The sequence below is a fragment of the Perognathus longimembris genome, chromosome 20, assembly GCF_023159225.1.
Source record: "Perognathus longimembris pacificus isolate PPM17 chromosome 20, ASM2315922v1, whole genome shotgun sequence".
Taxonomy (NCBI): domain Eukaryota; kingdom Metazoa; phylum Chordata; class Mammalia; order Rodentia; family Heteromyidae; genus Perognathus; species Perognathus longimembris.
In genome coordinates, this window is record NC_063180.1 from 21,919,691 (window position 1) to 22,156,321 (window position 236,631).

General features: G+C 44.5%; 4 protein-coding genes and 2 pseudogenes across 7 annotated transcripts; 3 read left to right on the forward strand and 3 right to left on the reverse strand.

Annotated features, from left to right (window-relative positions):
• Positions 1-9,206: 9,206 nt before the first annotated feature.
• LOC125368437 (sulfotransferase 2A1-like) lies at positions 9,207-117,764 on the reverse strand. Its single transcript, XM_048369407.1, has 5 exons — positions 117,407-117,764; positions 99,033-99,159; positions 97,561-97,655; positions 11,165-11,342; positions 9,207-9,662 (listed from the first exon to the last, which is right to left on the reverse strand). Exons 1-5 carry the CDS (start codon positions 117,605-117,607, stop codon positions 9,550-9,552), a joined length of 714 nt encoding a protein of 237 aa, XP_048225364.1. The 5' UTR covers positions 117,608-117,764; the 3' UTR covers positions 9,207-9,549.
• LOC125368428 (sulfotransferase 2A1-like) lies at positions 17,821-33,432 on the forward strand. Of its 2 annotated transcripts, XM_048369387.1 has the most exons (6): positions 17,821-17,994; positions 27,363-27,574; positions 29,291-29,417; positions 31,358-31,452; positions 31,906-32,083; positions 33,166-33,383. In XM_048369387.1, exons 1-6 carry the CDS (start codon positions 17,844-17,846, stop codon positions 33,276-33,278), a joined length of 876 nt encoding a protein of 291 aa, XP_048225344.1. In that variant the 5' UTR covers positions 17,821-17,843; the 3' UTR covers positions 33,279-33,383. The 2 variants fall into 2 exon arrangements, with proteins under 2 accessions (XP_048225344.1, XP_048225345.1); XM_048369388.1 differs by lacking the exon at positions 31,906-32,083 and having other exon boundaries at positions 33,166-33,432.
• LOC125338886 lies at positions 57,954-71,735 on the forward strand (annotated as a pseudogene).
• LOC125368439 lies at positions 71,782-148,421 on the forward strand (annotated as a pseudogene).
• Positions 148,422-169,195: 20,774 nt separating this feature from the next.
• Positions 169,196-192,840, reverse strand: LOC125368444 (sulfotransferase 2A1-like). The gene is made up of 8 exons (XM_048369411.1): positions 192,691-192,840; positions 191,545-191,756; positions 190,773-190,899; positions 189,626-189,720; positions 188,750-188,927; positions 186,982-187,144; positions 181,461-181,464; positions 169,196-169,214 (listed from the first exon to the last, which is right to left on the reverse strand). The coding sequence occupies exons 1-6, from the start codon at positions 192,824-192,826 to the stop codon at positions 187,032-187,034; spliced, it is 861 nt and encodes a 286-aa protein (XP_048225368.1). The 5' UTR covers positions 192,827-192,840; the 3' UTR covers positions 169,196-169,214; positions 181,461-181,464; positions 186,982-187,031.
• A 3,611-nt stretch (positions 192,841-196,451) lies between these two features.
• Positions 196,452-225,254, reverse strand: LOC125368429 (sulfotransferase 2A1-like). 3 transcript variants are annotated; one of them, XM_048369390.1, is made up of 7 exons: positions 225,111-225,254; positions 223,926-224,137; positions 223,183-223,309; positions 215,076-215,170; positions 214,208-214,385; positions 213,016-213,129; positions 196,452-196,462 (listed from the first exon to the last, which is right to left on the reverse strand). In XM_048369390.1, the coding sequence occupies exons 1-6, from the start codon at positions 225,244-225,246 to the stop codon at positions 213,017-213,019; spliced, it is 861 nt and encodes a 286-aa protein (XP_048225347.1). In that variant the 5' UTR covers positions 225,247-225,254; the 3' UTR covers positions 196,452-196,462; position 213,016. The 3 variants fall into 3 exon arrangements, with proteins under 3 accessions (XP_048225347.1, XP_048225348.1, XP_048225346.1); XM_048369391.1 differs by lacking the exon at positions 196,452-196,462 and adding an exon at positions 212,460-212,478; XM_048369389.1 differs by lacking the exon at positions 196,452-196,462 and having other exon boundaries at positions 212,908-213,129.
• Positions 225,255-236,631: the final 11,377 nt, after the last annotated feature.

Consider the following 236,631-nt stretch of genomic DNA (forward strand, 5'->3'; position numbering starts at 1 on the left):
GAAATAAAGGCTAAAATTCCTGCTATTAATAGCCCTACAAATCGTCTAGGGCGCATAAGCTCTTTTAAATGTTTTAACACTTGAATACCTGTTTCTTCATACCAAGCTTCAGATGAGTTTACAGGAAGCATAGCAAATGGTGGTTGCTTAATAACAATGACAGAATCAGTAAGACCACTATACAAGCAATTTGTAAAAGATCAGTTAGTGCAAGTAACATTGAAATACATGGCTTCTTTAGAAATATTAAAAGGTCCATACATAATTGCATAAGGGGGTGTCACACAAGTCATAATATTTTTTAAAGAAGTAGAAGTGGGCCAGGAGATATTATTCAGGGCAGCCACTAACACCCAGACATGACGTTGAGGGTGTCCATTCATCCACCACAGACCTGGGTTGTACTTGTTGGTGACATTCGCTCCGGACCAGTCCATCAGCTGAGAATTAGTTCCTGAAATATTGGTTATAAAAGGGTGATCATGTCTACACTTTCTGGGGTGCAGTTCTCCCATGGATTCTACATTTTGAGAAGAGTTGATGCAGCGAGGTATCATGAAGGACGAGGTAGAATTGGTATGTACAGGAAACACAGTAGGCAATGAAGTCATTCTTATATTATATACTTGACTATTATCAGGAATCCAAATTCTATGATTTATGGATTGCATTACAGTACAGCCTGGGATATAACTGTTGGAGTCAGTTGTAAAGCATAAAGGGGTTCCAATGCCAGAAGCTGCAAAATCTCCCATCTTAACATGTTGGACAAAAAGTTCTGGAGCTGTACCGTACGCTGATCTGTTGACATGGACGAACACCTCAGCTCCCTCCCAGGTCGCAGGGTGCACAATCGGTGTATCTGGCACGTCAGCCCAGTGGGTCAGTGCTTGTACCGTTCTGATGAGTTTCCACAATCCAAACACATAGCTCAGGTAGCCAGCGGGCATCATTTTCATCCTGTGAAGAAAAACACAGACATGTCCTCGACCCCATGTCAGTACCGGATCGGGCCCGTGCCAAGCACTTGTTAAAGGATCTTTCCACTTAACTTGGGCAAAAGCTCTTTGCTCTCTCTTTTCCCAGAACCACTGTGCTGCGGAGTGGCCATTGCATTCCAAATTTAAAACAATTTAGTACGAATAAAGCATGAGAAAGTATATTAACAGGAGAGAAGGGGTATAATTTCCCCCCCCTTTTAATTTAGAAATTTGGTGTTTTAACAAACCGTTCCCTCGTTCATCAATTTCTTGACCATGAGGATTATAGGGGATTCCGGTAGAGTGAACAATTTGGTAAGATTTGCAAAAAGTTTGAAAAGCTCGCCCAACATATCCCGGACCATTATCAGTTTTAATTTGTTTCGGAAGTCCCATAGTAGCAAAGCAGCATAAGGCATGGGAGATACAATGTTTGCCAGTTTCCCCGCTAAGAGGAGTAGCCATAATAAAATTAGAGTAAGTGTCTATGGTAACATGGACAAAACGGAGCCGTCCAAAAGAGGGGATGTGGGTAACATTCATTTGCCAAACATGGTTGGCCACTAAGCCTCGGGGGTTAATGCCATTGGAGGGCACAGGTAGGAAGGTAGCACAGTTGGGACAAGTTTTTACAATTTGACGAGCTGCCTCACGAGTAATATGAAATGGCTGATGTAAGGCACGACTGTTTTGATGGTGGGCAGCATGTGATTGCTTTGCCAAGTCAATTTGAATGAGAAAAATTTGAGTAGCCTCATCCGTAATAGCATTGCCCTCACTTAATGGTCCAGGAAGTTTAGTATGGGCACGTATAAATCCAAAAAATCTCAGACAGGTGCGAGAGCGAAGAAGAAGTTGTATCTGGTGAAAAAGAGTTTGGATAGTGGAATTAACTGTACCAAGAAAAGGGACAGTTTCAATGACCTGAAGGGCTAGAATAACATAATGACTATCCGAATATAAATTAAAGGCTTTAGTAGGTAAAAGTGTAAGGGCTTCTAAAACTGCTTGAAGTTCAACTTCCTGGGCAGAAGAAACACCAGTGTCCCAAGATCTAGTTTCACCATCAATAGTAAGAGCTGCCGTTCTGTTAGAGGGTCCGTCTGTAAACACCAAGGCAGCCATAGAAAGAGGAGATAGAGATACAATCTGAGGAAATATAAAATTGTAAGAAGAGGCAAAGTGAAGTAATTTGTTGGAGCGATTTTGATATGAAATTGTGCCCACAAAATTTGCCCAAGCAATGGCCCAGGAAATCACAATGAATATAAAGCCATTCTTGCTGCTGTAAAGTATAGGGGATATAAATAACCTGTGGATCTTGTCCAAGATACTTACAAGATTTCACACGGCACATATGGACTAAGGTGGCTACCAATTCATAATAAGGAGTTAACACTTTTGAAGGAGTAGCAGGCAGGGAAAGCCATAAAAGGGGTCCCTTCTGCCAGAGGACCCCTGTTGGAGAATGAGGTGTAGTTAAAATATAAGCTTCCCAAGGGGCTGAGTAATCAATATAATTTATATGTTGTAAAGAAATGGCAGAATTTACTATGCTTAAGGCTTCGGCTGCTTCAGTTGTCATCTCTCTGGGAGATGTAGGGTCCGGGTCCCCCTTTAATAGATCAAATAAGGGTTTTAATTCAGCTGTGGATAATTTAAGGTAAGGGCGAAGCCAATTAATATCTCCCAGAAATTTTAGAAAATCATGCAAAGTACACAAATGAGAAGTCTTAACCTGTAATTTCTGACTAGTAAAATAATAAGGACCCAAAGTATGACCAAGATAAGTATACGGAGGATGCTCTTGCACCTCTTCACTAGCTATTATTAAACCCAAAGAGGTGAGATCTTGTTTCAATTGTCCAAAGGCTTGGTGTACTACTGCAGGGTTTAGGTGAGCTAATAAAATATCACCCATATAATGAATAACATAAACAGAAGGAAAATTTTTGTGAGAAGAGAGAGCCGGCGCTACAAAGCTTTGACACAAGGTGGGGCTATTCGCCATGCCTTGGGGCAACACTAGCCAATGGTATCGTTTCATAGGTTCTTTAAAATTAGTAGAGGGGACACTAAATGCAAAGCGTGTGCAATCCTGAGGAGCAAGGGGTATGGTATAAAAACAATCTTTTAAGTCAATTATAATTTTGTATGTATTTTGAGGAATTGCCATAGGAGAGGGCAAACCTGGTTGTAATGCCCCATAAGTTCCATAGTGGCATTTACTCGTCGGATATCCTGTAGGAGTCTCCATTTACCAGATTTCTTTTTAACAACAAAAATAGGCGAATTCCATGGGGAGGTAGTAGGAGCAATGTGGCCCAAGTCCAGCTGTTCCTGCACCAGCTGTTGGGCAACAATAATCTTTTCAATTGATAGGGGCCACTGATCCACCCACACCAGAGTGTCTGATAACCATGTTATAGGATCAGCTTGAGGGACAGGATGAGCAGCAGCCCCCTGGAGGGAAATAAGAGCTAAAGGACTTGGACACTTTAATGTTTTTATGATAAATGTTTACAATAAGCAAGGTATTGGCACCTTGCTGCAATGTTTACTATGAAGTGTTTACTAACCTCAGTTGTTAAGTTACCAGCACCCTGGCTGCCACATCGCCAGGACCTGAACCTGCCCCTCTACCTCACCATCGAGGGAAGGAAGAGCCATCTGCGCTACCTTGAGCGACACTAGACTGGACCAGGATTCCTCTGTTTTCTATGGACCAAGCCAGATAAGAGACCCTCCATTTCTTTGTGTCTATGTTGTAATTGCTCATGTGTTACAGTTGCTCATGTTTGCATTTGCCTTGTATTATGATTGCTTATGCTCATGTCTGCTTGATGCTCCCATTTACATTATGTTTACATTGCCCTGTGCTAGACACATGGGTCTCTTATTGTAATCGATGGGCCAGAGATGTCTAGGTATCAAGCAGCCTTTGGCCTTTTAGACATATAGGAACCCCATGAGGCTCGTCACTCAGCCCCTAGGACCTGCTGCTCACTGAGGTCCGCTGGCAAGAGAGAAAATTATAAGGGCTTTCTTTTGAGTGCCAATCCCACTCTCCCCAAGGCCTCTCATTGGGCCCGCCAGCCTGGCAGGAAGGTCAGCCTGAAGAGCTAGGGCATTAGCCCAAGACGGGTATGACTCCCCTTGAGGGGGGCAACCTAAGACATGGCACGCTCTCAAGTAGGGTGCCTCCTGCTGTTTGAAGAAAAAAAATTAATTAAATATAAAAGAGGCAGATGTTGGGATCCATCTTTGGCCTTGATGGAAGGGGCTTGATGCCCCTCCCCCAGCCCTGGGGAATGCGGCCTAGCTACCCTCTCTGGATGGGAATCCAGAGAAACCGGTTGGGCAAACAGCCCCCAACCATCCTAGCCAGCTCAGTGCCTACAAGCTCCACCCTGGCTTGGCGCGCTTGAGTGACGATAGCTCTTGGGGGTCAGGTGATACCTTTCAGCCTATCGACATCCTGGCCAAACCCCTCCCTCCGAATCATCTCCCCTTGTCCTTGTCTCAATAAAGTTAGTTCGCTCTAAGAAGCTGACCCCGTGGCATGTGTACGTCAGAATTCTAGGGGTAAGGAGGCGGGCACACATCCGCGGCCAGGCCACGTGCACGACAGGTCGGAGCTGACTCCCCCACTTCACTCTAGCTTATCTGTGGGTCGGATGACTAGGGGAGAGGGTGTGAAAGGGAGGGTGGAAAGAAAGAAATAAGTACCCAAGCCGGGAGAGGATAACGAGCCCAACAGCCCCCGTTAAAAATATCCCAGCTCTTGTCTAGGAGGTCGGGGCTGAGGTTGAATGGGTTCTCTAATTCCTTGTTGATGACTTCCCAATCCTCCTGAAGGCAGTAGCCCTTGACTTAGGAGTTGACGAGTGACTGCGTCACTAGGGCTAAACAAATAAACTCCCTTCTTTTCCATAATATCCGTGCCCCACAAATTTATGGGCAAGTGATCTAATACATAAGGCTGGAAAGTCCCAGAATGCTCCTCACCATCTCTCCAGTTAAGGATGGCACTGCTTTGTTGGGTGTCTGTGGCATGGCCAATCCCTTGTAAGGATGTAAGAGACGCAGTAAGAGGCCAGTTGGAAGGCCAATGTCTCTTGGCTATCACAGACACATCTGCTCCTGTATCTAATAGACCTCGGAAGGGCTTTTCTTGTGTATAAATTGTAAGCTCGGGCCTTTCCCGTTTTATGTTTTGAACCCCAAATATGTCTGAGGACCCAAACCTCCTTTCTCCTCTAGGGTTAGTAGTGGCTGAGGCACCGACTGAAATTAAAGGAACAAGGATGAGCTGAGCAATTCTTTGTCCTGCAGGGATAGAGATAACACTAGCAGGTGCTGAAGCCATGATTTTTATTTCTCCAGTATAGTCCTGATCTATCACTCCTGGAATAATATGCAGGCCTCTCTGTGCAGAGCTACTGTGGCCTAACAGTAAGCCAATGGATCCCCTCGGTATGGGGCCAATGAGTCCTGTAGGGAGGGCCTGGACTCCCATCTCCGGAGTCAGTACTGTGCCGGTAGAGGAACAGAGGTCAAGTCCTGCACTCCCTGGCGTTGCTCGGAGGAGACAGGAAACTGATTGTAGCTGCGAGTTGTCGGGGGATGGGCCTGAGGTTGGGAGAAGGAAGGAGCTGCCCCAAAATTTCTCTGCGGGGCCAGGGGCTGGCCCCTCTGCCAGTTTCCCGAAATCGGGCGGCCAGAGTCATTGAAAGTAGATCTGCAATTCTTAGCCCAATGCTTCCCTTTTCTACAACGGGGACAAGTTCCAAGCTTAGCTCTCCTTTCCTGATTAGGGCAGTGAGCCATTAAGTGGCCCATTTGTCCGCAGGAAAAACAGCTGCTGGAAGGCCCAGCAGTGCGCAGATGTCCCTTTCCTTTTCCCCCTGTACGGGGGGTGCGTAAGAACTCAGTTACAGTCTGCCCTGGAGCGCTGCAGCCAGCCTGAGGCCCTGCATATAGGATGGACCAATGTCTGCACAAAGCCGTATATAGTCAGTTATTTCTCCCTTTCTCTTAATAGGCCTGATGGCTGCTTGGCAAGCTGCATTAGCATTCTCGTATGCCAATTGTTGTACAAGAATCTTGCTGGCACCCTCATCTCGGATCAGACGGTTTGTCACCTCCAATAACTGAGAGACAAAGTCTTGATAAGGTTCATCTGACCCCTGTCTAATTTTGGAAAGGTCTTCAGTCTTACTAGAGTTAGGAAGTCTACTCCAGGCACGTTTAGTGGCAGCACTTACCTGACCATAAACGTCCAGGGCATAATCTAACTGGGTCTCAGTGTCAGAGTAAGCACCTTCCCCAGCGAGCTCCGCAAGTGAAGCAGGCACATTATTTGTCCTGTTGGTCTCTGCTGTTGCCTGACACTGATCTACAAATTCAGACTTCCACAATAAGTAATCTCCTCCACTAAGACAAGCCTTAGCTAACTGTTTCCAATCAATTGGGCATAAAGTTTTAGCATCCAAGGCATCAAGAATGACTTGAGTAAATGTCGCTGTAGGGCCGTATTGAGCACAAGCATTCTTTGGATCAATTATTTTAAATGGCAAAGGATGGTGGACTGCTTCATTATCTCCAGTCCTCCTTACCAGGAATAAGTGAAAACCAGAAATGTCCTCCCCTTTATGAGCAGCCTGTGCCTGGGAGAGTTGCAGGGCGCTATGCTTAGGGGAAGGATTAGGACTTGACCCAAAGGAGTTCACCACTAGTAGGGCCAGGCGCCTTTAACAGCGCAGGCTGAGATGGTACTGGTGGTGAGACAATAGCAGGTGGTGGGGGTGGTGGGAAAGGATCAAAGTCCGCTGAGATTGTGGGCGGGGCCCTCAAGTTTCTAACTTTGCAGGAGTTTGTTGTCCTGGCTGAAGCTGCGACAACAGGGTTATGGCTGATTCCAGCATTTTCTCAACATGAGTTAATCTATCTATAGTAGGTTCATTGCATAATTTCTCCTCAGAGTCTGAGCCATCTGAGTCTTCCTTAATATCTAGCCCAGTGGGTTCAGATCTTACTAATTTTCTCAGCTCTTCCCGGGCAGCTGCATAAGCTCCAGGGGCTGGGTGATGTTCATCAGGCCCCTGTTCAGTTTCTCTGATTGACTGATCAAATCTAACCCGTTCATGTCTAGGATCCAAACAATCTCGGACCAGATTCCAGAGAATAAAGGCATCCACTGGGGTTTTCTCAGGGCCATTTGCATCATAATACTCCTGAATCTTTTTTCCTATTTTCTGCCAAGTTTCTAAGTTAATGGTTCCTTCCTCTGGGAATCAGGGGCACGCTTCCTCAACAAAATGAAAGAAACGTTCTAACTGACTTTGCCATTTTTCACTCCCTGGGTATGTAGCATGCCTTTGAGGGCCTGCATGTAGAGCGTGTGGCTATTACCTTGTCCCATAATTTCTTACTCCCGACAATACTCTCTCTCTCCCGCTCTCCTTCCCAAGTGATCGGACGTTCTTACCTGAGCGGGGGTCCTGTGCCATTGTTCCAGGAGTTCAGGTTCCTGTTCTGGGCTCCACACCTGCCGAGCAAGTCGGCAGTGATCGGGAATCCTGACTGAGGGTGGCGAGGATTAAGGAAAAGGAAAAATAAGGCAAGAGAAAAAAGACAAGAGACAAAGATGGGGTATGGGAGGTCTGCAGCCGTAAGGTTGAAACTCAAGCCTGCAGCCATGTTTATTCTTAACTTCCAGCTTATATGTAGTTTGAAAACCAGGAAACAGCATAGGCTTAAAATTCCAGAACACAAAAAGGCTTGGAGTTAGCAATACCAGACAATACCTAAGACAGGATGAGGTTGGTTAACATAAGTATGGACTCCAGAGCAATATCTGATGGTAGCTAAGACAGGATGAGGTTGGTTAACATAAGAATGAACTCATGGCAGACATAGTAAAGCATTTCTGATTTTCCATTAAGCCATGTCCTTGCACGTCCTTGAAAACACAGCCAGAGGTTAGGAAGAATTTAGCTGCTAGCTCGGCTCCCAACAGTAATGGGAAAACATGGTGGCAATTATTAAAATCAAGTTGGTACTAGGTCAGCCTGACTGCAAAATTCTGCTTCTGTAAACGGCTTGCTTAACCCATTTGTGACTTGCTCTACCACATGCATTATCCCCCTGCATCAGTGCTACTTGACCACCTGTTGTCAATTCCTGATATTGAGGACAGTTCCCATTATCAAAGCCAAATACATAACTGAGAGGGTAGATAGCCAATAGAAATAGGACAAGACTTTCTTGCTTAATGCCATCCAGTCAAGTATCTGGGAAGTTGGAAATACCCTGCCCCTGTTGTAATCAAAATAAAAACCCTGCCTATCTGAGGATCAGGGCTCTCAATCCAGATCTGCTTGGTCGGTGACGGTTGAGAGTCCAGGCTCGAGCTTGCAATAAAGACTCTAGTGCCTTTGCATCAGAATCAGCTCCTTGGTGGTCTTTGGGGACTGGAAAACTAGGCATAACAGGGGGAAGTGAATAATTGAAGCAGTGGAGGTAAGTGGACATAGATGGAGTTTACTATGCAACTTGTGTGTGGAGATGAGAGGGAATGATGGAGAGAGCTAGGGGAGGCATGATATGGTATAGCAATGTAGTCATAACCTGAATCATGTCATTGAAAATCCTCTGTACAGGATGTCTCTAATGAGAATAAAGTTAATAATGCCCTGAATGGAGAAGGGTTAATGCCCACCCTGATGATTGAACTGAAGATGCAAGAGGAAAATTTAGATCTCCAAATTTGAGTGATGGATTTGTGCTATGATTCCCTCTGGCAGACAGTACAATCACTTCTATTGGATGGTGGCACAAGTCTTCGTCTCCTCAGACACAGAGATAAGTCTGGACTTTGTCCCATGGGAAGAGCTCTGCAGGAAGTCCTGCCATCTTCTCCTGGAAGGTTTTCTTGAAGGCTTGGGTCTCAGCTGAGCCAATTATGAACTTGTGATGAGGTCCAATTAGCATTGAGCACTTCGAGCCCTATTACCCAGCACTGCTGCCTGGATCACTGTGCACACTCAGGTGCCTGGCACAGTGTGCCGCATGGGGTCGCCAGAGGGTGCAGAAAGGGCAAGGCTGGGATGGATTTGGGGGGAGCTGAGGACCTACTCAGAGGGAAAAACAGATTCTCAGAGACCTGGATATGTGTGTGTTAAACTCAGGATCTGGGCACTGTGTCTGAATTTTTTAGCTCAATGCTACTGCTGTACCACTTAGCCCTGCCCAGAGCTTTTTTGCTGATTCATTGGAGATAACAGTCTCAAATACTTTCCTGACTGGTTGGCTTCTAGTCTGGATCCTCATTTCTCAACCTCATAAGTAGCTTGAATAAAAGGCGTGACTCATCGGTGCCTGGCTTTGTAAGATTTGTTAATACCTGGGATGTTAGAAATGGAAAAATGGTGCCATAGTGATTTTTATCAGACAAGGTATCAAATGCACATGAAAATTCTAACCACCAGAATCAATGAAAGACCTATGCCCTGACCCCAAGGGGTTACAAATCTTCATCTCCACAGATACAGGGATAAGTGTGGACTTAGTCCCATGGGAGGAGCTTTGCAGGAAGTCCCGCCATCTTCTCCTGGAATGTTTTCTGAAAGGCTTCTGCCTTGGCTATGGTGAAGTGGTTCTTCCAGTCCCCTGTGATGCCTGGAGGCCGTGGAGAAACAGAGATCAGAGGAGGCCCAGAGCACAAAGGGCCCAGCCCACTGACTCCTTGCCATACAACTGTGATGGAGACTGGAGCTCAGAGGGATGAACTGCCAAGAAGTGTGTGTGTGTGTGTGTGTTTGTGTGTGTGTGCATGAGTCCATGTGTGTGTACATATGTGAGTGTGTAAGGGTGTGTGCCTATGTCTGTGTGCACATGTGTACAGCTTAGTGTGTGTGCACATGTATCTCTGTACCCCTTAAGTTTGTGTGTGTGTGCAGATCGGTGTGCCAGTATTGGGTGTGGGTGCTATCTTTGAGTTTTTCTCCCCAAGGCTGGTGCTTTGACATGCATGTCCCAGCTTTACTTCTGTTTTTTTGTTGATGAATTGCAGATAAGAATCTCACAGTTTTCCTGCCTGTAGGACTTTGAACCATGATCCTCAGATCTCATAGCTGGGATTTCAGGCCTGAGCCATCAGCACCAGGCCAGGCAAGAATTTTACCACAATATCAGTGAGTTTCAATAATGGATTTGGTGTTGTCCTAAAAACCCTGAGGAAAATGATTTTGTAGAAAGCATCAAACAAGACAGAAACTAGGACTCTGGGATCAGGGAGCCGTAGTTGCCTTAGAAATAGCAATGAAGAAACAGGAAAATAGAAAAAATGCAAATGAAACATAAAAAGCAAAACCATTGGGCCATGATGAAGACATCAAACCTTTGAAACACAGGCCTAGCAGAATGACTAGATTTCTGTGCAGTCCCCAAACCTTCAATTTCATAAAAGAATAACAGGAAATGTCTGGTTACTTTAATAATTTGATGATAATTTTCTGCCTAGGACTCCAAAGCCTCAGCCAAGAAGAAATAGAACAAATGAACAAATATGACTGCATAAAATTAAAAAGTTTCTGCTCCCCAACACAAAAGCAACAAGAAAACAACAAAGCCAGTTTTCAGAATGGGAGAAACTCCTCTTCAGGAGAGGCGGGGCAATTGTTCAGAATGTGCAAAGAGCTTAGAGCTGTACAGGCAAAGAACAAATCATTCAATGATTAGATTGCAACGGGAGCAAAACATCATTTTGAGATGAAGAAATAAAAATGCCAACTAAATCCATAAAGTCTGCCAGGCACAAGTGGCTCACACTTGTCACCCTAGCTACTCAAAAGGCTGAGATTGGAGGATACAGATTTGAAGCCAGCTCTGGGCAGAAAAGTCCAAGAGACTCTGATCTCTAATGGACCAACAAAAAGCTCGAAGTGGAGTTGTGGCCCAAGTGGTTGACCATCAGCCTTCAGCAAAAATTAAAAAAAAAAAAAAAAAAAAGCCCAGGGACACCACCCAAACCCTGAGTTCTAGCCCCAGGACTAATATACAAATTAAAACAACAACAACAACAACAAAAAACAATTATAAAGCTATATCCATGAAGCAAGGGTCTGTCAAGAATTCCTTCCTGGTCTCTGACAGATCTTTAAACCACAGCGATTCCACACCTCTCCTGGTCAATAAGACGCCAGCAGGAATGGAATCCTCCCCCAGCAGGCTGTAATTGGACATCGTGTTTTCCTTCATGGCCTGGAAGGAGATGTTCTCCAGGACCAAGTCCAGGTCTTCAGGCTCCAGCTTCTTCCCGAGGAACTGGCAGATCTTCTCCACAGTGCTCCCTGTGTCCTGCAAGAAGGAAAAGCAGTAGAAGGAGAACACAGAGTGGCTCTCAGAAGGAGGGAGTGTTGGAGGCAGCACAAGAAGGGACAGGCAGCCAAGAGCAATGACAGACTCGTGTGACAGAGACTGAGCTGGGTGCAGGGAGGGAGAAAGGGATGGAGGGGGAAAGGAACAAGGACCAGAGGATTTAGTCCAAGCACTGAATACCTGGATGTCATTTTATGGTTACTTCTGAGGATTATAGCTCTTCTAGGACTTCAGCAATGCTGGGCATTGTATGTGAGATAAATCACACATGACTTCTTTTAGGATATTTTTGTTGTTGTTGTTGTTTTTGTTTTGTAAGGTCAGGCTGGCCTCATGTGCTTCACATGGGTCTTTTTTGTCTGCCTTTTCAACATCGAGCGATATTCCATTTTGATCACTTAACCTGGTTTGGATTGTGCAGCCGTTTCTCTGTGAATATTTGGGTTTCATCCTCTGGGCTGGTGTTCTACCACATTAGCCACAGGTCTTCAATAATGAGCTACTATATGATCCCCACAAGGAGAGCAGGAGAGAGTCGGGCCACAGGCCTGGGACGTCCAGGACCAGCCAGGTAGAACACGGGACGTGGTGCTGTGGCTGTGGTTGTAGAGCATGAGCAGATTCGAGTGACAGAGGCTGAGTTGGGTGCAGGGAGGGAGAAAGGGATGGAGGAGGAAAGGAAAGAGGACCGGAAGGATTTAATCCCACAGATGAGCACATGGATTTCATTTTATGGGTAGTGGAACCATAACCAGAGCACAGAGCCTGGAGGATTACCAGACCTAGAGAAAGGCATTTGGACAATTCTCAAGTGAGAATTTGACAATTATCAAGAAGAAGATCAATACACCAGGTACTGAAGTGTCCTACCATTCATTTCTGGACGACACAGATTTCTTTCTTTGTGTGATTTTCTGTATGTATGTGTGTGAAGGTGTGTGTAAGTAGTGTGGATGAACTCAGGATCTGGGTGCTGTCCCTGGGCCTTTGCGCTCAAGACTGGAGGTAAGGAGAAAAAAAAAATTAAGTCAATGCCATCTTCCCCCTAAGCATGGTTTTCATCTCTCCTCAGCCAAGTTCTAAACGACGGTTCCAATATTGAAAAAACAACATTCTGCTCGATGCCTAAATGCCATGTTTGTGTGTGTATGCCAGTCCTGGGGCATTTAGTCACAGCCTGGCTGCCAGCCCTGAGTTTTCTTGCTCAAAGATAGCACTTTCTCACTTGATCCAGAGCCGCACTTCTGTTGTGGTATTTGTTCATTGGAGAATCTCAGACTTTCCTACCCAGACTGCCTCTAAATGATGATGCTTAGACCTCAGCCTCCTGAGTAACTAGGATGAAAGGTGTGTGAGACACTGCCCGGCCTATTTGTAAGTCCTGGTTGACCCTATAAGGTAGTTTTTGAAGACTCTGGCACCCAGTTCATCTGTGAGGGCTCAGATCTTGGGTCTGAGGACTCTTAACTGATGGATAAAAACCTCAGGGCCACGGTGAACTTCTGTAGGCAAATGCTGCTGGGCCTGATCTCCAGGACTATACTACTGGGATTCAGGATTAAAAAGTATTGATTGAGCCTGGCAACATGGCTCACGCCACCATACCTACTCAGGAGGCTGAGATCTGAGGATTGTGGTTCAAAGCCAGCCTGAGCAAACTGAGGAAAGCTCTGTGAGACACTTATCTCCAATTAATCACCAAAAAGCTAGAAGCAGGGTTTGGCTCAAGTAGTAGAGCTCCAGCCATGAGCATTAAAGCTCAGGGACATTGCCGATGACCTGAATTCAAGCCTTAGAACCTGCACACACACAAAAAAGCAAATATTGATTGAACAGTTATCAATCACTGAGCACAGACCTTGGCCTTGGAAGTGAAGAAAGACTTGGGGAAGAGTTGGATGGGCAGGTGGGAGGAGAGCAGGCGGGGGTCCTCCTTCATGTTTCTTATTATTTCGGGTCCATGTTCAGTCTCGATCCACGGGGATCTTTCCCAGATGGGCACAGAGCGGATCCACTCCGGATCCCCCTTGCTGAGAATGAGACACAGAATCCCAATCATCCAGTTGGTGCCTGGAGACAGAAGGAAAAGTGAAGGTCACTCATTTCTATCTGAATTGTGTAGAAAGGCATGACAGTAAAATCTACATAACACAAATGTTGTCTAGCATACAATCTTTGTTCATGCAAGCTCAGTATTTCTGACTCTGTGTAAATCTGTGTGTGTGTGTGTGTTTGTGTGTGTGTGTGTGTGTGTGTGATTCCTAGGGCTTCAAATCCAGGCCTGGGAGCTGTCCCTGAGAGTTTCTGATCAAGACTGATGCTCTACCACTTGAGCTATGGTACCACTTCCTGCTTTTGATTGTTGACTGGAGATGAGACTCACAGACTTTTCTGCCCAGGCTGGTTTTGAATCTCAGTACTCAGATCTCATCCTCCTGAGTAGCTAGGAGGACAAGCATGAGCCACCAGGGCCCATCCCACAAAAATATTTTAATCTTATAACCATGGACTGTCCACAGGTGTGTAGTGCCCCCTCTCCTGTCCAGGCCACCGCAGTTCTCTTATCTCTTCTAGGACTGTCGCGGCTGTCGGCTTTGTACGTGGTGCAAATCCCAACACCATTTGTCTGTTCAGGACATTCTGTGCCCCGGCCCACGGGGTTTTGTCAACTGGAGCCCGAGGGGGAACTGACCTGAATGAGAGACAAACCTGACACAAGGAGGGAGACCAAGACAGGGTTCTGATCAAGGTCCCAAATTTTATTTTCTCAGGGCAGCTTATATAGTAGTCAGCAGAGGGTAACTCACGTAGACAGGGTCATTAGGTTCCTAGGTTACAGAACCGTGGGATGCTCTTTCTCAGCATAGCGACTGGGTGAAGTTCATAAGTTTGTTAATTAAAGCTAGACAAGGTATTAGGCTTAACAGGAAAGGTTGTAAAAGCATCAAACATTCTTATCAGTTAAGTCTTATAGTGTCTTATTGTTAGAGCATGACAACTGGTGCCAGGTTTCCTTATCAGTTAAGTTTTATCGTTTCTTTAAGTTACATCCTGACAGCTATTTTGGTTCTCGGCATCTCCTCCCTTTTTATTATAATTAAAAAGCCAATTATTACTTTGGTGGGGGTGGAAGGCCCAGAACATAGCCAGCTCTTCAGAAGACAGTTGTTGTACAGTTATGTCGGGAATGGGGGGGAGAGGATTTTAAATGGATCCAACCTCTATGCAGATGGGTATGCTTCCACGAGCCCTAACGGCAATTGTTTATAGCCCTTGCCGGCAGATACCGCTAGGTTCTACCCTCCCATAGATGCCCATGGCATATGTGTCTAGCCGGTCCGGGTTCCGGCCGCCTTGGAGGCACAAGGCTCTCTGTCCTGGCCAAACAGGTAGCAGGACACAGTGACCGCACCGCTGTTGTCCTGTCTTTGGATGGCCAAATCCAGCCTATGATAGTGAATTTGAAGGGGTTTAGATGCAAGGGAGTCAATTTGCTGTTTTACAAAGCTCATAATTCTATTAAAAATACAGGGGCCAATGGCCACAACAAATAAAATTCCAAACAGAGGGCCTAGTGAAAAGATAGGAAAGGAGTCCGTTCAGTCCGGTCCACAATGGGCTGTCAAATAGTTCTTGCCTCCGTTTGATCAGGTCCTCCTGGAGCCTTTTGACCTTGTCTCTAATGATCCCAGATTTGTTGGCATAGAAGCAGCAGCGTTCCTGTAAAGCTAAGCAAATCCCTCCCTGTTCTGCAGTAAGTAAATCCAGTCCCCTCCTATTTTGTAGGACTACTTTAGCCAGGGAGTCAATTTGATCTTGAAGATCATTTATGGTGCTGGATAGTGCCTGAACATCCTCTATTAGTTGATTAGACAGTTTTGCATAAGAATGGACAGCTACTCCTAGGCCTGCAGTTCCCGAGCCCAGGGCAGCAGTTACGCCTAGTCCTGCCCAAAGGGGTCTAAGTTGAACTGCTCTTTTCTTTCTTCCTCCTATCATATAAAAACTACGAATGGGTAACAGTTCACTACCTGGAACAAGGTCTGGAAGTAACAAAGCAACCACACACAATCCGGTCCAGTTAGCAGGAAGCATGGAAAAAGCCAAGTTTCCTCCGCATACAAAGATCCTTCCTTTTGGGGGTCAAAGGGGGCTTGTAGGAGAGGAATAATTAGTTACTTGTAAGCATTTGCCAAATGAGATCAAGCCCACATCTATACCTATTTCTATTGGCTATCTACCCTTTAAGTTATGTATTTGGCTTTGATGATGGGAACTGTCCTCGATATCAGGAATTGACATCAGGTGGTCAAGTAGCACTGATGCAGGGGGATAATGCATGTGGTAGAGCAAGTCACAAATGGGTTAAGCAAGCTGTTTACAGAAGCAGAATTTTGCAGTCAGGCTGACCTAGTACCAACTTGATTTTAATAATTGCCACCATGTTTTCCCATTACTGTTGGGAGCCGAGCTAGCAGCTAAATTCTTCCTGACCTCTGGCTGTGTTTTCAAGGACGTGCAAGGACATGGCTTAATGGAAAATCGGAAATGCTTAACTCTGTCTGCCATGAGTCCATTCTTATGTTAACCAACCTCATCCTGTCTTAGGTATCATCGGGTATTGGTAACTCCAAGCCTTTTTGTGTTCTGGAATTTTAAGCCTATGCTGTTTCCTGGTTTTCAAACTGCATATAAGTTGGAAGTTAAGAATAAACATGGCTGAAGTCTTGAGTTTCAACCTTACGGCTGCAGACCTCCCGTACCCCATCTTTATCTCTTGTCTTTTTTCTCTTGCCTCATTTTTCCTTTTCCTTAATGCTCGCCACCCTCAGTCAGGTTTCCCATTCACTGCCGGCTGGCTCGGCAGGCATTACCACTAAACAAGCCTGAGCAGGCTAAAATAATCCAGTACACAAAAATAAGTAAACAAGCCAAATAGTGACCATCGCATTTTTACTACTATTATGTTCATTTCTATAGCCTATGACCATGATCATGTTTCTTTTTTACTGTTCATTATCATGGTTGCTACCTAGGGACAGAGGGGAACAAGGGATTTCTACATTTTAATATGTCAAACTACAAGAAACTAGTTTCATGGGTGGGGGTACAGCCCTCTTGCATGGAGTCATCACCATGGCTTAGAAGCTGTTATAATTTTAACAATAAACTTATATTTAGTTACTCCAGTTTTCAGGTCAGCCCTAACACTTCCTCCAGACCTGTGTCCCTGGGACCAAGTCTAGATGTATCCCTGTGTCTATAGCGACAAAGACTTGTGCCCTGGAGGTCAGCATATAAACCTGTCACTTCAGTCCCATGGGTCAAATTTTCATGATTCTCATTTGATCACTTTCCTGATACAAATCACCACGGAGGAAATTTTCCAACTGCACCATCCAGCTATTAACAATTCTTAAAGCCAGGAGCCAGTGGCTCATGCATGTCATCCTAGCTATTCAGAAGTCTGAGATCTGAGGGTCAAGGTTTGAAGCTAACCCAGGGAAAAAAGTCCAGAACACTTAGGAACAATTCACCACCACCAGCAAACCAGAAGTAGTATTGTGGCCCAAAGTGGTAGAGTCCTCACCTTCAGCAAAATAGTTCAGAGACAGCAGACAGGGCCTGAGTTCAAGCCCCAGGACTGGCACACACACACACACACACACACACACACACACACACACACAATCCCACTGATGTTAGAGTAGTATTTGTTCTTTCTCAAATCTGCAAGAAACTCTCCTTGCTCCCAGGATGCTGAGGAGACTTGCAGATCCATGACACAGAGGATCATGGCCCAGATCCTGCAGTGAAGACAGACCCTGGGGCAAACAGGAAGTCAGAAGAAAAATGCATTGAGGACAAGCGTCAATGATTTTTCGGTGCTACTAGTGGTTGGAACTTAGTCCTTTGCCCCAGAAGTCCAGCCCGCGCTTAAATTAAGTATTTTGTGAATTTCAAATAAAAATCAATCCTACTCTCAAGTCTCCTCCCTTGTATTTCCTCTTGTAATTCTTTTTTTTTTTTTTTTGCCAGTCCTGGGGCTTGGATTCAGGGCCTAAGCACTGTCCCTGGCTTCTTTTTGCTCAAGGCTAGCACTCTGCCACTTGAGCCACAGCACCCCTTCTGGCCATTTTCTGTATATGTGGTGCTGGGGAATTGAACCCAGGGCCTCATGTATACGAGGCAAGCACTCTTGCCACTAGGCCATATCCCCAGCCCATCTTGTAATTCTTAATTGCTGTCATGAACTGAAAACCAGATGAGCAGAGAACACCTTAGAATGTTTTCACAGTTGCCCAATTCCCAAGGACCATCACATTAGGTTTTGGGGGGAGGAAGGGTTTAGTCAAGCAATTTGTTTTACACTGAAATGTAGAAAGTTAATGATTGCCTTCACCGCCCACAATGAAAAACTCAGTCTCTGCCCACACCTTCCCCATGACAATGACAGTGATCTGGGACCAAGAGGCAGACATGCAGGGCTCTGAGATGGCAGAGGGATATATGTGGTATGCGGGCATTCCTTTCCCTGCCCAGCTTTACAAACCTGAAGACATTAGAGCAGCCCATGAGCAGTTTGTGGTGAAGGATGAGGACATCATCATGGTGACCTACCCCAAGTCAGGTCAGCAGACAGGGGCACGGCTGTGGCGGAAAGGCCAGGCCTGTGGCCCCACTCCCTCCAGCCTCCCCCATAGAGATTGTTCCTTTCTTTCCCTTCAGAGAAGAGAATCTCTCCTACTCTCTCTCTCTCTCTCTCTCTCTCTCTCTCTCTCTCTCTGTGTGTGTCAGTACTGCATGTTTGTGATTGCCTAAGGGGCATGGGATGAGTGACAGATGGTGAATGCTAAGTAGCTCATAGAAGAATCACATCCAGATTCATTGTTTTGTAATTTGATGCTTTACAGATGATATATATCAGGGTTTCATTTACATACCATAGGTAATAAGTACATTTTCTTTCTTGTTGTATCTTATGTTCCCTGATCCCTTCCCCTTCCCTCCATCTCATGTCCACTCACAAGTTGCCTACTCCCTTTAATCAATGCCCACTGCCCTCCACTGCTGCACATTTCCATCCTCTTTCCTCTGATTCTGGGCCCTTCCCACCCTACATCTCATGTGCAAATGAATATACCTTATATAAAGAAAAGAAGACAGTCATCAGAAAAAAAAAACCAAATCAAGAAAAACGTACTTTGTTTACATATCAGCATATGCATTATTTTACATAAATATGAAGAGGTGCTTGGGTATTGCATCTTTGTGATTCTCTCCTGAGGCTATGCTCTTTTGGTCTCACTGATTGTGAGTATCTAGAATCCTATGTAATTTGTCATATCCTAGTGCCTTTTAGATCTATCCTCCACATGTCATAAGAACATCTGTTTTTTCTCTCTACTCATGGCTTGCCTGTCTTCACATGATTTGTCCTAGTTCTATCCACTTCCCTGTGAATGGTATATTGGTGAGCTTCAAATGATTCTATATTTTACCATCACCTTTTTCACATAATTCAAATAAAATGAGTGACCTTCTCCTTTCCTTCTGTCTCCAGGAACCAACTGGATGATTGAGATTCTGAGTCTCATTCTCAGCAAGGGGGATCCAGAGAGGATCCGCTCTGTGCCCATCTGGGAAAGATCCCCATGGATTGAGACTGAACTGAGATTCACGAAAATAAGTGACATGAAGGAGGACCCCCGCCTGCTCTCTTCCCACCTCCCCATCCAACTCTTCCCCAAGTCTTTCTTCACTTCCAAGGCCAAAGTAAGTGAAATCTTGTGGTTGTAGTTCAAAACCAGCCCAAGCATTAAAGGCCTTGAGATTCTTGTCCCCTCGCAACCACCAAAGGCTGGAAGTGGAGTGTGGCTCAAAGTGGCAGAGTCCTAGCCTTCAACAAAACAAAATCAGGGACAGTGTCCACACTTGTAGTTCAACACCAATGACTGACAAAAAGAAATTAAAATAAAATAAAAGGTGAAAAAATAATCCAGGCAACAGTGGCTTATACCTGTCACCCTAGTTAAATAAGAGGGTAAGGTCTAAAGAACATAGTTCAAAGGCAACCTTGGCAGAAAAGTCTGAAAGACTCCACTGAACCAATACCACACTGCAAGTGAAGCTGGGAATCAAGGGGTACCGTACTGATTTGAGTGAAAAAAGCTCATGGATGTTCCCAGGACATGAGTTCAAGTCCTGGGACTGGTATGCACACACACACACACACACACACACACACACACACACACACACACACACACCACAATTAGTCTTCTAAGTTAGACACTGAGCAGATTGTTGATCTTTCCATGTACTTCCCATGGTGTAGGACTTGGCTGAAGAGAGGTCAAGGCCTCACATGTAGGAAAGATGGTAATGATTTTTGTTTTTGCTGCTTTGTCCCTTTAAGGTGATCTATGTCCTCAGAAATCCAAAGGATGCCCTTGTGTCTGGATATTATTTCTATAGTCAATCAAAGATCATGAAGAATGCAGAGTCCCTGCAGCAGTTTTATGAATGGTTCATCCAAGGCAATGGTGAGTGGGTTGTGAAGTGAGGCTCATATAAACATCTTGGGGGAGGGGTGCTAGTCCTGTGGCTTGAACACTGGGTCCAGACACTTTCTCTTTTCTTCCACTCGAGGGTTTGGCTCTACCATATTAGCCATACCACCATTTCCATCCTTTTAGGGAGCTAAGAGTGTCCTGGTACTTTTCTTTCTGAGATGACTTGGAATCATGAACCACATTGCAGCCTTCTGAGTAGCCTTATTCCCTGGAATGAGTCACTTTTTCCATATATATATATATCTTACATGTGTATATGAAATATATGTAACTTACATAATATATCATATATATTATACTACATATATATGCCAAATAGAAATAGTATATATATGCTCTATGTTATGTACTATATAATGTATTTATATGGCTATAATATATAAGTATATACAAACATAAAATTCATACAGAATTTATATAAATATATCATGCATATAATAAGTACTATATAATATAACCTATAGGATATAATTTATAGGATGTATTGTAAATAATTTAGTTTTCATATGTATAATATTTAATACTTATTCATAAGTATATATCCATATATATGAAATAAATTATATATAAACACTAAAAGATATATATATATATAATTCATATATATGTATGTGTGTATGTATATGACCGGTACAGGGGCTTGATCACTGGATGCAGACACTACCTCTGAGCTTTTGTTGCTCAAGGTGAGCCCTCTAACACTTCAGCCACCCAACACTTCTAGCATTTTTTAGTACTTTTTTGGAGATGAGAGTCTCATGGAATTTCCTGCCCCGGCTGGCTTGGAACCAAGATCCTCAGATCTCAGCCTCCTAAGGAGCTAAGATTACAGGCGTGAACCACCAGCACCTGGCCTGTGATACTTTAACCTATGAATATGCACACGATTTTTGTCACATATGCCTGGAGGAAGCTGATGTGGAAAAGGGGATAAGGGTAGAAAATATAGACCCCACTTAGTCATAAAGCAGTGCATTTTTTTTATGCCTATTGTCCCAACTTGCAGTGTCATGTGGATCTTGGTTTGCACACATCCTGGGCTGGATGTCTATGCGAGAGAGGGAGAATGTGCTGGTGCTCAGTTACGAGGCCCTCAAGAAGGTAACCATCCATTTTCCACGTACCCCACTGCACCACTGCCCCCTAACCCTGACTAACATTCATTCTCATAGACCTCACTCCACCTGTCATATTTCACAATCCTAGCCATTCAGGTGGCTGAGATTTGAAGACCCAGGTTCAAAGCCAGCTGGGGCAGGAAAGTCCATAGGACTCCTCTCTCCAACTAACTGCCAAAGTGCCAGGGTGGAACTCAAGTGGAAGAGTGCAAGCCTTGAGCACAAAGGCTCAGGGACAGCACCCTGAGTTCAATCATGTAACTGACACACTCACCCCCTCACAGACATACAGAGACATTAAAGAAATCTGTCTTGTTCAGAAATTAGCTGTGAGTCATCATAGTACCTGTTGTATTGATCTTCTTCTTGATAATTGTCAAATTCTCTCTTGAGAATTGTCCAAATGCCATTCTCTGCTTCTGGTACACCTCCAAGCTCTGTGCTCTGGTTGTGCTGCAACTAATCACAAAATGATATCCAGGTGCTCAGTGCTTGGATTGAATCCTTCTGGTCCTTGGTCTTTCCCCCCTCCATCCCTTCCTACCTCCCTGCACCCAGCTCAGCCTCTGCCACATGAGTGAGTCTGTCATTGCTCTTGGCTGCCTGTCCCTTTTGTGCTGCCTCCACTACTCCCTCCTTCTGAGGGCCGCTGTGTGTTCTCCTTACCCTGCGTTTTCTGCATTTTCTTACAGGACACGAGGAGCACTGTGAAGAGGACCTGCCAGTTCCTGGGGTGTTGGGCTCTGGCTATACCTTTAAGGGGCAGTCCCGAGAGGCTTGCCTCTTCTCCCGCCCTGGGGCTGTGTGGCTGTTAGCCACTTCTACGCCCTTCCAGGTCCAGAACCTGAACAGGTAGCAAACCAGCCCTGCCTTCCGTCTTGGCCATGTGTGTGTCAAAATGGCGTCAGGCCAGGCCCAAGGGTCGGTCCTATGGGAAGTGATGACTGCCCATAGAGGAAGTTCTGTGACATCACTGTGATGGGCAGCTTATCAGCCTGTCGCCAGTATGCAGTTAGTCCCTCCCCTTCCTGCCGCCATTACTGTTATATAAATCCCTCCCCTTAGTAAAACGGGTGGAAGTTCCAGAAGCTCACCCGGAGATGCCTGTGTGAATCCCATGTTGTTCTTTAAGTGTGCGAGGGGCGTCTCGTGACTACACACCACCAAGGTTTGCACATTGGGCCGCACTCCAGCTTTCTGCCTGGCAGGATGGGGCGGGATATTCGCGAGGGTGAAAGGGGTCCCGACACTGGGGAAGAAGTTGGAACCTCAAGAGCTGGACTTGGTCCTGGAGAACAGCTCCTTCCAGGCCATGAAGGAAAACAAGAAGTCTAATTACAGCATGGCAAACAGGAATTACTTCTGTGCTGGCATTGAGATGATAAGGAGAGGTGTATAACTGCTGTGGCCTAAACATCTATTAGAGACCAGGAAGGAAATTCTTGACAGATCCATGCCTCACGAATATGGTTTTATAATTTTTCTTCCTGTCAGTTGTTGAGTTTGAAATCGAGGTCTGGGCACTTGCCCAGAGCTTTTACTCTCAAAGTTAGCACTCCACCACTTGAGCCACAGCCCCACATTGGTTTCTGGTGGATCATTGGTGATAAGAGTCTCATGGACCTTCCTTTCTGGGGTGGCTTTGAATCTCCATCTTCAGATGACAGCAGCTTGAGTAGCTATTACTACAGGTGAGAGGTGTCAGCAGTAGGCGGACATTTTCATGTGTTCTTAGTTCTGGAGCTTGAACATGAGCCTAGACTCTGTTTCTGAGATTTTTATTTTTAAATTTTTACTCATGGCTGGTGCTCTAGCCCTTCCAACACAACTCCTCCTTTGGCTTTTTGTTGCCTCATTATAGATCAGAGTTTCATGAACTTTCCTGCCATGAGGTAACTTCAAACTTTCATCCTCCAACCTCAGCCATTAGAGTAGCCAGGCTCCCTGCTGTGGGCCACCAGCTCCTGGCAGGCTTTATGTATGCATTAGACACTTTGATTTCTTCAACTCAGACTGGCTTTTTCATTCCATTGCCTATCTTGTCATAGAAAGGTTTCTCCTTTGGCTGCACAGCTCTCAGCTCTTTGCACATTCAGAATAATTGCCCTGCATTTCCTGAAGGGCAGGTGAAGATTCTCTCCTGATCCACAATTGTTTTTATTTTGTTGTTGCTTTGGGTTTTAGTTTGGCCTCAAAAGACTTTTTAGGATTTTACAGTTATATTCATCATTTGTTCTAATTTTTTTTTGGCTGAGGCTTAGAGTCCAGGCAGAAAATTATCACCTATGTCTCTATTATCTGCAGATTTCCATGTGGTTCCTGTGTGAATTGAAGGTTTCAGGATTGCATTGAAATCTCATCTTTATGCTAAGCCTATTTTCCCTAGTTTGGGTATCTTCATCATTGTTCAGTCTTTCTTGCTTTTATTTTTTTCTTATTCCACATTAATTATTTCTACTTTCCTGTTTCTTCATTGCCTGTTCTTGTTGGGGTTTTTTCTCTGCCCTGCCTCGGGTGCTTATTTCTTTCTTTCTTTTCACCCTCCGTATCGTCCTCTCCCCTAACCCTCGGCCTGCAGGTAAGTTAGAGTGGGACGTAGGGGTCACTCCGACCTAACGAGCACGCGATCTGCCGTAGTTATGGTCCGCCCCCTTTCCCTGGACGCTGGCGAACATATGCTACGGGGTCAGCTTCTTAGAGTGAACTCACTTTATTGAGAGAAGGACAAGGGGAGATGATTTCAAAGGAAGGGGGTTAGCCAGGATTCCGATAGGCTGAGAGCTGTCCTCCTGACCTCCAAGGGCTACCATCACTCTGAGCGCGCCGAACCAGGGCGGGGCTGGTAGGCGCCAGGCTGGCTACCGGGATGAATTGGGGGCTATTTGCCCAACCGGTTTCTCAGGATTCCAATGCAGAGAGGGTAGAAGGGCCGCATTCCCCAGCTGGGGGAGGTGCATCAAGCCCCTTCCATCAAGGGGGAAGATGGATCCCAACATGTTCTAATGAACCTCCAGAGTCCACCAACCCTGGTATTCTGCCTTCAGTTTGATACTCTCTGTCAATGGATTACCTCAGAGTTTTAAGGCTGAACAACCACCAACTTCATAATTGAATTCACTGAAATTCTGATAAAGATCTTTGCTGGCTTGGCCTTTGTTGTTCCTACCTCAAACCCTGTCACTCAGGAACTTGCCATCTGAAGACCATGTTTCAAAACCAGCCCAGGCAGGAAAAGTCTGTGAGACTCTTATATCTCTACTATTAACCAGTGAAACACCACAAGTGGAGCTGTGACTCAAGTGGCAGAGCACCAGTCCAGGTCAACTTGTTGCACACACACACATATACATACATGCACAAGCACACATGTGCATACACACTGCTAGATCATTCCTCCCTCTGAGCACCAGTGTCCATGGCTTGGCCATTCCAGGGAGAAGCTCCCTGACCCTTCCTGCCCTGGCTGATCTCTCTGTTTATCCATGACCTCCATGCATGGTGGGGGACTGGAAGAACCACCTCACCATAGCCCAGGCTGAAGCCTTCGACAAAATATTCTGGGAGAAGTTGGCAGGATTTCCTCTGGAGCTGCTTCCATGTGACTAAGGTACAGACTTAACCTCTATGTCTGTGGGGACAAAGGCTGGTGCCCCCTGAGGTCAGGGCATATCTGTTACTTGATTCTGCTGGTTAGAATGTTCATGGTGTACATTTGATCCCTTGCCTGATAAGAATCTCTATGGGCCCACTCTTCCATTTATAGCATCCCAGATGTTATCAAATCTTGCAAAGCCAGGAGCCAGTGACTCATGCTTAACATCCTATCAGATCTGATGGTCCATGTTCACAGCCAATAAAGACAGGAGAGTCAGTGAGACTTTTATCTCCAATAATTGGGAAAACAAGTGGAAGTTGACCTGTGGCTCAAGTAGTAGACTGCCAGCTTTTGCTAAATAAGCTAAGTCCAGCACCTATTTCCAGAGATTAAGCTCCAGAACTCTCCCTCTCTGTCACACACACACACACACACACACACACACACACACACACACACACACACACACCATTCTAGTAAATCAGTGATGTCTCAGCCTTTGGTGTTTCTCCACCATGCTCAGGTTAGGGCAAATAAAGGAAGTCTCACAAAGTCTTCCTGCTCCCAGGAACTTGAGGGGACATGGAGATCAATAACATGGAAGATCATAGCTGAGCTCCCTGAGCTGAGAGAAATCATGAATGAAACAGGAAATCAGAAGAAAAATGCATTAAGGGCTCTTGCCAATGATTTTTGGGTGATATGAGTGGATTGAACATAGGGCCTTGACCCAGAAGTCCAACCCCTCTTTCTGGTATTCTTTTTTTTTTTTTTAATTTTTTATTATAAAACTGATGTACAGAGAGGTTACAGTTTCATACATTAGGCATTGGATACATTTCTTGTACTGTTTGTTACCTTGTCCCTCATACCCCCCTCCCCCCTCCCCTTTTCCCCCCCTGAGGTGTTCAGTTCGCTTACACCATACAGTTTTGCAAGTATTGCTTTTGTTGTTGTTTCTCTTAATTTACCCTTTGTCTCTCAATTTTGGTATTCCTTCTCAATTTCCTAATTCTAATACCAGTATACTCGGTTTCCAATATACTCAGATAAGATTACAGAGATAGTGTAGGTACAATCCAAGAAGGTGATACATGAACATCATCAACAGTATAAACTACAGATACACATGGGATGTTGAAAGTATTTACAACTGTGATATAACATTCATTTCCATAAAATGGAGTTGATTTCACTTAGCATCATCTTATGTGATCATAAGGGTATAGCTATTGGGCTCTTGTGATCCTCTGCTGTGGCTTGCCTAATCCTGTGCTAATTATTCCCAATAAGGGAGACCATGGAGTCCATGTTTCTTTGGGTCTGGCTCACTTCACTTAGTATAATTTTTTCCAAGTCCTTCCATTTCCTTACAAATGGGGCATTGTCATTCTTTCTGACAGAGGCATAAAATTCCATTGTGTATATGTACCACATTTTCCTGATCCATTCGTCTATGGAGGGGCATCTGGGTTGGTTCCAGATTCTCGCTATGACAAATTGCGCTGCAATGAACATTGTTGTGCTGGTGGCTTTACTGTGATTTTGTTTGTGGTTTTTTGGATAAATACCCAAAAGTGGGATTGCTGGGTCATAGGGGAGTTCTATATTTAGCCTTCTGAGGAATCTCCATACTGCTTGCCAGAGTGGTTGAACCAGTTTACATTCCCACCAACAATGAAGTCGGGCTCCCTTTTGGCCACATCCCCTCCAACAACTGTTATTGTTAGTTTTCTTGATATATGACATTCTTACTGGGGTGAGATGGAATCTCAATGTTGTTTTGATTTGCATTTCTTTTATGGCCAGTGATGTAGAGCACTTTTTCATATATCTCTTGGCCATTCTTATTTCCTCATCAGAGAAGTCTCTTTGTAGGTCTTTAGCCCACTTGATGAGCGGGCTGTTAGTTCTTTGCGGTTTTGTTTTGGAGGAAGGTAATTTTTTTAGTTCTGCATATATTTTAGATATGAGGCCTTTGTCCGTTGAATGGCCGGTAAAGATCTTCTCCCAGTCTGTGGGATTTCTGTTTTTCTTGCAAGCTATGTCCTTTGCCGTGCAGAAGCTCTGCAGTTTGATGCAGTCCCATTTGTCCAACCTTTCTTTGATTTGTAGCCTTTCAGGGTCTTTGTTCCTCCTGTGCCAAGGAGCCCAAGTGTTTCTCCTACTTCTTCCTTTAGTGTTTTCAGGGTGTCTGTTTTGATTTCAAGGTCTTTAATCCATTTGGAATTGATTTTGGTGCAGGGTGATATATATGGATCTAGTTTTAGTTTGTTGCATGTGTTGAGCCAGTTTTTCCAGCACAATTTGTTAAAGAGGCTATCTTTCTTCCAAACTATTGTTTTAGCCCCTTTATCAAATATTAAATAGGTGTAGTTCTGTGGGTTCATTCCCGGGTCTTCAATTCTTTTTTTTTTTCTTCTTTTTTTAATTTTAAAACTGATGTACAGAGAGGTTACAGTTTCATACATTAGGCATTGGATACATTTCTTGTACTGTTTGTTACCTTGTCCCTCATACTCCCCTCCCCTCTCCCCCTTTCCCCCCTGAGGTGTTCAGTTTGCAGAGTTTCTCTCAGTAAGGCGGAAGGCATGTATATTTAACCATAATGGGGTGTTTGTATGTGTGTGGAGAGATTAGACACATATATAATATTGTATTATATACTCAGATAGAAATCAGTGACCTTTGCTTTTCTCTCTGTCCCCAGGAACCCATTGGTTGATTGAGATTCTCTGTCTGATTCTCACCAAGGGGGATCCCAAGTGGGTGCGATCTGTGAACACATATGATCGCTCCCCGTGGATAGAGACTGAGAGTGGAAACACAACAATAGTGAACAGGAAGGAGGGCCCCCCCCTCATCTCCTCCCACCTCCCTATCCAACTCTTCCCCAAGTCTTTCTTCACCTCCAAGGCCAAGGTCAGTACACAGTGCTCAATAACTATTCCATCAATGCCTTATGAAAATGTATGTAGGCAGGAGAGCTGGCATTCTCCTTCTGTAGTCACGGTGGGGCCTGAGGCTCTCCTTCATGAGGAGAGGGTCCTCAACCAAACCAGTGTCAAGGATGGGGCTCATGGCCACATAATCCCTGACAGATGCACTGGATGCACTAAACCAGGAAGAAAACTGTACTTAGGGCTGGGAATGTGGCCTAGTGGTAGAGTGCTTGCCTAGCATGCATGAAGGCCTGGGTTCCATTCCTCAGGGCCACATATACTGAAAAAGCAAGAAGTGGTGCTGTGGCTCAAGGAGTACAATGTTAGCCTTCAGCTAAAAGAAGCCAAGGACAGCTCAGGACCTGAGCTCAAGCCCCAGGACTCCCCCAAATTCCCGATTGTATCTTAAGGAAATAACCATGGCTCGTGGGTGTCATCCCACTAAATAAGAGACTAAGATCTGAGGATCAAGGCCACCACAGGCTGCAAAGGCCAAAAGACTCTTTTTTTTTTTTTTTTGGCCAGTCCTGGGCCTTGGACTCAGGGCCTGAGCACTGTCCCTGGCTTCTTCCCGCTCAAGGCTAGCACTCTGCCACTTGAGCCACAGCGCCGCTTCTGGCCGTTTTCTGTATATGTGGTGCTGGGGAATCGAACCTAGGGCCTCGTGTATCCGAGGCAGGCACTCTTGCCACTAGGCTATATCCCCAGCCCCCCAAAAGACTCTTAACTCCAATAAACCATGGAAAAAGAACAACCCACAGGTGATCTGTGTCTCCAGTGGTAGAGGAATAGCCTGAGCACAGAAACAGGGGACAGCCTGAGCCCTGAGTTCAAGCTCCCAGACTGGCAAACAAAGAAAATAAAGTGAAAAGAATAAAATGAGATTGCATTGTTTCAGTGTCATGGGACCTGGCACCTGGGGCAGTGATTAAACCCCCAGTTCTCAGGGCAGATCAGCCCTGGGGCCTTTCTCCTCCAGAGAGCCATCCTGGTTCCAGGCCCAACACAGCAGGCCCATGGGAAACCCTTCCCCAGTGCCATCCTACCTAGAGTGCACCTGGACATCACAGAAACGGGGTCGTTTGCTGTGAACTCTGTTGCTGTGTTATTTCATCTCCCACCCTCAGTGGTCTTTTTTTTTTCTTTTCTTGCTTTATTTTTTTTTGCCATTCCTGGGGTTTGAACTAGGGGCCTAGGTGCTGTCCCTGTGCTTCTGTACTCAAAGCTGTCACTCCTGCACTTTGAGCCAGACCTCCACTTCTGCTTTTCAGGTAGTTAATTGGAGATAGGCATTTCATGGTCTATTTTGCCTGGGCTAACTTCAAACTTTGGTCCTCAGATCTCAACCTCCAGAGGAGCTGGGATTACAGGCATGAGCCCCCAACGCCCAGCAGCGTCAGTTAATTTTACACTGAGTCTGTGGCCAGCAAATGCTAACCACCCTCTGTTCTCCTGTGCTCTGTTGATTAATTTCCCAAATGCTTCTAGGCCTTGCAGTGACATTCTGTTGTTTTACTCCTGGCAAAGCGATTTGATCCTAGAAACTCTGAAAAGGATTTGACAAACTAATGCACAACCAAAAGACCCACAGTTACCTTGATGTCTGGGAGAAATTTTCTAGAACTTCTCTGACCACCAGGAATGTGAGCAATTAGGGGAATGATGTTTGTTTAATTCTCTCCTTTCTCTCTTTCAGTTGATCTATGTCATCAGAAATCCTAAGGATGTCCTTATATCTGGTTATTATTTCTGGAGGTCTACAAATCTGGCTAAGAAGCCAGAGTCGCTGGAACAATATTTTGAATGGTTCTTGCGAGGACACGGTGAGTGTGTAGCATCTTTCAGTGCCTTCTGTGACCCCTCACTCCAGGATTTATCTTTAAATCTCACCATCTGTGAGTCCAGTTTTGCTCCCCCTAGAATTCACCTTTGCTATAGGCAACACCACACTTTGCCCATGATGGAAGTTCCCCTGGGGTTTTGAGCCCCTGGAGCTCCATACCTGAGGAAGACCCGGCCCCCTCTGTGGGTTCTCCTCTCAGCTGTTGACTGACAGCTTCTCACGGGCTTCCCACATGACCAGATTCTACCTTTCCTATGTATTTATATTCTTTCCGTTTTCTTGTGCTGTCTGTTTTTCTCACTGGAAGTTGGGATCGCTATGTTTGCAATCAAGCAAAATTTATGGGTCATTCATTGTCCTTGTAATTTTGTCATTTCCCTGTGTTTCTGTTAGGTTTCCATGGCTTGAGTTGTGTATGGAGGATGGGGGCCCACATCTGTGCTTTATTTACCTTATCATCTGGAGGCTCAGGCTCTTAGCTTTAGCTTCACAACCAGCAGAGCTGCTTGACCAACTCTTTCTCCCCAGTCCAATATCTCCTCGTACTCAGGACTATAGCGTGGTGCTGCTGCTCATGGCTGTCAGCTCAGCTACTCAGGAGGCTGACAGCTGAAATCACTGGTAGAAGCCAACTCAGGCAGGAAGGTCCAGGAGACTCTGGTCTCCACGTAATCATCATAATGCAGGAAGTTGAAGGTGTGGCTCAAGTGGGAGAGTGCCTGCCTGGAGAGTAAAAACTCAGGCACAGTGACCAGGTCCTGAGTTTGAGTCCACAAGTAGCGCACCTCAGTTTGACTGTGATCTACAGAGTTGATTGTTCAAAATTAGACATTGTGTAGTATTATTTTTTTCTTTTGGTCAGTTATGGGCCTGAACTCTGGGACTGGTCACTGCCCTAAACCTCTATAGCTCAATCATAGGTCTCTTCTACTTGAGCCACAGCAACACTTACGGTTTTCTGGTGGTTAGTTGGGGATTAGGTCACAGTAACTTTCCTGCCTGGGCTGGCTTTGAACCGCCATCTTCAGATCTCAGCTTCCTGATTAGCTAGAATGACAGATGTGAGCCAGCTGTGCCCATCTTGAACAGTATGTTTGAACAGTAGGTCTGCCAGTGTTTTCATGTAGAAGGAACCACAGCAGAGCCCCTGCAGACTGACTTGCATGGTGTGGTGGGCAAGGATGGGGAGGCGCCTCGTGTGCCAAGTGTGAAAGCTTAGATCTTGCACTTGGACTTCTGCTCAGTTGTGGAAATTATGGACTTGGGCCAACTTCGCATGGAGTGCCCCCAGCGTGAGGTATGTGAAGGCCTGAGGCACTTGCTGCTCAGGGGAGAGGAGTTGCTGCTGCCTTTGGTGACCTGCTTACACGGGTTGCTCCAAAAGAGAAAAGAAAACCAGATTGTTCAGAAAGCCATGTCCTGTACCTCAGTGCCCAGAGAGGGGAGGAGAGAAGGAGGACACAGTGACTCCATGGGGACTGAGCCGGTGTCATGGGGTCACCACCCAGGTCTGATGGCTTTATAGCCCAGGCCCTGGAGGGATTTGAAGTCACTGTCCCCATGATGCCCTGGCAGTTATTCATGTATGTGGAGTTCTGCTCAGTTGTGGAAATTATGGATATGGACCAACTTGGCATGGAGGGCACTCAGCCTGAGTACTCACTGCCCAGGTCAGAGGAGTTGCTGCTCCCTTTGGGTGACCTGCCCCACATGGGGCAAAGCTTGCTCAAGAGGAAAAAATAGAGTTTGGAAAGCCATGTCCTGCCTCCAGAGGGCTCTCCCTTTCAGGCTATAGAGAGACAGGATTCATTACTCAGTTCACCCTGGTGAAGTTAAAAGGGACCAAAGTGATCAGTGCTAAGGACACAGGGCAGATGGGGAAAGCAAAGACTTTATTTGCTGCCCTGGTGTCCCCTGCAGTGCCGTACTGGTCGTGGTTTGATCACGTCCGAGGCTGGCTGTCATGGAGGGAAAAGGAGAATGTGCTGGTGCTCTGTTATGAGGAGATGAGAAAGGTAATGAATGATTTTCCATGCCCCCACCACACCACTGACCCCCTGACCCCTTCCTCCTTCTCCCCTTCTACTCCCTCTCCCCTAGTACACACACACACACACACACACACACACACACACACACACACACACACACACACACTCTGAATGTCCGTCCCACCTTCTTGGTCAAATGTCTCCATCATGTGGTCTGTCTTTCCTTCCTGTATTCTACTCATCCTCTTTTCTTCATTTTTAATCGTTTTTGGAGATGGAATCTTGAACTCAGTTTGTGATGCTTTGCTCTATGGCTGGCGTTCTACCCACTGAGTCACAACTCTAACCCTACACTCCACTCATCCTTTCCCCTGCCATTTCCTCTGCTGTCTTCCCTTCCCCTCCTGCCCCCTCCTCCTGAAACCCACTCCCTGATGTCTCCCTCTCATACCTGAGAACCTGTTTTTGTCCTGTTAGGACCCAAGAAAGTCAGTAGAGAAGATCTGCCGGTTTCTGGGAAAGGCCCTAGAACCGGGAGAGCTCAACTTGGTCCTGGAAAACAGTTCCTTCCAGGCATTGAAGGAGAACAAGATGTCCAATTTTAGTAGTGTGGCCAAGGAGCTTGTTCTCAACGACTTCAAAATCACCAGGAAAGGTATGGATACACCATGTGGAGGTGTCAGAGGCCTGGATAGGGAAGTCTAGTGCTCTCACCGCAGGCTCCAGGCCAAGGATCAGCCAAAGGCAGCATGACTGGTCACTCCCAGCTTGTCAACAAAAGTAGGTTGGCAGTGGAGCTGTGGCTCAAGTGGTATAGAGCCAATTTTCAGCAAAGAAAACTCAAAATCAGAGTCCAGGCCCTGAGTCCAAGGCCCACAACTAACAGACCAGCAGACAAACAAACAAGGAAATGGGTAATGTGATAATAATTAGAGCTGAAAACAAAACAAAATACAAGTTCCAGCTGTATGTTCATGGCTCAGGCCTGTAAACTAGCCACCCAAGAAACTGAGATCTGAGAATCCCCTGTCAAAGCCAGTCCAGACAGGAAAATCCATGAGACTCCTGTTCAGTTAACCACCAAAACAAATAGAAAATGGAGCTATGGCTCAAGGAAGAACACTAGGCTTAAGGAGAAATAACTCCCTGTCTACAATCAGCCCCTGAGTTCAAGATTCCCTATGGACACACACTTGCACACACATGCACGCGTGTTCCCAGAGGCACACACATTTAACTCTTATAGAAGAACTCTACCGGATGCACCTGTACACACACAAACACACACATGTGCACACATGGAAAAACACATTCAAGTTTATTAACTAAAAACTGTATAAAATACACATGGACACAATGTAAATCCACACACTTGTGTACACATGCACATCTAACCCTATTATATAATAACTCTATCACATAAACACTCACCTTTAACCCTGTATTATAAAGAAAGGGTATTGTGTGCTCACAGACATTGAGGGGACCCGGTACTTCTGAGACCCCAGGTCTGAGCTTCCAGTGTCTTGCTCACCTGGGGCAAGAAGTCACCCATGGTGGCAGAGGGCAGAGTTTCCGAGGAGAGCACTGGGCATGGAGCCGGTTGCTGTGGAGTTCATCTCCTGAGGAGATCAGTGGCTTCACTCTCTGGGTGGGCAGAGGGCAGAGGGGACAAAAGGGGTTGGCGCCATCCTGCCCTGGCCCTGTCTGATGTCAGCATTTCTCCACGACCTCCAGGCATTACCGGGGACTGGAAGAACCACTTCACCCCAGCCCAGACCCAAGCCTTTGAGGAAACCTTCCGGGAGAAGATGGCAGGACTTCCTCCAGAGCTGTTTCCATGGGACTAAGTCCAGAATTACCTCTGTGTCTGGGGGGAGGAAGACTTGTGCCCCATCTTGCAGAGGTAACAGGCCTGGGGAGGGGGCTCATAGATGCACCTGTCCCTCAGTTCTGCAGGTCTGGGTTTTTCTGTGGCATCTTTGATCCAATCACCAGGGCGAGTGACCAGGTGCAAGTCAATGAGGATCATGGATGTTCTTGATCAAATAAATGGGGGCAACGGAACTCAGGGATGACAATCTTGCCTTAATGCTTCTCTTTGTGGGGGTGACCCTCGAGGAAGTCCCTGAGGAGGTCCCCCGGGAGGGGACAGAGATGTCCCATGGCAGGAGGCTGCTGAGGGTCTGCTGGATGTTCTCTGGAAGGGTTCTCTTTCCTCCCATTGACTCCTACGGGAAGCACTCTGCTCTTTCCACACCAGACAGCTCCAACCCCTCATTCCAATGAAGGCAAACATCCACCACCTCGGGAATCACCACATGGACCTGGGTGTTTGCACTGATGATCTGTCTCAAAGAAGTACAACACTCCTCCAAAGGGAAGCATGGCCAATGGGATTGGCAAACTGGCAAATTCCTTTGGGTGACCCCTGAGGTCCTGGTGCAGTAAAGACAGGGGAGACTGGGAAGTGTAGATGGCGGTAGGGCCTAGGCCACGCCCCTGTGGCAATTTCCATGAAGTGATGGTGGCCAGGAAGAGTGGCCAGTGACAGTGGGCCTATCTCCTGTGATCTGCAGGAGGACTGTGCTCTGTACAGGGAACCCTTCCTCACCGTTCTTTCTGGTTCAGGGGTGGGAGGAGGTGCACTACAGTGTGAGCTTAGGACTTTGTCCCTGCTATCCAGGTGCTCTACTGCTTGAGCCACACTGCCAGTCCCCCTCATCCTACATTTTCTTTTGTTTAGTTTTGCCCTGGCTGTTTTTGAGGTTGGGGTCTCACTTTTTTCCAGGACTGTCCTGGACCTGGAGCTTCCTATTTATACTTGTCACTTTAGCTGGGATAACATGCATGCACCACCAGCCTGTGTTTGTTGAGATTGGGAGAAGCTCTCTCGATGCTGTTAGCCTAGTCCATCTGGGAACTTGGATTCCTCCTGATCCCAGCCTCCTTATCCTTCAGAGCCGGGAGGGCAGGTGCACACCCCGATCCCAGGTATTGGCTGAGATGTGGTCTCATGAACCTTTTTCCCTGGGCTGGCCTTCAATCCCAGTTCTTCTTATCTCTGCCTCCTGAAAAGCTAGGATTAGACATGTGAGCCACCGGCATCTGGCTTCTTTCTTCTATAAGATTTTGCTCTTCATGCGCTGGGACGGGCTCCAGGGAATAAGTTCAACAGATTTGGGGAGAGAGGGATAGGTTGGGGGCAGAGAAATGACACTGGACTGAAAATGAATACTGCAGATTACACTGTTACCTTAGCTTTAGAAAAGTTAAAGTGCAATTATTTTGTACTGCAAGGGTGCTGACCAGGTCCCCTTGTACACAAGGTAACTGGCTGCAGGTGAGACTGCTGTTGCAGCTGGGAGGGTTTTGTCTTTCCCACGTCTCCTTGCCACAGGTGCTAAATTATCCCAAAAAAAGACTAGGTCTTCCCTGCTTCTGGAAACAATCCATGAAGCATTATGCCTAGATTTCATGTCCCCAAATACCACCAAGGAGCCGTTTCTGATGCAAACTCATGAGAGTCTTTATTGCAATCTGGAGCCTGGACTCTCAACCAGCACCGACACATTGGATCTGGATTGAGAACCCTGATCCCCAGATAGGCAGGGTTTTTATTGTGATTACAACAGGGGCAGGGTATTTCCAACTTGGCAGATACTTGATTGGATGGCACTTAGCAAGCAAATCTTGTCCTATTTCTATTGGCTATCTACCCTCTCAGTTACCTATGTAGGCTTTGATAGCAGGAACTGGGCTTGATATCAGGAACTGACAACAAGTGGTCACGCAGCACTGATGCAGGGGGTGAATGCATGTGGTAGAGCAAGTCACAAATGGGTTTATCAAGCTGTTTACAGAAGCAGAATTTTGCGGTCAGGCTGACCTAGTACCAACTTTATTTTAACAATTGCCACCATGCTTTCCCATTACCATTAAGCAAGCTTGAGCGGGCTAAAACAATCCAGTACTCAATCATAAGTAAACCAACCCAACAGTTATCATGGCATTTCTACTACTATTATGGTTATTTCTATAGTCTAAGACTATGATCATTTTTTTTACTGTCTGTTATCATGGTTGCTACCTAGGTACAGAGGGAAACAAGGGCCTCCTATATTTTAAAATGTCAAACTACAAGAAACTAGTCTTACGGGTGGGGGTGCAGCCCTCTATCATGGACTCATCACCGGGGTTTAGAAGCTGTTATAATTTTTTTTTGTTTGTTTTGCTAGTCCTGGGGCTTGAACTCAGGGCCTGAGCACTGTCCCTGGCTTCTTTTTGCTCAAGGCTAGCACTCTATCACTTGAGCCACAGCGCCACTTCTCGCCTTTTCTATATATGTGGTGCTGAGACTTGAACCCAGGGCTTCATGTATACAAGGTGAGCACTTTACCACTAGGCCATATTCCTAGCCCTTAGAAGCTGTTATAATTTTAGAAATAAAACCTCCATTTAGTCACTCAGGTTCTCAGGTCAGCCTTTATAGAAGAAACCCTCACTGGATTCCAGTTTTCCCACTTTGGACTCCTTTGAACTGGAAGCGGTGGAGGCTGGGGGAGGCGGATAGGAACTCAACAGCGGCAAAGAAAAGTTTGCTTGATTACACGAGTCTCTTTATTCTTCCTGTCAAAGCACCTTGTGAGGCCTGGGAATGTGGCTTAGTGGTAGAGTGCTTGTCTACCATGCATGAAGCCCTGGGTTCGATTCCTCAGCAGCACATACACAGTAAAAGCCTGAGGTGGCGCTGTGGCTCTAGGAGGTAGAGTGCTAGTGTTAAACAAAAGCAAACCAGGGACAGGGCTGAGGCCCTGAGTCCCAATCTCCAGGACTGACAACAAACAAACCAACAAACAAATAAAAACACACAAAACACACAAAAATCCACTGTGTGAGCTGTGGAGGGCTGCATGGCCCACACAGGCATTGGGGGTGGTGTAATGGCGCCTCAAGGGAGACCAGGTGACCCAGAGGCCTCAGTAACTCAGCTTGCCCCTGGGACTGGAACGGATCCAGGGAGAAAATGAGGGTGTGTGAGAGATGACAAGTTCTCTGGAGGCTGAGGATTGGAGTTGGGAGAAGGGAATGGGAATGTGACTGGAGGTGGGGAAACTGAGTCAGGTGGCCTTAGCACCTGCTTATGACTGGGCAGTGGTGACAGGCCCAAAGAGGCAGTGACAGCGCAAACAGGAGACCAAGAAAGACAAGGCAAATCTCCTCCTGTTGTCTGTGAAGTATCCTCAGGGTCAGTGGTACCATGGGAGCACCTATGGTTGCCCCCATGCAGCGCACCAGGATAGTGCAAGTTCCTCCCAAAGGTGGAGGCGACTGGATACCCATTGTTGACGTTGTACTTTTGAACTTCTCCCTAGGCAACGTGCACACAGGAGTCCCTGTGCTGTGAGTGGCCAGGTCCTTGTTCCACAGAGGTGGCTGGTTTCCTTGTGTCACAACATTAGGACCTCCTCCCAAGGGTGGACGTACACCACAATTTCCTCCTCCATCTCCCTCTCATCCTCTTCCTCCCATTCCTCCTCCTCCACTCCTCTCCTTGTCCTCCCCCTCCTCTTTCTCCTCCTCTCCCCCCTCCTCCTCCTCTGAAGCTCACCTGCAGGTAGGGTGACAATGTCTTGTGGGGTACGGTCCAGGGTGTAAATCCTGCAATGCTCACAGGATGTGGAAAGGAGATTGTCCCAGTATCTTGTTCCCGCTGCTTTTTGTTGTTGTGGTTGTTAATGGCGGAGCTTGATCTCAGGGCCTGGGTGCTGCCTCTGAGGTCTTTTTCACTCAAGGCGAGCAGTCTACCATTTGGAGCCACAGCACCACTTCCGGTTTCCTGGTGGTTCACTGGAGAAAAGATTTTCAGTTCCTTTGCTGCCTGGGCTGTCTTTGTACCGCAATCCTCAGATCTCAGCCTCCTGAGTAGTTGGGATGGTAGTTGTGAGACACTGGTGCCTGTAGGTTGTTTTCTCTCTCGAGGAGTTAGAAGAACTGTCTTACTGTAGAAGTTGTGAAAATGTCATCATCCCCAGGCTCGGATGTGTTCGTAATGAATGGTGGAACATGATGGTGTTGAACCTTCTCGAAGCTCTTCGACGGCTTTCCTCCCTCTGCTGTCAACGGCTCTCCATCTGCAGAGCTTTGGAAAGCCAAGTGCAGTGGCCGTGTCCTGCAGCGGCCCTGCAGTGAGGAAGCAATAACATCAAAACCCTTTTAAAAAAATGTGTGTGATTGCCCTCACTGACAATGCCCAGAATGGCCAAAGTCCTGTAGGAGATAAGAGGACTGTGATGGCCAGGCACGTGGCAAGCAAATCAATACAGCGCCACTTCCAGCCTTTTCTGGTTATGTGGTAGTGAGGAATGGAACCTCAGGATTCAGGTATGCGAGGGAATCACTCTACCTCTAAGCCACATAACACTCCCACATCAGCAGGTTTCAGACCCATGTGGTGGAGCCAAGCAAGGATCTCACCTGCTCTTACCAAGGCGGGAATGATCAGGATGGTGACCTAGGGTCCCTTCCAGGTGACAGGGAGGCCATTTTGACAAACTTCTGAGCCCAAATGGGCTCTCCAGGTTGGACGGATGGGGTGGACCCGAGCTGGGCAGGGGCTGTGTCTCTCAGCTGGTTTCTGCACCTCCTGCTGACTTGCCTGTGAGTTCTGCAGACTGACACACGGAAGCATTATTAAGTTCACCTAAGGTGGGGGCCGGCCCTCACTGCCATGTATTTCCCAAGCTCTCCTGGTTGCTTCCTCTGAGTGGAGCTGGCTTGGATGGCAGGCTGGACCTGCAACAGTCAAATACTTTGAGGCCGCGCTGGTGTTGAGGCAGCTTCTCAGGCAGTGGCAGTGGCTACACAATTTCCTTTCACAGAATCCCTGTTGTGAGGCCCAATATACCAGGGCGGCAGCTTTGGTAACCAGATCTCCTCCTAGGAGGTTAGGGTGTCCTGGACAGACATAGTAGGCTTTGGCTTGAGACCATGTCTCATGAGTGCAGTGTCCACAATGAAGAGTGTCTGTACTGCTCATCACTGTTTGCCCGTGCCTATTTTAATCCATCCTGCCTGACTTTTCCAACAAATGACTTTGGTTCCTCCAAGGGGAGTTGATGGGAAGATCTATCTTCTGTGTCTGCTTCAAGTTAGGTATTTCTCTGTCCGGCCAGAGACCTGAAGTCTTGTCCTATCTGACCAATGGGTGACTTGGAAAATGCAGTCGTTGGATTGCCAGCACCAAATGTCTTTAAGACCATTTTTTTTTTGACCCCAAACTGGAAAGAAAGCCACACGAGAAATTAGGGAGAATAATAAGCCACAGAACTTATATAGGGAACAAAAAATGAATATCATCCACTGATTAGTACCACAAAGAAAAACCGTTAGGGAAAGAGCTGAGCGAAGGAAGCTAAGAGCAGAGTGAGGTTCAGCAGTTAACTTTTTAAATGCACAGATTTGTCCTTGGCTACGGTAGGGCAGTCAGTTTAGCACTCCTGTGTAAAAAAGCATTTTCCTGTCTGAGTGGGGAACCTGATCTTCAGTAACTCCACAACGCCTCACAGTGCACTGTGAAGGCTCATGCCCTATTGGAGTCAAACCTTTAAAAAAATACCTGCATGTAACACCAAGAAAGCATGCTCAGAACCTGCAGATATTCATTAAGACCTCTTTATGTGAGTAGTAGGCCCAAAGGGCTAGGTGTCCACAAGAGTGCTCTGATTTACTAACACTCCAGCCTTACCCTCCTTCCCTGACCAGATGAATTCATGTGTCTGGAGGCAGACCTCAAAACTCCTGTCAATTGGGCCTGGAGCAGACACAGGGGGCCGGGATTTTTGTTATTTTTTAATTACCCCCCCCCCCATTTCACAACCCTAGTATTTTACTATCCATTTTAACAAGTGGTTAGTAGGCAAGTGTATACATTTCTGCCCAGTTACTAAGTAGACAATTATGGCCATTACATAGGCATGCTTACAAACTGTTTTCCCATGACCTCTGTGTGCTAACTACTTTTGAAGGGCGGAGTGCCAGCCAGCGGATTCATACAGGACCCTATCCCATGCTCTCTTGCTCTTTTTTTTTCTTTTTTTGCCAGTCCTGGGCCTTGGACTCATGGCCTGAGCACTGTCCCTGGCTTCTTCCAGCTCAAGCCTAGCACTCTGCCACCTGAGCCACAGCGCCCCTTCTGGCCGTTTTCCATATATGTGGTGCTTGGGAATCGAATTGAGAGCTTCATGTGTAGGAGGCAAGTGCTCTTGCCAGTAGGCCACATTCGCAGCCCATCCCATGCTCTCTTATCAGCAGTTTCTTCCAACTGCCTCTGAAGGATCCCCTGCAGTCAGGACCAGCTTTGTACTAGGAGTGTCTTCTACTTACTCAAATAATGCTCCAGCTGGCTTTTTGTTGGGGGGAGGGCAGGCCTTGGCCTTGAACTTTGGCCCCTGGGTGCTGCCTGAGCTCTGCTCCTCAAGGGGAGTACTCTTATCACTTCAGCCACAGTACCACTTCCTATTTTTTAGTGGGTACTGGGAGATAGGGTCTCACGGGGATTTTCTGCTTGGCTGGCTTTGAACTGCAATCCTCAAATCTCAGCCTTCTGTAGGTAGGAGTAGAGGGATGAGCCACGAGCGCCTGCCTGGTTGTCATTTTGCTTGTTGCTAGGATGATGTTTCCCAGTTGGCCACATCCCCCATTAGAGGGGGGAGAACAATTCAAATGAGTATTTGCCCAAAAATCCCCTTTAGTTTCCATTGAAGGAACAAGGAGTGTTGAAACAGCAATGGATTAAAGGATGGAGATCATTTTTGGCTTCCTGTAGCACTTCAGGATACTAATTAAGATAGAAACTATTGCAACTAAGTTGAACCTTTGTGATTACAAGGAATAATGCAGGAAACTGGTGCTGTGTTGAAGCCATCTCACATCCTTGGGAAACAGACACTTTAGAGAGCAAGACTATAGTGTTTGCGTTAAAAGGTGTTCATTGGAAAGACCTCAACATGAACAAATACCTAAGTGAATATTGGTAGTCTTAATTTCCCCCTTTCTCCACTTTGAAGAAACCATTTAGGAAAATTAGTATTCCCCATTTTTTTCCCCCCAGAGGAAGCCATTTTTATCTCCTTGCAATGTCTTTCTTTACTAACTTCCTTTGCTTTACATTCCTGTTGCTTTATTTATTTACTCTTTTGATTGTCCCGGGTGTTGAAATCAGGGTTTGGACACTGTCCTTGATTTTCTTTTTGCTCAAGGCTAGCAGTCTACCACATGAGCCCCAGCACCACTTCCAACCTTTTCTGTTTATTAGGTACTGAGGACTCAAAACCAGGGTTTCATGCAAGCTAGACAAGCAATCTGCCATTAAGCCATATTCTCAGCCTCCTTTTGCTTTAATTTGCATTTAAGCTGACTGCAGGGGCCCCTGTGCCCCGGGTGCTCTTCTGACCAGCGGGAGAGGCAAGGAAGTGCGCCCCGCTAAGGGTAAGCCCAGAATAGGTAATGAGCCACTAGTCGCCCGCACGCAGCCCAACCCAACCTTTTGCCGGAGGTTAGGTAGTCAGACAACTTGAGAGAAGTTCAAGACCACGCTCTGTTTATTGGTGGGAACCCGATTTTAAATATGGGCAATGGCGACAGGAAGAGGAGGGGTGTAACGTACCTAGCCAGGGGCTAAGATTGGTGGTCGGAGCTGTCAGCCAAGGGCGGAAGGCCATGGGACCTCCCTAAGGGGAGGCTTAAGTCTAGGTCACTACCAGCAGGACTGATCCCAGGTTATGGCTGGCAGCAATCTTGCTGCATGTGGACATAAGGCTGGAAGGCGGGGCCAGAAAGAGCTACCTTTTGGGTTCTGGACTAGAAGGCAGGCAGGGCTAGCTGGGATCCCTCTTCTGTGAGGCGGTGCAACAGTTACACACCTCCAGGGTGCGAACAGGCAGGGCCAGTTGATGCTCCCCACAGCTGACCATTGGTAAACCTTTAGAAAAGTTAATATTAAAGAAGTGTAATTATCCTTTGAAAAGTTGGTTAAGGGATCCCGAGGAAGACGGCGGAGGAGCAGCAGAGCCCTAGCTGAGCTCCCTCTGACATCGCAGTTTTCTCACCCCATAGAAACTTTTACCCCTAGAAAGACAGCCAAAGTAAGTTCTAACAGTACAGGGATTCTGACCAGGGAGGAAAAATTGACTTTGCTGGTCTGAAAACACAGATTTGAGCTCCGGGCGGCGTCCCGCCGCTGCGCCAGTGCCGGCACCGGTGCAGCGCCCGGCACAGCAACCCACACTCCAAGCAGCTAAAGAGAGAAATACTCCAGACGGTGGCTGAGCACGGACGACCTGACATCGCAGAGACAGCGTGAGTACCCCACAAAATATATTCTCACTCGTGCCCACAGACCAGCTTCTGGAAGGCATCCCTGTCCCCACCGCCATAGCAAAGCGCCATCTTTGCCACTGGCATAGGGTCAGACCAGATTGGAACTGAATCGGGCCTGGGGAAAGTGAGGTCAAAAAAGCCATCTTTGAAAAGGGCAGGAGGGCCAGAGTCAGTGTGAGCCAGCTCCGCCTAGGGGATCGCCCCCTGCCCTGGCGGGAGGTGAGTCCTGGGCCGGGGCTTAGCCAGAGGTGCCCGTCCTGCCCGCCGGAATTTCTAAATTTAAAGCAAAAGCTGCGAGCAGCTACCGGCGGCACGGAAACCCCAGAGGGAAGAACAAACAGTTCCTGGGACAGCTAAACGGTCCCGTCACAGAGGAAGTCCAATTCCCAGCCCAAAACGGAGCTGCATTCCATAGCCATCTAAGCCAAGGAGGCCGCCTCCCTCAGGCAAGCAACTCTCAGCCGAACTAAACCAGCCAGAGGTGCCCCGCCCTGCTGAGTCCACAGCCTATTCAAATCCAGATATCAAAGGCAGCGGCCCCACAGCAGATAGAGGAGCCACAGTTCCTGAGACTGCTCATGTCCCCATCTGCAGAGGACGCCAAGGCCCACCTGCAAGCTGTGCGAACCTCAGAGACCCAGGATTGCACCAACAGGGGAGAAGGGTCAGAACAGATCCATCCCTTGCAAACTGAAATCAAGTCAAACCAGCCAATCAGGAAAATAGACTGCAACCCATTGCAGGGAAACCAGAGACTGGGGAGAAACCACCCAAACAACGAGAACTCCAATTTTTTTTTTCTTTTTCTTATTCTTTTCAAACATTTTTTTTAAAGCTTTTTTTTTAAAATTTTCTTTTTAGTTTTTTCACATCTGAAACATCATTGGTTGTTTTTTTTTTTATTTGTTTGTTTGTTTTCCATTTTTACCGGTTTGTTTTATCAAGTTTTTTTTGTTTGTTTATTTGTTTGGGTTGTTACTTTTCTGTTTTTTTTTTCCTTTTTGTTTACTTTTTCTTCTTTTTAAAATTTTTCTCTGTTTTGTGTATCTGTCTTCCAGTATTTTTACTTTATTTCTCTCTTTGCGTTCTCTTTCTTTAAAAATTACTTTCCTATGAATAACACCTCCACTCTTTTCTGCTAACTCTCCAGTGTCTGTAATTTTAACCTTGTTCTTTCTACTGATTCTACTCTTCTCCAAATTTCGACGTCACTGAAACTAAGTCAAAATCACCACCACCCCCCCAATACATTTTAATCTATTCTCTTTACTACCTCCAACTTACCCTCCTGACTTACTGCCTGGACCTCCAGGTTCCATTGAGTCCTGGTTATTGGATAGAGGGTATCCCAGCTTAATACGAGTGAATCAAAGGGGTTAATAGAGAAAGCCAGTCCTAAAAGAACTTAATATAAAAACAAGAATTGCATATAGGGTTGTAATAGTAAATAAGTAACTACTGAATACAGGGCCCAGGATCGGTTGTTATATTGAAATTGTATTCTTTAGGAACACCAAATCTAACTTTATAGACAGGTATACAAGTTATCTGTATATAATTGTGAACTGGTAAGATTTACACAACAGTGCTTGGTAAGGGCTGCCTTGGGTCTTAAAAGGTGCTCACAGGTGCTGGTAGACTGGCATTCCAATTCAAATGGGCAGAAGAAACACAAGAAAGATGGCAAACAATGAAGCCTTATCCCCCACTCAAAACAAGCAGGAAGCAGAGCAATCAATCAAAAACATAGAAGAGAACCCCCAAAATGCTCTAAAAAGTCTACTGATAAACATGGTAAAGGAAAAGTTTGAATCTCTTCAGTCAATTATGTTAGAGCGTGAGGAGGCAAAGCAAAAATTAATGGAGAATTTCATGGCATCCACAAATAGAAAGATAAATGAGCTTCAAGAGTCAAATGAAAAGATAGCTACCCAGCTTAAAGATTTGAGAGACAACACTCAAAACCAAATTAATGAAGTTAATGAAGTAAAGAAGTCCATACAGGACCTAAGAAATGACATGGAAATCATCAGGAAAGACCAGTCAGAAGGAAATGAGATTCGAAATCAAGTAGCTAGCCTACAGTCCCGACTAACTGAAGCAGAGGATCAAATCTCAGGAGCTGAAGATTCCTTAGATTTTATGGAGAAAGATCAAAAATCAAAACAAATCCAGTCCAATCAACAAAACAGATCGCTACAGGAGATTCAAGACACGATCAGGAAGCCCAATTTAAGGATAATAGGTATTGAGGAAAACTTGGAGAAAGAGGTTAATGGCATAGGCAACCTATTTAACAGAATATTAGCTGAGAACTTCCCAAATATCCAGAAGGAAAGGCCTATACAGATACAAGAAGCATTTAGAACCCAAATCGACCAGACCAGAATAGGACATCCCACCGACACATTGTGATCAAAACAGCTTCAGCAGAGTGCAAGGAAAAAATACTCAAAGCTGTTAGGGCAAAGAAAACAATCACATATAAAGGAAAAGCAATCAGAATTACCCCAGACTTCTCAGCAGAGACCATGAAAGCAAGGAGAGCCTGGAATGAAGTATACCAAACTCTAAATAAAAATAACTACCAACCAAGAATTCTGTACCCAGCCAAACTCTCCTTCATAGCCGAAGGTCAAATAAAAGTCTTCCACAATAAGGAAAAACTGAAACAATATATCTCCACCAAACCAGCTTTACACAAAATCCTTAAAGATGTACTATACAGGGAAAATAATCAAGATCCCAACACAGACAGAGAAATGAACCCTAGTTAGTAAACATCAGATCAAGAAATGGGAAGACACAGCTTTAAACAAGATAGTGATAATGAAAGGAACAAACGATCATCTCTCAATCCTAACTGTCAACATTAATGGACTTAATTCTCCAATCAAACGACATAGGCTCATGAGTTGGATCAAAAATCAGGATCCTTCTTTCTGCTGCCTCCAAGAGACACATCTATCCAGCAAAAGTAAACATCTTCTAAAAGTGAAAGGCTGGAAACAAATCTATCAAGCAAATGGCCCCCATAAGCAGGCTGGAGTTGCAATCCTAGTATCAGACAAAATTGACTTCAAATTAAAAAAGGTAAGAAGAGACAAAGAAGGCTACTACATACTAGTAAAAGGATCTCTCCTACAGGAAGAAATAACCACCCTAAATATCTACACACCAAATGCAGGAGCACCCAACTTCATCAAACAAACACTACTGGCTCTAAAAACACTCATAGACCCAAACACATTGATAGTTGGGGACTTTAACACTCCACTATCACCTCTGGACAGATCAACACGCCAAAAACTGAACAAAGAAACCACAGAACTAAACAATTGCATAGACCAACTAGACTTAATCGACATCTACAGAATATTCTACCCAGCAAGGACAGAATACACATTCTTCTCTTCAGCACATGGAACATTCTCCAAAATAGATCACATCTTAGGGCACAAAGAAAATCTGTACAAATTCAGAAGTATCAAAACCATTCCCTGCAATCTCTCAGACCACAATGGAATAAAGTTAGAGCTCAACTCAACGAGCCACCACAGAAATTGCTACAATTCATGGATACTAAACAACACACTGCTGAACCATTAGAGGGTCATTGAAGAAATTAAAACGAAAATTCAAATGATTATGGAATTCAACCACGTTGAGGACACAAAGTACCAGCTCCTTTGGGACACAGCAAAGGCAGTACTTAGAGGAAAATTTATATCTCTGAGTGCATACATCAACAAACTGGAGAAACAGCAACTCAATAATTTAAGGAAGAACCTTAATTTCCTTGAGAGAGAACAACAAGCCAAACCCCAAATCAATAGACGGAAGCAAATAATTAAAATCAAATCAGAATTAAATCAATTAGAGATGAAAAAAACCATCAAAAGAATCAACAAAACAAAGAATTGGTTCTTTGAAAAAATCAACAAGATAGACAGACCCCTGGCAAACCTGACCAAAAAACAAAGGCAGCACACTCAAATAAACAAGATAAGAGATAAAACAGGTAACATCACCACAGAAATAACCGAAATTCAGAAAATAATAAGGGACTGTTTTGCAAACCTTTATGCCAACGAATTTGAGAAGTTGGAAGAAATGGATGATTTCCTAGAAAAAATTCATATCCCCAAACTGAACCATGAAGATTTAAACCTCCTAAACAGACCCATATCCAGTATTGAAATAGAAATGGCAATAAATGATCTGCCATCCAATAAAAGCCCAGGTCCAGACGGACTCACTGCAGAATTCTACAAGACCTTCAAAACAGAACTCACACCAATATTTCTCAAACTCTTCAATGAAATTGAAAGAGAATGTTCACTACCAGACTCATTCTATGAAGCCAGTATAACCTTCATCCCAAAACCAGGCAGAGACTCATCACGGAAAGAGGACTACAGACCGATCTCCCTGATGAACATAGATGCAAAAATTCTTAACAAAATTCTGGCCAATCGACTTCAACAAGTCATCAAAAAAATCATACACCACGATCAAACTGGATTCATCCCAGGGATGCAAAGTTGGTTTAATATATGCAAGTCAATTAATGTAATCCACCACATCAACCGGAGCAAGATAAAGAACCACATGGTTTTATCTCTGGATGCGGAAAAAGCGTTTGATAAAATCCAGCACCCATTTATGCTAAAAGCCCTGGAAAAACTGGGATTCCAGGGAACTTTCCTGAATATAATCAAGACAGTTTATGACAAACCAACAGCAAGCATAACTCTAAATGGTGAAAAACTAAAGCCATTCCCTTTAAAATCAGGAACAAGGCAGGGATGTCCACTCTCTCCCCTGCTCTTCAACATAGTACTAGAATTCCTAGCCAGAGCAATCAGGCAAGAAGAAAATATAAAGGGGATCCAAGTAGGTAAAGATGAAGTTAAACTCTCTCTCTTCGCAGATGACATGATCCTATACCTAAAGAATCCCATGCACTCTACCCCCAAGCTACTAGAGCTGATCCAAAACTTTGGCAAAGTTGCAGGATATAAAATAAACCTTCAAAAATCAACGGCCTTTCTCTATGCTAACGACCCAAAGACCGAGGCTGAAATCATGAAAGCAACGCCCTTTGCAATAGCCCCCCAAAACATAAAATACCTAGGAATAACCTTAACCAAAAAAGTGAAAGACCTCTTTGAGGAGAACTTTAAAACCTTGAAAAACGAAATTAAGTCAGAACTAAGGAAATGGAAAAACCTCCCATGCTCCTGGATTGGGAGGATTAATATAATCAAAATGGCAATATTGCCAAAGGCTATCTACAAATTCAATGCAATACCCATTAATATCCCAACACCATTTTTTGATGAAATAGAGGAAGCAATCCAGAAATTCATATGGAATAATAAAAGACCTAGAATAGCAAAAAACCATCCTAAGCAGAAAGAACAGTGCTGGGGGAATTACAATACCCAACTTCAAGTTGTATTATAAAGCTATAGTAATAAAAACACCTTGGTATTGGCACCGGAACAGGCCTGAAGACCAATCGAACAGAATTGAAGACCTGGGAATGAACCCACAGAACTATGCCTATTTAATATTTGATAAAGGGGCTAAAACAATAGTTTGGAAGAAAGATAGCCTCTTTAACAAATTGTGCTGGAAAAACTGGCTCAACACATGCAACAAACTAAAACTAGATCCATATATATCACCCTGCACCAAAATCAATTCCAAATGGATTAAAGACCTCGAAATCAAAACAGACACCCTGAAAACACTAAAGGAAGAAGTAGGAGAAACACTTGGGCTCCTTGGACAGAACTTCCTTAACAAAGACCCTGAAAGGCTACAAATCAAAGAAAGGTTGGACAAATGGGACTGCATCAAACTGCAGAGCTTCTGCACGGCAAAGGACATAGCTCACAAGATAAACAGAAATCCCACGGACTGGGAGAAGATCTTTACCGGCCATTCAACGGACAAAGGCCTCATATCTAAAATATATGCAGAACTAAAAAAATTACCTTCCTCCAAAACAAAACCGCAAAGAACTAATAGCCCGCTCATCAAGTGGGCTAAAGTCCTACAAAGAGACTTCTCTGATGAGGAAATGAGAATGGCCAAGAGACATACGAAAAAGTGCTCTACATCACTGGCCATAAAAGAAATGCAAATCAAAACAACATTGAGATTCCATCTCACCCCAGTAAGAATGTCATACATCAAGAAAACTAACAATAACAATTGTTGGAGGGTTGTGGCCAAAAGGGAACCCTACTTCATTGTTGGTGGGAATGTAAACTGGTTCAGCCACTCTGGCAAGCAGTATGGAGATTCCTCAGAAGGCTAAATATAGAACTCCCCTATGACCCAGCAACCCCACTTTTGGGTATTTATCCAAAAAAACCACAAACAAAATCACAGTAAAGCCACCCGCACAACAATGTTCATTGCAGCGCAATTTGTCATAGCGAGAATCTGGAACCAACCCAGATGCCCCTCCGTAGACGAATGGATCAGAAAAATGTGGTACATATACACAATGGAATTTTATGCCTCTATCAGAAAGAATGACATTGCCCCATTTATAAGAAAATGGAAGGACTTGGAAAAAATTATACTAAGTGAAGTGAGCCAGACCCAAAGAAACATGGACTCTATGGTCTCCCTTATTGGGAATAATTAGCACAGGATTAGGCAAGCCACAGCAGAGGATCACAAGAGCCCAATAGCTATACCGTAATGATCACATAAGATGTAGCTAAGTGAAATGAACTCCATTTTATGGAAATGATGGTTATATCACAGTTGTAACTACTTTCAACATCCCATGTGTATCTGTAGTTTATACTGTTGATGATGTTCATGTATCACCTTCTTGGATTGTACCTACACTATCTCTGCAACCTTACCTGAGTATATTGAAAACCATGTATACTGGTATTAGAATTAGGAAATTGAGAAGGAATACAAAAATTGAGAGACAAAGGGTAAATTAAGAGAAACAACAACAAAAGCAATACTTGCAAAACTGTATGGTGTAAGCGAACTGAACACCTCAGGGGGGGAAAGGGGGAGGGGGGAGGGGGGTATGAGGGACAAGGTAACAAACAGTACAAGAAATGTATCCAATGCCTAATGTATGAAACTATAACCTCTCTGTACATCAGTTTTATAATTAAAAAAAAAGAAAAGTTGGTTAATACTCAAATAGTTTCAGTCCACATATTTACCTTTTTTCTTGCACTGTGCTTATTGTTTCTTTTTTTTTGGTATGAAATACTAGATTATTTTGAACACATTTACACACACATATACATACACGCATGCACACACACACACTTGTGCACAAAAGTCTTAAACTTGTCTTAGGCTTTAAAAATGAATATTGGCAATGAGTATTCTGGAACTTCAGTAACAAGAGATACTTTTTGCCCATAGAAATATAGAACCATATGGTCAGTGTTAATAAAAAATCTCCTTAAAAACAAATCCTTTTGCCATTCAACAAACAGATAACGAATACCTCAATGTTTTGGCAAATTTTGGTAGCAAAGCACATGAGCATTTTAATGGATTGTCAATTATTTCTTAGATGGGCCTCAGTCTCCAGTGCCTGGGAAGAGACAACATTTGCTAGTAAGGCCCATTAGTATATGAATTCATCTCTGAATACTTTCTGGATGGAGGAGGAGTAGACTTGGTGGAAGAGTGAGGGGTCACGTGAAACTAAACCCTTAAGGTATCACATGGCCCACCTGTGTCACCCAATTTAAGGGCAGAACTCATTACATACCAAATTCCATACTACCCAGGTTAACTTGGGGGTCAAAGGAGCCTTGGCTTGACCAGCCAACCACAAGTTGGGTCAGTATCCTTTCGGAAACTTTTACCCCATGGTAATCTGAAAATCCCAATTTAAATTGATCCTATATACACTGGAGGGGGATACACGTAGAACTTTGGCTCCTCCCCTCATAGGGATGTCTAAAGAATAAAGAACAATGACACAGACAACAAGGATCCATATTTCATCCTGGTACCAATTCTTATGAAAACAGAATGAGTAAGTGCAGAATACAAGGTAGCAGCCTGTTAGAAGTTATCAACGCCAGAGTGGGCGGGGGGCGGGAGGGGAACAATGATAGGATTAATGACTTCCTTACCAACAAAAGGCAAAGTTGAGCAGCCAATAACCAGGATTTGAATAGGCCCTGGCCTGGCTCCTTGGCCTGGGGGAAATTGATGCAAATGACCTCACACATAGGGTGGAAGCCATGGTGTCTCTAAAGCTAGGAGACATTGATCTTTCTTGGGCCACTCTCAGCTTCCTGAGAGTAAGGGAATGGCATTCCAATTCTCTTTGGCAGACCTCATGGCTGTGCATTTACAGGTTCCCACAGTTGGGTCCTGAATATTGCCATGATCTTGTGGCAGAATCACAGGGAGCTTGAGAGTTCAAGAAGTATTGCAAGTTCCTGGCATAGGCCCGGCAAGTACAGTAACCTATTGTGTGTGATTCAGACATGCCCACTGCCTGGGAGTGGGACTTCACCTCCATCATCAGGAGGCCAAGATGTCTCTAGTTACACCTGATTGCCTATCATCCACCGTATTGCCAAGCTGGTGGCAGTTAGAGCCAGTATTCTTCTTTCAGGTTAATTCTAGAAGGTGGATAATAGCAAGTTTGGACTTGACTTTCTAAAACCCTGCTGATGGTGAGTCGTTGACAGAGGAGAGAGGAAAGTGATTGCAGACCTTCTAGAAGGCTCAGCAATGACATCTTCACCATTCATTCCTAACAAAATTGAACTTGGTTTTTACAGCCTATACAGACAGTTCTAATTAATATATATGTATATGTATATGTATGTATGTATGTATGTATGTATATATATATGTATATATGTATATATATATTTACTTATTTATTGTCAAAGTGATGTATAGAGGGGTTACAGGTTCATAGGTAAGGCCACTTCTAATTCTTATGAGAAGGCAAAACCAGCTGGGGCCTGGGGGCTCACGTCTGTACCTCCAGCTACTCAGTGACTGAAACATAATGCACGCTTTACCTATATACTGAAAACAAGCAAAACCCAGTTGTATTGATTTTTATAAGGTTTTAACACATAAAATACATATATATTTATATACATATATGTATGTTTATGCAATTATAAGTATATGATGTATGTTTTAGTTCTTAGGTTTTTTAAAATTGTTTCTGTTACGTTTGACCAATGTAGCCATTACATTAAAATGTATCATGTAAATATAAAAACATCCCATTAAATCCCTCACAAACTAAACATACATCTTACCTAAGACCAAGCCATACATTCCTGAGCATCTGCCCAAAACAATGCTGTGATGGATATTATAAAGGCATCTGCACATCTATGTTCACTGCTGCACTATTCACAATAGCCAAGATATCAAAATCGCCCATGTGTCCCAAAGTAGATGAGTGGAAGCCAAAAAAGTGGTACCTATACACAGTGGAATTTTACATAGCTTCTAGAAAGAATAAAGTTATGTCATTTGCAGAGAAAAGGATGGAAGTAGAACAAAGCTTGTTAACTGAAGAAAACCACATTAAGAGACACTAAGGGCTCATGTTTTGTCCCATATGTGGATATTGATCTAAAACCCAGGCTGGGAATGTGGCTTAGTGGTAGAGTGCTTGCCTAGCATGCACAAAGCCCTGGGTTCAATTCCTCAGCACCACATACACAGAAAAAGCCCAGAAGGGGCACTGTGGCTCAACTATAAAGCCCTAAGCTTGAGCAAAAAAAAAGTCAGGGGCAGTGCTCAGGGCCTGAGTCCCAAGTCCCAGGACTGGCAAAAAAAGATAAAAAAACAGTAGGACATGATAAAATATACAGGATTCTAGATTCACCCAGTGAGACCAAAAGAGTATACTTTTAGGAGAGAAACACAAAGGCACAATGACTATGTGCTCTTTATATTTAGATAGAATAAAAGAGCCATGGAAATAAACTTTAGGATATGGAAACGAGAGATCTCTTTCAATTTTTTTAATTAAAATTTTATTTGCTGGTTTTTCAATCATCTTTACATTATGGTTGGGGTATTTGTGGGTATCTATGAGAGGTTGAGGGTGTTAAGGGCTAACCTGAGAACCTGAGTGACTAAATATAAGTTTCAGTGTTAAAATTAAAACAGCTTCTAAACCCTGGTGATGACTCCATGATAGAGGGATGCACCCCAACCCGTGAGACTAGTTTCTTGTAGTTTGACATTTAAAAATATAGGAAGCCCTTGTTCCCCTCTGTACCTAGGTAGCAACCAGGGTAACAGACAGTAAAGGAAATGATCATAGGCATAGACTATAGAAATAACCATAATAGTATTAAAAATGCCATGGTAACTGTTGTTTTGGTTTACTTATGATTGAGTACTGGATTGTTTTAGCCCGCTCAAGCTTGCTTAGTGGTAATGGGAAAGCATGGTGGCAATTGTTAAAATAAAGTTGGTCCTAGGTCAGCCTGACCGCAATATTCTGCTTCTGTAAAGGCTTCCTTAACCCATTTGTGACTTGCTCTACCACATGCATTAACCTGCTGCATCAGTGCTACTTGACCACTTGTCAGTTCCTGATATCAAGACTAATTCCTGTTATCAAAGCCGAAATAGATAACTGAAAAGGTAGATAGATAATAGAAATAGAAGACTTTTTTACTAAATGCCATCCAATCAAGTATCTACCAAGTTGGAAATACCCTGCCCCTGTTGTAATCACAATAAGGACCCTGCCTATCTGAAGATCGGGGCTCTCAATCCAGATCCACTGCATCAGTGATGGTTGAGAGTACAGGCTCGAGCTTGCAATAAAGACTCTCATGCGTTTGCATTGGAATAGGCTCCATGGTGGTCTCTGGAGACCAGAAACCTAGACATAACAGGGGGAAGTGAATAAGTGAAGCAGTGGAGATCACTGGATATGCATGAAATGAACTATGCAACTTGTGGGTGGAGATGAGAGGGAGTGATGGAGAGAGCTAGGGAAGGCAAGATACGGGATAGCAAATTGTTGGGAGCCGAGCTAGCAGCTAACCTCATCCTGACCTCTGGCTGTGCTGTTATCACAAGGAATGCGGTAAGATTTGGCTTTATTGACAGCCAGCACTTACCAAGATGTTTTACTGTGTCCATAGGTGCCTGGTTTATGTTTACCATTCAGCCTTGTCTTGTTTTATTGCCTCCTATTATTTACCGACCTAAAAGCTTTCTTATTTTCTTAAACTTTGGTAACCCTATGCCTGGTTCTCAAACTGCATAAAAGCTGGATGTTAAGAATAAACGGGGCTGCAGTCTTGAGTTACATTCTCGAGGTGCAGACCTCCCGAACCCCATCTTTTGTCTCTTGTCTTCTTTTTTCTCTCATCTATCCTTCTTTTTCTTTAGTCCTCGTCCCCTCAATCAGCATTCCTTTCCGCTGCCGGCTGGCTCCGGCATGTGGCGCCCGAACAGGGACCTGAAAACCTGGGACGAAGGCAGAGGACCCCCGCTAGGTAAGAGGACATCTGATAACTTGGGAAGGAGAGCAGGAGAGAGTACGGAAAAATATCGTCAGATGGGAGTAAAATATAATGGGACAAAGTAACAAAGCCCTTAAAGTAGCAAGCCCTTAAAGGGACGCTTCATGGGGGGGGGGGGCGTGAAAGTGGGGCAAAGTCAATTGGAACGTTTCTTTCACTTCATTGAGGAAATATGCCCCTGGTTCCCAGAGGAAGGAACCACTAGTTTAGAAGCTTGGCAAAAAGTAGGAAAAATGATTCAGGGACATTATGACACCAAAGGCCCTTAAAAAAACCCCAGTGGACGTTTTTACTCTTTGGAACCTGGTCAGAGATTGCTTAGATCCTAGACATGAACAGATTAAATTCAATCAGTCAATTGGAGAAACTGAACCGGGACCTGATGAGAGTTGCCCAGCCCTGGGAGCATATGCTGCTGCCCGGGAAGAGCTGAGGAAATTAATAAGATCTGAACCTGATGGGCTAGTTAATAAGGAAGACTCAGATGGCTCAGATGCTGAGGAAAAAATATATAATGAGCCTACTAAAGATAGATTGACCCATGTTGAGAATATGTTGAAATCAGTTATAGCTCTATTGTCACAGCTTTATCCAGAACAAGAAACTCCTTTCAAGGTAGATACTGGTGAGCCCCCACCGACAGTCCTGGCAGAGTTACAGCTCTCCTAGGTGCAGGCTGCTCGCAGTGGGGAGGGACCTGAGGCTAGGGAAATGCTAACACCACCAAGTTAACTTCTATGAGCGCTCAGGCAGATGAAGTTCTCTCTGTTTCTTCTTCTGCCTCCCTCTAAACTCTGCCTGCCTGCCTTTGACATAGGATGGGTATTGATATTTGCTTAACATCTGCTTTGAAAGACTCACAGAAAGGTTTTCTATTCTTGTTATTGATGTTAAGTTTGGAGACTCAGTTAAATTCTGCTTGTTTGGCTAAATCATGAGTTTTCTCTAGCATTGAACACATAGTCGACAATAGGATTGGTTGGAGTGGAAGCCTGCCCATCCCCCAGGTGACAGGCATGCCAAATTCCTGGAGGCAGGGCAGAGACTTGGAGTCTCCAGCTCCAGGTAAGATGCCCCCACTCTAAACTCTGTGACTATGGCCTTGCATTTCAAAGGTGCCTTGCAATTCAAATGCTGGAAGATGAAGGTGTCTGACTGTGAGCTCACTGTCTGTGTTCATGTCCTGTCTCCCATAAGCTCCCCTTGGGAGCTAAACTGGTTTCTCAAAATGTGGTTTCTCGGGTAATCTGTGAAAATTTTGGTTTGCTGAAAAGGTTTTTTGTCTTCTAACTAACTACGTGGTTTTAGAATATAGGCAAAATAATATCATTTGCCACTGGAATTCCAGAAAACTTACATGGCCAATTAATGAGCAATTCTAAGTGCGCCCCAAAGCTTGTGCATTGTCTGTATGTGTATGTCTGTCTGTCTATGTCTATGTGTTGGTAAAACTTAAAAACAAAACAAAAAACAGGTTTTAAACCCAAACTGATCATGTTTGGAAGCAAACAAATGTGTCTAAGAAAAACTCCAAAAGGTTCTAATATACAGCACATGATATAAGTACAATGATGTAAAACCAGTGTGTTATTCTTTATGTCTATCTATGCTAAGAGTCAAGTGTACGTCTAATCCTGACAATTCTTTGGTACAGACTAAGATTTTGCTTCTCCATTTTTTTTTCTTCTTTGTTCGCTGTGCTCTCATAAACTCTTTAAGATCAAGGGACCAGAGTCATTTTGGAACAACTGTACAAAAGTGACTGTTAACCTACATTTTCCTGACCCCAAATTAACATTTTTCTTTATAGGATGCAGGTTGACATGTGTGCTAGCTGAGTGGACTGCGGCAGTATGTGGCTACAGAGAGCCGCCTCCACATTCAGCTCCAAACTGCCTGGTTTGCTCAGGCATCTAGGAGTCCTGTGAGGATTTTGACAGGCCCAGGCTGTCAAAGGCTACTACCCTGGCTCTGCCTGCCCCAAGTTGGGTCTATAGCAGGCCTATCATGACAGAGTTGCAACCGAGACTTATTCCAATGTTAAAAGCATTAGAGTTGTGCTTGGCGACTACAGGGTTGCATTGGGGTAGCATTGGTGTCTTCTCCCTCCATGACTCACAAACTGTCCTGGCTGCTACGGAGAGCAGACTTGGTTGACCTTCAATCTGTGTGGATTTTGTGACTAGAAAGATGGTTAAAGGCCCAAGCCTTCTAAAATCTGTTTTAAAATGCCCTTAACCAGTCTGTGTAGAAATTTACAGGCAACAAGCAGGAAATGTGACAGCCTATCCAGGGAACTCTGAGATGCTACTACAGCCTTATCCAGATGCAAGCCATCTCTCCTGCTGGCCTGCTAATTTTGGATGGAAGATACAGCCACTCGAGATCCACTGAAGCTGAGACTTTTATTGTTATTCATTTGTTTTCTCTTTCACGTGCCAGTAAGGTAAGGTTAAATAATATGATTTGATTTAATGGCACATGGATCCCATTCAGTCTGCTGTTCTTTAAGTGTTACAGCAAAACTCTGGCAACTATTTGTTAGTCAATTCTTAACAACGTACAGGTAAACTCTACTCCTTTTGTTCTCCTGTTGCTTTAATTGGAAATAAAAAGGGCTTTTATGGCTAAGACTCCTTGGAGAGTTCAAAGCCAGTCCAGGCAGAGAAAAATAAAAATCCCTCTTGGTCATATTTGAGGTCTTTATTATTTTACTAGTCAGAAATTGCAGATTAAAACTCCTCATTTACGTACTTTGCATGATTTTCAAAAATTTCTGGAAGATATTAATTGGCTTTGCCCTTATCTTAAATTATCCACAGCTGAATTAAAACCCTTATTTGATCAGTTAAAGGGGAACCCTGACCCTACATCTCCCAGAGACGACAACTGAAGCAGCTGAAGCTTTAAACATAGTAAATTCTGCTATCTCTTCCCAACATGTAAACTATATTGATTACTCAGCCCCTTGGGAAGCTTATATTTTAACTACACCTCATTCTCCTCTGGCAGAAGGGACCTCTTTTATGGCTTTCCTTGGCTGCTACTCTCTCAAAAGTGTTAACTCCCTATTATGAATTGGTGGCCACTTTAGTCCATATGTGCCGTGTGGAATCTTGTAAGTATATCGGACGAGATCCACATGTAATTTATATCCCTTATAATTTACAACAGCAAGAATGGCTTTGTATTCATTGTGATTCCTGGGCCATTGCTTGGGCCAATTTTATAGGTACAATTTCACATCATTATCTCTCCAACAAATTACTTCATTTTGCCTCTTCTTATACTTTTATATTTCCTCGGGTTGTATCTCTGTCACCTCGCTCTATGGCTGCCTTGGTGTTTACAGATGGATCTTCTAATGGAACGGCAGCTCTTACTATTGATGGTGAAATTAAATCTTGGGATACTGGTCTTTCTTCTGCCCAGGAAGTTGAACTTCAAACAGTTTTACAGTCCCTTACACTTTTGCCTACTAAAGCTTTCAATTTATATTCTGATAGTCATTATGTTGTTCAAGCCCTTCAGGTTATTGAAACTGTTCCCTTTCTTGGAACAGTTAATTCCACTATCCGAACTTTCTTTCTCCAGATACAACTTCTTCTTCGCTCTCACACCTGTCCATGGCTGGGACAGATTTGGGGGGATCTGAGGACTCACTCAGAGGGAAAAACAGATTCTCAGAGGCATGGTTAGCAGGTCCTATGGCATCCCCTCAACTGTACCTGGCACAGATTCGAGGTTGCTAATTTCAAGGCCTTTTCTCTCTTTTCTGTGTTTTTGGCCACTGCACAGAGAATATTCTCTGCCACCCTCTGATAGAAAAGAAGACACTCGAGGGTGGACTCTGTCTGTTATTGGGGACCTAGTTAACACTTCTGTAGAGAAATCTACTATTTTATTCATGGCTCCAGTTGTGGGGCTTGAACTCAGGGCCTAGGCACTGCCCCTGACTTTCTTCTGTTCAAGGCTGGTGCTCTACCACTTGAGCCACAGCTCCACTTCCAGAATCTACTTAAAAAACACACAACACAGACAGAAGTGAGCATCCAGCCTTCTCTTGGCTGAGCCAAGGCCAGGACCCCAGGTGTAGCACCCATTTCCCTTCCTTGGCCTCAGGCACCTCCTTCCCCAGGGTGCTCCCATACCTTTCCTGATGAGTTTGATGTCAGCTGGAATAATCTCCTCCGGCACATGGCTGAGATTGGACATCTTGTTCTCCTTCATTTACTGGAAGGAACTGTTTTCTAGGACCAAATTCAGCTCTGCCGGCTCCAATACCTTCCCCAGAAACCCTCAGATCTTCTCTATCGTGTTCCTTAGTTCCTAAGGCGAGAAAAACAGGGGGCCATGGGTATGAAGAGGAGATAACATGGAGCAGGGCTCAAGGGAAGCAAAGGAAAGACAGCAGAAGGAAAATGGCAGGAGAAAGGATGAATGGAGTGCAGGGTTGGAGTCTTGGCTCAGAGGGTAGAGAGCCAGCCAAAGAGCAAAGTGTCAAGTATTGAGTTCAAGACTCCACCTCACCTTTCTTTCCACCCGTTCATCTTGTCAGTTGCTTTGGGTTGGGAGCCCTCCCCCACCTAAGGCAGGAAAATGGTGGCCACCAAGAAGATGAGAAAAAGTCTTTGGAGTTGATCGACTCTAGACTCCAGCTTGTTATGCAAAGTGGGAAGTACAGGCTGGGGTATAAGCAGACGCTGAAGATGATCAGTCAGGGCAAAGGGAAATTGGTCATCCTTGACAACTGCCCAGCCTAAGGAAATCTGAAATAGAGTACTATGCTATGTTGGCCCCAACTGCTGTCCTTCACTACAGTGGCACTGATACTGAACTGGACACAGCATGTGGGAAGGACTACAGCATATGCACACTGCCTACCACGGATTCAAGTGATCCTGATATCATTAGAAGCATGCCAGAGCCAACTGGAGAAAAGGAAACAGTGTGTAATTTTCCATTAATAAAGCCTGCCAGAGCTGGGTTAAAAACAAACAAACAAACAAAATACCCTACACAAACAAACAGAAAAAAAGAGTCTATCTTGGAAAAAAAAAAACGAAAAACAAAAGGAAGATAAGTGGAATGCAGGAAGGAATGACACACACCATGACTTAGGAAGTTGAAAGAGGAGGTGGGCTAGAGACTGGGGAGGGTAGTGGGGGATGGGTGGTGAGAAGGGGAGATGGCAGGAGGGGTGAGGGGGCCACAATGAGGGGTCTTGTGTGTAACGTCATTTATTACCTTTTTCATCTCCTCATAACTGAGGATCAGCATGTTCTCCTTCCTTTTCCTGCAGGGACACCCAGCTTCGGACGTGATCAAATCACGAAGAGCAGGGCAGAATAAATAGACCCCACCATTCCCCATCTGCCCTGGCACTGATTACGTTCATCTCTGTCAACTTTACTAGAGTGTAACTGAGAAATAAATCCTGGTCCTATTTATAACCTCAAATTTATGACTTGGTTTTTTTTTTTGTTTTTTTTTTTTATTTTTTTTGGCCAGTCCTGGGCCTTGGACTCAGGGCCTGAGCTCTGTCCCTGGGTTCTTTTTGCTCAAGGCTAGCACTCTACCACCTGAGCCACAGCGCCCCTTCTGGCCGTTTTCCATATATGTGGTGCTGAGGAATCGAACTGAGAGCTTCATGTGTAGGAGGCAAGCGCTCTTGCCACTAGGCCATATTCCCAGCCCTTCTATCACACTATTTCCTCCTGGCCAGCTGGTAAGGTGGATTTCTGCAGTGAGGAGAGGTGAGGTGGAAGGCATCATCATGATGAGAATGAGAGAGCACTGTGGTACCCGGGCGTGGCTTCCTAAAGAACCCTTTTGTTTTGTTTTTGGAGTAACCTTCTCTCATCTGAGGTGGGTGAGTCCCCGTCCTAAAGCAACACCAACTCCCCTGTCTGGGAAAAAGAGCCCAGCAGGCCTCACATAACTCATGCCGAGTGCCTTCCATGCCAAGTTGCCCCAAATCCACAATTTCCACAACTGAGCGTAAGTCCAAGTGCAAGGTCAAAGCATTGACACTTGGCACACGAGGCGCCTCCCCAGCCATGCCCAAGACACCAAGCAGCTCAGTCTGCAGGGGCACTGGCTTGGTTTATTCTACTTGAAAACACTGTAAGACTTTGTTAAATTCTATTCAATACCTGATTTTGGCAGATCACTCTTTGTAGATAAGAGTCAAACTGATGAGTGTGTGTGTGTGTGTGTGTGTGTGACTTTTGGGCTTGAAGCCAAGCCCTGGGCATTCTCATTGAATTCTTATGCTCAAGGCTGAAGATCTGCCACTTGGACCACACCTCTACTTCTGGCATCTTGATTACTTGGAGATGAGAATCTCACAGGTTTCCCTGCCTGGGTTGGCTTCCAAATGTGATCCTTAGATCTCAGCCTCCTGAGTAGCTGAGATCACAGGCATGAGCCAGTCACCTGTACCAGGCTATAGTCTTGATTAGTAACAGAGGTTAGGTGAGGGGAGAAACCATTCAAGCACCTCTAGTGAAGCTAATGTCACAGGGCCTGGACTACCCAAGAATGAGGTAAATAAAGCACAGATGTGCGCCCCCCGCCCCTCCCCCTTCATACCCGTCAGGCCGTGGAACCCTGACAGAACCATAGAGAAATGAGAGAATTACAAAAGTTCTGCCTCACTAGAAACATGGAGGTCTCAACTTCAAGTGTGCAAGTCTGTAATGGACAGCAAAACAGAATTTTTAAAAGCAGTGTTCAAGTAGAATTTGGTTGTCCGGGAAGCCAGTGAGCAGCTCACCCTTTCCCAGCCTGCAAGCTTCAGGGGCTCAATCACCCCAGGAAACTTCTGTCATGGGGCAGGAGTGAGTGAAGAGTGTGTTTTTGGTGCTGTGTTTAGCAAATGTTAATTCTAAGATGAAGCACATTGAACTCACAGATGGTGAAATTTAAAGATAAAACCTGGGGTGGGCTGGGCAGAGGGTTGCACAAGGTGTTAGAAGATATTGACATTCTTGTCTGCTCACTTCACAGCCCCCTCACCATGTCCTTGCATAAACCACTCAAAATATTGCTCCAGTGACTCTGTTTCCTTAGCCAGCTTTGTTAAACCCCAGAAATAATAACCAGATATGAGAACATCATCAGGATTTCTGATGACATAGATCACCTGACAGGGAGAAAGGAAAGAATCAAACAAACAAAAATCAAAACACATTTCCATAATTTCTCACATTCCTGATGTTGATCTCTGCTCAGATCAATTCTATAACATTTCCCTCAAACATCAAAGTGTCGATGGTCTCCTGGTTGTGCATCTGTTCCTCAAATACATTTCTGAGTTCCTCTAAATGAATTACCTGGCCAGGAATAAAATGATGGAAAGACAATGCCTTGCCTATATACATCTGGGATATTAATCTACACAGCACAGGAGAGCAGATGCTGGTTATCATTTGCTGGCCACAGATTTATAAGTTGTTGTGGAATAATCATTGAAGGGGCTGAGCAGTGGTGGTTCATGCCTCTAATTCCAGCTCCTCAGGAGGCTGGGATCAGAGGATCGACCAGGTCAGCATAGGCAGAAGAGATCAAGAGACTCTTCAATTACCTGAAAACCACAGGGGACCTGTGGCTGAAAGTGGTCATGACAGTTTTGAGAAGAAAAGCCCAGGGACAGCACCCAGGCCCTTAATTCAAGCCCCAGGAGTGGCATAAGAACAAAACCCAAAAGGCCATTGAAGGGGGGGATGGGAGGATGAAATAATACAGCAACAAAGAATTCATACCACAGGAGCCCATTCCTATGACGCTTGGGAGCAAGCAAATGTAGGTAGGGATTGCACAGGGCTAGTGCAGGCTGTGCAGGGGAAGCAGGACCTCTCTCTGGAGGACAAATGCTCCGGGTCTAATCTGGCTGGGAAGACCCAGGTATTTATTCACGGAACCTGCATTCAGAGTCAGGGTACAAGCACTAGGTCACATGACACTGAAAAAAACACAATCTCATTTCTCTCTCTCTCTCTCTCTCTGTCTCTCTCTTCCAGTCTTAGTGCTTGAACTCAGGGCCTGTGTTTTGACATGAGTTTTTGTGTCCAAGTCTGTCACTCTACCAGTGGAGCCATAGCTCCACTTCCAGCTATTCTGGTGGTTCACTGGAGATCAGAGCTTGCCGGCCTTTCCTGCGTGGGCTGGCTTCCCACCTGCATCCTCAGATCTCAGCCTCCTGTTTAGCTGGGATGACAGGCATGAGCCATGGGTATTGGCTTAAAATACAGTTTTGTTCATGTTTTAGTGCATCCTGCTCATCTGTGAGGGATTATCTGGCATGATCCACACCACGCACTCTGGTTTGGTCTGAGGACCCTCTCACCTCATGAAGGAAAGTTTCAAGCCCCACTGTGACTACAGAAGGAGAATGTCAGATCTCCTGGCTATATAAAGTTTTAAGATTAAAAGGCATTGATGGAATATATATATATTTATTTACTTATTTTTGCCAGTCCTGGGGACTGGAAATCCTGGCCTAGGCCCTGTCCCTGAGCTTTCCTTTTGCTCAAGGCTAGCACTCTGCCACTTAAGCCCCAGTGCCACTTTTGGCTTTTTCTGTTTTTTGTGGTACTGAGGAATGGAACCCAGGGCTTCATGCATGCTAGGCCACATTCCCAGCCCTGGAATAGTTATTGAGCACTGTATACTGACCTTGGCCTTGGAGGTAAAGAAAGATTTGTGGAAGAGGTGGATGGGGAGGTGAGAGGTGAGTAGGCGGGGGCCCTCCTTCCAGTTTATGGTTAATTGGTATCCACATTCAGTCTCGATCCAAGAGGCGTGGTCAAATAAGACCTCAGATCGGATCTAGTTGGGATCCCCTTTAGTGTGAATCAGACAGAGAACCTCAATCATCCAGTGGGTTCCTGGGGACAGAGAGAAAAGCAAAGGCCACCCATTTCTATCTGAATATACAACACATACACACACACACCCTATAATAAAATATATAAACCATACATCGTAATGATAGTAACGTCAGTACTGTTCAATCCGGTGGGGATAAGTAGTGTTAAGTTCATATCAATCATAGTTCACTCAAAGCTAGTATCTTGCCATCTTATAAGTCTATACTGTTCACAACAAATGAATGTTGATTTGCTTGCCACCTGGATTGACCTCCACAGTCTTTTTATCTCCTCTAGAACTTGGGGGCAGTTCTGGGCTTCGTGTGTTAGTGCACACAATTGTTATTATTATTTTTTACTATGGCCTTGTCTCATGTGCTTCAAATGGCAAAATGTCCTGAAATTGATGGTGCATGGGTCAGAGTTGTCTGCATTTTCAACACTGAGTAATCTTCCATTTTGATCTCTTAACGTATTTTGAATTATGTGTCCATTTCTCTGTGGACATTTGGGTTTAATCCACCTCTCAGCTGGCCTTGAAATCACTTCTGTGTATTCCTGCCTCTGAATTTCCAGAACATTTCAGTTGTAGTGTATCCTCTGTGCTTGCCTCCACTCTCAGTGGTCACTCACACAGGACTCCCTGCATTCTGGGATGGGCTGGCAAGTTCCTTCCATTTACTGGAAAGTTTCCAGTTGCCAGTCTCTGCCCATGAATTTGAAATCATGTCTCTACTGCAAGTAACCTCCACGCCACCCTTTACGTTGTAATATACGATGGAGGCTCCTTAAATCTTTATTTATTTAATTTTTTGGTTCGAGTCCAGGGGCTTGGGCACAGTCACTGAGCTTTAGGTCTCATGGTTAGCAATCTACCATGTGGGCGCCAGTCCTTCAGCAATGAGTGACTGCACTATCCTTCCTGGAAAGTGGGAGGAAGAGGGGGGCACAGGCCTGTCCTGTCCCATGCAGTAGGTGCCCTGTGTGCTCACCTGATTTGGGGTAGGTCACCATGAGGATGTCCTCATCCTTCAGCACCAACGTCTCATGAGCTGCTTTTATGACTTCAGGGTTGAAACCCACGGTGGGGAAAGGAAGGACCGCATACCACACATAGTCCTGTGCCTTGGCCCAGTCCCTGCGTGCCTGGCTGCTGTTCCCAGATCACTGGCACCGCCACTGGGGAGGTGCTGGCAGAGTCTGGGTTGCCATCCTGTGTGGTGAAGCCAATCGTTAACTTCGTTCATTTTGTTGTGACACGAATTTGATGATAAAGAAAAACAGTGTGATTTCTATTGGGCAACTGTGGGGGCTGATCTGTGCTCATCTGGTATTGGGTTCATGGTGAAGGGTTAAATGAAAAAAACGGCTCTGCTCTGAGGTGTTAGCCCTTTTGTTGTCAACATCAAAATATAAATGACCCTGAGCATGCTTAAGTTTCAGGAACTGGTTTGTTTGTGCTATAGCTGTTGAGCTGCAAATTCTTTAACAACACAAAAGCCAGACTCCCTACAGCGCTTGTAAATTCCTAGAACAAAGCTATCTTCAAGTCAAGAAGCTACTCTGTGCTGTGCCTGGCCTTGGGAAGGCCTGCACTGAGTATGAGATAAAAGGACATTAAAAACAGACCCAGACTGTCAATCACCCCACTTGGCAGGACAACTTGTGGGAATCCAGACAATCAGGAAACTTCCTTGATAACTTTCAACTCCCCTAGGATGCCCCTAGCCCCGAGCTAATCAGCCCTCGGTCCGTACTCTAATTATGCCCAAACACCTGGTTGCTATAAATTTCATAGTTTTTGCCTTTACAAGCCCTGTACAAATTCAGCTCAGGGCTTCTTCCTTATCTCCACTGCGTCAGTGTAAGGGACAAGGCCCGAGTTGCAACTCGCCTGATTAAAGCCTTGCTTTTGCATTTCGGAATGTCTGGCTCTCCGTGGTCTTCTTGATGGGTCTCTCTCGACTTGGGCATTACAAGGGTAGGGAATTTGAACTACAAGAGGAAATCGAAGGTGAAAGGTCTGAGGGCTGGTTTTTCTTAAAAATTTAAGACTAAAAACTGTCTTTGTATCCAGGCTCGAGTGTCTCACACCGTATTCCCAGCTACTCTGGAGGGTGAGATCTAAGGATGGAGGTCTGATCCCAGCCCAGAGAGGAAAGGACAGAAGACCTTTGTCTCCAACTAACCAGCACAACAGCCAGAAGTGAAACTGCTGCTCAAGTGATGGGTTGCCTGCCTTGACCAGAGAAACACAGGAGCAGCTCCCAGGACCCCCTCCCCCCAGTTGGATCAGGAAGTGTGAGGAGTTGGCTTCCTTCCTGTCTACTAATAATTTGTATCCATTTACAGTCTCAATCCATGGGGAGCCAGACAAATGAGGTCCCAGATTGGATCCACTTGGGATCCCCCCTTGGTGTGAATCAGACAGAGAACCTCAATCAACCAGTGGGTTCCTGGGGACAGAGAGAAAAGCAAAGACCACCCATTTCTATCTGAATATATCCATCCATACAAACAAACATATATGTATGTATACATATATATCATAATGGTACAATCTACATACCATAAACCTTAATGATACAAATTTTGTCAAGTATACCATCTGGTGGGGATAAGTAGTGTTAAGTTTATTTCAATCACATCTCACCCAATGCTAGTATTTTGACATCTTATAAAGGTACTGTCCACAACAGCTGAATATTGATTTGCTTACCACTGACTTGGGCCCAAAATCCTCTTATCTCCACTAGGACTTTGACAGTTCTGGGTCTTGTATGTGAGAGCAATCAGAATATTTTTTTTTCTCACTACAGCCTTGTCTCATGTCCTGAAAGCGGTGGAGCATGGGTCTGAGCTGTCCGCATTTTCAACACTGAGTTAAATTCTAGTTTGTTGTCTTAAACTGTTTTGGATTGCACACTCATCTCTCTGTGGATATTTGGTTTTAATCTACCTCTCAGTTCTTCTTGAAATCCCTTCAATGTATTTCTTGTATTCCAGGACTGGCCAGCTAGTTCCTTCTATTCATTAGAAGCTTTCCAGTTGCCAACTGCAATGATTCTTCAATTTCAAATCATCCTTTTTCTCCAAGCAACCTCAAAGTCATTCTTTTCATTTTAATATAGGATGGACGCTCCTCAAAAACATCTATCTATCTATCTATCTATCTGTCTCTTTTTGTGCCAGTCCTGGGGCTTGAAGTCAATCTGTCTATCTGTCTATTTTTGTGCCAGTCCTGGGGCTTGAAGTCTATCTATCTATCTATCTATCTATCTATCTATCTATCTATCTATCTATCTATCTATCTATCTATCTATCTGTTTGTTTGTGTGCCAGTCCTGGGGCTTGAAGTCAGGGCTTTGGTGCTCTAGGCTGGCATTCTACCATTTGGGCTTCAGTTTTCCAATACTGAGCTTCTACACCATCCCCAAGTGGAAAGCAGGAAGGAGTTGGGACACAGGCCTGGCCTGGCCCAATGCAGTAAGTGCCCTGACTGTTCACCTGATTTGGGGCAGGTCACCATGATGAAATCCTCATCCTTCAGCACCAGCTTCCCATGTGCTGCTTTTGTGACTTCAGGGTTGTAACCCACGGCAGGGAAAGGAAGGCCGTCATGCCACACATAGTCCTGTGTCATGGCGGAGCCCTGAGTGCCTGCATGTTGGTTGCAGGCCACTGGCACTGCCACTGGGGAGGTGGTGGCCAAGTGCGGGTTGTCATCCTGGGTGGCGAAGCCAATCATTAACTTTTCCCATTTCATTATGAAACTAATTTGATGATAAAGAAAAACACAGGGTCATTTATATTGGGCAACTGTGAAATTACTCAAGGGTGATCTGTCCTCATCTGATATTAGGTTCATGGCAGGGAATCTGAACAAGAGGAAATAGAAGAATATAGGCTTTCGGCTGGGAATGCGGCTTCATGGTAGAGTGCTTGCCTTGCATGCACGAAGCCCTGGGTTCAATTCCTCAGCACCACATAAACAGAAAAAGCTGAAAGTGAAGTGGCAGAGTGTTAGCCTTGACCAAAAAGAAGCCAGGGACAGGGCTCAGGCCCTGAGTCCAAGCCTCAGGACTGGCACAAAAAACAGAAGAAGGAAATAGGCTTGAGGGCTGGTTTTTCTTAATTAAAAAGAAATAAATTACAAATCCTTTATATTGAGAATAAATGTAAATATCACAAAAATTGCAAAGAATAAGGGTTGGACTTCTGGCTCAATGCCTTAAGTCCGATACACTAACATCACCCAAATCATTGCCAAGAGCATTGCACACATTTATTTTCTGATTTTCCCTGTTTTCCCAGGATCTTACTCCTGTCCTGGATCTTAGCCTTGAGCTACCATGTTATGGATCTCTGTGTTTCTGCAGGCTCCTGGGGGACAGGGAGAGTTTCTCAGATTTCCTTGCTACTTAGGAGGCAGGAAGTCTGTGAGACTCTTATCTCCAATTAAGTAGCAGAAAACCAGAAGTGGCACTATGGCTGAAAGAGGGAGACCGCTAGTCTTGAGGAAAGGGAACTCAAGAACAGTGTCTAGGCCCTGAGTTCAAGCTTCACAACTGACAAAAACAACACAAAACACACCAAAATATGTCTAGTAGAGAAAGTTTTTCCTGCAACTTAACCGATGTCATTCAAGATGTAAAACACCAGCCAAATTTCACCCTGAACGAAGGTGGCACTCTACAAATGGCTGATGGCATATTAGGTCATGGAGAACCATGGGACATTTTGGGTGATGTTTTCTCAGACACCTGAGGGCTGTTAGGGCTGACCTGAAAACTGGGGTAACTAATTATAAGTTTTAGTGTTAAAATTATAACAATTTCTTAGCCCTGGTGATGACTCCATGCTAGAGGCCTGGACCTCCACTCATGAGACTAGTTCCTTGTAGTTTGACATTTAAAAATAGAGGGAACACTTGTTCCCCTCTGTACCTGGGTAGCACCATGGCAACGGACAGTAAAAATGATCATAGTAATAGATTATAGAAATAACCATAATAGTAGTAGAAATGCCATGGTAACTGTTGGGTTGTTTACTTATGATTGAGTACTGGACTGTTTTAGCCCGCTCAAGCTTGTTTAGTGGTAATGGGAAAACATGGTCGCAATTGTTAAAATAAAGTTGGTATTAGGCAAGCCTGACCGCAATATTCTGCTTCTGTTAACGGCTTGCTTAACCCACTTGTGACTTGCTCTACCCTCTGCACTAACCCCCTGCATTAGTGCTTCGTGACCACCTGTTGTCAATTCCTTATATCGAGGCCAGTTCCCCATATCGGAGCGAAAATAGATAACTGAAAGGGTAGATAGCCAATAGAAACAGGACAAGATTTGCTTGCTCAATGCCATCCAATCAAGTATCTGGGAAATCAGAAATACCCTGCCCCTGTTGTAATCACAATAAAAAAAAAACCTGCCTATCTGAGGGTCAGGACTCTCAATCCAGATCCGTGGTGTCGGTGTTGGTTGGGAGTCCAGGCTCGAGCTTGAAATAAAGACTCTCATGCGTTTGCATTGGTATCGTCTCCTTGGTGGTCTTTGGGGACCAGAAATCTGGCATAACAGGGCTTTGAATGCTTTGACCTTAAGAAACAGCTATAAACAGGGTGCCAGGGGCTGGGGATATGGCCTAGTGGCAAGAGTGCTTGCCTCGTATACATGAGGCCCTGGGTTCAATTCCCCAGCACCACATATGCAGAAAATGGCCAGAAGTGGCGCTGTGGCTCAAGTGACAGAGTGCTAGCCTTGAGCAAGAAGAAGCCAGGAACAGTGCTCAGGCCCTGAGACCAAGCCCCAGGACTGCCAAAAAAAACCCCAAAAACCAAAAAACAAAAAACAAAAAGTCAGGGTGCTGGTTCTTCTGCCTGTAACCCTAGCTGCTCAGTGAGCTGAGGTCCGAGGATAGCTGTTTGAGGCCAGTACAAGCAAGAAAGTGTGTGAGACTTTTTTCTCCAATTAAGCATCTGAAAGCCACTGTGGCTTAAGAGGGAGAGCAGCAAGTAGCCTTGATCTCAAACATTCAGGGACAGTGCCCAGGCCCTGAGTTCAAGCCCTAGGACTGGCACAAAAAAAATAAAATAATGGAATTGGGGATGATTGAAAGAGATATAACATGGGGTGTGGTGAGGGGACTAGGTTATCCCTCACTCACAGAGATACATTCCAGGGTATCACCCTCCGTCTGGCACCCTGTGATTCTAGGCATTTATCAGGGATAACCTTATGGTTTGAGGCTGCTGCAAGGTGCAAAGCAGCAGCCATGATGGCCCTCAGCCTTGGGGGTGAAGGTGGCAGGAAATATTGCAGGCTGTGCACATGCTTTGGGGATTTTGGCAGAAACCTATCCTGCATGGCCAGAGGTGGAACAGGCTATCCTGGGTTTCCCAGGAAGGAGAGAAGGGGAGAGCGAGAACCTGCGGTGACCCCTTTGTGACTGAGAGGGTGTCATGGTGTCTCAGTCCAGGCCTGATGGCCTCACATTCCAGGCCCGAGGTGTATGGGGGCTCACTGACCCCATGACACCCTGTGAATTACTCATTACTGAGGGATTCAGATTTCACCGCGTCCGGCCTAAAAATGCCAAGGAGAAATGTAAGTTGGTGAATGCATCAAGCCGTATGTGTGTGCATTCCTGAGGCTTAAACTCAGGGCCTGGACACTGCCCCTGAGATTCTTTTGCTCAAGGCTCATGCTCTACAACCGGAGCCACAGCACCACGTCCCGTGTTCTACCTGGCCGGTCCTGGACGTCCCAGGCCTGTGGCCCGACTCTCTCCTGCTCTCCTTGTGGGGATCATATAGTAGCTCATTATTGAAGACCTGTGGCTAATGTGGTAGAGCACCAGCCCAGAGGATGAAACCCAAATATTCACAGAGAAACGGCTGCACAATCCAAACCAGGTTAAGTGATCAAAATGGAATATCGCTCGATGTTGAAAAGGCAGACAAAAAAGACCCATGTGAAGCACATGAGACCAGCCTGACCTTACAAAACAAAAACAACAAAAATATCCTAAAAGAAGTCATGTGTGATTTATCTCACATACAATGCCCAGCATTGCTGAAGTCCTAGAGGAGCTATAATCCTCAGAAGTAACCATAAAATGACATCCAGGTATTCAGTGCTTGGACTAAATCCTCTGGTCCTTGTTCCTTTCCCCCTCCATCCCTTTCTCCCTCCCTGCACCCAGCTCAGTCTCTGTCACACGAGTCTGTCATTGCTCTTGGCTGCCTGTCCCGTCCCTTCTTGTGCTGCCTCCACTGCTCCCTCCTTCTGAGAGCTGCTCTGTGTTCTCCTTCTCCTGCATTTTGTTCTTGCAGGACATGAGGAGCACTGTGGAGAGGATCTGTCAGTTCCTGGGGAAGAATCTGGAGCCTGAAGACCTGGACTTGGTCCTGGAGAACATCTTCTTTTGGGGCAAGAAGGAAAACACGATGTCCAATTACAGCCTGCTTGGGGAGTATTACATTCCTGCTGGCGTCTTATTGACCAGGAGAGGTGTGGAATCGCTGTGGTTTAAAGATCTGTCAGAGACCAGGAAGGGAATTCTTGACAGATCATTGCTTTGTGACAATGGCTGTTTGTGTGTGTGTGTGTGTGTGTGTGTGTGTGTGTGTGTGTGTTTCAATGTGTGTTTTCATCCTCCAACTTAATTTCTGGGCCTGGGTACTGTCCCTGAGCTTTTAAAAAAGTCTTTGCTGGGCTGGATATATGGCCTAGTGGCAAGAGCGCTTGCCTCGTATACATGAGGCCATGGGTTCAATTCCCCAGCACCACATATACAGAAAACGGCCAGAAGTGGCGCTGTGGCTCAAGCGGCAGAGTGCTAGCCTTTAGCAAAAAGAAGCCAGGGACAGTGCTCAGACCCCGAGTCCAAGCCCCAGGACTGGCCAAAAATAATAAAATAAAATAAAAGAGTCTTTGCTCAAGACTGGTACTCTACCACTTGAGCCCAAACTCCCACCTCCAGCTTTCTGTTGGTTTAGTAGAGATCAGAATCTCTCAGAATTTCCTGCCCAGAGCTGGCTTCAAACTTCTAACCTCCAACCTCAGCCATCTGAATAACTAGGATGTCAGGTGGGAGCCATCAGATCCTGGCAGGCTTGATGTATTCATTAGACATTCTATTTCTTCATCTCAGAATGGCTTTTTAAATCCAGTGCCCAACAATGATTGAATGATTTGCTCTTTGCCTGTAAAACATTAAGTTCTTTGGAAATGCTGAGTAATTGTCCTGTGCCCAAAGAACAACTGGTGAAGCTTTTCCTCCATTTTGAAAACTGGTTTTGTTTTCTTGTTGTTGTTTTGGGCAACCGGAAACTTTTCAATTTCATGCAGTCATATTCATTCATTTGATCTATTTCTTCTTGGCTGAGGCTTTAGAGTCCTAGGCAGGAAATTATCATCAAATTATTAAATTATCCAGAGATTCCTCTGTGATTCTTGTATGAAATTGAAGATTTGGGGACTACATTGAAATCCTGTCTTTCTGCTAGGCCTGTGTTTCTTAGGTTTATGGTCTTTATCATGGCTCAGTGGTTTCGTTTTTTGATGTTCCAGTTATACTTTTTTTTTCTTTCTATTTTTCTGTTTCTTCATTTCCTGTTCTAATGCACCTCCCCATTCTGGGAGTCAGAGTCTTGAGCCTCCAGTTTGGTCCCCTCTATCAAAGGATTTTCCTCAGAGTTTTTAGGGCGGGACAACACTAAATCCATCAATGAATTCACTGAGATTCTGTTAAAATTCTTGGCTGGCCAGACTCCAGTGGCTCAGGAAGCTGAGATCTGAGGATGAAGTTCAAAGCCAGAACAGCTGGGAAAAGTCTGAAGGAGTTTTATCTTCAAATAACCAGTGAGGGGTAGGTAGGCAGCACCCTTGAGCACAAAAAGCTCAAACCCAATGCCCAGGGCCAGTAATGGCACACACATACACACACACACACACACACACACATGCACAAACATACAAACCATCCCAGTGATGTTACACAAGTATTTGTTGTTTCTCAAATCTGCAACTTCAGGACAAAGAAAGGAAGCCTGAGAAACTCTTCCTGCCTCCAGGAGCCAGAGGAGACGTGGAGATCATAGCTGAGATCCTGGAGTTGAGAGAGCTCCTAGGTGAAACAGGAAATTGGAAGAAAAATGCATTGAGGACATGTGGTAATGATTTTTGGATGATATTAGTGGATTGAACTTAGGGTATTGAGTCAGAAGCCCAACCCCTGCTCTTCACAATTTTTGTGATATCTACACCTATTCCAAAAATTAAGTATTTGTAAATTTAAAAAACTTAACACAACCTGCCCTCTTGCACATTTCTTATTGTACTTCTGGCTCCCTGCTATGAAGTGAAAATCAGATCGCCCTTTGCCAATAAAAATCCCCTAGTGCCAATCACACTGCCTTGTTCTCTATCATCAAATTAGTGTCCCAATGAAATGCAGAAAGTTAATGGTTACTGATTGAATCCCCCCTATCCCCCTACCAGGATGAAGTCCAGACTGTGCCACTACCTCCCCAATGACACAGGCTTGGGACCAAGAGCCAGGCACACAGGGCTTGGCCATGACAGAGGACTATCTGTGGTATGCGGGCATTCCTTTCCCTGCCATGAGTTACAACCATGAAGTCATCAGAGCAGCCCATGAGCAGTTTGTGGTGAAAGACTAGGACGTTATCACGGTTACCTACCCCAAGTCAGGTGAGCAGACAGGGCCTTGGCTGTGGGGGAAAGGCCAGGCCTGTGGCCCCACTCCCTCCAGCCTCCCCCATGGACATTGTGCCGTCCCTCGTGACTTTCTTTCCCTCAGAGAAGAGGATCTCCCATCCATTTCACAGGAATTCCTGTGCGTGTTGTGGCTGGTAAAGTATCTGAAACACACAGTAGAACTGGGCCTACAGCAAGATTGGGTATTTGTGACTGCCTGTGGGCGGGGGAGGGGGACATTGTGAGCCACAGAGGGTGAATGCTGCAGAGTTCATAGAAGAATCACACACACCCAGTGCCTGCAATGCCCCCACCTACACTTTTTCCTAGTTTAATTCATTGTTTTAGAAGCGAAACACAGTAGGGTTACATCCACACAGGTCAGGTACTCAGTTCATTTCCTTTCCCTTGGTGTCATCTGTTCCCGCCTTCTGTCCTGTTCCCGACCTCCCATGTCCACCCACGAATTGCACAGTTTACATTCGTCCATGTCCAGTGCATTACCCTGATGTGCTTTTTCACCCTTCTTTTCCCTCTGATTTTTCTGCCCTCCCCCAACACTCCTACAGATGTCCACGTGACTCTCTTAAGGCTATCCTCACAAAGAAAAAGACTTTCTTCTTGGTCTCACTGTGAGTATTTAGAAACCTGTGTTATCTGTCACACCCCGGTGTGTTTTAGATCTAACTTGTGTGTATCAGCGAGAAGATGGGCTGTTTGTCTCTCTTGGCTTATCTTGATTTATCTCACTTAACATGATTTGTTGTAGTTCCACACATTTCTCTGCAAATGACATGTGTAAAATCCCATTGTATATAGTTACCACATCGATTGTGGGGTATCTGGGTTGTTTCAGTATCTTGTCTTTTATGAATAGTGCATCAATCAACATGGGTGTGCATGTGTTGCCATACCTGCTCAGGAGACTCAGGGTACATTCCTAGGAAGTGTATGGCCAGGTCATAGAGAAGGTCTATGTTTAGTTTCTTGAGGAACCTCCACACTGCTTTCCAGAGTGGTTGCACTAGTTTACATTCCCACCAGCAGGGCAGTAGGATTCCTTTCCCCCCAATTCCCTGCCAACATTTGTTGTTGTTCTAATTCACAATGTTGGCCAACATAATAGGGGTTAGATGTTATCTCAGGGCTGTTTTGATTTGCATTTCCTTTATGGCCAGGGATGAACATTTCTGCATATGTTACTTTCTCATTCTTACCTCTTTTTCTGAGTATTCTCTCCTTAGCTGCCTTGCCCATTAAGTAATTGGTGTACTTTGTTTAGGAGGGGTTAGTTTTTACTTTCTTGAGCTCCTTGCATATATTGGATATTAGGCCTTTGTTTGATGTATTGCTGGAATAGATATTTTCCCCCAATTGGTTGGCTGTCTTTCTAGTTTATTAACTGTATCCTTAGCTGTGCAGAAACTTCTTATTTTAATGTGAGTTTTTTCCTCTTAAATATAAAATTTTCTTTTCATGTAATTAATTTATTTAGGTTTTAAAAGTGGTCTTTTATATTGGGCCTGGTGGCTCATGCCTTCAAAAGTTTTAAGATCTGAGGATAGCTATTTGAAGCCAACCTGGACAGGAATGGCCATGAGACTGCTATCTCCAATTAACCACTAGAAAACTGGAGGTGGTGATGTGGCTCAATGTGGTAGAGCACTAACCCTTAGCAAAATAGCTCAGTGATGGCACCCAGGCCCTGAGTTCAGGTCCCACCATGAACAGTAAAAAAAAACAAAACAAAACTCAGGTATACCAAAGGGTTTCAATGCCAGAACAAGGCATCTTGATTAATATCACCCCTTCCACATAAATGTTGGAACAAGGGTTGCAGATTATCCACACATATATGCACGTATCACCTACAGTCCAGGTGTTTTGCATTGGGGATGTGTTTAACAATGGAGCTATTTTTGAGGCTGGCATATGAGACATGCTGACTTTCTCAGTCCATGCGTATGGGCACCAGCTTTTTATTCTAGCATTATCCTCAATATTTTAAAAGTTCTATATCTAGCACTTGTGGACATCTTTCAGGTAAATTCTAGCATTTTTAAATTCAGTACATGCTGAACACTGTGGGATGTACTGTTATGCCCAAGTCGAGAGAAACCCAGCAAGAAGACCACGGAGAGCCAGACGTTCCAAAATGCAAAAGCATGGCTTTATTCAGGCGAGCTGCAACTCGGCCGCGTCCCTTACACCAACACAGCACAGTCAGGGAGGAAGTCCTGAGTTGGATTTTTACAGGACTTATAAAGGCAAAAACTACGAAATTTACAGCAACTAGGTGTTTGGGCAGAATTAGCGTACGGACTGAAGGCTGATTGGCTAGGGGCATTCTAGGATGGTGAAAGGTTATCAAGGGAGTTTCCTGGCTGTCTGGGTTTTTACAAGCTGTCCTGCCAAAAGGGGTGATTGACAGTCTTTCCCAAGGCCAGGCACAACACAGAGTGGAACCTGACTTTAAGATAGCTTTGTTCTAGGAATTTACAAGTGCGTAGGGGAGTCTGACTTTAGGGTTGTTAAGGAATTGGCAGCTCAACAGCTTTAGCACAAACAAGCCTGGGTTTTATGCATGCTCAGGGTTATTTGTATTTTAATGTAAACAACAAACTAACACCTCAGAACAGAGTCGCTTTAATTTAACCTTTTATTCCCCCCTAAACTTATGGACATGAAGCACAATCCTGTGGGTCAGGCCCAAAACTTAGCTCTAACAGTTCTCTGTCTGGGAGAGGTGTGTACTTGCTTCGCTGTACTATTAGCTGTATAGTGTTTATCCTATCCTTAACAAAAGTTGTAAACGTATTAATAATACAGGGTCCAACAATCAGGACAAGCATAATCACAAATAAGGGTCTGGTCACAACTGCAAGTAAAGTGCTGTTGTCAGGTGGAATAATGGGAGTCTACGCTCTCTCCCTAGCTACCAAAGCGCCAACCATATATAGCAGGCCTGGCAAGGTAAAGTTAGCCAAGTCCATCTTTTGGTACATGGCCTCTGTTGTGGCTAATCTGCCACCGGGGTAGAATGTTCTCTCTCACTGCGAATGAGTTCACCGGCTCCAGTCATTTCGATGGCGTGGGTGAAGAGAATCCAGGTTGCAACTCCGTCCACCTTGAGTGTAGTGGGAGTTGTCAGCAGCAGGCTGTAAGGTCCCTTCCAACATGGTTCCAGGTTTCCTTGTCAGTGGCGCTTAACTCAATTGGTAGCAGGTGTGGCTCAGGAGGAGGTCCAGTCTCATAAAGGGCCTTCAGCTTGGGCCAGATCTCTTGGTGGACCTGCTATAGGGCTCTGAGGGGGGATAAAAGCTCCTAACAAATGGGATTGCAAGTTAGGATTTATGGGAGGGGATCCCAAACCTGATCCTAAGGCTACACATGAGCACATCCAGGCTTTACCTACAAAACCATCTCAGCGTGGGAATCAAGCAGTTAAAGATATTTACATGAGATTTTTCTGGTTAACATTTAGATAACATCACGTAAGTCCCTTAGCCCTGCAGATGCAGGTACAGATAAACATAGTTTACACCGAAGCCCCAATTCTGACCCTATTTATATTATAGCCAATTTGATTACATAGCAACTTTATTTATAAGCTTTAATTTTAAAACATACTGATACCATTTGCTACATACTCAAACTTTCTATCCTTTTTACTTTTAACATGCCAAAACCTTTTGATTTAAAGGAAACTTTTTTGTTCCCCCAAATTTTTAAAGTCTTTTTTTTTTGGCCAGTCCTGGGGCTTGGGCTCAGGGCCTGAGCACTGTCCCTGGCTTCTTTTTGCTCAAGGCTAGCACTCTGCCGCTTGAGCCACAGCGCCACTTCTGGCTATTTTCTGTATATGTGGTGCTGGGGAATCGAACCCAGGGCCTCATGTATATGAGGCAGGCACTCTTGCCACTAGGCCATATCCCCAGCCCTAAAGTCTTTTTTTATACTGTTTTATAAGCTGTGTCTTATAAAGCTTCATATATTTTTATTTACATTAACATCTACTTTTTTACACCATCAGTGACTTACTTGAACATTCTGTGACAATTGACAATCCTTATTTTTTAAATCCCCTTTTTATCCAGAGGAAACTATTTTGTTTTCTCTGTCCCCTTTTTTAAGGCTTTTTATACTAACTTTTTTTTGGGGGGGGGGGGCTGATGGGCGAACATCAGCTATCTTCTGTAACTTCTTTAGGCTGACTCAGGGGAGTTGACCTTACCTAGCCAGGAACCTATAACCTTAGTCTACTTTACCAAGGGGCTGTAGGATCAGATGTCAATTAGGAGCTTTACTCTAAACTGGAAATTACATCTAACATTTAACTTTAACTATACAGACTTTTTTTTGGGCTCCCGTAGTGTAGCCTTTTAACATTCCAGTTTTTTTTTTTTTGACTGGCTGGGGAACTAATCTTTGATGACCTAAAAATGCCTACATTACCTTTGCAGGCCTAGATCTCAATAAAGACAATTTTAGATCCACAAGCTTTCTTTCCTGAACAAATATGCTAGCTCAGAATTCTCATTGCCAATTAGAATTTTGAGTAGATGTAGGGGTTTGGGATTTTAAACTGTTCCCCCATGAGACAATCTTATTACTACTACTCACTATTACAGATGGTTGGCAAGTTCCTGCCCAGTAACAGACATGGGTATTAGAAAGGCATGTTTACAAACTATTTTTTTAGGACATCCCGGCTCTGATAACTTTCCAAAGGCCAAAACAGGAGTGACTCTAGGATCTGACACCATCTCTGCCATCCAAGCAGTGGCTTATTGCCTCTGAATGCTCTATCACTTTTGTCCCAGGAGTGACTTTTTCATGCTGGTGTAAATGCACCTTTGGCATTTTTCTTGGTCCATCACTGGACTTGGAATAAGGGCCTGAGTGCTGTCCCTCAGCTCTCCAGCTCAAGACTAGCACCCTACCACTTTGAGTCTCAAAGCGACTCATGATTCTGTTCCCAGCACTTTTGCTGGTCAACTAGAGATGAAGAGTCTCACAGAGGACCTTTCTCTGCCCGGGCTGGCTTCGAACTGCAGATTTTAGATCAATGAGTCTTACAAGAGGCCCTTTACTCTAATTAAGAGCAACGAGGTGGTCCACACAGAAGTAGTTTTTAAGCATGCTCTTACCTGAAACTTATTAAGGGCCAATGTTATATCTTGACAAACTTGTAGGAATCATCTGTTCTTCTCTATGGGCCTGCTGGAAACTGTTACAAAAAACTACAAACAAACTGGAATGGCAATTAAATACTCATTTTGGTAGCCATAATTTTCTTTTCTTTTCTTTTTTTTTTTTTTTACTTTGTAACAATCATTTAGGACAATTTTTATTTTTAAATCTTATATCTAGAAATTTAATTTTTTTTAAAATTTAGTCTTTAACATTTACTTTCTAGCACTCTGGCTGCTCAAATTTTTTACTTAGAAATGTATTTTAAGGCCTTTAAAGTCAAGGCGTTTACACCTTTGCCTCAGCCTTATTTGCATCCAAAAACTGAAACCCAGGGGCATTCAGCCTCCTGGCTGCCTGTTTAAAAGAGCCATTTTTTTTTCCTTTAGTCCCAGCTACTGCATGAAGACCTTTAAACTTAAAATACATTTTTTAATGCAAGAATTATAATTACAAAATTAGAAATACTTATCCATTTAGCTTTCCAATAAATTAGTGAGAAACGTTAGCCCGTTTTGCCATTTCTTCCTAAATACAGATTTAGTGAGAGTTTACTTTTATCCCCACTAGTTTAATATATATACTTTAAAATTCTCGCCTGATTATATGTAACTTAAGATAGTTAAGAGTCTTACTATTACATCACAGTATACACATATAATTTAATACCTGAATCACTAAACTAATGCCCCAAACAATTGTAACAAAAGTACTTTTAAACAGTGTTTACCAGAATTACAAACACAAGAAATCCAGTCTCAGCATCTTTGCTTTTTTAATATATCCAAATTGCAAAAATTGCACAGGAATCAAATTACATCAGACAAATAAACCTTTTAATTATTTTAAAAAAACTTTTAATTCTTAGTACCTCTCAAGGGGCAGTTTTAGAAATTCCAGTCAAATCATTTATTTTTACCACCAGGTTTTCAAAGTTTACCTGAAAACAAAAGAGACAAAAGAAAGGCCTCCGTTGGCCTGTCCTACAAAACGGCCTATCTCCATCCTACTTCTCAGAGTTTGATGAACTGTCCTGGTGCCAGCTTGTTCTCTTTTACCCACCACATGGATTCCCTCCAGGGCCTGTCACTGTGTGGGCTGGCTAAGTTGCACCTTTGCCAGATCACCCCTTGTTCCTGTGGATAGGCACACAGGCCCGTCCTAGGTTTTTCCTGTCCTTTCCTATTGGTTTCTGACTGAGAAACCTAAGCAGTTTTTTTTTTTTTAACAGTGATAAACTTTTACATCCAAATTTTTGACACTTAGCCCTGATTTTTTAATTAAAGAAACATTTTTTAACTATAGTTTTCCTTTATAACAATGTAATAATCCTTTAAAGCATTTGGTAACGCCCAAACTTGATGACCATTGGAATTTAAACTTGAACGCACTCAATTTTACATCATACTCTTGAACATGTTCATATTTATACATGAGCATACACATATATACATACACATTTAAAAGATCTTAAAGCACGCAAAATAAACATCGGCCATACATTTTTTAGTGACAAGAGGTATTTTTGCCAATCTTACTCCTTATAAGACAAAGCTTTTAACAAATGATTTTTAGCATTTCCCAGCTTTATTTTCCAGGGCTTTATAGTTTTAACAAAACATTTTTGTACACCAAATAATTTTTTGTTTAAGAAGGTTGGGTGGGAGTCCCCCAGAGTTCTTTTTGAAGACACTCATGCTCTGATTGTGAGCTGTCACCTGTACATCTTTCCAATAAGCTAAACATAAATCCAGGGGGCTAAAGGAGTCTGTCCCATTTCATCTGTCACAGTCAGGAGATACAGAAAACAGAGAAGAACAAGACCAATCCTATACCAATATAGGCATTTTTTTTTTTTTTTGCAACACAATCTTTTCTAGTTTCCGATTGGATTTACTTTTACTTTCTTTTTTAATTTACCACCAGACCTAGTCTCCTCAGTATTCAATCTCATCCTAGGCCCTTTGGCTTTTAAGTTTACTTTTTTTTACATCAAAATTTAATTAACCACATCATTTAGACAACTCAGAGCATTTGACATAAACTGAGGCAAACATGCGAAAGTGGCAAAAGTAAAAGCAGTTTGACAAATCTGGAAAAGCAATGCTGCTAAGAAAAGGAAGGGAGGAAATACGGAGGAGGAGCAGCAGAGCCCTAGCTGAGCTCCCTCCAACATCGCAGTTTTCTCACCCAATAGAAACTTTTACTCCTAGAAAGACAGGCAGAGTAAGTTCTAACAGTACAGGGATTCTGGCCAGGAAGGAAAAATCGACTTTGCTCTGCTGAAAACACAGATTTGAGCTCCGGGCGGCGTCCCGCTGCCACACCAGTGCCGGTGCCGGCACAGCACCCGGCACAGCGACCCACACTCCATGTGGCTAAAGCACACAGCGTAGACCAGGGAGAAATCCTCCAGATGGCAGCTGAGCATGGACGACCTGAAATCGCAGAGAAAGCGTGAGTACCCCACGAAAGATATTCTCACGTGCTCCCACAGAGCAGCTTCTGGAAGGCAGCCCTTACCCCACCGCCAGAAAAAAGCACCATCTTTTTTTTTTTTTTTGGCCAGTCCTTGGGCTTGGACTCAGGGCTTCAGCAATGTCCCTGGCTTCTTTTTGCTCAAGGCTAGCACTCTGCCACTTGAGTCACAGCACCACTTCTGGCCATTTTCTGTATATGTGGTGCTGGGGAATCGAACCCAGGGCCTCATGTATATGAGGCAGGCACTCTTGCCACTAGGCCATATCCCCAGCCCAAAGCACCATCTTTGACACTGGCATAGGGTCAGACAAGACTGGAACTAAAGCAGGCCTGGGGAAAGCGAGGACAAAGGAGCCATCTTTGAAAAGAGCAAGAGGGACTGACCAATGAGAGCCAGCTCTGCCAGGTGGCCTTCCAGCTCAGGAGGGAGGAACCTCCCCCAGGCAAGCAACTCTCAGCCGGGTTAACCAGGCCAGAGGTGCCCTGCCCTGCTGAGTACACAGCCTATTCAAAGCCAGGTGTTAAAGGCTGCGGCCCCACAGCAGACCGAGGAACCACGGTTCCCGAGACTGCTCACGTCCCCATCTACAGAGGACGCCCAAGGTCTAACTGCAAGCTGTGGGAACGACAGAGACCCAGGATTGCACCAACAGGGGAGAAGGGTCAGAACAGATCCGCCCCCTGCAAACTGAAAGCAAGTCAAACCAGCCAATCAGGAAAACAGACTGCAGACCATTGCAAGGAAACCAGAGACTGGGGAAAGACCACCCAAACAAGGATGTCTTCATTTTTTTTTTCTTTTCAAACATTTTTTAAACTTAAAAAAATATTTTTTAAAGTTTTTCACTTCTGAAACATCGTTGGTTTTTGGTTTTCCATTTTTACCTGTTTGTTTTATCAAGGTTTTTTGTTTTTTGTTTTTTTTTGGTTGTTCGTTTTTCTGTTTTTTTTCTTTTTTCTTTTATTTTTTTAATTTTTTCCCTGTTTTGTGTATCTGTCTTCCAGTATTTTTTCTTTATTTCTCTTTTTGCGTTCTCTTTCTTTAAAAATTACTTTCCTATGAATAACACTCTTTTCTGCTAACTCTCCATTGTCTATCATTTTAACCTTATTCTTTCTACTGATTCTACTCTTGTCCACTTTTCCACGTCACTGAAACTAAACCAAAATCATCCCCCCCAATACATTTTACTCTATTCTCTTTCCTACCTCTAACTTTCCCTCCTGACTTACTGCCAGGACCTCCAGGTTCCACTGACTCCTGGTTATTGGATAGAGGGTATCCTTGCTTAATCCAAGTGAACCAAAGGGGTTCATAGAGAAAGACAGTCCTAAAAGAACTTACTATAAGAACAAGAATTGCTCATAGGGTTGTAAAAGTAAATAAGTAACTACTGAATACAGGGCCCAGGATCGGTTGTTATATTGAAATTGTATTCTTTAGGAACACCAAATCTAATTTTATAGACAAGTATACAAGGTATCTGTATATAATTGTGAACTTATAAGGTTTACACAACAGTGCTTGGTAAGGGCTGCTTTGGGTCTTAAATGGTGCTCACAGGTGCTTATAGATTGGCATTCCCAATCCAAATGGGCAGAAGAAGCACAAGAAAGATGGCAAACAATGGAGTCTTTTCTCCCACTCAAAACAAGCAAGAAACAGAGCAGTCAATCAAAGACATAGAAGAGAACCCTCAAAATGCTCTACAAAGTCTACTGATTAACATGTTAAATGAAAAGTTTGAATCAATACAGCAATCCTTCCATAAAGTAATAGATGATTTCATCGCCTCAACAAATAGAAAGATAAATGAAATTCAAGAGTCAAATGAAAAGATAGCTACCCAGGTAAAAGATTTGAGAGACAGCACTCAAAACCAAATTAATGAAGTAAAGAAGTCCATGCAAGGCCTAAGAGATGACATGGAAATCATCAGGAAAGACCAGTCAGAAGGAAAAGAAATTCGAAATCAAGTAGCTAGCCTACAGTCCCAACTAACTGAAGCAGAAGATCAAATCTCAGGAGCTGAAGCTTCCCTAGAATCTATGGAGAAAGATAAAAAATCAATACAAATCCAGTCCAATCAACAAAACAGATCGCCACAGGAGATTCAAGACACGATTAGGAAGCCCAATTTAAGGATAATAGGTATTGAGAAAAACTTGGAGAAAGAAGTTAATGGGATAGGCAACCTATTTAACAGAATATTAGCCAAGAACTTCCCAAATATCCAGAAAGATAGGCCTATACAGATACAAGAAGCATTTAGAACCCAAATCGGCCAGACCAGAATAGGACATCCCACCGACACATTGTGATCAAAACAGGATCAGTAGAGTACAAGGAAAGAAATCCTTAAAGCTGTTAGGGAGAAGAAAATAATCACATATAAAGGAAAAGCAATCAGAATTACCCCAGATTTCTCAGCAGAGACCATGAAAGCAAGGAGAGCCTGGAATGAGGTATACCAAACACTAAATAAAAATAACTACCAACCAAGAATAGTGTACCCAGCCAAACTCTCCTTCATAGCCGAAGGTCAAATAAGTCTTCCACAGTAAGGAAAAACGGAATCAATATATCTCCACCAAACCAACTTTACAGAAAATCCTCAAAGATGTACTATACAGGGAAAATAATCAAGATCCCAATACAGACAGAGAACTGAACCCTAAATAGTAAACATCAGATCAAGAAATGGAAGACACAGCTTTTAACATGATAGTGATAATGAAAGGAACAAACGATCATCTCTCAATCCTAACTCTCAACATTAATGGACTTAATTCTCCAATCAAACGATGTAGGCTCATAAGTTGGATCAAAAATCAAGATCCATCTTTCTGCTGCCTCCAAGAGACACATCTATCCAGCAAAAGTAAACATCTTCTAAAAGCGAAAGGCTGGAATCAAATCTATCAAGCAAATGGCCCCTATAAGCAGGCTGGAGTTGCAACCCTAGTATCAGACAAAATTGACTTCAAATTAAAAAAGGTAAGAAGAGACAAAGAAGGTTACTACATACTAGTAAAGGGATCTCTCCTACAGGAAGATATAACCATTCTAAATATCTACACACCAAATGCAGGAGCACCCAACTTCATCAAACAAACACTACTGGCTCTAAAAACACTCATAGACTCAAACACATTGATAGTTGGGGACTTTAACACTCCACTATCACCTCTGGACAGATCAACATGCCAAAAACTGAACAAAGAAATCACAGAACTAAATTGCATAGACCAACTAGACTTAATCGACATCTACAGAATATTTCACCCAGCAACAACAGAGTACACATTCTTCTCCACGGCACATGGAACATTCTCCAAAATAGATCACATCTTAGGGCACAAAGAAAATCTGTACAAATTCAGAAGTATCAAAACCATTCCCTGCATTCTCTCAGACCACAATGGAATAAAATTAGAGCTCAACTCAAACAGCCACCACAGAAATTCCTACAATTCATGGAGACTAAACAACACACTGCTGAACCATCAGTGGGTCATTGAAGAAATTAAAACGGAAATTCAAATGTTTATGGAATTCAACCAAGATGAGGACACAAAGTACCAGCTCCTTTGGGACACAGCAAAGGCAGTACTCAGAGGAAAATTTATATCTCTGAGTGCATACCAACAAACTGGAGAAACAGCAACTCAATAATTTAAGGAAGCATCTTAATTTCCTTGAAAGAGAACAACAAGCCAAACCCCAAGTCAATAGACGGAAGCAAATAATTAAAATCAAATCAGAATTAAATCAATTAGAGATGAAAAAAACCATCGAAAAATCAACAAAACAAAGAGTTGGTTCTTTGAAAAAAATCAACAAGATAGAGAGACCCCTGGCAAACCTGACCAAAAAACGAAGGCAGCACACTCAAATAAACAAGAAAAGAGATGAAACAGGTAACATCACCAAAGAAATAACCGAAATTCAGAAAATAATGAGGGACTATTTTGCAAACCTTTATGGCAACAAATTCAAGAACTTGGTGGAAATGGATGATTTCCTAGGAAAAATTCATATCTCCAAACTCAACCATGAATATTTAAACCTTGTAAACAGACCCATATCCAATACTAAAATAGAAACAGCAATAAATGATCTCCCATCCAAGAAAAGCCCAGGTCCAGACGGACTCACTGCAGAATTCTACAAGGCCTTCAAAACAGAACTCACACCAATATTTCTCAAACTCTTCAATGAAATTGAAAGAGAACGTTCACTACCAGACACATTCTATGAAGCCAGTATAACCCTCATCCCAAAACCAGGCAGGGACTCATCACAGAAAGAGGACTATAGACCGATTTCCCTGATGAACATAGACACAAAAATTCTCAACAAAATTCTGGCCAATCGACTTCAACTGGTCATCAAAAAAATCATACACCACGATCAAACTGGATTCATCCCAGGGATGCAAAGTTGGTTTAATATACGCAAGTCAATTAATGTAATCCACACATCAACCGGAGTAAGGTATAGAACCACATGGTTTTATCTCTGGATGCAGAAAAAGCATTTGATCAAATCCAGCACCCATTTATGCTAAAAGCCCTGGAAAAACTGGGATTCCAGGGAACATTCCTGAATATAACCAAGGCAGTTTATGACAAACCAACAGCAAGCATAACTCTAAATGGTGAAAAACTAAAGCCATTCCCTTTAAAATCAGGAACAAGGCAGGGATGTCCACTCTCTCCCCTGCTCTTCAACATAGTATTAGAATTCCTAGCCAGAGCAATTAGGCAAGAAATATAAAGGGGATCCAAATAGGAAAAGATGAAGTTTAACTTTCTCTCTTCGCAGATGACATGATCCTATACCTAAAGAACCCCATAGACTCTATCCCCAGCTACTAGAGCTGATCCAAAACTTTGGCAAAGTTGCAGGATATAAAATAAACCCTCAAATATCAATGGCCTTTCTTTATGGTAATGACCCGAAGACCTAGGCTAAAATCAGGAAAGCAATTCCTTTTGCAATAGCCCCCCAAAACATAAAATACCTAGGAATAACCTTAACCAAAGAAGTGAAAGACCTCTTTGATGAGAACTTTAAAAGCTTAAGGGCTGGGGATATGGCCTAGTGGCAAGAGAACTTTAAAAGCTTGAAAAACGAAATTAAGTCAGAACTAAGGAAATGGAAAAACCTCCCATGCTCCTGGATTGGGAGGATTAATATAATCAAAATGGCAATATTGCCAAAGGCTATCTACAAATTCAATGCAATACCCATTAATATCCCAACACCATTTTTTAATGAATTAGAGGAAGCAATCCAGAAATTCATATGGAACAATAAAAGACCTAGAATAGCAAAAACAATCCTAAGCAGAAAGAACAGTGCTGGAGGAATTACAATACCCAACTTCAAGTTGTATTATAAAGCTATAGTAATAAAGACAGCTTGGTATTGGCACCGGAACAGGCCTGAAGACCAATGGAACAGAATTGAAGACCCAGAAATAAACCCACAGAACTACGCCTACTTAATCTTTGATAAAGGAGCTAAAACAATAGTTTGGAAGAAAGATAGCCTTTTTAACAAATGGTACTGGCAAAACTGGTTCAACACATGCAGGAAACTAAAACTAGATTCTTATATATCACCCTGCACCAAAATCAATTCCAAATGGATTAAAGACCTCAAAATCAAAACAGACACCCTGAAAACACTAAAGGAAGGAGTAGGAGAAACACTTGGGCTCCTTGGCACAGGACAGAACTTCCTTAACAAAGACCCAGAAAGGCTAAAAATCAAAGAATGGTTGGACAAATGGGACTGCGTCAAACTGCAGAGCTTCTGCACGGCAAAGGACATAGCTCACAAGATAAACAGAAAGCCCACAGACTAGGAGAAGATCTTTACCGGCCATTCAACGGACAAAGGCCTCATATCTAAAATATATGCAGAACTAAAAAAATTACCTTCCTCCAAAACAAAACCACTAAGAACCAATAGCCCCCTCATCAAGTGGGCTAAAGACTTTCAAAGAGACTTCTCTGATGAGGAAATGAGAATGGCCAAGAGACATATGAAAAAGTGCTCTGCATCACTGGCCATAAAAGAAATGCAAATCAAAACAACATTGAAATTCCATCTCACCCCAGTAAGAATGTCATATGTCAAGAAAACTAACAATAACAATTGTTGGAGGGGATGTGGCCAAAAGGGAACCCTACTTCATTGTTGGTGGGAATGTAAACTAGTTCAGTCACTCTGGCAGGCAGTATGGAGATTCCTCAGAAGGCTAAATATAGAACTCCCCTATGACCCAGCAACCCCACTTTTGGGTATCTATCCAAAAAACCACAAACAAAATCACAGTAAAGCCACCAGCACAACAATGTTCATCGCAGCGCAGTTTGTCATAGCTAGAATGTGGAACCAACCCAGATGCCTCTCAGTAGACGAATGGATAAGAAAATGTGGTACATATACACAATGGAATTTTATGCCTCTATCAGAAAGAATGACATTGCCCCATTTTTAGGGAAATGGAAGGACTTGGAAAAAATTATACTAAGTGAAGTGAGCCAGACCCAAAGAAACATGGCTCTATGGTCTCCCTTATTGGGAATAATTAGCACAGGTTTAGGCAAGTCATAGCAGAGGATCACAAGAGCCCAATATCTATACCCTTATGATCACCTAAGATGATGCTAAGTGAAATGAACTCCATGTTATGGAAACGATTCTTATATCACAGTTGTAACTACTTTCAACGTCCCATGTGTATCTGTAGCTTCTACTATTGATGATGTTCTTGTATCACCTTCCTGTGGTTGTATCTACACTATCTCTATAATCTTTTCTGAATATATTGGAAACCATCTATACTGTTTTTAGAACTAGGAAATTGAATGGGAATACCAAAATTGAGAGACACAGGGTAAAAAAGACAAACAACTACAAAAGCAATACTTGCAAAACTGTTTGGTGTAAGTAAACTGAACACCTCATGGGGGGAAAAGGAAAGGGGGAGGATGAAGGGGGAAATGAGGGAAGAGGTAACAAACAGTCCAAGAAATGTATCCAATGCCTAACATATGAAACTGTAACCTCTCTGTACATCAGTTTGATAATAAAAAATTGAAAAATCACAGCAACAATAACGACAACAAAGAAGTGGCTCAGTGCTCACTTTGAGCAAAACAAGCCAGGGACATTGCTCAGGCCCTGAGTCCAAGGCCCAGGACTGGCAAAAATAAATGAATAAATAAATAAAATAAAGTATCCAGAGATTCCCTGTGATTCTTCTATGAAATTGAAGGTTTGGGGACTGCACTGAAACCCAGTCTTTCTGCTAGGCCTGTGTTTCATATGTTTGATGTCTTCATCATGGCCCAATGTTTTTGCTTTTTATGTTCCATTTTCATTTTTTTCTATTTCCTGTTCCTTCATTGCTATTTCTAAGGCAACTAGGGCTCCCTGATCCCAGAGCCCTAGTTTTCTGTCTTGTTTGATGCTCTCTACAAAATCATTTTCCTCAGGGTTTTTAGGGATGGACAACACCAAATCCATTATTGAAACTCACTGATATTCTGGTAAAATTCTTACCTGGCCTGGTGCTGATGGCTCAGGCCTTTAATCCCAGCTATGAGATCTGAGGATCATGGTTCAAAGTCCTACAGGCAGGAAAACTGTGAGACTCTTGTCTGCAATTCATCAACAAAAAACCAGAAGTAGAGCTGGGACACGCATGTCAGAGCACCAGCCTTGGGGAGAAAAACTCAGAGATAGCACCCCTGCTATGCTGGCACACCCATCTGCACATACACCCAATCGTAAGGGGTACACAGATACATGTGCCCACACACCAAGCTGGACACATGTGCACACACACATAGGCACACACCCTTACACACTCACATGTGTACACATACATGGACTCATGCACACACATACACACACAGAGAGTTCTTGGCAATTCATCCCTCTGAGCTCCAGTCTCCATCACAGTTGCATGGCAAGAAGTCGGTGGGATGAGCCCTTTGTGCTCTGGACGTCCTCTGATCTCTGTTTCTTCATGGCCTCCAGGCATCACAGGGGACTGGAAGAACCACTTCACCATAGCCCAGGCAGAAGCCTTTCAGAAAACATTCCAGGAGAAGATGGCAGGACTTCCTGCAAAGCTCCTCCCATGGGACTAAGTCCACACTTATCTCTGTATCTGTGGAGATGAAGATTTGTGACCCCTTGGGGTCAGGGCATAGGTCTTTCATTGATTCTGGTGGTTAGAATTTTCATGTGCATTTGATACCTTGTCTGATAAAAATTACTATGGCACCATTTTTCCATTTCTAACATCCCAGGTATTAACAAATCTTACCAAGCCAGGCACCGATGGCTCATGCCTGTCATTCAAGCTACTTATGAGGCTGAGAAATGAGGATCCAGACTAGAAGCCAACCAGTCAGGAAAGTCTTTGAGCCTGTTACCTCCAATAAATCAGCAAAAAAGCTCTAGGCAGCGCTCTGGGCTAAGTGGTAGAGCAGTAGCATTGAGCAAAAAAAATATTCAGATACAGTGCCCAGATCCTGAGTTTAAGCCCCAGGACTGGTTCGCATGCGCATGCACACACACACACACACACACACACACACACACACACACACACACCCCACTGATGTTACCTGAAGTATTTGTTGTTTCTCAAATCTGGCAATGTAGGACAAAGAAAGGAAATCCAAGAAACTCCCCCTGTTCCCAGGATTCGGAGCATTCACGGAGCCCCATGACACGGAGGATCATGGCTGACATCATGGAGTGGAGAGAGACCATGGGGGAAACAAAGGAAGTTAGAAGAAGAATGCATTGAGTGTGCGTGGCAGTGAATTTTTGGTTATATTAGTGGAATAGTCTTAGGGACTTGAGCCAGAAGTTCGGTCTTCCCCATTTGCCACTTTTGTGGCATCTATGCCTATTCCCAAAATAAAAAATTTGTAAATTAAAAAATTTTTTAAAATCCTCTTCTCAAGTGCATTTCATTCTATTTCCTCATGTAGCTCTGGGTCCCTGCTGTGAACTGACAATCTGTGAGCACAGATTGCCCTGGAATGATTTCATACTTGCCTGATACCAATCCCCAGGTGACAAACACACTGTGCTTTTCTTTACCATCAAATTAGTTTCACAACAAAATGGAAAAAGTTAATGATTGGCCTCCTCACCCCGGATGAAAACCCACACTGGGCTACCACCTCCCCAGTGGCAGTGCCATTGGCGCATGACCAAGAGCCAGGCACGCAGGGCTCCGCCATGGCACAGGACTTCTTGTGGAACCAGGGCCTTCCTTTCCCTGCTGCGGGTTTCGATCCTGAAGTTGTAAAAGCAGCCTACGAGAAGTTGGTACTGAGGGAAAAGGTCGTCATCATGGTGACCTATCCCAAATGAGCAGACAGGGCTGTGGCTGGTGGCTGCACGGGACAGGCCAGGCTTCTCACCCCCAGTCCCTTCAGCTTCCTGTGCTGAAGACCCATGACTCAGTGGTAGGTCTTCAGCCTTGAGCACAAAAGCTCAGCGACAGCACCCAGGCCCCGTGACTGTCACCAACACCCCAAAAAAGTGTTTTTGAAGAACCTCCCTCATATATTAAAATGAAAAGGATGACTTTGAGGTTATTTGGAGAAGAGGGATGATTTCAAACACAAGAATCATCATGGGCTGTAGCTGGGCATTGGGAAGCTTCTGGTAACTATAAGGAACTGGCCCTGGAATCCAGGGATCGAGTATGAAGGTGTGTTGGGCATATGGAACCAGCACCCAGGATACACCACAAGTGGAATGTACTGGAAACCCAGAGCCAGGGGGAGGCTCTGATGGGATCTCAGGAATGGCTCAGATGTCAAGGAAAGCTAAGTGTCCACAGAGAAATGGTTGCCTAATCCAAAACAGACTGAGAGATCAAGATGGAATAGTACTCAGTGTTGAAAATGCGGACAACTCAGAGAGCTATGCTCTTGTTATTTTCCAGGCATTTTGCTATTTGACGCACCTGAGACAAGCCTGCAGTGACAACAAGACATTGTGTGCAACGGCACCCACATGCAGAGCCCAGAACTGCTAAGTCCTAGAGGAGATAAGAGGCTGGTGGGAGGCAGGGGAAGCGGCTCACAATCCAATATTCAGGTGTTGTGGACAGTGAAGATTTATCAGATGTCAAAACACTGGCATGGGTGAGCTATGATTGAAATAAACTCAACACTGCTTATCCCCACCAGATTGTATGCTCCACAGAGTTTCTATCAGTAAGGTGGAAGGCATGTATATTTTACCATTATGATGTTATATTATATTTAGATAGAAATGAGTGATCTTCGCTTCTGTCTGATCCCAGGAACACATTGGTTGAGATTCTCTGTCTGATTCACACCAAGGGGGAATCCCAAGTGGGTGTGATCTGTGAACACATATAATCGCTCCCTGTGGATCAAGGCTGAATGTGGATATAAATTAATAGTGGATGGGAAGGAAGCCCCCACCACCCATCTCCTTCCACCTCCCATCCACCTCTTCCCCAAATCTTTCTTCACTTCCAAGGCCAAGGTCAGTATGCAGTGGTCAATGACTATTCCATCAATGTCTTTTAATCTTAAAAAAGTATATAGCCAGGGGATGTGACATTCTCCTTCAGTAGTTCACAGTAGGGCCTGAGACTTTCCTTCATGAGGTGAGGGTCTTCGACCCAAACCAGAGTCAGATATGTACATCATGGCTGCATAATCCCTGACAGATGAGCTGGATGCACTAAAAGACTAACAAAACTGTGTTTGAAGCCAGGTACCAGTGGCTCATGCCTATCCTCCCTGCTACTCAGGAGGCTGGGATTTGAGGATTGAGGTTCGAAGTCAGCCCAGGCAGGAAAGGCCGGGAGAATCTCATCTGCAAGGAACCATCAAATAGGCTAGAAGTGGAGCTGTGTCTCAATGGGGAGGTCCACAGTCACTGGAACAATATTTTGAATGGTTCATGCAAGGACAAGGTGAGTGGGTTGTGAAGGAACAGACGAGGATTTAAACATCTTTTAGGATCTTATGTGACCCCAGGTTCGTTCTCTCTCTCTCTCTCTCTCTCTCTCTCTCTCTCTCTCTCTCTCTCTCTCTCTCTTTTCCCAGTCCCCTGGCTTCTCTTTGCTCAAGGCTACCACTCTACCACTTGAGCCACAGTGCCACTTCTGGCTTTTTCTATATATGTGGTGCTGAGGAATCAAACCCAGGGCTTCATACAGACGAGGCAAGCACTCTACCACTAGGCCATATTCCCAGCTCCCAGGTTTTATCTTTAAAATCTCACCTTATCCTGGAACTCACATTTGCTAAAGGCTAAAGACTTTGCCCATGATGGACATTTCTATGGGTTTTTGAGCCCCTGGAGCTTCCTTAGACATAGGAGAACCTGCACCCATCTTGTGGGTTCTCCTCCCAGGTATTGACTGACAGCTTCTCACTGGCTTCCCAGATAACTGAACTCTGCATTTCCAATGTACAAGTTATGTTTTTAATTTTTTCTTGTGCTGTCTGTTTCAGAGGCTCTCACTTGAGGTTGCCGTCATGGTGTTGCTAGTCATGCAGAAGTCTGGGTTGTTCCCCATGCTTGTCATTTAGTCTTTTCCCGTGGTTCTTTTGGGGTTCCATGGCCTAAGTCGGGTGTGAGGAATGGGAGAATGAGCATCTGTGCTTTGTTTATCTCATCATCCGGTGTCTCAGGCCCTGTGGCTTTAGCTTCACAACAAGTAGAGGTGTCTGATCCACTGTTTCTCCCTTAAGCCAACATCTCTTACCACTTGGAACTATAGCTTGACACTGGTGCCTCGTACCTGTAATCTCAGCGACTCAGCAGGCTGAGCTCTGAGGATGGCAGTTGGAAGCCAACTCAGGCAGGGAAGTCCATGAGGCTCCACTTCATCATCAATGCACAGGAAGTGGAGGTGTAGCCCCAGTGCTAGGGAGCCAGTCTTGATGATGAAAGCTCAGAGATGGTGCCCATGACCTGATTTCACACACGCACACAAATAATCAGTTGACTGTGGTCCACAAAGTGTGATTATTTCCAAAATCAGATATTGAGTAGTATTTAACTATGTCTTACAATGTTTTCAAGTAGAACAAACCAAAGCACTGGCCCTGCAGACTGACCTGATTGGTGCCATGGGCAGGGGTGGGGAGGCCCCTTGTGTGCGAGTGTCCACGCTTAGACCTTGCACTTGCACTTGTGCTCAGTTGTAGAATTTATGCATTTGGGCCAACTTGGCATGGAAGGCACTGGGTTTGAGCTATGTGAGGGCCCTCGGTGCTCGATGTCCTGGTCCAGAGGCATTGGTGCTACCTTTGATGACCCATCTCAGATGGGGCAAAGGTTGCTCTACAAAGGAGAACAAAAAGATTGGGGAGCCATGTCTTGGCACCACCGTGCTCTCCCTGGATCCCATCGCATAATCCCTTCCACCACACGTCTCCTCACTGCAGAAATCCACCTTATCACCCGGCCAGGGGGAAATGGTGTGGTGCGGGTATAAGGAATAGGATAAATACACGGAGGTGTCATTGCATCCTTGGCAGATATAGTGATAAATCACAGATTTTAGGGTATGACAAGGGACAGGATTTTATTTTTTCAGTTACACCCTGGTGAAGTTGAGGGGACCAAAGTGATCAGTGCTAAGACCCCCAGGGCAGATGGGGAATGGTGGGGTTGCTGTCCCCCCTTCAGTGTCGTATGGGTCGTGGTTTGATCACGTCCGAGGCTGGGTGTCCCTGAGGGAAAAGGAGAACGTGCTGACCCTCAGTTATGAGCAGATGAGAAAGGTAATGAATGATTTTACACCCCTCAACACTGTCCCCCTAACTCCTTCCATCTTCCCTCCTTCTCCTTCTCACCACTCCTCCCCTAATTACATTTCCCCCCCCTCCAGTCCCCACCTCACCTTCCCTGACAAATCTCTCCATCATATTGTCTGTCATTCCTTCCTACATTCCACTCATCCTCCTTTTCTTTCTTTTTTATTTTTGTTCGTAGATGGAGTCTTGAAATCAGCACCTGATGATTTGCTTTTTGGCTGGTGTTCTACCCACTGAGCCAAGACTCCAACCCCACACTCCACTCATCCTTTCTCCTGCCATTTCCTTCTGCTGTCTTCCCTTTGCTTCCCTTGAGACCTGCTCCATGTTATCTCCTCTTCATACCCATGGCCCCCTGTTTTCCTCGCCTTAGGACCGAGGAACATGATAGAGAAGATCTGAGGGTTTCTGGGGAAGGTCCTGGAGCCGGCAGAGCTGGCCTTGGTCCTAGAGAACAGTTCCTTCCAGGTGATGAAGGAGAACAAGATGTCCAATCTCAGCCATGTGCTGGAGGAGATTATTCCAGCAGACATCAAACTCATCAGGAAAGGTATGCGAGCACCTTGGGGAAGGTGGTGCCTGAGGCCAAGGAAAAGAAATGGGTGCTACACCTCGGGGTCCTGGCCTTGGATCAGCCAAGGGAAGGCTGGCTACAAACTTCTAGCTTGTGTAAAAAATAAAGAAGTAATTTCTGGAGGTCTAGCTGTGCCTCAAGGGGCAGAGCACCAGCCTTGAACAGAAGAAACTCAGGGGCAGCACCTGGTCCCTGAATTCATGCCCCAGAACTGGCACAAGAATAAAATAACAGATTTCTCTACAGAAGTGGTAAATTGGTCCCTCAGAGCTCAAATAATCTACCTTCATGTGTTTTTTTTTTTTTTTTTATCTATCACAGGGTTGTAGAGAGACTGTATTGTCTGTGCGGTGGCCATAAGGACAGAAAAGAGAGAAAGGCCCTGGAAATTAGCAACCTGAATTCTGTGGCAGAAACAGCAGAGCTGATGCCACAGAACTCGATGCCCAGGCCTCTGAGAATCTCAGGTTTTTCTCCCTGTGTGGGTCCTCTGCTCCTCTAAAGCTGTCCCCAGCCTTGCCTCCTTCTGACATGGAAAGCCCGATGGTGAAAAGGGTAATGTGATTGGTATTTCTGAAACTGCCTTTAAGATGTATTAAACATTTTAAAAAGCTCTAAAATGGGGTTAATTTTTTTAAAAAGCAGTCAATTTACTTTTTGACTATAATTGTGACTAATGTAATCCTTGTGCTAAGGAATAAATTATCAAGTGTGCTGCCTGTTTCCGAAGCTTTATCATCTTGTTGTGGCAATAGTATGATTAAAAACACAATAGATGGGCTGGGGATATAGCCTAGTGGCAAGAGTGCCTGCCTCGGATACACGAGGCCCTAGGTTCGATTCCCCAGCACCACATATACAGAAAACGGCCAGAAGCGGCGCTGTGGCTCAAGTAGCAGAGTGCTAGCCTTGAGCGGGAAGAAGCCAGGGACAGTGCTCAGGCCCTGAGTCCAAGGCCCAGGACTGGCCAAAAAAAAAAAAAAACAAAAAAAAGAAACACAGTAGAGTGTGATTTTCACCAGGGATTTTTTATTTGGCAACTGTGAAATCATTCAAAAGGTGATCTGTGTACATCTGATTATCTGTTGAGGAAATAACCTGGAGACCAAGTTCCATTAATTTTTTTTCAAAAATTTCAAGTACTTAATTTTGACAGTAGTTGTTGATGTCACAAGAATACCAGAGAGAGGGGTTGGACTTCTGGCTCTATGTTCAATCCACTCATATCACCCAAAAATCATTGCCAAAAGCCCTCAATGCATTTTTCTTCTGATTTCCTGTTTCATCCATGATTTCTCTCTGCTCAGGGAGCTCAGCTATGATCTTCCATGTTATTGATCTCCATGTCTCCTCAAGTTCCTGGGAGCAGGAAGACTTTGTGAGACTTCCTTTCTTTGTCCAAACCTGGGCATGGTGGAGAAACACCAAATTCTTCCTGAGACATCACTGATTACTAGGATTGAGTGTGTGTGTGTATGTGTGTGTGTGTGTGTGTGTGTGTGTGTGTGTGTGTGTGTGTATGTGACAGAGAGCTAGAGTTCTGGGGCTTAATCTCTGGAAATAGGTGCTGGACTTAGCTTATTTAGCAAAAGCTGGCAGTCTACTACTTGAGCCACAGGTCAACTTCCACTTGTTTTCCCAAATTATTGGAGATAAAAGACTCACTGACTCTCCTGTCTTTATTGGCTGTGAACATGGACCATCAGATCTGATAGGATGTTAAGCATGAGTCACTGGCTCCTGGCTTTGTAAGACTTGTTAATATCTGGGATGCTGTAAATGGAAGAGTGGGCCCATAGAGATTCTTATCAGGCAAGGGATGAAATGTACACCATGAACATTCTAACCATGAGAATCAAGTAACAGATATGCCCGGACCTCAGGGGGCACCAGTCTTTGTCCCCACAGACATAGAGGTTAAGTCTGTACCTTAGTCACATGGAAGCAGCTCCGGAGGAAATACTGCCAACTTCTCCCGGAATATTTTGTCGAAGGCTTCAGCCTGGGCTATGGTGAGGTGGTTCTTCCAGTCCCCCACCGTGCCTGGAGGTCATGGAGAAACAGAGAGATCAGCCAGGGCAAGAAGGGTCAGGGAGCTTCTCCCTGGAATGGCCAAGCCATGCACCTGCCATGGACACTGGAGCTCAGAGGGAGGAATGATCTAGCAGTGTGTGTGCACGTATGTGTATGTGTGTGTGTGTGCAACAAGTTGACCTGGACTGGTGCTCTGCCACTTGAGTAACAGCTCCACGTGTAGTGTTTTACTGGTGAATAGTAGAGATATAAGATTCTCATAGACGTTTCCTACCTGTGCTGGTTTTGAAACATGGTCTTCAGATGGCAAGTTCCTGAGTGACAGGGTTTGAGGTAGGAACAACAAACGCCAGGCCATCAAAGATCTTTATCAGAATTTCAGTGAATTCAATGATGAATTTGGTGGTTGTTCAGTACTAGAACTCTGAGGTATTTCATTGACATAGGGTATCAAACTGAAGGCCAGGGTTGGGGGACTCGGAAGGTACATTAGAATAGGCAATGAAGAAACAGGAAAGCAGAAAGAATAAATGTGGAATAGGAAAAAAATAAAAGCAAAAAGACAGGGCCATGATGAGGATACCCAAACTAGGGAAAACAGGCTTAGCATAAAGTTAGTATTTCAATGCAATCCTGAAACCTTCAATTCACACAGGAACCACAGGGAAATGTTCAGATATTAGAGACATAGGTGGAAATTTTCTACCAGGACTCTAAACCTCAGCCAATAAAAAAATAAAACAAACAATGAATATAACTGTAAAAACCTTAAAAGTCTTTTGAGGCCAAACTAAAACCCAAAGCAACAACAAAATAAAAACAATTGTGGATCAGGAGAGAATCTTCACCTGCCCTTTAGGAAATGCATGGTGATTATTCTGAATGTGCAAAGATCTGAGAGCTGTGCAGCCAAAGGAGAAACCTTTCAATGATGAGATAGGCAATGGAATGAAAAAGCCACTCTGAGATGAAGAAATCACAGTGTCTAATGCATACATAAAGCCTGCCAGGAGCTGGTGGCCCACAACAGGGAGCCTGGCTACTCTAATGGCTGAGATTGGAGGATGAAAGTTTGAAGTTACCTCAGGGCAGGAAAGTTCATGAAATTCTGATCTCTGATGAGGCAACAAAAAGCCAGAAAAGGACTTGTGTTGAAAGGTCTAGAGCACCAGCCATGAGTAAAAACTTAAAAATAAAAAGCTCAGAAACAGAGTCTTGGCCTGTGTTCAAGTTGCAGGACTAAAATCACATTAAAAATGTCAGCCTAGTGCTGACACCTCTCACCTGTAGTAATAGCTACTCAAGCTGCTGTTATCTGAAGATGGAGATTCAAAGCCACCCCAGAAAAGAAGGTCCATGAAACTCTTATCACCAATGATCCACCAGAAAGCAATGTGGGGCTGTGACTTAAGGGGTAGAGTGCTAACTTTGAGAGTAAAAGCTCAGGGTGAGTGCCCAGACCCCAATTTCACGCTCAACAACTGACAGGAAGAAAAATTATAAAACCATATTCATGAGGCAAGGATCTGTCAAGAATTCCCTTCCTGGTCTCTAATAGATGTTTAGGCCACAGCAGTTATACACCTCTCCTTATCATCTCCATGCCAGGATGAAAGTAATTCCTGTTTGCCAGGCTGTAATTAGACATCTTGTTTTCCTTCATGGCCTGGAAGGAGCTGTTCTCCAGGACCAAGTCCAGCTCTTGAGGTTCCAACTTCTTCCCCAGGAACTGGCAGATCCTTTTCACAGTGCTTCTTGTGTCCTGTAAGAAGAAAACACAGGGGAAGGAGAACACACCGTGGCTCTCAGAAGGAGGGAGTAGTGGAGGCAGCACAAGAAGGGACAGGCAGCCAAGAGCAATGCCAGACTCACTTATGTGACAGAGGCTGAGTTGGGTGCAGTGAGGGAGGAAGGGATGGAGGGGGAAAAGAACTAGGATGGGAAGGATTTAGTCCAAGCACTGAGCACCTGGATGTCATTTTGTGGTTACTAGCAACACAACCAGAGCACAGAGCTTGGAGGTGTACCAGAAGCGGAGAAAGGCATTTGGACAATTCTCAAGTGATAATTGGACAATTATCAAGAAGAAGATCAATACAAGAGGTACTATGGTGAGTCAGAGCCAATTTCTGAGCAAGACCGATTTCTTTAATGTCTCTGTATGTCTGTGAGGGGGTGAGTGTGTCAGTTACGCGGTTGAACTCAGGGTCAGGGTGCCGTCCCTGAGCCTTTGTGGTTAAGGCTTGCACACTTCCACTTAAGTTCCACTCTGGCGCTTTGGCGGTTAGTTGGAGAGAGAAGTCCTATGGACTTTCCTGTCCCAGCTGGCTTTGAACCTGGGTCTTCAGATCTCAGCCTCGTGAATGTCTAGGATTGTGAAATGTGACAGATGGAGTGAGGTCTATGAGAATGGATGGTATTCAGGGTTAGGGGGCAGTGATGCAGTGGGGTACATGGAAATGGATTGTTACCTTTTTGAGGGCCTCATAACTGAGCACCAGCACGTTCTTGCTCTCTTGCATAGACATCCAGCCCAGGACGTGTGCAAACCAAGACCCATATGGCACTGCAGTATGAGGTGAGAAGGGATAAATAATCCACTCCTGGATGTCTTGATGTCTGTGACCTCCACCCATTTCCCCTCATCCACATCAGCTTCCTCCAGGCCTAAGTGACAATAATCTTGTGCATATCCATAGGTTAAAGTATCACAGTTAGGCCATGTGCTGGTGGCTCACGCCAGTAATCTTTTTTTTTTTTTTTTAAGTTTTTATTATAAAACTGATGTACAGAGAGGTTACAGTTTCATACTTTAGGCATTGGATACATTTCTTGTACTGTTTGTTACTTTGTCCCTCATACCCCCCTTCCCCCTCCCCTTTCCCCCCCCTGAGGTGCTCAGTTCACTTACACCAAACAGTATTGCAGGTATTGCTTTTGTTGTTGTTTCTCGTAGTTTACCCTTTGTCTCTCAATTTTCGTATTCCCTTTGAATTTCCTAATTCTAATACCAGTAGACACTGTTTCCCATACACTAAGTCACGCCAGTAATCTTAGCTCCTTAGGAGGCTGAGATCTGAGGATCTTGGTTCCAAGCCAGCCTGGGCAGGATGTTCCATGAGACTCTCATCTCCAATAAAGTACTAAAATATGCTAGAAGTGTTGTGTGGCTGAAGTGTTAGAGGGCTCACCTTGAGCAACAGAAGCTCAGAGGTAGTGCCTGCATTCTATGATCAAGCCCCTGTACTGGCCATATACATACACACATACATTTATATGAATTATATATACATTTTAATGTTTATATATAACTTACTTCATATGTGTAGATATATACTTATAAACAAGTATTATATATCATACATATGAAAAGTAAATTATTTACAGTACATCTTATGAATTATATTCTATATGTTATATTATATAGTACTTATTATATGCATAATATATTTATATAAATTCTGTATGAATTATATATTTATATTTACTTACAGATTATATCCATACAAATATATTGCATAGTACATAATGTAGAGTATATATATACTATTCATATTTGGCATATATAAGTGGTATAATATATATGATATATTATGTAAGTTACATATATTTCATATACACATGTAAGATATATATATGTGTATATATATATATATATATATATATATATATATATATATATATGGCATAAGTGATTCATTCCCACCAATCAGGCTACTCAAGAGGCTGCAATGTGGTTCATGATTCCAAGTCATCGCAGAAAGAAAAGTACCAGGACACTCTTACCTCCCTAAAAGGATGGAAATGGTGGTATGGCTAATATGTTAGAGCCAAACCCTCCAGTGGAAGGAAAGAGAAAGTGTCCAGACCCATTGTACAAGCCCCAGGACTAGCACCCCTCCCCCATCATGTTTACATGAGCCTCACTTCACAACCCACTCACCATTGCCTTGGATGAACCATTCATAAAACTGCTGCAGGGACTCTGCATTCTTCATGAACTTTGATTGACTATAAAAATAATATCCGGACACAAGGGCATCCTTTGGATTCCTGAGGACATAGATCACCTTAAAGAGACAAAGCAGCAAAAGCAAAAATCGTTACCATCTTTCCCACATGTGAGGCCTTGACCTCTCATCAGCCAAGTCCTACACCATGGGAAGTACATGGAAAGATCAACAATCTGCTCAATGTCTAACTTAGAAGACTAATTGTGGTGTGTGTGTGTGTGTGTGTGTGTGTGTGTGTGTGTGTGTGTGTGTGCATACCAGTCCCAGGACTTGAACTCATGTCCTGGGAACATCCATGAGCTTTTTTCACTCAAATCAGTACAGTACCCCTTGATTCCCAGCTTCACTTGCAGTGTGGTATTTGTTCAGTGGAGTCTCTCAGACTTTTCTGCCAAGGTTGCCTTTGAATTATGTTCTTTAGACCTCACCCTCTTATGTAACTCGGGTGACAGGTATGAGCCACTGTTGCCTGGATTATTTTTCACCTATTATTTTATTTTAATTTCTTTTTGTCCGTCATTGGGGTTGAACTACAAGTGGGGGCACTGTCCCTGATTTTGTTTTGTTGAAGGCTAGGACTCTGCCCCTTTGAGCCACACTCCACTTCCAGCCTTTTGGTGGTTGCGAGGGGATAAGAATCTCAAGGCCTTTAATGCTTGGGTTGGTTTTGAACTACGACCATCAGATTTCACTTACTTTGGCCTTGGAAGTGAAGAAAGACTTGGGGAAGAGTTGGATGGGGAGGTGGGAGGAGAGCAGGCGGGGGCCCTCCTTCATGTCTCTAATTATTTTGGATCCCACTTCAGTCTCAATCCATGGGGATCTTTCCCAGATGGGCACAGAGCGGATCCACTCTGGATCCCCCTTGCTGATAATGAGACTCAGAATCTCCATCATCCAGTTGGTTCCTGGAGACAGAAGGAAAGGAGAAGGTCACTCATTTATATTTGAATTATGTGAAAAAGGTGATGGTAAAATATAGAATCATATAAAGCTCACCAATATAACATTCACAGGGAAATGGACAGAACTAGAACAAATCAGGTGAAGACAGGTAAGCCATGATAAGAGAGAAAAACAGAACATGTTCTTATGACATGTGGAGGATAAATCTAAAAGGCACTAGGATATGACAAATTACATAGGATTCTAAATACTCACAATCAGTGAGACCAAAAGAGCATAGCCTCAGGAGAGAATCACAAAGGTGCAATACCCAAGCACCTCTTCATATTTATGTAAAATAATGCATATGCTGATATGTAAACAAAGTACGTTTTTCTTGATTTGGTTTTTTTTTTCTGATGACTGTCTTCTTTACTTTATATAAGGTATATTCATTTGCACATGAGATGTAGGGTGGGAAGGGCCCAGAATCAGAGGAAAGAGGATGGAAATGTGCAGCAGTGAAGGGCAGTGGGCATTGATTAAAGGGAGTAGGCAACTTGTGAGTGGACATGAGATGGAGGGAAGGGGAAGGGATCAGGGAACATAAGATACAACAAGAAAGGAAATGTACTTATTACCTATGGTATGTAAATGAAACCCTGATATATATCATCCGTAAAACATTAAATTACAAAACAATGAATCTGGATGTGATTCTTCTCTGAGCTACTCAGCATTCACCATCTGTCACTCATCCCATGCCCCTTAGGCAATCACAAACATGCAATATGCCACACACACACACACACACACACACACACACACACACACACACGGAAAGGGTTGGGGAGATTCTCTTCTCTGAAGGGAAAGAAAAAGACAATCTCTATGGGGGAGGCTGGAGGGAGTGGGGCCACAGACCTGGCCTTTCCCCCACAGCCATGTCCCCTGTCTGCTCACCTGACTTGGGGTAGGTCACCGTAATGATGTCTTCGTCCTTCACCACAAACTGCTCGTGGGCTGCTCTGATGTCTTCAGGTTTGTAAAGCGAGGCAGGGAAAGGAATGCCCGCATACCACATATATCCCTCTGCCATCTCAGAGCCCTGCATGTCTGGCTCTTGGTCCCAGATCACTGTCACTGTCATGGGGCAGGTGTGGGCAGAGACTGAGTTTTTCATTGTGGGCGGTGAAGGCAATCATTAACTTTCTACATTTCATTGTAAAACAAATTGCTTGACTAAACCCCTCCTCCCCCCCAAACCTAATTTGATGGTCCTTGGGAATTGGGCAACTGTAAAAACATTCTAAGGTGTTCTCTGCTCATCTGGTTTTCAGTTCATGACAGCAATTAAGAATTACAAGATGGGCGGGGGTTATGGCCTAGTGGCAAGAGTGCTTCCCTCGTATACATGAGGCCCTGGGTTCAATTCCCCAGCACCACATATACAGAAAATGGCCAGAACGGGCGCTGTGGCTCAAGTGGCAGAGTGCTAGCCTTGAGCAAAAAGAAGCCAGGGACAGTGAAGCCCCAGGACTGGCAAAAAAAAAAAAAAAAAAAAAAAAAAAAAAGAATTACAAGAGGAAATACAAGGGAGTAGGCTTGAGAGTAGGATTGATTTTTATTTGAAATTCACAAAATACTTAATTTGGAGACTAGGTGTAGAGATCACAAAAGTAGCAAAAAGCGGGGGCTGGACTTCTGGCGCAAAGGACTAAGTTCCAACCACTAGTAGCACCGAAAAATTATTGACACATGTCCTCAATGCATTTTTCTTCTGACTTCCTGTTTGCCCCAGGGTCTGTCTTCACTGCAGGATCTGGGCCATGATCCTCTGTGTCATGGATCTGCAAGTCTCCTCAGCATCCTGGGAGCAAGGAGAGTTTCTTCCAGATTTGAGAAGAACAAGTACTACTCTAACATCAGTGGGATTGTGTGTGTGTGTGTGTGTGTGTGTGTGTGTGTGTGTGTGTGTGCCAGTCCTGGCTCTTGAACTCAGGCCCTGTCTGCTGTCTCTGAACTATTTTGCTGAAGGTGAGGGCTCTACCACTTTGGGCCACAACACTACTTCTGGTTTCCTGGTGGTGGTGAATTGTTCCTAAGTGTTCTGGACTTTTTTCCCTGGGTTAGCTTCAAACCTTGACCCTCAGATCTCAGACTTCTGAATAGCTAGGATGACATGCATGAGCCACTGGCTCCTGGCTTTAAGAATTGTTAATAGTGGATGGTGCAGTTGGAAAATTTCCTCCGTGGTGATTTGTATCAGAAAATGATCAAAGGAGAAGCATGAAAATTTGACCCATGGGACTGAAGTGACAGGTTTATATGCTGACCTCCAGGGCACAAGTCTTTGTTGCTATAGACACAGGGATACATCTAGACTTGGTCCCAGGGACACAGGTCTGGAGGAAGTGTTAGGGCTGACCTGAAAACTGGAGTAACTAAATATAAGTTTATTGTTAAAATTATAACAGCTTCTAAGCCATGGTGATGACTCCATGCAAGAGGGCTGTACCCCCACCCATGAAACTAGTTTCTTGTAGTTTGACATATTAAAATATAGAAATCCCTTGTTCCCCTCTGTATCTAGGTAGCAACCATGGTAACGAACAGTAAAAAAAAAAAAAACACATGATCAAGATCATAGACTATAGAAATGAACATAATAGTAGTAAAAAATGCGAACCCGCCTGTCTTAGGTGGGGTGGGTCACCCAGCCTGCCTTACCCGTCCTAGGGTCAACTTCAGAGCAGTGCTGAAGCCCCATGTCTTAGGCTGGTCAAGCTGGCACCGCCCTCATACACGACTCTGGCTGCGGTTCTTCTAGGGGGAAAGTTCATTCACTTGGAGCTTGATCTTATGCAGCTGGCTGGCTAAACTCATGAAAGAGTTTTGCAATATGCGTACAATGCAAGGAAGGCATAGGAAAGCCATCAGCAAAAGTTTCCCTGGGCTGAGTAATGTCATTAGCAGCCCCTTAACGTTAGTTAAGGAAGGGACAGACTGTAGAAATTGTTCAAACAGTTCTTTTGCTCTTTCTGCCACTTTAGAGTCCAGAGGCGGAGTCCGGTTATTTGTCTATGGAGTTGAAAGAGATCTAAAGACAAGTTATTATGGTGCCAAATACCATTTTGATGTGCTACAACTTATTCCCAAGGATAGCTCGACCCATTATTCTTATGGAGGGTCACACAAATAAAGTCAAACCCAGCATGACAGCGCACCCGTTGCAAAGTTTGTAAGGCACAAATTTGTTCTCCCAGTGACAACACAGATTCATACAATGCTTCTAATTTTTGTTCTACCTTATCATCAATCCTGCCTTGAAAGTGCAGGGCTTGCGTGGTATTATGAGCAAGCTGATTAACATAGTGAGCTGTCTGCACATTTTGTGTTAAAGCCACAGTAGCCACTGCAGCAGAGGCAGCTAAGGAAATAAAGGCTAAAATTCCTGCTATTAATAGCCCTACAAATCGTCTAGGGCGCATAAGCTCTTTTAAATGTTTTAACACTTGAATACCTGTTTCTTCATACCGAGCTTCAGATAAATTTACAGGAAGCATAACAAATGGTGGTTGCTTAATAACAATTACAGAATCAGTAAGACCACTATACAAGCAATTTTAAAAGATCAGTTAGTGCAAGTAACATTGAAATACATGGCTTCTTTAGAAATATTAAAAGGTCCATACATAATTGCATAAGGGGGTGTTACACAAGTCATAATATTTTTTAAAGAAGTAGAAGTTGGCCAGGAGATATTATTCAGGGAAGCCACTAACATCCAGACATGACGTTGAGGGTGTCCATTCATCCACCACAGAGCTGGATTGTACTTATTGGTGAGATTCGCTCCGGACCAGTCCATCAGCTGAGAATTAGTTCCTGAAATATTGGTTATAAAAGGGTGATCATGTCTACACTTTCTGGGGTGCAGTCCTCCCATGGATTCTACATTTTGAGAAGAGTTGATGCAGAGAGGTATCATGAAGGACGAGGTAGAATTGGCATGTACAGGAAACACAGTAGGCAATGAAGTCATTCTTATATTATATACTTGACTATTATCAGGAATCCAAATTCTATGATTTATGGATTGCATTACAGTACAGCCTGGAATATAACTGTTGGAGTCAGTTGTAAAGCATAAAGGGGTTCCAATGCCAGAAGCTGCAAAATCTCCCATCTTAACGTGTTGGACAAAAAGGTCTGGAGCTGTACCGTATGCTGATCTGTTGACATGGATGAACACCTCAGCTCCCTCCCAGGTCGCAGGGTGCACAATCGGTGTATCTGGCACGTCAGCCCAGTGGGTCAGTGCTTGTACCGTTCTGATGAGTTTCCACAATCCAAACACATCGCTCAGGTAGCCAGCGGGCATCATTTTCATCCTGTGAAGAAAAACACAGACATGTCCTCGACCCCATGTCAGTACCGGATCGGGCCCGTGCCAAGCACTTGTTAAAGGATCTTTCCACTTAACTTGGGCAAAAACTCTTTGCTCTCTCTTTTCCCAGAACCACTGTGCTGCGGAGTGGCCATTGCATTCCAAATTTAAAACAATTTAGTACGAATAAAGCATGAGAAAGTATATTAACAGGAGAGAAGGGGTATAATTCCCCCCCTCCCTTTTAATTTAGAAATTTGGTGTTTTAACAAACCGTTCCCTCATTCATCAATTTCTTTTTTTTTTTTTTTTAAATTTTTTTTTGGCCAGTCCTTGGCCTTGGACTCAGGGCCTGAGCACTGTCCCTGGCTTCTTCCCCTCAAGGCTAGCACTCTGCCTCTTGAGCCACAGCGCCGCTTCTGGCCGTTTTCTGTATATGTGGTGCTGGGGAATCGAACCTAGGGCCTCGTGTATCTGAGGCAGGCACTCTTGCCACTAGGCTATATCCCCAGCCCCATCATTCATCAATTTCTTGACCATGAGGATTATAGGGGATTCCTGTAGAGTGAACAATTTGGTAAGATTTGCAAAAAGTTTGAAAAGCTCGCCCAACATATCCCGGACCATTATCAGTTTTAATTTGTTTAGGAAATCCCATAGTAGCAAAGCAGCATAAGGCATGGGAGATACAATGTTTGCCAGCTTCCCAGCTAAGAGGAGTAGCCATAATAAAATTAGAGTAAGTGTCTATGGTAACATGGACAAAACGGAGCCGTCCAAAAGAGGGGATGTGGGTAACATTCATTTGCCAAACATGGTTGGCCACTAAGCCTCGGGGGCTAATGCCATTGGAGGGCACAGGTAGGAAGGTAGCACAGTTGGGACAAGTTTTTACAATTTGACGAGCTGCCTCACGAGTAATATGAAATTGCTGATGTAAGGCACGACTGTTTTGATGGTGGGCAGCATGTGATTGCTTTGCCAAGTCAATTTGAATGAGAAAAATTTGAGTAGCCTCATCCGTAATAGCATTGCCCTCACTTAATGGTCCAGGAAGTTTAGTATGGGCACGTATAAATCCAAAAAAACATGGACTGGTGCGAGAGCGAAGAAGAAGTTGTATCTGGTGAAAAAGAGTTTGGATAGTGGAATTAACTGTACCAAGAAAATTGACAGTTTCAATGACCTGAAGGGCTCGAATAACATAATGACTATCCGAATATAAATTAAAGGCTTTAGTAGGTAAAAGTGTAAGGGCTTCTAAAACTGCTTGAAGTTCAACTTCCTGGGCAGAAGAAACACCAGTGTCCCAAGATCTAGTTTCACCATCAATAGTAAGAGCTGCCGTTCTGTTAGAGGGTCCGTCTGTAAACACCAAGGCAGCCATAGAAAGAGGAGATAGAGATACAATCTGAGGAAATTTAAAGGTGTAAGAAGAGGCAAAGTGAAGTAATTCGTTGGAGCGATTTTGATATGAAATTGTGCCCACAAAATTGGCCCAAGCAATGGCCCAGGAATCACAATGAATATAAAGCCATTCTTGCTGCTGTAAAGTATAGGGGATGTAAATAACCTGTGGATCTTGTCCAAGATACTTACAAGATTTCACACGGCACATATGGACTAAAGTGGCTACCAATTCATAATAAGGAGTTAACACTTTTGAAGGAGTAGCAGGCAGGGAAAGCCATAAAAGGGGTCCCTTCTGCCAGAGGACCCCTGTTGGAGAATGAGGTGTAGTTAAAATATAAGCTTCCCAAGGGGCTGAGTAATCAATATAATTTATATGTTGTAAAGAAATGGCAGAATTTACTATGCTTAAGGCTTCGGCTGCTTCAGTTGTCATCTCTCTGGGAGATGTAGGGTCCGGGTCCCCCTTTAATAGATCAAATAAGGGTTTTAATTCAGCTGTGGATAATTTAAGGTAAGGGCAAAGCCAATTAATATCTCCCAGAAATTTTTGAATCATGCAAAGTACAAAAATGAGAAGTCTTAACCTGTAATTTCTGACTAGTAAAATAATAAGGACCCAAAATATGACCAAGATAAGTATACGGAGGATGCTCTTGCACCTTTTCACTAGCTATTATTAACCCAAAAGAGGTGAGATCTTGTTTCAATTGTCCAAAGGCTTGGCGTACTACTGCAGGGTTTAGGTGAGCTAATAAAATATCATCCATATAATGAATAACACAAACAGAAGGAAAATTTTTGTGAGTAGAAGAGAGAGCTCGCACTACAAAGTTTTGACACAGGTGGGGCTATTCGCCATGCCTTGGGGCAACACTAGCCAATGGTATTGTTTCATAGGTTCTTTAAAATTAGTAGAGGGGACACTAAATGCAAAGCGTGTGCAATCCTGAGGAGCAAGGGGTATGGTATAAAAACAATCTTTCAAGTCAATTATAATTTTGTATGTATTTTGAGGAATTGCCATCGGAGAGGGCAAACCTGGTTTTAATGCCCCATAAGTTCCATAATGGCATTTACTCGTTGGATATCCTGTAGGAGTCTCCATTTACCAGATTTCTTTTTAACAACAAAAATAGGCGAATTCCATGGGGAGGTAGTAGGAGCAATGTGGCCCAAGTCCAGCTGTTCCTGCACCACCCGTTGGGCAACAATAATCTTTTCAATTGATAGGAGCCACTGATCCACCCACACAGGAGTGTCTGATAACCATGTTATAGGATCAGCTTGAAGGACAGGATGAGCAGCAGCCCCCTGGAGGGAAATAGGAGCTAAAGGACTTGGACACTTTAATGTTTTTATGATAAATGTTTACAATAAGCAAGGTATTGGCACCTTGCTGCAATGTTTACTATGAAGTGTTTACTAACCTCAGTTGTTAAGTTACCAGCACCCTGGCTGCCACATCGCCAGGACCTGAACCTGCCCCTCTACCTCACCATCGAGGGAAGGAAGAGCCATCTGCGCTACCTTGAGCGACACCAGACTGGACCAGGATTCCTCTGTTTTCTATGGGCCGAGCCAGATAAGAGACCCTCCATTGCTTTGTGCCTATGTTGTAATTGCTCATGTGTTACAGTTGCTCATGTTTGCATTTGCCTTGTATTACGATTGCTTATGCTCATGTCTGCTTGATGCTCCCATTTACATTATGTTTACATTGCCCTGTGCTAGACACATGGGTCTCTTATTGTAAGCGATGGGCCAGAGATGGATAGGTACCAAGCAGCCTTTGGCCTTTTAGACATATAGGAACCCCATGAGGCTCATCATTCAGCCCCTAGGACCTGCTGCTCACTGAGGTCCGCTGGCAAGAGAGAAAATTATAAGGGCTTTCTTTCGAGTGCCAATCCCACTCTCCCCAAGGCCTCTCATCGGGCCAGCCAGCCTGGCAGGATGGTCAGCCTGAAGAGCTAGGGCGTTAGCCCAAGACGGGTACGACTCCCCTTTCAGGGGCAACCTAAGACATGGATCTCAAGTAGGGCGCCTCCTGCTCTTCGAAGAAAAAAAATTAATTAAATATAAAAGAGGCAGATGTTGGCATCCATCTTTGGCCTTGATGGAAGGGGCTTGATGCCCCTCCCCCAGCCCTGGGGAATGCGGCCTGGCTACCCTCTCTGGATGGGAATCCAGAGAAACTGGTTGGGCAAACAGCCCCCAACCATCCTAGCCAGCTCAGTGCCTACAAGCTCCACCCTGTCTTGGCGCGCTTGAGTGACGATAGCTCTTGGGGGTCAGGTGATACCTTTCAGCCTATCGACATCCTGGCCAAACCCCTCCCTCCGAATCATCTCCCCTTGTCCTTGTCTCAATAAAGTTAGTTCGCTCTAAGAAGCTGACCCCGTGGCATGTGTACGTCAGACTTCTAGCGGTAAGGAGGCAGGCACACATCCGCGGCCAGGCCAAGAGCACGACAGGTCGGAGCTTACTCCCCCGCTTCACTCTAGCTTATCTGCGGGTCGGATGACTAGGGGAGAGGGCGTGAAAGGGAGGGTGGAAAGAAAGAAATAAGTACCCGAGCTGGGAGAGGCTAACGAGCCCAACAGCCCCCGTTAAAAATATCCCAGCTCTTGTCTAGGAGGTCAGGGCTGAGGTTGAATGGGTTCTCTAATTCCTTGTTGATGACTTCCCAATCCTCCTGAAGGCAGTAGCCCTTGACTTAGGAGTTGACGAGTGACTGCGTCACTAGGGCTAAACAAATAAACTCCCATCTTTTCCATAATATCCCTGCCCCACAAATTTATGGGCAAGTGATCTAATACATAAGGCTGGAAAGTCCCAGAATGCCCCTCACCATCTCTCCAGTTAAGGATGGCACTGCTTTGTTGGGTGTCTGTGGCATGGCCAATCCCTTGTAAGGATGTAAGAGACGCAGTAAGAGGCCAGTTGGAAGGCCAATGTCTCTCGGCTATCACAGACACATCTGCTCCTGTATCTAATAGACCTCGGAAGGGCTTTTCTTGTATATAAATTGTAAGCTCGGGCCTTTCCCGTTTTATGTTTTGAAACCCAAATATGTCTGAGGACCCAAAACTCCTTTCTCCTCTAGGCTTAGTAGTGGCTGAGGCACCGACTGAAATTAAAGGAACAAGGATGAGCTGAGCAATTCTTTGTCCTGCAGGGATAGAGATAACACTAGCAGGCGCTGAAGCCATGATTTTTATTTCTCCAGTATAGTCCTGATCTATCACTCCTGGAATAATATGCAGGCCTCTCAGTGCAGAGCTACTGTGGCCTAACAGTAAGCCAATGGATCCCCTCGGTATGGGGCCAATGAGTCCTGTAGGGAGGGCCTGGACTCCCATCTCCGGAGTCAGTACTGTGCCGGTAGAGGAACAGAGGTCAAGTCCTGCACTCCCTGGAGTTGCTCGGAGGAGACAGGAAACTGATTGTAGCTGCGAGTTGTCGGGGGATGGGCCTGAGGTTGGGGGAAGGAAGAAGCTGCCCCAAAATTTCTCTGCGGGGCCAGGGGCTGGCCCCTCTGCCAGTTTCCCGAAATCGTGCGGCCAGAGTCATTGAAAGTAGATCTGCAATTCTTAGTCCAATGCTTCCCTTTTCTACAACGGGGACAAGTTCCAAGCTTAGCTCTCCTTTCCTGATTAGGACAGTGAGCCATTAAGTGGCCCATTTGTCCGCAGGAAAACAGCTGCTGGAAGGCCCAGCAGTGCGCAGATGTCCCTTTCCTTTTCCCCCTGTACGGGGGGTGCGTAAGAACTCAGTTACAGTCTGCCCTGGAGCGCTGCAGCCAGCCTGAGGCCCTGCATATAGGATGGACCAATGTCTGAACAAAGCCGTATATAGTCAGTTATTTCTCCCTTTCTCTTAATAGGCCTGATGGCTGCTTGGCAAGCTGCATTAGCATTCTCGTATGCCAATTGTTGTACAAGAATCTTGCTGGCACCCTCATCTTGGATCAGACGGCTTGTCACCTCCAATAACCGAGAGACAAAGTCTTGATAAGGTTCATCTGACCCCTGTCTAATTTTGGAAAGGTCTTCAGTCTTACTAGAGTTAGGAAGTCTACTCCAGGCACGTTTAGCGGCAGCACTTACCTGACCATAAACGTCCAGGGCATAATCTAACTGGGTCTCAGTGTCAGAGTAAGCACCTTCCCCAGCGAGCTCCGCAAGTGAAGCAGGCACATTATTTGTCCTGTTGGTCTCTGCTGTTGCCTGACACTGATCTACAAATTCAGACTTCCACAATAAGTAATCTCCTCCACTAAGACAAGCCTTAGCTAACTGTTTCCAATCAATTGGGCATAAAGTTTTAGCATCCAAGGCATCAAGAATGACTTGAGTAAATGTCGCTGTAGGGCCGTATTGAGCACAAGCATTCTTTGGATCAATTATTTTAAATGGCAAAGGATGGTGGACTGCTTCATTATCTCCAGTCCTCCTTACCAGGAATAAGTGAAAACCAGAAATGTCCTCCCCTTTATGAGCAGCCTGTGCCTGGTAGAGTTGCAGGGCGCTATGCTTAGGGGAAGGATTAGGACTTGACCCAAAAAGGATTTCACCACTAGGAGGGCCAGGCGCCTTTAACAGCGCAGGCTGAGATGGTACTGGTGGTGAGACAATAGCAGGTGGTGGGGGTGGTGGGAAAGGATCAAAGTCCGCTGAGATTGTGGGCGGGGCCCTCAAGTTTCTAACTTTGCAGGAGTTTGTTGTCCCGGCTGAAGCTGCGACAACAGGGTTATGGCTGATTCCAGCATTTTCTCAACATGAGTTAATCTATCTATAGTAGGCTCATTGCATAATTTCTCCTCAGAGTCTGAGACATCTGAGTCTTCCTTAATATCTAGCCCAGTGGGTTCAGATCTTACTAATTTTCTCAGCTCTTCCCGGGCAGCTGCATAAGCTCCGGGGGCTGGGTGATGTTCATCAGGCCCCTGTTCAGTTTCTCTGATTGACTGATCGAATCTAAGCCGTTCATGTCTAGTATCCAAACCATCTCGGATCAGATTCCAGAGAATAAAGGCATCCACTGGGGTTTTCTCAGGGCCATTTGCATCATAATACTCCTGAATCTTTTTTCCTATTTTCTGCCAAGTTTCTAAGTTAATGGTTCCTTCCTCCGGGAATCAGGGGCATGCTTCCTCACCAAAATGAAAGAAACGTTCTAACTGACTTTGGCCAATTTTCACTCCCTGGGTATGTAGCATGCCTTTGAGGGCCTGCATGTAGAGCGTGTGGCTATTACCTTGTCCCATAATTTCTTACTCCCGACAATACTCTCTCTCTCCCGCTCTCCTTCCCAAGTGATCGGACGTTCTCACCTGAGCGGGGGTCCTGTGCCATCGTTCCAGGAGTTCAGGTTCCTGTTCCGGGCGCCACACCTGCCGAGCAAGTCGGCAGTGATCGGGAATCCTGACTGAGGGTGGCGAGGATTAAGGAAAAGGAAAAATAAGGCAAGAGAAAAAAGACAAGAGACAAAGATGGGGTATGGGACTTCTGCAGCCGTAAGGTTGAAACTCAAGCCTGCAGCCATGTTTATTCTTAACTTCCAGCTTATATGTAGTTTGAAAACCAGGAAACAGCATAGGCTTAAAATTCCAGAACACAAAAAAGCTTGGAGTTAGCAATACCCGACGATACCTAAGACAGGATGAGGTTGGTTAACACAAGAATGGACTCCAGAGCAATATCTGATGGTAGCTAAGACAGGATGAGGTTGGTTAACATAAGAATGGACTCATGGCAGACATAGTAAAGCATTTCTGATTTTCCATTAAGCCATGTCCTTGCACGTCCTTGAAAACACAGCCAGAGGTTAGGAAGAATTTAGCTGCTAGCTCGGCTCCCAACAGTAATGGGAAAACATGGTGGCAATTATTAAAATCAAGTTGGTACTAGGTCAGCCTGACTGCAAAATTCTGCTTCTGTAAACGGCTTGCTTAACCTGTTTGTGACTTGCTCTACCACATGCATTATCCCCCTGCATCAGTGCTACTTGACCACCTGTTGTCAATTCCTGATATCGAGGACAGTTCGCATTATCAAAGCCAAATACATAACTGAGAGGGTAGATAGCAAATAGAAATAGGACAAGACTTTCTTGCTTAATGCCATCCAGTCAAGTATCTGGGAAGTTGGAAATACCCTGCCCCTGTTGTAATCAAAATAAAAACCCTGCCTATCTGAGGATCAGGGCTCTCAATCCAGATCTGCTTGGTCGGTGATGGTTGAGAGTCCAGGCTCAAGCTTGCAATAAAGACTCTAGTGCCTTTGCAACAGAATCAGCTCCTTGGTGGTCTTTGGGGACTGAAAAACTAGGCATAACAGAGGGAAGTGAATAAGTGAAGCAGTGGAGGTAACTGGACATAGATGGAGTGTACTATGCAACTTGTGGGTGGAGATGAAAGGGAATGATGGAGAGAGCTAGGGGAGGCACGATACGGTATAGCAATGTAGTCATAACCTGAATCATGTCATTGCAAATCCTCTGTACAGGATGTCTCTAATAAGAATAAAGTTAATAATGCCCTGGATGGAGAAGGGTTAATGCCCACCCCGATGTTTGAACTGAAGACGCAAGAGGAAAATTTAGATCTCCAAATTTGAGTGATGGATTTGTGCTATGATTCCCTCTGGCAGACAGTACAATCACTTCTATTGGATGGTGGCACAAGTCTTCGTCTCCTCAGACACAGAGATATGTCTGGACTTTGTCCCATGGGAAGAGCTCTGCAGGAAGTCCTGCCATCTTCTCCTGGAAGGTTTTCTTGAAGGCTTGGGTCTCAGCTGGGTTGAAGTGGTTCTTCCAGTCCCCCGAAACACCTGGAGGCCCCGAAGGAATGCTGACATCAGAAGGGCCCAGGGCTCTAAGGCTCCATGCCCTGGCATTCCCTCTATCCTCTGCCTGCCCTGGGGGTGAAGCCACCGTCTCCCCCTGGGAGATGGACTCCACAGCATCCTTGGCTCCACGTCCAGTGGTCTCCTCTGAAGTTCTTGCCTCTGCCACCAGGGGTGGTGTTTCCTGCCACAGATGTGTGGGGTTAGGAAGGTCAGGCTGGGTCTCCGAGGACTCCAGTGCCTCAATGTCTGCTTGTGTGCAGTGGCATTCTTATGTAATAGAGAACTAAGTGTGTTTGTGTGTGAGTGTGCGAGTGTGTGTGTGTTCCCCCACATGTGTGGGGCTGTGGTTGCCTGAACTTATGCTTTTTAAAAATTGTCTGGGACCACCTGTGGTCTGAAGAAACAAAAACAAAACCATCAAAGATGATGCTGTGTACAGAGATAAAAAATATCCCCTGCGTCACGGGGTTAGAGCCAATTATGAACTGGTGATGAGGTCCAATTAGCATTGCGCACTTCGAGCCCTATTACCCAGCCCTGCTGCCTGGATCACTGTGCACACTCAGGTGCCTGGCACAGTGTGCCGCATGGGGTCGCCAGAGGGTGCAGAAGGGGCAAGGCTGGGATGGATTTGGGGGGAGCTGAGGACTACTCAGAGGGAAAAACAGATTCTCAGAGACCTGGATGTGTGTGTGTTAAACTCAGGATCTGGGCACTGTGTCTGAATTTTTTAGCTCAATGCTACTGCTGTACCACTTAGCCCTGCCCAGAGCTTTTTTGCTGATTCATTGGAGATAACAGTCTCAAAGACTTTCCTGACTGGTTGGCTTCTAGTCTGGATCCTCATTTCTCAACCTCATAAGTAGCTTGAATGAAAGGCATGAGCCATCGGTGCCTGGCTTTGTAAGATTTGTTAATACCTGGGATGTTAGAAATGGAAAAATGGTGCCATAGTGATTTTTATCAGACAAGGTATCAAATGCACATGAAAATTCTAACCACCAGAATCAATGAAAGACCTATGCTCTGACCCAAAGGGGTCACAAATCTTCATCTCCACAGACACAGAGATAAGTGTGGACTTAGTCCCATGGGAGGAGCTTTGCAGGAAGTCCTGCCATCTTCTCCTGGAATGTTTTCTGAAAGGCTTCTGCCTTGGCTATGGTGAAGTGGTTCTTCCAGTCCCCTGTGATGCCTGGAGGCCGTGGAGAAACAGAGATCAGAGGAGGCCCAGAGCACAAAGGGCCCAGCCCACTGACTCCTTGCCATGCTACTGTGATGGAGACTGGAGCTCAGAGGGATGAACTGCCAAGAAGTCTGTGTGTGTGTGTGTGTGTGTGTGTGAGTGTGTGTGTGCATTAGTCCATGTGTGTGTACATATGTGAGTGTGTAAGGGTGTGTGCCTATGTCTGTGTGCACATGTGTACAGCTTAGTGTGTGGGCACATGTATCTCTGTACCCCTTAAGTTTGGGTGTGTGTGCAGATCGGTGTGCCAGTATTGGGCGTGGGTGCTATCTTTGAGTTTTTCTCCCCAAGGCTGGTGCTTTGACATGTGTGTCCCAGCTTTACTTCTGTTTTTTTTGTTGATGAATTGCAGATAAGAATCTCACAGTTTTCCTGCCTGTAGGATTTTGAACCACTATCCTCAGATCTCATAGCTGGGATTTCAGGCCTGAGCCATCAGCACCAGGCCAGGCAAGAATTTTACCAGAATATCAGTGAATTTCAATAATGGATTTGGTGTTGTCCTAAAAACCCTGAGGAAAATGATTTTGTAGAAAGCATCAAACAAGACAGAAACTAGGACTCTGGGATCAGGGAGCCCTAGTTGCCTTAGAAATAGCAATGAAGAAACAGGAAAATAGAAAAAATGCAAATGAAACATAAAAAGCAAAACCATTGGGCCATGATGAAGACATCAAACCTTTGAAACACAGGCCTAGCAGAACGACTAGATTTCAGTGCAGTCCCCAAACCTTCAATTTCATAAAAGAATAACAGGAAATGTCTGGTTACTTTAATAATTTGATGATAATTTTCTGCCTAGGACTCCAAAGCCTCAGCCAAGAAGAAATAGAACAAATGAACAAATATGACTGCATAAAATTAAAAAGTTTCTGCTCCCCAACACAAAAGCAACAAGAAAACAACAAAGCCAGTTTTCAGAATGGGAGAAACTCCTCTTCAGGAGAGGCGGGGCAATTGTTCAGAATGTGCAAAGAGCTTAGAGCTGTACAGGCAAAGAACAAATCATTCAATGATTAGATTGCAACGGGAGCAAAACATCATTTTGAGATGAAGAAATAAAAATGCCAACTAAATCCATAAAGTCTGCCAGGCACAAGTGGCTCACACTTGTCACCCTAGTTACTCAAAAGGCTGAGATTGGAGGATACAGATTTGAAGCCAGCTCTGGGCAGAAAAGTCCAAGAGACTCTGATCTCTAATGGACCAACAAAACCTGGAAGTAGAGTTGTGGCCCAAGTGGTTGACCATCAGCCTTCAGCAAAAATTAAAAAAAAAAAAAAAAAAAAAAAAGCCCAGGGACACCACCCAAACCCTGAGTTCTAGCCCCAGGACTAATATACAAATTAAAACAACAACAACAACAAAAAACAATTATAAAGCTATATCCATGAAGCAAGGGTCTGTCAAGAATTCCTTCCTGGTCTCTGACAGATCTTTAAACCACAGCGATTCCACACCTCTCCTGGTCAATAAGACGCCAGCAGGAATGGAATCCTCCCCCAGCAGGCTGTAATTGGACATCGTGTGTTCCTTCATGGCCTGGAAGGAGATGTTCTCCAGGACCAAGTCCAGGTCTTCAGGCTCCAGCTTCTTCCCAAGGAACTGGCAGATCTTCTCCACAGTGCTCCCTGTGTCCTGCAAGAAGGAAAAGCAGTAGAAGGAGAACACAGAGTGGCTCTCAGAAGGAGGGAGTGTTGGAGGCAGCACAAGAAGGGACAGGCAGCCAAGAGCAATGACAGACTCGTGTGACAGAGACTGAGCTGGGTGCAGGGAGGGAGAAAGGGATGGAGGGGGAAAGGAACAAGGACCAGAGGATTTAGTCCAAGCACTGAATACCTGGATGTCATTTTATGGTTACTTCTGAGGATTATAGCTCCTCTAGGACTTCAGCAATGCTGGGCATTGTATGTGAGATAAATCACACATGACTTCTTTTAGGATATTTTTGTTGTTGTTTTTGTTTTGTAAGGTCAGGGTGGCCTCATGTGCTTCACATGGGTCTTTTTTGTCTGCCTTTTCAACATCGAGCGATATTCCATTTTGATCACTTAACCTGGTTTGGATTGTGCAGCCGTTTCTCTGTGAATATTTGGGTTTCATCCTCTGGGCCTGGTGCTCTACCACATTAGCCACAGGTCTTCAATAATGAGCTACTATATGATCCCCACAAGGAGAGCAGGAGAGAGTCGGGCCACAGGCCTGGGACGTCCAGGACCAGCCAGGTAGAACACGGGACGTGGTGCTGTGGCTCTGGTTGTAGAGCATGAGCAGATTCGAGTGACAGAGGCTGAGTTGGGTGCAGGGAGGGAGAAAGGGATGGAGGAGGAAAGGAAAGAGGACCGGAAGGATTTAATCCCACAGATGAGCACATGGATTTCATTTTATGGGTAGTGGAACCATAACCAGAGCACAGAGCCTGGAGGATTACCAGACCTAGAGAAAGGCATTTGGACAATTCTCAAGTGAGAATTTGACAATTATCAAGAAGAAGATCAATACACCAGGTACTGAAGTGTCCTACCATTCATTTCTGGACGACACAGATTTCTTTCTTTGTGTGATTTTCTGTATGTATGTGTGTGAAGGTGTGTGTAAGTAGTGTGGATGAACTCAGGATCTGGGTGCTGTCCCTGGGCCTTTGCGCTCAAGACTGGAGGTAAGGAGAAAAAAAAATTTAAGTCAATGCCATCTTCCCCCTAAGCATGGTTTTCATCTCTCCTCAGCCAAGTTCTAAACGACGGTTCTAATATTGAAAAAACAACATTCTGCTCGATGCCTAAATGCCATGTTTTTGTGTGTATGCCAGTCCTGGGGCATTTAGTCACAGCCTGGCTGCCAGCCCTGAGTTTTCTTGCTCAAAGATAGCACTTTCTCACTTGATCCAGAGCCGCACTTCTGTTGTGGTATTTGTTCATTGGAGAATCTCAGACTTTCCTACCCAGACTGCCTCTAAACGATGATGCTTAGACCTCAGCCTCCTGAGTAACTAGGATGAAAGGTGTGTGAGACACTGCCCGGCCTATTTGTAAGTCCTGGTTGACCCTATAAGGTAGTTTTTGAAGACTCTGGCACCCAGTTCATCTGTGAGGGCTCAGATCTTGGGTCTGAGGACTCTTAACTGATGGATAAAAACCTCAGGGCCACGGTGAACTTCTGTAGGCAAATGCTGCTGGGCCTGATCTCCAGGACTATACTACTGGGATTCAGGATTAAAAAGTATTGATTGAGCCTGGCAACATGGCTCACGCCCGTCACCATACCTACTCAGGAGGCTGAGATCTGAGGATTGTGGTTCAAAGCCAACCTGAGCAAACTGAGGAAAGCTCTGTGAGACACTTATCTCCAATTAATCACCAAAAAGCTAGAAGCAGGGTTTGGCTCAAGTAGTAGAGCTACAGCCATGAGCATTAAAGCTCAGGGACATTGCCCATGACCTGAATTCAAGCCTTAGAACCTGCACACACACAAAAAAACAAATATTGATTGAACAGTTATCAATCACTGAGCACAGACCTTGGCCTTGGAAGTGAAGAAAGACTTGGGGAAGAGTTGGATGGGCAGGTGGGAGGAGAGCAGGCGGGGGCCCTCCTTCATGTTTCTTATTATTTCGGGTCCATGTTCAGTCTCGATCCACGGGGATATTTCCCAGATGGGCACAGAGCAGATCCACTCCGGATCCCCCTTGCTGAGAATGAGACACAGAATCCCAATCATCCAGTTGGTGCCTGGAGACAGAAGGAAAAGTGAAGGTCACTCATTTCTATCTGAATTGTGTAGAAAGGCATGACAGTAAAATCTACATAACACAAATGTTGTCTAGCATACAATCTTTGTTCATGCAAGCTCAGTATTTCTGACTCTGTGTAAATCTGTGTGTGTGTGTGTGTGTGTGTGTGTGTGTGTGTGTGTGTGTGTGATTCCTAGGGCTTCAAATCCAGGCCTGGGATCTGTCCCTGAGAGTTTCTGATCAAGACTGATGCTCTACCACTTGAGCTATGGCACCACTTCCTGCTTTTGATTGTTGACTGGAGATGAGACTCACAGACTTTTCTGCCCAGGCTGGTTTTGAATCTCAGTACTCAGATCTCATCCTCCTGAGTAGCTAGGAGGACAAGCATGAGCCACCAGGGCCCATCCCACAAAAATATTTTAATCTTATAAACATGGACTGTTCACAAGTGTGTAGTGCCCCCCTCTCCTGTCCAGGCCACCGCAGTTCTCTTATCTCTTCTAGGACTGTCGCGGCTGTCGGCTTTGTACATGGTGCAAATCCCAACACCATTTGTCTGTTCAGGACATTCTGTGCCCCGGCCCGCGGGGTTTTGTCAACCGGAGCCCGAGGGGGAACTGACCTGAATGAGAGACAAACCTGACACAAGGAGGGAGACCAAGACAGGGTTCTGATCAAGGTCCCAAATTTTATTTTCTCAGGGCAGCTTATATAGTAGTCAGCAGAGGGTAACTCACGTAGACAGGGTCATTAGGTTGCTAAGTTACAGAACCGTGGGATGCTCTTTCTCAGGATAGCGACTGGGTAAAGTTCATAAGTTTGTTAATTAAAGCTAGACAAGGTATTAGGCTTAACAGGAAAGGTTGTAAAAGCATCAAACATTCTTATCAGTTAAGTCTTATAGTGTCTTATTGTTAGAGCATGACAACTGGCGCCAGTTTTCCTTATCCGTTAAGTTTTATAGTTTCTTTAAGTTACATCCTGACAGCTATTTTGGCTCTCGGCATCTCCTCCCTTTTTATTATAATTAAAAAGCCAATTATTACTTTGGTGGAGGTGGAAGGCCCAGAACATAGCCAGCGCTTTAGAAGACAGTTGTTGTACAGTTATGTCGGGAATGGGGGGAGAGGATTTTAAATGGATCCAACCTCTATGCAGATGGGTATGCTTCCACGAGCCCTAATGGCAATTGTTTATAGCCCTTGCCGGCAGATACCTCTAGGTTCTACCCTCTCATAGATGCCCATGGCATATGTGTCTAGCCGGTCCGGGTTCCGGCAGCCTTGGAGGCACAAGGCTCTCTGTCCTGGCCACACAGGTAGTAGGACACAGTGAAGGCACTGCTGTTGTCCTGTCTTTGGCTGGCCAAATCCAGCCTATGATAGTGAATTTGAAGGGGTTTAGATGCAAGGGAGTCAATTTGCTGTTTTACAAAGCTCATAATTCTATTAAAAATACAGGGGCCAACGGCCACAACAATTAAAATTCCAAACGGAGGGCCTAGTGAGAAGATAGGAAAGGAGTCCGTTCAGTCCCGTCCACAATGGGCTGTCAAATAGTTCTTGCCTCCGTTTGATCAGGTCCTCCTGGAGCCTTTTGACCTTGTCTCTAACGATCCCAGATTTGTTGGCATAGAAGCAGCAGCGTTCCTGTAAAGCTAAGCAAATCCCTCCCTGTTCTGCAGTAAGTAAATCCAGTCCCCTCCTATTTTGTAGGACTACTTTAGCCAGGGAGTCAATTTGATCTTGAAGATCATTTATTGTGCTGGATAGTGCCTGAACATCCTCTTTTAGTTGATTAGACAGTTTTGCATAAGAATGGACAGCTACTCCTAGGCCTGCAGTTCCCGAGCCCAAGGCAGCATTTACGCCTAGTCCTGCCCAAAGGGGTCTAAGTTGGACTGCTCTTTTCTTTCTTCCTCCTATCATGTCAAAACTAGGAATGGGTAACAGTTCACTACCTGGAACAAAGTCTATGTCTGGAAGTAACAAAGCAACTACACACAATCCGGTCCAGTTAGCAGGAAGCATGGAGAAAGCCAAGTTTCCTCTGCATACAAAGATCCTTCATTTTGGGGGTCAAAGGGGGCTTGTAGGAGAGGAATAATTAGTTACTTGTAAGCATTTGCCAAATGAGATCAAGGCCACATCTATACCTAGGCTATTATTTTGGAAATCACCATATATGCAAATAGAAAAATTAGCAACAGGTTGTATTTTAAAAGGCAGACTTGGACTGCAAGTAAGATTGTTATGTGTAAAATTAATTAAGTTATCAGAGGGAATAGCAAGGGGCCTGGGCATTCCTAAAGATATGCATAACCAGCAATCATTAGCCAATTCAGGGTTGGAAGTATTTAGGATGTTAAGTGTGGCCTTTAGGATATCCGAGGTATGGACATCTAGATCTGTTTCCTTGGGCCTTGGGAGGGCCAAGGTGTGGTAATCAATTTTGGGGTAAATTTTTCTTTCTAGTTCCTCAAGCCTTTTTTGTACTTCAGCTTCTCTAATTATATCTGTAGGTCCTCCTCCATCAGAGATATGAATAGGGGCTTTAGTGGGCCAACAGGCATCAGCGCCTGGGGTGCCCATGCAGGCTTGAGTGTATTTATTGTTGCCCACTACTGGAGGAATATTGGACCAATTGCCTCCCTGAACTGCCAGTTTATTTTTTTTGTAATATGGCGGTAAAATATCTTTTGCCATCCGTGCCAGTGCATTCCTGTACAGTGGAATAACAAGAGGAGTGCATTTGGGTAACGTAGCTACAACTCTGGGGACATTTTCCAGGAATACCATTATTGGATGGTATAATTTTTGGTTTATCAATGCATATCCATTCTTGTTTTCTAAAACCTCCTGCATTACTAGGTTCCATTTGTAAGTATGCGGTACTAGTGCCACAGTCAACAACATTAGTATATCGTTTGGGGATGGTCTTAAATTGTTGCCCCCAACACTCGCATGGGGGACCAAAAAGGGCTTTAAGCAATTCTTGTTTGTTTATCAGGGCCCCCAATCCAGCATGAGTTGTGAAGGGCAGAGCCAACAGGATTGTTGTTATAAAGGTCCACGTTGTCATTGTTATTCCTGAAAAATAAAAAGGTGTTCTCAGGGGGTCATGTTTACCTGGAAGATAGGTTATGATCAACAGTTTTAATCAAGCGTTCAGGAAGCCAGCGTGCTGCACCTTCTTTGTTGTCAAATATACAAGCGGACCCTCGACCCCAGATCAATATGGGGTTTGGGCCTTTCCATTGAAAGGTCAGTGGATCTTTCCATATAACAGTAGCATAATTATGAATTGTTTGTGGGTGCCAGAGATGATCGGCTGCAGATTTTCCATTAGCATCCAAAGTTAAAAAATTAATGACAGGGGCTGGGAATATGGCCTAGTGGCAAGAGTGCTTGCCTCGTATACATGAGGCCCTGGGTTTGATTCCTCAGCACCACATATACAGAAAATGGCCAGAAGTGGAGCTGTGGCTCAAGTGGCAGAGTGCTAGCCTTGAGCAAAAAGGAAGCCAGGGACAATGCTCAGGCCCTGAGTTCACGGCCTAGGACTGGCCAAAAAAACCAAAAACATTTAATGACAAGCAAGGCATGATGGAGAATATTTTTTGGGGATCCTTTTGTGGGGTAAAATTCTCCCATTTTTAATTTCTGTAGGGTATTTTTAAGAGTTTGGTGAGCTCGTTCAACAATTCCTTGGCCTCATGGGTTGTAGGGGATGCCAGTAATATGTTTTATTTGCAATTGGCGGCAGAATTGTTGAAAGTTTTTCCCTGTATACCCAGGGTCATTATCAGTCTTAATAATTTTAGGCTTTCCCATGACTCTTAGACAATTAAGTACATGGGCAATAACATTTTTAGAGGCCTCTCCAGTGTGGAGGCTGGCAAAAATAAAGCCACTAAAAGTGTCAATGGTAATGTGAAGATATTTAAGATTACCAAAAGAAGGGACATGGGTAACGTCCATCTGCTAAATTTCATTAGGGACCAATCCTCTGGGGTTAACACCTAAGTGAGGGATTGGCAAAAAGGTGACACAATTGTGACATTGTTTGACAATTTGTCGTGCCTGCTCCCTGGTAATGTTATAGAGGAGGCGCAAGGTTTGAGCATTAAGGTGATGTAGAGAGTGAGCTTCTTTTGCTCGAGCTATAGAGTCACATTCGGCCAAAAGGGAAGGTTGAGTTGCTCAATCAGTTACTTTATTGCCTGCTGCCAAAGGACCAGGGAGACCAGAATGAGCATGAATATGTCTTATATTAAAGGGGCAATGTCTAATTAAAATATGTTGTTGGACTAAGGAAAACAAGGGAGTGGCATTTGTAGTTGGTTTAATATAGGATACAGTTTCAAGTAAGGGGATGGAGTGGGCAATATAAGAGCTATCTGTATACAAATTAAAGGGAGTATTAAGTAACTGAATAAACACTTGTAAAACAGCAAAAAGCTCAACCATTTGTGCAGAGCGATAAGGGGACTGTAGGGAAGTGGTTTGGTTGTCAATAGTAAAGGCTGCCATTCCATTTGAGGAACCATCAGTAAACACCAGGGAAACGTGGGAAAGAGGTTGACGAGAAGTTTGAGTGGGGAAAACAAGGGATTGGTATTTTAAAAATTGGAGGAGTTTATCAGCAGGGTAATGATTATCAAAGATTCCTTGAAAGGAAATACAAGACACCGTCCAAGCGTCATCATTTTGCATTAGCCACTGAATCTGAGTGGGAGAATATGGCAATATTATTTTATCAGGGTCTCTGCCAAACCTTTTTTTGCTATGTTCTCTTCCAACTTTAATTAATTCTGCTACCCAGGTGGCATAAGGGGTGAGAACTTTAAGCGGGGAGGCAGGTAAATGTACCCAAAAGAGGGGTCCCTCTTGCCAGAAGACTCCAGTAGGTGTAAAGCTGGTGGCACAAATAAGAAATTGGAGGGGTTTATTGTAAGAAATAAAAGTTACTTGTTGATTTGTGATGGCAGTTTCCACTATCTTTAAGGCCTCTTGGGCTGGGGCAGTTAGTGACCGACTGGAGGTTGGATTTGGGTCCCCTTTAAGGATGTGAAATAAAGGCTTAAGTTCGCCAATGGTTAGTTTAAGGTATGGCCGAAGCCAATTAATGTCTCCCAAAAAATTTTTGAAAATCATGCAAGATACACAAATGAGAAGTCTTAATCTGTAATTTTTGACTAGTAAAGTAATAAGGACCTAAAATAAGACCAACAAATACTTGCCAGAGTTCTGCTGTAACACTTAGAAAACAGCAGACTGAATGAGATCCATGTGCCATTAAATCAAATCAAATTATTTAACCTTACCTTACCAGCAGGTGGAAGAGAACATAAATGAATAACAATCAAGAGGGCAAAGGATCAGGACAATGTAAAAGTCTCAGCTTCAGTGGATCGAAGTGGCTTATGTCTTACATCCCGAATCAGTTCGCCAGCAGGAGGGATGGGTTGGATCTGGGCAAGGCTGTAGTGGCATCTCTGAGTCCCCTGGATAGATTGTCACACCTTCTTCTGGGTTTCCTGCAAATTTCTACACAGACTGGTTAAAGACATTTGAAACCTTCCAGTATTCCTTGGTTGTTTACCCTGAGTACTCTGGCTTTTGTAGGCTGGTGCCCTACTGGTTTAAGCAGGGTGACAACTTTAAAAGATTTTAGAAGGCTTGGGCCTTTAACCATCTTCTTAGTCACAAAATCCACAAAGACCAAACGCCAACAAAGTCTGCTCTCTGCAGCAACCACGACAGTTTCTGAGACATGGAGGGGGAAGATACCAATGCATCCCTAATGCAACCCTGTGGCCACCAAACACAACTCTGATGCTTTTAACCTTGGAGTAAATCTCGGTTGCAACTGTGTCATGATAGGCCTGCTATAAATCCAACTCTAATCTTGGGAGGGGGTGGGGCAGAGCTGGACCTGTCAAAATCTTTACAGGACTCCTAGATTTCCTGAGCAGTTTTCCACGAGAGAGAGAGAGAGTAAGGAATCAGTGAAACCAGGCAGTTTGGGAGTAGACTATGGAGGCCGCCTCCTGTAGCCACAGACTGCCACGGTCCATGCAGCTAGCACACATGTCGACCTGCATCCTATAAAGAAAAATATTAATCCTGGGTCAGAAAAATCTAGGTTAGCAGCTACATTTGCACACTCATTCCAAAATGATTCTAATCCCTTGATCTTGAAAGAGTTTACGAAAAAGAAGGAAAAAGAAAAAAAATGGAGAAGCAAAATCTTAATTTATACCAAAGAATTGTCAGGATTAGATGTACACTTAACTTTTAGCATAGATAGAAATAAAGAATAACAGACTGGTTTTACATCATTGTGCTTATATCACGTGCTGTATATTAGAACCTTTTGGAGTTTTTCTTAGACACATTTGCTTGCACCCAAACATGGGTTTAAAACCTGTTTTTTTTTTTTTTTAATTTTACCAACAGACAGACAGACAAACAGACATACAGACAGTTGTGCACAAGCTTTGGGGCGTGCTTAGAATTGTTCTTTAATTGGACATGTAAGTTTTCTGGAATTCCAGTGGCAAAATGATATTATTTTGCCCATATTTTAGAACCACGTGTTTAGAAAACAACTTTTTCAGCAAACAAAAATTTTCACAGATTATCCGAGAAGCCACATTTTGAGAAACCAGTTTAGCTCCAATGGGGAGCTGAAGTGGGATGTTTTGACCAGAGAAGGTCCAGGAGATGGGAGACAGGGCATGAACAGAAAGAACACAGACATGTGGCAAGGCATAATGGCAAAGGAGCTGGTCAGAGCTTTAGCAGGCTCACAGCAAGACACCTTCACCTCCCAGCATTTGAATTGCGAGGCACCTTTGAATTACAAGGCCACAGTTCCAGAGTTCAGGGTGGAGGGCAGGGTTACTGGGAGCTGGAGACTCCACATCCCTGTCCAGCCTCCAGGAATTTGGCATGCCCATTACCTGGAGGATGGGCGGGCTTCCACCTCCAACCAATTCTATTGTCCACCATGTGCTGAATGCTAGAGAAAACTTAGGATCTAGCCAAACAAGCAGAATTTAACTGGATCTCCAGACTTAACAAACATCAATAATAAAAATAGAAAACCTTTCTTTGTGTCTTTCAAAGCAGATGTTAAACAAACATTGGTACCTTTGGAAACTAGCACCAGCCCATCACATATCACAAGCAGGCAGGCAGGCAGGCAGAGTTAGAGAGAGGCAGAAAAAGAGAGAGAGAGAACTTCATCTGCCTGAGTGCTCATAGAAGTTAAATAAAATATTCCAAATTTGTAAGACTGGGCTCAAACTTGAGCAGCTTTTAGATTGTGCTCCTCCCATTGTAGAGCACTCGGTCAGGAGAAGTTACCTTGGTGGTGTTAGCATCAGGTCCCTCCCCTCTGTGAGCAGCCTGCATCTAGGAGAGCTGTAACTCTGCCAGGACTGACGGTGGGCGGAGATGTTAACTCTAAGTCAAGCTCTTGCAACTGTTTAAGTAGCTGAGACTTTTCTTTTTTGGCTTGAAGAAGGGCTTTTAAGCACTGAGCCTCCTGGGAGAGCTTAACTGTTGCTTGTCTGGTTATTTCCTCAAGATCGGGGGAAGCGGCAAGAGTGGGAGCACAAAAGGGAGGTGTTGTATTGTAAGGAGGTGGCCGTGTGCCTGAAGTGGCCAAGGGGGACCAGTCAGGATTATGGTATTTGGCTGCTTCCTCCTCTAAAGTGGCCCCATCTCCCGGTGGAAGCATATCATCATTAGAGCCACGGGATTCTAAACCAGAAAGGACTGGGTAAATGGACTTCGGGCACCTAGGCTGGGGATCACTGCTGACTTCAGGCATGGGAATGGAAACAGAAGGACAAGGAGACAGAGGAAGGGCGTGACATTTTAGCAGGCTCCTTGTGGAGAGAAGCCTGGCTCCCTTTGAATTTTTCTTTTAGGAAAGTTTCACTATCCTCAACTACCTTGGAAACATCCACCCGATAATGGCGAACTTGTAGAACCTCTTGTATAAGATTCCAATAGGAGAAGGCCAGCACAGGTACCTTCTCGGGACCGAAAGTCCGGTAATAGTCTTTAAGGCAATCACCAACACGACACCACCATTTTTCATCTATCTTCCCTTCCTGTGGAAACCATGGACAAATATCTTCCAAAAATATAAAAAAATTCTACTAAGTCCTTTTTCTTAACCCGTACTCCTCGTGCCTTGATAGAGGCCTTAAGTCCCTGGAGAAACAGCTCATGCTTGCTGAGTGTTTGTCTCATAGTTGCGTCGCCTCTCTTACCTTACAGATCTGTATCGCAGACGGGCGTTTCTGCGGTGTTCTCAGCATGGATCTTCACTCACTGGCTGGGTGGCAATCCAAAGGGAGGGTGCAGCACTGCTCTGTCGGGCAACGTTCAGACCGAACTCCGTTCCTCGAGCCCCACGTTGGGCGCCACTCTGCCCTGGCCTGTGGGGTTTTGTCAACCGGAGCCCGAGGGAGAATTGACCTGATTGAGAGACAAACCTGACACAAGGAGGGAGACCAAGACAGGGTTCTGATCAAGGTCCCCAAATTTTATTTTCGCAGGGCAGCTTATATAGTAGTCAGCAGAGGGTAACTCACGTAGACAGGGTCATTAGGTTGCTAGGTTACAGAACCGTGGGATGCTCTTTCTCAGGATGGGGACTGGGTAAAGTTCACAAGGTTGTTAATTAAAGCTAGACAAGGTGTTAGGCTTAACAGGCAAGGTTGTAAAAGCATCAAGCATTCTTATCAGCTAAGTCTTATAGTGTCTTATTGTTAGAGCATGACAACCGGCGCCAGGTTTCCTTATCAGTTAAGTTTTATAGTTTCTTTAAGTTACATCCTGACAGCTATTTTGGCTCCTGGCAATTCTGCCCTCGTGTGCTTCAAATGGCAAAATGTCCTGTAATAATACTGTAGCCTGGGTCTCAGTGTTCTGCCATTATGTCCCATTTGTTACCTAAGACCTATTTGGGTTATGCAGCCATTTCTCTGTGGGTATTTGGGTTATATCCACCTCTTGGCAGTTCCTGAAGTCCTTTTAGTGCCTTCCCGTGGCTCCTGACTTTCAGCACATTTCACTGCAGTGTGTGCTTGCTGCTCGCCTCCTGCCCGTCCCCATGCTCCTTCACACATGATCCCCAGGATTACGGGCCTGTCTTGCCAATTCCTTGTGTTTACCGGAAGTTTCCAGTTACTAAATCCCACAATTATTTTTTTTTTCCTTTTAGTGCTGCTCCTGGAACTCAGGACCTGTGCACTTCTCCAAAACAAATGTTCTCATTACCTGATGTCTGTACAACACCTCAGTAGTAACAATAAAACTGTATTCACAGAAAGAAGTGCTGGAGATATGGCTAACGTGGTAGAGTACCAGCTGAATAAGCAAGCCAAGCAAGCACAAGGCCCTGAGCGCAAACCCCAGAACTACCCCCCTGACACAAGAACAAGTAAAGGAAAGGTACATCCCACAGTGTTCAGCATGTACTGAATTTAAAAAAGCTAGAATTTACCTGAAAGATGTCCACAAGTGCTAGATATAGAACTTTTAAAATATTGAGAAAAGTGCTAGAATAAAAAGCTTGTGCCCATACGCATGGACTGAGAAAGTCAGCATGTCTCATATGCCAGCCTCAAAAATAGCTCCATTGTTAAACACATCCCCAATGCAAAACACCTGGACTGTAGGTGATACGTGCATATGTGTGGATAATCTGCAACCCTTGTTCCAACATTTATGTGGAGGGGGTGATATCGATCAAGATGCCTTGTTCTGGCATTGAAATCCTTTGGTATACCTGCTGAAAGATTTTTTCTTTTTTTACTGTTTATTGTGGAACCTAAACTCAGGGCCTGGGTGCCATCCCTGAGCTATTTTGCTAAGGGTTAGTGCTCTACGACGTTGAGCCACATCACCACCTCCAGTTTTCTAGTGGTTAATTGGAGATAGCAGTCTCATGGCCATTCCTGTCCAGGTTGGCTTCAAACAGCTAGCCTCAGATCTTTAATCTCTTGTAGGCATGAGCCACCAGGCCCAATATGAAAGACCACTTTTAAAACCTAAATAAATTAATTACATGAAAAGAAAATTTTATATTTAAAAGGAAAAAACTCACATTAAAATAAGAAGTTTTGTGGCTGGGAACATGTCCTAGTGGTAGAGTGCTCGCCTCGTATACATGAAGCCCTGGGTTCAATTCCCCAGCACCACATATACAGAAAACGGCCAGAAATGGCACTGTAGCTCAAGTGGCAGAGTAGTAGCCTTGAGCAATAGGAAAAAAAATAAAATAAGAAGTTTCTGCACAGCTAAGGATACAGTTACTAAACTAGAAAGACACCCAACTAACTGGGGGAAAATATCTATTCCAGCAATACATCAAACAAAGGCCTAATATCCAATATATGCAAGGAGCTCAAGAAAGTAACAAGTAACCCCTCCTAAACAAAGTACACCAATTACTTAATGGGCAAGGCAGCTAAGGAGAGAATACTCAGAAAAAGAGGTAAGAATGAGAAAGTAACATATGCAGAAATGTTCTTCCCTGGCCGTAAAGGAAATGCAAATCAAAACAGCCCTGAGATAACATCTAACCCCTGTTATGTTGGCCAACATTGTGAATTAGAACAACAACAAATGTTGGCAGGGAACTGGGGGGAAAGGAACCCTACTGCCCTGCTGGTGGGAATGTAAACTAGCGCAATCACTCTGGAAAGCAGTGTGGAGGTTCCTCAAGAAACTAAACATAGACCTTCTCTATGACCCGGCCGTACACTTCCTAGGAATGTACCCTGAGTCTCCTGAGCAGGTATGGCAACACATGCACACCCATGTTGATTGATGCACTATTCATAATAGACAAGATACTGAAACAACCCAGATACCCCACAATCGATGTGGCACCTATATACAATGGGATTTTACACATGTCATTTGCAGAGAAATTTGTGGAATTGCAACAAATTGTGTTAAGCGAGATAAATCAAGATAAGCCAAGAGAGACAAACAGCCCATCTTCTCGCTGACACACACAAGTTAGATCTAAAACACCCGGAGTGTGACCAATAACACAGGTTTCTATATACTCACAGTGAGACCAAGAAGAAAGTCTTTTTCTTTGTGAGGATAGCCTTAAGAGAGTCATGTGGAAATCTGTAGGAGTGCTGGGGGAGGGCAGAAAAATCAGAGGGAAAAAAGGGTGAAAAAGCACCTCAGGGTAATGCACTGGACATGGACGAATGCAAACTGTGCAATTTGTGGGTGGACAAAGGAGGTCGGGAACAGGACAGAAGGCGGGAACAGATGACACCAAGGGAAAGGAAATGAACTGAGTACCTTACCTGTGTGAATGTAACCCTACTGTGTTTCCCTTCTAAAACAATAAATTAAACTAGGAAAAAGTGGGGGTGGGGGCATTGCAGGGACTGAGTGTGTGTGATTCTTCTATGAACTCTGCAGCATTCACCCTCTGTGGCTCAAAATGCCCCCCGCCCCTGCCCACAGGCAGTCACAAATACCCAATCTTGCTATAGGCCCAGCTCTACTGTGTGTTTCAGATACTTTACCAGCCACAACACGCACAGGAATTCCTGTGAAATGGATGGGAGTTTCTCTTCTCTGAGGGAAAGAAAGACACGAGGGAATGACACAATGTCCATGGGGGAGGCTGGAGGGAGTGGGGCCACAGGCCTGGCCTTTCCCCCACAGCCAAGGCCCTGTCTGTTCACCTGACTTGGGATAGGTCACCATGATAATGTCCTCGTCTTTCACCACAAACTGCTCATGGGCTGCTCTGATGACTTCAGGGATGTAACCCATGGCAGGGATAGGAATGCCCGCATACCACAGATAGTCCTCTGTCATGGCAGAGCCCTGCGTGCCTGGCTCTTGGTCCCAAGCCTGTGTCATTGGGGAGGTAGTGGCACAGTCTGGACTTCATCCTGGTGGGGGGATGAGGGGGATTCAATCAGTAACCATTAACTTTCTGCATTTCATTGGGACACTAATTTGATGATACAGAACAAGGCAGTGTGATTGGCACTAGGGGATTTTTATTGGCAAAGGGTGATCTGATTTTCACTTCATAGCAGGGAGCCAGAAGTACAATAAGAAATGTGCAAGAGGGCAGGTTGTGTTAAGTTTTTTAAATTTACAAATACTTATTTTTTTATCTTGTTTTATTTTTAAATTTTTACAAATACTTATTTGTGAGAATAGGTGTAGATATCACAAAAATGCAAAGAGCAATGGTTGGGCTTCTGGCTCAATACCCTAAGTGCAATCCACTAATATCATCCAAAAATAATTGCCACATGTCCTCAATTTATTTTTCTTCCAATTTCCTGTTTCACCTAGGAGCTCTCTCCACTCCAGAATCTAAGCTATGATCTCCATGTCTCCTCTGGCTCCTGGAGGCAGGAAGAGTTTCTCAGACTTCCTTTCTTTGTCCTGAACTTGCTGATATGAGAAACAACAAATACTTGTGTAACATCACTGGGATGGTTTGTGTGTTTGTGCATGCATGCGTGTGTGTGTGTGTGTGTGTGTGTGTGTGTGTGTGTGTGTGCCAGTCCCGGTCCTGGGCATTGGGCTGTGCTTTTTATGCTCAAGGGTGCTGCCTACCTACCCCTCGCTGGTTATTTGAAGATAAAACTCCTTCAGACTTTTCCCAGCTGTTCTGGCTTTGAACTTCATCCTCAGATCTCAGCTTCCTGAGACACTGGAGTCTGGCCAGCCAAGAATTTTAACAGAATCTCAGTGAATTTAATGATGGATTTGGTGTTGTCCCACCTTAAAACCTCTGAGGAAAATCCTTTGATAGAGGGGACCAAACTGGAGGCGCAAGACTCTGACTCCCAGAATGGGGAGGTGCATTAGAACAGGCAATGAAGAAACAGAAAAATAGAAAAAAAAAGTATAACTTGAACATTAAAACACGAAACTACTGGGCCATGATAAACACCCTAAACCTAAGAAACAGGCCTAGCAGAAAGACAGGATTTCAATGTAGTCCACAAATCTTCAATTTCATACAAGAATCACAGAGGAATCTCTGGATAATTTAATAATTTGATGATAATTTCCTGCCTAGGACTCTAAAGCCTCAGCCAAGAAGAAATAGATCAAATGAATGAATATGACTGCATGAAATTGAAAAGTTTCTGGTTGCCCAAAACAACAACAAGAAAACAAAACCAGTTTTCAAAATGGAGGAAAAGCTCCACCAGTTGTTCTTTGGGCACAGGACAATTACTCAGCATTTCCAAAGAACTTAAAGTTTTACAGACAAGGAACAAATCATTCAATCATTGTTGGGCACTGGATTCAAAAAGCCATTCTGAGATGAAGAAATAGAATGTCTAATAAATACATCAAGCCTGCCAGGATCTGATGGCTCACACCTGACATCCTAGCTATTCAGATGTCTGAAGTTGGAGGTTAGAAGTTTGAAGCCAGCTCTGGGGCAGGAAAGTTCGAGAGATTCTGATCTCTACTAAACCAACAGAAAGCTGGAGGTGGGAGTTTGGGCTCAAGTGGTAGAGTACCAGTCTTGAGCAAAGACTTTTTTAAAATCTCAGGGACAGTACCCAGGCCCTGAGTTTAAGGTGGAGGATGAACACACACATTAAAAAAAAACAACAAAAAAACACAACAACACAAAGTCATTGTCACAAAGCAATGATCTGTCAAGAATTCCCTGCCTGGTCTCTGACAGATCTTTAAACCACAGCGATTCCACACCTCTCCTGGTCAATAAGATGCCAGCAGGAATGTAATCCTCCCCAAGCAGGCTGTATTTGGAAATCGTGTTTTCTTTCATGTCCTGGAAGGAGCTGTTCTCCAAGACCAAGTTTAGCTTTTCAGGCTCCAGATTCTTCCCCAGGAACTGGCAGATCTTCTCCACAGTGCTCCCCGTGTCCTGCAAGAAGAAAATGCAGGAGAAGGAGAACACAGAGTGGCTCTCAGAAGGAGGGAGCAGTGGAGGCAGCACAAGAAGGGACAGGCAGCCAAGAGCAATGACAGACTCGTGTGACAGAGGCTAAGCTGGGTGCAGGGAGGGAGAAAGGGATGGAGGGGGAAAGGAACAAGGACCAGAGGATTTAGTCCAAGCACTGAATACCTGGGTGTCATTTTATGGTTACTTCTGAGGATCATAGTGCAAAACTCAATCTGACAGTAAAGTCCCAGAATTGTGTGTGTGTGTGTGTGTGTGTTAGTGAGACTTGAACTCAGAGCCTAGGCCCTGTCCCTGAACTTTGTCACTCAAGGCTATGCTCCACACTGTGAGCCGTACCTCCACTTCTGGCTTTTTACTGATTCTTTTTTTTTTTTTTTTTTTTTTTTGGCCAGTCCTGGGCCTTGGACTCCGGGCCTGAGCACTGTCCCTGGCTTCTTCCCGCTCAAGGCTAGCACTCTGCCACTTGAGCCACAGCGCCGCTTCTGGCCGTTTTCTGTATATGTGGTGCTGGGGAATCGAACCTAGGGCCTCGTGTATCCGAGGCAGGCACCCTTGCCACTAGGCCATATCCCCAGCCCTTTACTGATTCTTAAAGATGAGAATCTCATAGACTTTTCCTGCCCCAGCTGACGTCAAACAATGACCCTCAGATTTCAGCTTCCTGGCTAGCTAGGATAACAGTCATAAGCCTTCAGCACCTTACTTCATGAGACTCTTATCTCCAGTTAATCACTACAAAGGTGGAAGTGGAATTGTGGATTGAGTGGTAGCATGCTAGCCTTGAGTGAAAAAGATAAATTATCCAGGTGCAGAATTCAAGACCCAGACCTGCAGGCACACACACACACACACACACACACACACACACACACACACACACACGCACGATGCAATGTTTAGATCCCCTCACTTCACAACCCATTCACCACTGCAGATCCTTTATGAACTTTGATTCACCCCAGAAATACTAGCCGGACACAAGGACATGCTTCAGATTTCTGATGATGTAGATCACCTTAAAAGGAGAAAGGAAGAATATAAAACATCATCACCATCTTTCCCACTCACAAAGCCTGATCATATCGCAGCCAAGTTCTTCACAATGGGATGAATATTGAAGGATCAATCATTTTGCCAATGTCTTATTGAGAACATGAATTTATTTTTGTTTGTTTGTAACAGCTCTGGGGCTTGAATTCAGCCTGGGTACTATCCCTGAGTTTGGGCCACTGTGTCAGTTCTGGTTTCTGGTGGTCCATGGCAGATAAGAGTCTCATGGACTTTCCTGCCTGGCTGGCTTTGAATCACGATATTCAGATCTCCGTCTGAGTAGCTTGGATTACAGGTGTGAGCCACTTGAACTGGATAAGACATTTAGTTTTATGTACATTTAAAAGTTCCTATGTGAGGCTGGGAATGTGGCTTAGTCAGAGAGTGCTTGCCTAGCATACATGAAGCCCTGGGTTCCATTTCCTCTGTACCACATAAAGAGAAAGAGCCAGACGTGGCACTGTGGCTCAAGTGGTAGATTGATAGCCTTGAGTAAAAGAAGATCAGGGACCGTGTCCAGCCTCAGTGTAAGCCTCAGGACTGGCAAAAAATAAATACATAAAAAATAAAAATAAACTTCCTATGAACGAAATATTTGGCTTGGGATAAAGGAACAGGAGGAAAACGCATCATGTGATGCCTATGGAATACTATGGAGCAGTGTGAGGTTTCTGTGCCTTTCTGTGGAAAGCCTCAAGAGGCCAATGGAAAAACAGAGCTGGGTGTTGCCACAGGCCTGGCTGACACTGAAGAGGAGCCACAGGGATGTGGCCTTTAGTGACAGAGGCTCAGGACCAAGTGCTCACCTCTGCAGCCAGGAGGCATTGAAGTTAAACTGGGGTTGCACCCAGGAGGTGTTTGCTGAGCCAGAACCCAGACTTCTCTGAGGAGAGCACACTCCCAAACACAGACGCATCCACTTATTGGTAGCCGCAGGGTGCACACAGCTGAGCATTCACTAAACCTGCTTTAAAGCCAGCACTCCTAGATTCAAACTGCAATGACCTTGGACTGCCCTTGAGCTGGCAGTCACAGCGAGATGACAGGGCATTTGGACACCGAAGTCTGACTTTGTGTTTGGGGAATTCTTCCAGACCTTATCTTTCCTTTTATTCATTCATTTCTGGCACCGGTGCTGAGGCTGGACATGGCTCTCCCACCATCCTCAGATTTCTGCCTCCTGAGTAGCTAGCAGGACAGGCCTGAGCCACTGGCAAACTGAAAGATCATTTTCAAAAACCTAAATAGGCCAAGCACTGGTGCTCACACCTGTATTCCTAGCTACTGAGGAGGCTGAGATCTGAGGATCACAGTTCAGAGCCAGCCTGAGCAGGAAAGACCATGAGACTCTTCTGTCCAATGAACTACCAGAAAACCAGAAGTGGCACTGTGGGCTCCAGTGGCAGAGCACTAGCCTTGAGCTGAAGAGCTCAGGGACAGTGCCCAGGCCCAGAGTTCAAGCCCCATGGCTGACAATAAAACAAACAAACCTAAATAAATTAATTACATTAAAACAACGTTTTATATTCAAAAGGAAAAAATCTGGATGTGATTCTCCTATGAGCTCTGCGGCAGTCATCCTCATTACAGGACATCACAAACACCCAATTCTGCCATAGACCCAACCCTACTGCGTTTCCCCAGTCCCTTCTCCTGTCCACTGGGCACACAGGAATCCCTGTGAACAGGCTGGCAAGAGCCTTGTCTCTGAAGGAAAGGAAAGGGATGAGCTCCTACACCATCCACAGATGGGAGGTTGGAAGGGGTGGAGGCACCGGCCCGGCCTTTGCCACACAGCTGTGTCCCATCCATTCACCTCATTTGGGATAGGTCACTCATTCTTCAGCACGAGCTGCACCTAGGCTGACTTTGTGACTTCGGGGCTGTAACCCATGAGAGGGAAGCCATGGCAGGCCTCTATGTGCTCCTGGCCCCAGGCCACTGTCACTGCCCCTGGGAAGGGTGGTACTAGAGTCTGGAGGGTCATCCTGAGTGGTGAGCCAATAATTAACCTATTATTTTATTGCAAAACTAAGCTGATGATAAAGATATAGTGTGATTGTCACCACGGTATTTTTATTAAGCAACTAGGAAATGGTTCCAGGGCCTTCTCTGCTCATCTGATTTTCAGTTCATGACAGGGAAACAAACTACAAGAGGAAATGGAAGGAAGCAGGCTTGAGGGCAAGTTTTTGTCTTTAATTTTAAAATCCTTTGTTATGAGGATAGGTGTAGATCTCACAACACTTGCTAAAAGAAAGGGCTTGAATTCTGGCTCAACACCTTCAGTCCAATTCACTAATATCCCCCCAAAATCACTGCCAAGTGTCCTCAACTCATTTTTCTTTTCTTTTTGCCAAGGCAGGGGTTTGAACTCAGGGCTTGGGTGGTATCCCTGAACTTCATTTGAGTCATAATACCACTTCTGGCTTTTTCTGTGTATGTGGTGCTGAGGAATCGAACCCAGGGCTTCATGCATGCTAGGTAAGCACTGTACAGCCAAGCCACATTCTCAATCCCTCAATGCATTTTACGTTTGGCTTCCTTTTTTCCTCAGGCTCTCTCTACTCCAGGATCTCAGCCATGATCCTCCATGTCAGGAATTTCCATGGCTCCTCGGGCTCCTGGGGCAGGGAGAGTTTCTCAGACTTCCTTTATCCTGACCTTGCAAGTTTGAACACCACCAAATATTTTTGGAACATCACTGGGATGGGGTGTGTGAGTGTGTGTGTGTGTGTACATGTGAATTAGTGTAGTGAGTTTGTACCTACCCCTGTATGTCTGTTCACATCACATGAGCCCATTTCTATGAGGTTCAGGAGAAAACAAATCTGAGTAGCATGGCAGTGGGGAATTGTGTGCATTGGGCCTGGTGGAACAGGAGGGACCGGACTTCTGTCTGGAGGACAAAGTCGCCTGGTCTGACCTGACCATGAGCACCCAGATGTTAATTCACTGCAACAGCATTCAGTTAGGGCACAGGTGCCAGGTCACATGACACTGAAACAACACAATCTCACGTTGCTTTATTATTTATTTTTCCAGTCCTTGAGCTCGAGTTCAGCGCCTGGAAGCCATTCTTGTGTTTCTGTGCTTAAGGTGGGCAGTCTACCGCATTAGCCACAGCTTCTGGCATTTTTGTTGGTTCATTTGAGATAAGAGTCTTCCAGGCTTTCCTCCCTGGGCTGGCTTCCAACCTTGATCCTCAGATCTCAGCCTCATGAGTAGCTGGGATTGCGGGCGTGAGCCATGAGTGCCTGGCTTAAAATACAGTGGTTAGTTTATTCTGCATCCAGTTCACCTGTCCAGGATTATTTGACTATAGTCCACATCTTTGACTCTGGTTTTGTTTTAGGACACTCACCATATAAATGAGAGTTCGGGTCGCACCATGAACTGCAGAAGGAGAATGCCAAATTTCCTGGCTACCTATGTTTTTAGGTTTAAATGGGCATTGTCCAAATCGTTACAGATTACTTCAAACTGACCTTGGCCTTGGAAGTGAAGAAAGACTGGACAGAGTTGAATAGGGAAGTTGGGGGAAACCTTCCTTCCTGTCCACTATTAATTTGTATCCATTTTCAACCTCAATCCATGGGGAGTGATAAATGTGGCCACAGATTGGATCCACGTGGATTGGATCCCTTGGATTGCATCAGAGAGGGACCCTCAATCAACCAATGGGTTCCTGGAACAAAAAGAATATTGATTTGCTTGTTACTTGCCTTGGCCACCGCAGTCCTCATAAATCCTCTAGGATTTCAGCAATTGTGGGTATTGCATGTGAGATAAATCACACATGACTTCTTTTACGGTATTTTTGTTGTTGTTTTTGTTTTGTATGGTCAGGCTGGCCTCATGTGCTTCACATGGGTCTTTTTTGTCTGCCTTGTCAACATCGAGTGATATTCCATTTTGATCACTTAACCTGGTTTGGATTGTGCAGCCGTTTCTCTGTGAATATTTGGGTTTCATCCTCTGGGCTGGTGCTCTACCACATTAGCCACAGGTCTTCAATAATGAGCTACTATGTGATCCCCACAAGGAGAGCAGGAGGGAGTTGGGGCCACAGGCCTGGGACATCCAGGACCAGCCAGGTAGAACATGAGATGTGGTGCTGTGTCTCCGGTTGTACAGCATGAGCCTTGAGCAAAAGAATCTCAGGGGCAGTGTCCAGGCCCTGAGTTTAAGCCTCAGGATCGCACACACACACAGTTCTATGCATTCACCAACTTACATTTCTCCTTGGCAGTTTTAGGCCGGATGCGGTGAAATCTGGAACCCTCCATCATGAGTAATTCACAGGGTGTCATGGGGTCAGTGAGCACCCATAAACCTCGGGCCTGGGAGGTGAGGCCATTTGGCTTCGCCTGGGATACCATGACACCCTCTCCGTCACAAAGGGGTCACCATAGCCTCTTGCTCTCCCCTCCTCTCTTTCCTGGGAAACCCAGGATAGCCTGCTTTGCCTCTGGCCATGCAGCATAGTTTTCTACCAAAATCACCCAAGCAAATGCACAGCCTGCAATATTTCCTATCACCTTCACCCCCAAGGCTGAGGGGCAGCATGGCCACTGCTTTGCACCTTGCATCAGCCTCAAACCATAAGGTTATCCCTGAAAAATGCCTAGAATCACGGGGTGCCGGATGGAGGCCGATACCCTGGAATGTATCTCTGTGAGTGAGGGATAACCTTGTCCCCTCACCACATCCCATGTCACGTCTCTTTCAATCATCCCCAATTCCCTTATTTTATTATTTTTTGTGCCAGTCCCAGGGCTTGAACTCAGGGCCTGGGCACTGTCCCCGAATGTTTGTGATCAAGGCTACTTGCTGCTCTCCCTCTTGAGCCACAGCGGCTTTCAGATGCTTACTTAGAGAAAAAAGTCTCACAGACTTCGTTGCTCCAACTGGCCTCAAACAGCGATCTTCAGACCTCAGCTCACTGAGTAGTTAGGATTACAGGCAGAAGAACCGGCACCCTGTTTATAGCTGTTTCTTAAGGTCAAAGTCATTCAAAGCCCCCAGCTGGCTGAGAAAACACCCCCCCAAAAGTCCCATGGTTCTCCATGACCTAATATACCATTGCCCATTTCTTGAGCGCCACCTTCATTCAGGGTGACATTTGGCTGGTGTTTTACATTTTGAATGACATGGATTAAGTTGCAGGAAAAGCTTTCTCTGCTAGACATGTTTTGGTGTGTTTTGTTTTTTTTTTGTCAGTTGTGAGGCTTGAACTCAGGGCCCAGACACTGTTCTTGGTTGGTAAAAGTCCTCATTACTACAAGAATGGTTATTGTCGAGGCCTCTGAGGACCCCTCTCCTCACTTCTCTGCAGGAGATGCCCAAATGTTGGAGTCTCTAGGACCCCCTTCCCCCTATGTCCCGGGGGAATGCCTGAACCCCATACTGTGATGGATCATGCTAAGGTGAGGAGAAAGATGTTGAGGCCCCCCGCCCCGGTCCCCTCACGTGTGGAACGGCGGCGGAGAGAGAGACATCAGGAGACGGTTTGATGGTCCATGCGCCTCAGCCGCGCAGAGGGTGGGCAGAAGAATTTATTACGATGACAAAGGCGGAAGGGGAAGGATTTGGGGTGACTGACTGATTGGCTGACTGGGCTGCCCATCAGGTGATGTCATGAAACTTCCCCTATGGACGGGGACTCCAGCCCCCCAAGAGCTGGGTCTCTGTAGCGGTCCCCGCCATGATGGCACGCACATGTTCGCCCCCCAGGGGCGGGGGCTCTCTTCCTGTTACAGACGGAAGGGGAGGGGACAAGCTAAAGCCAGCTGTGGCCTCTTAAAGGCACAGCTGTCCCCAACAGTTATTAGGGCCAGAGGGTGTCATGGTGTCCTCTGGCTACCTTCTGTAGCTTAGGCACATTAGGAAGTCCCTAGGGCTGGGGGCCTCCAGGGTCCAGATCTGTGCTGGGCACAGCAGTGTAGAAAGATGATGGCCTTGAACTGCAAGTTCCCAGGTGGTGACCTCAGTGAGGGATGTTATTCTGTTAAAAGAGACTTTTGAAAAGGTCAGGCAAAAGGCTGACAAGTTCACAGGGCTAGTTAACATGAATGGCATAGGAGAACATACCCTGGGCATAAGCCAGAAAAGTTCCATTCAGAACATAAACCCAATTGTGGCCAATTACAAGGAAGGAGGGATAGCTGGAGGAAGTGTTTAGGGATACTGGTCCGGTTTGGAGTAGCCAGTCAATATATATATATATACATACAACTGGCAGGAAAAGGAAAATGGACAGGTATGGGCATTGGGTAGGTACAACTGTTCCTCCTGATCTCCCGGCTCTGATTAGTTTTGAAAGGGCGAGACAAGGCGACTCCGTTTAGGATGTGACATCATTCTCCTCTTACTCCTCTCCATATCCCTGTTTCCTGGACTGGCTGAGTCCCAGGAGTCCAGGTGCTTGTTGCTGGGATGGCATGCTCCCATCGGCATTCACGGGGTTTGAACTCAGGGCCTGAGCACTGTCCCTGAGTACTTCTGCTCGAGGCTAGTGCTCTACCACTTGAGCCACGGTGCCACTTTCAGCATTTCTCTGGTTCTCTTGAGCCAAGCTTCCAGTCTGGCTCTTTCCTGGTTAATTGGGAGATGGAGTTTTAGAGAGATTTTCTGCCTGGGCTGGCTTTGAACTGCAATCCGAGGCGTTTTAGCCATAAGAGCCCTTTTTATATCCAATTAAAGCAACAAGGAGAACAATAGGAACAGAGCTCACCTGTAACTTGTTGAGAATTGGCCAACAATTACTTGTCAGAGTTCTGTCACAACACTTAGAGAACAGCAGATTGAATGAGATCCATGTGCCATCAAATCAAATCATCATTTAACCTTACTGGAGGGTGGAAGAGAACACAAATGAATAACAATCAAGAGGGAAAACGTTCAGGATAATGTAAAAGTCTCAGCTTTAGCAGTGGCTGTGTCCTCCATCTTGCATTAGCAGGCTTCATTAGCCACGTGTGATGGAGCCAGGCAGGAGAGATCTGGGCAAGGCTGTAGAGGCATCTCTGAGAGTCCTCTGGACAGGCTGTCACACCTCCTGCAAGATTCTACACAGACTGTTTAAAGACATTTGAAATCTCCCAGTATTCCCTTGTTGCTTGTTTTAAGTACTCTGGCTTTTGTAGGCTGATGCCCTTCTGGTTCAAGCAGGGTGAAAAGATTTTCCTAGTCACAAAATCCACACGGCGAGCACACATGTTAACCTGTATTCTATGAAACAAAATGTTAGCACTCTGGTTGTTCAAATTCTTTATCTAGAAATGTACTTTAAGCCTTTAAATGTAGAGAGAGAGGCTTTTATACCTTTGCCTAAGCTTTATTTGCACCCGAAAAACTCTGGAACCCAGGGGGCATCTAGCCTCCTGGCTGCCTGTTTTAAAAGAACCATTTTTTCTTTAGTTCCGGCTACTGTACGACCTTTGAACTCAAATGACAATTTTTCCTTAATGCAAGAATTCCAATTACAAAATTAGAAACATCTATCCATTCAGCTTTCCAATAAATTAGTGAGAAATATTAGCTTGCTTTGCCTTTTTTTATACAGTTAATGAGAATTTACTTTTATCCCCACTAGTTTATTATACATACTTTAAAACACTTGCCTGATTATATGCAATTTAAGATAGTTAGGAGTCTTACTTATTACATCACAGTATACACATAGAATTTAGTACCTGAATCATTAGACTGATATCCAAAACAATTGTAACACAAGTACTTTTACCAGTGTTCACCAGAATTACAAACACAAGAAATCCGGTCTCAGCATCTTTGCCTTTTCAATATATCTAAATTGCAAAAATAGCATAGGAATCAAATCACATCTGATAAATAAACTTTTTAACCATTAAGAAAAAACTTTTCCAATTCTTAGTATATCTGAAGGGGCAGTTTTAGAAATTCCAGTCAAATCACTCATTGCTGCATATTAGGACCTTTTGGAATTTCCTTAGACATATTTGTTTGCACCCAGACAATCATCTTGGGTTTAAAAACCTGGGGTTTTTCCTTGCTGTAACTCCACTACGAGCTCAAGGGAAATTTTAACACAGAACTTAAGCAAATTAACGTAGTAGTTAAAGAGGCAGTAATTTTTAAACCATGATGCTAGATTTTATATGCTTTTATCCACAGACAAGTGGACAGACAGACATACATAGACAAACAGTTGTGCACAAGGTTTGAGCGCTTAAAATTGTTTTTTGATTGGCCATGTAAGTTTTCTGGAATTCCAATGGCAAAATGATATTATTTTGCCCATATTTATTAGAACAATGTGGTCGGTTAAAAAAACCAAAACCTTTCCTAGGAAGCAAAAATTTTCACAGATTCAGGCTCATAGCAAGACATTTCTCTTTCCTTTGTTCTCCCAAATTTATGAAACATTAGCAACAAAAACCTAAAACCCTTCTCTTTTTTCTCTTTCAAAGCAGGTTAGACAACAGATATTCTGTAGGTGAGTCCAGTAAATTTCCCAGGCCACAGAGACGGGGAAGTGGGCACAAGGGCAAGCCAGCCCAAGAGTGGTGTGTGCAGCCGGCCCTCCCCTTGCCCCCCCCCGTCCCGCTGCCAGGCTCGGACACGCGAGCCCTGCAGCATCTCTGGGGGCGGCGGTGATGGCGCGCGTCCTGGGGCGCGACGTTGCACCGCAGTGGCCGCGTCGCTCCAGGAACTCCGTGCGTGCTTCGCTGCCCCTGCACCCACCACCATAGCCCTGGTGACTGTAACTGTGGGAAGCCAGGCCCCACGCCACCAAACTTCTCTGCACTCGCCATACCCTATGGCCCCGCTGTCCTCCCGCCTCCGCTGCTGCCACGTGCTTGGCTCCGAGGCGTGGGTGCCTTTGGGCCGGCCGGGCCCCGCTGCTCCCCGCGGTTCCCTTCACGCTCTGCCTCATCATTCCACTGATGGGAGGAACTACACACACCCAGAAAATACCATTCACGATCCAAGGGCTTGCTCGTAGATAAAAAACCTAAGTTTCCCGTGGGCTTTTCGCCCCACATTACAGCGCCATTATGTTGGGAACCCTTTCACCCTCACGTGTGTTCCACTGGGCGGAAAGCTGGACTGCGGCCCAATATGCAAACCTTGGCGGTATGTAGACGCAAGAACGCCCCCCTCCTGCCCCTGAAATGAAGGACACAGAACACGCAGGCATCTCGGGGTAAACTTCTGGAACTCCCGTCCTTTTACTCAGGGGAGGGGTTTATATGACAGTAATGGCGGCAGGAAGGGGAGGGACTAACTGGGTACTAGCGATAGGCTGATGAGCTGTCCATCACAGTGATGTCACGGAACTTTCCCCAGAAGTGGAGATCACAACCCACAAGACCGCCCCCTTGGGCTCCGCTCGGCGCCATTATGATCCATGTGCTCCGAGACGGGAGGTGGGGCTGGCTTGGGCCGCCTTTCCCGTTCCGGACCTGGGGAAAAGGTAGGAATGGATAATAGCCACAAAGCCCCAGGGTGGGAGAGGGGACAGCCTCTCAGGACCGCCCCCTTAAAGGTATAGCCAGAGACCAACACAAGTGGTAGAGCACCAGCCTAGAGCACAAAAGCCCTGATTTCAAGCTCCAGGACTGGCACAAAAATAGATAGGTAGACAGATGTTTTTGAGGAGCCTCCATCCTATATTAAAATGAAAAGAATTACTGAGGTTACTTTGAGAAAAAAGATGATTTGATATTGAAGAATCATTGCAGTTGGCAACTGGAAAGTTTCTAATAAATAGAACAGGACAGGTGGGCCTGTCCTGGAATACAAGAAATACATTGAAGGGATTTCAAGAAGTGAGAATTAGATTAAAATCAAATATCCACAGAGAAATGACTGTGCAATACAAAACAGTTTAACACAACAAACTGGAATACAACTCAGTGTTGAAAATGCAGACAGCTCAGACCCATGCTCCACCGCTTTCAGGAAATGAGACAAGGCTGTAGTGAGAAAAAAAAATATATTCTGATTGTTCTCACATACAAGACCCAGAATTTCCAAAGTCCTAGAGGAGATAAGAGGATTGTGGGGGCCAAGTCAGTGGCAAGCAAATCAATATTCAGCTGTTGTGGACAGTACCTTTATAAGATGTCAAAATACTAGCATTGGGTGAGATACGATTGAAATAAACTTAACACTACTTATCCCCACCAGATGTTAGACTTGACAAAATTTGTATCATTAAGGTTTATGGTATGTAGATTGTACCATTATGATATATATGTATACATACATATATGTCTGTTTGTATGCATGGATATATTCAGATAGAAATGGATAGCCTTTGTTTTTTTCTCTGTCCCCAGGAACCCACTGATTGATTGAGGTTCTCTGATTCACACCACGGGAGATTCCAAGTAGATCGGATCTGGGACCTCATTTGACTGGCTCCCCATGGATTGACTATAAATGGATATAAATTATTAGTACACTGGAAGGAAGCCCCTCCCCCATCTCCTCCCACTTCCTGATCCAACTTGTGAGGGAGGGGGGCCTGGGAGCTGCTCCTGTGTTTTTGTGGTCAAGGCAGGCAACCCATCACTTGAGCAGCAGCTTCACTTCTGGCTGTAGTGTTGGTTGACTGGAGATAAACGTCGTCTGTCCTTTCCTCTGGGCTGGGATCAGATTACCAATCTCAGATCTCAACCTCCAGAGTAGCTGGGATTACAGTGTGAGACATTGGTGCCTGGATACAAAGACAATTTTAGTCTTAAATTTTTAAGCAAAGCCAGCCCTCAGACCTTTCACCTTCGATTTTCTCTTGTAGTTCAAATTCCCTACCGTGAACCCAATACCAGATGAGCACAGATCAGCCCCCACAGTTGCCCAATAGAAATCACACTGTGTTTTCTTTATCATCAAATTCATGTCACAACAAAATGAACGAAGTTAATGATTGGCTTCACCACCCAGGATGGCAATCCAGACTCTGCCACCACCTCCCCAGTGGTGGTGCCAGTGGTCTGGGAACAGCAGTCAGGCACGCAGGGACTCTGCCAAGGCACAGGACTACGTGTGGTATGCAGGCCTTCCTTTCCATGCCGTGGGTTTCAACCCTGAAGTCATAAAAGTAGCTCATGAGATGTTGGTTCTGAAGGATGAGGACATCCTCACGGTGACCTACCCCAAAACTGGTGAGCACACAGGGTGCCTACTGCATGGGACAGGACAGGCCTGTGCCCCCACTCCCTCCCAATTTCCAGGAAGGATAGTGCAGTCACTCATTGCTGAAGGACTGGGGCCCCCATGGTAGATTGCTAACTGTGAGACCTAAAGCTCAGTGACTGTGCCCAAGCACCTGGACTGGAACCAAAAAATTAAATAAATAAAAGATTTAAGGAGCCTCCATCGTATATTACAATGTAAAGGGTGGCGTGGAGGTTACTTGGAGTAGCAGATAATTTCAAATTCATGGGCAGTGGCTGGCAACTGGAAAGTTTCCAGTAAATAGAAGGAAGTGGCCAGCCAGTCCCAGAATGCAGGGAGTCCTGTGTGAGTGACTGCTGGGAGTGGAGGCAAGCACAGAGGATACACTACAACTGAAATGTTCTGGAAATTCAGAAGCAGGGATACACAGAAGTGATTTCAAGGGCGGCTGAGAGGTGGATTAAACCCAAATCTCCACAGAGGATGGACACATAATTCAAAATACATTAAGAGATCAAAATGGAATATTACTCAGTGTTGAAAATGCGGACAACTCTGACCCATGCACCACCAATTTCAGGACATTTTCCCATTTGAAGCACATGAGACAAGGCCATAGTAAAAAATAATAATAATAATTGTGTGCACTAACATACAAAGCCCAGAAATTCCGCAAGTCCTAGAGGAGGTAAAAAGACTGTGGAGGTCAATCCAGGTGGCAAGCAAATCAATATTCATTTGTTGTGAACAGTATAGACTTATAAGATGGCAAGATACTAGCTTTGAATGAGCTATGATTGATATGAACTTAACACTACTTATCCCCACCGGATTGAACGGTACTGACGTTACTATCATTTATGGTGTGTATATTTTATTATGGGGTGTGTGTGTGCTGTATATTCAGATAGAAATGGGTGGCCTTTGCTTTCTCTCTGTCCCCAGGAACCCACTGGATGATTGAGGTTCTCTGTCTGATTCACACTAAGGGGGATCCCAAGTAGATCCAATCTGAGGACTTATTTGACCACGCCCCTTGGATCAAGACTGAACGTGGATACCAATTAACCATAAACAGGAAGGAGGGCCCCCGCCTCCTCACCTCTCACCTCACCATCCACCTCTTCCTCAAATCTTTTTTTTTACCTCCAAGGCCAAGGTCAGTACACAGTGCTCAATAACTATTCTAGGGCTGGGAATGTGGCCTAGCATGCATGAAGCCCTCGGTTCCATTCCTCAGTACCACAAAAACAGAAAAAGCCAAAAGTTGCGCTGGGGCTTAAGTGGTAGAGTGCTAGCCTTGAGCAAAAGGAAAGCTCAGGGACAGGGCCTACGCCAGGATTTCCAGTCCCTAGGACTGGAATAAATAAATAAATAAATATTCCATAAATGCCTTTTAATCTTAAAACTTCATATAGCCCGGAGATCTGACATTCTCCTTCTGTAGTCACAGTGGAGCTTGAAACTTTCCTTCATGAGGTGAGGGTCCTCAGACCAAACCAGAGTGGGTGGTGTGAATCATGCCAGATAATCCCTGACAGATGAGCAGGATGCACTAAAACATGAACAAAACTGTATTTTAAGCCAGTACCCATGGCTCATGCCTGTCATCCCAGCTAAACAGGAGGCTGAGATCTGAGGATGCAGGTAGGAAGCCAGCCCACGCAGGAAAGGCCGGCCAGCTCTCATCTCCAGTGAACCACCAAAATAGCTGGAAGTGGAGCTATGGCTCAACTCGTAGAGTGGCAGACTTGGACACAAAAACTCATGTCAAAACCCAGGCCCTGAGTTCAAGCACTAAGACTGGAAGAGAGAGACAGAGAGAGACAGAGAGAAATGAGATTGTGTTTTTTTCAGTGTCATGTGTCCTGGTGCTTCTACCCTGACTCTGAATGCAGGTTCTGTGAATAAACACCCGGGTCTTCCCAGCCAGATTAGACCCGGAACATTTGTCCTCCAGGGAGACGTCCAGCTTCCCCTACCCAGCCCGCACTAGCCCTGTGCAATCCCTACCTACATTTGCTTGCTCCCGAGCTGTCATAGGAATGGGCTCCTGTGGTATGTATTCTTTGTTGCTGTATTATTTCATCCTTCCATCCCCCTTCAATGGCCTTTTGGGTTTTGTTCTTATGCCACTCCTGGGGCTTGATTTAAGGGCCTGGGTGCTGTCCCTGGGCTTTTCTTCTCAAAACTGTCATGACCACTTTCAGCCACAGGTCCCCTTGTGGTTTTCAGGTAATTGAAGAGTCCTATGATCTCTTCTGCCTATGCTGACCTGGTTGATCCTCCGGTCTTAGCCTCCTGAGTAGATGGAATTACAGGCATGAACCACCACTGCTCAGCCCCTTCAATGATTATTCCACAACAACTTATAAATCTGTGGCCAGCAAATGATAACCAGCATCTGCTCTCCTGTGCTGTGTAGATTAATATCCCAGATGCTTTTAGGCAATGCATTGTCCTTCTATTGTTTTATTCCTGGCCAGGTCATTCAGTTAGAGGAACTCAGAAATGTATTTGAAGAACAGATGCACAACCAGGAGACCCATCGACACTTTGATGTTTGAGAGAAATGTTATAGAATTGATCTGAGCAGAGATCAACATCAGGAATGTGAGAAATTATGGAAATGTGTTTTGATTTTTGTTTGTTTGATTCTTTTCTTTCTCCCTCTCAGGTGATCTACGTCATCAAAAATCTGAATGATGTTCTCATATCTGGTTATTATTTCTGGGGTTTAACAAAGCTGGCTAAGGAAACAGAGTCACTGGAGCAATATTTTGAGTGGTTTATGCAAGGACATGGTGAGTGGGCTGTGAAGTGAGCAGAAAAGAATGTCAACATCTTCTAATGCCTTGTGCAACCCTCTGCCCAGCCCACCCCAGGTTTTATCTTTAAATTTCACCATCTGTGAGTTCAATGTGCTTCATCTTAGAATTCACATTTGCTAAATACAGCACCAAAAACACACCCTTTACTCACTCTTGCCCCATGACAGAAGTTTCCTGGGGTGATTGACCCCCTGGAGCTTGCAGGCTGGGAAAGGGTAAGCTGCTCACTGGCTTCCCAGACAACAAAACTCCACATGACCACTACTTTTAAAAATTCTGTTTTGCTGTCCATTTCAGAGTTGCTCACTTGAAGTTGAGAACTCAATGTTTCTGGTGAGGCAGAACTTTTGTAATTCTCTCATTTCTCCATGGTTCTGTCAGGGTTCCACCGCCTGACTTGGGTATGAAGGGGGAGGGGCGGGGGGCGCACATCTGTGCTTTATTTACCTCATTCTTGGGTAGTCCAGGCCCTGTGACATTAGCTTCACTAGAGGTGCTTGAATGGTTTCTCCCCTCACCTAACATCTCTTACTAATCAAGACTATAGCCTGGTACAGGTGGCTGGCTCATGCCTGTGATCTCAGCTACTCAGGAGGCTGAGATCTAAGGATCACATTTGGAATCCAACCCAGGCAGGGAAACCTGTGAGATTCTCATCTCCAAGTAATCAAGATGCCAGAAGTGGAGGTGTGGCCCAAGTGGCAGATCTTCAGCTTTGAGCATAAGAATTCAGTGAGAATGCCCAGGGCTTGGCTTCAAGCCCAGAAGTCACACACACACACACACACACACACACTCACACACACACACACACACACACACACACTCATCAGTTTGACTCTTATCTACAAAGAGTGATCTGCCAAAATCAGATATCGAATAGAATTTAACAAAGTCTTACAGTGTTTTCAAGTAGAATAAACCAAGCCAGTGCCCCTGCAGACTGACCTGCTTGGTGTCTTTGTACACAGCATCATCTTTGATGGTTTTGTTTTTGTCTCCTCAAACCACAGGTGGTCCCAGACAATTTTTAAAAAGCATAAGTTCAGGCAACCACGGCCCCACACATGTGGGGGATCACACACACACTCGCACATCCCACACACATATGCACGTACCTCTCTATTACATAAGAATGCTACTGCACACAGGCAGACATTGAGGCACTGGAGTCATCTGAGACCCAGCCTGACCTTCCTAACCCCCCCACATCTGTGGCAGAAAACAACGCCCCTGGTGGCAGAGGCAAGAACTTCAGAGGAGACCACTAGACGTGGAGCCAAGGTTGCTGTGGAGTCCATCTCCCAGGGGGAGACGGTGGCTTCACCCCCAGGGCAGGCAGAGGATAGAGGGAATGCCAGGACATGGAGCCTTAGAGCCCTGGGCCCTTCTGATGTCAGCATTCCTTCCCGGCCTCCAGGTGTTCTGGGGGACTGGAAGAACCACTTCACCCCAGCCGAGACCCAAGCCTTCAAGAAAACCTTCCAGGAGAAGATGGCGGGACTTCCTGCAGAGCTCTTCCCATGGGACTAAGTCCAGACTTATCTCTGTGTCTCTGGAGATGAAGACTTGTGCCACCATCCGATAGAAATGACTGGACTGTCTGCCAGAGGGAATCATAGCACAAATCCATCACTCAAATCTGGAGGTCTGAATTTTCCTCTTGCATCTTCAGTCCATTCATCGAGGTGGGCATTAACCCTTCTCCATCCAGGGCATTATTAACTTAATTGTTATTATAAAGATCCTGTACAGAGGGTTTGCAATGACATGAGTCAGGTTATGAGTACATTTGCTATCCTGTATCTTGCCTTCCCTAGCTCTCTTCATCACTCCCTCTCATCTCCACCCACAAGTTGCATAGTTCATTTCATGCATGTCCAGTGATCTCCACTGCTTCCCTTATTCACTTCCCCCTGTTATGCGTAGATTTTTGGTCCTCAAAGGTGGTACCACCAAAGAGCCGATTCCGATCCAAATGCACAAGAGTCTTTAGTGCTAGCTCGAGCCTGGTCTCTCAACCATCACCAATGCAGTGGATCTGGATTGGAAGCCCCGACCCTCAATAGGCAGGTTTTTTTTTTAAATTGTGATTACAGAAGGGGAGGGTATTTCCAACTTGGCAGATACGTGATTGGATGGCATTAGGCAGCAAGTCGTGTCCTATTTCTATTGGCTATCGACCCTTTCAGTTATGTATATTGGCTTTGATAACGGGAACTGGTCTCCATATAAGGAACTGACAACAGGTGGTCACAAAGCAGTGATGCAAGTGGTTAAAGCAGGGGGCCAGAACAAGTCACAAATGGGTGAAGAAAGCTGTTTACAGAAGCAGAATATTGCAGTCTAGCTGACCAAGTACCAACTTTACTTTAATAATTGCCACCATGTTTTCCCATTACCACTAAGCAAGCTTGAGCGGGCTAAAACAATCCAGTATTCAATCTTAAGTAAACCAACGCAACAGTCACTATGGCATTTTTACTACTATTATGGTTATTTCTATAGTCTATGACTATGATCATTTTCTTTTTTACTGTTCTTTACCATGGTTGCTACCTAGGTACAGAGGGGAACAAGGGCTTCCTATATTTTTAAATGTCAAACTACAAGAAACTAGTCTCACGGGTCAGGGTGCATCCATCTAGCATGGAGTCATCACCAGGGTTAGAAGCTGTTACAATTTTAACACTAAAACTTATATTTAGTCACTCAGGTTCTCAGGTTAGCCCTTACTCCCCCACCCTCTTATACATACACACAAATACCCCAACCATAAGGTAAAGATGATAGAATAATCAGCAAATAACATTTTAATTTAAAAACTTTGCAAGAGATCTCTTGTTTCCATGTCTTAAAGTTTATTTCCATGGCTCTTTTATTCTATGGAAATGTAAAGAGCACATAATCATTGTGCCTTTTTGTTTCTCTCCTAAGATATACTCTTTTGGTCTCACTGTGTGAATCTAGAATCCTGTATATTTTATCATATCCTACTGCTTTTTAGATCTAATTTTTTTTTGCAGGTCCTGGGAGTTGGGACTCAGGGCCTGAGCACTGCCTCTGGCTTCTTTTTGCTCACTGTTAGCACTTTACATTTGAGCACACCTTTGGGCTTTCTCTGTGTATGTGGTGCTGAGGAATTGAATCCAGGGCTTTGTGAATGCTAGGCAAATACTCTACCACTAAGCCACATTCCAGCCTGTTTTTTAGATCAATATCCACATATGAGACAAAACATGAGCCCTTAGTGTCTCTTAGTGTGGTTTTCTTCAGTTCATAAGCTTTGTTCTACTTCCATCTTTTTCTCTGCAAATGACATAAATTTATTCTATCAAGAAGCTATGTAAAATTCCACTATGTATAGGTACCACATTTTTGGGATCCACTCATCTCTTTTGGGGCACCTGGGCTATGTTCTTATCTTGGCTATTGTGAATAGTGCAGCAGTGAACACAGATGTGCAGGTGCCTTTATAATATCCATCGTAGTAATGTTTTGGGTAGATGCTCAGGAATGGTATGGCTTGGTCTTAGATATGATGTATGTTTAGTTTGTGAGGTTTTCAATGGGATGTTTTTATACTTACATGATACATTTTAATGTAATGGCTACATTGATCAAGCATAACAGAACAATAAAAAAAAATCCTAAGAACTAAAACATACATCATATACTTATAATTGCATAAATATAAAAATATGTATATGTATGTATTTTATGTGTAAAAATCTTATAAAAACAATACAACGGGTGTTGCTTGTTTTCAGTATATAGGTATGTTGGGCTGTAAATTGCGGGGCTTAGCTCTATCCCTCCCCAACACGTGGGGAGAGGTCCTGGGCTTATGTATCTCTGCAGGGGATCCATACTTACTCTCTCACGTCCCCCCGGTCAGTAGGGTATCGACGCGGGAGTGGGGTCCCGGGTTTAGCCTCAGGTCGCGTGTGGGTGTGAGACCTCCATACTCGCCAGCCCAAGGATGACACGACCACGTGAGATCTTGGAGACGTCTCTGGGTCAGTTCTAATTTATTCAGATGAGAAACCACAAAGATATACCCGAGAGGCGGGCACAAGAAAAGGGAGAATGGTTTGGCCATGAGGGGTGTCCAACAGGGGATGTCAGGGGACCTCCCTCGTGGGCGAAGACCCAGCCCCCCAAGGGTTGGGTTTCAGGGGTGTCCTCCATTGTACACATGCTTTCCCCAGAAGCAGGGCCTTCTCTTCCTGTCAAAGGAGGAAGGGGAGGGACAGGCCAAGGCCAGCTGTGGCCTCTTAAAGGCACAGCTGATCCCAACATAGGTAAAGCATGAGTTATGCTTCAGTCACTGAGTAGCTGTAGGTTCAGACGTGAGCTGCCAGTCCCTAGCTGGTTTTTCCTACTCATAGGAATTAGAACTGGCCTTACCTATGAACCTGTAACCCTTCTATATAACACTTTGACAATAAATAACTATATATATATATATATATATATATATATATATATATGAATTAGAACTGTTTGTATAGGCTGTAAAAACCAAGTTCAATTTTGTTAGGAATGAATGGTGGAAGATATCATTGTTGAAGCTTCTAGGAGGTCTGCATTCACTTTCCTCTCTTCCCTGTCAAAGACTCACCATCAGCAGGGCTTTGGAAAGTCAAGTCCAAACTTGCTATTATCCACCATCCAGAATTAACCTGAAAGAAGAATACTGGCTCTAACTGTCACCAGCTTGGCAATACGGTGGATGATAGGCAATTGGGTGTAACTAGAGACATCTTGGCCTCCTGATGATGGAAGCGAAGTCCCACTCCCAGGCAGTGGGCATGTCTGAATCCCTAGAGGCATGAGAGAAGACTTGGACAATAGGATACTGTATTTGCTGGACCTATGCCAGCAACTTGCAATACTTCTTGAACTCTCAAGCTCCTTGTGATCCTGCCACAAGATCATGACAATATTCCAGACCCAACTGTGGGAACCTGTAAATGCAGAGCCATGAGGTCTGCCAAAGAGAATTGGAATGCCATTCCCTCACTCTCAGGAAGCTGAGAGTGGCCCAAGAAAGATCAATGTCTCCTAGCATTACAGACACCATGGCTTCCACCCTATGTGTGAGGTCATCTGTATCCAAGTTTCCCCAGGCCTAGGAGACAGGCCGGGGCCTATTCAAATCCTGATTGTTGGCTGCTCAATTTTGCCTTCTGTTGGTAAGAAAGTCACTAATCCTACAATTGTTCAACCCCCCAAGCCCCACTGTGGTGTTGGTAGCTTCTAACATGCTGCTACCTTGTATTTTGCACTTACTCATTCTGTTTCTAAAGAATTGGTACTAGGATGAAATATGGATCCTTGTTGTCTGCGTCACTGTTCTTTATTCTTTAGACATCCCTATGGGGGAAGGACGCAAAGTTCTACTTGTACCCCCCTCCATATGGGATCATTTTAAATTGAGATTTTCAGATGACCATGGGGTAAAAGTTTCTAAAAGGGTACTCACCTAGCTTGTGGTTGGCTGGCTAAGCCAAGGCTCCTGTGACCCCCACGTTAACCTTGGTAGTATGGAATTTGGTATGTAATTAGCTCTGCCTTTAAAGTGGGTGACACAGGTGGGCCATGTGATACAATAAGGGTTTAGTTTCATGTGACCCCTCTCTCTATCCCCAAGTCTACTCCTCCTCCATCCAGAAAGTATTCAGAGATCAATTTGTATACTAATGCTCCTTGCTAGCAAATGTTGTCTCTTCCCAGGCACTGGGGACTGAGGCCCATCTAAGAAATAATTGACAGTATATTAATATGCTCATGTGCTTTGCTAGCAAATTTCCCCAAAACATCAAGGTTTTGGTTATCTGTAAGAGTAAGAGATTCTGTATGTTAGATGGCCAAAGGATTTGTTTTTAAGGATCAGATTTTTTGTTAACACTGACCACATGGTTCTATAGTGCTATGAGCAAAAAGTATCTCTTTTTACTAGAGTTCCAGAATACTCATTGCCAATATTCATTTTTAAAACCTAAGAGAAGTTTTGTAAGACCTTTGTGCTAAGTGTGTGTGTGTGCATGCGTGTGTGTGTATGTGTGTGTAAATGTGTTCAAAATAATCTGGTATTTCATACAAAAAAAAGATCAGCACAGTGCAAAAAAAGGTAAATATGTGGACTGAAACTATTTGAGTATTAACCAACTTTTCAAAGGATAGTTACGCTGCATTAATATTAACTTTTCTAAAGGTTTACCAATGGTCAGCTTAAATGCAAATTAAAGCAAAAGGAGGCTGAAAAATATGGTTTAATGGCAGATTGCTTGTCTAGCTTACATGAAACCCTGGTTTTGAGTCCTCAGTACCTAATAAACAGAAAAGGCTGGAAGTGGTGCTGTGGCTCATGTGGTAGACTGCAAGCCTTGAGCAAAAAGAAAATCAAGGACAGTGTCCAAATGCTGATTTCAAGACCCGGGACAATCAAAAGAGTAAATAAATAAAAAAAGCAACAGGAATGTAAAGCAAAGGAAGTTAGTAAAGAAAGACATTGCAAGGAGATTAAAAGTGGCTTCCTCTGGGTGGAAAAAAGGGGAACAGTAATTTTCCTAAATAGTTTCTTTAAAGTGGAGAAAGTGGGGAATCAAGACTACCAATATTCACTTAAGTATTTGTTTATGTTGAAGTCTTTCTAATGAACACCTTTTAACTCAAAACCTATAGTTTTGTTCTCTAATGTGTCTGTTTCCCAAGGATGTGAGATGGCTTTAACACAGCACCAGTTTCCTGCATTCCTCCTTGTAATCATAAAGGTTCAACTTAGTTGCAGTAGTTTTGTTCTTAATTAGTATCCTGAAGTGCTAAACGGAGCCAAAAATGATCTCCATCATTTAATCCATTGCTGTTTCAACACTCCTTGTTGCTTCAATGGGAACTAAAGGGGATTTTTTTTTTGGTAAATACTCATTTGAATTGTTCTCCCCCCTCTAATGGGGGATGTGGCCAACTGGGAAACATCATCCTAGCAACAAGAAAAATGACATCCAGGAGGGCGCTTGTGGCTCATCCCTCTACTCCTACCAACTCAGAAGGCTGAGATTTGAGGATTGCAGTTCAAAACCAGCCCAGGCAGAAAGACCCATGAGACCCTATCTCAGACTAACCACTCAAAAATAGGAAGTGGTGCTGTGGCTCAAGTGATAGAGTGCTACCCTTGAGGAACAGAGCTCAGGGCAGAACCTAGGGCCAAAGTTCAAGCCCAAGGACTGCCCCCCCTCAACAAAAAGTCAGCTGGAGCATTATTTGAGTAAGTAGAAGACACTCCTAGTACAAAGCTGGTCCTGGCTGCAGGGGATACTTCAGAGGCAGTTGGAAGAAACTGCTGATAAGAGAGCATGGGATAGGGTCCTGTATGGATCCGCTGGCTGGCGCTCTGCCTTTCAAAAGTAATTAGCACCCAGAGGTCATGGGAAAATAGCTTGTAAGCATGCCTATGTAATGGCCATAATTGTCTACTTTGAAACTGGGCAGAAATGTATACCCTTGCCTACTAATCACTTGTTATCTTGGATAGTAAAATACTAGGGCTGTGAAATGGGGGATAATTAAAAATTAACAAAAATCCCGGCCCCCCTGTGTCTGCTCCAGGCCCAATTGATAGCAATTTTTTGGTCTGCCTCCAGACACATGAATTGACCTGGTCATGAAAGGAGGGTAAGGCTGGAGTGTTAGTAAATCAGAGCAGTCTTGTGGACACCTTGCCCTTTGGGCCTACTACTACTAAAATAGGCACGGGCAAACAGTGACGAACAGTATAGACCCTCTTGAGTGTGGAGACTGCACTCATGAGACATGGTCTCAAGCCAAAGCCTTCTATGTCTGCCCAGGACACCAAAGCCTCCTGGGAAGAGATCTGGTTACCAAGAGCTGCTGCCCTGGTACATTGGGCTTCAGAACAGGGATTCTGTGAAAGGAAATTGTGCAGCCACTGCCACTGCCTGAGAAGCTGCCTCAACACCAGCGCGGCCTGAAAGTATTTGACTGTTCCAGGCCCAGCCTGCCATCCAAGCCAACTCCACTCAGAGGAAGCCACCAGGAGAGCTTGGGAAATACATGGCAGTGAGGGCCAGCCCCCACCTTAGGTGAACTTAATAATGCTTCCGTGCATCAGTCTGCAGAACTTACAGGCAAGTCAGCAGGAGGTGCAGAAACAGTCTGGGAGACACTGCCCCTGCCCAGTTTGGGTCCAGCCCATCCCTTCCAACCTGAAGAGCCCATTTGGGTTCAGATGTTTGTCAAAATAACTTCCCTGCCACCTGGAAGGGACCCTAGGTCACCATCCTGATCATTCCCGCTGTGGTAAGAGCAGGCAGGATCCTTGCTTGACTCCACCACATGGGTCTGAAACCTGCTGATGTGGGAGAGTTATGTGGCTTAGAGGTAGAGTGATTTCCTTGCATGCCTGAATCCCGAGGTTCCATTCCTCACTACCGCATAACCAGAAAAGGCTGGAAGTGGCGCTGTATTGATTTGCTTGCCACGTGCCTGGCCATCACAGTCCTCTTATCTCCTGCAGGACTTTGGCAATTCTGGGCATTGTCCGTCAGGGCAATCACACACATTTTTTTAAGGGTTTTGTTGTTGTTTCCTCACTGCAGGGCCGCTGCAGGACATGATCACTGCACTTGGCTTTCCAAAGCCCTGCAGATGGAGAGCCATTGACAGCAGAGGGAGGAAAGGAAGGTTCAACACCATCATCTTCCACCAGTCATTCCTAACTCAGCCGAGCCTGGGGATGATGACATTTTCACAACCTCTACATTATGACTGTTCTTCTAACTCCTCAAGAGAGAAAACAACCTACAAGGGCCAGTGTCTCACAACTGCCATCCCAACTACTCAGGAGGCTGAGATCTGAGGATTGTGGTTCAAAGACAGCCCAGGCAGGAAAGGCGCTGAAAATCTTATCCAGTGAACCACCAGGAAACGGGAAGTGGTGCTGTAGCTCCAAATGGTAGACTCCTCACCTTGAGTGAAAAAGACCTCAGAGGCAGCACCCAGGCCCTGAGATCAAGCTCCGCCATTAACAACCACAACAGCAAAAAGAAGGAGGAACAAGATACTGGGACAATCTCCTTTCCACATCCTGTGAGCATTGCAGGATTTACACCTTGTACTGTACCCCACAAGACATTGTCACCCTACCTGCAGGTGAGCTTCAGAGGAGGAGGGGGGAGTGGAGGAGAAAGAGGAGGGGGAGGATATGGAGAGGAGTGGAGGAGGTGGAGTGGGAGGAATAGGATGAGAGGGAGATGGAGGAGGAAATTGTGGTGCACATCCACCCTTGGGAGGAGGTCCTAATGTTGTGACACAAAGAAACCAGCCACCCCTGTGGAACAAGGACCTGGCCACTCACAGGACAGGGACTCCTGTGTGCACGTTGCCTAGGGAGAAGTTCAAAAGTACAATGTCAACAATGGGTATCTGGACGCCTCCGCCTTTGGGAGGAACTTGCATTATCCTGGTGTGCTGCATGGGTGCAACCACAGGTGCTCCCATGGTACCACTGACCCTGAGGATACTGCACAGACAACAGGAGGAGGTTTGTCTTGTCTTTCTTGATCTCCTGTTTGTGCTGTCACCTGCCTCTTTGGGCCTGTCACCACTGCCCAGTCATACGCAGGTGCTAAGGCCACCTGACTCAGTTTCCCCACCTCCAGTCACATTCCCATTCCCTTCTCCCACATCCCATCCTCAGTCTCCAGAGAACTTGTCATCTCTCACACACCCTCATCTTCTCCCTGGATCCCTTCCACTCCCAGGGTCAAGCTGAGTCAGTGAGGCCTCTGGGTCATCTGGTCTCCCTTGAGGCGCCATTACACCACCCCCAATGCCTGTGTGGGCCATGCAGCCCTCCACAGCTCACACAGTGGATTTTTGTGGTTTTTGTGCATTTTTTATTTGTTTGTTGGTTTGTTTGTTGCCAGTCATAGAGATTGGGACTCAGGTCCTCAGCTCTGTCTCTGGTTTGCTTTTGCTTAAGACTAGCACTCTACCTCCTTTAACCACAGCGCCACCTCAGGCTTTTACTGTGTGTGTGGTGCTGAGGAATCAAATCCAGGGCTTCATGCATGGTAGGCAAGCACTCTACCGCTAAGCCACATTCCCAGGCCTCACAAGGTGCTTTGACAGGAAGAATAAAGAGACTTGTGTAATCAAGCAAACTTTTTTTTTGCAGCTATTGATTGCCTATCTGCCTCCCCCAGCCTCCACTGCTTCCAGTTCAAAGGAGTCCAAAGTGGGAAACACTGGAATCCAGTGAGGGTTTCTTGTATAAAGGCTGACCTGAGAACCTGAGTGACTAAATGTAAGTTTTAGTGTTAAAATTATAACATCTTCTAAGGGCTGGGAATATGGCCTAGTGGTAAAGTGCTCACCTTGTATACATGAAGCCCTGGGTTCAAGTTCTCAGCACCACATATATAGAAAAGGCCAGAAGGGGCGCTGTGGCTCAAGTGATAGAGTGCTAGCCTTGAGCAAAAAGAAGCCAGGGACAGTGCTCAGGCCCTGAGTTCAAGCCCCAGGACTAGCAAAACAAACAAAAATTATAACAGCTTCTAAACCCCTGTGATGACTCCATGATAGAGGGTTGCACCCCCACCCGTGAGAATAGTTTCTTGTAGTTTGACATTTAAAAATGTATGAAGCCCTTGTTTCTCTCTGTACCTAGGTAGCAACCATGGTAACAGACAGTAAAAACTGATCACAATAATAGACTGTAGAAATAACCATAATAGTAGTAGAAATGCCATGGTAACTGTCGGGTTGGTTTACTTATGATTGAGTACTGGATTGTTTTAGCCCACTCAAGCTTGCTTAGTGGTAAAGGGAAAGCATGGTGGCAATTGTTAAAATAAAGTTGGTACTAGGTCAGCCTGACCTCAAAATTTTGCTTCTGTAAACAGCTTGATAAACCCATTTGTGACTTTCTCTACCACATGCATTAACCCCCTGCATCAGTGCTGCGTGACCACGGGTTGTCCGTTCCTGATATCAAGGCCAGTTCCCATTATCAAATCCTAAATAGACAACTGAGAGGATAGATAGCCAATAGATATAGGACAAGACTTGCTTGCTAAGTGCCATCCAATCAACTATCTGCCAAGCTGGAAATACCCTGCCCATGTTGTAATCACAATGAAAACCCCACCTATCTGGGGATCAGGGCTCTCAATCCAGATCCAATGTGTCGGTGCTGGTTGAGAGTCCAGTCTCGAGCTTGCAATAAAGACTCTCATGTGTTTGCATCAGAATCGGCTCCTTTTTGGTCTTTGGGGACCTGAAATCTAGGCATAACACTTCATGGATGGTTTCCAGAAGCAGGGAAGATGTAGTCTTTCTCTGGGTTAATTTATCCTATGGGTAGCAAACACGCAGCTCCTGTGGCAAGGAGAAGTGGGAAAGACAAAATCCTCCCAGCTGCAGCAGCAGTCTCACCTATAGCCAGTTACCTAGTGTACCAGGGGGACCTGGTCAGCAACCTTGCAGTATGAAATAATTGCACTTTAACTTTTCTAAAGCTAAGGTAACAGTGTAATCTGCAGTATTCATCTTCAGTCCAGTGTCATTTCTCTCCCCTCAGCCTGTCCCCCCCCATATCTGTTGAACTTATTCATTGGAGCCCGTCCCAACCCATGAATAGCAAAATCTTATGGAAGAAAGAAGCCAGGTGCCGGTGGCTCACATCTCTAATCCTAGCTAGTCAGGAGGCAGAGATAAGAAGAACTGGGATTGAAGGCCAGCCCGGGGAAAAAGGTTCATGAGACCACATCTCAGCCAATACCTGGGATCGGGGTGTGCACCTGCCCTCCCGGCTCTGAAGGATAAGGAGGCTGGGATCAGGAGGAATCCAAGTTCCCAGATGGACTAGGCTAACAGCATCGAGAGAACTTCTCCCCATCTCAACAAACACAGGCTGGTGGTGCATGCATGTTATCCCAGCTAAAGTGACAAGTATAAATAGGAAGCTCCAGGTCCAGGCCAGTCTTGGAAAAAGTGATACCCCCAACCTCAAAAACAACCAGAGTAAAACAAAACAAAAGAAAAGGTAGGATGAGGGGGACTGGCAGTGTGGCTCAAGCAGTAGAGCACCTGGCTAGCAGGGTCAAAGTCCTAAGCTCACACTGTAGTGCACCTCCTCCCACCCCTGAACCAGAAAGAATGGGGAGGGAGGGTTCCCTGTACAGAGCACGGTCCTCCTGTAGACCTCAGGAGTTAGGCCCACTGTCGCTGGCCACTCTTCCTGGCCACCATCACTTCATGGAAATTGCCACAGGAGCTTGGCCTAGGCCCTACCGCCATCCACACTTCCCAGTCTCCCCTGTCTTTACTGCACCAGGACCTCAGGGTTCACCCAAAGGACTTTGCCAGTCTGCCAGTCCCATTGGCCATGCTTCCCTTTGGAGGAGTGTTGTACTTCTTTGAGACAGATCATCAGTGCAAAGACCCCGGTCCATGTGCTGATGCCCGAGGTAGTGGCTGTTTGCCTTCATTGGAATGAGGGGTTGGAGCTATCTGGTGTGGAAAGAGCAGAGTGCTGCCTGTCGGGGTCAATGGAAGGAAAGAGAACCCTTCCAGAGAACATCCAGCAGACCCTCAGGCAGCCTCTTGCCATGGGACATCTCTGTCCCCTCCCGGGGGACCTCCTCGGGGACTTCCTTGGGGGTCACCTCCACAAAGGGAGGCATTAAGGCAAGTTTGTCATTCCTGAGTTCTGATGCCCCCATTTATTTGAGCAAGAACAGCCATGAGCACCACTGACTTGGTCATCTGGTCACTCGCCCTGGTGATTGGGTCAAAGAATCCACAGAAAAATCCAGCCCTCCAAAACTGAGGGACAGATGCATGTGGTTCCGTCTACATGAAAACACTGGCCGACCTACTGTTCAAACATACTGTTCAAGATGGGCACAGCTGGCTCTCGCCTGTCATTCTAGCTACTCAGGAGGCTGAGATCTGAAGAGGCGGTTCAAAGCCAGCCCAGGCAGGAAAGTTACTGAGACTTAATCTCCAACTAACCACCAGAAAACTGGAAGTGTTGCTGTGGCTCAAGTGGAAGAGACCTATGGTTGAGCTGTAGAGGTTTAGGGCAGTGACCAGTCCCAGAGTTCAGGCCCATAACTGACCAAAAGAAAAAATAATACTACACAATGTCTGATTTTGAACAATCATCTTTGTAGATCACAGACAAACTAATGTGTGGATTCTTTTTGTGCTACTTCTGGGCTCGAACTCAGGACCTGGTCATTGTGCCTGAGATTTTACTCTCAAGGCAGGCACTCTCCCACTTGAGCCACAAATTCACTTCCTGCATTATGATGATTAAGTGGAGACCAGAGTCTCCTGGACCTTCCTACCTGAGTTGGCTTCCACCGGTGATCTCAGCTCTCAGCCTCCTGAGTAGCTGAGCTGACAGGCATGAGCAGCAGCACCATGCTGCTGAGTGGGAGGAGATACTGGATTAGGGGAGAAACTTCATCAAGCAGCTCTGCTAGTTGTGAAGCTAAAGCCAAGAGCCTGAGCCTCCAGATGATGAGGTAAATAAAGCACACTTGTGGGTCCCCATCCTCCATACCCAACTCAAGCCATGGAAGCCTGACAGAACCACAGAGAAATGACAAAAGTACAAGAATAATGAATGACCCACAATTGTGCTTGATTGCAAACATAGCGATCCCAACTTCAAGTGAGAAAAACAGACAGTACAAGAAAATTGAAAGAATATAAATACATAGGAAAGGTAGAATCTGGTCATGTGGGAAGCCCGTGAGAAGCTGTCAGTCAACAGCTGGGAGGAGAACCCACAAGAGGGGGCCGGGTCATCCCCAGGTATGGAGCTCCAGAGGCTCAAAACCCCAGGGGAACTTCCATCATGGGCAAAGTGTGGTGTTGCCTTTAGCAAAGGTGAATTCTAGGGGGAGCAAAACTGGACTCACCGATGGTGAGATTTAAAGATAAATCCTGGACCGACGGGTCACAGAAGGCACTGAAAGATGCTGCGCACTCACAGTGTCCTCGCAAGAACCTTTCAATATATTGTTCTAGTGAGTCTGGCTTCTTAGCCAGTTTTGTAGAACTCCAGAAATAATAACCAGATATAAGAACATCCTTAGGATTTCTGATGACATAGATCAACTGAAAGAGAGAAAGGAGAAAATTAAACAAACATCATTCTCTTAATTTCTTACATTCCTGGTGGTCAGAGAAGTTCTAGCAAATTTCTCCCAGATATCAAGGTACCTGTGGGTCTTTTGGTTGTGCTTTAGTTTGTCAAATCCTTTTCAGAGTTTCTAGGATCAAATTGCTTTGCCAGGAGTAAAACAATGGAAAGTCAATGCAAGGCCTAGAAGCATCTGGGATATTAATAGACAGAGCACAAGAGAGCAGATGCTGGTTAGCATTTATTTGCTGGCCACAGATTTATGAATCAGAGTAAAATTAACTGACGCTGCTGGGCGTTGGTGGCTCATGCCTGTAATCCCAGCTCCTCTGGAGGCTGAGATCTGAGGACCAAAGTTTGAAGTTAGCCCAGGCAAAACAGCCCATGAAATGCCTATCTCCAAGTAACTACCTGAAAAGCAGAAGTGGAGGTCTGGCTCAAAGTGCAGGAGTGACAGCTTTGAGTACAGAAGCTCAGGGACAGCACAAAGGCCTGAGTTCAAACCCCAGGAATGGCAGAAAACAAAGCAAGAAAAGAAAACAAAAAAAGACCACTGAGGGTGGGAGATGAAATAGCACAGCAACAAAGTTCACAGCAAAGGATCCCATTTCTGTGATGTCCAGGTGCACTCTAGGTAGGATGGCACTGGGGAAGGGTTTCCCATGGGTCTGCTGTGTTGGGCCTGGAACCAGGATGGCTCTCTGGAGGAGAAAGGCCCCAGGGCTGATCTGCCCTGAGCACCGGGGGTTTAATCACTGCACCAGGTGCCAGGTCCCATGACACTGAAGCAATGTAATCTCATTTTATTCTTTTCAATTTATTTTCTTTGTTTGCCAGTCTGGGAGCTTGAACTCAGGGCCCAGGCTGTCCCCTGTTTCTGTGCTCAGGCTAGTCCTCTACCACTGGAGACACAGATCACCTGTGGGTTGTTTATTTTCCGTGGTTTATTGGAGATATGAGTCTCTTGGCCTTTGCTGCCTGTGCTGTCCTCAAACCTTGATCCTCAGATCTCAGTCTCCTATTTAGAGGGGATGACAGGCACTAGCCATGGGTATTGGCTTAAGATACAATCAGGATTTTTTGGGAGTCCTGGGGCTTGAGCTCAGGTCCTTAGCTGTCCTTGGCTTCTTTTAGCTGAAGGCTAACATTCTATTCCTTGAGCCACAGTACCACTTCTGGCTTTTTCAGTATATGTGGCCCTGAGGAATGGAACCCAGGCCTTCATGCAGGCTAGGCAAGCACTCTACCACTAGGCCACATTCCCAGACCTAAGTACAGTTTTCTTCCTGGCTTAGTGCATCCAGTTCATCTGTCAGGGATTATGTGGCCATGAGCCCCATCCTTGACACTAGTTTGGTTGAGGACCCTCTCCTCATGAAGGAGAGCCTCAGGCCCCACCGTGACTACAGAAGGAGAATGCCAGCTCTCCTGCCTACATACATTTTCATAAGGCATTGATGGAATAGTTATTGAGCACTGTGTACTGACCTTGGCCTTGGAGGAGAAGAAAGACTTGGGGAAGAGTTGGATAGGGAGGTGGGAGGAGATGAGGGGGGGCCCTCCTTCCTGTTCACTATTGTTGTGTTTCCACTTTCAGTCTCTATCCATGGTCACTGATTTCTATCTGAGTATATAATACAATATTATATATGTGTCTAGTCTCTCCACACACACACAAACACCCCATTATGGTAAAATATACATGCCTTACACCTTACTGATAGAAACTCTGTGGAGCATACAATCTGGTGGGGGTAAGCAGTGTTGAGTTTATTTCAATCATAGCTCACCAATGCCAGTGTTTTGACATCTGATAAATCTTCACTGTCCACAACACCTGAATATTGGATTGTGAGCCGCTTCCTCTGCCTCCCACCAGCCTCTTATCTCCTCTAGAACTTGGCAGTTCTGGGCCTCGCATGTGGGTGCCGTTGCACACAATGTCTTGTTGTCACTGCAGGCTTGTCTCAGGTGCTTCAAATAGCAAAATGCCGGGAAAATAACAAGAGCATAGCTCTCTGAGTTGACTGCATTTTCAACACTAATATTCCATCTTGATCTCTCAGTCTGTTTTGGATTAGGGAGCCATTTCTCTGTGGATATTTGGGTGTAATCCACCTAGTGGTAGTTTGTGACATCATTTCAGTGTGTGTCCTGGGGTCTGCAGTTCAGCACATTGCACTTGCAGTATGTCCTTGGTGTCTGCTCCCCCTCCCAGCGCTCCTTCACACTTGATCCCCTGCACTCCCCAAACTTCCACTTCCCAACTATGGCCCAAATGATACTGCTATTTGAAATCATTCCTCTTCTCCAAGTAACCTCGCGTCATCCTTCTCATTTTAGTATACCTTGGAGCACCTTCAAAACAAAAAATAATGTAGCCCCTAGTCCTGGAGCTTGACCAGGACCATCCCTGAGCATTTGTGTTCAAGGCTGGGGCGCTGCCCTGGAGGCCACAGGTCCACAGTGTGGAGCAGGTGGGAAGCAGTTGTGATTGGGGAACACAGGCCCTGCCATTGCTCCAGAGCCCCGGCCCTGAATACTCACCTGATTTGGGGTAGGCCACCAACTTGATGTCCTCATCCTTCACCACGAACTTCTTCTGGGCTGCTTTTATGGTTTAACGTTTGTAATCTACAGCAGAAAAGGCAATTCCATCATACCACACGTAGTCCTGTGCCATGGTAAAGCCCTCCTTGCCCAGCACTTGTTTCCCGGCCACTGAGGAGGTGGGGGCAGAGTCTGTGCTATCTCCTAGGTGGTGAAGCCAATCATTAATTTTTGATTTCATGTAAAACTAATTTCAAAATAAAGAAAAAACAACAACTGTGATTGTCCCTGGGGATTTTTATTGAGCAATTGTGTAATCATTCAATAGGCCATCTGTGCTCACCTGATTTACAGTTCCTGGCATGGAAACTCAACTACAAGTTTGAATACAGTGCCTGCCCTGGGGTGAAGCCACCATCTCTCCTGAGAGATGGACTCCACAGTGACCATGCCCCACGCCCAGTGCTCTCCTCTGACAGTCTTCCCTCTGTCCCCTTGGGCACCATTCCTGCCCCAGGTGTGTGGGGATCAGGACACGTGGGCTGGGCTCTCAGGATTCCAGTCCCCTCAGTGTTCCCGTGGGCACCATAGAGATCTTATATGACAGAAAGTTATGCGTGTGCACGCATGTGTGTAATAGGTAAATGTGTATTGTATATGCGTGTGCCTGGGCACGTGTGTGTGTACATGTGTTCATGCGTATGTGTGGACATGTATGTGTGCGTGGGGACAGTATGGGGACTTGAACTCAGGACCCGGGTACCGGTTCTGAGTTATATTCTGCTTAAGGGGGGAGGCTCCACCACTTCAACCTCAGCTCCACTTCATGTTTTGTTTTGGATTTTGGTTTTTGGTTTTTGTGCAGGTTCACTGGAGATAAAAGTCTCAGGAACTTTCTGCCAGGCAGCTCTGCATCGTGATCTTCAGATCTCAGCCTTCTTAGTAGCTAGAATTACAGGCATGAACAATAAACATCCATGATTTCTTTTTAATTTTTAATTACTATCACATCTTATGTATTACTTTTGAATTAACCTTTTAAAGCCATATCTTGGCCACCCTTATCAGAGGATAAAAAGCCCCTTGGTGACAATGATGTCCACGAATATAAAAACACACACATCTGTCATGGTATGAGGACCGATTCTGCACTACTGAGGCTTCCAGTCAGCATGCAGCACCACCAGCCCCGTTCACAGAGCTGCTGTCGCCATCACCATGACAGATCATGGTGCCCGGCTCTCTGTGCCTCATGGAGTTGCCATGGGGTGTGCAGGAAGGGAAGGGCCAAGGCCGGGAGGGCAGCTCCTCTTGGAGCCGAGGACCTAGAACCCCACCGAGGGAAAACCTCGTATTGCTCAAGGACGGTGATCTACCACTTGAGCCACAGCTCCACTACCAGACTACTATTTTTTTTAAACCCAAGTTGGAAGTGAATAGCCAGCTTGCTCTTGGCTGATCCATGGTTATCAGCCTGCAGTTCCTGGACCAGATTTCTCTCTCCTTACCTCCTTCCAGAAGGTGTTTTCAAGCTTTTGCTTGTGATTTTGACTCTGGTGGGAATAATCTCCTCTGGCACATGGCTGAGATTGGACACCTTGTTCTCCTTCCCTGCCTGGAAGGGACTGTTCCCCAGGACCACGTCCAGCTCTCGGGGCTCCCCCAAAGCAGGGCCATGTGCATTCTGCTCACAAAGGCAATGAAGCCCTCCCGAGGCTTGGCACACAGTGAGCAAGGGCCCAGTTTCCAGCTGCAGAGCCAAGGGACCTTCGTCATCTGGGTCTATCTCCCCCACCACTCTGCTGCAGATGGACAAGACATTTCCTTCGGCCTTGACAACTTGCTTACTGACAGTTTAAAAAGAATTACACTTGCAGATCAGGGTGAACTCCATTCAGAAGAAAACCTGAGTGCTGAGAACTCAACAGACCTTCCCAGTGGGACTCCTAAGAAGCCTCATTACAAGGAAGTGCTAGAAATGCGAGTCCCAAACCCTGTGCCCCTGCCACATGAATTGGAAACCAACATGTTGCCATCGCAGAAGAATGACTCAACTGCTCTCCATGGAGCAGCCTTTGGCTCTTCAGAAACAGAGTTATGAGGAGATGCAAGTGAAACTCACAGCACAAAAAAGAGCTGAAAGATTTAATATTAAAATGTAGAACTATAATCCAGAAGGAAAGGATGAAGATTCTGAGCAGTCCTCTGATGATGGATTCTGAAGATGGGCACCGGAAAAATCTAGGCCTCCAACTATCGAGACGCCATTATCTTCCATCAAACTTCCTAACATGTATCAAGAGCAGTGTCAGACATTGAGGGTAAAATCTCATAAAGTTGCACAAAGGCAGCTACAGTAGAAAACCCATTGATCTTTCAGAAGATGATTTTTACGTGCTTGAATGTTTAATATCTGAGCATTGTGTTTAACCACATTGTATTAGTTTTGCAGTGTGTTGTGCATGTGTCTGATATTTGAGTATGGAGTAAAGCACATTGGTGGGTTTTTTTCTTTTAAGTCTAATGAAAGGAGAACATTTTGCTTTTTCCTTATTCTATCCTCTACTAAATGGCATTATTACATGTCTTTCAGGGGGAATATTTGGTTATTCTAGGCACCGAAAATGAGTTGGAAAGAAGTGGCTTCCTCCTTTTTTGTGATGAAAGGAGCAGTGGAAGAAATTGTAGGCACCTTTTCTTGGAATTAGTGAGAGGTGTGCATGAAATGCCCCAGAAAGTACTCATAGAAAACACTCCACAAATGTCTGTCTCTTCCTCTCATCTTCGGAAGACTGTTCTCTTTCTCTTGCTTAGCAATAAGAAGTGATGTAAGTAGGTGATGGAGGGTGGAGGGCCTTTCTAGAGGCCTAGATTTGCCTGCAGTCACTGCAGGGGCTACACTCGGAATGTTCAGGGTTCACCTGACCTGAGCTCTTTGCCTGCACAGATGATAGTTCCAAGCAAAGAGCTTTGTGTTTGGTAAGGAAACCATTTATTTTAAAGGTAATTGTCAGCACATCGCTTGTATTCCCCAAAAGGGGCTTTTATAGGCTGCAGAAACTTCTATCTTATATATGTACATGTCATTTTAAATGATTATATATCGTTGTCTCCAGAGAAATTAACACATTATCAGAAAATTCTTTGTCTATTATGTGGAATCTTTAAAAGTATTGAAAAGGAAAACACAATAGTAATTAGAGAAAAAAAGTCTCCACCGTTCCCCATCTGCCCTGATCACGTTGGTCTCTGTCAGCTCCACCAGGGTGTCACTGAGAACTAAATCCTATCCCGATTTATAGCCTAACCTTTACTGCTATACATGCCAAGGGTGCAACGGCAAATCAGTGTACTTAACCTATTCCATACATTGCACCACACCATTTCCTACAGGCAAGATGGTAAAATGGATTTCTGCCATGAGGAGAGGTGACGTGGAAGGCATCATGGTGATGGAAACCAGCAAGAGCACTGTGGAGCCAAGACATGACTTCCCAAACAATCTTGCTTCCTTCCTTCCTTTCTCTAGCAACCTTTGCTTCATCTGGGGCAGCACCAACACCCCTGACTGGGACAACAAGCACTGAGGGCCCTCTCAAGCTCACACTGAGCCCCTTCCATGCCAAGTTGACCCAAATCCATGATTTCCACAACTGAGCGGAAGTCCAAGTGCAAGGTCAAAGCGTGGACACTCAGCACACGAGACGCCTCCCCACCCCTGCCCATGGCACCAAGCAGGTCAGTCTGCAGGGGCACTGCTTTGGTTTATTGTACTTGAAAACACTGGAAGACATAGTGTAATTCTATTCAAGGTCTGATTTTGGCAAATCATACTTTGTAGATCAGAGTAAAACTGATGATTTGTTTTTGTTGTTCCACTTCTAGGCTTGAAGCCAGAGCCTGAGATCTATCACTGAATTTTAATCCCGGCAGATGGGGAATGGTGGGGTCTATTTATTCTGCTCTGCTGTTCCCCCTGCAGTGTCGTACGGGTTGTGGTTTGATCACATCCGAGGCTGGGTGTCCCTGCGGGAAAAGGAGAACGTGCTGATTCTCAGTTATGAGGAGATGAAAAAGGTAATGAATGACGTTATACCCCTCAGCACTGTCCCTCTCACTCCTGCCTTTTCCTCTCCTTTCCCTTCTCACCACTCTTCCCCCAATTACATCCACCCTCCCCCAGTCCCCACCTCACCTTCCCTGACACATCTCTCCATCATATTGTCTGTCATTCCTTCCTACATTCCACTCATCCTCCTTTTCTTTCTTTTTTATTTTTGTTTGGAGATGGAGTCTTGAAATCAGCACCTGATGATTTGCTTTTTGGCTGGTGCTCTACCCACTGAGCCAAGACTCCAACCCCACACTCCACTCACCCTTTCTCCTGCCATTTCCTTCTGCTGTCTTCCCTTTGCTTCCCTTGAGACCTATTCCATGTTATCTCCTCTTCATACCCATGGCCCCCTGTTTTTCTTGCCCTAGGAACCGAGGAACACGAAAGAGAAGAACCGTGGGTTTCAGGGGAAGGTACTGGAGCCGGCAGAGCTGGATTTGGTCCTAGAGAAAAGTTCCTTCCAGGTGATGAAGGAGAACAAGATGTCCAATCTCAGCCATGTACCGGAGGAGCTTATCCCAGCTGACATCAAACTCATCAGGAAAAGTATGGGAGCACCCTGGTGAAGGAGGTGCCTGAGGCCAAGGAAGGGAAATGGGTGCTACACCTCGGGGTCCTGGACTTGGATCAGCCAAGAGAAGGCTGGCTGCTCACTTCTGGCTTGTGTAAAAAAAAAAAAAAAGAAGTAATTTCTGGAGGTCTAGCTGTGGCTCAAGGGGCAGAGCACCAGCCTTGAGCAGAAGAAACTCAGGGGCAGCACCTAGGCCCTGAGTTTAAGCCCCAGAAGTGGCACAAGAATAAAATAACATTTCTCTACAGAAGTGGTAAATTGGTCCCTCAGAGCTCAAATAATCTACCTTCATGTGTCTTTTTATCTATCACAAGGTGGTAGAGAGAATATATTGTCTGTGCGTTGGCCATAAGGACAGAAAAGAGAGAAAGGCCTTGGAAATTAGCAACCTGAATTCTGTGGCGGAAATAGCAGAGCTGATGCCACAGGACTCGATGCCCAGGCCTCTGAGAATCTCAGGTTTTTCTCTCCGTGTGGGTCCTCTGCTCCTCTAAAGCTGTCCCCAGCCTTGCCTCCTTGTGACATGGAAAGCCCAATGGTGACATGGGTAATGTAATTGGTATTTCTGAAACTGCCCCTTAGGATGTATTGAACAGTTTAAAAAGCTCTAAAATGGGGTTAAAATTTTTTTAAAGCAGTCAATTTACTTTTTGATTATAATTGTGCCTAATGTAATCCTTGTGCTAAGGAAGAAATTATCAAGTGTGCTGCCTGTTTCCAAAGCTTTATTATCTTTTTGTGGAATTAATATGATTAAAAACACAATAGAGTGTGATTTTCACCAGGGTCTTTTTATTTGGCAACTGTGAAATCATTCAAAAGGTGATCTGTGTTCATCTGATTATCTGTTGAGGATTGGAACCTGAACTACAAGAGGAAATAACCTGGAGACCAAGTTCGATTAATTTTTTTCAAAATTTACAATTACTTAATTTTGACAATAGGTGTTGATGTCACAAGAATACCATAGGGAGAGGCTGGATTTCTGGCTCAAGGTTCCATGTTCAATCCACTCATATCACCGCAAAAATCATTGCCAAGAGCTCTCAATGCATTTTTCTTCTGATTTCCTGTTTCTCCCAGGATTTCTTTCTGCTCAGTGAGCAGCTATGATCTCCCATGTTATTGATCTCCATGTCCCCTCAGGCTCCTAGGGGCAGGAAGATTTTGTGACCCTGTCTTTCTTATCCTGACCTGGGCATGGTGGAGAAACACCAAATGTATCCTGTGATATCACTCATCACTGGGATGGTGTGTGTGTGTGTGTGTGTGTGTGTGTGTGTGTGTGTGAGAGAGAGAGAGAGAGAGAGAGTTCAGGGGCTTAATCTCAGGAAATAGGTGCTGTACTTAGATTATTTAGCAAAAGCTGGCAGTCTACTGTTGTGCCAAGTCGCAAAACCACCACCAAGAAGACCACCGAGACTCAGACATTCCGAAATGCAAAAGCAAGGCAAGGCTTTATTTAAGCGAGCTGCAACTTGGGCCTCGTCCTACCCACTGACACAGCGGAGGTTAGGAGGAAGCCCCGAGCTGTGATTACACAGGGCTTATAAAGGCAAAGAACAGAGTTACAACAGTCAGGTGTTCAAGCAAGCAAGATTAGGACACAGGTACAAATCTGATTGGCTCAGGGTTCAAGGCATTCTAGGGGTGGTCAGAGTTAAGCATTCCCAGTGGTTAGAGTTCTAGACCGACTGGGCCCTAATGGGCTTATCCTGGGTCTGCTCACAGGGCCTGCTTATCTCAGGTTCACGTGGTAAAGTGGGGTTCGCGTGGTAAAATGGGATTCACGTGGTAAAATGGGGCCTGACTTCAAAGTCTGGCACTTCATTTCCCCTTTTTTCTTTTCGGTACCTTGGGAGCCAATCATGGCTCCATTCTGTCCATTTCAATGGCTTGCATGTCTAGGGGATGATATAGAGATAAGGCATGGGCCAATAGGGCCCAAAGTAGTAACCAAAGGGGCTGTCACCATTTCTTAAAAGTACAGTCTCTGTACCTCTGTTTTGCATGCCTCTAGTTTATCCTGCCTCATCTTCCCAAAAACAACTCTGGTCCCTCGGTTTTAAAGGGGGGCTGATGGGTGAAGATCATCCATCTTCTGTAACTTCTTCAGTCTGACTCAGGGGCGTTGACCTTACCTAGCCAGGAACCTATAACCTTAGTCTACTTTACCAAGGGACTGCAGGATTACTGCAAACTGAAAATTAACTTTCAGCTATACAGACTTACCATTAGCTGTATAGTATTTAGTATCCAAATGTAAGCAACAAAATAATACATAAACTTCTCAGCTGTGCTCTAAGGGTCGGGTGGCTATACCCGTATTCCTGAGCAAGCCCAAAACTACCTAAAATAAGGGTCACCTCACTTTGGAGTGAGCTACCAAAATAACATCAACACTAGCCAGGGTAGTAAGTAAAGAAGGCAAAAAGAAAATTATAACAATATTCAGTCTAACTTTCTTTTCTTGAGGCGAAGGCAAAGCGGCTGAGTCGGGTGCTTAGAGACCTCCCATGTTCCACCACGGTAGTCTTCGTTCAGGGCAAAGGGGTCAACTGGCCTGGCATAGAAGCAATGAACCCAAGCAGCGATGCCATCTAGGATCCCTTCCACCGTGGTTCTAAGGATTTGGGGTTGTGCCTTCGGGCGAACACCCAGTCCCCTGGTCTGAACAAATGGGGGGTAGGGACAGAAGCAGAATCATATAATGCCTTAAGTTGGGGTCACATATTCTTGTGCATGAGCTGCAATCAAGTTTACACAAAAATTCAGCATCATCCAAATCAGGAAGCAATTCAGTCTGAAGGCTAGGGATAATGGGCGGGGGGTACCCGAACATTATTTCAAAAGGAGTAAAGCCAAGCTGATAGGGAGAATTTCTTACTCTAAGCAGAGCAAAAGGAAGGAGTGACACCCAGTCTGCACCAGTCTCTAAGGCCAATTTAGTCAAGGTCTCTTTTAGAGTCCGATTCAGTCTCTCTACCTGTCCTGAACTCTGGGGTCTATAAGCACAATGCAATTTCCAATCCGTCCCCAGTGCGGTGGCTATTCCCTGACTTACTTTTGAGACAAAGGCTGGTCCGTTGCCCGACCCAATGGTGGATGGGAAGCCATACCTGGGTAGGATTTCTTCCAGGATCTTCTTAGCCACTACATTCGCAGTCTCATGCTTTATTGGATAGGCTTCATCCCATCCTGAAAAGGTGTCTACAAAAACTAGCAAATATTTGTAATTTCTGTGAAATCTACTTCCTAATACATGCCTGGCCTATTCCCACAGAGGCGAGCTCCTTTAGTAATCTGTTGATTGGGGGCATTGGCAAGCTGACAGGCCTTGCAATTTTTAACAATATCTTCAATAAGTTGATCTCCTTGTCTAATTTTCACTTTGGAGTGTCGGAGCAAGTCCTGCATTTTTCGGGTTCCCATGTGAGAAGCTCAGTGGATTCTCTTAAGGATCCCCTTCCCCAGCCCTTGTGGCAGGATAAGTTTCCCTTCACAAGTTTTCCACCAGTCATTGTTTCCTTCTCTGTCTAGGGGTTTTGTGGGCCATGGGAATTTTCTTTATCCACTCCAAGCCTTCTTGGGAATACTGGGCACAGGAGGCAAAGCTCATGGCCCTGTGTCTACCAAAGTCTGTTCCCAGGAACTCTGACTTGTCTGGCTGATTTAGGCACAGGGATTTTCAGCACAGTCTACGTGCATCTGACAGCCAACGCCTGCTCTCTTTTAATATGAAGCCCAGATGGGTGACTTCAGGTTTACAAATTTGTGCCTTTTAACATTCTAGTTTGTAAAAGCATTTTCCTGACTGGCTGGGGAACTGATCTCTGATGACCTAAAAAGTTACCTTTGCAGGCCTTTAACAGATCTCAATAAGGACGCAATCTCAGGTCTACAAGCTTTCTTTCCTAAACAGATGTATCAGCTTAAAATTCTCACTGCCAGTCAGAGCTTTGAGTAAATGTGGGGGGTTGAGATTTTAATCTATTCTCTCATTTGAAAAACTTACCCTTACTAACCACTATCACAGATGACTGGCAAGTTCTTGCCCAGTAGACAGACATAGGCAATGGAAAGGCATGCTTATGAACTATTCTTCTAGGACTTACCGGCTTTGATTAACTTTTGAAAGGCCAAACAGGAGTGACTTTAGTATATGACACCATCTCTGCCATCCAAGCAGCGGCTTACTACCTCTGGATGCTCCATCACTTTTGTCCCAGGAGGAGTGACTTTCCACTGGACTTGGACTCAGGGCCTGAGCACTGTCCCCCAGCTCTCCAGCTCAAGACTAGCACCCTACCACTTTGAGCTCCACACAACTCCGTTCCCAGCACTCTGCTGGCTGCTTAGAGACAAGTCTCTCACAGGGACCTTTCTATGCCCAGGCTGGCTTTGAACCGCAGATTTCAGATCAGTGAGTCTTACAAGAGGCCACTTTACTCCAATTAGAAGCAACAAGGTGGTCCCAAAAACCAAGAGACTGGTGCAGACTGGATGTCACTCCTTCCTTTTGCTCTGCTTAGAGTAAGAAATTCTCCCTATCAGCTTGACTTTACTCCTTTTGAAAAACCAAGGTGGTTTTTAAGCATGCTCTCTTACCTGGAACTTATTAAAGGCCAGTATTAGATGTTGACAAACTTGTAGGAATCACCTGTGCTTCTCTGTGGGCCTGCTGGAAACTGTTACAAAAAACCTACAAAGAAGCTGGAATGGCAATTAAGCATTTTGGTAGCCATAATTCTCCTTTTCTCACTTTGCAATAATTATTTAGGACAATTTTACTTCCAAATTTCTTATCTAGAAATGTATTCTTGATTTCCAAAGCCTTTTAACACTAACACAACACTTTAGCTTTTATCTGCATCGGAAAAACTGAACCTCACAGGCATTCTGAAACTAGGTGCTGCCCTTTGCCTATGGGCTGCTTGTTTCAAAAGGGCCGCTTTTTTTTTTCTTCAGTCCCAGTTACTGCATGGCATGAAGACCTTTGAATTTTTCCTTAATGCAAGAGTTACAATTAGAAATACTTATCCATTCAGCTTTCCAATATATTAGTGAGAAACATTGGCCCATTTTGCCATTTCTTCCTACATACATAGAGTTAATGAGAGTTTACTTCTATCCCCATTAGTTTAGTATATATATATATATATATATATATATATATATATATATACTTTTAAATCCAAATTTCTGACACTTAGCTCTGATTTTTTTAAAATTTTAATTAAAGAACCCTGAGAAATCCTTTTTAACTCTAGTTCCTCTTTAAAACAATACAATAATACCTTTAAAGCATTTGGTAATGCCCAAACTTGATGACCATTTGAATTTAAACTTAAACTTAGTTTTGCATCATACTGCAGTCTTGAACATGTTCACACTCACACATGCACACACACACATACATTTTCTTTTTTTTTTTTTTTCTCAAATTTTTATTATCAAACTGACGTACAGAGAGGTTACAGTATCATACGTTGGGCATTGGATACATTTCTTGTACTGTTTGTTGCCTTGTCCCTCATGCCCCCCTCCCTCCCCCCCTTTCCCTCCCCCCTCCCAGTTGTTCAGTTCACTTACACCAAACAGTTTTGCAAGTATTGCTTTTGTAGTTATTTCTCTTTTTTTACCCTGTGTCTCTCGAATTTGGTATTCCCTTTGAATTTCCTGCTTCAAATACCAGTAAACACGGTTTCCAATATACTTAGATAAGATTACAGAGATAGTGTAGGTGCAAATATAGGAAGGTGATACAAAACATCATCAATAATAGAAACTACACATACACATAAGACGTTTAAAGTAGTTATAACTGTGATATATCACTTGTTTCCATATCATGGAGTTCATTTCATTTAGCATCATCTTATGTGTTTCTAAGGGTATAGCTATTGGGCCTTGTGATGCTCTGCTATGGCTTGCCTAAACCTGTACTAATTATTCCCAATAAGGGAGGCCATAGAGTCCATGTTTCTTTGGGTCTGGCTCACTTCACTTAGTATAACTATTTCCAAGTCCTTCCATTTCCTTACAAATGGAACAATGTCATTCTTTCTGATAGAGGCATAAAATTCCATTGTGTAAATGTACCACATTTTCCTGATCCATTCATCTACGGAGGGGCATCTGGGTTGGTTCCAGCTTCTCGCTATGACAAATTGTGCTGCGATGAACATTGTTGTGCTGGTGGCATTACTGTAATTTTGTTTGTGGGCTTTTGGATAGATACCCAACAGTGGGGCTGCTGGGTCATAGGGGAGTTCTATATTGAGCCTTCTGAGGAATCTCCATACTGCTTGCCAGAGTGGCTGAACCAGTTTACATTCCCACCAACAATGAAGTAGGGTTCCCTTTTGGCCACATCCCCTCCAACAATTGTTATTGTTAGTTTTCTTGATATATGACATTCTTACTGGGGTGAGATGGAATCTCAATGTTGTTTTGATTTGCATTTCCTTTATGGCCAGTGATGTAGAGCATTTTTTCATATGTCTATTGGCCATTCTCATTTCCTCATCAGAGAAGTTTCTTTGTAAGTCTTTAGCCCACTTGATGAGGGGGCTATTGGTTCTTTGCAGTTTTGTTTTGGAAGAAGGTAATTTTTTTAGTTCTGCATATATTTTAGAGATGAGGCCTTTGTCTGTTGAATGTCCGGTAAAGATCTTCTCCCAGTCTGTGGGCTTTCTGTTTGTCTTGAGAGCTATGTCCTTTGCCGTGCAGAAGCTCTGGAGTTTTATGCAATCCCATTTGTCCAACCTTTCTTTGATTTGTAGCCTTTCAGGGTCTTTGTTAAGGAAGTTCTGTCCTGTGCCAAGGAGCCCAAGTGTTTCTCCTACTCCTTCCTTTAGTGTCTTCAGGGTGCCTGTTTTGATTTCAAGGTCTTTAATCCATTTGGAATTGATTTTGGTGCAGGGTGATATATAAGGATCTAGTTTTAGTTTGTTGCATGTGTTGAGCCAGTTTTGCCAGCACCACTTGTTAAAGAGGCTATCTTTCTTCCATACTATTGTTTTAGCTCCTTTATCAAAGATTAAGTAGGCATAGTTCTGTGGGTTTAATTCTGGGTCTTCAATTCTGTTCCATTGGTCTTCAGGCCTGTTCCGGTGCCAATACCAAGCTGTTTTTATTACTATAGCTTTATAATACAGCTTGAAGTTGGGTATTGTAATTCCTCCAGCACTGTTCTTTCTGCTTAGGAGTGTTTTTGCTATTCTAGGTCTTTTATTGTTCCATATGAATTTCTGGATTGCTTCCTCTATTTCATTAAAGAATGGTGTTGGAATATTAATGGGTATTGCATTGAATTTGTAGATAGCCTTTGGCAATATTGCCATTTTGATTATATTAATCCTCCCAATCCAGGAGCATGGGAGGTTTTTCCATTTTCTTAGTTCTGACTTAATTTCATTTTTCAAGCTTTTAAAGTTCTCTTCAAAGAGGTCTTTCACTTCTTTGGTTAAGGTTATTCCTAGGTATTTTATGTTTTTGGGGGCTATTGCAAAAGGAGTTGCTTTCCTGATTTCAGCCTCGGTCTTCGGGTTGTTAGCATAGAGAAAGGCCGTTGATTTTTGAAGGTTTATTTTATATCCTGCAACTTTGCCAAAGTTTTGTATCAGCTCTAGTAGCTTGGGGGTAGAGTCTATGGGATTCTTTAGGTATAGGATCATGTCATCTGCGAAGAGAGAAAGTTTAACTTCATCTTTTCCTATTTGGATCCCCTTTATATTCTCTTCTTGCCTAATTGCTCTGGCTAGGAATTCTAGTACTATGTTGAAGAGCAGGGGAGAGAGTGGACATCCCTGCCTTGTTCCTGATTTTAAAGGGAATGGCTTTAGTTTTTCACCATTTAGAGTTATGCTTGCTGTTGGTTTGTCATAAACTGCCTTGATTATATTCAGGAATGTTCCCTGGAATCCCAGTTTTTCCAGGGCTTTTAGCATAAATGGGTGCTGGATTTTATCGAACGCTTTTTCCGCATCCAGCGATAAAACCATGTGGTTCTTTACCTTGCTCCGGTTGATGTGGTGGATTACATTAATTGACTTGCGTATATTAAACCAGCTTTGCAACCCTGGGATGAATCCAGTTTGATCGTGGTGTATGATTTTTTTGATGACCTGTTGAAGTCGATTGGCCAGAATTTTGTTGAGAATTTTTGCATCTATGTTCATCAGGGAGATTGGTCTGTAGTCCTCTTTCCGTGATGAGTCTCTGCCTGGTTTGGGGATGAGGGTTATACTGGCTTCATAAAATGAGTCTGGCAGTGAACGTTCTCTTTCAATTTCATTGAAGAGTTTGAGAAATATTGGAGTGAGTTCTGTTTTGAAGGCCTTGTAGAATTCTGCGGTGAATCCATCTGGACCTGGGCTTTTCTTGGATGGGAGATCATTTATTGCTGTTTCTATTTCAATACTGGATATGGGTCTGTTTAGAAGGTTTAAGTCTTCATAGTTGAGTTTGGGGGTATCAATTTTTTCTAGGAAATCATCCATTTCTTCCAAGTTCTCGAATTTGTTGCCATAAAGGTTTGCAAAATAGTCCCTTATTATTTTCTGAATTTCGGTTATTTCTGTGGTGATGCTACCTGTTTCATCTCTTATCTTGTTTATTTGAGACACACATACATTTTCAAAAGATCTTAAAGCACGCAGAATAAGCATCGGCCATACATTTTAAGACAAAAACCTTTAACAAATGATTTTAGCATTCTCCAGCCTCATTTTCCAGGGCTTGATAGTTTTAGTAAAACATTTTTAGTCTTAGTAAAACATTTTAGCACACCAAACAATTTTCTGCTTAAGAAGGCTGGGTGGTGGGCTGGGGATATAGCCTAGTGGCAAGAGTGCCTGCCTTGGATACATGAGGCCCTAGGTTCGGTTCCCCAGCACCACATATACAGAAAATAGCCAGAAGCGGCGCTGTGGCTCAAGTGGCAGAGTGCTAGCCTTGAGCGGGAAGAAGCCAGGGACAGTGCTCAGGCCCTGAGTCCAAGGCCCAGGACTGGCCAAAAAAAAAAAAAAAAAAAGAAGGCTGGGTGGGGGTCCCCTTAGAGTTCTTTTTTGTGGACACTCTCACTGATTGACTGATTGTGGGCTGTCACCTGTACATCTTTCCAGTGAGCTAAAGTCAAGTCCAGGGGAGTGGAAGGAATGTTCCCCATCATCCGTTTGTCAGTCAGGCAGAGCGCAAGAAAGAAACACACAAAAATAATCACAGGCACAAAGACCAGACAACACTCACAGACAGACTTAGGGAGCCGCGGCTTACAGGTTCGACTGTGTCTCTCCTGCCCCTGTGAGGGGGCAGACCACACAGTCTTGAGGCTCTCTCTCTCCCGTTCCTGTGTAGGAGCGAACCAGAAAACCAAGAATGTAGAGTGGACTGGACGGGCGCCCATTAGAAGGGACTCCTGGTCCAGTCCTTCAGGTTCAGAGTGGTAGTGGGAAGCCTGAGCCCCCTGTGGAGGGCTTGAGGTGTCCCCCAAGTCCTCCAGGACTGCCCATACGAGTGTGTCCACTCCGGCTGGTCCTTCACTACCTACAGGTTCAGATTCAGGCGACTGGCCAAAACAGAAAACAAAACTACAAATCACACAGACACAGACACACAGAATGAACAGTGCTATTTTCTTACCTTTGGAGTCTGGGGTCTCGGGGGTCTCTGGGGCCATCCCGGACGAGCCCCCAAATGTTGTGCCAAGTCGCAAAACCACCACCAAGAAGACCACCGAGACTCAGACATTCTGAAATGCAAAAGCAAGGCAAGGCTTTATTTAAGCGAGCTGCAACTTGGGCCTCGTCCTACCCACTGACACAGCGGAGGTTAGGAGGAAGCCCTGAGCTGTGATTACACAGGGCTTATAAAGGCAAAGAACAGAGTTACAACAATCAGGTGTTCAAGCAAGCAAGATTAGGACAAAGGTACAAATCTGATTGGCTCAGGGTTCGAGGCATTCTAGGGGTGGTCAGAGTTAAGCATTCCCAGTGGTTAGAGTTCTAGACCGACTGGGCCCTAACGGGCTTGTCCTGGGTCTGCTCACAGGGCCTGCTTATCTCAGGTTCGCGTGGTAAAGTGGGGTTCATGTGGTAAAATGGGGTTCATGGGGCCTGACTTCAAAGTCTGGCACTTCATACTACTTGAGCCACAGGTCAACTTCCACTTATTTTGCCAAATTATTGGAGATAGAAGTCTCACTGAATGTCCTGTCTTTCTTGGCTGTGAACATGGACCCTCAGATCTCAGCATTCTGAGTAGCTTCTAAAGACGGGGGAGATGTTGGGAGCCCAGCTGGCAGTAATGCTAATAAAACAAAAAGAGGGAGATGTGGGACACACCTGGATCAGAAAGAGGAAGTCAACTAGCTGGCCCCACCTGTTTCTAAGTCCTGGGGCCACGTGTGGCTAATCTGGCCACCTCTAGGATTGGTCCCCGACTCTTCTGCCCTTACAGATAGCTCGTGCCTCCCCTTACAGTCCCTAGATAGGTGCATGAACACCCCTCCCCTTCCTGCCAATCTGATTGGCTCTTGTGCCTTATATTAGTTACATGTGTTCCCCTCAATAAACAAGATCTTGCGCTGACTTGTCTCCCAGACACCTCTGATTGTCCTCCGGTGAGGGAGGGCTGGGTGTGGGCTGTCTGTCAACCCTTTTCTTTCTTGGCTAGTCTGGTTGGGGTGTGCCTTCCCCGTCTCTCCCGCAGGTCAGGGGAGTGGGGGGGGGCTAAAAACCCCAACAAATGGGCTAGGGAGATAAGAGGACACTTCTTAGAAGAAGAGGTAAGAATGGCAAAGAAACACATGAGGAAATGCTTCTCATCTCTGGCAATAAAGGAAATACAAATCAAAACAACCCTGAGATATCACCTTACACCAGTTAGGGTGGCCATGATTTTTGGATTCAAACAACCACAAATGCTGGCAGAGAATTGAGGGGAAAGGAACCCCAGTGAAGCCATGACATATATCACCCCCCAAACAGTAAAACAAATTCAAAAACACAAAGAAAAATATTGGTTGTGATTCATGTCTGAGCTCTCCACATTTACCCTGGATCTCGCACCCCTTCCCTTGGGCAATCACAAACACCCAATCCTGCCTTAGGCCCAATGCTACTGTGTGTCTCCAATGCCTTCACCCCCCCCACACACATAGGAGTCCATGTGGAAAGGGCTGGGGAAATCTTTTTCTCTGAAGGGAAAGAAAGACAGGAGCAATGACAATCTCCATGGGGGAGGCTGGAGGGAGTAGGCCACAGGCCTGGCCTTTCCCCCACAGCCGTGTCCCTGTCTGCTCTCCTGACTTGGGGTAGGTCACCGTGATGATGTCCTCATCTTTCACCACAAACTGCTCATGGGATGCTTTGATGTCTTAAGTTTTGTAAAGCATGGCTGGGAAAGGAATGCCTGCATACCACAGATAGTCCTCTGCCATGGCGGAGCCTTGCATGCCTGGTGGCCCTGGAGCCCACTGCACTGTCACTGTCACAGGGGAGGTGGTAGCCGAGTGTGGGGTTTTCATTCTGGGCGGTGAAGGCAATCATTACTATTTTTCATTTTGTTGCGAAACAAATTTGATGATAAAGAAAAATGCAATGTGATCATCACTGAGTATTGGGCAACTGTGAAATTATTCAGTGATGTTTAGTGCTCATCTGGTTTTCAGTTCATGGCAGGAATCAAGGACTACAAGAGGAAATACAAGGAAGTAGGCTTGAGAGCAGGATTAATTTTTGTTTGAAATTCATAAATACTTAATTTGGAGACAAGGTGTAGAGTTCACAAATATGGCCAAGAGTGTGGGCTAGACTTCTGGCTCAAAATCCTAAGTTCAATCCACTAATATCACCCAAAAATCATTGCCACATGTCCTCAGTGCATTTTTCTTCTGACTTCCTCTGTTTGTCCTGGGGTTTCTCTTTACTCCAGGATTTTCCCATGGTCCTGTCTGTCGTGAATCTCCACGTCTCCTCAGTCTACCGTGGGCAGAGAGAGTTTCTCAGGCTTCCTTTGTTCTGAGGTTGCAGATTGGAGAAACAACAAATACCTTTGTAACATCAATGGGTGTGTGTGCGTGTCTGTTTGTGTGTGTGTGTGTGCAGGCACACCCACATGTGTGCATGCATATGTGCCAGTTCTGAGCTTGGATGTTGGGACTGAGCTTTTAGCCTCAAGGTGGCAGTCTACCATTGCTGGTGAATTAGACATTAGGAGGCTCACTTCCTTTCCCTGCCTGTGCTGGCTTTGTACTTGTCTTAAGAACTCAGCTTCCTGAGTAGCTGGGATTGTGGGTGTTGTTAGGTCCTCTCCCTGAGGGCTACATGCAGATGCCCCCACCTCATTAAGTCTCCACCCAGTTACCTGGGTAACCTGCAGACCTGGAGGCAGTTACCTCCCCTTTCCCTGAGGTCACCTCCTAATCCACCTGGCCACACCCCTTGCCCCTGCCCTAAATAAAGCAGGGCTGGGTGGGGGTCGCTCTCTCTCTCTCTCTCCCTTCTCTCCGGCCATGGATCATCTTGGCCACAGGCCAGCAGTTCGGTAATAAACTTTCTTTCCTGCCTGAATACCGCGTGGCGTTCTCCTTTACCGGCTACCTACTTTAAAAACCTAACATATATGGTGCCGTGACTCGGATAGGGCTTAAGAGTCAGGACAGGCGGAATTCCCATCTATTTTTCTCCTTTTTCTGGGAGTATCCCCAGTCCTGACGGCCCTTTTTCCACGAACCGAACTGCTGCGAGTCGCCACGTGGCACTTTTCACTAATACCATTGCTGGCCTCCACATCCACCTCCACCTCCACACCACTTGTCTACCCTGGTGAGTGAAACTGCTGCTGCTCGGGTTCTCTGCCACTCCGTCCGCCGCTTCTGCCTGCCGCTTCTGCCGGGTAAGCTCATCCACTCACCAGGCGCCTCCCTCCCGTGCTTTTTGGGTTTTGCATCACAGTCACACCCAAGCCGGGACACTGCTAGCACGCCTCTTGACAGTGCAATGAGGTCTGCTCGAAATACTCACTCAGATACAGTTTTTGCCACTGCAATGGTAAATGGTCAGAAGTCACTTATATTCAGGCTCTCTCTCTCTTTCTCTTTTCCTCTCTTTCTCTTCCTTTTTCTCCCTCTCTCTCATCTTCCTGCTTACTTGCTTACTTTATAAAATTCCCAAGTCGTACCATCGTTGTGTGCCTTGCTCACAAAGCTGCCTCTTTTCACAGAGCTTCGAAACTGAGGCTTGACCACCAATGTGCTTTGTCGGCAAAGATCTAAAAGTTCTTTTCTCCAGCATTGACCACGTGGTGGATATTGGGTTTAACAGGCATCAGCTCAGGCGCCATTATGCCATGCCACGTGTTCTCTGTTAGTGTGTTTGTGTCCTGCCACTTCCCTCAACATGGCATCCCACTGGAGTTTATCAAAATATGGTTTCTTCATTTGATAATCTGAAAATTGTTGTTTGCTAGCAAAATTGTTTTTCTAACCAACCACGTGGTTTTAAAATATTGGGAAAAAAAAAACCTGTCATTTACTATTGGAATTCCAAAAGACTCTACTGCTGAAATTCATTTTTGCATGCTATAAAACCTATGTGCACAGTGTGTATGTGTGTTCCATGTGTGTATGTATGTGTAAACGTCATTTGTTAGTATGTCCATCTAGCTATATATCTGTGCTAAAACTCATCACATCTACTGAGTTTTGTCATTGCAGAATTCTGGCAAGTATTTGGTCAGTTCTTGACAAGGTACAGGTAAGCTCTAGTCCCCTTGGTCTCCTTGTTGTTTTAATTGGAAATCAAAAAGGGCTTTTGTGGCAAAGACTCCTTGGATTGCAGTTCGAAGCCAGCCAGGGCTGAAAATCTCTCTCAAACTCCATCTCCCAATTAATCAGCGAAGAGCCAGGCTGGAAGCATGGCTGAAGAGACTTTTCTCTTACCAGCCAAATGCTGGAAGTGGAGCTCAAGTGGTAGAGTACTAGCCTCGAGCAGAAGTGCTCAGGGACAGTGCCCAGGCCCTGAGTTCAAATCCTGTGAATGCCAACGGGGGCAAGCCATCCCAGCAACATGCCCTAGACCCCTGGGACTCAGCCAGTTCAGGAAACAAGGATCTTGGAGTGGAATTAGAGGAAAATTATGTCAGATCCTAAATGGAGTCACTTTGTCTCTCCCTTTCAAAATTAATCAGAGCCGGGGGATCAAGAGATAGTAGCTTGTCCATCTAATGTCCATGCCTGAGTATAGGAACTGTCCAAGTAATCCAATTTTTAATTTTGTGCCCTAAACCCTTCCTTTTGCCTTAATATTTTTTTTTTGTCCAGACCCTGCCTCATGAGACTTCTTCCAGGCTTCATTCAAGGACTGGCATCTACCACCAAGGGAACCTGCTGCTCGCCTTCTCCAGGAAGGGCCACATTTCTGCCTTTTACTCCTAATGCCGACGCCCCTTGCCAGCAGGAAGCAGCCAGAGAGAGTCTTCGTCCTTTTTCATAACTATTAAAAGGCTGGAATGTTAGGTCCTCTCCCTGAGGGCTACATGCAGATGCCCCCACCTCATTAAGTCTCCACCCAGTTACCTGGGTAACCTGCAGACCTGGAGGCAGTTACCTCCCCTTTCCCTGAGGTCACCTCCTAATCCACCTGGCCACACCCCTTGCCCCTGCCCTAAATAAAGCAGGGCTGGGTGGGGGTCGCTCTCTCTCTCTCTCTCCCTTCTCTCCGGCCATGGATCATCTTGGCCACAGGCCAGCAGTTCGGTAATAAACTTTCTTTCCTGCCTGAATACCGCGTGGCGTTCTCCTTTACCGGCTACCTACTTTAAAAACCTAACAGGTGTGAGCCCACGGCACTTGGCCATCCAAGGTCTCTACCAGAATCTGGGTGAATTCAATGATGGATCTGGTGTTTTTTAGCCCTAAAATCACTGAAGAATATCCTTTGACAGAGGAGATCAAGGGGAAACAACACCTTGGCTTTGTGATCAGGCATGTGCCTCTATAACATCATTTGACTTTTGCGGTTCCATCTTAAAGGAAGGACTGCACCCTGACCCATGAAACTAGTTTCTTTTGGTTTAACATGTAACTGTACATGTATCTATTGTCCACTGTATCATTTATGGTCACTTGGTAGCCACCATAGAGACAGTCATGAAAATGGGTCATGTTGCCCTTGCTCAATGCTTGCTTATAGCCTTGTTTTAACTTCTATAACTTCATGCTTGGCTTGTGCCTGCACAAAAAGAACCATTAGGGACTTCCTCCCCTGAGCAGTCAAGGAGGTAGGTTTTCTGTTTCAAAAAGGGCTATGAGGTCATGTTTGGTACTGTACTTGTTGTGTGCGTGTGTGTGTGTTGGGGGAGGGGGGTGAATGTCCCCAAACCCAGGTGTAGTTGCCAGCCAGCTAATAACGACTTTAATGGCTGCCCTCTGTCCATGTGTTCTCTCCTGATGCTCCTTGGCAAAACATTTTGGAGGCTCCGGCGAGATCCCAAGAGACAAGACCTGGACCTCAGGTTGTCTTGGCAGGTGGTTGGGCACCAAGGAAATAGACCAAGTTGATTCCTAGGGGAGATGCCACTTAGAACGTTCCATGGTCCAAGGAAGGACACTTCTATCTTCCCTGATGCTGTTGAGGCCCCAAGTCTCCCGACCCAAATGGTTTTTCCATCTTAAGAAGTCACCTGTTCATGGAAACCTCTGGAGGAAAGTTTGGAATGCCCTGTTGTGGAGCACATGGTGGAGCACAGGATGGGACTATCCATCCAGTGTCCTAGGCCTTGGTAGACTTCACTGGCCCTATGTAATTGATTCAAGCCTTTTTCTGGACTTTTTTTTTTTTTTACAAGTCCTTATGTCTAAATACATGGTGGCTATCAGGTCTTTGTTCTATTATTGCTCTTGTTAGTGTTTGTCCAGTTTTTTTCAGCTGTTTTTTTCTTTTTGCTGTGGCCTGGGGAGCGAGAAACTCCATTGAGGCACAGGTAAAGGTGACAAATGAGTTTTATTAGTCAGTCTGCAACTGCCCTGCTCCTGGCTACCCCAGAACTAGGAGCAGTTGCAGCCTCCAAGGGGGCCTTCATTCTTTCTTGCTTTCCACTGGCTTCTCCTTTCCATTGGCCTCTTGTTCTCCATGGGAAACCTGGGCACTGTCCTTGCTTTCTCTATTGTTCTTGCTTTTCTGGAAATCCTGCCCTCATATCCACCCTCCCCCCCCAACCCCCACCTGTAGTCAGCAGTGGTGCTTCTGGTCCCTGCAACATGGGGCGGGATTCCCTTGAAAGCTCTGTGAGCTGGGCAATGAGAGGACATGGGGCGGGACTACTACCCCTCAAGGTATCACATTTTCTCTTTTTATTTTTTGATCCTGGTGCTTGAATTCAGGGCCTGGGCCCTGTCCTTGACCTTTTTTTCCCCTCAAGGCTGCTGCTCTAAGACTTCAGCTACAGCACCACTTCATGGATTAGTTGTTTTAAAAGTCCTTGGATGTGTGTGATTTCCTTCCATGGGAAAAGAAAAAACAAAGGGGCCACCAGTATGGCCGGCTCACCAGGAGGAGGAGGTCACATATGGAAAGAGGAGGTGGCCATGTGTGGAAAGGAAGGGGTGCCCATGTGTGGAAAGAGGAGGTGGTGGCTGAGGCTGATCCTGCTCAGTGAAAAGGTCAAATTCAGGGAACCCCTTTCCTTCCCCCAACAGAAGGCATTGAAAAGGTTCTCTGGTCTTCTACTAATGTGCCTGGCTAACAAGCAATCCCTGGAAATGTGAGTGGCGCCTGTGAAATGCTAAGGTGATTTATTAATTTGTTAGCAAAGTTTTGTCCTAAGTCATGATCATCTGCAAACTTAAGACTGGCCAAATTATCCACCTACAATAATTTCCAGAAAATAATCCAGACAATAATCATTTTGGCATGCTTTAAGAACTTTGTGCACAAAAATGTATGTATCTAAGTGTGTGTAAACATGTTGAAGAAAAAAAATTGTCAGCATACTGTAAGAAAATCTGAAATTTTAATACACTAAGTTCTTTCATGTTAGTAAAGGTTTATGTGACCTACAAGATTGTAAATCTTTTAAAGGCTTGTGATATATTTTCCTCCACTGTTAAAAGTTGGGAATAGGGGCTGGGAACATAGCCTAGTGGCAAGAGTGCTTGCCTCCTATACATGAAGCCCTGGGTTTAATTCCCCAGCACCACATATATGGAAAATGGCCAGAAGTGGCGGTGTGGCTCAAGTGGCAGAGTGCTAGCCTTGAGCAAAAAGAAGCAAAGGACAGTGCTCAGGTCCTGAGTCCAAGGCCCAGGACCGGCAAAAAAAAAAAAAAAAAAAAAAAAAAAAAATTGGGGGATAAGTATAAAAACTTTGGGTGTAATGGTTTATTTATCACTTTTAAACACATTTTCCTGTTTGTTTGTATGGAATTGCTTTTGATTTTGCCTCGTTCAGAACAAAAAGGGACAAAGGATATAGGAAATGGGCCTGTGGGCCTATTTCAGTGTGGAGTGGTGGGTCTGAGAGGAAAACTGTCAAAAGTGTAGCTCAACAGGTCCATGCATGGAGAAACAGGCCTGGGGAGGAGGCGGGGCCCACACCTGGTGGGAGAGGGTAAGCTGGCACAAAGGCAGTTCAACTAACCCTAAGGAGTCAGATGGGTATATATATGTGCTTGTTCTGTAGGATGGACATCTTGGTCTTGTCTCATTTTCCTTTCAGAAGACGCTGACAACTTGATGGTGAAATGGGTAATGTAACTGGTATTTCTGAAACAGACCCTTAGGATGTATTAAATGTTTTAAACAGCCCCAAATTGGGGTTAAAAAGTTTTCAAAAAATAGTGTATTTACTTTTTGACTATAATTGTAACTAATGCAATCCCTGTGCTAAGGAATGAATTATCAGTGTACTGCCTGTTTAAAAAGTTTTATCATCCTGTTGTGGAAATAATATGATTAAAAACAGAATAGACTGTGATTTTCACCAGGGACTTTTTATTTGGCAACTGTGAAATCGTTCGAAAGGCAATCTGTGTTCATCTGATTATCTGTTGATGGACCGGAACCTGAACTACAAGAGGAAATAAGCTGGAGACCAAGTTCCATTAATTTTTTTCAAAATTTACAAGTACTTAATTTTGACAATAGGTGTTGATGTCACAAAAATATGAGAGAGAGAGGCTGGATTTCTGGCTCAAGACTTATATGTTCAATCCACTCATGTCACCAAAAAATCATTGCCAAGAGCCCTCAATGCATCTTTCTTCTGATTTCCTGTTTCTCCCAGGATTTCTCTCTGCTCAAGGACCTCAGGATCATCTCCCATGTTATTGATCTCCATGTCTCCTCAGTTCCTGAAGGAAGGAAGACTTTTTCAGACTTCCTTTCTTGTCCTGACTTGGGCATGGTGGAGAAACACCAAATATTTCCTGTGATATCACTCATCAATGGGATGGATAGTGTGTGCGTGTGTGCATGCGTGTGTGTGTTTGTGTGTGTGTGACAGAGAAAGAGAAAGAGAGAGAGATAGAGAGAGAGAGAAGGAGAGAGAGAGAGAATAAGAGTGTGAGAGAGTCCCGAGGCTTAATCTCAGGAAATAGGTACTTTACTTAGTTTATCAAAAGCTGGCAGTCTACTACTTAAGCGACAGGTCAACTTCCAGGTGTTTTGCCGATTTATTGGAGATAAAAAAAACTGTCTTTCTTGGATGTGAACATGGACCCTCAGATCTCAGCATTCTGAGTAGCTACCATGCTAAGCATGAGTCACTGGCTTCAGGCTTTGTAAGATTTGTTAATATCTGGGATGGTATAAATGGAAGAGCTGTGCCATAGTGATTCTTATCAGGCAAGGGATCAAATGTACTCCATGAACATGCTAACCATCAGATTCAAATGACAGATATTCCCTCAACTCAGGGGGCACCAATCTTTGTCCCCACAGACATAGAGGTATGTCTGCACCTTAGTCACATGGAAGCAGCTCCAGGGGAAATCCTGCCAACTTCTCCCGGAATATTTTGTCGAAGTCTTCAGCCTGGGCTACGGTGAGGTGGTTCTTCCAGTCCCCCACCATGCCTGAAGGTCATGGAGAAAAAGAAAGATCAGCCAGGGAAGGAAGGGTGAGCTTGCTGCCTCCCTGTCCTGTTCAAGCAATGCACCTGCCACGGACACTGGAGCTCAGAGGGCGGAATGATCTAGCAGTGTGTGTGCATGTGTGTGTGTGTGTGTGTGTGTGTGTGTGTGTGTGTGTGTGTGCAATGAGTTGACCTGGACTGGTGCTTTGCCACTTGAGTCCCAGCTCCACTTCTGCTGTTTTACTTGTCAATAGGAGAGCCACAAGAATCTCACAGACTTTTCCTGCCTGGGCTGGTTTTGAAACATGGTCTTCAGATGGCAAGTTCCTGAGTGACAGGGTTTGAGGTAGGGAGAACAAACGCCAGGCCAGCCAAGATCTTTACCAGAATTTCAGTGAATTCAATGATGAATTTGGTGGTTGTTCAGCGCTAAAACTCTGAGGTAATCCATTGACAGAGTATCAAACTGAAGGCAGAATACCAGGGTTTAGGGACTCGGGAGGTGCATTAGAACAGGCAAGGAAAAAACAGGAAAGTAGAAAGAATTAATGTGGAATAGGAAAAAAACAAGAGCAAAAAAGACTGGACAATGATGAGGATAACCAAAGTAGGAAGAACAGGCTTAGCATAAAGATCAGATTTCAATGCAATCCTGAAAACTTCAATTCACACCAGAACCACAGGGAAATCTGCAGATAATAGAGACATAGGTGATAATTTTCTGCCTGGACTCTAAGACTCAGCCAATAAAAAAAAAAATAGAACAAAAAATGAATATAACTTTAAAAACCTAAAAAGCTCTTTAGTCCAAACTAAAACCCAAAGCAACAACAAAATAAAAACAATTGTGGATCAGGAGAGAATCTTCACCTGCCCTTCAGGAAATGCAGGGCGATTATTCCAAATGTACAAAGAGCTGAGAGCTGTGCAGCCAAAGGAGAAAACTTTCAATGACAAGATAGGCAATGGAATGAAAAAGCCATTCTGAGATGAAGAAATCACAGTGTCTAATGCATACATAAAGCCTGCCAGGAGCTGGTGGCCCACAACAGGGAGCCTGGCTACTCCAATGGCTGAGGTTGGAGGATGAAAGTTTGAAGTTACCTCAGGGCAGGAAAGTTCATGAAATTCTGATCTCTGATGAGGCAACAAAAAGCCAGAAAAGAACTTGTGTTGAAAGGTCTAGAGCACCAGCCATGAGTAAAAACTTAAAAATAAAAAGCTCAGAAACAGAGTCTAGGCCTGTGTTCAAGTTGCAGGACTAACAACACATTAAAAATGTCAGCCTAGTGCTGACACCTCTCACCTGTAGTAATAGCTACTCAAGCTTCTGTTATCTGAAGATGGAGATTCAAAGCCACCCCAGAAAGGAAGGTCCATGAGACTCTTATCATCAATGATCCACCAGAAACCAATGTGGGGCTGTGGGTCAAATGGTAGAGTGCTAACTTTGAGAGTAAAAGCTCAGGGTGAGTGCCTATACCCTGTTTTCAAGCTCAACAATGGACAAAAAGAAATATCATAAAACCATATTCATGAGGCTAAGATCTGCCAAGAATTCCCTTCCTAGTCTCTAATATATGTTTAGGCCACAGCAGTTATATACCTCTCCTTGTTATCTCGATGCCAGCACGAAAGTAATTCCTGTTTGCCAGGCTGTAATTGGACATCCTGTTTTCCTTCATGGCCTGGAAGGAGCTGTTCTCCAGGACCAAGTCAAGTTCTTGAGGTTCCAACTTCTTCCCCAGGAACTGGCAGATCCTTTTCACAGTGTTCCTCGTGTCCTGTAAGAAGAAAACGCAGGGGAAGGAGAACACACCGCGGCTCTCAGAAGGAGGGAGCACAAGAAGGGACAGGCAGCCAAGAGCAATGACAGACTTACTCATGTGACAGAGGCTGAGCTGGGTGCAGGGAGGGATGAAGGGATGGAGGGGGAAAAGAACAAGGACGGGATGGATTTAGTCCAAGCAATGAGCACCTGGATGTCATTTTGTGGTTAGTAGCAGCACAACCAGAGCACAGAGCCTGGAGGTGTACCAGAAACAGAGAAAGGCATTTGGACAATTCTCAAGTGATAATTGGACAATTATCAAGAAGAACATCAATACAACAGATACTATGGTGGCCCACAGTTAATTTCGGAACAAGACAAACTTCTTTAATGTCTCTGTATGTCTGTGAGGGGGTGAGTGTGTCAGTTACATGGTTGAACTCAGGGTCAGGGTGCTGTCCCTGAGCCTTTGTGCTCAAGGCTTGCACTCTTCCACTTGAGTTCCACCCTGGCGCTTTGGCGGTTAATTGGAGAGAGGATTCCTATGGAGTTTCCTGCCCCAGCTGGCTTTGAACCTGGGTCTTCAGATCTCAGCCGCCTGAATGGCTAGAATTATGAAATATGACAGGTGGAGTGAGGTCTATGAGAATGAATGTTAGTCAGGGTTAGGGGGCAGTGATGCAGTGGGGTACATGGAAAATGGATGGTTACCTTCTTGAGGGCCTCGTAACTAAGCACCAGCACGTTCTCCCTCTCTCGCATAGACATCCAGCCTAGGACGTGTGCAAACCAAGACCCACGTGACACTGCAAGTTGGGACAACAAGGCATAAATAATGCACTCTTGGATGACCCAATGGGTCTATGTTTTCCACCCTTTCTCCCTTGTCCACATCAGCTTCCTCCAGGCATAAGTGACAAAAATCGTGTGCATATCCACAGGTTAAAGTATCACAGTTAGGCCAGGTTTTGGTGGCTCATGCCAGTAATCTTAGCTCCTTAGGAGGCTGAGATCTGAGGATCTTGGTTCCAAGCCAGCCTGGGCAGGACGTTCCATGAGACTCTCATCTCCAATAAAGTACTAAAATATGCTAGAAGTGTTGTGTGGCTGAAGTGTTAGAGGGCTCACCTTGAGCAACAGAAGCTCAGAGATAGTGCCTGCATCCTATGATCAAGCCCCTGTACCGGCCATATACACACATACTTAAATTTATATGAATTATATATATATATATGTATTTTAATGTTTATATATAATTTATTTCATATATGTGGATATATATTTATAAACAAGTATTATATATCATACATGTGAAAAGTAAATTATTTACAGTACATCATATAAATTATATCCTATATATTATATTATATAGTACTTATTATATGCATAAAATATTTATAAAAATTCTGTATGAATTATATATTTGTATATACTTATATACTATATCCATACAAATATATTATATAGTACATAATATAGAGCATATATATACTATTTATATTTGGCATATATGTGGTATGATATATATGATATATTATGTAAGTTACATATATTTCATATACACATTTAAGACATATATATGTATATATACATATATATGGCATAAGTGATTCATTCCCACCAATCAGGCTCCACAGGAGGCTGCAATGTGGTTCATGATTCCAAGTCATCTCAGAAAGAAGAGTACCAGGACACTCATAGCTCCCTAAAAGGATGGAAATGGTCATGTGGCTAATATGGTAGAGCCAAACCCTCGAGTGGAACGAAAGAGAAAGTGTCCAGACCCAGTGTACTAGCCCCAGGACTAGCACCCCTCCCCCACCATGTTTACATGAGCCTCACTTCATAACCCACTCACCATTGCCTTGGATGAACCACTCATAATACTGCTGCAGAGACTCTGCATTCTTTATGATCTTTGATTGACGATAGAAATAATATGCAGACACTAGGACATCCTTTGGATTCCTGAGGATGTAGATCACCTTAAAGGGACAAAGCAGCAAAAACAAAAATCATTACCATCTTTTCCACATTTGAGGCCCTGACCTCTCTTCAGCCAAGTTGTAAACGATGGGAAGTATATGAAAAGATCAACAATCAGCTCACTGTCAAACTTAGAAGACTAGGTGTGTGTGTGTGTGTGTGTGTGTGTGTGTGTGTGTGTGTGTGTCAGTGTGTGTATGCATACCAGTCCCTGGGCTTGAACTCATGGTCTGGGAACATCCATGAGCTTTTTTCACTCAAATCAGTGCTGTACACCTCGATTCCCAGCTCCACTTGCAGTGTGATATTTGTTCAGTGGAGTCTCTCAGACTTTTCTTCCCAGGTTGCCTTTGAACTATGTTCTTTAGACCTCACCCTGTTATGTAACTAGGGTGACAGGTGTGAGCCACTGTTGCCTGGCTTATTTCTTCACCTTTTATTTTATTTTAATTTCTTTTTGTCTGTCATTGGGGTTGAACTACAAGTGTGGGCACTGTCCCTGATTTTGTTTTGTTGAAGGTTAGGACTCTGCCACTTTGAGCCACACTCCACTTCCAGGCCTTGTGTGGTTGCGAGGGGATAAGAATCTCGAGGCCTTTAATGCTTGGGTTGGTTTTGAACTACGACCATCAGATTTCACTTACTTTGGCCTTGGAAGTGAAGAAAGACTTGGGGAAGAGTTGGATGGGGAGGTGGGAGGAGAGCAGGCGGGGGCCCTCCTTCATGTCTCTTATTCTTTTGAATCTCAGTTCATTCTCGATCCATGGGGATCTTTCCCAGATGGGCACAGAGCGGATCCACTCTGGATCCCCCTTACTGAGAATGAGACACAGAATCTCAATCATCCAGTTGGTTCCTGGAGACAGAAGGAAAGGAGAACGTCAGTCATTTATATTTGAATTATGTGAAAAAGGTGATGGTAAAATATAGAATCATATAAAGCTCACCAATATAACATTCACAGGGAAATGGACAGAACTAGAACAAATCAGGTGAAGACAGGTAAGCCATGATAAGAGAGAAAAACAGAACATGTTCTTATGACATGTGGAGGATAAATCTAAAAGGCACTAGGATATGACAAATTACATAGGATTCTAAATACTCACAATCAGTGAGACCAAAAGAGGATAGCCTCAGGAGAGAATCACAAAGGTTCAATACCCAAGCACCTCTTTGTATTTATGTAAAATAACGCATATGCTGATATGTAAACAAAGTACTTTTTTCTTGATTTGATTTTTCTTTTTCTGATGACTCTGTATTCTTTACTTTATATAAGGTATATTCATTTGCACATGAGTTGTAGGGTGGGAAGGGCCCAGAATCAGAGGAAAGAGGATGGAAATGTGCAGCAGTGGAGGGCAGTGGTAATTGATGAAAGGGAGTAGGCAACTTGTGGGTAGACATGAGATGGAGGGAAGCGGAAGGGATCAGGGAACAGAAGACACAATGGGAAAGGAAATGCACTTGTACTGTGATGTATATCACCCTTAAAACATTAAATTACAAAACAATGAATCTGGATGTGATTCTTCTATGAGCTCTTCAGCATTCACCATATGTCACTCATCCCATGCCCCACAGGCAATCACAAACATGCAAATCTGACTTAGGCCCAATGCTACTGTGTGTCTCCAATGCCTTCACTCCACAATGTGCACGGGCTTTTGCGCGTGCCCACGCGCACACACACGGCAAGGGCTGGGGAGATCCTCTTCTCTGAAGGGAGGGGGGGCTACAGGCCTGGCCTTTCCCAGCCTTTCCCAGCTATGCCCCTGTCTGCTCACCTGACTTGGGGTAGGTCACCGTAATGATGTCCTCATCCTTCACCACAAACTGCTCGTGGGCTGCTCTGATGTCTTCAGGTTTGTAAAGCGAGGCAGGGAAAGGAATGCCTGCATACCACATAAATCCCTCTGCCATCTCAGAACCCTGCATGTCTGGCTCTTGGTCCCAGATCACTGTCACTGTCATGGGGCAGGTGTGGGCAGAGACTGAGTTTTTCATTGTGGGCGGTGAAAGGCAATCATTAACTTTCTACATTTCAGTGTAAAACAAATTGCTTGACTAAAAACAAAAAAAACCCCCAAAACCTAATGTGATGGTCCTTGGCAATTGGGCAATTGTGAAAACATTCTAAGGTGTTCTCTGCTCATCTGGTTTTCAGTTCATGACAGCAATTAAGAATTACAAGAGGAAATACAAGGGAGTAGGCTTGAGAGCAGGATTAATTTTTATTTGAAATTCACAAAATACTTAATTTGGAGACTAGGTGTAGAGATCACAAAAATAGCAAAGAGCACGGGTTGGACTTCTGGCTCAAAGTCCTAAGTTCAATCCACTAGTAGCACCGCAAAATCATTGACACATGTCCTCAATGCATTTTCCTCTGACTTCCTGTTTGCACCAGGGTCTGTCTTCCCTCCAGGATCTGGGCCATGATCCTCTGTGTCATGGATCTGTATATCTCCTCGGCCTCCTTGGGGAAAAGGAGAGTTTCCCAGGCTTCCTTTCTTCTGACCTTGCAGATTTGAGAAAGAACAAATACTTCTCCAACATCAGTTGGATTGTGTTTGTGTGTGTTTGCCACTCCTGGGGCTTGAACTCAGGCCCAGGCTGCTGTCTCTGAACTGTTTTGCTGAAGACAAGGGCTCTACCACTTTCGGCCACAACACTACTTCTGGTTTGCTGGTGGTGGTGAATTGTTCCTAAGTGTTCTGGACTTTCTTGTCTGGGTTATCTTCAAACCTTGACCCTCAGATATCAGACTTCTGAATAGCTGGGATGACATGCATGATCCACTGGCTCCTGGCTTTAAGAATTGTTAATAGCTGGATGGTGCAGTTGGAAAATTCCTTCCGTGGTGATTTGTATCAGGAAAATGATCAAAGGAGAAGCATGAAAATTTGACCCATGGGACTGAAGTGACAGGTTTATGTCCTGACCTCTAGGGCACAAGTCTTTGTTGCTATAGACACAGGGATACATCTAGACTGGGTCCCATAGACACAGGTCTGGAAGAAGTGTTAGGGCTGACCTAAAAACTGGAGTAACTAAATATAAGATTTAGTGTTAAAATTATAACAGCTTCTTATAAACCTTGGTGATGACTCCATGCTAGAGGGCTGCACCCCCACCTATGAGACTATGTTCTTATATTTTGACATTTAAAATTGTAGGGAGCACTTGTTCCCCTCTGTACCTGGGTAACAACCATCTTAATGGACAGTAAAAAATAAATGATCATAGTCATAGACTATAGAAATAACCATCATAGTAATAGAAATGCTATGGTAACTGTCAGGTTGGTTTAGTTATGATTGAGTACTAGATTGTTTTAGCCCGTTCAAGCTTGCTTAGTGGTAATGGGAAAACATGGTGGCAATTGTTAAAATAATGTTGGTACTAGATCAGCCTGGCTGCAATATTCTGCGTCTGTAAACGACTTGCTTAACCCATTTGTGACTTTCTCTACCCCCTGCACTAACCCCCTGCATCAGTGCTATGTGACCACCTGTTGTCAATTCCTGATATGGAGGCCAGTTCCTGATATCAAAGCCAAAATAGATAACTGAGAGGGTAGATAGCCAATAAAAATAGGACAAGACTTGCTTGCTAAATGCCATCCAATCAAGTATCTGCAAAGTTGGAAATACCCTACCCCTGTTGTAATAACAATAAAATCCTGCCTATCGGAGGATTGGGGCTCTCAATCCAGATCCGCTGGGTCTGTGATGGTTGTGAGTCCAGGCTCGAACTTGCAATAAAGACTCTTGTGCGTTTACATCGGAATCGGCTCCGTGGTGGTCTTTGGGGACCAGAAATCTAGGCATAACAGCTTGGGGAACTCATCTGGGATCCCCCAAGACCCCAGGAGCTTGGAACCAGGGAGTGGGGCACTGATCAGTGAGTTTGTCTTGTCTTGTGTGTCTTGTCTGTGGTAGTGAAGGGTTAAATTAAAGTGACTCTGTTTTGAGGTGTTAGTCAGTTTGTTGTTTACATTAAAATATAAATGACCCTGAGCATGCTTAAGTTTCAGGAACTGGTTTGTTTGTGCTAAAGTTGTTAAGCTGCAAATTCTTTAACAACCCTAAAGCCAGACTCCCTACAGCGCTTGTAAATTCCTAGAACAAAGCTATCTACAAGTTAAAGAAGCTACTCTGTGCTGTGCCTGCCCTTGGGAAGGACTGCACAAAGTAGGAGATAAAAGGACACTAGAAACAGACCCAGACAGTCAGGAAACTTCCTTGATAACCTTTGACTCCCCTAGGATGCCCCTAGCCCTGATCCAATCAGCCCTCGATCCATACCCTAATTCTGCCCAAACACTTGCTTGCTGTAAATTTCATAGTTTTTGCCTTTATAAGCCCTGTAGAAATCCAGCTCAGGGCTTCCTCCCTATCTCTGCTGTGTTGGTGTAAGGGACTAGGCCCGAGTTGCAACTCGGCTGAATAAAGCCTTGCTTTTTGCATTTTGGGACTTCTGGCTCTCGGTGGTCTTCTTGGTGTGTCTCTCTCTTGACTTGGGCATTACAGTAGCACCCAAATCAGTAATATTCTGTAAGGTTGTCATAAGACTTAAGCAGACACGCAGGTGGGTCGTCAACCGGGAGTCTTGGAAGACGTTCCAGGACCCCTTTCAAGTAGGGAACAAAGTCCCCTCCTCACTTTGTATAATTAGTAGGAACAAAGTGGGTCGCTCCCATGCAGCTGGGCGAGGCTGCCATTTCCCCATTCTGTTCTTCCTCCTCTGGGTGGAAGGAATCTGTTTTGTGAGGAATCTGTTTTCTGTCTTTTTGTGTGTTCTTTGGTGTTTGTTTTTGGCTGTTTGTATCTACTTTTCTGAAACTCACAATAAGATGGGACAGACTCAGACAACTCCTCTTTCTCTTTTGATGGACAATTTTAAGGACGTAAAAAGTCAGTCACTTGACTTGAATATAGAAGTGAAAAAAGGGAAACTAATCACCTGGTCTGGCAGGATTTGGTGGAAACCCCAGCCCTCCCTTTCCTGGTTAAGGCCCTTTCTACCCCCTCAGGAACAGCTTCTAAGGAAGACATGGGACACGCAGCCTCTGCGTGTTTAAATCCTCGTCTATTCCTTCACAACCCACTCACCTTGTCCTTGCATGAACCATTCAAAATATTGTTCTAGTGACTGTGGACCTCCCCATTTTGCCACAGCTCCACTTCTAGCCTATTTGATGATTCCTTGCAGATGAGATTCTCCCGGCCTTTCCTGCCTGGGCTGACCTCGAACCTCAATCCTCAAATCCCAGCCTCCTGAGTAGCAGGGAGGATAGGCATGAGCCACTGGTACCTGGCTTCAAACACAGTTTTGTTAGTCTTTTAGTGCATCCAGCTCATCTGTCAGGGATTATGCAGCCATGATGTACATATCTGACTCTGGTTTGGGTCGAAGACCCTCACCTCATGAAGGAAAGTCTCAGGCCCTACTGTGAACTACTGAAGGAGAATGTCAGATCCCCTGGCTATATACTTTTTTAAGTTTAAAAGACATTGATGGAATAGTCATTGACCACTGCATACTGACCTTGGCCTTGGAAGTGAAGAAAGATTTGGGGAAGAGGTGGATAGGGAGGTGGGAGGAGATGGGGGCGGCTTCCTTCCCATCCACTATTAATTTGTATCCACATTCATCCTTGATCCACAGGGAGCAATTATATGTGTTCACAGATCACACCCACTTGGGATCCCCCTTGGTGTGAATCAGACAGAGAATCTCAACCAATAGGTTCCCCGGGACATAGAGGAAAGCAAAGATCACTCATTTCTATCTAAATATAATATAACATCATAATGGTAAAATATACATGCCTTCCGCCTTACTGATAGAAACTCTGTGGAGCATACAATCTGGTGGGGGTAAGTAGTGTTGAGTTTATTTCAATCATAGCTCACCCATGCCAGTGTTTTGACATCTTATAAATCTTCACTGTCGACAACACCTTAATATTGGATTGTGAGCTACTTTCCCTGCCTCCCACCAGCCTCTTATCTCCTCTAGGACTTGGCAGTTCTGGGCATTGCATGTGGGTGCCGTTGCACACAATGTCTTGTTGTCACTGCAGGCTTGTCTCAGGTGCTTCAAATAGCAAAATGCCTGGAAAATAGCAAGAGCATAGCTCTCTGGGTTGTCTGCATTTTCAACACTGAGTACTATGACACCTTGATCTCTCAGTCTGTTTTGGATTAGGCAACCATTTCTCTGTGGACACTTAGCTTTCCTTGACATCTGAGCCATTCCTGAGATCCCATCAGAGCCTCCCCCTGGCTCTGGGTCTCCAGTACATTCCACTTGTGGTGTGTCCTGGTGCCGGTTCCATATGCCCAACACACCTTCCTACTTGATCCCTGGATTCCAGGACCACTTCCTTATAGTTACCAGAAGCTTCCCAATGCCCAGCTACAGTCCATGATGATTCTTGTGTTTGAAATCATCCCTCTTCTCCATGTAACGTCAAAGTCATCCTTTTCATTTTAATATATGATGGAGGTTCCTCAAAAACACTTTTTGGAGAGAATTGGTGGCTGTGATGTAAAGCTGCCACTGTCCCGACTGCTGGGTGCAGTTGTAGGGGCTAGAAACCAGGTCTGGTTTGAGTGGAACTCAGGGCCTCATGCTCCAAGTTCAAGCCCAGTGCCAGAACACACACAAAAAGAACAAACAACGAGTGGGAGAAAGATGGCGCCGAAAGAATAGGGAGGCGCGCCGAAAGAATAGGGAGGCACCCCGACTCGCACCAACTGAATAGCGAGCTGGGAACTCCAACACCCAATACCCCATCAAGAACCCAGCAAAACCAGCATCCAGAAGCAGTGGAGAAATGCAGGAAAACAAAAAGGAGCAAAAAAGAAGAACCGAAAACCTACACAGAGCCGGAGATTCTCCGGGGCACCCTCCCCCCACCAGCCGACCCTGGCCCAAACAGGGTCAGGCTGGGAAAGGAGAACCCGGCGATCGGCAGACAGGCTGCCAGGAGCGCAGAATTCATATAGCGGGAGACCCCACGGACACAAGGCAGGGTGCGGACCAAGACAACCACCGACATCGACGAGAAGTTCAGGTCCACACAGGGTTCGGAAAAGGGAACCCAGCGCGGCAGAAAGAGGGAACCGGGGAAGCCACCACAGCACTTCGCCATCCCCTGAAGGGCCAACGGCTGCCTGGGACACACACACAAAGCAGCAAAAGTGAGTCCCCCATTATCCCCTCCCCCAACGGGAGATCAGCTATCAGAGACCCAAGCCCTACAAAGAAGCTAGATCTCCCTCCCTCCCCCTCCCCACCCCCGAGGGAACAAAGAATCCCCAAATCAGGCGGGAAGCTCCCATCAGGCGCTGGGAAGTCAGTTTAGCAGGGGAAGGGCGGAACAGCCCCAAGACCCCACAGGTTCCTGAACTGGCAGAACCGGCCCCACCCCCTTCCCAACAGGGGCCGGGAGACGGCCGGCTGTGCAAGCCCCACCCGAGGCGCCTGGAGCTCGCAGACTCTTACAACTAAAATCAAGGGCGCTGGTGGGCAATACCAGCCCAGCAGGGTCACCTGAGCCTGATCACGTCCCCCCCTCACAGCGGAGGCGAGGTCTGAGGGTGCCAAACCACACCCGGACAGTCAATCCCACTGGGACCCACACATACCGCCTCCCCCAACGGGCTCGCGGGAGGGCGCAGCACAACCCAACAACCCAGGACTGGCTCTGGGAGGCATATCCCGCTAAAGTGCCTGTTGTAGCACAGGAGGGCGGGGCCCCCGGCGACAGTGCTCACTCTGGTAGGCGTACCCTGCACTGGTGGGCGGGGCCACAGTGGCAGCACCTGCTGACGTAGATACCCCTACACAGGAGGGAGGAAAGAGCTACAGACCAAACCTGAGAAGCTATCCACAGATCTCCAGATGCGCAAATCACAAAGAACCATAAGTCAGTTCATCAAAGGGCAAGCCAACTCACCAGCTCCAAAAAGCAGCACGACTGAAGAGGAGATGGAGACTAAAAAAGCAAATGAGGCCATGTTAACAGGAATGATTGAGAGCGTCAGAAATGAAATCAGAAAACAATTCCAGGAGTTTAGAGCGGAAATCTGGAAGGACACCCAGGAAGCAAAGAAAGAAATGGAAGCAAAAATGGATACAATGCAAGCCGCCTTTAAAGAAAATATCCACATCCTGAGAATTGAAATGCATGAAAAAATAGATTTAAAATACAACTCTTTAAAGGAAGAAATTTCCATGATCAGAGCTGATCTGACAACCATAATAGCTCTCTGACATCCATAAACTCCGCAATTGAAACCATAACACAAAGAGTAGACCATATAGAATCCAGAATCTCTTGCCTGGATGATGAAGCAGCTGACAACAACCAGAAAATGACCACATTCCAAGAAAAGGTGAAGCTTCAGGGAAGACTAATCCAGGAACTAATGGACAAAGACAAGAGATATAATCTGTGCATAATTGGAATAGAAGAAGGAGCCGAATACCAGAACAGAGGGCTTAATCATGTTCTCAATAAAGTTATTGCAGAAAACGTCCCCAATCTCAGAGGGGACCCCATCCAGGTAACCGAAGCCTATAGGACACCTGGCAGGCCAGACCCCAGAAAAACCACCCCAAGGCACATAATATTCAAGACTTCAGACCTCAAGATTAAAGAGCAAATTCTGAATTCAGCCAAAGTGAAGAAAGAAATTTTCTACAGTGGGAAGAGGATTCAAATAACAGCTGACTTATCCACACAAACTTACCAAGCACGAAGTGAGTGGAAGAACACCATCCAAGTACTTCAGGCTAACAATATGCAACCTCGGATCAAATATCCAGCGAAATTGGAGTTCACATTCGAAGGGAAAACCAGATCTTTCCACACCAAAGAGGAGCTAAAGGAGTATGTGAATAAAAAACCAGCCCTACAGCGAATCCTAAGAGGGGAGCCCCACCAAACAGAGATTGTACAAGACACACAGACAGAATCAGAAAGAAACTTCAATAGCCAAAGTCCAGCAGAAAGACCAGCTCACTAAAGACCAGAAAAAAAAAGAGGAAAAAATAGCCCAACGAGAAAATGGAAGGAGAAAAAACACCCTTATCCTTGATCTCTTTAAATATAAATGGCTTGAACTCCCCAATAAAGAGGAGCAGACTGGCAGAATGGATTAGCAAACAAAAAGTTGACATCTGCTGTCTACAAGAGACCCATCTTACAGCAAGGGACAAAAACAGGCTTCGAATGAAAGGATGGAGCAAGATCTACCAAGCAAATGCACCCATCAAAACGGCAGGTGTAGCCATTCTGATCTCAGACAAGCTGGACTTCTCTTTAAAGTCCACTCAAAAAGACAAAGAAGGACACTACATATTAATACAAGGAAAAATCCAGAATTAAGAAATCACAGTGATCAATGTATACTCACCGAACAAAAGAGACCCTACATATGTCAAGCAAATTCTCACAGAATTACAGAACAAGATAGACGCAAACACAATCATAGTGGGTGACTTTAATACTCCTCTCTCTCCAAGAGACAGATCCAACACCCAGAGGATTAGTAAGGGAGCTGAGGACCTAAATAACACCATTTCCCAAATGGATCTGACAGACCTATATAGAACCTTTCACCCTACAGAGACCCAATACACCTTCTTTTCAGCAGCCCATGGATCATATTCCAAAATAGACCACGTCATAGCCCACACAAAGAACCTCAGCAAATACAAAAGTATTGATGTCATCCCATGTATTATATCTGATCACAGTGGATTAAAGGTAACCCTCAACAACAAAGGAAACCACAGACACTATACACACTATTGGAGGCTAAACGCCACGCTGCTATCCAACACTTGGGCCACAGACCAAATTAAAGATGAAATCAACGAATTCATATGCCACAATGACAAAGAAAACACATCACAAAGAAACCTATGGGACACAGCTAAGGCAGTACTGAGGGGCAAGATCATTGCCCTCAGCACCCACATTAAAAGAATGGAAGCAGAGCAGGTGAATACCCTCACGATGAAACTAAAACAACTGGAGAAACAAGAAATGACAGAATCTAAAACGACTAGGAGGGGAGAGATCACAAAGATTAAAGAAGAGATAAATCTGATTGAAAAAAGAAAGACCATTCAACAAATAAATAAGACTAAAAGCTGGTTCTTTGAGAAAATAAACAAAATTCACAGACCCATTGCAAGACTTACAAAAAAAAGAAGAGACTCTTATATGTAAAATCAGGGACTCCAACAGAAAAATTACAACAAGTCCACACGATATTCAAACAATCATAAGGAGCTATTTCCAAAACCTCTACTCAGCAAAAAACAATAATTTTACAGAAATGGATCAACTCTTAGAGAAGTACAAACTGCCCAAACTGAACCAAGAAGAAATAAATCAACTAAATAAACCAATAACTTACAGTGAGATACAGGAGGTAATCAAGAACCTCCCAACAAAGAAAAGCCCAGGCCCAGATGGATTCACCAACGAATTCTACAAAACCTTTAGTGAGGAGCTAATACCAATACTGCTCAAACTCTTCCGCGAAATAGAAAGAGAGGGAGAAATCCCAAACTCATTCTACGAAGCCAATATCATACTCATTCCCAAACCAGGCAAAGACCCAACAAAAAAAGAGAACTACAGACCAATATCACTAATGAACACAGACGCAAAGCTCCTCAATAAAATATTAGCTAACAGGATCCAGAAACTGATCAAGAAAATCATACTTCATGACCAAGTAGGCTTCATCCCTCAGGCACAAGGATGGTTCAACATCCGTAAATCAATCAACATAATTCACCACATAAACAGATCTAAAATTAAGAATTACATTGTTATCTCAGTCGATGCCCCAAAAGCCTTTGACAAAATACAGCATCCATACCTATTAAAAGCTTTGGAGAGAACAGGAATAGATGGAACATTCCTCAAAACAATAAAAGCCATATACAACAGACCAACTGCTAATATCATATTAAATGGAGAGAAACTTAAATCATTCCCCCTAAACTCAGGAACAAGACAAGGATGCCCACTCTCCCCACTTCTTTTCAACATAGTGCAGGAATCCCTAGCCATAGCAATAAGGCAAGAGGAGGACATCAAAGGGATCCACATCTGCAAGGAAGAAATCAAGTTATCCTTATTCCCAGACAACATGATCTTATATCTGAAGGACCCAAAAAACTTAGTCCTAAACTCCTACACCTAATAAACCAATTTGGCAAAGTAGCAGGATGCAAAATCAATCCACAAAAGTCAGCGGCTTTTCTGTACACCAGCAATAGACAAACAGAAAAGGAAATTATGGAAACAATTCCATTTACAGTAGCCAAAAAAAAAGAATAAAGTACCTAGGGATCAACTTAACCAAGGATGTGACGGACCTATTCAATGAAAACTACAAAAATCTAATAAGGGAAAACAAAGAAGACACAAGGAGATGGAAAGACCTCCCATGCTCATGGGTAGGCAGAATCAATATAGTGAAAATGGCCATATTGCCCAAATTGTTATACAAATTCAATGCAACACCTATCAAAATCCCAGTCACATTCTTCACTGAAATAGAGAAACCAATCCATAAATTCATATGGAACAGCAAAAAACCTAGAATAGCCAAAGCAAATCTAGGCAAAAAAAGCAGTGCAGGAGGTATCACAATACCAGACTTCAAGCTCTACTACAAGGCCATCATAACAAAAACAGCATGGTATTGGTATAAAAACAGATCGGAAGACCAGTGGATTAGAATTGAAGACCCAGAAATAAAACCGAACTCGTACAGCCAACTGATATTCGACAAAGGAGCTAAAGACATACAATGGAATAAACATAGCCTCTTCAACTACTGGTGCTGGGAGAACTGGGCAGCCATATGCAGAAAACTCAAAGTAGACCCAAGCCTATCACCATGCACCAAGATCAACTCAAAATGGATCAAGGACCTCAACATCAGACCTGAATCCTTGAAACTATTGAAGGACAAAGTAGGAAAGACGCTAGAACTTATAGGCACAGGAAGGAACTTCCTGAATAGAGTCCCAGGGCACAACAAATAGGGGAAAGACTCAACAAATGGGACTACTACAAATTAAAAAGTTTCTGCACAGCTAAGGTCATAGCCACCAAAATAGAAAGACAGCCAACGATATGGGAAAGGATATTTGCCAGCACAGCAACAGACAAAGGCCTGATATCTGTCATCTACAAAGAACTCAAAAAACTAAGCCCCTCCAAGCCCAATAAACCTATTAGGAAATGGGCAAAAGAGCTAAAGAGAGACTTCACAATAGAAGATATAAAAATGGCAAAGAAACAAATGAGGAAATGCTCAACATCCCTGCTAGTAAAGGAAATGCAAATAAAAACAACCCTGAGATACCACCTCACCCCAGTTAGAATGGCCTATACTCTGAACTCAGGCAACAACAAATGCTGGAGGGGCTGTGGGGAAAGAGGAACCCTTCTCCATTGTTGGTGGGAGTGCAAATTAGTACAACCACTTTGGGGAACAGTATGGAGGTTTCTCAAAAAGCTTAATATAGACCTACCCTATGACCCAGCCATACCACTCCTAGGCATCTATCCTAAACAGCAAACCCCAAGGTATCAAAAAGACATTTGTACTTCCATGTTTGTCGTGGCACAATTCACAATAGCCAAAATATGGAAACAACCCAGATGCCCCTCCACAGACGAATGGATCTAAAAAATATGGTACTTATACACAATGGAATACTACATAGCAATTAGGAATCGTGAAATATTGTTATTCGCAGGGAAATGGTCAGAACTCGAACACATAATGTTGAGTGAGACAAGCCTAGAACACAGAAAACAAAGGGGCATGATCTCCCTGATATATGACTGTTAACAAAGGGAGCCGGCAAGACAGTACAGACCAGGTTTGTGAAACCAAAAACTGCTTGTCAAATAGTATTTCCCACAGGATTGGGGCAGCGACCCAACAGTATGTAACTAAAACCAAACAATTACTCAACATATAAAGGTCAAAAATTGACCTCTCAGGGGAATACAATGGCTCAAAAGCTAGGTATGTACGTTCATATAAGACTACTGTCGACATATGGTCTAATATCGACATTACATTTAAAGCCCTAGGCGAACTTTCTTGGGCGTGGCCACCTGGCTACTTTATATGTTCTAGATACGTTGTATATTGTATATATGCCTACCTGACCTAGAGAAGGGATAGAAAAACAGGGTGTAAGATATCACAAGAAATGTACACACTGCCCTACTACCTAACTGTACCCTTTTTGCACAACACCTTGTCAACAAATTGGTGTTTCCTTTAGATTAAAAGGTTTTGGCATGTGAGAAAGACAATCCCTAGAAAGTGAGTATGTGACAAATGATATCAGTACGTCTTAAAATTAAAGCATATGGGGCTGGGGATATGGCCTAGTGGCAAGAGAGCTTGCCTCGTATACATGAGGCTCTGGGTTCAATTCCCCAGCACCACATATACAGAAAACGGCCAGAAGTGGTGCTGTGGCTCAAGTGGCAGAGTGGTCGCCTTGAGCAAAAGGAAGCCAGGGACAGTGCTCAGACCCTGAGTCCAAGGCCCAGGACTGGACAAAAAAAAAAAAAAATTAAAGCATATGAGTAAATTGGTATGTAATCAAATTGGCTATAATATAAATAGGGTCAGAATTGGGACTTCGGTGTAAAACTATGTTAGTCTGTACCTGCATCTGCAGGGCTATGGGACTTGGGTGATGTCATCTAAATGTTAACCAGAAAGATCTCATGTATCTTTAACTACTTGATTCCCTTGCTAAAATGGTTTTGTATGTAAAGCCTGGATTTGCTCATGTGTAGCCTTAGGATCAGAATTGGGATCCCCTCCCATAATTCCTAGCTTGCAATCGCATTTGTTATGAGCTTTTACCCCCCTCAGAGCCCTATAGCAGGTCCACCAAGAGATCTGGCCCAAGCTATGAGACTGGACCTTCTCCTGAGCCACACCCGCTACCAACTGAGTAACCCACCACCAACAAGGAAACTTGGATGACTGAAGCCTGTGGATTCATTCGCAGTGAGAGAGAACATTCTACCCTGGTGGCACAACAGAGGCTGTGTACCAAAAGGTGGACTTGGCTAACTTTACCTTGCTAGGATATATATGGTTGGTGCTTCCGTAGCTAGGGAGAGAGCCTAGACACTCATAAACCCTACCTGTGGGTGGGCCGGTGACTTGGGGATGAGCTACTGTTACTCCCCTGACCACTATTATTACTCCTACTGGAGTCATGAGATCATGGCACCACCATAAAAAACTTTCAGTTGTGACCAGCCCCTTGTTTGTGATTATGCTTGTCCGGATTATAGGACCCTGTATTATTAATGTTAGCTGCTTTTTGTTAAGAATGGGATTAACTCATGGTTCTTAGAGCCCAATACCAACCCATTGACCCTGAAATTAGAGACTCCAGCATGTAAGATACTAGATTGGCTCTTAAAGGTCCAATTGAAAGGGGGGAATGAAGAGCGTAGAGAATAAAATTGTGACCATTATGCCCCTAACAGCTATTTTGCTTCTGTACCTTTGCTTTCTAATCCATGGGGAAGTGGAAAAATACCAGCAGTCTTCCTATAGCTACTCTGTAACCACACACCCCGCCCTCCCCCCCCCCCCCCCCGCCGAATCTGGGCACTATATGGTGCCAGGACGTGATTAATTGTCCGTGCCCGGAGACCACTCAAGGTTGGACATAACTAAGTGTCAGCTCTCAGACCTTGGCCCGGACCAGGAGGTAGGAACCCGCTGGCTCCAGTAATGTGGCTATGTGACCAGTCCTGGAGGCCCACCCCCAGGGTTAAGGCCGTCTGACCCTTGCTTCGGCAGGAAGACCCAGGCCAATCCTTAGGCGACCAGTAAACTAGGACAAATGTCAACCAATCGTGTACTTGTAACTGGGGGTCTTCTTCGTCTTCCCTCATCTTCCCTGTACTTGTCTATAAAATCTGTGCTGGAATTGTGCTCAGGGCCTCTCAGCATCACTGACAATGAGTGCGCAGGGGGGACTGGGTTCGAACTCCCAATAAAACGACCCTGCGGTTTGGCTTTGACTCTGGACTCTGATGGTTGTCTTTGGGGGCCTTAAAATCTGGGCATTACATTTGGTTCCCTGACCGGGAAACCCCCAGTCCCACCAGATGCCTAGTCAACGGGTCGCTGAAAGCCGATCTGTAAGTGAGCTAGCTCTGTCTGTTTTTGTGTTGTCTGTCATTGTCTGAATCTGTGTCTGTGGTCTCAGACACAAAGTGAGAGTTCGTGCCTGCGTCTGAGTCTGTCTGGGGAATCTGACACTGGCAAGTAGTCCTGGCGGACGCGTCTATACAGCTGCCAGTGGGCCAGTGGGAGACGTCTGCCAGGACCCCCAGAATCTGGGGCTAATTTTAGCCCGTCTGGTCAGACACGAAGTGAGTTCATGCCTGAGTCTGAGTCTGGGGCTGTTTTCAGCCATCTGGTCAGACATGAAGTGAGTTTGTGCCTGAGTCTGTAATCTGGGGCTGTTTTTAGCCGTCTGGTCAGACACGAAGTGAGAGTTTGTGCCTGAGTCTGTAATCTGGGGCTGTTTTCAGCCACCTGGTCAGACTTGAAGTGAGTTTGTGCCTGAGTCTGAGTCTGGGGCTGTTTTCAGCCATCTGGTCAGACACAAAGTGAGAGTTCGTGCCTGAGTCTGTAATCTGGGGCTGTTTTCAGCCGTCTGGTCAGACACGAAGTGAGTTCGTGCCTGAGTCTGTAATCTGGGGCTGTTTTCAGCCATCTGGTCAGACACGAAGTGAGTTCGTGCCTGAGTCTGAGTCTGGGGCTATTTTCAGCCATCTGGTCAGACACGAAGTGAGAGTTTGTGCCTGAGTCTGTAATCTGGGGCTGTTTTCAGTCATCTGGTTGGGCATGTAGGGGCAGCGTGCCTGCGTTTGTTTCTGTGGCCTGGAGCCCATCCTGCGGCGAATTATGTTTGCTTCTGTGTTCTGGGGAGTGGCCTGAAATGCTGAAGGGCGCCTGTGAGTTGTCCTGTGTTCTGTGTGCCCTAACCAGTTTCACTTGCAGATTCACCCTGGCTGGTGAAGGAGGACTTCCTTATCTGCTCATTTATCTCACAGCCCCTGCATCGTCCGAATTCTGTCCTTCCTTGGCGCCTTTCTCCTCCTTTCCTAGATTGTCTTTCTGATTCTCCGCTTTCCCTCTCAGATGAGGCAGACCCAGAGCACTCCCCTAACTCTCTTAATAATTTTAAGGATGGTAAGGAAAGAAGCCATAACTTGAGTATGGAGATAAAAAAAAAAGAAAAATTGCTTGCCTATATTGTTCTGGTCTGGACTGGTCTCTGTTTTCTGTATCCCCTGACTGTGACAGACGAAATGGACAGACTCCCTTAACGCCCTGGATTTATGTTTAGCTCATTAAAAAGATTTACAGGCGACAGCTCACAATCAGAGTGAGTGTCCGCAAAAAGAACTCTGGGGGACCCCCACCCAGCCTCCTCCTTAAGCAGCAAATTATTTAGTGTGCTAAAATGTTTTGTTAAAACTATCAAGCCCTGGAAAATGAGGCTGGAGAATGCTACAATTATTTGTTAAAAGTTTTGTCTTAAAATTTGCGTGTTACAGGAGTAAGATTGGCAAAAATATCTCTTGCCACTAAAATGTATGGCTGATGTTTATTTTGCGCACTTCAAGATCTTTTTTTTTTTTTTTTTTTTGGCCAGTCCTGGGGCTTGGACTCAGGGCCTGAGCACTGTCCCTGGCTTCTTTTTGCTCAAGACTAGCACTCTGCCACTTGAGCCACAGCGCCACTTCTGGCCATTTTCTGTATATGTGGTGCTGGGGAATCGAACCCAGGGCCTCATGTATATGAGGCAGGCACTCTTGCCACTAGGCCATATCCCCAGCCCCCACTTCAAGATCTTTTGAGTATGTATGTGTGTGCATGTGTGAGAGTGAACATGTTCAAAACTGTATGATACAAAATTAAGATTAAGTTTGAATTCAAATGATCATCAAGTTCAGGCATTACCAAATGTTAAAAAAAACAAACAAACAGAAACTAGAGTTAAAAAAAGATTACTCAGGGTTCTTGAATTAGCAGTCAAAAAAAGTGGGTATCTTCTCTCCCCACTTCTTTTCAACATAGTGCTGAAATCCCTAGCCATAGCAATAAGGCAAGAGGAGGACATCAAAGGGATCCACATCGGCAAGGAAGAAATCAAGTTATCCCTATTCGCAGAAAACATGATCTTATATCTGAAGGACCCAAAAAACTCAGTCCCCAAACTCCTACACCTAATAAACCAATTTGGCAAAGTAGCAGGATACAAAATCAATCCACAAAAGTCAGGAGCTTTTCTGTACATCAGCAATATACAAACAGAAAAAGAAATTATGGAAACAATTCCATTTACAACAGCCAAAAAAAGAATAAAGTACCTAGGGATCAACCTAACCAAGGATGTGATGGACCTATTTAATGAAAATTATAAAAATTTAATAAGGGAAATCAAAGAAGACACAAGGAGATGAAAAGACCTCCCATGCTCATGGGAGAATCAATGGGCAGAATCAATATAGTGAAAATGGCCATATTGCCCAAATTGTTATACAAATTCAATGCAATACCTATCAAAATCCCAGCCACATTCTTCACTGAAATAGAGAAACCAATCCATAAATTCATATGGAACAGCAAAAATCCTAGAATAGCCAAAGCAAATCTAGGCAAAAAAAAAGCAGTGCAGGAGGTATCACAATACCAGACTTCAAGCTCTACTACAAGGCCATCATAACAAAAACAGCATGGTGTTGGTATAAAAACAGATCGGAAGACCAATGGATTAGAATTGAAGACCCAGAAATAAAACCGCACTCTTACAGCCAACTGATATTCGACAAAGGAGCTAAAGACATACAATGGAATAAACAGCCTCTTCAACTACTGGTGCTGGGAGAACTGGGCAGCCATATGCAGAAAACTCAAAGTAGACCCAAGCCTATCACCATGCACCAAGATCAACTCAAAATGGATCAAGGACCTCAACATCAGACCTGAATCCTTAAAACTACTGAAGGACAGAGTAGGAAAGACATTAGAACTTATAGGCACAGGAAGGAACTTCCTGAATAGAGTCCCAGGGGCGCAACAAATAGGGGAAAGACTCGACAAATGGGACTACTACAAATTAAAAAGTTTCTGCACAGCTAAGGATATAGCCACCAAAATAGAAAGACAGCCAACCATATGGGAAAGGATATTTACCAGCACAGCAACAGACAAAGGCCTGATATCTGTCATCTACAAAGAACTCAAAAAACAAAGCCCCTCCAAGCCCAATAAACCTATTAGGAAATGGGCAAAGGAGCTAAAGAGAGACTTCACAGGAGAAGATATACAAATGGCAAAGAAACAAATGAGGAAATGCTCAACATCCCTGGTAGTAAAGGAAATGCAAATAAAAACAACCCTGAGATACCACCTCACCCCAGTTAGAATGGCCTATACTCTGCACTCAGGCAACAACAAATGCTGGAGGGGCTGTGGGGAAAGAGGAACCCTTCTCCATTGTTGGTGGGAGTGCAAATTAGTACAACCACTTTGGGGAACAGTATGGAGGTTTCTCAAAAAGCTCAATATAGACCTACCCTATGACCCAGCCATACCACTCCTAGGCATCTATCCTAAACAGCAAACCCCAAGGTATCAAAAAGACATTTGTACTTCCATGTTTGTCGTGGCACAATTCACAATAGCCAAAATATGGAAACAACCCAGATGCCCCTCCACAGACGAATGGATCCAAAAAATATGGTACTTATACACAATGGAATACTACATAGCAATTAGGAATCGTGAAATATTGTTATTCGCAGGGAAATGGTCAGAACTCGAACAAATAATGTTGAGAGAAATAAGCCTAGAACACAGAAAACAAAGGGGCATGATCTCCCTGATATATGACTGTTAACAAAGGGAGACGGAGAGACAGTAGAGACCAAGTCTGTGAAACCAAAAACTGCTTGTCAAATAGTATTCCCCACAGGATTGGGGCAGCGACCCAACAGTATGTAACTAAAACCAAACAATTACTCAACATATAAAGGTCAAAAATTGACCTCTCAGGGGAATACAATGGCTCAAAAGCTAGGTATGTACGTTCATATAAGACTACTGTCGACATATGGTCTAATATCGACATTACATTTAAAGCCCTAGGCGAACTTTCTTGGGCGTGGCCACCTGGCTACTTTATATGTTCTTGATACGTTGTATATTGTATATATGTCTACCTGACCTAGAGAAGGGATAGAAAAACAGGGTGTAAGATATCACAAGAAATGTACACACTGCCCTACTATCTAACTGTACCCTTTTTGCACAACACCTTGTCAAAAAATTGGTGTTTCCTTTAGATTAAAAGGTTTTGGCATGTGAGAAAGACAATCCCTAGAAAGTGAGTATGTGACAAATGATATCAGTATGTCTTAAAATTAAAGCATATGGGGCTGGGGATATGGCCTAGTGGCAAGAGAGCTTGCCTCGTATACATGAGGCTCTGGGTTCAATTCCCCAGCACCACATATACAGAAAACGGCCAGAAGTGGCGCTGTGGCTCAAGTGGCAGAGTGCTAGCCTTGAGCAAAAGGAAGCCAGGGACAGTGCTCAGACCCTGAGTCCAAGGCCCAGGACTGGGCAAAAAAAAAAATTAAAGCATATGAGTAAATTGGTATGTAATCAAATTGGCTATAATATAAATAGGGTCAGAATTGGGACTTCGGTGTAAAACTATGTTAGTCTGTACCTGCATCTGCAGGGCTAAGGGACTTGGGTGATGTCATCTAAATGTTAACCAGAAAGATCTCATGTATCTTTAACTACTTGATTCCCTTGCTAAAATGGTTTTGTATGTAAAGCCTGGATTTGCTCATGTGTAGCCTTAGGATCAGAATTGGGATCCCCTCCCATAATTCCTAGCTTGTAATTGCATTTGTTATGAGCTTTTACCCCCCTCAGAGCCCTATAGCAGGTCCACCAAGAGATCTGGCCCAAGCTATGAGACTGGACCTTCTCCTGAGCCACACCCGCTACCAACTGAGTAACCCACCACCAACAAGGAAACTTGGATGACTGAAGCCTGTGGATTCATTCGCAGTGAGAGAGAACATTCTACCCTGGTGGCACAACAGAGGCTGTGTACCAAAAGATGGACTTGGCTAACTTTACCTTGCTAGGATATATATGGTTGGTGCTTCCGTAGCTAGGGAGAGAGCCTAGACACTCATAAACCCTACCTGTGGGTGGGCCGGTGACTTGGGGATGAGCTACTGTTACTCCCCTGACCACTATTATTACTCCTACTGGAGTCATGAGATCATGGCACCACCATAAAAAACTTTCAGTTGTGACCAGCCCCTTGTTTGTGATTATGCTTGTCCGGATTATAGGACCCTGTATTATTAATGTTAGCTGCTTTTTGTTAAGAATGGGATTAACTCATGGTTCTTAGAGCCCAATACCAACCCATTGACCCTGAAATTAGAGACTCCAGCATGTAAGATCCAAGATTGGCTCTTAAAGGTCCAATTAAAAGGGGGGAATGAAGAGCGTAGAGAATAAAATTGTAACTATTATGCCCCTAACAGCTATTTTGCTTCTGTACCTTTGCTTGCTAACCCATGGGGAAGTGGATAGCTACTCTGTAACCACATGCTCCCCCGCCCAACCCTCCCCACACCCTGTGAACTCTGTACTACCTGATCTGGGCATTATCTGGCGCCGGGAGGTGATTAATTGTCCCCGCCTGGAGCCCACTCAAGGTTGGACATAACTAAGTGTCAGCTCTCAGACCCCAGCCCGGACCAGGAGGTAGGAACCGGCTGGCTCCAGGAATGTGGGTACGTGACCACTCCTCGAGGCCCACCCCCAGGGTTAAGGCCTTCTGACTCATGTTTCAGGGGGAAGACCCAGGCCAATCCTGAGGTGACCAGTAAACTAGGGCAAATGTCAACCAATCATGTACTTGTAACCAGGGGTCTTCCTCACCTTCCCTGTACTTGTCTATAAAAGCTGTGCTGGAATTGTGCTCGGGGCCTCTCAGCATCACTGGCAATGAGTGTGCGGGGGTGGGGGGACGGGGTTCGAACTCGTAATAAATGACCCTTGCGGTTTGGCTTTGACGCTGGACTCTGATGGTTGTCTTTCGGGGCCTTAAGAATCTAGGCATTACAACAGAACGTGAACTAAAAGAGGAAATAAGCTGGAGACCAAATTTATTAATTTATTTAAAAATTTACAAATACTTAATTTTAACAATAGCTGTTAATATCACAAAAGTAGCAAAGAGAGAGGCGAGTCTTGTGCCTCAAGGTCCTAGGTTCAACCCACCAAAATCACCCAAAAATCAGTGTCAAGTGGCCTTGATGGATTTTGCTTTTGATGTCCTGTGTTTCTCGCTGGATTTCTTTCTGCCCCAGCCATGGTCTTCCATGTTATGAATCTCCATGTCTCCTCAGGTTCCTGGGGGCAGAAAGACTTTCTCAGGCTTCCTTTCTTTTTGCTGACCTGGGGACATAGTGGAGAAACACCAAGCACTTCCTGTGACATCAGTCATCACTGGGATAGTGTGTGTGTGTGTGTGTGTGTGTGTGTGTTCTAGGACTTACACTCAGGAAATAGGTGCAGTACTTAGCTTTGTTGGCTCAAAGCTGGCAGTCTATTACATGAGCCACAATTCTACTTCCAGCTGTTCTTATGATTCATTGGAGATAAGAGTCTCACTGACTCTCCTGTCTTTCTTGGCTGTGAACATGGATCCTTGGATTTCAGCATTCTGAGGAGCTACCATGTTAAGCATGAGCACTGACATGTGCATTTGTAAGATTTGTTAATATCTGGTATGCTATAAATGGAAGAATGATGCCACAGAGATTCTTATCAGGCAAGGGATCAAATGTACCCCATGAACATTCTAACCATCAGAATCAAGTGACAGATATGCCCTGACCTCAGGGGGCACCAGCCTTTGTCCCCACAGACATAGAGGTAAGTCTGTACCTTAGTCACATGGAAGCAGCTCCGGAGGAAATCCTGCCATCTTCTCCTGAAATATTTTGTCGAAGGCTTCAGCCTGGGCTACAGTGAGGTGGTTCTTCCAGTCCCCCACCATTCCTGGAGGTCATGGAGAAACAGAGAGATCAGCCAGGGCAGGAAGGGTCAGGGAGCTGTCTCCGTGTGCTGGCCAAGCCATGCATCTGCCATGGACATTGAAGCTCAGAGGGAGGAATGATCTAGAAGTGTATGTGCACATGTGTGCTTGTGCATTTAAGTGTATGTGTGTGTGTGTGTGTGTGTGTGTGTGTGTGTGCAATGAGCTGACCTGGACTGGTGCACTGCCACTTGAATCACAGCTTCACTTCTGGTGTTTTACTGGTGAATAGTAGAGATGTAAGAGTCTCACAGGCTTTTCCTTCATAGGCTGGTTTTGAACCTTGATCTTCAGATCACAAATTCCTGAGTGAAAGGGTTTCAGATAAGAGCAACAAACAAAAGGCCACCAAAGAACTTTACCAGAATTTCAGTGAATTCAATGATGAATTTGGTGGTTGTTCAGCCCTAAAACTCTGAGGTAATCCATTGACAGAGGGCATTAAACTGAAGGCAGAATACCAGGGTTCTGGTCAAGGACATACCTTAACAGGCAATGAAGAAACCAGATAGCAGAAAGAAGTAAAGTTGAATAGGGTAAAATAAAAACAAAAACATGGCAGGGCCATGATGAGGATACCCAAACTAGGAAAAAGAGGCTTTGCATACAGATGGGATTTCAATGCAATCCTGAAACCTTCAAGTCACACAGGAACCACAGAGAAATCTGCGGATAATCGAGACATAGGTGACAGTTTTCTGCCTGGATTCTACAGCCTCAGTCAATATAAAATGCAACAAACAAATGAATATAACTACTTAAGCTGCTGAGATCTGAAGATGAAGGTTCAAAGCCACCCCAGAAAGGAAGGTTCATGAGACTCTTATCACCAAGGATCCACCAGAAGCCAATTGGAGACTGTGGCTCAAGTGGTAGATTGCTAACCAGGAGAGAAAAAGCTCAGGGCAAGTGCCCAGACCCTGATTTCAAGCTCAACAACTGACAGGAAGAAAAATCATAAAGCTGTATTTATGAGGTAAGGATCTGTCTAGATTTCCCTTCCTGGTCTCTGACAGATCTTGAGACCATAGCAATCTATACCTTTCCTTATCATTTCAACACCGGCAGAAATGTAATTCCTATCCATTGAGCTATAATTGGACATCTTGTTTTCCTTCATGGCCTGGAAGGAGCTGTTCTCCACCACCAAGTCCAGCTCTTCAGGCTCCAGCTTCTTCCCCAGGAACTGACAGATCTTCTCCACAGTGCTCCTCGTGTCCTGCAAGAAGGAAAAGCTGCAGAAGGAGAACACACAGTGGCTCTCAGAAGGCGGGAGCAGTGGAGGCAGTACAAGAAGGGACAGGCAGCCAAGGACAATGACAGACTCCTGTGACAGGGGCTCAGCTGGATGCAGGGAGGGGGAAGGGATAGAGGGAAAAAGGAAAGAGGACTGGAAGGATTTAATCCAAGCACTGAGCACCTAGGTGTCATTTTTGGGGTAGTGGAACCACAACCAGAGCACAGAGCCTGGAGGATTACCAGACCTAGAGAAAAGTTTTTGGAAAATTCTCAAGTGATAATTTGGCAGTATTACAAGGTTGATCAATACAGCAGGTACCACTGTGATGCACAGGTGATTTCTGAACAAGGCAGATTTCTTTAAAGTCTTTGTATGTCTGTGTGGGTGTGAGTGAGTGTGTCAGTTGTGTTGGGTACTTTCTCTAAGCCATTGTGCTCAAGACTAGCACTCTTTCACTTGAGTTCCACTGTGGCTCTTTGGAGGTTAATTGGAGAGAAGAGTCTTATGGGCTTTCCTGCCCCGGCTGGATTTGAACTTGGGTGTTCAGATCTCAGCCTTCTGAATGTCTAGGATTGTGAAATATGACAGGTGGAGTGAGGTCTATGAGAACGGATGTTAGCCATGGTTGGGACAGTGGTGCAGTGGGGTTCGTGGAAAATGGATGGTTACCTTCTTGAGGGCCTCGTAACTGAGCACCAGCACGCTCTTGCTCTCTCGCATAGACATCCAGCCCAGGACGTGTGCAAACCAAGATCCATATGCCACTGCAGGGTGAGGAGACAAGGGATAAATAATCCACTCCTGGATGTCCAACTGTGGACCCCATTCTCCACCCATTTCCCCTTGTCCCCATCAGCTTCCTCCAGGCATAAGTGATAAAACTGTTGTGCATATTCACAGGTTAAATGATCACATTTAAGCCAAGTGACAGTGGTTCGGGCCTGTATTCCCAGATCCTTAGGAGGCTGAGATCTGAGGATCTGGGTCCAAAGCCAGCCCACGCAGGAAATTCCATGAGAATCTTATCTCCAGTGAAGTAGTCAAAAATGCCAGAAGTGTTTGGGGCTCCAGTGTTACATGGCTCACCTTGAGCAACAGAAGCTCAGAGATACTGACTAGGCCCTGTGATCAAGCCCCTATACCAGCAATATACAGATGTATGTACATATATGTGGATTATATGTATTTCCTATGTTTATATGTAATATATTTCATATATTTGAATTGATAATTATGTGCAAATAATATATATCATATATATGACTGTATATGATATATAATAAATTCTATATATTATATCCTATATATTAGATATACTCTATCATATATTATATACTGCTTGTTATATAAAAGATACATTTATATATTACATATTTGGATATTCTTTTTTATTTATTAATTGAACACAAATTTTTTGACAAGGTGTTGTGCAAAAAGGGTACAGTTACATAGTAGGGCAGTGTGTACATTTCTTGTGATATCTTACACCCTGTTTTTCTATCTCTTCTCTAGGTCAGGTAGACATATATACAATATACAACGTATCAAGAACATATAAAGTAGACAGGTGGCCACGCCCAAGAAAGTTCGCCTAGGGCTTTAAATGTAATGTCGATATTAGACCATATGTCGACAGTAGTCTTATATGAACGTACATACCTAGCTTTTGAGCTATTGTATTCCCTTGAGAGGTCAATTTTTGACCTTTATATGTTGAGTAATTGTTTGGTTTAAGTTACATACTGTTGGGTCGCTGCCCCAATCCTGTGGGGAATACTATTTGACAAGCAGTTTTTGGTTTCATAGACTTGGTCTCTACTGTCTATCCGTCTCCCTTTGTTAACAGTTATATATCAGGGAGATCATGCCCCTTTGTTTTCTGTGTTCTAGGCTTGTTTCGCTCAACATTATTTGTTCGAGTTCTGACCATTTCCCTGCAAATAACAATATTTCACGATTCCTAATTGCTATGTAGTATTCCATTGTGTATAAGTACCATATTTTTTGGATCCATTCATCTGTGGAGGGGCATCTGGGTTGTTTCCATATTTTGGCAATTGTGAATTGTGCTGCGATAAACATGGAAGTACAAATGTCTTTTTGATATCTTGGGGTTTGCTGTTTAGGATAGATGCCTAGGAGTGGTATGGCTGGGTCATAGGGTAGGTCTATATTGAGCTTTTTGAGAAACCTCCATACTATTCCCCAAAGTGGTTGTACTAATTTGCACTCTCACCAACAATGGAGAAGGGTTCCTCTTTCCCTGCACCCCCTCCAGCATTTGTTGTTGCCTGAGTTCAGAGTATAGGCCATTCTAACTGGGGTGAGGTGGTATCTCAGGGTTGTTTTTATTTGCATTTCCTTTACTAGCAGGGATGTTGAGCATTTCCTCATTTGTTTCTTTGCCATTTTTATATCTTCTATTGTGAAGTCTCTCTTTAGCTCTTTTGCCCATTTCCTAATAGGTTTATTGGGCTTGGAGGGGCTTTGTTTTTTGAGTTCTTTGTAGATGACCGATATCAGGCCTTTGTCTGTTGCTGTGCTGGTAAATATCCTTTCCCATATGGTTGGCTGTCTTTCTATTTTGGTGGCTATGTCCTTAGCTGTGTAGAAACTTTTTAATTTGTAGTAGTCCCATTTGTCGAGTCTTTCCCCTATTTGTTGTGCCGCTGGGACTCTATTCAGGAAGTTCCTTGCTGTGCCTATAAGTTCTAGCGTCTTTCCTACTCTGTCCTTCAGTAGTTTTAAGGATTCAGGTCTGATGTTGAGGTCCTTGATCCATTTTGAGTTGATCTTGGTGCATGGTGATAGGCTTGGGTCTACTTTGAGTTTTCTGCATATGGCTGCCCAGTTCTCCCAGCACCAGTAGTTGAAGAGGCTATCTTTATTCCATTGTATGTCTTTAGCTCCTTTGTCGAATATCAGTTGGCTGTAAGAGTGCGGTTTTATTTCTAGGTCTTCAATTCTAATCCATTGGTCTTCCGATCTGTTTTTATACCAATACCATGCTGTTTTTGTTATAATGGCCTTGTAGTATAGCTTGAAGTCTGGTATTGTGATACCTCCTGCACTGCTTTTTTTGCCTAGATTTGCTTTGGCTATTCTAGGATTTTTGCTGTTCCATATGAATTTATGGATTGGTTTCTCTATTTCAGTGAAGAATGTGGCTGGGATTTTGATAGGTATTGCATTGAATTTGTATAACAATTTGGGCAATATGGCCATTTTCACTATATTGTTTCTGCCTACCCATGATCATGGGAGGTCTTTTCATCTCCTTGTGTCTTCTTTGATTTCCCTTATTAAATTTTTATAATTTTCATTAAATAGGTCCGTAACATCCTTGGTTAGGTTGATCCCTAGGTACTTTATTCTTTTTTTGGCTGTTGTAAATGGAATTGTTTCCATAATTTCCTTTTCTGTTTGTATATTGCTGGTGTACAGAAAAGCTGCTGACTTTTGTGGATTGATTTTGTATCCTGCTACTTTGCCAAATTGGTTAATTAGGTGTAGGAGTTTGGGGACTGAGTTTTTTGGGTCCTTCAGATATAAGATCATGTTGTCTGGGAATAGGGATAACTTGATTTCTTCCTTGCCGATGTGGATCCCTTTGATGTCCTCCTCTTGCCTTATTGCTATGGCTAGCGATTTCAGCACTCTGTTGAAAAGAAGTTGGGGGAGTGGGCATCCTTGTCTTGTTCCTGAGTTTAAGGGGAATGATTTAAGTTTCTCTCCATTTAATATGATAATAGCAGTTGGTCTGTTGTATATGGCTTTTATTGTTTTGAGGAATGTTCCCTCTATTCCTGTTATCTCCAAAGCTTTTAATAGGTATGGATGTTGTATTTTGTCAAAGGCTTTTTGGGCATCGACTGAGATAAGAATGTAGTTCTTCATTTTAGGTCTGTTTATGTGGTGAATTATGTTAATTGATTTATGGATGTTGAACCATCCTTGTGACTGTGGGATGAAGCCTACTTGGTCATGATGTATGATTTTCTTGATCAGTTTCTGGATCCTGTTAGCTAATATTTTATTGAGGAGCTTTGCGTCTGTGTTCATTAGTGATATTGGTCTGTAGTTCTCTTTTTTTGTTGGGTCTTTGCCTGGTATGGGAATGAGTATGATATTGGCTTCGTAGAATGAGTTTGGGATTTCTCCCTCTCTTTCTATTTCGCGGAAGATTTTGAGGAGTATTGGTATTAGCTCCTCACTAAAAGTTTTGTAGAATTTGTTGGTGAATCCATCTGGGCCTGGGCTTTTCCTTGTTGGGAGGTTCTTGATTACCTCCTGTATCTCACTGTAAGTTATTGATTTTTTAGTTGATTTATTTCTTCTTGGTTCAGTTTGGGAAGTTTGTACTTCTCTAATAATTGATCCATTTCTGTAAAATTATTGTTTTTTGCTGAGTAGAGTTTTTGGAAATAGCTCCTTATGATTGTTTCAATATCGTGTGTACTTGTAATTTTTCTGGTGGAGTCCTTGATTTTTCGTATATGAGTCTCTTCTCTTATTTTTTTTGTAAGTCTTGCAAGGGGTCTGTGAATTTTGTTTATTTTCTCAAAGAACCAGCTTTTAGTCTTATTTATTTGTTGAATGGTCTTTCATTTTTCAATCAGATCTATCTCTTCTTTAATCTTTGTGATCTCTCTTCTCCTAGTCGTTTTAGATTCTGTCATTTCTTGTTTCTCCAGTTGTTTTAGTTTCATCGTGAGGTTATTCACCTTCTCTGCTTCCATTCTTTTAATGTGAGTGCTGAGGGCAAGGATCTTGCCCCTCAGTACTGCCTTAGCTGTGTCCCATAGGTTTCTTTGTGATGTGTTTTCTTTGTCATTGTGGCTTATGAATTCGTTGATTTCATCTTTAATTTGGTCTGTGGCCCAAGTGTTGTATAGCAGTGTGGGGTTTAGCCTCCAAGAGCGTGTATAGCCTCTGTGGTATCCTTTGTTGTTGAGAGTTACCTTTAATCCACTGTAATTAGATATAATACATGGGATGACGTCAATACTTTTGTGTTTGCTGAGGTTCTTTGTGTGGGCTATGACGTGGTCTATTTTGGAATATGATCCATGGGCTACTGAAAAGAAGGTGTATTGGGTCTCTGTAGGGTGAAAGGTTCTATATAGGTCTGTCAGATCCATTTGCGAAATGGTGTTACTTAGGTCTTCAGCTCCCTTGCTAATCCTCTGGGTGTTGGATCTGTCTCTTGGACAGAGTGGGGTATTAAGGTCACCCACTATGATTGTGTTTGCGTCTATCTTGTTCTGTAATTCTGTGAGAATTTGCTTGACATATGTAGGGCCTCTTTTGTTCGGTGAGTATACATTTATCACCGTGATGTCTTGATTCTGGATTTTTCCTTGTATTAATATGTAGTGTCCTTCTTTGTCTTTTTGAGTTGATTTTAATGAAAAGTCCAGCTTGTCTGAGATCAGGATGGCTACTCCTGCCATTTTGGTAAGTGCATTTGCTTGGTAGATCTTGCTCCATCCTTTCACTAGGAGCCTGTTTTTGTCCCTTGTTGTAAGGTGGGTCTCTTGTAGACAGCAGATGTCAACTTTTTGTTTGCTAATCCATTCTGCCAGTCTGCTCCTCTTTATCGGAGAGTTTAAACCATTTATATTTAAAGAGATCAAGGATAGGGGTGTTTTTTCTCCTTCCATTTACTTTTTGGGCTTTTTTTCCTCTTTTTTTTTCTTGTCTTTTTTTTTTTTTTTTTGGCCAGTCCTGGGCCTTGGACTCAGGGCCTGAGCACTGTCCCTGGCTTCATCCCGCTCAAGGCTAGCACTCTGCCACTTGAGCCACAGTGCCACTTCTGGCCGTTTTCTGTATGTGTGGTGCTGGGGAATCGAACCTAGGGCCTCGTGTATCCGAGGCAGGCACTCTTGCCACTAGGCTATATCCCCAGCCCCTTTTTTCTTGTCTTTAGTGAGCTGTTCTTTCTGTTGGCGTTTGGCTATTGAAGTTTCTTTCTGATTCTGTCTGTGTGTCTTGTACGATCTCTGTTGGGTGGGGCTCCCCTCTTAGGATTCACTGTAGGGCTGGTTTTTTAATTCACATACTCCTTTAGCTCCTCTTTGGTGTGGAAAGATCTGGTTTTCCCTTCGAATGTGAACTCCAATTTCGCTGGATATTTGATCCAAGGTTGCATATTGTTAGCCTGAAGTACTTGGATGGTGTTCTTCCACTCACTTCGTGCTTGGTAAGTTTGTGTGGATAAGTCAGCTGTTATTCGAATCCTCTTCCCATTGTAGAAAATTTCTTTCTTCACTTTGGCTGAATTTAGAATTTGCTCTTTAATCTTGAGGTCTGAAGTCTTGAATATTATGTGCCTTGGGGTGGCTTTTCTGGGGTCTGGCCTGCCAGGTGTCCTATAGGCTTCGGTTACCTGGATGGGGTCCCCTATGAGATTGGGGAAGTTTTCAGCAATAACTTTATTGAGAACATGTTTAAGCGCTCTGCTCTGGTATTCGGCTCCTTCTTCTATTCCAATTATGCACAGATTATATCTCTTGTCTTTGTCCTTTAGTCTGCCTGGATTAGTCTGCCCTGAAGCTTCCCCGTGTCTTGGAGTGTGGTCATTTTCTGGTTGTTGTCGGCTGCTTCATCGTCCATGCGAGAGATTCTGGATTCCATATGGTCCTCTCTTTGTGTTATGGTTTCAATTGCGGAGTTTATGGATGTCAGAGAGCTATTTATGGTTGCCAGATCAGCTCTGATCGTGGAAATTTCTTCCTTTAAAGAGTTGTATTTTAAATCTATTTTTTCATGCATTTCAATTCTCAGGATGTTAAGATTTTCTTTAAAGGAGGCTTGCATTGTATCCATATTTACTTCCATTTCTTTAAAGAAGGTTTGCATTGTATCCATTTTTGCTTCCATTTCTTTCTTGGCTTCTTGGGTGTCCTTCAAGGTTTCCACTCTAAACTCCGGGAATTGTTTTCTGATTTCATTTCTGACGCTTCCCATCATTCCTGATAACATGGCCTCATTTGCTTTCTTAATCTCCATCTCCTCTTCATTCGTGCTGCTTTTTGGAGCTGGCAAGTTGGCTTGCTCTTTGATGAACTGTGTTATTTTTCTTTGTGATTTGCACATCTGGAAATCTGTGGCTGGCTTCTCAGGTTTGGTTTTTAGCTCTGCCCTCCCTCCTGTGTAGGTGCATATACCGGAGCAGGTGCTGCCACTGTGGCCCCGCCCACTAGTGCAGGGTACGCCTACCAGAGTGGGCGCTGTCACCGGTGTCCCCGCCCTCCTGTGCACTGTGTGCCCGCTACAACAGGCGCTGGCGCCGTGGCCTCATCCACTTTAGAGGGGTACGCCTCCCAGAGCGAGCCCCGGGTTGTTGGGTTGTGTTTGTGCCCTCCCGCGAGTCCGTTGGGGGGGGCGGTATGTGTGGGGCCCAGTGTGATCGACTGTCCAGGCTTGGATTAGCACCCTCACACCTCGCCTCCGCTGCAAGGGGGGGACGTGATCAGGCCCTGTTGTCCCTGCTGTGATGGTATTGCCCACCAGCGCCTGTGATTTTAGTTGTAAGAGTCTGCGAGCTCCAAGCAACTAGGGTGGCGCTTGCCCTGCCAGCCGTCCCCCGGCCCCTGTTGGGAAGGGGGCAGTGCCGGTTCTGCCAGTTCAGGAACCTGTGTGGCCTTGGGGCTGCTCTGCCCTTCCCCTGCTAAACTGACTTCCCAGCGCCTGATGGGAGCTTCCCGCCTGATTTGGGGATTCTTTGTTCCCTCGGGGTGGGGAGGGGGAGGGAGGGAGATCTAGCTTCTTTGTAGGGCTTGGGTCTCTGATAGCTGGTCTCCAGTTGGGTGAGGGGGTAATGGGGGACTCACTGATCTTGGGTTGTGTGTGTGTCCCGCGCAGCCCTTGGTCCTTCAGGGGGTGGCGAAGTGTCGTGGTGGCTTCCCCGGTTCCCTCCTTATGCCGCGCTGGGTTCCCCAGCTGCCGTCTGTCCGAACCTGGTGTGGACCCCAACTTCTTGTCCCTGCCATTGTGTGTCTTGTTCCGCACCCTCCCTAGTGACCGTGGGGTCTCCCGCTGTCTGACTCCTTCACTCCTGGCAGCCTGTCTGCCGATCGCCAGGTTCCCCTTTCCCAGCCTGGCCATGTTTGGGCCAGGGTCGACTGGTGGGGGGAGGGTGCCCCAGAGATTCTCCGGCTCTGTGTAGGTTTTCAGCTCTTCTTTTTTGCTCCTTTTTGTTTTCCTGCATTTCTCTACTGCTTCTGGCTGCTGGTTTTGCTGGGTTCTTGATGGGGTATTGGGTGCTGGAGTTCCCAGCTCGCTATTCAGTTGGGGCTATTCGGGGTGCCTCCCTACTGTGTCAGCACCATCTTTCTCTCTCTCTTGGATATTCTTATATGTATTAAATATACCATGTAACATGTTACATAGTATATTATGTATAGCATATATGCTATATATGGTATATATATGTGGTATAATATATATGATATGTTTTATATGTCACATATATTTAATATATATATATATATATATATATATATATATATATATATATATATGGGCATCAGTTGTTCATTGGGGGGTGTCATGATTCAAAGCCACCTGAGAAAGAGACACTCTTATTTCTAATTTATCCCTCAAAAAATGGAAGCAGTGATGTGGCTAATGTGGTAGAGCCAAAACCTTGAGTGAAAAGTAAGGGAAAGTGTCAAGGCCCAGTGTTCAAGCCCCAGGACTAGCGTGCACACACACACACACACACACACACACACACGGTGTTTACATGCATCTTACTTCACAACCCACTCACCATTGCCTTGGATGAACCATTCATAATACTGCTGCAGTGACTCTGGATTCTTCATGAACTTTGATTGGCAAATGAAATAATATCTGGACACAAGGACATCCTTTGGATTCCTGAGGACATAGATCACCTTAAAGGAACAAAGCAGCAAAAACAAAAATCACTATCATCTTTCCCATATATTACGCCTTGATTTCTCTTCAGCCAAGTCCTACACAATGGGAAATATATGGAAAGATCAACAATCTAGTCAATGTCTTACTTAGAACACCAGTTGTGTGTGTGTGTGTGTGTGTGTGTGTGTGTGTGTACCAGTCCCAGACCTTGAACTCATGGCCTGGGAACATCCATGAGCTTTTTTTGCTCTAAGATAGTGCTGGACCCCCTTGATTCCCAGCTCCACTTCCAGTGTGATATTTGTTCAGTGGAGTCTCTCAGACAATTCTGCCCAGGTTGCCTTTGAACTATGCTCTTTAGACATCAACCTCTTAAGTAACTATGGTGACAGGGGTGAGCCACTGTTATCTGACTTATTTCTTCACCTTTGATTTTATTTTATTTTGTCAGTAATTGGGATTGGACTCCATGTGTGAGCACAGTCCCTGATTTTGTTTTGTTGAAGGCTAGGACTCTGCCACTTTGAGCCACATTCAAATTCCAGTCCTTTGGTGGTTGCTGGGGGATAAGAAACTTGTGACCTTTCTTGCCCGGCTGGCTTTTAACTATAACCTTCAGATCTCCCTTACCTTAGCCTTGGAAGTGAGGAAAGACTTGGGGAAGAGTTGGAAGGGAAGGTGGGAGGTGAGCAGGCGGGGGCCCTCCTTCATGTCTCTTATGATTTTGGATCCTAGTTCAGACTCAATCGACAGGGATCTTTCCCAGATGGGCACAGAGTGAATCCACTCTGGATCCCCCTTGCTGAGAATGAGACACAGAATCTCAATCATCCAGTTGGTTCCTGGAGACAGAAGGAAAGGAGAAGATCACTCATTTCTTTCTGAATTGTATAATAGAAACAAAAACGTGATGGAAACTCACTAATATGTCATTTCCAGGGCAACGGATAGAACTAGAACAAATCATGTGAAGTCAGGTAAGCCATGATTAGAGAGAAAAACAGAACAAGTTCTTATGACATGTGGAAGAGAGATCTAAATGGCACTAGGATATGACAAATTACATTGAATTGTAGATACAATCAGTGAGACCAAAAGAGGATAGCCTCAGGAGAGAATCACAAAGGTGCAATACCCAAGCACCTCTTCATAATTATGTAAAATAATACATATACTAAAATGAACTGCATAGATATGTAAACTTAGGACTTTTTTCTTGATTTTGGTTTTTCTTTTTCTGATGACTGTATTCTTAACTTCATATAAAGTATAAGCATATGCACATGAGTTGTAGGGTGGGAAGGGCCCAGAATCAGAGGAAAGAGGATGAAAAGGTGCATCAGTGGAGGGCAGTGGGCATTGATGAAAGGGAGTAGGCAACTTGTGGGTGAACATGAGAGGGAGGGAAGGGGAGCGAAATAGGGAACAGAAGACACTACATGAAAGGAAATGCACTTACTGCCTGAGGTATATAAATGAAACTCTGATGTATAACACCTCTAAAATATTAAATTACAAAACCATGAATCTGCATGTGATATTTCTATGAGCTCTTCAGCATTCACTATCTGTCACTCACCCCCTTCCCCACAGGCAATCAAAATCCCCATTCCTGCCTTAGGCCCAATGCTTCTGTGTTTCTCCAATGCCTTCACCTCACAGTGCACCTAGGAATCCATGTGGAAAGGGCTGGGGAGATCCTCTTTTCTGAAGGGAAAGAAAGACAGGTGCAACGACTATCTCCATGGGGGAGCCTGGAGGGAGTGGGGCCACAGGCCTGGCCTTTTCCCCAAGGCCGTGCCCCTGTCTGCTCACCTGATCTGGGGTAGGTCACTGTGATGATGTCCTTGTCCTTCACCACAAACTGTTCATAGGCTGCTTTGATGTCTTCAGTTTTGCAAAACTTGGTAGGGAAAGGAATGCCTGCATACCACAGAAAGCCCTCTGCCATCTCAGAGCCCTGCATTTCTGGCTCTTGGTCCCAGATCACTGTCACTGTCACAGGGCAGGTGTGGGCAGAGACTGAGTTTTCCATTGTGGGTGGTGAAGGCAATCATTAACTTTCTATATTTCAGTGTAAAACAAATTGCTTGACTAAAAACAAAAAAAAACCCCAAAACCTAATGTGATGGTCCTTGGGAATTGGGCAACTGTGAAAATATTCTAAGGTGTTCTCTGCTCATCTGGTTTTCAGTTCATGACAGCAATTAAGAATTACAAGAGGAAATACAAGGGAGTAGGCTTGAGATTAGGATTGATTTTTATTTGAAATTCACAAAATACTTAATTTGGAGACTAGGTGTAGAGATCACAAAAATAGCAAAGAGCACGGGTTGGACTTCTGGCTCAAAGTCCTAAGTTCAATCCACTAGTAGCACCGCAAAATCATTGACACATGTCTTCAATGCATTTGTTCTCCGACTTCCTGTTTGCACCATGGTCTGTCTTCACTCCAAGATCTGGGCCATGATCCTCTGTGTCATGGATCTGCAAGTCTCCTCAGCATCCTGGGGGCAAGGAGAGTTTCCCAGGCTTCCTTTCTTCTGACCTTGCAGATTTGAGAAAGAACAAATATTTCTCCAACATCAGTGGGATTGTGTTTGTGTGTGTTTGCCACTCCTGGGGCTTGAACTCAGGCCCAGGCTGCTGTCTCTGAACTGTTTTGCTGAAGACAAGGGCTCTACCACTTTCGGCCACAACACTACTTCTGGTTTGCTGGTGGTGGTGAATTGTTCCTAAGTGTTCTGGACTTTCTTGTCTGGGTTATCTTCAAACCTTGACCCTCAGATACCAGACTTCTGAATAGCTGGGATGACATGCATGATCCACTGGCTCCTGGCTTTAAGAATTGTTAATAGCTGGATGGTGCAGTTGGAAAATTCCTTCCGTGGTGATTTGTATCAGGAAAATGATCAAAGGAGAAGCATGAAAATTTGACCCATGGGACTGAAGTGACAGGTTTATGTCCTGACCTTCAGGGCACAAGTCTTTGTGGCTATAGACACAGGGATACATCTAGACTGGGTCCCATAGACACAGGTCTGGAAGAAGTGTTAGGGCTGACCTAAAAACTGGAGTAACTAAATATAAGATTTAGTGTTAAAATTATAACAGCTTCTTAAAACCTTGGTGATGACTCCATGCTAGAGGGCTGCACCCCCACCTATGAGACTATGTTCTTATATTTTGACATTTAAAATTGTAGGGAGCACTTGTTCCCCTCTGTACCTGGGTAACAACCATCTTAATGGACAGTAAAAAATAAATGATCATAGTCATAGACTATAGAAATAACCATCATAGTAATAGAAACGCTATGGTAACTGTCGGGTTGGTTTACTTATGATTGAATACTAGATTGTTTTAGCCCATTCAAGGTTGCTTAGTCATAATGGGAAAATATGGTGGCAATTGTTAAAACAAAGTTGGTACTAGATCAGCCTGGCTGCAATATTCTGCGTCTGTAAACAACTTGCTTAACCCATTTGTGACTTTCTCTACCCCCTGCACTAACCCCCTGCATCAGTGCTATGTGACCACCCGTTGTCAATTCCTGATATGGAGGCCAGTTCCTGATATCAAAGCCAAAATAGATAACTGAGAGGGTAGATAGCCAATAAAAATAGGACAAGACTTGCTTGCTAAGTGCCATCCAATCAAGTATCTGCAAAGTTGGAAATACCCTACCCCTGTTGTAATAACAATAAAATCCTGCCTATCGGAGGATTGGGGCTCTCAATCCAGATCTGCTGGGTAGGTGATGGTTGTGAGTCCAGGCTCGAACTTGCAATAAAGACTCTTGTGCGTTTACATCGGAATTGGCTCCGTGGTGGTCTTTGGGGACCAGAAATCTAGGCATAACAGCTTGGGGAACTCATCTGGGATCCCCCAAGACCCCAGGATCTTGGAACCAGGGAGTGGGGCACTGATCAGTGAGTTTGTCTTGTCTTGTGTATCTTGTCTGTCGTAGTACCCAAATCAGTGATATTCTGTAAGGTTGTCATAAGACTTAAGCAGACACGTAGGTGGGTCGTCAACCGGGAGTCTTGGAAGATGTTCCAGGACCCCTTTTAAGTAGGGAACAAAGTCCCCTCCTCACTCTGTATAATTAGTAGGAACAAAGTGGGTCACTCTCATGCAGCTGGGCAAGGCTGCCATTTCCCCATTCAGTTCTTCCTCATCTGGGTGGAAGGAATCTGTTTTGTGAGGAATCTGTTTTCTGTCTTTTTGTGTGTTCTTTGGTGTTTGTTTTTGGCTGTTTGTATCTACTTTTCTGAAACTCACAATAAGATGGGACAGACTCAGACAACTCCTCTTTCTCTTTTGATGGACAATTTTAAGGACGTGAAAAGTCAGTCACTTGACTTGAATATAGAAGTGAAAAAAGGGAAACTAATCACCTGGTCTGGCAGGATTTGGTGGAAACCACCCCCCCACCTTGCTGGTTAAGGCCCTTTCTACCCCCTCAGGAACAGCTTCCAAGGAAGACATGGGACACGCAGCCTCTGCTGGTATAGAGTTCCAAACAACCTCCCCAGGTCCCCCCAAATCTGGAGGACCAAGGGGAAGAGGAATCAGCTTCAAGTAACCATTTTCTTCCAACTGAAGGTATTTAAAGATCAATTGATCTGTAAAATGCTCTAATCATAATTGGGCTGAGACTAGAGTTAAGTACCGGGAGGGCTGAGTCCTACCTAGTTCAGGGAACCCTCTTCTGGCTATCTTCAGCAGAAAAGTATTTAGTGTGCTAAAATGTCTTGCTGAAACTAACAAGCCCTGGTAAATGAGGCTGGAGAATGTTAAAGTCATTTGTTAAAAGTTTTGTCTTAAATCTTGGATGGTTATTGCAAGAGTAAGATTGGCATAAATACCTCTTGCCACTGGGAAATGTATAGCCGATATTTATTTTGTGCACTTTAAGAACTTTTACCTGTGTATCTGTGTGAATGTGTGAATGTGAACATGCTCAAGATTAAAACTAGCAGTATAATGTAAAAATGGGTGAGTTTAAGTTTAAACTCAAAGGTAATCAGATTTGGGCCTTACCAAATGTTTTAAAGAATTAGTATATAGTTTTTTTTTTAAAAAAAAAACACAGTTAAAAGATATCTAAGGATTCTTTAATTTGCAGTTTAAAAAATCTGGTATCTTAACACATAAGGCTGTTTACACTGTAATCAAGTTATTTTGTTTAGCAAAAGTCATTGGGAACGTGAAATTTATTTTCCTCTACTGGTAAAACTCAGAACTAAATGTGAGAAATTTGGATATTAATGTTTTTTTATCACTGTTAAAAAATTGCTTGGGTTTCTCAGTTAGAGATGGGGGAAAAAAAAGGACAGGAAAACTTAGGACAAGCCTGTGTGCCTATTCTCAGGAGTGAGAGGAGTGATCTGGCAAAGGTGCAGCTTAGCCAGTCCATCTGGGGGGAGTCCACACACAGTGAAAAAAAAAAAAAAAGAGTAAGCTGGTACAGAGGCAATTCATCAAGCCCCAAGGATTAAGATGGGTATATCCCCATTCTGTAGGATGGGCAAATAGAGGCTTTTCTTTGTCCTGTATCTTTTCCTTACAGGTGGACCTAAAAACCTGATGGTAACATAGGTGATGTGATTATGTCATTGAAATCTAAAACTTCCCCTTGGGAGGTTTTAAAATTTTTTTTAAAGTTTTCAAAAGAGAGTTAAAAAGTTTATTTGTACCATGTACTTTGATTTCTAGCCTATGTTGCAATTTGGATGTATCTTTTTTAAAAAAGGGGGACAAAGATGCTAAGTCTGGATTCTTGTGTTTGTAATTCTGGAACTAATAATCTTTACAGTAAGGGAAAACTGTCATTTGAGTTCAGAGGCATTCTAGGCAGTAACTCAGACTGCAGGAGGAAGAAAATGGCCCTTTTTAAAGGAGCCACCCTGAGGCAATGGACTGTGACCAGTGCCTCTAGATTTCAGAGTTCTTTAAATACAGTTGAAAGCTAAAGTGTAATTGTTAAAATAGAGGTTAATGTTAGACATTTAAGAAAATCAGGAATGGATTTCTAGATATGAGTTAAAAATAAAGTTGTCCTAAATGTTTGTTTTAAATTGGACAAAATAAATAATAAGGCTGCCAAAATGATTGTTTAAATTACTATTCCAATTTGCCTTTCAGGTTTTATAACAGTTTGTAGGTAGGACTACAGTAAAGGACAGATGATTCTTACAAGTTTATCATATGTAACTTTGGTGCTTACTAAGTTCCAGGTAAGATCATGCTTAAAAAACTACTTCTATGTGGACCATCTTGTTGCCTTAATTGGAATAAAGTGGCCTTTTGTAAGACTCATTGATCTGAAAACTGCGGTTCAAAGCCAGCCCGGGCCGAGAAAGGTCCCTGTGAGAGTCTCCATCTCTAATCAGTCAGCATAGTGCTGGGAACAGAGTTGTATGGAGCTCAAAGTGGCAGAGTGCTAGCCTTGAGCTGGAGAGCTGAGGGACAGCACTCAGGCCCTGAGTCCGAGTCCAAGTCCAGCAACGGACCAAGAGAAATTCCAAAGGTGCATTTACCTCAGCATAAAAAAGTCACTCCTGGGACAGCCACTCCTTGGATGGCAGAGGTGGTGTCAGATCCTAGTCATGTGTGCTTGGCAATTGAGAAGTTCATCAGAGCTGGGAGGTCCTAGAAGAATAGTTTGTAAGCATGCTTTTCTAATGCCCATGTCTGTCTACTGGGCAGGAACTTGCCAGTCATCTCTGATAGTGGGTAGTAAAGCTAAGATTGTCAAATGGGGGGAATAGTTAAAAATTCCAACCCCCTGCATCTGTTCAAAGCCCTAACTGGCAGTGAAAATTCTGAGTTGTCATATTTGTTCAGGAAAGGAAACTTGTAGACCTGAGACTGTGTCCTTATTGAGACCTACCTGAGGCCTACAAAGGTAATTTAGGCATTGTTAGGTTATCAGAGATCAGTTTCCCCAGCCAGTCAGGAAAATGCTTTTGCAAACTAAAATGTTAAAAGGCTACACTGCTGCAGCCCAAAAAAGTCTGTATAGTTGTTAAAAGTTAAATGTTAAGTTTAATTTTCAATTTGGAGTAAAGCTCCTAATGGACATCTAATCCCGCAGCCTCTTGGTAAAGTAGGGTAAACGTATAGGTCCCTGGCTAGGTAAGGTCAACACTGGTGAGCCAGCCTGAAGAAGTTACAGAAGGTGAATGATCTTCACCCATCAGCTCCCTTTAAAAGATGAGGCAGGATAAAGTAGGGATCCTCCTTCTCCCCATGCTGTACTCCCACTTCAACCCTTCCTTCTCAAAGAAGCCTCAGATACTAGATGTCCTCTTCACCATTGAATTTGTCAGCAGGTAGGGAGTGGCTAAAGTTTTATCGCCAGGCTCTTTTGGGGGGTCTCTGAGCCACCGGAAAGCACCCAATCAATTTGTCTAAGGTAGAGGCAGTTAGGCAGGCAATGGATGAGTCTTCGCCAGCCTTTTGAGAACGACTGCTTGGTGCTTACCGTACTTATACTTCCATGGATCTAGAGGCTGAAGAAAAATTTAAAAAGCGATTAATGTAACATTTGTGGGACAGGCAGCTCCAGGCATTACAAAGAATGTTAGCAGCCGATGCATGCCATGCCAGAGGACAAATGGGGCTGGCGGAGTAGCCGCCAAGGGAAAGAGGGAAAGAGGAATGGTGCCTGGAGCCTATTGGGAGGTAGACTTTACTGAGGTAAAAACAGGCAAGTTAGGAAATAAGTATCTGCTAGCTGTTTTTTTTGTTTTGTTTTGTTTTGTTTTTGCCAGTCCTGGGCCTTGGACTCAGGGCCTGAGCACTGTCCCTGGCTTCTTTTTGCTCAAGGCTAGCTCTCTGCCACTTGTGCCACAGCGCCACCTCTGGCCATCTTCAATATATGTGGTGTTGGGGAATCAAACCCAGGGCTTCATGTATATGAGGCAAGCACTCTTGCCACTAGGCCATATCCCCAGCCCTCTGCTATTTTGTAGACATTTTTTCAGGATGGACAGAAGCTTTCCTAACCAAGTGGGAAACAGCACACACAGTAGCTAAGAAGCTGCTAGAGGAGATAATTCCCAGGTTTGGGCTCCCGGTAGCCATAGGCTCAGACAGTGGGTCCTCTTTCATCTCTCAGGTAACCCAGCTATTAGGTAAGTCATTGGGGATTAATTGGAAATTACATTGTGCCTATCAACTCCAAAGTTCTGGTCAGGTAGAGAGGAAAAGAGACCTTAGCCAAATTAGCCCTTGAGACTGGCAAAAAATATTTGGGAGGCCTCTTCCCTTATGCCCTAAGCTTGGCTCTGCAGCAAGAGCTAAATTGTCTAACCAACATTTGCTAAAAGGCAACCAGGAAAATATTAAGGGATTTCACTAGTCAGGCCTTAGGGTAAGCTTCTTTAGCCAGTCTATGCAGAAAGTTGCAGGCAACCCAGCAGGAGGTGTGACACTCTATTGGAGCCACTGGGAGACACTGCTGCCTGTTGCTGCCACATCCCCTCCCATCTCATTTGGGTTAAGATCAAAGATGGCCTGACAGTCATCTGGAGTCATCCATGAACTTCTCATCGCTCAAGTAGATTTGGACATCATGGAATGCATGCATCCATTGGTAAGATGACCAACTCCCTCAATTCCCTGGCAGAAGTGGTCCTCCAAATTAAGAGAGGTTTCTTTGGGAGAGGAATGCTGTTTGGGGGTTAACCATATGGGAGTGATCAAAGAAATGCCGGGAAAGCATGGGATGGTATGAGTCTTTGTCTAACTGGTCCCCTCGGCTGACATGGTTAATAACCTTGGTAGCAGGACCTGTGATGTTGCTAATAGCTATCTTAATGGTTGGTCCTTGTATTCTTAACAGGCTCACTACATTTGTAAGAGATTGTGTCAGTGTGGTACAACTAAGGATGCTCAGATCTCAGTATCAGCACCTGGACACAGAAGCCATAGAAATGTATGATAATTATGCCATGATTGCCCCCCCACCCAATAACAAGCAGAAGAGGAGAGAATGTAAGGGATAACTTGAGAACCTGAGTGACTAAATATAAATTTTAGTGTTAAAATTATAACAGCTCCTAAACCCTCATGATGACTCCATGCTAGAGGGCTGCACCCCCACCTGTGAGACTAGATTCTTGGAGTTTGACATGTAAAAATATAGGAAGCCCTTGTTCCCCTCTTTACCTAGGTAGCAACCATGGTAACGAACAGTAAGAAAAAAATGATCATAGTCATAGACTATAGAAATAACCATAATAGTAGTAAAGATGGCATGGAGAGTGTTGGGTTGGTTTACTTATGATTGAGTACTGGATTGTTCTGGCCCGCTCAAGCTTTCTTAGTGGTAATGGGAAAACATGGTGGCAATTGTTAAAATAAAGTTGGTACTAGGTCAGCCTGATCTCAAAATTCTGCTTCTGTAAACAGCTTGCTTAACCCAGTTGTGACTTGCTCTACCCCCTGCATTAACAACCTGCATCAGTGCTACGTGACCACCTGTTGTCAGTTCTTGATATCAAGGCCAGTTCCCGTTATCAAAGCGAAAATACATAACTGAGAAGATCATGGCAACAGGCACCAGGTAGAGCACTGTGGTGCCAAGACATGACTCCCCAATCTTTTTGTTCTCCTTTTGTGGAGCAACCTTTACCCCATCTGACGTGGGTCACCAAAGGTGGCACCAATCCCTCTGGACTGAGACATGGAGCACCAACGGCCCTCACTTAGCTCAAACCGAGTGCCTTCCATGCCTAGTTGGCCCAAATGCATAAATTGTACAACTGAACACAAGTGCAAGTGCAAGGTCTAAGCGTGGACACTCGCACACAAGGGGCCTTCCCACCCCTGCCCATGGCACCAAGCAGGTCAGTCTGCAGGGCCAGTGCTTTGGTTTGTTCTACTTGAAAACATTGTAAGACATAGTTAAATACTATTCAATATCTGATTTTGGAAAAATCACACTTTTTAGACCACAGTCAACTGATGATTTGTGTGCGTGTGTGAAATCAGGGCATGGACACTGTCTCTGAGGTTTCATCATCAAGACTGGCTCCCTAGCACTGGGGCCACACCTCCACTTCCTTTGTATTGATGATAAAGTGGAGCCTCATGGACTTCCCTGCCTGAGTTGGCTTCCAACTGCCATCCTCAGAGTTCAGCCTGCTGAGTCGCTGAGATTACAGGTACGAGGCACCAGTATCAAGCCATAGTTCCAAGTGGTAAGAGATGTTGGCTTAAGGGAGAAACAGTGCATCAGAAACCTCTACTGGTTGTGAAGCTAAAGTCACTGGACTTGGACTCAGGGCCTGAGTGCTGTCCCTCAGCTCTCTAGCTCAAGACTAGCACCCTACCACTTTGAGCATCAGAGTGACTCACGACTCTGTTCCCAGCACTTCTGCTGGCAAACTGGACACAAAAACTCTCACCGGGACATATCTCTGCCTGGGCTGGCCACAAATTGCAGATTCAGATCAATGAGTCTTACAAGAGGTCACTTTACTCCAACTAAAAGCAACAAGGTGGTCCACACAGAAGTAGTTTTTAAGCACGCTCTTACCTGGAACTTATTAAGGGCCAATGTTAGATCTTGACAAACTTGTAGAAATCATTTGTCCTTCTCTGTGGGCCTGCTGGAAATTGTTAACAAAAAACCTACAAACAACCTGGAATGGCAATTAAACATTCATTTTGGTAGCCATAATTTTTTTGTAATTATAATTACAAAATTAGAAATACTTATCCATTCAGCTTTCCAATAAATTAGTGAGAAACATTAGCTCATTTTGCCATTTTTTCCCTACATACAGAGAGCTAATGAGAGTTTACTTTCATCCTCATTAGTTTTATATATATACTTTAAAATATTTGCCTGATCATATGTGTAACTTAAGATAGTTAAGAGTCTTACTTGTTACATCACAGTATACACATAAAATTTAGTACCTGAATCATTAAACTGATATGCAAAACAATTGTAACAAAAAGTACTTTTAACAGTTTACCAGAATTACAAACACAAGAAATTCAGTCTCAGTATCTTTGCTTTTTCAATACATCCAAATTGCAAAAAGAGCACAGGAAACAATTCACATCAGGTAAATAAAGTTTTTAACTTAGTACCTCTCAAGAGGCAGTTTTAGAAATTTTAGTCAAATCATTTATTTTTACCACCAGGTTTCCAATGTTTACCTGAAAACAAAGAGACAAAAGAAAGCCCTCTATTGACTCCATCCTGACTCCATAGGGCTTGATGAATTCACACTTGCTTGCCCTTTGTGAAATCAAATCTTAATTTATTAAGATACCCACTTTTTTTTTTTACTGCTAATTAAAGAACTCTGAGTAAACTTTTTTTTAACTCTAGTTTCTGTTCTTTTCTAATTTATTTGTTTATTAATTGAACACAAATTTTTTGACAAGGTGTTGTGCAAAAAGGGTACAGTTACATAGTAGGGCAGTGTGTACATTACTTGTGATATCTTATGTCCTGTTTTTCTATCTCTTCTCTAGGTCAGGTAGACATATATACAATATACAATGTATCAAGAACATATACAGTAGCCACATGGCCACGCCCAAGAAAGTTCACCTAGGGCTTTAGATGTAATGTCGATATTAGACCATATGTCGACAGTAGTCTTATATGAACGTACATACCTAGTTTTGAGCTATTGTATTCCCCTGAGAGGTCAATTTTTGACCTATATATGTTGAGTAATTGTTTGGTTTTAGTTACATACTGTTGGGTCGCTGCCCCAATCCTGTGGGAAATACTATTTGACAAGCAGTTTTTGGTTTCACAAACCTGGTCTGTACTGTCTTGCCGGCTCCCTTTGTTAACAGTCATATATCATGGATATCATTCCCCTTTGTTTTCTGTGTTCTAGGCTTGTCTTGCTCAACATTATGTGTTCGAGTTCTGACCATTTCCCTGCGAATAACAATATTTCACCATTCCTAATCGCTATGTAGTATTCCATTGTGTATAAGTACTATATTTTTTGGATCCATTCATCTGTGGAGGGGCATCTGGGTTGTTTCCATATTTTGGCTATTGTGAATTGTGCCGCGATAAACATGGAAGTACAAATGTCTTTTTGATATCTTGGGGTTTGCTGTTTAGGATAGATGCCTAGGAGTGGTATGGCTGGGTCATAGGGTAGGTCTATATTGAGCTTTTTGACAAACCTCCATACTGTTCTCCAAAGTGGTTATACTAATTTGCACTCCCACCAACAATGGAGAAGGGTTCCTCTTTCCCCACACCCCGTCCAGCATCTGTTGTTGCCTGAGTTCAGAGTATAGGCCATTCTAACTGGGGTGAGGTGGTATCTCAGGGTTGTTTTTATTTGCATTTCCTTTACTACCAGGGATGTTGAGCATTTCCTCATTTGTTTCTTTGCCATTTTTATATCTTCATATCTTCTCTTGTGAAGTCTCCCTTTAGCTCCTTTGCCCATTTCCTAATAGGTTTATTGGGCTTGGAGGGGCTTAGTTTTTTGAGTTCTTTGTAGATGACCGATATCAGGCCTTTGTCTGTTGCTGTGCTGGTAAATATCCTTTCCCATATGGTTGGCTGTCTTTCTATTTTGGTGGCTATGTCCTTAGCTGTGTAGAAACTTTTTAATTTGTAGTAGTCCCATTTGTCGAGTCTTTCCCCTATTTGTTGTGCCCCTGGGACTATATTCAGGAAGTTCCTTCCTGTGCCTATAAGTTCTAGCGTCTTTCCTACTCTGTCCTTCAGTAGTTTCAAGGATTCAGGTCTGAGTTTAGGGGGAATGATTTAAGTTTCTCTCCATTTAATATAACTCACTTCGTGTCTGACCAGATGGCTGAAAACAGCCCCAGATTACAGACTCAGGCACGAACTCTCACTTCATGTCTGACCAGATGGCTAAAATTAGCCCCAGATTCTGGGGGCATCCGACAGATGCCTCCCACTGGCCCACAGGTAGCCCACAGGTAGCCCTATAGGCACGTCTGCCAGGACTATTTGCCAGTCTCAGATTCCCCAGACAGACTCAGACGCAGGCACAAACTCTCACTCCGTGTCTGACCCACACAGCTGAAAACAGCCCCAGATTACAGACTCAGACGCAAGCACGAATTCTCACTTAGTGTCTGAGAACACAGACACCGATTCAGACAATGACAGACAACACAGAGACAGACAGAGCTAGCTCACTTACAGATTGACTGTCAGCGACCCGTTGACTAGGCGTCTGGTGGGACTGGGGGTTTCCCAGTCAGGGAACCAAATGTAATGCCCAGATTTTAAGGCCCCCAAAGACAACCATCAGAGTCCAGAGTCAAAGCCAAACCTCAAGGGTCATTTTATTGT

Coding starts and splice junctions, on each gene's coding strand:
- LOC125368429 (XM_048369390.1), bottom strand. CDS start 225,246: ATGGCAGAGGGCTTTCTGTGGTATGCAGGCATTCCTTTCCCTACCAAG. Junction 215,171..223,182: donor ATGGTTCATCCAAGGCAATG/GTGAGTGGGTTG, acceptor CTCACCCTGCAG/TGGCATATGGATCTTGGTTT. Junction 214,386..215,075: donor GTTACGAGGCCCTCAAGAAG/GTAACCATCCAT, acceptor TCCTTCTTGCAG/GACACGAGGAGCACTGTGGA.
- LOC125368444 (XM_048369411.1), bottom strand. CDS start 192,826: ATGGCAGAGGGATTTATGTGGTATGCAGGCATTCCTTTCCCTGCCTCG. Junction 188,928..189,625: donor GTTACGAGGCCCTCAAGAAG/GTAACCATCCAT, acceptor TTCTTCTTACAG/GACACGAGGAACACTGTGAA. Junction 187,145..188,749: donor CATCGAGATAACAAGGAGAG/GTATATAACTGC, acceptor CATGACCTTCAG/GCATGGTGGGGGACTGGAAG.
- LOC125368437 (XM_048369407.1), bottom strand. CDS start 117,607: ATGATTGGGATTCTGTGTCTCATTCTCAGCAAGGGGGATCCGGAGTGG. Junction 99,160..117,406: donor TCTTCACTTCCAAGGCCAAG/GTCTGTGCTCAG, acceptor TGTCTCTTTAAG/GTGATCTATGTCCTCAGGAA. Junction 11,343..97,560: donor GTTATGAGGCCCTCAAAAAG/GTAACAATCCAT, acceptor TCCTTCTTGCAG/GACACAGGGAGCACTGTGGA.
- LOC125368428 (XM_048369387.1), top strand. CDS start 17,844: ATGCAGGGCTCTGAGATGGCAGAGGGATATATGTGGTATGCGGGCATT. Junction 29,418..31,357: donor ATGGTTCTTGCGAGGACACG/GTGAGTGTGTAG, acceptor TGTCCCCTGCAG/TGCCGTACTGGTCGTGGTTT. Junction 32,084..33,165: donor CTTCAAAATCACCAGGAAAG/GTATGGATACAC, acceptor CACGACCTCCAG/GCATTACCGGGGACTGGAAG.